Source organism: Stigmatopora argus, chromosome 21 (genome assembly GCF_051989625.1).
Source record: "Stigmatopora argus isolate UIUO_Sarg chromosome 21, RoL_Sarg_1.0, whole genome shotgun sequence".
NCBI lineage: Eukaryota > Metazoa > Chordata > Actinopteri > Syngnathiformes > Syngnathidae > Stigmatopora > Stigmatopora argus.
In genome coordinates, this window is record NC_135407.1 from 3,358,461 (window position 1) to 3,631,115 (window position 272,655).

The 272,655-nt window shown below is 45.0% G+C and overlaps 30 protein-coding genes and 1 long non-coding RNA gene across 72 annotated transcripts in view; 18 read left to right on the forward strand and 13 right to left on the reverse strand.

Annotated features, from left to right (window-relative positions):
• Nucleotides 1-575: 575 nt before the first annotated feature.
• On the forward strand, nt 576-6,843 carry tpd52 (tumor protein D52). 4 transcript variants are annotated; one of them, XM_077591031.1, is made up of 7 exons: nt 576-743; nt 3,834-3,964; nt 4,533-4,681; nt 4,803-4,904; nt 6,040-6,081; nt 6,215-6,263; nt 6,321-6,843. In XM_077591031.1, the coding sequence occupies exons 1-7, from the start codon at nt 725-727 to the stop codon at nt 6,426-6,428; spliced, it is 600 nt and encodes a 199-aa protein (XP_077447157.1). In that variant the 5' UTR covers nt 576-724; the 3' UTR covers nt 6,429-6,843. The 4 variants fall into 4 exon arrangements, with proteins under 4 accessions (XP_077447157.1, XP_077447155.1, XP_077447158.1 ...); XM_077591029.1 differs by lacking the exon at nt 576-743 and adding an exon at nt 2,748-3,266; XM_077591030.1 differs by lacking the exons at nt 576-743; nt 6,040-6,081 and adding an exon at nt 2,763-3,266.
• Nucleotides 6,844-11,223: 4,380 nt separating this feature from the next.
• On the reverse strand, nt 11,224-24,563 carry znf704 (zinc finger protein 704). Its single transcript, XM_077589996.1, has 9 exons — nt 23,662-24,563; nt 20,822-20,997; nt 13,278-13,381; nt 12,853-13,121; nt 12,658-12,758; nt 12,321-12,573; nt 12,107-12,241; nt 11,448-11,539; nt 11,224-11,372 (listed from the first exon to the last, which is right to left on the reverse strand). Exons 1-9 carry the CDS (start codon nt 23,953-23,955, stop codon nt 11,258-11,260), a joined length of 1,539 nt encoding a protein of 512 aa, XP_077446122.1. The 5' UTR covers nt 23,956-24,563; the 3' UTR covers nt 11,224-11,257.
• Nucleotides 24,564-25,032: 469 nt separating this feature from the next.
• On the reverse strand, nt 25,033-42,630 carry pag1 (phosphoprotein membrane anchor with glycosphingolipid microdomains 1). Of its 3 annotated transcripts, XM_077589999.1 has the most exons (10): nt 41,992-42,068; nt 41,008-41,180; nt 38,062-38,236; nt 37,907-37,997; nt 30,317-30,542; nt 30,171-30,228; nt 29,403-29,499; nt 29,153-29,325; nt 28,617-29,003; nt 25,033-27,214 (listed from the first exon to the last, which is right to left on the reverse strand). In XM_077589999.1, the coding sequence occupies exons 5-10, from the start codon at nt 30,496-30,498 to the stop codon at nt 26,888-26,890; spliced, it is 1,224 nt and encodes a 407-aa protein (XP_077446125.1). In that variant the 5' UTR covers nt 30,499-30,542; nt 37,907-37,997; nt 38,062-38,236; nt 41,008-41,180; nt 41,992-42,068; the 3' UTR covers nt 25,033-26,887. The 3 variants fall into 3 exon arrangements, with proteins under 3 accessions (XP_077446125.1, XP_077446124.1, XP_077446123.1); XM_077589998.1 differs by lacking the exon at nt 41,992-42,068 and adding an exon at nt 42,381-42,630 and having other exon boundaries at nt 37,907-38,236; XM_077589997.1 differs by having other exon boundaries at nt 37,907-38,236.
• mrpl53 (mitochondrial ribosomal protein L53) lies at nt 39,758-41,343 on the forward strand. Its single transcript, XM_077590002.1, has 3 exons — nt 39,758-39,922; nt 40,085-40,197; nt 41,076-41,343. Exons 1-3 carry the CDS (start codon nt 39,828-39,830, stop codon nt 41,189-41,191), a joined length of 324 nt encoding a protein of 107 aa, XP_077446128.1. The 5' UTR covers nt 39,758-39,827; the 3' UTR covers nt 41,192-41,343.
• fabp4a (fatty acid binding protein 4a) lies at nt 42,087-43,420 on the forward strand. Its single transcript, XM_077590001.1, has 4 exons — nt 42,087-42,253; nt 42,408-42,583; nt 42,670-42,771; nt 43,238-43,420. Exons 1-4 carry the CDS (start codon nt 42,181-42,183, stop codon nt 43,289-43,291), a joined length of 405 nt encoding a protein of 134 aa, XP_077446127.1. The 5' UTR covers nt 42,087-42,180; the 3' UTR covers nt 43,292-43,420.
• A 7,345-nt stretch (nt 43,421-50,765) lies between these two features.
• Nucleotides 50,766-54,533, forward strand: LOC144067390 (guanine nucleotide-binding protein G(I)/G(S)/G(T) subunit beta-3-like). The gene is made up of 9 exons (XM_077591108.1): nt 50,766-50,951; nt 52,187-52,302; nt 52,377-52,522; nt 52,600-52,663; nt 52,892-53,048; nt 53,136-53,202; nt 53,286-53,487; nt 53,597-53,813; nt 53,968-54,533. Exons 2-9 carry the CDS (start codon nt 52,234-52,236, stop codon nt 54,072-54,074), a joined length of 1,029 nt encoding a protein of 342 aa, XP_077447234.1. The 5' UTR covers nt 50,766-50,951; nt 52,187-52,233; the 3' UTR covers nt 54,075-54,533.
• A 568-nt stretch (nt 54,534-55,101) lies between these two features.
• Nucleotides 55,102-62,782, forward strand: LOC144066871 (CCR4-NOT transcription complex subunit 3-like). The gene is made up of 19 exons (XM_077590274.1): nt 55,102-55,270; nt 55,975-56,036; nt 56,858-56,925; nt 56,998-57,072; nt 57,137-57,226; nt 57,522-57,650; nt 57,726-57,821; nt 58,515-58,643; nt 58,715-58,805; nt 58,868-58,989; nt 59,227-59,280; nt 59,840-60,251; nt 60,340-60,421; nt 60,594-60,741; nt 60,818-60,884; nt 61,230-61,392; nt 61,509-61,641; nt 61,850-61,975; nt 62,223-62,782. Exons 2-19 carry the CDS (start codon nt 56,012-56,014, stop codon nt 62,319-62,321), a joined length of 2,109 nt encoding a protein of 702 aa, XP_077446400.1. The 5' UTR covers nt 55,102-55,270; nt 55,975-56,011; the 3' UTR covers nt 62,322-62,782.
• Nucleotides 62,783-64,663: 1,881 nt separating this feature from the next.
• LOC144066872 (protein shisa-7-like) lies at nt 64,664-76,044 on the forward strand. The gene is made up of 8 exons (XM_077590275.1): nt 64,664-64,995; nt 68,020-68,954; nt 69,111-69,350; nt 69,698-69,814; nt 69,888-70,021; nt 71,423-71,656; nt 72,731-73,136; nt 73,375-76,044. Exons 2-8 carry the CDS (start codon nt 68,620-68,622, stop codon nt 73,754-73,756), a joined length of 1,848 nt encoding a protein of 615 aa, XP_077446401.1. The 5' UTR covers nt 64,664-64,995; nt 68,020-68,619; the 3' UTR covers nt 73,757-76,044.
• Nucleotides 76,045-76,343: 299 nt separating this feature from the next.
• On the forward strand, nt 76,344-83,263 carry LOC144066658 (uncharacterized). The gene is made up of 3 exons (XM_077589843.1): nt 76,344-76,771; nt 77,028-77,130; nt 77,626-83,263. Exon 3 carries the CDS (start codon nt 77,778-77,780, stop codon nt 81,702-81,704), a length of 3,927 nt encoding a protein of 1,308 aa, XP_077445969.1. The 5' UTR covers nt 76,344-76,771; nt 77,028-77,130; nt 77,626-77,777; the 3' UTR covers nt 81,705-83,263.
• Nucleotides 83,264-84,005: 742 nt separating this feature from the next.
• Nucleotides 84,006-95,377, forward strand: dbpa (D site albumin promoter binding protein a). Its single transcript, XM_077589868.1, has 6 exons — nt 84,006-84,170; nt 84,712-85,495; nt 86,607-86,887; nt 86,967-87,150; nt 90,897-91,159; nt 92,031-95,377. The coding sequence occupies exons 2-6, from the start codon at nt 85,303-85,305 to the stop codon at nt 92,244-92,246; spliced, it is 1,137 nt and encodes a 378-aa protein (XP_077445994.1). The 5' UTR covers nt 84,006-84,170; nt 84,712-85,302; the 3' UTR covers nt 92,247-95,377.
• A 211-nt stretch (nt 95,378-95,588) lies between these two features.
• Nucleotides 95,589-139,133, forward strand: grin2da (glutamate receptor, ionotropic, N-methyl D-aspartate 2D, a). Of its 4 annotated transcripts, XM_077589841.1 has the most exons (20): nt 95,589-95,728; nt 98,382-98,483; nt 111,175-111,729; nt 112,450-112,587; nt 112,950-113,216; nt 115,955-116,142; nt 117,270-117,410; nt 121,980-122,094; nt 122,605-122,810; nt 125,073-125,241; nt 125,317-125,470; nt 128,920-129,045; nt 129,281-129,393; nt 130,513-130,629; nt 131,385-131,545; nt 132,071-132,140; nt 132,207-132,324; nt 132,453-132,514; nt 132,601-132,774; nt 134,726-139,133. In XM_077589841.1, exons 3-20 carry the CDS (start codon nt 111,310-111,312, stop codon nt 137,777-137,779), a joined length of 5,793 nt encoding a protein of 1,930 aa, XP_077445967.1. In that variant the 5' UTR covers nt 95,589-95,728; nt 98,382-98,483; nt 111,175-111,309; the 3' UTR covers nt 137,780-139,133. The 4 variants fall into 4 exon arrangements, with proteins under 4 accessions (XP_077445967.1, XP_077445965.1, XP_077445968.1 ...); XM_077589839.1 differs by having other exon boundaries at nt 125,073-125,470; XM_077589842.1 differs by lacking the exon at nt 111,175-111,729 and having other exon boundaries at nt 125,073-125,470.
• Nucleotides 137,802-151,129, forward strand: LOC144066663 (voltage-dependent calcium channel gamma-7 subunit-like). Of its 4 annotated transcripts, none has more exons than XM_077589866.1 (9): nt 137,802-138,250; nt 144,801-144,869; nt 146,467-146,513; nt 146,606-146,761; nt 148,367-148,562; nt 148,679-148,765; nt 148,846-148,986; nt 149,790-149,935; nt 150,682-151,129. In XM_077589866.1, the coding sequence occupies exons 2-9, from the start codon at nt 144,842-144,844 to the stop codon at nt 151,051-151,053; spliced, it is 1,173 nt and encodes a 390-aa protein (XP_077445992.1). In that variant the 5' UTR covers nt 137,802-138,250; nt 144,801-144,841; the 3' UTR covers nt 151,054-151,129. The 4 variants fall into 4 exon arrangements, with proteins under 4 accessions (XP_077445992.1, XP_077445990.1, XP_077445991.1 ...); XM_077589865.1 differs by lacking the exon at nt 137,802-138,250 and adding an exon at nt 143,018-143,404; XM_077589864.1 differs by lacking the exon at nt 137,802-138,250 and adding an exon at nt 142,365-143,404 and having other exon boundaries at nt 144,801-146,513.
• Nucleotides 151,130-151,156: 27 nt separating this feature from the next.
• Nucleotides 151,157-162,185, forward strand: LOC144066661 (voltage-dependent calcium channel gamma-4 subunit-like). Its single transcript, XM_077589863.1, has 5 exons — nt 151,157-152,820; nt 153,369-153,635; nt 154,787-154,870; nt 155,399-155,539; nt 160,150-162,185. Exons 1-5 carry the CDS (start codon nt 152,790-152,792, stop codon nt 160,905-160,907), a joined length of 1,281 nt encoding a protein of 426 aa, XP_077445989.1. The 5' UTR covers nt 151,157-152,789; the 3' UTR covers nt 160,908-162,185.
• LOC144066665 (voltage-dependent calcium channel gamma-6 subunit-like) lies at nt 159,945-177,150 on the reverse strand. 3 transcript variants are annotated; one of them, XM_077589870.1, is made up of 14 exons: nt 176,805-177,150; nt 176,156-176,251; nt 166,212-166,590; nt 165,924-166,143; nt 165,775-165,849; nt 165,138-165,275; nt 163,247-165,014; nt 162,685-162,755; nt 162,576-162,629; nt 162,383-162,436; nt 161,576-161,649; nt 161,437-161,510; nt 161,026-161,371; nt 159,945-160,934 (listed from the first exon to the last, which is right to left on the reverse strand). In XM_077589870.1, the coding sequence occupies exons 3-7, from the start codon at nt 166,419-166,421 to the stop codon at nt 164,803-164,805; spliced, it is 855 nt and encodes a 284-aa protein (XP_077445996.1). In that variant the 5' UTR covers nt 166,422-166,590; nt 176,156-176,251; nt 176,805-177,150; the 3' UTR covers nt 159,945-160,934; nt 161,026-161,371; nt 161,437-161,510; nt 161,576-161,649; nt 162,383-162,436; nt 162,576-162,629; nt 162,685-162,755; nt 163,247-164,802. The 3 variants fall into 3 exon arrangements, with proteins under 3 accessions (XP_077445996.1, XP_077445997.1, XP_077445995.1); XM_077589871.1 differs by having other exon boundaries at nt 159,945-160,917; nt 162,883-165,014; XM_077589869.1 differs by having other exon boundaries at nt 162,883-165,014.
• On the forward strand, nt 171,514-176,019 carry LOC144066666 (neuronal pentraxin-2-like). The gene is made up of 6 exons (XM_077589872.1): nt 171,514-172,413; nt 172,927-173,113; nt 173,351-173,620; nt 173,960-174,222; nt 174,702-174,881; nt 175,083-176,019. The coding sequence occupies exons 1-6, from the start codon at nt 171,649-171,651 to the stop codon at nt 175,290-175,292; spliced, it is 1,875 nt and encodes a 624-aa protein (XP_077445998.1). The 5' UTR covers nt 171,514-171,648; the 3' UTR covers nt 175,293-176,019.
• Nucleotides 177,151-179,832: 2,682 nt separating the features above from the next.
• On the reverse strand, nt 179,833-199,294 carry LOC144066659 (uncharacterized). Of its 11 annotated transcripts, none has more exons than XM_077589855.1 (23): nt 199,092-199,294; nt 198,722-198,843; nt 198,396-198,629; nt 197,994-198,134; nt 197,864-197,924; nt 197,082-197,692; nt 196,925-197,024; nt 196,703-196,857; nt 196,389-196,446; nt 196,079-196,151; nt 195,740-195,902; nt 195,229-195,574; nt 194,338-194,507; nt 193,943-194,211; nt 193,085-193,371; nt 192,417-192,608; nt 190,032-190,095; nt 189,868-189,956; nt 188,714-188,890; nt 185,788-185,872; nt 180,743-181,215; nt 180,565-180,656; nt 179,833-179,869 (listed from the first exon to the last, which is right to left on the reverse strand). In XM_077589855.1, exons 2-12 carry the CDS (start codon nt 198,836-198,838, stop codon nt 195,230-195,232), a joined length of 2,058 nt encoding a protein of 685 aa, XP_077445981.1. In that variant the 5' UTR covers nt 198,839-198,843; nt 199,092-199,294; the 3' UTR covers nt 179,833-179,869; nt 180,565-180,656; nt 180,743-181,215; nt 185,788-185,872; nt 188,714-188,890; nt 189,868-189,956; nt 190,032-190,095; nt 192,417-192,608; nt 193,085-193,371; nt 193,943-194,211; nt 194,338-194,507; nt 195,229. The 11 variants fall into 11 exon arrangements, with proteins under 11 accessions (XP_077445981.1, XP_077445980.1, XP_077445979.1 ...); XM_077589854.1 differs by having other exon boundaries at nt 197,864-197,927; XM_077589853.1 differs by having other exon boundaries at nt 195,229-195,381; nt 195,442-195,574; nt 197,864-198,134.
• LOC144066660 (uncharacterized) lies at nt 182,003-189,213 on the forward strand. Of its 7 annotated transcripts, none has more exons than XM_077589856.1 (10): nt 182,003-182,241; nt 184,517-184,554; nt 184,639-184,674; nt 184,805-184,910; nt 186,308-186,664; nt 187,415-187,570; nt 187,641-187,792; nt 188,194-188,319; nt 188,382-188,495; nt 188,694-189,213. In XM_077589856.1, the coding sequence occupies exons 1-10, from the start codon at nt 182,019-182,021 to the stop codon at nt 188,892-188,894; spliced, it is 1,509 nt and encodes a 502-aa protein (XP_077445982.1). In that variant the 5' UTR covers nt 182,003-182,018; the 3' UTR covers nt 188,895-189,213. The 7 variants fall into 7 exon arrangements, with proteins under 7 accessions (XP_077445982.1, XP_077445984.1, XP_077445986.1 ...); XM_077589858.1 differs by having other exon boundaries at nt 184,520-184,554; XM_077589859.1 differs by having other exon boundaries at nt 182,005-182,241; nt 184,805-184,901.
• Nucleotides 189,983-196,318, forward strand: LOC144066667 (tyrosine-protein kinase STYK1-like). Its single transcript, XM_077589873.1, has 10 exons — nt 189,983-190,072; nt 191,053-191,108; nt 191,485-191,673; nt 191,747-191,947; nt 192,446-192,630; nt 192,874-192,945; nt 193,079-193,284; nt 193,353-193,393; nt 193,908-194,004; nt 194,070-196,318. Exons 2-10 carry the CDS (start codon nt 191,054-191,056, stop codon nt 194,263-194,265), a joined length of 1,242 nt encoding a protein of 413 aa, XP_077445999.1. The 5' UTR covers nt 189,983-190,072; nt 191,053; the 3' UTR covers nt 194,266-196,318.
• Nucleotides 199,295-199,705: 411 nt separating the features above from the next.
• Nucleotides 199,706-206,526, reverse strand: LOC144066708 (solute carrier family 2, facilitated glucose transporter member 1-like). The gene is made up of 11 exons (XM_077589964.1): nt 206,373-206,526; nt 206,231-206,307; nt 204,138-204,245; nt 203,871-204,031; nt 203,564-203,804; nt 203,215-203,377; nt 202,935-203,122; nt 202,764-202,868; nt 201,936-202,034; nt 201,646-201,849; nt 199,706-201,360 (listed from the first exon to the last, which is right to left on the reverse strand). Exons 2-11 carry the CDS (start codon nt 206,243-206,245, stop codon nt 201,064-201,066), a joined length of 1,581 nt encoding a protein of 526 aa, XP_077446090.1. The 5' UTR covers nt 206,246-206,307; nt 206,373-206,526; the 3' UTR covers nt 199,706-201,063.
• Nucleotides 206,527-206,589: 63 nt separating this feature from the next.
• chd4a (chromodomain helicase DNA binding protein 4a) lies at nt 206,590-221,961 on the reverse strand. The gene is made up of 42 exons (XM_077589965.1): nt 221,727-221,961; nt 221,176-221,356; nt 219,871-219,980; nt 219,535-219,774; nt 218,149-218,267; nt 217,771-218,048; nt 217,562-217,692; nt 217,290-217,431; nt 217,055-217,221; nt 216,736-216,969; nt 216,399-216,602; nt 216,013-216,221; nt 215,806-215,937; nt 215,518-215,617; nt 215,249-215,440; nt 214,511-214,711; nt 214,288-214,425; nt 213,798-213,919; nt 213,548-213,721; nt 213,118-213,259; nt 212,919-213,050; nt 212,727-212,844; nt 212,525-212,649; nt 212,214-212,306; nt 211,936-212,074; nt 211,698-211,867; nt 211,442-211,619; nt 211,255-211,344; nt 211,056-211,147; nt 210,789-210,922; nt 210,397-210,541; nt 210,183-210,333; nt 209,860-209,966; nt 209,570-209,786; nt 209,340-209,390; nt 208,859-209,008; nt 208,686-208,794; nt 208,478-208,610; nt 208,216-208,411; nt 207,704-207,879; nt 207,114-207,174; nt 206,590-206,764 (listed from the first exon to the last, which is right to left on the reverse strand). Exons 2-42 carry the CDS (start codon nt 221,237-221,239, stop codon nt 206,745-206,747), a joined length of 5,886 nt encoding a protein of 1,961 aa, XP_077446091.1. The 5' UTR covers nt 221,240-221,356; nt 221,727-221,961; the 3' UTR covers nt 206,590-206,744.
• A 1,802-nt stretch (nt 221,962-223,763) lies between these two features.
• On the reverse strand, nt 223,764-232,804 carry LOC144067164 (uncharacterized). The gene is made up of 3 exons (XR_013297855.1): nt 232,507-232,804; nt 229,350-229,486; nt 223,764-223,864 (listed from the first exon to the last, which is right to left on the reverse strand). It is a non-coding gene; the product is annotated as an uncharacterized LOC144067164 (long non-coding RNA).
• On the forward strand, nt 227,964-233,433 carry LOC144067161 (gamma-enolase). Its single transcript, XM_077590690.1, has 13 exons — nt 227,964-228,122; nt 230,052-230,140; nt 230,325-230,420; nt 230,501-230,559; nt 230,619-230,688; nt 230,802-230,935; nt 231,009-231,100; nt 231,509-231,639; nt 231,707-231,904; nt 231,970-232,171; nt 232,541-232,649; nt 232,893-232,951; nt 233,017-233,433. The coding sequence occupies exons 2-13, from the start codon at nt 230,056-230,058 to the stop codon at nt 233,084-233,086; spliced, it is 1,305 nt and encodes a 434-aa protein (XP_077446816.1). The 5' UTR covers nt 227,964-228,122; nt 230,052-230,055; the 3' UTR covers nt 233,087-233,433.
• Nucleotides 233,434-233,824: 391 nt separating this feature from the next.
• On the reverse strand, nt 233,825-236,785 carry LOC144067162 (coiled-coil domain-containing protein 106-like). The gene is made up of 6 exons (XM_077590691.1): nt 236,596-236,785; nt 235,717-235,842; nt 235,432-235,623; nt 234,807-235,124; nt 234,574-234,734; nt 233,825-234,173 (listed from the first exon to the last, which is right to left on the reverse strand). The coding sequence occupies exons 1-6, from the start codon at nt 236,633-236,635 to the stop codon at nt 234,018-234,020; spliced, it is 993 nt and encodes a 330-aa protein (XP_077446817.1). The 5' UTR covers nt 236,636-236,785; the 3' UTR covers nt 233,825-234,017.
• tmem238a (transmembrane protein 238a) lies at nt 236,678-237,929 on the forward strand. Of its 2 annotated transcripts, none has more exons than XM_077590694.1 (3): nt 236,678-236,905; nt 237,387-237,553; nt 237,667-237,929. In XM_077590694.1, the coding sequence occupies exons 2-3, from the start codon at nt 237,403-237,405 to the stop codon at nt 237,828-237,830; spliced, it is 315 nt and encodes a 104-aa protein (XP_077446820.1). In that variant the 5' UTR covers nt 236,678-236,905; nt 237,387-237,402; the 3' UTR covers nt 237,831-237,929. The 2 variants fall into 2 exon arrangements, with proteins under 2 accessions (XP_077446820.1, XP_077446819.1); XM_077590693.1 differs by having other exon boundaries at nt 236,835-236,979.
• Nucleotides 237,930-239,814: 1,885 nt separating this feature from the next.
• On the forward strand, nt 239,815-241,854 carry LOC144067517 (visinin-like). 2 transcript variants are annotated; one of them, XM_077591336.1, is made up of 4 exons: nt 239,815-239,943; nt 240,024-240,426; nt 240,878-240,989; nt 241,548-241,854. In XM_077591336.1, the coding sequence occupies exons 2-4, from the start codon at nt 240,046-240,048 to the stop codon at nt 241,631-241,633; spliced, it is 579 nt and encodes a 192-aa protein (XP_077447462.1). In that variant the 5' UTR covers nt 239,815-239,943; nt 240,024-240,045; the 3' UTR covers nt 241,634-241,854. The 2 variants fall into 2 exon arrangements, with proteins under 2 accessions (XP_077447462.1, XP_077447463.1); XM_077591337.1 differs by having other exon boundaries at nt 239,832-239,935.
• A 1,189-nt stretch (nt 241,855-243,043) lies between these two features.
• Nucleotides 243,044-247,241, reverse strand: LOC144067138 (germ cell-specific gene 1-like protein). The gene is made up of 8 exons (XM_077590652.1): nt 246,712-247,241; nt 245,729-245,955; nt 245,337-245,621; nt 244,313-244,507; nt 244,068-244,127; nt 243,827-243,985; nt 243,654-243,765; nt 243,044-243,586 (listed from the first exon to the last, which is right to left on the reverse strand). The coding sequence occupies exons 3-8, from the start codon at nt 245,530-245,532 to the stop codon at nt 243,151-243,153; spliced, it is 1,158 nt and encodes a 385-aa protein (XP_077446778.1). The 5' UTR covers nt 245,533-245,621; nt 245,729-245,955; nt 246,712-247,241; the 3' UTR covers nt 243,044-243,150.
• Nucleotides 247,242-247,378: 137 nt separating this feature from the next.
• LOC144067137 (uncharacterized) lies at nt 247,379-252,969 on the reverse strand. Of its 2 annotated transcripts, none has more exons than XM_077590650.1 (10): nt 252,891-252,969; nt 252,066-252,183; nt 251,928-252,004; nt 251,711-251,866; nt 251,507-251,635; nt 251,118-251,238; nt 250,877-251,052; nt 249,259-250,717; nt 249,061-249,153; nt 247,379-248,817 (listed from the first exon to the last, which is right to left on the reverse strand). In XM_077590650.1, exons 3-10 carry the CDS (start codon nt 251,994-251,996, stop codon nt 248,804-248,806), a joined length of 2,217 nt encoding a protein of 738 aa, XP_077446776.1. In that variant the 5' UTR covers nt 251,997-252,004; nt 252,066-252,183; nt 252,891-252,969; the 3' UTR covers nt 247,379-248,803. The 2 variants fall into 2 exon arrangements, with proteins under 2 accessions (XP_077446776.1, XP_077446777.1); XM_077590651.1 differs by lacking the exon at nt 252,891-252,969 and adding an exon at nt 252,692-252,853.
• Nucleotides 252,970-253,945: 976 nt separating this feature from the next.
• On the reverse strand, nt 253,946-258,534 carry LOC144067347 (serine/threonine-protein kinase SBK2). 2 transcript variants are annotated; one of them, XM_077591011.1, is made up of 6 exons: nt 257,789-258,534; nt 257,238-257,339; nt 255,550-255,694; nt 255,287-255,489; nt 254,799-254,960; nt 253,946-254,732 (listed from the first exon to the last, which is right to left on the reverse strand). In XM_077591011.1, exons 2-6 carry the CDS (start codon nt 257,241-257,243, stop codon nt 254,166-254,168), a joined length of 1,083 nt encoding a protein of 360 aa, XP_077447137.1. In that variant the 5' UTR covers nt 257,244-257,339; nt 257,789-258,534; the 3' UTR covers nt 253,946-254,165. The 2 variants fall into 2 exon arrangements, with proteins under 2 accessions (XP_077447137.1, XP_077447138.1); XM_077591012.1 differs by lacking the exon at nt 257,789-258,534 and having other exon boundaries at nt 257,238-257,361.
• rnf139 (ring finger protein 139) lies at nt 258,529-263,168 on the reverse strand. Its single transcript, XM_077591009.1, has 7 exons — nt 263,070-263,168; nt 262,363-262,875; nt 260,945-261,573; nt 260,729-260,876; nt 260,447-260,553; nt 260,126-260,377; nt 258,529-259,836 (listed from the first exon to the last, which is right to left on the reverse strand). Exons 2-7 carry the CDS (start codon nt 262,523-262,525, stop codon nt 259,087-259,089), a joined length of 2,049 nt encoding a protein of 682 aa, XP_077447135.1. The 5' UTR covers nt 262,526-262,875; nt 263,070-263,168; the 3' UTR covers nt 258,529-259,086.
• Nucleotides 263,169-264,146: 978 nt separating this feature from the next.
• Nucleotides 264,147-271,095, reverse strand: LOC144067344 (protein MTSS 1-like). 2 transcript variants are annotated; one of them, XM_077591004.1, is made up of 14 exons: nt 270,932-271,095; nt 269,572-269,633; nt 268,587-268,660; nt 268,066-268,150; nt 267,896-267,987; nt 267,706-267,780; nt 267,584-267,595; nt 267,351-267,508; nt 267,182-267,289; nt 267,022-267,119; nt 266,271-266,484; nt 265,855-265,980; nt 265,619-265,775; nt 264,147-265,552 (listed from the first exon to the last, which is right to left on the reverse strand). In XM_077591004.1, the coding sequence occupies exons 1-14, from the start codon at nt 270,998-271,000 to the stop codon at nt 265,041-265,043; spliced, it is 1,842 nt and encodes a 613-aa protein (XP_077447130.1). In that variant the 5' UTR covers nt 271,001-271,095; the 3' UTR covers nt 264,147-265,040. The 2 variants fall into 2 exon arrangements, with proteins under 2 accessions (XP_077447130.1, XP_077447131.1); XM_077591005.1 differs by having other exon boundaries at nt 264,147-265,775; nt 270,932-271,085.
• Nucleotides 271,096-272,027: 932 nt separating this feature from the next.
• LOC144066748 (focal adhesion kinase 1-like) overlaps nt 272,028-272,655 on the forward strand; it is a 26,645-nt gene continuing 26,017 nt past the window's right edge. For all 8 annotated transcript variants that reach the window (XM_077590045.1, XM_077590034.1, XM_077590036.1 and 5 more), the window contains exon 1: nt 272,028-272,179. The gene's annotated coding sequence lies outside the window, so the exon portion shown is untranslated. The remainder of the gene's footprint in view (nt 272,180-272,655) is intronic.

Consider the following 272,655-nt stretch of genomic DNA (forward strand, 5'->3'; position numbering starts at 1 on the left):
GAGTGCTTTGAATTGATTCTGGTTTTAGTATTCTAGTGTTTAGTTTGACTTTATAATTGTGTGACAGTTATTAATATCAATTGTTCACTTTGAACGGTAAAGTGGTCACTACTACATTTTACGTTTCTGGATTTTTTTTTGCAAAAGCAAATAAAAATAACAACAATATTTTTCAAAAGGTACAGGCTATCATAATTTAATGCACGCAGTATTATTTTTTTTGTCAATTTTTTTCAATTTTTATACAATTCGACTATGCTTTTGTAGTATGCTAATAGACTGACACTTTTGATACACTTTTATACACCTGAAATATTTGTTCGTTGTGGCAAACCTGGGTTGTATGCTTACAATCATTTATAATTTACTTATTGGAATTAATAAACAAGATTAAAACAAGATTTCCGGGTTTCATTTGGCCAAAAAACACGTCAGAACAGCCTGGCTGGCGTTGTGCGCATGCGCCATGTTGACAGCGTTGAGTTGACACCCACGTGCTCGCCACTGTTTACACTTGGACGCCGTGACGTCACGGCGACAAGCCGCGCCCTCTACGCCGCCGACGCCAGCCAATGAGCGACAAGAAGGCAGGGCAGGGACCAGGAAGAGAAGAAGAACGAGTGGAAGACGAAGAAGAACGAGAGTTTCGGCATCAAGACTGGAAAAGCCTTAGTGGTGACTGGAACTAGTACTCGCAATTTTTTCCCCACACCGAGACGCATTCATGGAGGAATACGACAAAGGTTAGTTTTGTCTTTCTGTCGCTTTAATATTTTTTCTTTACCAAGAAAACAGAAATTCTCGCTCTGGACAAGTAGACTTTTTCGTTTTGCTTCCAATCAAGTCTTATTGCTCTCCGAAATATATTTATATTTAACTGCAATGCCACGTAAACTCAATACGGAAGTAGACTCGTCTGTCTGTGAAGGGGGGGTAATTATTTGGTACGACGAAAACCAATGAAAGACATCATGAAACTGGTTTAAAGTGGTTTTAATCTATAGATTGTGTTATGTTTTGCCTGACAGTTTATGTAATCTTTGACTTGCCAAATAGAATAGAGTGCGCATGTCAATATATAAAAGCAGGAAGTAAAGTGAGCACAGGTGTAATACGAAAATTGTACAATGCATGATGAGTATTTTGTTCCAAAGCGCACTGTATTTTGAAATACAGTATTATTTGCATTGTGTATTTAGTCTGTTGAGTATTTGTAGTACAACGAAACTCAACTATTTGACCATCTTTTTGTACGTTTTACTTGTAGTTCGTATTTTATTTTCAAGTACACTGTGCAGTTTGTGTATTCTGTTCAGAGTTCAGTTTTATTGCACTTAATTGTTTTAGTACAGTATAATTTAGGTATTTTTTAGAAATTAGTATAACATGTTTTGGTTTAATACTGCAATGTATGCTGGGTATTTTGTTGTGCATGCATGTTGAGTTGTTTTTATATTAATTATACTTCATCTTGTGTTTTAGTACGTGGTCTGTGCAGTTTTATGTGTTTAAGTACTGGGTATGTTTGTTATTTTGTCTCATAATACACTAGCCATTGAGTATTTTAGGTTTTAGTATACTTTGTATTATGTATCTTGGCAATTAGGACATTAACTTGTACTGTTTTGCCACATTGGATAGACCAGCCTATTTTTATTTGTTATTATTCGATCTAACCTTTGTAGCACCAGGTCTGAAAGGAACGGTATGTTGTACATGTTAAATATATTTGACATCCGAAACATATACACAATAAACTCTTGTGAACTTTAAAATGCTTTAAAATTCATCCAAATAGCGCGTCTACTTTACAGCTAAACGTATGCAAAAGTGGCTTAGAAAGTGGACTTTCTTGATTCTTTAATTTGTATGAAAAGTTTATGCTAGTGCGTTACGCAGCCTCTTTCGGACCTTTTGTCGTCGTGGCAACTTCCTCTCCTTTCTAAGTGTGGAAACTAAGCTCGCCGAATTAGTTTTCCTCTCCGGATGCATTTTAATAATGAGCGGCGAAAGGATTGGTCGTGATTAGTTTTTTCCACCGGCACACTTTAAGGGAGCACCGGCACTCGGGGGTTATCATATTTGACCAATTTATGTGTTTGGCTGTTTTACATGTGACCGTAAACGCCCCCTCCCTCTTTAACCCCGTGATTTTGGTTTTCGGGACCATCATGTGACGCTCTATGTGGCAAATATTACGCTAATTGATTTGATGATGCGACCCATCAAGACGCTCAAACGGACGCTTGTTCCAGTTGGGTCGGAGAAGAAGGCGCTCGTTACACAAGCGACAAAGTCTGATTTTGAAAAGGATTTACTTTTATATTTTATGCAAAAAATATAGAAATAAAATAGAAGTTCAACTGTTTATTTAGAGTAGACTTTTAATGACGTCAATGGCAGTGCAAGTAAAAATATATATAGTTATTATTATTCCATTAATAGTGAGAATTGCTATAATTGTTGTTGTTTCAGGGCTATTGACAACGACAGACATCCAATATATTTAAGAAAACTTTGGGAAAAAATACAGATGAAAAATCATCATTATTTTTGATTGAGCAAAAAAAATCTAAATAAAATGGATTAAAACAATAAACCAATGATAAGTTAATTTGAATCCAATTAAGGAAGGTTTAACTCACTGATTGGCAGATATATAGATGTATTTGAATGGCGGAAAAGATTTTTAAAAAGCAAGAAAGAAAATACAACAACGAGAGAAAAGGTATTGTGTCCTCGCCAAGGGGTTTTAGCAATGGCAGCCCGCGAGTTCAGATTCACGTTATGCCTGGAATAATAATATTCTCTAGGCTCAGGCCTACATCCTCTTGGAAATGCGCTTGTGGTATTATACGGCACCCCCGCCTCACACACGTGCGCGATTGTCGCTCCGACCCCTCGGGCGTTCCTTCCGCCTGACGAGCACCGCCGCTTCCCCAAGATGGACGGACGGGCCCGGATTAGTTTTAATCTGGGACACGGCAGATTACGCTTTTCACCCGGCTCACGTGACTGGCGAAAGAGACCTCCATAGCGGACGGGTGGGCGGATACGCGGAGCGGAGGGGACGGGTCACGCGATGACGCCGCCTAACTAGGAAGCAACGTTCCAGATGTGGAACTAGAACGGCTAGCTGTGCCGGGACAAGATGGAGGAGTACCATTCGCCGTTTGACTTTGAGCGAGGCGTCGACGCAAGCTACCTTCACCTGACGCCCGCCTTCTGCGACACGCCGCCCGACTCTCCGGCGCCCCCCGGCAGAGGTAAAAGTCCCACCGCGAGGACGGAAGACGGACATTTCTGTTCCATTTCTCAAGTTAAAAAAAGAACACATTTGGTTCTATGTCGGCTTATCTGTGTTCAGATAACTCAAGAATGAATAAAGGGATTTTTTTTAGCAAACTTGTCGGATATGTTTGAAATTTGAAACGGATCCGTGGGTTAAATTGAGTCAAAGGTCGCGAAATTTGTTGTTTATTATTGAAACGGTCGATATAAAAACAATGGATGGGGACATTCACTGACATTGTTCATTCATTCGCCCCATGCAGTCAGATTTTGCGGCGTCAATGGCAGACAATATGATAAAATTGTAAAATTGACATCATGGCTGCATCCCATGACTTTTGCCTCTCTCTGTGTTGTTGAAATCTTTTTGTATTATTGATGCGCTGCTTCTCCCTCAACGTAATTGAACTCATCAACCGACCGACCCAACGCATTATCTATTGCACTCTCTTTTTCCAGCCACTCACCTGCCACCTCCCACGCGTTCCCTGTTGGCCGGTAGTGAACCTACCTTGTACTTTTTTTTCTTTTGCCGCTCATAGGCCCGCGGCAACATCCGGACCTGGCGGTGGCGGAGGTGGGTCAGGACGCGGCGTTGATCGTGGAACCGCCACCGATGACATCCGCCTTGACGGAGGAGGAACGTCAGGAGCTGCAAGTGGAGTTGTTCAGGGTGAGAAGCTATTTTATAAAACATTAATTGCAAAAAATATATTTTTAATTGAAAAAATGGGAACTCCTATGCCTTCAATATTGATGTTCATGTTAAAAAAGTTTAAAAAAAACAGTAAAACTTCTTATTTTATGAATTTAACAGTGTTATTAAGAATAGCTTTTAATATTTTATTACAATATATACATTTCAAACATTTTCATTATGTTTCGTAGTTACTCACTTTTTTTAATTGAAAAACTAAAACAATTAAGCAAAATATTTTGGGATTTTGATGGCAATGTTTTTTGGAAAAATAGGGGCCAAAAAGTAAATATGACCTTATAAAATTAATGAAGGAAAATTAAGAGTAGATGCTCTTACTTTTTTTAAAAATGTCATAACATGAGAAACAATATACGTATTCCCCTTATCTAACTTAAATTGATGTAAAAAAATAATTGAATTGCCAGTTCAATTAGTTTGAAGCAGGAGGGTGGTGGCGAATGTCCTCCCGCTTCAAACGGATTGGACGTCTCTCGCCATCAATGAGCGGAAGGCCGATTGACGAAATGTCGCCCCCGTACAGGTGGAGGATGAAATCCAGACGCTGTCTCAGGTTCTGGCGGCCAAGGAGCGACAGCTGGTGGACATCAAGCGCAAATTGGGCGTGACGCCGCTCAACGAACTCAAGCAGAACCTCAGCAAAACCTGGCAGGAGGTCACAGCCTCGACGGCGTACGTATCACCGCTCTTCCGAACAAAAGCCGAAGAAGAAAAATGCCGGCAAAGCTCTTTCCTACGCGACTTCCATCCCGCATTGGCCCGTGTTTTTGAAACGTCCCGATTCCCTGTTCAGCTACAAGAAGACGTCGGAAACGCTCTCTCAGGCCGGATCGGCGGCCACGGCGGCCTTCTCCAACGTGAGCTCGGCCATCGGCCGCAAGCTGGATGACGTCAGGTGAGCGACGAGCCCGCGCCGTGCCCTTTCACGCCAATGAGAGCGTAATATGATAACAAATAAAGAAAATTTCTCTTTTATTTTTTAAGTTTTTTTGTACGGTATTATCAAATCTACACAAAATGACGTTTTTTTTTTTGACCCATTGACTGATTGAGCCAGCAAACAATTGGCAAGCTGATCTTCATTTATCCTGAGCCCACGGCGACCAATCGCTCCGTCGATTAATTAGCGAGATGACCTCGGTCAGTCGTCGGCGGTTAAAACAAAGCAGGAGGACGCTCACTAATTGTTTCCGGCTTAATCCTGGCGTCGGAACCCGCTACCCTCCCGTGTGTACCCCCGTCCCTCCCTAGTGAGAATGCTAATCCAACTTCTCCGCTGTCATCCTTCTTCTATGGATTAGCAAGCCGCTAACCAGATTAAGTCACTCCTCAAAGCTCAGCTGTGCGCAGAAATACTACATCATGATAATGGTGGCTTTTTGGTGTGTGTTTTTGAGCATACGTTTCGCGTATTGGCTGCCTTCGACAAATATAGACGTCCGGTCACCGCAAATGACAAACCTCATTTGGAAAAAAAATCATTGGCTACCATTGACGTTGCTAAATGACATCTCACGCCGTCAATGGCAGTGAAACATTTTACCTCCATGCAAGCCATCCCACCCTAAATGGATTAGATTTTTTTTTTAAATGTTATATTATAAACTATTCATCTTCTGGAGCAGTTATCCTCGCAAGGGTCTTTGAGGTGCTGGAGCCGATTCCAGCTAAATAAAGTTACTGGCTAATTCCCAGATATTTATTTTAAAAAAAAATAGATCCAAAAAATTAAATAACAGCTATTTTAATATAGAAATGCATTTTTTAATTTAAGACACGTTTTAAATGTTTTTACATTTTTTATTTTAATCAGATCTTCCCAGTGGTACTAAAACATTATTATTATTTTCTAGTTTGGGGGGAGATGCAGCCATCTGTTTGAACCAGATTGGACGTCTATTGCCGTCAATGGGCTAATAAGACGTAGCAGGATGTGTGTGCACATGCGCGAGTGTGTAGTAAAAGTGTGTGGCGAGCATTGTGAAATCAGCACTAATCCGACCCCCCCTTTTCTTAATGCTGCCGGCTAGCAAGCGCTCAATGCAGCACTCGGCTAGCATGCCCGTCATGAGGTAAGGTCGCCATCTTGTGTCCACACGACGCATCTTTTATACTCTTGTTTGTGATTGCCATTTTGAATGCCATTGTTTTTGTCCTACTCAATTCAAGCTAAAACTTGTGACTCAATTATTTCCCTTTTTTTAGGAATACCTCCTCCTTCAAGTCATTTGAGGAGAAAGTGGGCTCATGGAAGGTAAAAATAATAATAATTTTACCTTGACGGATGCTTTAACAGAATTTCCAATCGCAGACTAAGATGAGCCCGTCGCAGATGGACGCCGGCGAGCAGATGAACGCCCCCGACGCGGAGCACCAGCACCAGGACACGCCCGCCACCCTCGATGCGCCCTTGCACTGACCCCTTGACCTCAGCCCTCTTATAAGGCGTCAGCATCTTGACTTGATTAGACGCTCGCAACCTCTTGACACGGCTCGGTGCGTGTGGCACGCGCCAGCTCTCCTCGGCTTGACCCCGCGGCACATGCCTATTGTTACGTTACTCATGGTGTTAACCATTTCATTTTGTCATTTTTGGGGCCAAATCCGCTTTATTTATAGTCCTCTAACACAGACACACACACACAAGGTGAAGACAAAGTTAACATTTTTGAGAGGGCCTTGCTAACACTGTAAAAAAGTGCTAAAGTTATACTGTACAAGTTGCAAGATAAAATACATGCTGTCCTTAGTGCGCTTAAAGATATTTTTTAATATAATTCTCTACTTTAGCATTGGTGTTGTTGAAAGAAAATAAACTATATTAAGCTGCTCAAGAGTTGTTTTTGAATTAACATGGGAGCAAATGAACAGAAAATGTATGAAATATTCATTCATTATTCACACTGCTAATCTTCAGAAGAGTCGTGGGGTGCTGGAGCTTATCCCAGCCAACTATGGGTAGTAGGCCGGGGACATCCCAAATTGGTTGCCAGCCAATCACAGGGGACAGGTAATTTACCACTACAAAAATATTTGGAGAATAAATATACATGGATTTTACCATTTGGGACCTATATGTATTAGTGATCATTTTTTTCTGCAGTTTGACAACTAGGTGGAGTCTGAGAACAGAAGAGTAGCCTTTAAAAAGAGAGCAAACTTTTGCTCCAAAACATCTTAGCCACATACATTGGTAAATCTTCCATTTTTTTACATTTTCTAAGTCTATTGCTAATGTGTAATTATTGTGAAATCGCCTGAAAACTGTAAGACTACAAATGGTCGTGTTTAGGGTGAAGTTATGTTTCAATACAAACTGGTCTGGTGTATTTCCTGGCGAAAACACTATTCACTATCGTCTATTTACCGATTGGGATATTATTGACACAAGCGTTCAAGAAAACATTTGTTACCTTACACTGTAAAAACAAAAAGACCGTGTCAAATTTGGGGTAAAATACTTAATATAAGGTTACAAATTGTCGTACACAATATTTTGTCTGTTTATATAACGACCAAAAGAAATATATAACATTTTACCCCAATTTCCAGCCCCTTACTGTACTGTTATTTATTAGAGAAAAGATTAACTCACCAAGTTTCACCGCATACACATTCTATCAAAGAATCGCGTTTTCTTTTGACTTAAACTTGCTTCGAGGATGCGCCGTTCAGAGGAAATATCGACTTTATCACGAAAATAATACATATATGAAAATAAAAAGCTATTGAAGTTACATCGTGTCACCGCTTTGAGTCCGCTAATTAGGACACCTGTAGCGGCACTTAGGGACGCATATCAATGACGTCGATTATCTGCGCCATAGCAAATGAATGTAAACAACATGAAAGCTTAATACAAACCAAATGTTTTGAGCATATTGGTGTTTAAAGAGAATAAAGACTCGTGACACAACCTGTAGCAAACAGCTGCCAGCAAAGAAAGCCAACTTTTTAATTTTGTTAAAATCTCCACAGTTGTGACCTCACGTGGAAAAAGAAAATAATCGTACAAACAGCAACAACAACAGCACCAGAACCAATGTCAGTAAACACATTTATACGGGAAGAATAACCATTCATAGAAGGGGGGAAAAAATAAAATAAAATACAGCGTGACAGGATTTAACAGTCTGTGTGAATGGTTTCATCTTTAAATTTCTTTTGATTATGATCATAATAAAAAACATGGGTGAAATAGAGTACTATTTGAGATACATCTTATATACTTTGATATATATACACTTTTTGTTGATATGGCAAGGAATGAAAACAAACCGCTTTGACATGTTTATTAACTTAGCTTTGACACAGAATACTCGTAAAGTTTTAGATAGGCTTTCGTTCATAGTAATATATCTATATATATTTTTTTCATATAGCTTACTAGTGGTAATACTCTTCGGGTTCCAATAAAAAAAGTGTTTTCCCTGAACAATTCAACAAATAAAACGTTTTTTTTTTAAGATAATTGAAAATGACTACTTTTTAATTGAATTTAAGACAAGCAATCTGGGCAATTTAAGTTTTTTTGTATACATTCTGTCTTTGTCATGCTAAGCATTATGCTTGTTTGATATGAATGGAAATAGGGGAAAAATGATGACAGAATTAACATTTCTTTCTTCATTTCAGCTAAACTACGTTCATTTGTGATTTCAATTGGTTGGGGAAGAAAAAAATCTATTCTGGTGAGAAATGAGAAAAAGATTTTCGTGGCAAACATTTTGAAAAGATTCCGCGTGACACTTTGCTTTTGAATCGGAAACATGAACAACACAGCACAACGTTTTCTTTGAACTAATTCCAACGCATTAGCATGCACATGCGACATAGGCAATTCTTAGAAAAGAATTCAAATTGTTATCGTATTTACACCACGGTTTCAATTCTTGAGGTTATGATTGTAGATTCGGCCAACGAGATCGTCCCGGTTGCATATTCACCAGCGAAAAACAAACAAAGCGAAAAACTTGCTGTGATCATCCATCACAGTTCCAACGATTCCCTAAAAAAAAGCTGACGTAAAATCCAAACACGTTGGGGGAAAAAAAAAACGACAGGATTTTTTTTGGAGGGGGGGGGCGGCTACAATGGTTATAAAATAAAGACGGATGAAAAAAAAATCCCAATGTCGTTCAGGAAAAAGAAAGAAGCCAAACCTGGCTCTGGAATTTCAATCAAGGCACATTCGGGAACTCGGAATTCATTTGAATTAATATCGCTGACGTTACTTGAATTGACAAATGTAGAGGCGACAAAAGCAAACCAGTTATAACATTCTTATTTAAACGCTCCAGAAATCTCTATAGGGTTCCAATCTAAATCTTGTGTTGACTATCTTAGCTCTTTAGCATATTGGCTAACCGGCATACCCACTTAGTTGTTTTTTTTTACTTGACTGCCATTGATGGTGCTAGACATCCAATCCATTCAAAGTGAGAGGCTAACAGCGTATTAGTTTCCGTCCCTCCCACATCAAATGGATTGGACGTTTAGCACTGTCAATAGTAGACAATTAGTAAAACACTAAAACATGGTGCGATTTCATTTCATAAAATATATTTTTTAACTCTGAACGCCTTCTTAACAACAAAATATAAAACAATTATCATACTCGCACCTTCAGTTGGAAGCTCGACTCAATTTAACACTTTTACGGTAAAAATGATTGCCACCCTACCGTAAAACTTGGTAAAAAAATCATTTAGGTAGTTTCCAGGTCACCCTGTGAGCTAGCCAACAAACTACAAACACCTCTGCGCGCACATTTTCATTTTTTTTTTGCCAAAATGAGCAAACATTTGTTCATGATTTCTTAGGAAGAACTTTAGTGACCAAACACCCTTTTTTAAAAATGATCTAAAAATTCACTTTGGAAGTTCTGAACTTCTCCTTCGACTAAAAGATAGCAAAAAATGTCGATAAAAAAACGACCCCCTCGGTCCTTGGCGGAGGTAACGCCAGGCGGAGTGCACTCGATGGACTTTGAGTCAGGTGTTTTTTTATTTTCATCTTCGACAGTAACAACAATTCGTACAAGGTGGCAGCCGTTTGCGGGAATAGCACCTCCATCTTAACAAGATGGCGTCCGCTCGTTTTTACAGTCCAACTTGGTCAAATGAATCCAGTTAGCGGCTAACGTAGCACCTAACCCCGGCGTCGCCCAATAAAACAGCACGAAAAGCCCAAAATATCGCAAAATAGGATATGGAATACTGTATATTTAACACAAAAGGCTGAAAATTCAAAGTAATCTTTCAACTTTGAACGTTTTTGGTCGAATCCTGACATTTCTTCATATATAGATGTCTCAAACAACACTGTAGCAAAGACGTATTTTCTGACAAAATTGCACGGAAGCAGTACGACGATTTGGACTATTTTATGTACCGTGAGCGTCTTTAAAGGTCGATCGAAGCATTCGAAAGGTCGTGTTGACGCTCAGAAACGAGCAAATCAGACAAAAAAAATACGTACATGTTAAAGAAAGATGTGGCGCAACGCTAAGAAACAAAAAATTGCAAAAAACTGGGTTAAAAAGTGAGAGAAAAATACTAGTGATAGTAACTTTGCAACATCAACAAAAAAAAACGGCGTAAACGGATTTGGGGCTTTCTGTCAACATATGACGAAAATATACAATCAAAACCAAAAAATGGCGTGGACTAAATGGCAAAAATGGCTACAGTGACCAAGTGCTTTTTTCCCACCTAGCTCCAAAACTTTTAAAGTTGTTTCCGTTTTTTTAGATCGAGACATTTTCCAAAAAACGGGAGTCACGTTAAGGCGCTAACAAAAATTGAACAAGTGCTCCGTTGAAGTGCTGCTTTTGGTTGGAAGCCCTCCTCCTTTGCGTGCTAGCAAAATTGCTCTCCAAAAACCACAAGGATGTAAAATCAGAATTGAAAAAAAAAAAAGAAATATTAGTTACTTTTGAAAGAAAAAAAGCCCTATCGGCTAATTTTAAAGGTTTGGTCCCCAAAAAAAAAATCTTCACAAGGACATTTGCTACGAATGAAACGGAATTTAGAATCTTTTCTCTCTTTTTTTAGAAAACAAAATACGTTACGATGTTTTTTTGGCTCAAAAACCTGCCGGACCCTCGAAAAAAATAAGATCAAATAAAATAAACAGAGCGACAAACAAAGAGTACGCCGGAAACGACGTTTTTTTTAGCTGCACTTTCCCGGAAAGCGGGAACGACGGGGAACGTCTGGGCTCGGCGCCGCCTGCTGGACGGGAGGTCTAATCGGTGAATCTCTGGCAGGCCTTCTTCCAGCGGCAGGCGGTGCACCACATGTCGCGGTTCTCCATCCCGTACACTTTACGGCACTTCTTGCCTTCGCCGCGCACTTTACGACTGACGCCCAAATACCAGAGAGAAATGAGCGACGGCTTTCGGGCGGGTAACGGAAAGCGGGTGCGACGTGGCTACCTGAGCGCGGCCGTGGCTCTGGGCGGCGACGAGAGGACGCCGATGGTTTGGGAGCGCTGCTCGGCGAAGCCTTGACTCTTACTGGGCGACACCTGTGGAAAAAAAGGTATTTTGATTTATTTAAGAAGACAAAAAAACAGGTTTAATCTCAATATACATTCAATTTTAAATTACATGAACAAAAAAGTAGTCATTCCAACATAAATATTTTTTCAAATGTTTTTTGCTATGAATAGAAAAAAAAAGAGTAAATCTCTATTTTTAACAAATATGTTAAGCAGTGTTCTCTTTGATTTATTTGATTATCAAAATAAATGTTAAATTAAGAAACTTTTTGAATGGATAAACAGACAAAATCTTGTTTAATCTTATGATACAAATATGTTAAATGAAGCAAAAAGTAAATATTCATTCATTTTAACATATTTGTAATAAACAGTAAGTCTTACTTTCCATGATATATGATGTATATTTTTGTTTTTAATGTTTTTCTATTTTATTCCATTAAACATTGAACAAGTAAACATTGAATTATCCCTGAAGGTACTTATATTTAAATGGAATGGAAAAAAGAATAAATATTCTGAGATTTCTGTTATATATTTTTAGTGGTGGTGTGTGATGAGTGAATGAATGAATGAATTTTCCGACCAACCAACCGTGTTGCCGGTGAAGGCGATGGGCGGCGACTGCCAGGAGATGCTGAAGCCCGACCCGTTGGTGGGCGTGAAGCTGTAGGACGCCGCCGGGTCGGGGGCGGCGCCGTTGGACGGGATGGAGACCGGCGTCGTGGCCTGGAGGGCGCAGGGCGCAGGTCGCCGGCTCAGCCGGCTCAGCCGGAAAAGGGGCGGCTTCGGCGAGGCGCGTCCTCACCTGGTAGGCGTGGTCGGCGTGGACGAGGTAGAGCGCGCTGGGCGCCGAGCGGCTCAGCGGCGTGGCGCTGCCCGAGTGAGGCTCCTTGGCGCGGGGCGGCGAAGGCGAGGGCAAGGGCGGCGGGCCCTCGGGCCGGGCCGGCGACGCGGGCGAAAGGCCGCCCGGCCCCTCGCCCGCCGCGTCCGTGTTGAGCTTGATCTCCGTGTAGTAGAAGTCCTCCTCGCCGTCGCTGCAGTCCGAGTCGCAGTTGCGCCTGGGGGGCCAAAAAAAGGGGGGTTGAGCTTGGCCGGCCGGGGTTGGTCGGGGTTGGCCGGGGGGAACGCGGCGAAGCGCCTACCCCAGGTGGACGGTGCGGATGTGCCTCTGGATGCCGGCGGCCGTGCTCAAAACTCTGCCGCAGTTCTTCCACAGGCACTTGAACATCACCTTCATGGAGTTCTGCGCACAAACACGCCAACTCGTTTGCCCTCTTGCCACTTTTTTGACTAGCGCGCTTTGACGAGATCAACTTAGCCTCTCTGCTAGCACCCACCTTGCGCTTGCGCGGTATGGGCTCATCGAAAAGCAGGCTGCTGCCGTCCGTCTCCTCCAGGCAGGGGTCTTCGGCCCCGGCGTTGGGGGCCCCCCCGCCGGGCACCCGGAAGGGCTTGAAGCTGTCGGCGGACAGGGGCGGCGACGGCGTGGACGGGTTGGACTGGTCGCTGGGCGCCGACCAGCTCCAGTAGCCGCCCGACGAGCTGTTGCTGGACGGCGCGAAGGGACCCCCGCAGCCGTTCTCCTTCCACGAGCCGCTCAGGGCCTCTGGGAAAAGGGGGCGGGGCCTTACCGCATTAGTATCTCATTGACAGTCGACGAGTTCAAAGGAGCGGATTTATTATCGAGCAACATTGATTCCAAATTGCTGGAATTTGAATGAAAAACAATCATGTCTTAACTTAAGATTGTTAGCAAGCTCACCGCTAACTTTGACGGGCGGACTCCTGACGAGTGGGCTGGTGGACAGGCTGGTCAGGACCATGGCCGCCGTCACCTTGTCCATGTCCACTTCCTCCTCTGACCGCCTGCAGAAACACAACCCCCCAAAAATGATTGGCATGCAATAACAATAGCACATTTTAGCACGAAACATCAAGTTGACACAGTAATCTGGTTAAATTCCACAAGCACGTTTTTTCCATGAAATCATTTGTCAACACGAACATTTTAAAAGACCTGCACGTTCATTTTGCAATTGCTTTCGTCGACTGACAACTCATTGTGCCATTGACGTTCATAGACGCCCAATCCATTTGAACCGGGGGTGACGACAAAGCGTTTTGGACGTCTCCTCCCCATAAACTCATTAAAATTCACAGCAGAAGCCCTACTCTGTATTAAATAACAATTTGGCCCAACGTCAATGACAGTTTCCCTGATTTCCAAATGTATCAAACGCAGATGTTGGTGTGTCATCAAGTGAGTCACTTTTGCCATCTGGGGGGGGTGCGCATGGAGTAAATTACCCCCCCAATAATGGCGCATCCAATCTTATCATGTCTTTTTAACCACCGTCCTTGACACGTGTCGCCGGGAGGTAACAAAAAAGAATAAACGTCGGCGAGGAAAACAAAGAGAAAGATACTTTGACTTCTCGCCGTCTTGGGATGGGAACGTGTTTTGCTTGAAACTTGAGCGCACAAAGGAGCTTTTTTGGGAGCCGCCGTGATCGTGTCTCAGCCTGGGGAGGAAGATTTGAAGAAAAGGAGGAGAAAAGAGGAGAGGGAGATAAAGGAGGAGGGACAGCGAGCAGGGGGGAGGAAAAAGGTGGCAAAGGATTTTGAGGTCTTAAGGTGGTCATTTTGAAGGCGAGTAGCAGGCTTTGTGGGTCTTTTTTTTACACTTTTTTGGGAGGTCTTCTTGCCTACCAAATTCGATGTCGCTACTTGTAACCGGCTAATGGGGCCGAATTTTCAAAAGACAATTTGGAGCTGAAAATGAGTTACTTGGAGGTCATTCTGTCGGTGTCTTTTTGCACATGGCGTATTGAGACTTTTTGGTGCCTCTATGCATGATAGACTCGCCTACCAAATTTCATGAACTGGCTTTCGGGGCTTAAATTTCAAAAGAAAAAACATTGACCCCCTGGAAAATGGCCCAAAAATGACCTTGCATTGACCAAAACTGTCTTTTCAAGTCTCTATTCAATTAAAATGCCTAAGAAATTTCATCCTGCTACGTGAACCCATACATTGTCTCGGGAAAACCATGCGGCCGTTCGGCATAAGACACTGATGACTGCACGTTTGCCAAAACCTTTATTCCCCCACGTTTTTTTTTTGCGTCATGCCTAAAAGGCACGCGCGGGTGAATAAAAGCGCCCTTGTCTCGTTTCTCCACATTTCCAGAGGGCGCATCTGTTCTCAAAGACACACAAGCATCAAAAACCCACGTCACGTTTGCGTTCATAACAACATACGTGCTAGCCCGTAGCCACGCCGTCGCTTCGGGAACATCCTCGTGAGTCCCGCCTCGCCTTTCGCGGACTCTGCTTGGGGTGAACAGAAAGACATTCTCATTCCATACCTGTCAACCTCTGCCGATAACTGCCCTTATAAATGATTATGATTCCCCTTACAAACCCCCCAAAAACCTTACAAACACCGTACGACTCGTACGAGTCGTACGGTGTTTGTAAGGTTTTTGGGGGGGTTTGTAAGGGGAATCATAATCATTTATAAGGGCAGTTATCGGCAGAGGTTGACAGGTATGTGATTCGCTAAGATTAAAAGCGCATTGGGATGAAAAGAGAGCTAAACAACACGCTTTTTTTTATCCAATGTAACAAATACAGAGAGCAACAGGGTGTGGTGTACTATTAGCTGGGCGCCGCGCCAAATAGCCTTGCGTGGGCGTGTGTGTGTGTGTGCGCTTGCCAACGAGCGCGATGCCGAAGAACATCAACACAAAGTGTGTCACGTGCACATTAGCTTGGCTTTTGTCCCTTTTCTGCCTCCCGCAGTGGACAAGTCGGGCTTGACAGGATAAAAATATCAAATAAAAACGTCAGCCGTCTCCTCGTCTTTGTTGGCGTTGACGCCGGAGGGCAAAATATCGGAAAGTGAGAGGGAATGTTCAAATGTGGCAAGTGAAATGGAGATTCAGGCTGGAATTTTCAAAAAGAGAAGCTGTGGAAAATGCTCACAATTATTATTAGAGTGTCAATTTGAGGTCAAATGGTGTTCTTGTGACTTTTCCCATGTGATGGTGGCTTGACACTTTTGGGTGGGTGTGTCAATGTGAGACAAGTTTGATGAAAGTTTTGATGCTATAAAATGGCTAAACTTCCTCTTTTGTGGTGAAAAAAATGGACTTCCAGTGCCATGTTGCTTATTGAAACTTTTGGCTTGGTCTCCTCATGTTAAACAAGCATAGTGAGTGAAACAGACTCCTGAAAACAAAAACATACCCCTGAAAAATAGTAAAAATGACACTACATCGGAGGCAAAATGGCGCACTTACTGCACGTTTTCGAGACTATTTTGTGGTTCCCTACATAATAAACACGGCCGCCAATCCACCAGGTCTGAAGCACAAAAAAAAAGACAAATTCCAACACAATCTTCCTAATGTTATCACCACAACCAATTTGTTCATGTCAAAACTGTGCCGACTCTTAAAAATTCATGTGGCACGACAAAAGGGCGAACCACGCGTGCGTGCCAAACCACGCCGTTTTGCAAACCAAGCGACGGAACCGAGCCGATGCGCATGTGACACTTTGATATACAGTCTTGTGCAGAAGTCCTTCTTTTATATTATTTCCCACCCCCCACACGGCGTAGCCCCCTTGAGCGAGCCAGAGGCAGATAAGGGGAAATGATCATCCGCTCTCTTCGCTTTACCTTGAGATGATTGACACGCTCGCACACTTGAGTGGCGAGTGGTGTGTGTCCTACATTTCCAACATTTCCTACATTTTCCTACAATGCAATCCAGGTTCCTTCACGAGGGGCAGAAACAGGATGTTTTTTTTTCTGTTTAATAATTCACTCATCATTTTTTTAATTCATTAATAAATGTTTCAAAAATAAAGATTTACGCCTCCCCTTTAATGAGTAAAAACCTAGAGCTGTTGCTGTTCTATCACTTCATTTTAGGTTGGTTCACAAAAATTCATTTAAAATGGATTGGACATCTAGTGCTTCGAACACACACAAAAAAAAATGTAAAAATTAATACAATATTTTTGCAAGTGCCGTACCTATCAATTCACTTTGCCCCGCACCCCTTCCAAACTGAAGGCGGTCATCCCACTTGCAATGTCAGCCTTTTATCACTAGCACTCTCAATTTTGAAGACCTCAGCGCACGTTAAGCTAGGCGACTGCCGTGCGCTCTTCTCCCAGGGGGACGCCCGAGGGTGGGTGGGGGGTTTACCTATTCGTAATTACACTTGCCGGCGCGCGTTAGCCACGGGCGCTCACAAAAGGCGATGGAGGGTGTCGTAAAAGCCCGCGGGGAGGACAAAGGCTTCACCGGCGGGCGGCCCTGGTTTCAACGTTTACCTAAAGGCCTTTGAGTTAGTCCCCCGTTTAGTGACGCCCCCCTGAAATCTTCTCCTTCTCACCAGATTTTATGTGGGATCGTTAACCTTTACGCTCCCGCAAAGACTCCACCGGAATGGCTTATTTCCAAAGCCCTTTACGCGCCATTAAAGTACCGAGAAGCGGTAAACAACGGTTTTGGAGCTAGCTAGCGTTGCGATGTTTGTTGGAGGATGGATCAGGAGGTGACATAATTTTTTCTCACAATCTAATCTTGATAATTGTCATTATTTCTTGCCGCAATAAGCATTTTCACTTCTTTTTTTTACTTTTTAATTGCCCAATCTTGATTGTCATTACACCGATTTTTATTTCACGTGCCGCCATTTTCGGGATTGTTTTGATACCATTTGATCTTGATTTTTTTCCCTATCATCCAATCTGGATTATTTTCCACAAACATTTTTTATATCGCCCAATCTCAACTAGTATTTTCCTCATTTTTTCATGTGGTCCATTCTTGATTATTGTCCTGATTTTTCTTTTTTTAAATATAATCCACTCCTAATTATTCTCTTATTTTACCGTACTCACACAAGTCACACAAATGACAACTCCAATTCACTGTCGAACAAAAACAAGCGCTCTTTGTCTCGGTGTAGCCAATTTAGTGGGAAATCCCCGTCCAAAAAACAAAACCAAAACACATCGGCGGTGACACGAAGAAACATTCCGATTGACGCATTTGCATAGATAATTACATGGCCTGTGGAGAACGGGAGGCCACGCATACAAATGAGCGCGCCTACCATTAACGCCGCTTTATCGTACGCAACGTACGTGCGCGCGTGGCGATGTTGGCGGTGATTGCGCCAGTCAGGACAAAGAGAGGGAGGAGATGGGGGGAGATGGGGTGGGGGGCACGAGGCAGCGAATGAGTGAGTGAGTGAGGGGGAGATGGAGAAGATTGAAGAAAGGAAGAGACGTCGTTAGCGAGCCGGGAACAATGGAGGAACGGTGAAATGGACGCTGATTGGAAAAAGCACAAATGGACGCAGCCAGCCCGATGTCAAAGCCAGGGGAGAAGCGCTTATCCTCACAAGGGCCGCGGGGGATGCTGGAGCCTATCCCAGCTGACTAAGCGCACCAGGCGGGGGACACCCTGAATTGGTGGCCAGCCAATCACAGGGCAAGGAGACAAAGGACAACCAATCATAGGTAAGGGCCATTTAGTGTTCAACCAGTCTACACGGCATGTTTTGGGGGATGTGAGAGGAAACCGGAGTACCCGGAGAAAACCTGCGCAGGCCCAGAGAGAGCATGCTAACTCCGCACAGGAGGATCAACGCGGATTCGAACCCAGGACCCCAGAACTGTGAGGCCGACGCGCTAACGACGCCCTTGGCAAAACATATCTTGGGGAAAAAAATTCAATCCAATCGAAAGTGGAAAAAAAAAAAATCAACAACATAACATCATCACTGGAAAAAAAATCATGTGCTGCGGATTCATGCTTTGCTAAAATGAAATTGAAAACAATATTCTGCTGGCATCTTATTGAATGCGATTACTTTTTCGAGCAATTGTAAATGAGTATTTGCTGCCTGAATTGTATATGTGCATTGCCAAGTTTTTTTTCTTTTTTTCTCAATGCAAATATTTCTCATACTGATGACTTAACTAGCGCGACATGATGTGCTTCCCCGCTCCAAAAGTGGAGCGAGAGCGAAAAAAATGGATTTGCGTTTCAGCAAAGAAAATAACAGAGGCCTCGTTGACGGATGGGGCCAGTGCTGGTAAACACATCCATTTCGGTCTGGCGGCCTGTCGGGATTTTGGCAGGAGCCGGCCCGGCACCCCCTCCGTCCCGTCCCGTCGGAGATCGCCACGGCGACTCGAGTGTTCGATGACGGAGAAAATCGGGAAACTATTAAGATAGTTGATTCAACATTTCGAGAGAGACGCCTCACAATTGGGCCAAATAAAAATAAATTGTATTTCCGCCGCCGCTTAACCTCACGGGGGTGCTGGAGCCTTTCAGACAAAAATATTGTCATCAGGACAACCGTTTACCGTTTTACTTTAAACTTACATGTGTCGCATTAAAACCTGTCCCCCCTCTCTAAGGACTTCAGATTCCGATTCTCCATGTCTAAACAGATGAAAGCATCTTTTTAAACCTTTTTTAATATCCCAGAGTGTATCAAATTCCCCTTTTTAATTCAGCGTCTGCTGCCGCAGATGCGTCTAACGTCTCTTGCCACATCAAGCGGGCCTTAATTTCATCTAAGTGACCAATCATCGGCTCGTCAATCCTTTACACCAGTCATTTCAAGAATTTAAAAGAGAAAAAAAACGCTCTCCCATCGTTAATAACACGGCCTTAAAAGCACGCAACAGATGTCAGTACGGGCTATTAATTGAAAGTTTCAGACATCTGCTCTTCTTCTGCTCCACAATATCCGTGGACGTGGCAATCCAATAAGAGGCCGCCTCCACGCCGGTGTCTTTTACTCGCCAGCGCAACGGTAAATAAGAGTCGGCCAAGGAAATTGAAAGGCTAATCCGTCATCTGTCGGGTTCGCCGGCGAGCTACGACGCCTGGCCAGATGGGAGAGCAAGAAAAAAAAAAACAACCTCGCAAGAAAACAAAGATTGACTGGCTAGTCCAATGGAAACTTTGTTAACTCGCCGGCCGCCGTTGACGCTGATCGATGAAGCAAATCTGCTTTCAAAAATGAACCGCACGGTGACTTCAGTTTTCCTAAGAACGCTTACAATATTCAAATAAGAACATATTTGGGCTGAGACCAAACAATTACAATTATTATCTCCCATGAATCAATTGGACGGCTAGCTTTGTCAATGAGTTCATCAGTTCTGCAACTTCTTTTGTTTCTTGCTAATGACGGACGTTTGCCAGGGGGTCATCCGGCACCCCGCCCCGCAGCGCGATGATAAAATTAATGAGGAAGGAGCGGCGCTCCCATTAAAAAAAAGGGCTTGCAATGATGACACCTCGTTGCCGTACGCTTAATTAGTACATCGCCGGTTCTAATGAATGGCGAGCGCTCGTCAATAATTCAGCAATTTTCGTAAAACTGACAGATCAGGAAGACTGAAAACGGAGGTCTTTAATGAGTAGTAGCGGAGGGCATAAAGGCAACCTGGCACGTACTGACTTTTTTTGTGTAAAACTTTTGTTCAGCTGTTTTTCTTAGGGAAAAAGACACCCAATCCTTCTGGACTGGCATTCCTAGCCCATTGGTTGCCATTCATTGGCCCTCTCCCGGTCAACGGCGGACGACGATTTCAAGAAAATGCCCAGTTCCGCCATCGATAGGTCTGGTCCCCTGTGATTGATCTGTTCTGTTTTGTGGCAAACGGCCCCTAGAAGTATTTTCCCGGATGGTGGCTGGTCGCAAATTGCTCAGCGTGGCAGATTTCTGATTTGTTTACAACACATTTATCAGAGTTGGCTTTTTTTCTTTTCTCCTTTTTTCCTGCCCCCACCTTCCACCTTCCACCTTCTGGCTAAAGATTGCAAAGTGACTTTTGTGTGCTTTCCTGACACGCAGGAAGCGGGCCAATTGTAACCGGAGCCGAGCAGCCCGCGCTCGCTCACTCGCTTGCCTAGCCTTTTGATAAATAGCATCGCGGGCGTTAATTGCAAGAAGGGGCAAGCCCACTACAACCACAGGTTTTTTTTCAGCTCCAAAACAAAAACACTTGTCGGGAAATAAGTGGCCAAAGAAAAAGTGTGTCAAACTGTGGCCCCGGGGCCCTCCCCACTGTCTCCTACTCTATTCGCGGCCACGCCTATCATAACATCTGCTCGCTTAGGAATCTTTTATCTTAAACACATCAAGAGATTTGCCGCAACTTTTCTTTTAATTCGGCGCCCTTTGTTTGCTCCCCTCCCTTCAAACTCAGTGCCAAATGAGCCCCCCCCACATACACACACACACACAGCGCCTACCTCGCGTGGGGGACGTCGATGCTGGAGGAGACCACCTTGCGCTTCTGCTCCAGCAGGGACACGGATCGGCAGGCGTCCATTCGTTTGCCGTTGCTCTCGCGGTGGTCGCCCTCCGCCCTCGCCGCCGCCTCGGGGCCGTCGGTCCTGTGCCCTTCCGGGCCTCCGTTAATGGAGCTCTGAGTGGGAGAGGACACGGTCAGGACGTTGCCCGAGTGCCCGCCGGGCTCGTAAACATTCAAAGGCAAATAATCATAAATTATTCTCCCTCACATTCAAATGTGGCGAGCATGTCGTTCGTCTAGGCGAGCCCATGCATTTGAAATGAGGGATGCTATACGCGCTAGTATCATCTTTTGTGTACATTAGGATAACATTGCCAACATAAAAATAAACAGTTGGGGGGGAAAAGGGAGGGAAAATTAGTTGGCCGCAAAATAATTGATGGGGGGATGACACTAAAACAAATAGCTGCAACTGCATAATAATTCCATTAAAAATGGAATTCTGACCTGCATGGGTTTTTCAATCATTTCGGCGTCCAATCCTTTTGGCCCGGGAGAGGAACTCTCATACAATCCGAAATCAAATGAATTCAACGTCTATTGCTGTCAATGGCATCATGATCTCTGTAAAGACAAACGGCTATCCAAGTGCCCCCTGGCAGCCATGTTGGTAGAGGCAATCATCCCATTAAAGGCAATAGATGGACAGACCGCTCCAGAACAAAGACAATATCTGGAGACCAATAAACACCTCTTTTGCCACGGCGCCAAATCACCCACACACTTGGCAACAAGTGGCAACGCAGACGCAATCGGTCGAGCTTTTTTGTGTGCGCGGGCACGGCGCCAGGCGCTCCTAATTCTCCAGAGGAAGCCACCCGTTGCCGACCTGAAGCCGCCGGCCCGCATTATTGGGCCGTGCAGCTCCGTCAATGGAGTCCGCTCACAAACAACCAAATAGCAACACTGCCAAGAAGCGAGAAGACACACACACACACACACACACACAAACGCACGCAGGCGCCTATTCCTCATTTTATGGCTTGTTTTCCACCTCGGAGGGACACTTGTGACCATTGTGCACTGCTAAGACACACACACACATACGGCCATTTTGTTCCTCGCGGCTACAAATGCAAACACGATGACGCCGACATAGAAAAATTTGAGGTTATACGACCAAAAAAGCTTCCATAATTCTGAAAAGCTAATTTGAGAGACTTCGGGTCAGAAAAAAATGAACAACCAACAAACTCCGCCTACCGAGAAGTGATAACAATTAGCAGGCCGCCGATAGGAATTTAAGGTTTTCTGGGCGTTTTAAACAAGTGTTTGTCCATTTGTAACGCAATCATGGCTACGTTTAAACTGACTACAAGTAGTTTTACCTTATTTTAGTTGGATTTCACAGTGTTTACTTTATTTTCAAACTTGGAAAAGATGTTAAAATGTGACCTAAACCATTCCAAGTGTAAATAAGGCATTCTTAAAAGGACAATAAGGGACAATTTTATATATCCACAATGAACAGGCAGTCAATTGGTCAATGCTTGGAATTCAATGTGATGATTTTAAGAAAAATAAATGTCTAGTATTTTCCTCTCTTATACTTATATTTACAACTTTTTTGCACTCTTTTGACATTGAAATATGTTAAACGCCACATTGTTTTTCAGGAAAGCTATGCAGCAAGGTACCAAAGTTCTAAGATGTCAAAGATCTAATGTCAGACTTTGAATGTTGACTTTTTGAACTCCAGAATTTGGCCAAAAGAATTTCAAACAAACTCAGACCTTGGCATTTGAAGAACACTAATGACATTTACAGCCTAACTCGGGACTTACCGGCAACAATACATACAGACACTAAATTTCATTATGATCCGTCCGCAAATAATGGAGGAAGATCATTTTTGTGTCCTCACCAAGAAGAATGAAGAGGGTCAGTCAAATCTGGAGCCCTCCCAACAGATAAACTAAACCAAAATAACACCAATATGAAAGCAACTGTATCTTAAAGGATTTTCAGGTCAAAACACATTTGAAAATGTGCTAAATTGTGTCCAAATATGAACAGGGCACAATGAAAATGCCATGTGACAACACCACAACGAATTTCAAACATAAGCAAACTGTGGCTGTAAAGAAAAATGTGTCATTTTACAGAAAGTGTCATGATTCATAAAAGCGGACAGTATGTTGCAATATTCTGTGAAAATAGTGAACGGGTGAGCAAGAGGTACTTAAAATAGCATTGTCCAGTATTGGGGTGGCTTACATCACGCCATGTGACAAAGGAAACACGAGCAAACTTTTGTTTGAAAGGAAAAAAGGCGTCGCATTTGATGCTACATCGAACAATTGGTGGTCAAACTTGTCTGAATGGAAACAGAGCGTCTTTGAAATAGCGGGGTGGTGTTTTTGTTTATTGTTTACACCGTGCCATGTGGCGAAAAGCCAACAAGTACGGAGAGTCGGGGAAATGACGTCCCGCTATTTGATGCTAAACGGGAGGCTTGGGATGGAACGGTTGCTTTGCAAATGTGCAAATGTGCAAATGCCACGACAACGGGCGAAAGTGAAGCCAGCAGGGGTCCAAATGGCTGCTGTTTGTTTGCCTCTGCTCACCCGCCCACTAGTGCACACAAACACGGCGCAGGCCCCGCAGTCGAGCCCTTTGTCCCACATTTCACGAATGTCATGACAGCGAGCTCTTTTTTGCACCTTCTAGGCTGGCGGAACCTGGTTAATCGCGCCCGGTCCCTTGCAGTCCACGCGCCCGGCGGAGGAAGCGCTTCAACGGCCACGACGACACCCCCGGCGGGCCCCTTCCACGCACCTTCAAGCTGGACTTGAGCGGCCCCTTGGCGTGGTTGAAGCCCGCAGCGGCTATCTCCTCCTCGGCGAACTCCTTCAGGCTGCCGTCCGGCATGAGCACGGTGTAAACGCTGTTGCTGCTGGTGCCCCCGCCGCCACGCCGGGCCCCGGGGGGCACCACCGCCGCCGCCACCCCGCAGCTCTCTTGCTTGACAGCCTGGACCACTCCGGTGACCGGGGCCCCGTCGCCGGTTGGGCTCGGCGCGTACACTCGGCTGCCGAGGATGGAGCGCTTGACCAGGCGCCGGCCGTGCATTTCTACGCGGGTGTCCAAAGTGAATTTACCCAAAGGGAGGATTTTTTTTTACAGCATGAAGCGGCTCGGCTGGTAAACAACGTCAAGGAGCGGGAGCCCTGACAAAACGTCCGGAAGAGGGAACATACTCGACGGGCTCGACGCCGTCGACTTCCGCGGTCAGGACAAGACAAACAATTCTACCCACGTCCAAAACCGGCTCCAAATCTTGCTTCTTTTTCCTTTTTTTTCCCTCCCCTCGACCTGTTTGTTTTCGCTGCTTTCCTCGCTAGCTGGGCGAGAAGTCGGCGAGAAAACGCGGAGCTTCGAGGGCGACCATCTTGTGTGTACACGATTGAACAAAATGGCACCTGGCTAGTCTCGCAATCTTTTCTCGTCGACGAATTCGCTTGGAATGGGCCAAGTCAAGCCTTCCACTCGACGCCGTTCAATGTCGTACAGGAAGACGACGTGAAAAAGGTTGAAATGGCAGCCTTTCACAGGCTCCGCGTCCGAATCCTGTAAAATCCAGTCCGGAATAGGCTCCAGCCTCAACCGGCGGAATGCTGCCCGTAAACATGTGCGGTCCCGCGGTCGAGCCGCTCCGCCATTGGCCACCGGAGCACACGCCTCCACGAGCCTCCACCCCACCCGCACGGCGCTGCCCCCCCCCCCCCCCCCGCCCCTCGCGGTCCTCCTCCCGGCTTGCTCTCTTGCCTTCTGTCGAGCCCACTCCATTCAAAACAATGACGCAAGGAAGCCAGGGAGGAAAGGAAGGAGGGAGAAAGCGGGGGAAATGGAGAAGACAGACAGACGCACTTTATGCTTTAACCCACTTTGTAGACATGTAGCCTACTTTTTTATGTATCACGGGATTTACCAAATTACCACCTAATAAACGCAAAATGGGAGTATAAAAACGCCAGGAGAATGTAAACAAAGTAGATTTTTCATGTTGAAAGCCAGTCCTTGCAGTCTAAATGAATCAGACAGCCCTGGTTGTCAATGGTGGCTGTAAAGCTGAAAGAAAATCACATTTTTGCACGTTTGAGATCAATGGCATTAGCTAAACAGTAAAGTAGTAATTGTGTGGACAAGTTGAACTGTTGAAATGTGTTTTTAATGAATTACACAACCACAAATCTAATTAAAAACATGTACAAGGGATTTCTTGATATTTACACAACATATTGTCACAAACACAAAAAAACAGTACTTCATTTTCTTTAAATAAAAGTACCAGAAAAAAGAAAATGTACCAACACTGTACCAATTTTTTTCTGACATTTGATTGGCTACTAGGTGGAAGCAAGGTGGCTAACTATTAGATGCACATTGGTGCTTTTCTAATAAAATAAAAACTTAGACACACAGAAAGAGCTAGGTTAAAATAGTGCTTTGTATTAAGTATTGTGCTAATATACACTTAAGCATTAAGATATTAAAACTGTGCAGAGGAAATTAAAAATTAATACTGTACCACAATTGTAGACCTTGTGCTTGGACGCCATTACGGAAGTCAAGACCATGTCACGTACCGCAAAATTACACACGAAACATCTGCTTTGATAATAGAATAAACAAAAGACATGATAATTTCGCAAAAGAAAGGCTAGGTCAGGCGTACCCAATGTTTTGCGTTCCAAAAAAAAGCGCTAAAATCTCTGAAACCAACCAAAAAGAGTTTTCTTATGGCAGGCAGGCACGTGTTCACATTGGCACGTTGTCGTCAATAAATAGCAAATTCACAAGAAAAAGTCATCGTGGGAGCGCGGGGGAAAATTTGTAAAGGCTATTACGATAAACATGTTGCTAGCATGCAGCTAACTGGCATTGTGGCGTAAGGTTAACAACACGCTTCTAGGAAATCTCTTAAAAACTGAATGAAACTCTCTCGTGTGTTGATAGCAGACGTGCAATCAAATTCAAGTGCGTGGGTGACAGCCAAAGAATGAACTACAGATAAATTGGACGTCCATTCGCTGCCTGCCTCGTACTTCAAAGAATTAGACGTGTATCTCTGTCAATGGCAGCCAATGAATGAAACATTTTCATGTGTTCTTCCTATGGCCACGATGAGACATAGACTTCGAATGAAATAAAACATCTAGCATTTTAAATGGCAGCCAATGAGTCAAACAAGGGCGGCGCCTCAAAGGCACCATTTCTAAATGGACGACGAATTAAAGCGCAAGGGTAATTTAATTTTTTTAAGTCGGAGGATTCCGCCCTACTCAAACTCAAACGAATGTGCAAAGGTCGCCCCCCTAGTTGGGGACATCACTCAAGACATTGAGTCTTGACACGTAAACACGGATGTTCTTGATATGAAACTACCAAAAGTCTTCTTGTCTTTTGGCGCAAAGTCATTCGCCGTAACCGTGGAATTTTTTGGGAGATTCTTCACGTGTCACTTTCAAAATACAGCATGTGTGGTGATATGTCATCCAGAGGTATTGCCAGTACTACCAGGCAGGTATTAGCATAGATATCACAAATATAGAGAGCTAGCTAGGAAAGGCCTGTATCACTTGCAGGCCATTTTGTGTCAGTGCTATTCCACTTAAATAACCTTAAATAACCTCATTTTCAAACGGTTTGGTTTTCATAAATGTTAGAGAGTCACTAAATTAAGTATTTAATTGTGTTGTTTTTTTCAACTTTCCACATGAATCATAGTTGTGTCAATATGGTATGTTATAAACCAAACTGTTTGAAAATGTGTCAAGATTTTGCTGAATTATTTTAGTGAAGGGAATCACTCACCTTGGATTTGCAGCAAAAGATCACTTTAAAGAAGTCCACTGCTTTAAGATGGCCACCGGTTAATAACTCCACCAACTTTTGGCATCTAGCTCCCTATATATGTGATATATATGGGTATTAGTACCAACTAAGTGCAGCCAAACAACCCAGACAGCACGTCTACAATAGGATGATAAGGATTGGTCGCTCAAAGACGAGACATTTCCCGCCCCAGACCCAACTCTCCCACGCTCTCGTAGTCGGGTTCCGAGTTTTCCTGAGTCCCGTTGTCTCGGTCCTCTTCGCCAGTCTTTGGGACGCGGATGCTCTCGTAGCCCGGGTCTGCGCCCTCCCTGTTATGGTCCCCCGCCGATTGGGCGTAGACGTCCCTCACGCTGGCGTACAGGTCCCCGGAAGACCCGGTGGGGATCAGGCCCTTGAGCTCGGCGATGCTACTGTAGTCGTCCTCCTTGTCCTCGCGGGCCACGCTGGCGTTGTCCCCGCTTGCTTTGTCCGCCGCAGAGTTCTCAAAAGACTGAAATAAACATTTGAAGTTTTGTCAGCTGACAAATCAGATTTGCTGACTACAAAGTGTACCTCAGTCCTTTTTTATTCATAAAGTTTAACCGGGTTAAAAGCACAAAAATGACATCGACAAAAGACGTACGGGGGAAAGTCCTCGATAGGTTCCCCTCCCCGCCTTGGAGCGTCCTATCTGATCTTTTCATTGTTTGCCGCTCGCCTCCGGCAAAGCGCTTACGTCTGGGGAGAAGTGTGAACAGCTTGCGTTTGGGGAACAGGGTCGCTTTTTTTTCTGACAGGAGCGCCTCGCCGATCTCGGGAGACAAAGCTGGCTTTCGCAATCCGACTAGACCTCGGGCTACAAAGTCTCTCGGGAAACCGATCCCTAATTTGCCGCCTTGTTCTTCCATCGAGAGTAGGCTGGAAATTGCTTTTGATGACGGAAATGAGGTGACATGGACTCGCGTGCAAAAACAGTGATCGGTGCTTCCCTGATATAGATTATGGTAAGTTGCTTATTCGGTAAACACAAAGCTGATTACATCTTGCTGAGTGGACAAGCCATGAGGTGTCAGCTGCCCTTCCTGTTGCGCTGGTACATAGTATACCTTAGCGTAACAAAGACAAAGGCAGCGGAGGTCCCGTGTGTCTAAAGACCCCCCGACGAGGCCGGCGAAGGCGCCGTCTCTTTACGCCCGATGCCGATCCGAAGGGGTGCGTGCGCGTTTACTGTACGGCCGCCTGGGAGGGGGGTGCATTGACAAACCGAGAGCGTGCCGTCATCCATCACGGCGGCGGAATAAGTGTCACCCAAACGAATAGCAGCTGGTTCGCTCACCGCACACGCGGGCAATCGACCTGACAAGATAAATCACCTCCCGGTTGGATGCCGGTGTAAACCGCGGGGAGCCGCTACAACTCTGGGTTAATCTTAAATCAGCCCGCAGGGGGACGCGTATAAAGTAATGTATGCGAACGTGCACACTTCCATGTTAGGTATACCTCAACATAGAGCCGTGTGAGTAAACCAGCTTATTGTTGTGGTTGGAGTTGGGGGTGGCCATTTTGCTTTTCAACTGCCACCAATAAAATAAGCACATTGAGTGACGACTATCTCGACGTTTGAGTACGAAAAACTACCCGAAGATAGCAATAAAAGAATCAAGACGGACAAGGATATTGTCCGAGAAACAAAAATGTATGTTTTGTACTAAATTAATTAGCGAGATATGACACGATGATCTGACAAATAACAAAAATAACTGACGAGTAATCTATCAAGTATAATTAATACTTCTTGGCAGCCCTACTTTGGTGACGGCAAAAGCTATTTTCCAACGCGTGTGGCTGCCAATGACGACCGTGGAAGTCCAATCCATTTCGAATGACTTAATTGATAAAGAAAAATGGCTCACCTTCCCATCACGCGGTTCAGCGTGTCCATTTGGCAGTGCGGGCTGGTTATCGTTTTCATCCAGAACTTTCTCAGGTAGCGGCGGCGGCAAATCCTCCGGCTGCACCTTGGCCCCGCCTGCGGAGCGCCGCTTGGCCTCCAGGTCGGCGCTGTAGCGGCTCTTCTTGTTGCGGTCCACCGAGGCGTATTCGGGCGTGCCGGGGCTGATCGCCGGGGTGGGAGCGGCGACGAGGAGGGGCGGAGGAGCGGGTGCGTCCGCGGGCGACGGGCCGGCTGTACCGTTGGGGAGGGCCAGCTTCGTCGGGGGGTCTTTGAGCTCCTTGACCGTTTCGTAAAGCGAGTCCTCCACGCTGACGTCGCGGGACGTTGTTGAGATGTCTTTTACCATCTGTGTCCGTGACAAAAATGGTGTAAGAGAAAAGGCAATTTTTCATTACAAATATAGATAAAATACAATTTTAATACTATCTGAAATGATGTTTGATGTATAACAAAATTCTAAAGTGGTGAAAGTTTATGTCATTGATTTTTAGTGACCTCGTAGGTGGCGTCCGCTGAGGTTGGCGGGGCAACGCCCCTGACTAGAGAGCCGCTGGGCGGGAGGCTGGGCAGCTCGCGGCCCTGCGGACACTTGGAGAACCTGCGCTCCCATTGGCCGGATGCCGTGTCCTCTGACGGTTGGGGGCTGCTGGCTTGCGTGTCTGTGAGAACTTGGGCGACAGACGACGCGACCAGTTAAGAGCCGTCCGTCCCCGCGACTCGGGAGGAACGAGGCCACGTCACTCACTTGTACCGCTGGTCAGTGGTCCGTTGTGCGAGCCGCTAACGCCAATGTGGGTCGCCGGACTGTCGGCCAATTGACTGATGGTCTCTTTATCTGATGTCTGGGCAGGAAATGAGCGCATTTTAGCGACAATGACGGACATTTACATTTAATACATATGGACTTGGAAGGGCCGGGTGGTTAACTTACCAGCTGTATAATTTTAATAATAATATATAACTTTAATGATAAAGGGGAATTCCAGTTACTCATGGATTTTTGAATCAAAAAAGGTCTGTAATTATTGATGAAAAATTATGCAAACTGTGATCAAGTCGCTGCATTTTTGCGTACACAATCTGGCCAACATTCCTTCTGGGATAAATCTCTTTTTTGCTCTCTTTCTAAGCAAACAGGTGAGAAGCGTCAACTTCTGCAGGAAAAAAATTCAAACAAAGCTTCCTCCTCCGCCTCTCTTTCACTTACACGTGACTGATAACAAGTTCACTTGAGGCTGAGGAAGTTTTTTTTCCCTTGAGTTGTTTACCTACTGCAAAGTAAAGACAGGCTAGGGGAAAAGCGACGCCCAGTGGACGCCAGTAGTCATTGCAGTTTCATGCTGAATTACGTCATCCTAGTCACTAAAACCACACTTCAGAAGACGTAATGTTTTTTACCCAACGGTGATTTAAACGAACACTTACGGTGAATGAAGATTTAAATATCAATATTAATATTATAAAATTAACATTTTAATAGCAAAACACTGCATGCACGTGTGTGTGTACTCACTCCATCCATGAGGTCAGCTCGGTCACCTGATGGATGCCCATTGACTGCTTTCTTCTGCCTGGAAGCAATGACAACACTTGGATCAAATTTGGATTCAGCGACAATATCTCCCAGCATGCATTGAGCTCGCCGGCTCGCTCGCTCACCCGCGACATCCGGCGCACAGCAGCAAAAAGGACACGAGCAGCAAGACGGCCAAGGCGGCGAAGGCGAGCGTCAGGAGCGGCGGAGCCCCGCCGCCGTCGCCCAGCGAGACCGCCGCCCGGCCCCCGGGCCCGACCGCGGGCGCTTCCGGCCCCCACCACACGCCGATCGGCAACGGGGCCATGACGCATCACACCGGGGCGCCAGAGGACATCGGGCGGGCGCCAGCTGAAAGCAAAAAACACACCTGATTGAACTTTTGGGCCATTTTTTAGATGTCATCATTACAACATGCAATGTGTTGATGATGCACCAGATGGCAGAAAAGAACAACATTTCAGTGTTCGTCAGGATAATATTTACGGTGCAGCGAGCATACTGGCCCAGGCAACAGACGACAATTTGGAATAAAGCTGTGTTGTGGATCCATCCTGTCACTGACTAATCAACTGCAGTATGATACTCCATAGTCTTCAGCTTCTTTGCTGTCGTTGGTTAGGACATCTTGTATTGTTAGTGGCCATAGTCTCCTCAAGGATTAATGAAAAATAGGCCTGCCCTCAATCTCCTTTAGGATAAAAATGGTGTTCCAGCCAAGATTAAGATCTGAATGTTTTTTCTTTTGTGATTACTAGGCCAACAAGTGATTGGTTTTTGATGTGGTATTTTGAAGCATGAAGAACAACCCCGCCCTCTGGATTAATTTACCCCCCTTAGGTTCACTGCGGGAGGGGTTTCACAGTATCAGGGGTGCAAGTTTGAATTCAAAATGGCGGAAAATAAGACTTCCCTCAATCTCTGTTTGTATTTTTTTTTATAAATATATACTATATATCGCTGCCAATCCCCTCCCAGTCCAAATGAACCGCCGTCAACATACCCACACACTGTTTGTCATTTTTGCTCCTGGACCCGCTCAAGGCCATTTGGCGGGTGAGAAAAAGAAAACGCCGGCAACCGTAAACAACACACGTGAGGGACGACGATTTGGTGGCGGGGAACATGTGTTGCCATGGCAACCCCGCCGGAGCAGCGGCTCCTTTGCCGTAACAAATGGACGTGTCCCCTGAAAGTAGGAAAGAGGAAACCTGCATCATTTAGCCACTCTCCGGTTACAATTTGAATCAATTGGTTCATCATCAGAATATTTGAATGAGCCAAAATGGAGGACAAGCATGATTGTTGCTCTGAAATGGAAGTCAAATACCATTTTTTTTTTTTTTGCCTATGAAGTTTATCGCACATTCGCAAGGGCCGCAAACCCAAAGGAGTCCACGTCCCTGCATTGCGGCACACAGGAAGTGACCCGACTTTGGCAGGGTGTGTACCACAACTAAATAAAGACCTAAAATGCAGACCTGCAAGTGGGTGAGTTTCCTGTTTTCCTTTTCTTCTGTCTAAACTTTACTTTCACATGCTCCACTTTCGCTTCCGTCCGTCAAGAATTCAAAAGAGGAAGTGTGGAGCTAATAAAAGATCATTAATGATCCGCATCACTTCTCATCACCGCGTGGAAAGACAAAAATATATGTATGCATCGACCGCATTTTGTATTACGGTAAAGAGATGCTAAAATATGTTAGCTTGCTTGCGGACACCGACCGACGTGTTCAATCAAGACACAACAGATGGGACTGGGGGTGCGTGGAAGATGATTGGGTTCAGGGGGGTGCGCACACAAGGGATGGCGAGCCTCGGAAAGCAATTTTCGCAATTTCTACCATAGTCTTTTCGCACCAGTAGCTTTTTTTATGTGATGTCTGATGTCTAATACTGTAAGAAAATGGTCATCGGAATGGAGGGACCTTTTAGCTATTTTTGCATCAAATTCATTTAAATTATAAAGGCTAGCAGTGAGGAAAAAAATGACAAAATTCACAATCTATAAATGTAAACTAATACTTATATTTGCAAGCAAAACGAAAATCAATCAATACTTGTAAATTCTACATAGAAAAAAGTAAAAATGACTCTTAACTAAACCATTATGAATAATCTAAAATGCAAACTATAAAACTGAATATCATCAGATACATTGCGACTAAAATGCAGTAAGGGAGCACCATTTTTTTTTTAAATCGCTTGAAAAAGTCATGTGTAATCCTGCTATGACTAATTTCCTTGAAAGCGGGGGAGGATTAATCCCACAATTTGTGCGGGATTGGGAGGAAGCTCGCCAACTGACCGGATGTCGTTGAAAAAGAAATAGAATTCAATTTTGGCTGCCATTGATGGTGTGAGACGTCCAATCCATTCGCATTGGCAGCAAATGAACAAATAAAATAAATGAATGAAAGAATACTATATATACTGTTTTCCCGCTGTTATATATAAAAAATAATTTAATTACATTAAAATATTTTCCCTTAGTTTCTTTAAATAAAAACTAAATGAATAAAACAATATTTACTCTAAATCTATCGTCATCAATGGCCCTACATAAGTAAAATCAGCAAGATGACATCCGCAAATGATAGAAGAGTAAAAAACTAAACTCCACCAGCAGGTGACGCGATAACATTTCACAGTAAAACGCATTAGAAACTAATAGAACAAAATAAAAGAAAACATTCTAGGGAAGAGAATAAATCTCCATGGCGACATGATCATCATCATCAGAGCGCCACCGGTTCTGCGCATCGTCAAGCAGCCGTCGCCGCGGGTTACGAGGTTGCTAGGGGTACACGAGAGGAGGCTGGCATCATCATCCTCATGTGCCGCTACGCATCCTAATCTCTCCTTTGAGCCCGTTTTGTGCCGCATCCCTATGAATAGGTGTTTGTCCCGCCTTTGCCGTGGTGCACATTTGCCTCTTTTGGACCCGGTTGCGTCAAAGTGACAAGCGCAAAAGATTTATTTGAAATATATTATAGATCTTAATTTTAAAAAATCATTTTATGAACAATAAAATGTATTAAATTATACATAAAAGTACCAAACAAGCCAATCATTTGCTCTTTTTTTGTAATTACCTATTTTACACTATTTTGCTTAAATATACATATTTAAGCAATCCCAAAAATAAAAACTCGCTTTTGTATTTGTTTTCTATTTATTCTTTGACAAGAGTAGAAATATTAAATATACTACATATTAAATATTCACTGACTTTGAGTCAAACCAATTGGTGATTATTTGACTGCCCGGCCTTGTTATTGCGCATTCTGCTTTATCAACGCTAAGCTAACTAACGCGTGGCTAAACAAAGCAGCGGCGGAAGGTAGCCAAAACACAGGAAGTGAGATTTTGTCAACATCCTGTTTAGCGAGTTGTAGTGAGGCTTACTTTTGAAATGAAGCGACGTGACCCATTTGTGGACCCCCGACCCGCCGCCCCCCACGCGCCTGCTTCTTGGACTTTAGTAATCCCCCCGCGACCCAGAAAGTTCTTCTGTAGAGCAGGTGGCAATGTCATTGCACAACAATGCTGCTAGCAGTCATTTAGCATCCAATCGGCTAGTGAATGATCATGTTTCAGTGCCTTTGATGGTGCCAGCCGTCCAATCTATTTGGACTGAGGGGGGTTGGCAGCGATGAAATGATCACTGCCATACCTCCCAGTCTAAATGGATTGGACGTCTAGCATCGACGAGTTATGTCAAATTATATTTAGAAAGGGTTGCTGCAATTAATCGACTAATTCACAACTAACATGCTATCCGCACTATAAGGCGCTTCGCATTATATTTTTTATAGTTAGTCGTAGTGCAGAAAATAGGGTAATTATTTATCAAGTTGAGACAGCCAATAATCGTTTTTAGAGACTATTATGCTAAAAATGTTTGAATGTGTTCATGGTAAATATTTTTTTATTGATTTATTTAAATTGTACTATTAAAAAATGTAAATAATGTCTTTTGGTTTTAATTAAAAATATATAAGTCGTAGGCAATACGCGTATGTTTCTTTGAACGGCCATTTTTGAAAGGATAAGCGTTTGGTCTGAGACGGAATTGGAGACATAAGGGACGAATGTGATGTGAGCTTTGTGGAACAGCACCGCTATTGTTTGGCTAACGCGCACGGGGTGGGTGTTTGGGGATGGTCCGCGGGTTACAATCACTGCATTGCTTCTGTTTTAGTGGCCGCGTGAAGGGAATGAACAGCTGGAAACAACTGGCAACGTCTGTTGGCTCGTCACTGTGTGGGTTTCCGTCTGGATGTGTGTGTCACGAGGCTAACAAAAAGTCATTAGCTTTTTTTCCTTTCAGCGTTCGGCGGGTTTAGCGCCACGCCAAGGCCACGCTAAGTGATAAGTGTGGCGGCTGGGGGATAATATTGATCTCAGTGTGTGTGTGTGTTTGTAAGCTAACGTGTAAAGACACAAGGAAATAGCCAAGATGGCTTCATTGAACCAAGCTAGCTTGGTTAGCATGCTCGCCACAAGGCCGCATGTGTTTATAAAGCAGTACTTTATCATTTCTTATGACGTAAATTGGAAGGGGAGGGAAGCCATTTTGGAATTCCCCATCCGTCTCTTCCAGAATTTAGCATACAAAAGCAACGAAGGAAGTGAACAGAGTGGCGCGCATTTGTTGTGAAGCTGCCCGACAGGCAGACGTTTTCTCATTTCTTCAAATCAAAAGGAACAATGAACCAGAACCGATGCTGACGATTGAAAAGCAACGAGCGGGGGAAGAAACAGTCGCGGGTCAAAGGCGAGCATAAACGTTGTCAAATAAAGCCTCTCAGCTGGACATTAGCAGAAGCAAATCATTGTTTCAAGCATGCTTCTAGTCCCCTCATAAAGACGATTAATTCGGAAACGAGGATGCTTTGCAATGGGATTCTTTGGAAATGGAGCATTAAAGGCTAGTTTGAGTTAGCGGCTAACGTAAAACTTTGTAAGCAGGTTGAACATGACGAGAGCCACAAAAAAGTCTCCAGTGGGCATACCTAACGACAAATTTGCCACCAAATTTGAGTATGGATAAAAGAAGCAAGGTTTTTGTCCAAGAGGAAACAAATAAGGGGTTAAATTTAAAAGACAAAGAAAGGTTTGTGTTTCCCTTGACACGCTTCCAGAGGGATTAAGACACTTTGGATTTTCCTCTGGGCGACTTTCCCTCTCTCTCGCTCCCTCGGGGGAAATGCCGACTCAGCAGGATGTCCCCCGTAACGGACGAATGGCCTTACTTCCTGTCTGCGGCGATTCCTTCAAGCAGTGGGGTGCCGTTATTTTTCTCTTGAGGGCAGCGTGCGCTTACGTCTACAAAACTCTTGCCTAAAATCTTTACTGACAGCCAATTTGCATCATTTTTGAACCTCCGCCAAGGCAAAGAGTTGTTGTTTTAATTACCCTTTAGGATTACGGCATGTTAAATCTTAACGTAGAATGACAACGAGAATATTTGCGTGCTCCCATTCATTTATTTTCCCATCCGTTTATCCTCACAAGGGTCGCGGGGGGCGCTGGAACCTATCCCTGCCAACTACGGCCAGTAGGTGGGGACACCATGAATTGGTTTCCAGCTAATCACCCGGAAATAAATGTCCCATTATGAAGACATGGGCATTTTTGACAAACATTTCGTTTTTTATGATGCATTCAGGAATACTTGTTTGACGGTGCTCTTCATAAACATTCCCAAGGACTAAGCGCATGAGGCGATAAAATGCGTTTGTGTTTGGGTTTTTTTTATTTAAGTTTTTGGCGTTTTTTCCCCCCAGCAGGATTGACGCTACTTTTGCACGAGTGCAAGGAAGCGGAATATTCTTTGTCCTTGTTTCGCTCGTGGTGCTGATGCAGCTCGGCAGTGGCAGCGGACTATTTATAACGAATCAAAATCTTACAAAAAACACATAATAATTATGAAATATCAGATTAATATTGATTTAGCTGTTTTTATGAACTGGAAAAAGATTTGCTTCACACGGACACTGAAATATTTTGAAATTTTTCTTCCCAGTTTATGTGAATTGAACATCTAAGAATGTTGATGATTAATCAGTCAACGTTGAATATAATTTCCATCTTTCTAATGAATGTAAAACACGTTTCTGTAAACCTTTCTCTGTTTAATGAACATGTTTGAAGACAATTGAACGTCTCTGCACGTTCAAACCAATTCCCGAACGCCGCATGTTATTCCCCTGTTTAACATGTCATAATAGATTTAGCGAATAAGATGGAGGCATAAAAGAATCAGTGCCGCTTTTGTTTTGAGAAGAGCCTCCCCAAAGTAATCTAAGTAATCACATCCAAGTTCTGTCATCGGAGGCTCCGCACAGACAGGAATGCAAGCGGTGTTCATCTGGATAAACGAGTCTACCTTTAATTAGCCCACGTGGCATTTCAAGTGTTAACCTGTAATTAAAGCACTTGATTTCAAACTGACTAGGTCAGCTAGCTTTCCTTTTGCGGCTTCTGGATGAAAAGCCCTGGCTACTGCAAATGGGATCCGGGAACGCTTGCCAAGTAGCTTTTGCGCCACGCATTACAAACGGCCAATCAATTCTCAGAAGGTCAGCGGCCCTGGCGATAAAGATCAATATCCTCTTTTTATTATTACAACTGCCCTCCTCCATTTTCATCTTCTTCATCAGTCTTGCTTTACGTCTAATCGCATCTTGTCAGCCTTTATTATTCCAATGGTGTCCAAACTATGGACCAGTTTGTATTGGCCTGCAGCAAATTAGGAATATATCATTGAATCTGGCCCTGGACAAGAATCTTAAGTTCAGCCTACATTTTGTAGCACTTCTTGTTTTAAGCACTAGATGGAGCCACAGGGGTCAAAACCTGGCAATGTGTTCAAATCAATGTAGGAAACTTTGTATAATTTATGCCACCAATTGCAAAGCAATGAAAGTCTGAACTTCCCATAAGATACAAACGTTACACAAAAACGATATTAACATTACACAGATGTTTTGACGAAAGCAAAATCTTCACCCTGACATTCTTGGAAACCATCGCTCGTTCTTAACATGCAACAGCTGCAATAATAACATATCATCGAATTCTGTGCCGACATGTTCCAGATTCCCCCCAGCTGCCGTCCAGCGACATTCCACGAGACGTGGACGTTCTTTTACGCCATTGGACGAGCACAAGAGTATAGTCAGTTGTGAAAGCCATAACAAAATTGTGCAGGCTAGAGACTATTTTTTTAGGGCGCTGCAGGGAAGATGTGCTACCGAGGGTGTCTCCATGATTAGGAGCTCTTGAAAACACTTTGGGTATATGAAAAAATATATACTATCCATTTTTATGGCTATTTAAACAATAGCAAAATTCAACAACATAGTGTGGCATGAAAAGAACATTTTAGTATACTCTGTTTATGTGACTGTATAGTGTTATTATCAGTACTGCAGGTGTACCTAATAAATGGACCAGTTTGAGTGACAGGTTCCCCCACCCACTAACATGGTCAAAATGTAAACACAAGGGGGGATTACGTATGATGCGTTCAATGTCAATGCAATGCATTTGAAATCATAACGAGCAAACGGGCAACAAGTCTCCGCTGAAGGCTAGTCTATATCCCATGAATACTAACGCGTTTTGAAACTATGCCGTAGTAAAAATACACATTCTCATAGAAGTTTAAATCAGTAATTAAAAATAAAACACGTAGCGGCTGTTACCTCGTGAGGGTTCTTGAAGTAGAAGCTTCCCGCCGTTGAAATGCGTCGTATCGCTCCCTTAAACGTCCCCCCGTTGTCGTGTTATGGTGTCCTGGGGGAAAATGGGGGTGTTATGGTATCAGGGATGCGGCAGTAGCTCTCTTCAAACTGCGTACATTTCTCCAGGCGGGGAGACGGTCACCATCACCGGTTCCACAGCCGCTGCCGAGTGAGCCCCGCTGCTGCCCCGCCAGCAGCGCGTTGCCAGAGCCGGAGAGCAAAGCAGCCAATCACAGAGGGCCGTGGTGCCGCATGGCCTGATGGGTAGTGTAGTCCTAACAACAAAAGCATCTGAAACGATAAAATGCCTTGTAAGACAGCCGTCTAACGACAATGAATCAATCAAATCTTTCCTGAAAATAATTTTGATTTCTTACTGTTATTACATATTATAATTCAGCAATTTAACAATTAACTGATGAACGAATGCAGCAAATAATAGTTTTAAACGGGGCCACCAAATATAGAGATTTTTTTTTTTTTTTTTGCACTGACATAATTTTCATATTAAATGTTACAGGAGTACAGGGGAATCATATAATGAGGCAGCAGCATTATTTTTATGATATGGTAGTTGAGGAAACTAATACGGTAAAAATTTCTGTTTAAAAAAAAAGCCTTGAAAGCAAGGGCCGGTCTGTCTATTTTGCAGTTTTACACTTCCTGCGAGTGTTTTGGAGGGTAAGTGATGAACCAACGTGTTGTTATCGTGCCTCCGGCCTCCTTCCTGAAACACAAATGTGACCACCGCCTGTGACAGTTGTACAGTGGTGCAAAATCTTGGCTAAATATAGACCGAGACTCAAGCATTTCCTCTACACATACACACCAAGTACTGTACATGCTTATTTGAGTCATTTTTAGGGCTCGTACTATAAGAGAGTGGCGACAGTGTGGAACAATGAAAGCTCAAGGGGGAGGCTGACCTGGAAGAATGGACTCCTAATTGTTTACATGCAGAACTTCATCTGTCAGTGCTCTGCTAAAGAACAAACGCTATACTTACCACATATATTGTCTGGGACAACCCCACCCCAAATATCCATATCTTTGCATCCGGCCCCAGGTGACCCACGTGAGGGTGATTAAAATGACGAGACGTGTAAAGAATTAACAAGGAAGCCATTTTATTTTGGAGGTGGCAGTTTGATCGTTTGTTACAGAAAGTATTTGGACATATTTGTATTGAGCAGCAACGTGCCAGATTAACAACTAAACTATTTGGCCATCATTTTGAGATAACAGTAGTAAACTTGTACTTTTAGGCCTTTGTCATGTCTATTCCTGGTAAGAGGAAGCATGTCTAAGCGATTTCCTTTATTGACTATACTCTCACTTCTGTCGCATTTTTCTTTGGTTTATAACACAAGGCACACAAATTGTGACCCATATGAATTAAATGTCACCTGGGCGTCATTCTCTTTGTGATTTGTAGCGAGCATTCCGTGACCCAGTTCAAGCATTGGCAAAGGTACAAAAGCTCCACGCCTCCCTGATCTGGAAAGCGTTCTAGGAAATAAACTAAATTGATCAGCTCGATAAACAACTACATAAAAGGTTACAGGAACATTGCAAGCAAATGAGTGTCATTATGAGTCATTCTACTTTATATGTCAAGTTGGAACGATGATTACAGCTTTCATCCTACAGAAAAGCATTTATTAAATAAACACATGGGCTATAATCATTGTTAGAGGAAGCAAAAATATTCAAATGTGTACGTGAGGAACAGAACATAGATGATTATATACACGCAAAAGAAGAGCCTATTAAGTTTGCTTGTTAAAGCTTTACATTGGCCTCTGTTGCCCTCTTGTGGCCACATTGCAAAAGCGAGCCTCTCATAAGGTCCCTCCCATTGAGGGGAAAGGTGAAAACAAACATGGCAGCCTCCGGTAAAGCAACCGTAGTGCTAAAAGCAGTAAAGAAAGTCGTTATCCACTTTTGTCCTTTTGAGGCAAATACCCGATCGATTCGGTAAGGCCTGCGTTGATGGATTTTTCGTGCCAAATCATACGAGAACGAGTTTTATTCCACGGTTGCTCGACCGTGTCGCCCAGCTAAGCATGTTGCTAACTAGCTAGCCACTTGAAATTATATAGAACACAGGGTAAACTGTGTTTTGTTCGCCTCATTTAGGGAATTCCTTGTGGCGGTGGGCTCGGAGAAAGCCAGATCCACCAATTTAAATTGTGAGGTGACATCCGTGGTGAAACACGACAAATCAGAACCTGTAGTGGATATCACTTATGGTAAGTGTTATTTATTCATTAGTACTTAAACACAATTGCAAGTTGTGTGACAGTGGATTGGAATATACTTTAAATATGCCACTGCTATTTATCTACAATGAGCTATTTGAATGTCAATCTCTGAGGTGATTTTGTTTGTAAAATTACCCATCTGTGCCACAAGGCGGCGGCAACGTACAACTATTCCCTGAGGGAAATTCCTCAACTCATTTCAAGTCTTTTGGCATGTTTTTATCCACTTGCAAGGCAAAACCATTACTTTTGGATAAAATATTAAAAAAAACATTATTTTTGTAGGTTAATCGCAGGGATCTTATGCAAGGGCATACACTCCTAACTTTTAAGCAAATAATAATACATATAATAATATAGATTTTCCTAATTTTATTTATTGTACTTAATATCTTTAGATTGTTGTTTGTTTTCTGTTTTACTTTAACTTAATTATAAGACAGATGGAAGTTTTCAATTGGATATGGATTTTTACAGTTAAATCCAATATTTATCAGGATAAAAATCTGTTAATTGATGAATTTATACTTTTTTTGACCATTGACGTGACAGTATTTCTGTGTATTAAATACAAAGTTGTGAGCTTGTGATTATCTTTGTAAGGGTTGCAATGTTCCAAAAAATGGCGGAAATCGGTTGAATCGCTCAAGCTTGATTTGCATATTGGAAGCTAAAAAAAGAAACTTGTATGTGACTAAAGGTCCACTGTTCTTGTTCTGCCATATGTTTTTTCTGACCAAACACACCCATCTCTGCCATAGGTCACCATTGTGTGCGCGCCACTTGACTTTTACTCACACTTAACTTTGTCCGGCCATTGTGTCATTGTCTTGACGAGATCCCCCTCCTTTGGTCTTCCTCCTCAGTTGACGGCGAGCGGCTGCTGATGAAAAGCGCCAACCTGACCAGCGGCGAGATGCTCAGCGTCTTCAAGGACCGATGCAGCGCCAAGGATCCCCAGGCTCAAACCACTGCCAAATGACAGACAATATGTATACTGTAGATAGGTATATATTCATAATAAAATGTGTATTGTTTTTTTCCCCTCACCATGTGAGTTTTAACCTGATTGTTTCTTCTTGTAATATGTGGGCATGTTGCATAATCTGCCTAAATAAAATGAACTGACCTTTATACACAACTCCCTTTTTTTTTTAAATAGGAGGAAAAAAGTTAACCAAACAAAAATGAATACCTTTCACCCAGTCACTCCCACAAGTCTTTATTTTGCACTTTCAGTGAGCATGCTAGTTTTTTTTTTTTATCTTTAAAGCAGAATGTGCAACTAAGCCATCAGATTCAAAAATTCTGGTTATAGTTTGAAAAAATTGAATACTTTTTCACTTTGAACAAAGCAGTCAAAACGCTTCTTTGTTACTTATAAAGTATATTTTTTAAATGAAAATGTTGACTTTTGACCCAACAATGCTCGTAGCTAGCTTAAATTAGTAATAACGGGAAATGACCACTTGTTGTTTATGTAGTAGAATAATGTTTTAAGCGACCTGCTTAGTCAAATAATGTTTTAAGTGACCTATGTAGTAGAATAATCATTTAAGTAATCTTTTTTCGGTTCGATATGTTCATGGAATTTGTAATAAAGTAAATATTTCAGGCGTTCTACTTGACGAATATGAGGACCAGAAAATATTACATTGTAAATATTTGTTTACCCAGGCAAAATACACGTCATTTTATGCCGTGTTTATATATATATTATTCATATAATATTATATTCATAAGTTTTCAATTAAAGTAAACATATGTGCTAAAGGGACTTACTTAAATCTGCTAAAATTGCTCGTAGCTGGTCAAGCGAAGTTCAAACGAGAATTCTCAGTCCGTCCCCTACTTATGACGTCACACGTTCTGATTGGTCCTCACTGTATTATAAATACTGAGCGCATCTCCTACAGAGTCAAATTTGGACGCTCGCAGTTTTAAATATCAACTAAAATAACTTTAGCAACCATGGTTGAGAAGTTTGTCGGAACATGGAAGATGATTTCCAGCGATAATTTTGACGACTACATGAAAGCAATAGGTAGGATCCCACTCGTTTTAAGGTCATTGGACAATCTTAAAGTCGATTTGTGCACGCAATTCCATTCGAAATGATACTTTTTCTACACATATTGGGCATTTTCTCCGCTTTTAATGATGCCACTGACCTCATTGGTGTTTGTGATGCTGCTCAGGGGTGGGCTTCGCCATCCGGCAGGTGGGCAACCGCACCAAGCCCAACTTGATCTTGACGGTGGACGACCAAGGCACCGTGAGCATGAAGACACAGAGCACCTTCAAGACCTCCGAGATCAAATTCAAACTCAACGAGCCCTTTGAGGAGACCACGGCCGACGACAGAAAGACTCGGGTTCGAATCCCATGGCTTTTTGTGCTTCCTTATTAAGGTGGCCAAGGCTCCCAATCGATTGAGACGTCTTTTATTTATCCCCGCAGACCGTGATCAGCTTGGAAAATGGCAAACTTGTGCAGAAACAATGCTGGGACGGGAAAGAGACCAGCATCGAGAGGGAAGTGACAGATGGGAAATTAATAGCGGTGAGAAATTTCATTTAGAGTTTGGATTTATGGAGGAAAAATACATTTTATAATGTCTAGCCCAGTTAACATACATATTACCAAAGTCATTGGGATTTAACTCGATATATCTATTTATTCCATCCTTATGTAATGGAAACATGCAAATAGAAAAATGCATGAAATTAACATAAAATATAGGGATATGTAAAGACATTTTTTCCTATTAAAAATTGTTTCAAAACAATTAGGTAAAATATAAATTATTTTTTTAAAGAATTGACATGTAAAAGCTGTCAGATATTTTACAGGAATAATTTGTATATTTATTCAAAATACGCATATATAGAATGAAAAATAAATAGCAAAAAAAAAATTCATTTTTAAAATAACATTAGTACATATTTAAGTATTAGCGTGAACAGCGGTACTTACAATTTTGACTCATGAACTCCTTTTCCTTTTTTTGTCATCCCTGTTCCTTCAGAGGTGCATCATGGGAGATGTAGTGGCAGTGAGGACCTACGTGAGAGAAGCGTGATAAACATGGCGGCCGTTCCAGCGACAGGCTCAGTTTAATGAGCGTCAATTTTTTTTTAGTGTGTTGCCCCCCAATGCCGTGAAATTGTTTGGAAACATGCACATTTAAATAAAGCTGATTTGTCCAAAATTGTGGTCTCCGTTCCTGATAAGAATAATGAAGGCAAAATGGCTTCCTGCCTTTGATTTTTTTAGCGGCTAATGGCGACAATTTTTAGAACAACAAAGACTTGAGAGGTCACCGCGGTTGATGTATGATTTCTTCTGGCAGCAGGAATGTCCACCCAAGAGCATCACGTAGCGAGTGTACTGAGGAAATGTCCTTTCTTTTTTTTTTGAGGTCAAACATTTCCCATTGAATTCTTGGCGAGCGCTCAAGTGGCTTGTTTCTCAAGACTGATTGGTTTTAATGAGCAAAACAGAAGGAAAAAGATTGTACGTACAGTTCAGGTCATGACCGTAAATTCTCTCTCTTTTTTTGTTGATGGTGATAGACGTCCAATCCATTTGGGTCATTTTGTGTACTTTTTTGGTTAATCCCAGGTTATTTCTGTACATTTTGGGTCACTTTCTGTACATTTTGGGTGAATTCCTTTTCATTTTGGGCCAATTCGAGGTTTTTTTTTGTCCAAAATGGTGAATACCAATGGTGATTTTTTTGCATATGAAAAACAATTATAATGACTAGTGACTTTTTTCTGGAAGTTAATGTGCCATTGGAAATGAATGAGAAAGTTTTTGTCGAATTTTGACGTGTTTTTTTTTGCACGTTGATATTATGAGTTTTTTTTCATAATTAAATTACCTATATGAATCCAACAAAAACCTTTCGGCGTTTTTTGGCTTGCAATTGAAAATGAATATAATTTTTTGTCCTAAAAATGTGTTTTGCACTCCACTTAGTTTAAACTGGAGTCATATTTACAATGGAAATATATTGAATCATCACAAGGGGAATTTTCTTTAACAAAAAAAATATACATGAAAATATTCATGTTTTTAATCTAGTCATTTTCAGTAAAAAAAAATACAAGTATCCACAGGAACAAATACAATAATTTTCCAGGTATTTGCTAATTTAGCAGTACGAGTAAATCTAGCAGTCAATGCTAGAAATTGTAGCTGCGGGTCTTTTTTTGCTCTTAATTTACTGTGAAAAAAAATGTGAACAGATGCGTTCCAAGCGACCTTCTCGCTATCGTGCCGCTTCCTGTGTCGCTTCCCAGTTTGCTTGCTGAAACTTCCCCGAAAGTTGCCACAATGGTGGGAAGGACAAGAGCAGACAAAACACGAGGTACCTTCCCTTAGCGGACTTTCAAGCGTTCTCCAGCTACGGCACCCCCGGGAGGAGTTCTCCTTTTGTCAACATGGAGCAGATGTGAACTTTTCGAACCTTGGCTTCAAAGTACAGTCAAATTTTACTCCAGTGTGTAGCAATAAATCCAACAGGAATCTGTATTATCTGTACAAAAAAATGGATTGGACGCCCGGCAACGTCAACGGCGGCCAATAAAAAGAAAGGCGCTGGGGTCGACCGGGGTCGAGGCCGTCGAGCCGTCCGGAGAGGAAAACGCGAGGGTCCGGGATGAGTTTCGCCTTCCAAAAGAGAAACAGCGTGAGCCAGCGGCTTCCCTGGAGAGGAAACGGCTTTTTTTTGTTTCTTTGTCCGAGCGCAACTCACTTACGCAACTCAAACAAACTGGAAACCTTAGCAAACAAGAGAATGACGAGGCTTTTAGCTAGCGGGGAAGCTTTTGGGGAGGTGGAAATTCGGGTCAAATTTACAGCGCCCTGAGAAGCTTGGCGTATCAAAACGTGTCAGATTTCCTGCGGTAGGAAGCGGTAACCACTTTTTGATAGTTTCTTTTTCAAAATATGTGGTATGCTACTCTTTAGGCAGTCTTTCCGATGAGCGCTAATGCCAGGCGCTAACCTTGACGGGCAGCTGATAACCCTCGTGTAAGGTCATGTCAATCTGTTAGCAAGCGGAAAATTATGAACGTACGTTGAACTATTCCTTCATTTCCTACACCGCTTATCTTCACGAGGGTCGCGGGGGGTGCTGGAAACTATTCCAGCCAACTATGGGCAACATGCAGGGGACACCCTGAATTGGTGGCTAGCCACTCGCAGGGCTACATTCAAGTAATATAGTACTGTTGGCGGAATACGTACGATAACTACATGAAAATAGTAGTAATAATATTTGATAGATATAAAAGGGCATGCACAAAGATGAGCAAAAGTTGAAATAGAAAAAAGATGAAATTGAAAGACATTAATTTCAAACAGTTTGAATTTAAAAATGTCAGAACATCATTTGTTTTAGGGTTAGGGTTATGGCTAGAGTTAGGGTTTGGCTTAGGGTTAGGGTTCGCTTTAAAGTTAGGGTTCGGTTTAGAGTTAGGGTTCGGTTTAAAGCTAGGGTTCGGGTTAGGTAGTGAAAAAAGTTAGATGTTTGAGAAAAACATCCAATTGCACTGGCTACAAGTTATATGGTCAAATATAACCTCCTTTCTAAATGCCTTATCCTTTTTAGGGTTAGGGTTAAGAAGTGAAATCATTGCCTTCCACTAACACCGATAGACGTCCAGACAATTTGAAGTGGGAGGTGCGTAAGCAAACATTAATTTGCTGCCGTCCTTCCACTTCAACTGGATTGGACCTCCTTTAGTGATCAACTCATTAGCGGAAGAAAGAACCAATTGCAATTTCCGGGCAAATTGGGTCATATGGTGCAAAATTGTGAAGACGGTGCAAAAAAAAAAGATAAAATAAATAAATAAAAGCCACTGAAACACACTTCCTGCTGACTCATGTCTGTTTTTTCTTGCACAAGACAGATTGTGGTAGTAAATGTATGGCGGGGTAGGGAGGCCATTGTCTTGCATTTGTTTGTGGAGCCTCACTTTAAAGAGTTCTCTAGGCCAGTGTGGGGGATTCGGGATGGGGTTGGTGGGTTGGGGGTCGGGGGTCCGGATGGGGGGGGGGCTCGAAACAGGAATTGGTCGTGGCGGGGGTTTGTGGCTGTTTTCTCAGGGGCTTCACTTCTATTGCTTTTTAATTAGAGAACACAATAAGCAAGGGTGGACACAGTACTCAAAAAGTACTCGAGTAAATGTACTGCTAGCATGGTAAAGTCAAAGTAGTGGTGTAAAAAGTGCAAAACGTTCCTTTGAGGAGAACTTTTTAAAGACGCGTGGTCGTGCCCAGAATTCTCTGAGTCCACGCCCGTGTGAAAATCGACGGGGCGTCGTCCAGCTGCGTGGCGTCCGCGCACAGCTGCGCCCTAAAACAGCAAACACTTGGCCCGGGTTGTTTGGAGAGAGACAGGAGGACAGACAAAATGACGGACGGACTGATTTGACGTGATGTTTTTGACGGGTTAGGCTAAGAACTTGGCTAGAATGATGTCATCATTTTGGGAAAATATCATTTTTGCTCAAAGAATTGGCATCGTATTGTCAAGAAATCGAAAGCATTTCAATAGAAAAAAATCAAGTGACAAATAGTTGGTGACGTTACACGGAGGCGGTCATATTGGTAGGGGCAACAATCCCGTCAAACGAATGCACGGACTTGAAAATAGGTCGAAAGTTGATTATTTTTCCACTTTGAAAAGATTTATATTTTGTCTATCTCAAAACACCTCCCCTAAACTCACTGGTCGCCATTGACAGCGACAAACGTCCAAAGCGGGAGACCTTCCCCAATCAAAATATAGCGCTCGTTGACCTCCTTTAGCAGCAGGGAATGAGTTGGTGGCCTCTTTGATCTCGGCATGACACCTGAGGATTACTTTGAGAGGGTAAAGAATTCAGACACGAGGTAAATCCCGCAACTCCAGATTGAATTCCGATGTTTGAGTGGCTAACAATCACATGAGCGCCTCCCACCAGGGACGTCGCTGAACCCCCCCTATTTTCGTCCGCTACATTCCTTCAACCCTAGCCTGTTTTTGTCCCCTAGTCGGCAAGAAAGTCGTCTGGGTCAAGGCCAAAGAATTTTTCACCATCAAAGTGACAGAAAATCCTCATCTGGATGTCTCACCTGTTACCATTACTATAGCAAAAGTCCTAAAAGCACTTCAAGGACTCAAATTTGTGAAGACAAAACATAGCATTTGTGAAAAACTGGCTTGATTGGGTGTCCTTGCTCCTTTTAGTGTAGATGTCTAGCCAACAGCCGCCACAGACACAGCAATCTGTCGCCGCCGTGACCTTTTTACGCACTCCAAAATGAACTCGCGTGGCAAACATTAAAGTCCAAAATGGATCAAGTTTGGACAGACATTGACTGACGGGAAGCGACTTATCATTTGAACTCTTTCAGCGTCCGATCTTAAGGCTCCTATCATTATTTTGCTGTGAAGTTCATCAGGTTATCAATAGTAGATGTCCAATCCACTTGAAGTGGGAGAGCTGACAGCGAATGAATAAATATTCCAGATCTTCCACTGCAAGTGGATTGGACGTCTGTCATTGTCAATGGCAAAATCCCCTTTTTCTAATCTATAAACATATTTACGTATATTGTAGTAGGCGGAAATAAACACCACTGGAAGACGAATGTAGCTTTCTTGAGATACTAACGCTAAAATAGCTTCTTGCATTAGTCTTAATCTCTGCAGTATGGAAATATTTGACAATTGAATGCATGTTTCTACATAAAATATTGTCCAAGCAGGTCTCAGTAATTCTAAACGTCAATATTATGCAATTAGGACCACGGGAAAGCTAATTTATCTGTTTAATTTGTCTAATTTATACAACCCCAATAAATCAATGTGCTTTACAGGGCACTAAATACTTCATAAACGAAATCAATTAATGTAAATAAAACACAAATAAAAGATTAAAACCAGCCAGATATACAAAATAAATCTTTTTTTTTTTTTTAAATCAACGTTTTTGGCACAGGCAAGCACATAAACTTGGGGGAAACAACAATTTGCTGTTCCCCACTAGCCCCCAGAACCAGAAGCCTCCAAAAAGCTATCAATACTGTAATCCCCGCAGGTCTACGGATGTCAGCGTTTGGCGCATACCAGAATGACACTCATTGGCGTTCGCCTCGCTGCCTCCATTCACCGGAGCACCAGGCACATTCCTTTTTACAACCGGCATACCTAACACCTAAATGCAACACAAGCGAAGTCAGCAAATGCACAGAAAGAGGGGGGTAAAGAAAAAGGGGCAGAGTTGGCACATTGACGCATCAAATATATCATTCTTCGTGAAAAAAAATAATCTTAACATAAAATGTTGATCGAAAAATATGTAGCTGTGGTTTGCTTAAAGCACTACGTACAGCAATATAGGAAATTATACTTGACTTTCACAGTCAACTGCATTTAGCAATACTCTACTGCCGTCTAGTGGCAAAAATAGGAAGTTCATTCATCGACTTTCACCAGTATAAAACTCGGGTGTTCCATTTTATTTTTTATTTTGGGGGGGAAGAGGTTTCTGGGGGGTTACCCGTGATAAAATCTTTGGTGGGAAGGTGTATCTTGCCCATGGTGAGAACAAATGAGAGTTTTAAAACTCTTTGGCTCCCACTGACAACTTTAGACGTGCAATCCATTAGAAGTGAAGAACTGCTGTGCTTAGTGGGCGGCCATCTTGGTTCAGGGGACTGACTTTTTGGGGGAAAAACATTGCAAAGTACCAGTACGTAATGTTCATATATTTTGCAAAACCCGTATTTTAGTGCAGTATCAGAAACCCTAGTTAATAGCAAAACAAACATGAATGACTTAATTCCCTGCCATTGACAGCAATATATGTCAAAGTCAATTGAACAACAAAGGCTGAAATTGAATGGTCGTGTTTCAGTGCGATTGACGGCAAGAGACGTCCAATCCATTTAACTTCTAGGGCTTCATTCCATTTTTGTTTAAAAAGTGTGAGCGGCCATGATTTAAACTTTTACGTGGCACTTCTTTACTCATTGTCTCACTCAAACAAGAGCAACCAGTCTTCCCGGTTCATTTTAATTACACGTCATATCTTGTCAATGAGATGCATAATACAGGAAGAAATAATACATTTAGAGATTTTCATGAAGCTGTAACCTGTGTGTATTTTTGTTTTTAATTTTCTCCAAGAGGTTGTCGTCTTCAAATACTGTCTAGACCCCGACTGTAAGACAGACGACCCTCACGTTTTCGATGCAAAAAACCCGGTCTTATATTCGGGCCACACGGTACTCGTTTGCTTTGGGGCCCTTTGATAAATATATAAATATAGTATCTATTTTGACATATTTATAGATTTTAGCGGTGTACGATATGATGATTTGCATCACGATCGCTGTCAACCCTCCTGGTCGAAGTGTATAGGTCGTCGACCTTGCGACAAACCGCCGTCTGCGACCAGTCGGCGACGGTTGGCCGCGTTTCTCGGTTCCTGATCCCCTGGGCCGTGACGCACATTTGACTCCACCCCTTCTAAGCCCCTAACGAGATCGGTCGTCCCCGGAAATCCCATTAGACGGCGATTAAGCCATCTCAGCTTGTTAGCGCCAACAAAGCGACACACTCGCCGGGACGGATTTACGACCCTGTGGAAGAAAAGTTGGGTCATAAACCACATCAGCCATTGAAAAATGGCATTTTGTGCCGTTTGTTGACTGGTCTAAAAAATGAACTTGATTGTGAAATACCCATTTTGGCGGCAACATTTTGCTGACGTTTTGGTTTCAGAAACATTGTCAATTTAAAATGTTCTATTTTCTTGTGCTATTTTACTATTTTCACGTATTTTTTTTCATCACAAAAATTCAAATATAAAAATATCAAGGAAAAAACAGTAAATAATCCCCATTTTTAGTTTTTCTTTTACTTTTTAAAACATTTTTCACCACGACAGTGGGAACTACCTTTTTTTATTTTGATTTTTTAAAGACAATTTCAGTATCAGTATTCATGGATATGCTATTAAATCCAAAATATTAGATTAATAATAATAACAGAACTGTTTTTCCTTGCATCTACGTGTGTGTTTGTGTGTGTAGATACTATTTTTTGTTCCAAAACAAAGGTGACCCTTTGGTATTCTTGGTGTAAAAAAACCACATTCAAAATAATTTTTTTAACGTTCCATTGAAATTGTATAAACAATTCCAAAACAAATACACAACAATAAAAAAATGAAAAATAAAAACTGCTTCCCAAAAATGAGTGGTCACTAGAAATCAAAGGTTATCATTAATATTTCATTTTTTTGGTAGTTGAGGTCCAATCCAATTGGCCCAAAATATGGACATCTATTGCTGTCCATGGCAGAGCAAGCCAAGCGAGGCTTCCTGAGACCAAGTTTTTTTTGCCTTTTTCGCCGGGACTTGCACTTTCGTCGTCCTCTCCTCTCGCATTTCACGCCCACCTGTCGCCTTTCTCCCCCAGCTCATTGGACGGCCGGATAACCCGATTCCCCCGCGACCTCTCAATCGGTTTAGCGTCCCTGGAGCGCTCGCCGTGGCTCGCTCCTTCTCTCTATTTCCATCGTTGAGCTTTATCCCTTCATCTCTGATCTCCTTCATCCCCTGCAATCCTCAGCGGCGGCAGGCAGAGGAGTTGAGCGCCAGCGACCAGTCGCCGTCCCAGAGCAGCAGTCGCCTTAGCCCAACGCCCAGCCGAAGAACGGACGTTTGAAGGACAGGTCAGTCTTATGTTTTTCGTCCCATTTCCCGTCCTTTCGTCCGTTCTCGTGAGTTTTTATTTTTTTCCGGAAAACCCGATAGTTCCCAGATCCCCGCCTCCATTTTGCCCACACCCCCATTTCCCACATTTTGCCGTCCACTCCTGGAGGATGCCAATCGGTCGTCCCGGCTCCGGCTCCCAATCCCGAGCGGCTAATCGGATGACCGCGGATCGGAGCTCTAAAGCTTCCCGCAAAAGATCTCCCGAAGGATTTACCCGGTCCCCACCTCGCTTTGGCGACCGCTCGCGCTCTCGGAAATCCCTCGGAAGCAAACGGGAATATCGGGTACATTTCGCGGGTTTCTGATTTTGCTCCAATGGTTTAAAAAAAATGCTTCGACGGAGGCTCAAAACCGTGAGGTCAAAAACCAGCAAAAAACTGACTGAAATTGGACAAAATTGGATAAAACGTAAATTCTTGACACAAAAAACCTTATTGAACTTATAACGTAGTGTAACAAACTTCTACTTGGTGTTTGCAAGCCAATTCATGAGTCAATGGCTTCTTAACGATCCGGTTTTAGCTGCCAATATGCTTGGCTGGCATGGTTTTAAATGTAAAAAACAAAGTTTTTGAGGGCGTTATCAAATGCTCCTAGTGTCAGACAGTCTCCCACACCTGGTCTCGATCGTTTTGAGATTTCGGTATCCGTTCGTAATCCAATTAAACCCACCCGAAGGAAAGTACTCCATCGAAATACGTCTGATGATACGGCAGATCCGAGTTCGCGGTCGGGATTTGACGTTTGGAGTTGGAGTCACCCGTTCCAGGTGACATTCGGACATTTGTTTTTTGACGCTCCGGGTCGGGATGGGCCCTTCCGGGTCCCCCGAGGCCAGTTCCCACTCATTGGAGCGTTAACGGCATTAAACGAGATTACGTCCGTCAGGTACATGTCTAATCTTTCACGTTCAAAGGTGTTCTGGCTCAGCGTATTCAGGTCACGGATGACGTGATCTGGGCGTCCAAACGCTCACACCCACGTGGTGTCTCTTGACCTTATTTTCTGAGATTCAGGATTCGACGTATCCGTTGTTGAGTGAGATAAAGTCATTCCACGATTTATTCCAGATGCGTCACCCCCAAATGAAGTCCAAAATGATGAAAACGCTGCTTTGGCTTTACTCGATCGACTAAAATCTTCATCCTTGACCCCATGGCATCCATCATTTCATTTCCCGTCTTTGTGGCAGTTTGGCTACGCATTTCCCGCCACTGACGTCCTCCAGCCAGCGTCGCCATGGCCTCCGAGAAAGCCGAAATAGACGCCTTGAAAAAGGAGTGCGATGGACTCCGGGCCAAGATCGAGGTAAGCCCAAAGGAAAACTGGAAGGAAAGCTTTTCCGCCTTTTCGGGGCTAACGCTCCACCTTCCGCTAACCAGGCGGCGCGTAAGGCCGCCAACGACACCACCATGTCGGCGGCGGCGGGCAGCGTGGCTTCGGTGGGGCGCGTCCAGCTCAAGCAGAGGAAGACGCTCAAAGGTCATCTTGCTAAAATTTACGCCATGCACTGGTCGGCCGACTCCAGGTGAGCTACGATTGGAAAAAATCGCTCTCGATTCGCCAGTGGCGCCATTTACGGATTTTTGGGCGTGTGCCCGACAGGTCAATGGTGAGCGCGTCGCAGGATGGCAAACTTCTGGTGTGGGACACTTTTACGGGGAACAAGGTGAGTCGAACAAAATGGTCACAAACTTTTCTTGGATGAAAAACCTGCATTTTAGAGCCCTGGTTGTAAAACAATAAAAACAAAGACCAGATTACAATCAGAATCAAAGTAACCGTAAAAGAGTCATTCAAAACAAGATGAATAAAGCAAAGATGAGATGTTTCGAGACTGGATTTGAAGCATGAGAGGACATGACACTCTCTTAATCGAACCTTGCCGCTTTTCCAGTTGGTGGCCGTCCCTCTGAAGTCGGCGTGGGTGATGAGTGTGGCGTTCGCGCCGTCCGGCAACCTGGTGGCCAGCGGGGGTTTGGACAACATGTGCACCGTCTACAACATCAAGGCGGCCAGCCCTAAGACCCTCAGAGAACTGGACGCCCACACAGGTGACAAAAAGCGGCGGACAGACCGGCGCTCAAAGCCAGGGCGCCGAAACCCCCCCACAAAGTAACCCAATTCTCCGGGCGGCCTAGGTTACCTGTCGTGCTCCCGTTTCTTGAACGACACGGAGATCCTGACGGCGTCCGGCGACACCACTTGGTGAGCGTGGGCGCCTCGGTAGCGGGCGGCTCGGCGGCGGCGGATGTCACCCGCATTTAACCCCCCGTGCTTCCCGTGGCCAGCTGCCTGTGGGACCTGGAGACGGGCAAGCAGAAGATCATCTATACCAATCACATCGGGGACTGCATGTCTCTGGCCCTGTCCCCCGACATGAACATGTTCATCTCGGGGGCCTGCGACTCGCTGGCCAAGCTGTGGGACATCCGGGATGGCTCGTGCAAGCAGACCTTCATCGGGCACACCAGCGACATCAACGCCATCGCTGTGAGACGTGCCGACATCTCGGGAAACCCTGGGCCTCTTCCACCGAGATCAAAAGCTCGGTTGCTGAGCAAAAAGAGCAGCTTTTAGTGACCGCTCATTTTCCTTTCAGTTTTTCCCGAGCGGCAACGCCGTCATCACGGGATCGGACGACTGCAGCTGCAAGATGTATGACCTGCGCGCCGACCAGGAGGTCATCGGTTACCAGGACACCAGCCTGAACGCCGGCGTCACGTCCCTGGCGGTGTCCAACTCGGGCCGCCTCATCTTCGCCGGCTACGACGACTTCAACTGCCACATCTGGGATTCGCTCAAGGGCGAGAGAGTTGGTGAGTACGCGTGGCGCCGAGATCAATGGATTTGAAACATTTCAAAATTCATTGACAGATTCGTGTAACTCACGGATGACTTAAAAAAAAAATTGGCGGTTCTGTCGATCATGAACTCATTGATAGAGGATGATGTGCGACCCGTTGTTTGTAGGCGTCCTGTCAGGCCACGACAACCGCGTGAGCTGCACCGGCGTCCCCGAGGACGGCATGGGCGTCTGCACGGGATCGTGGGACAGCACCCTCAAACTGTGGAACTGAGAGGGTTCAAAGACAAAAACCAAAGGCTAGATGTTGTTCTCAGCAGGTTTCATGGCCGTTCGTCCTTTCCCCTCTATGCAAAAACGAAAAGAAACGGTCGCCATGGCGAGGGTCCAGCTAAAGGGGCGACAAATGTATTCTCAAAATCGACTGCTAAACACATGTAGATGATTTGACGGTAACTAATCAAAATTGTCACACGATTGTTTTTGAAAAAAAGTGTAGAAATACAGATGTGTTTTTACCGTAACGGGTCAACAAGATCTAACTTGTGTGTATATAGTACTACAAAGTAGATTTCTATAGTGTCTAAACGCTAGCCCGGACACCTGATGTTTACGGGTCGACTAAGGCCTGCTGTGAAACACCTGTAACTGCATTTTCTAGTACCTTTTAGTACTTTTTGCAATTCCTCTGTAAAAAGAAGCTCTTTCTAATAAATGTAGAATTCTGCAATAATTACAATCTGTCAGAGCGTTGTGAGAAATTGAACTAATACACCGCCATGCCAAGTACTAGGTAGTATGTGTACATATATATAGTATCTACAGTGTATATTTCAATCCAAACAATCTGTTAATCAGGAGTATATGGGACAATTAAAACTATTTGAAGGTCCCATTCTTTTAAAATCTATTTAATTTCTGTTTTTTTCAAAATATTTTTTCATATATATATATATATATATATATATATATATATATATATATATATATATATAATATATAAAAGAGTGTCAGTTTGAAGCTTTTAGAATTTAAATAACTAATTTAGTATTAAAAAAACTAAACCTCATGAAACAATAATGCAACAATGAACGTGTACGTCATTTAGTTTCTCGTCAGAGGAAGACAACAATATACGGTTAACCTTTCCCCTTTCCAAAGTGTCCAATCAGAGCTGAGGTTTCGCTGGAACCTGAGTGACCGCACTTTTCAGCCAATAGAAGTGGTAAAGCAGTCTCCCAAGCCAATCATAGACCATAAGGCGGGCCTTAAGGCCGGCAAACCGCGGCAGAGGAGGAGTATTCGGGCAGCCATCTTGGATATGCGGACTGATTGTTTATCGACAAGAATTGACAGTTGGGGTGCCTATTGGCCTTAAAAATATATTAATACAAAGTATTCTGAAACTTCACTCGCAAACGTTGTGCCATGTGGTGTGGCCGAGAAAGGAAACTACTTGGACTCGTGCAGGTAATTCGCTCACGTGAGTCATTTCAGTGCTGCATTTGTTTTGCTTTCTTTTTAATTTGTCTCCAATTGTCAACGACCACCGTCTTTCCACTTAATTACAAGTAGTATCACTGACAGCAACATCATTTTTGTTAATAATGTTCCTCTCAATTTCCGCTTGTCCCGTGGAACTTTTCGTTGTTTTTGGTTGTCAACATGCATCTCCATTCATATCTTCACTTGCTCCTTTTAACATTCGCCGAATTCGGATTAACATAACAATTTCACTGAGTTCCAGTCCAACCTTTTTCAAAATGATGCAAAAAAACTAAGCAGCAATAATAAGAATACCTATTTGCAAGAGCAAATTGGATTCATTTGTTTTCTTTACATTTATTTACACATTTTTTAAAATCCCTCAAAATACGGACAGGCAACCGTAATATGAGGATAATATGAACAAATATGCGGAAATATTTTGACAAAATAATCCTCCGTCGGTTGCAATTGGCCCTGGGCCATAAGTTTGAGACGCCTATACGACATGAATGTTATAAAAACATTTAAAGAAAATAAGGAAACTTTAAATAATTTGGCTGCCATAGGGGGGCGCTAGATGTCTATAGCATTTGGACTAGCACGGGCAATAAATTGACCACAAAAAAACCCCAAAACATTCAACATGTATGACTACTGCTTGATTGTCCGCTTTGTCTGTTGTGCAGTAATGAAAGAATGAAGACTTGATCTTAGCCGTCAATCATGGCTGATAAAAGGAAACTACAAGGTGAGCTGTGTTGACTATGTTTTGCAATAATTGTTCCTTCTATGTCCTTAGCTTTAATACCTCATTTGTTAGGAGGTGATATATTTCCAAATACTATAGACTAGCTATAGCTCAAACTGTCATAATTATATTAAGGTTGTTTGATTTTAATTCTTGAGGTTGCAATTTTTGAAAAAAAAAATATATTTTTTACATTTGTGTGAACGTACTAGTTTTTTATTTATTTATTTTTAAATAAAATGGAAGCCAGTGTGAATTTAAATAATACTTTTTTACCGCATTGAAATTGTGAATAACCTTAAATAGCATTTTTAAAACAAATATCAGATTTTGAGAGTTAGTGCTTGCTGTTAGGTGTTGATTCTTTGCGCCCTCCGGTGGCCAAATGATGAATATATTTCCTCACGCAATATTAAAATCCTGAGAGCAATAGCAAGTGATATGAGAAAAAAATCTATCACAGTATGCATATAAAGCATTTATAATTATTTGGTGAAACATTACAGAACAGTTTTAGCATTAAATAGTTCTGCAGCCTAAAACTGAAGCAGCGCAATAACTTATAATTCCTAATTAACTCATAATTAATTTTAAAAAAGTGGTGTTTGTGAATCAAATTCTGGGTTACCATTGAGTGTCATATAAAGACTAAAAGTTTTTGTTTTTTTGTGATATATTTGGTTTGTATCAATTATTTTGACTAATTTAGTGTAGTACCAAGGGGGCGGAATTGAGTTGAACCAGATTGACTTGCACTTGAGTCAAGACAAAATGAGGCAAAGAGTGTTTTCTGTAACTGCTTCCGTTTCTGTCTTATCCAGCTGAAATCGATCGATGTCTGAAGAAAGTAGCAGAAGGAGTGGAGCAGTTTGAAGACATCTGGCAAAAGGTGAGCGTGCTTCACCGCCATTGAAGGCAGCCAGTGAGTAAGATATTAAAAAAATTGAGTGTGTTTGCCCAGCTTCACAATGCAGCCAACATCAACCAGAAAGAGAAATATGAAGCCGACCTCAAAAAGGAGATCAAGAAGCTGCAGGTGAGTCCCCACATCCAAAATGGCGGCCCGACCAAGTCTCACGCGCCCTCCCCTTTGCCATCAGCGTCTCCGAGACCAGATCAAGTCGTGGCTGGCGTCAAGTGAGATCAAAGACAAGCGGCCACTGGTGGAAAACCGCAAACTCATAGAAACGGTCAGTGGTAGAGGTGAAACGCACTATTGCCATCTACATGTGTGGAAGTAAAGTGTGCTAACTTAAAGAAAAATGAAATTAAAGAAGGAAATAAATAACAATTCACATATTTATACACAGATAAATAAATAAAATAGAGAATGATAGAAAAGTGGAAATAAAAATAAACAAGATGGAATAAAAATATGGAAGTCTTGATAAACTAAAAGTGAAATAGTTTAAAAAAAAAAAGTGTGGCCCAACTTTGGTATCCCTACCGCACTCGCTAATTGAACAATATATTTGTACTTGTCAGCAAATGGAGCGTTTCAAGATCGTTGAACGAGAAACCAAGACCAAAGCCTACTCCAAAGAGGGTCTGGGTCTGGCCCAGAAAGTGGACCCGGCCCAGAAGGAGAAGGAGGAGGTCGGCATCTGGTTGACGGTCAGCTTCTCTGCTCTTTTCTTCTGGAAATCCCTCACTTGCGCTTCCTAAAACAAACCCTCACTCTTTTCACAGAACACCATCGATACGCTCAACATGCAAGTGGACCAGTTTGAGAGCGAGGTGGAGTCCCTGTTAATTCAGACCCGCAAAAAGAAGAGCGACAAAGAGGTCAGTTGCTAGCACACTACTCAATCAATTTTGACTGGGACGAGGCGAAGGAACAAATGTGAGCATTACCAGTTTAAATGACTTGGACGTCTATTAAAACAATAAATCTGCTCTGCGCGATGGAGCGGAACATTTTAACGCCTTTTCATGCACGTGTGTTTGAAACCAAGCGGTCATTAATGCTGAGCAAGCAGCGAGGAAATGAAAAATTGACCTAATGAATAGAACATAAGCTACATTTACCGCATTCACAAAGTCGCAATGGTGAAGAAAGTCAAAAGATAGGCGGGGAAAAAAAGTCGAAATGAGAACTTGTTTAATTATAGAACACACACTTCGTAGTTTTCCTTACTCCACGATAAATGGGAGTTGACGAATATATTCTAAAAATGCATGATGTTGCTAAATCACCCTTCCATGTTCCGTTTCATTTTCCTAACATCCTAAAACTTTGGATAATAATCCTATTTTTTTTTCTTCAATTATCTTGAAACCTCATATACAAAGAACATACTGACCTTTGACCTTATTACTCTAAAATGTAGATATCTTTTATTTCATTTAAAAACACCTCAAAAGTGGATACAAATTCATGATTTGTTGTTCGGTTATTATAAATACAAACATACAAAAAAAACATGTAAACCTTTGTGACCTCATTACGCCAAAATGTTTTTTGTTGTTGTTGTGCAGAAGCAGGTTCACATGGAGGAGTTGAAGACGTTCATCGAGAAGCATCGCTACCACATCCGGATGCTGGAGACCATCCTGAGGATGCTGGACAATGACTCGCTGCAGGTGGATTCCATCCAGAAGATCAAGGTTGACCTCGAGGGAATCTTTCTCCAATCTATGGTGGAGTTGGCTTGGGGTTATTGAGCCTTTGTTCCCAGGACGACGTGGAGTACTACCTGGACTCATCGCAGGATCCCGACTTTGAGGAGAACGCCTTTCTCTACGACGACCTAGACCTGGAGGACATGAGTAAGGATTTTTGTCAAAGAATCCCACGGAAGGGCTCCACTTCTCACGCGTATTGCTTTCAGCTGCGTCGCTGGCGGCGACGTCGCCACCGGTACAGTCGCACTTGGAGGACGACGTCTTCAGCAGCACGCCCACCTCCACCTCATCTTTTTCGCCCGTCCTCCCCTCACTCGCAAACTCAACGGTAAAAACTTAAACATTGACTATAAATTGTATCAATTGGCAATTAGTGAGTTAACTCATTGGCTGTGGAGGTGTTTGTTCATTCGCCCTTCCCAGTCCTAATGGATAGGACATCTTGCGCCCTCAATGGCACTCAAACTTGAACATTCACAGCCGGTAGCCCTGGTTTGGATGAATTGGACCTCTACCGTTGGCAATGAGATAATGGCTTACTTGGCTTTTGGTTTGTTTTCGACAGAATTGTGAGGATGGCAAGAAGCGAGGTTGTTTCAAAGGCTGTGAAATCGGTCAGGTGAGTTGCACTGAAAACTTTATTATCATTAGCATCCCACACTAGTATCGTCAGGCAATAAAATGTAGACGTTGGTTTTCGTTGGTTACTAAGAAATAAAGTGCCTAAGCTGCATGATATAGTATATACTACATGATTTAATTTGCAACTGCCCTAACTAAGATGGCCGCCAGTTACAAAAGCTGCGGTATAAGCGGTGCTTGTTGTCCTTTCCAAGATGGGCGCCTGAAGAATGTCCATTTATTTTTAAACGGTGAATACATTTAAACTCAATGAAATGGGTTTTAATGTATTTTTAGAGACAAATGACAAGACGTCTATCAATGTCAATGGGACTGAAACATTTTTTAAAATAATTTGAAGCTAATTAATGTGTAGACCCCTGGCATATGCATCGGTAGCTACCAAATAATTGTTTGAGGCAGCTGTAATTTTAACCTAAAATCTAGAAATTTAATGGCAAGTGGAAAAAGCCCAAATGAAATTGTTATGTGATTGCTTCAAATGGAGTGAAATATGGCGTATTTTCATCTTCAACAAAATATTGTTGACCTTTCAGTCTCCAGTGAAGAACGACAACCCCTCCTCCTTCTCTTCATCCTCCTCCTCTTCATCGTCCTCTTCCTGTTCGTCTTGGGGACTGGCTCCTTCCTCCACGTCGACCGGCGCCGGCCGCGGGGTCCTACTGGCCGAAAGCTACAGCGACGCCAGCCAACGAGCCAAAGCCCCCATCGGGACCTCCGCCGCCCGTCCCCTGGCCTTCGACCCCTTGGCTTCCGGCCCACGAGCTTCAGGGGTGCCGGCGCTGCCCACCGACTCCGCCCCAGCGGCGTACGCTGAGGTTTTGGGGTCTCAGAGTTCCCCCGGCGTCATCGGCGGAGGCTCGGCGTTATTCCCCGGGCCCCGACCGAACCAGAACGGAGCCGCCCGCGAGCCTCTGATGCTGGGTGACTTCGGAGACGTCCCGCCAGGCAACGCCCGTCCCAAAAAATGACCGCACGATCTAGTCGCCTTGAAAATCCGACAAAATGCGAACATTTGTGTTTGGTGTTGCTACAGGTTACGACCCTCCAGACTCAACCGCCTACGGCCAACCACAAAGCAGCCAAACTTTGTCTTTGACGTCAACAGCCAATCAGCTGTGAGTAAGACAAACACTGTAGCATCATTATCAATCATAAACATCAAATTCGGCGGACTGACTGAGAACATTTGTTCCGTCACCATTCTCAGTCCAAATGGATCGGACGGCTAAGCGCCGTCAATGGCAGCTTGTGGGTTTACTGCATTTGTTTTGTTTTTGACCCCTCCAGTAAACCGCCATCTCCTATCATACTGGTGTCCATTGGGTTATCGACGGGCTCTCTGTCGCCCCCCTGTTACAGCGAGGCCAAGATGGTGAACAGCGGCATCGCTCCACTCAACGGGGCGCTTCCCTACCCCTCCTCGGATGGCGCCAAGGTGGGTTTCAAATGATATATTTTCCAAAATAATGTCATGATGGATACCTACAAATGAATTTGAATTGGGTCGTCAGGAGTCTCAGAACAGCTTGATGTCGACCATTGACGGAGGAGACGTCAATTCCCTGCAGCTCAACGCAGGTACCGCCCAATATTACCACTAGTTTTAGCCAAGAGTGGATCTGTCAGATCATTTTTCTAAAAGGGAATTGTGTTGTTCCTTTTACAATTTTAATTATAAAAATAATGGTAAATCCAAATAGGTACAAACATTTTCCCATTTTTTTTAAATATAAACAAATATAAATCTTTCAAAAGTAAACAAAAATTAGGATATTCTCCGTTAAGAGGCGCAAGAAATTGGCACCATTTTTCTCTTTAATTGACTATCAACAAAGTTAATGATTAATTAGTTAATTGATTAATATGACTAGTCGCCTTATCATCGCATTCCTGGTTAAAATGATACATTTTTTTTGCTTTTAGACACGTTCCTCTGCACGGCGTCATTGGAGACCAGTGTCCCTCCCTCTCTGGGCGTGTGCCCATTAGGCCCCGCCCCTTTGTCCAAGGAGAACCTCAACCAACAGGCCTTGGAGGAGGCCGTGTGGGCTCGCATGCCACACCCGTCTGACTCTGAGAGAATCAGGTACGTGTCAAAAGTTCTAACCATTCTGCTAGCTTCATGCTAACTTTCCGGAATTAGTTGGATGTCATTACACTTTTACCGGAATTTAATCACAATTTTTTAAAATGGAATGGCAGGCAGTACCTGATGAGGAACCCGTGTCCCCCGGTCCCTTTCCACCACCAAGTGCCACCGCCCCACTCGGACTCGGTGGAGTTCTACCAACGACTCTCCACCGAGACGCTCTTCTTTATCTTCTACTACTTGGAGGTGGCCGCAAAAATAGCTAATATCTATAAAAGAAAAATCGCATTTCAAATGGATTTTTAACTCGTAGTGGTACAGGCATGGATGAATCCTTTAAATGAGTTCATCCCATTCCACTTGAAGTGGCACTGCACTCTCCCACTTCAAGTGGATTGGATGTCTAGAGCCGTCGATGGTGCGCAAGTTGCTAAAGTTGTGTGGTTGTCACCAGGGAACGAAGGCTCAGTACTTGGCGGCCAAAGCGTTGAAGAAGCAGTCGTGGCGCTTCCACACCAAGTACATGATGTGGTTCCAGAGGCACGAGGAACCCAAAACCATCACTGATGAGTTTGAGCAGGTAAACTGTAAAATTATAAGAAGAAAAAAGGTACATACAGATGTAGCTATTGTTACCATTTTGAAATAGCTTTAAAAACATGATTAAAACATATGGTAACTATTTAACAATCAACAAATGGTTCATATATGTTTTCCTAAAATGCGACAAAAATGTACTTTTGTTTTATGCAGCTGATTTTATAATGTAAAAATATGAGCTAATAGAGATGGAAATATGAGTCAAAACATTGCGATGTTGTCCTCAGGGGACGTACATTTACTTTGACTACGAGAAGTGGGGTCAGCGCAAGAAGGAGGGTTTCACCTTCGAGTACCGCTACCTGGAGGACCGTGACCTCCAGTGACCTCCGCTGACCCCCAGCGACTTCCATTTCCTAACCTCAGCGTCCTTGCCAAAGTTGTCTTTGTGTCTCAGGAAGCTTTTGATCGATTTAAACAAACACCAGCAGCTGTTTTTTTTTTACTTTTTTTTGCTGACCTTTTAACCCTTTGGCTGCCATTGACCTCAATAGACGTCCAATCCATTTTGACTCCCATTCAGTCGTCAATGACAGCCAATGAGTTAAGGACTCCATTTATCCTCCAATGTTTGGAGAGCCACTTTATATTTTCTTTGAACCCCCCGTTTTATTTTGGGGATGCGGCACAAAGACGGCCTTTGGAAATGAAAACGGGTAGGACCTACTTTTTTTTATCACCACATGATTTTTAAACTTGTTTCTAAGCTTTATGTGGCTTGTACAAAAGGGGCAACGTCACTGCCATAAAAAAAAGGAAAATAGCAATAAAAATGACGCTTTCTAGATTTGCTGGCCTCGTTTTTACCTTCGTCATTTGTTTGTTTCTGTATGTTTTTGTTCAAGATGGATCACAAATAAGAAACTGGACAAGGTTACATTTTACGGTAATAAGGTCAAAGATTACAGAGGTAAAAACTTGAATGATTGTGTACAAAATAACCACTAAGTAACTATTAATATATCTGCTAGACAAGTTTGCAATATGAAATGGAAGAGGGTTACATTTTGGAGTGATGGGGTCAAAGGTCAGAGAAGGGTTTTTGTTTGATTTAGATTGTCTTTATTCTGTTCCTTATCTGCTTGTGTCTTTTCCCGATCCCACACTTTTCTTCCATTGAAGAACAACGCAGGAGTTTTATTTTTTTCTTTAAATTCTCCCTTCCTCCATCTTGTTTTCCAATTTTCCACCTAAGCAAGCGGAGCACCCCGAGGCACTCCGCCCGCCCCCAGATGAGGTACCTCGTTTTATCCGCCAGCGTGCTAATGAAGCAAATTTCTTCTTCACACCTGATTTTCTTTCTGTGTTTTCAGGGAACGTTGGGCGCCCCCCGCAGACTCCACTCCAGGCTCCAATTGGCCCACATTTCAAGTGCTTACTCTTGCGTCCACCTCACCCCGACTCAACTACGGTGGGCCGTGCGGGATGGTCCCATATGTTCTTGTTTTGCAGTTTGTCTCGTCTTGCCCGCTTCTTGCTTTTGCTCGAGTGAGCGTCACGTCATCGAATCGTTGAACTCGGGTCAACTTGACAGCTGTTAGCTCCAATTTTTCTCTCTCAGCTCTTAAAGGAACAGGACGCTCATTTGAAGTGCTCACCGGAGAAGAAGAAAGGAAGACGACAGAAAATATTTCAATTTTGGGTTAGTGAATGCTTTTTTGGGGGGAAGACTGGTCACTCGTGGCTGGTCGCCTGTTTCCATAGCGACAGCAGCAGCAGCACCAGCAGCAGATGAAGGCTGCCGGGTCACACGTGGGCCGGCCTCCTTTCCCTGCAAACAATGCTGTTGAGTAGCAATGTGTTGCTAAGCAAATACATATTTTTGTTGCACACAAATTCAAGCATAAATATCAACTTTTCCCCAGCCGCTTCGTCAGATTTTTGAAGGCGCGTGGCCTTATTCTGGGTGTCCCGACACCTTCCAAATTCTAATATGAGGTGTATTGTTACCTTATTTTGTATTCTAAAAATGACTTCATCATCTATCTTCCCCAACCACTTCTCCAGAGTAATCCCGAGGCTTTCTTAGCCACGTGATGTGGTCTCCCCAGCGTTTCCTCCTTGACCCCGGGGGCTCCTCCCAGTGGGACATGCCAGAAACACCTCACCATGGAGGAGTCCTAATTGGATGCCTGAGTCACCTCATGAATTTTAAGTAGTAATAATTTTTAGTCACCCGTTTTCTCTCTGACTAAAAAAATACAAGTTGCCTATTGCAGTGCATAACCAACTTTGACGGGATTAGACGTCCAATCTCCTCATGTAGTCCAAATAAATTAGACTTGTAGAGCCGTCAATTGTACCGAGAGATGTGCCGCAAATGTCAATTTTAACTATTTGGTGATTTTAACTTGAACATTTATTCATTTGCTTCCCTTTGTCTAAATTATTGGGCATCTAGCACTGTCAATGGTACAGAAAACAGAAAGTGTCCACCACTACTCCTACTAATTCAAACGAATTGGACTCATCCATGTTTTGTAACTCGTTAATTACCATTGACAGAAAAAACCCGTCAAATCCACAAAAACACAATTCCTGAGCTCCCAGTTTGCCCACAAGCCCAAAGACTTTTGAAAACAACTACGACACTATTGTTCTCGCGTTTAACTGTTGTTAAAGTTAAACACTGGTTATAATGTTTGCTATACGTATTTCTTTTCCTTAGGGTGCAGAACCTGCTGCGGTCGTCGCGCCTCGGCCAATCAGCTGCGAGTGCGACGACAACTCGCCTGCTCATTGGCTGATTGGCACCACTTGAACCAGGCGAACGTGGGCAAAAAAGGGGGGGCAGGGAAAAAAAGCTGCGAGGCGGCGCACGGCCGAGAGACGACGTCGACTCGACATCAGAAGGAAGAGAAAACCAACAAGCTGCCCGGATGCGCACCAGACTGTCCCCCCTCGCTTCTTTAATTTATCATTTTTATCCATCATCTCACGGGAAATGGACGTGGCAGCTTCGACGTGGTCTCGTCCTCCCCCCACGCTCCAATACGACAGGTGCGTCCTCTTCCATCACACCTGACACTACTCTTATTTAGACATGTTTTCAGCCGTTTACACCTTATTTTCTCCTCTTAAAAGAATACCTAAGACAAACCCACACAAAAGGGGGTGAAATGGGGGTATTGCTGGTGCTGCAGTGTTACCGCCACGCGCTCGCGCCTCTTCGTGCACGCGCGTTTTGCACAATGCAACAAACCTCCATCTTGGCTCAATAGTACACATACGTCGCGTGCACAAGGGAGACAAAAGACACACAATTACATACACTAACACACTGTCATATACTATCATACATAGTCTTATTTTGTCATTAACGTGCACACATATTCATAATCTCTTGTCAAAAGTATTGAAAAGTATCAAGACTGAAATGTATCCGGATACTCCGTTATTTATTTTCGGCATCAGAATTTTTTTTGGGGGTGAATTAGAGTTTGCAATACAATGTATTGTAGGATATTTTAGTTTTTTTCTTGTTAAATCGTGGGCTGCCGTTGACGTTGCATGACGTCCAATCTATTTGAAGTGAAAGGGATGGCAGCGAATGACCATTTTCTCTAACTTTAAGCAGATTGGACGTCGACTGGAGTTGTCAAAAGTACTGAAAAGTATCAATACCGAAATGTTGTATCAGAATACGATATTTGATGGCAAAAATATCGATACTCGTTTACATTTTTGGAGCAGAAAGTGTTGTCATAGGGTACATTTGATTTTGCGCCACTCTTGCTATTTCCCTGTTAACTCATTGGCGGGGCTAAGTGTCCAATCTACCTGAAGTGAGAAGGAAGGCAATGAACATTGGTTAATTTACTGCCACCCTCCAACTTAAAATGGTTTGGGTGTCTCCTATGGTTGTCAAAAGTATTGAAAGTGTAAATACAGAAATGTATCTGGATACAATATTTGATTGCAAAAGTGTGGCTACTCAATTATTGATTTGGGGCTACTATTGATAGTAACCAGGAATATTTTGGCATTTTCTTTAATCCATTGATGGTGATAGATGTCTAAGCCATCTGAAGTGGGAAGTGTGCTTGCGTTATCATTTTTAATGTTTTTTTCCCTTTTTGTTTTCTCAATGAATTTTTTTGCCTCATAGCAGTCAATATGAATTGGACGTCTAGCACCGTCAATGGCAGCCAGCGAGTTAACATGGTTGATGTTTTTTTCCCCCCATGTATGCGCGACATCAACACAACTGTCGTGCGTCGTTTGTGCACCTGAACTCGTCATCGCACTCCCACTGGAGGCCCACATGCGTGATGCTGATGTCACATGTTTTGAGACACACACGCACACACATTGCGCTTCCTGGGATTTATTGCGACACGGGTCGTCATTCCAGTCCGATTGGATTCGACGTCTACTGCTGTCAATGGCGGTTATGGCTCATTTAAAAAAAGAAATCAAATTTCAGCTTTTTTGAACTGGTTAATTTGTTGATTTAGATGCTTAGTGGTTCCAAATAGATATCCTTTATTTTTAAATCTTCGATTATTGCTTTATTGTAGTACATACTAAAATAGAAAAACTCAAATAGAAGATGCAGCTATATTATATACATTACACCTATCATTTTAATGCAGACGTAAAATACATTTTTGATTATTTCATTTAAATAGGACAATTAAATGTATGAATCCTTGTTTTTTAATCTTGGGCTGCCATTGATAACTGGCAGGTCTCATTAATTCATTTAATTAAATCTTTTACTTCAGTAGAACATTAAAATTCATAGGTAAATTCCAGTATATATTTTCATCGCAAACATATTAATCTATCAAATCTGTTGAACCCAACATCATTTGACAGATAAATCCATCACTAACACATTCACAGCCAAATATCATGTTTCAACACCATTGACGACAACAGACGTCCAATCTATTGTGAAGGCCAGTTCTAAAATAATAATAAAATAAATCGAAGATTGATTGCAAAATGAATGAACAAATTAATATATCATTCCATTGCAATATTATTCGACAGATGAACTCATTGGCTGCCATTGACTCATTTTAATTTACAGGATAAGAACAAAATTGTACATTGAAAATAAATGCTCCATTTTTTTTTTTCCATCCCAAAACTGAATTTCCCCATAATTTTGCATGGCTTTTCTGTTTTATTTTGTCGGCCATCACGCGCCCGGAGCCGAGCGAGCGTTGGCGAGGGCGATGATGTTGCTTGCACGTTGAAATTTTCTATTTTATCATTTTTTTTCGTTCGCCCACGTCGGAGTCGAGTCAACGAGCGGCCGCCCGCCCACGTGCCTTCCGTGGGTGCCTCTGGTGCGTTGTACCAAACGTTGGGGATGCCGCAGCCAAAGTGCAAAAAAAAACTGGGGGGGGGGAAACTCCTTGCTTGGAATTTGTTTGGCTCAAATTCTGAATTTCACACAAAAAATGTATCACTAGTAGACACCCAATGGCAGCTAATCAAATAATGTTGTGATTAACCCATGATATTAATGCCCGCCCATGAGTTAAGTATCAAAAAAGGAAATTTATACTTTTACCCAATTGCCCCAAAATGTGATTCTATTCTATTTCATATTCCAAACATCCTCATCATCATTTTTTTTAAAATTATTCCTTTCATTAGTTCTCAAGTGATTGTGAACACTAAGTTCATAGAAACCTTTGTGACCTATTGACCTCATCACCTCTTTGGTTTAATATTCCAAACATATCCTGCAAATTAGATGACAATTTCTTAATTTGTTCTGGAGTAAACCGTCTTTGACCTTTGACCTTTATACCTATACATATTTTGTTTCATATTCCAAACATTCTGCCCATTTGATAATTCTTCATTCCTCAGTTAGCCAAATATACAAACATAACTCTTTGACCTTTGCCCTCCTCACCCCAAAATTCAATGGAAATTCATTTGAACTGGGAGGGTGGCCAATCACGGCCAACCCTTTCCAGTCCAGATGAATTGGACGTCCATCACCTTCAACGGGAGCCAATTAATTAAATGAAAAATTTCAATAATATGCATTTATTGCAGCGTGAGGAGACCCTGGAGAAAACCGTGAGCGTGAGATTCTCCCCATGTCCCAAAGCAAGCGCCAGTGCCAAAGTGACTGGCGCGTCAAGACGACAAGCAAAAAACGCCATCAGAGCTGCCATGACTTGGGCGTGGTGACGGCGCTCCCTCCCCTCGACGCTCCCTCCTCCCCTTTACGGCAGCGGCGTGGCCGACGGATGAATCGGGGCCCGTTCAGGTGTGGCGCTCGGAAAGGCGGCACCGAGCCAGAACCGGACCCGAGCCGCTCTCGGAACTGCGCCCCGGAGTCGAGACGCCAGGGTGCTTAAGCCCGGCTTTTCCCATCACGCGTTTGCCTTGAGGCTCATTCGTCCGCCGCTCCAGAAAAGTTTACATTTCAATGTTTACACTCCATCGGCGTCCATTTTGTGCTCGGATGATGCCGGCGTTTACATTTCCAGGGCGTCGCCTAGCAACGAGCTGCGTTTACACAAGGACCCCTTCACGTTTACATTCAGGTTCCAGACCAAAATTTTCATAGCTTTTTATATAACCTGTCCTGAAACGGACGTTGCTTTTGATTTTTTTTGTTTGTTTGATTTTTCTAAACCAAGCATCGCCATGACGACGAGAGCCGCAAACTCACCGGGGATGTTTTGCCGCTCCCTGCTGCTTTTCTCCTGCCTTGCTGTTTCCACGGTAACCACCGATAACGATGTCAGGAAGCCGTCGCCGCCCGACGGCGCGGCCGCCCAGCGCGCCGCCCTTTTCCTCCTCACGGGGTACAAAGCGCCGCCGAAGACGGCGGAGGTGGAGGACGCGGCCGAAACGCCCCCCAAGCCCCTCCCCCAGACCATGTTGCCCAGGAACGTGACGGCCGACGCCCTGAAGCCCCCGCTGGGCGCCGCCCAGGTGGCTCCGGCCCCTCGGCAGCTGGTGGACGTGGACGTGTGCAGGTACGATCACCCGGAAATCATATTCAATTATAAAGATTCACTAGCGACCCATGCTAGCCGTCAACAAACGTTGAATACATCGGTTGTTGGCCTTTCAATGAGTTTGAATTTTTTTCAACGTTGAACTTTTGTGGATGATTGCGTTTGTTGGCTCAGGGGCTACTTCGACGTGATGGGTCACTTCGACAGCCCCTTCAATTGCTCCGAGGGAAGCTACATCTACTGCTGCGGCACGTGTCACTACCGCTTCTGCTGCAAGCACCAGCGCAACCGTCTGTACCAGGAGTCCTGCACCAACTACAAGTCGCCCGATTGGGCCGACCCGCAGGTGCCCGTCACCGTGCCCGCCAACAAGCCCGACCCGGATTTTGAGACTCTACATCAGCAGAACAGCAGGTGGGTTGGACACCATTTTTTCCGCGGTACGTTTCAAATAACGCGTTCGCTTGAACTAAACCTTGACAAGATTATTGCTATTTGCGATTCATCTGTCAAATATTGTTCTCCACCTCACCTGTCAATATCGATTGAACGTCTTTCAATGGCACTGAAATGTTGCAGTTGTACATCTCCATTTGTACATTTAGCTGTAAAGAACTTTATGAAAAGTCAACTCTGTGCCGCTCCAAGTCCAATCCATTTCAAGTCAGTCGTCTGGCAGGGAACATTAAGTCACAGAGCGGAAAGATGACCGGACGCCATTTGATGAGAGGTCTATCAACGCCAATGACTTCTCGTTTCAGTACGGCCTACGTGATTGGCGGAGTGATTTCCTTCACGCTGGTGGTGGCCGTGGGCGTCCGGATCGCCTTCAGTAAGGTGGCGCGCCGCCCGGCCAACCGAGACGCCAACATGCCAAGGTGAGCCATCCGTTCCCGAGCGCTCGCCTGTCCCGTGGGAAGGAATCGGCAATCCACGCTTGGCCTTCGGCAGGTCGCTGGTGGACATCCTGCGCCACCAGTCCAGTCCGGTTCAGCACGGCGAGCGGAACAACATGCTGACCCCCTCCGACGGGCGTACGGCCAAAAACTTGTACACGCCCATCCTGCAGAGCAAGGACAACCGCAGTGAGTGTCTCCTCCGTATCCCCGGATTTCCTTTCGCGTCTCGCGGTGATGACACGCGTGCTCGCCCGGCCGGCCTCGACCGCTAGCTAGTCGGCTAGTTTGTCAGGTGACGTACGCGTCAGAAACACAGCGCAGAAAAATGGTCATAAAAAGACCCCTCATTAAGCGAGTTGAATGTTGACCGCAATATGTCGCTGTGTCCGCCATCTTGGATGTGTCAGGTTTGCTTTACAAACGAATGCAAATCAATGGACTCAAATGGCCAAACTACATGTGCAGGCCTGGTAGTGTGCCATCTAGGTGCCAAATATTCACATTGAAGTGAGTTGAGGAGCTCCACCGAAAGGGTTGTTGCCATGTTGTGGCACATTGAGGCAACAACGGTAGAATAGCTTTAGGTAGGAATCAATTGAGACCGTAATAACACAACGTGCCTTAGTTTGTGTTTTTGATTCTGTATGTTGTGTTTTGTCCTCTGCTTAATGCTAGCCACCCCTCCCCCTCTTTGACCTCCACATCACTCACATGCGAGCTTTTACATGCCCCGCCCCTTCGCTGCCTGCAACGCTCAGCGTCGCCGAGGGCTCAGCCCGTTTCCAAGGCAACAAAAAAAGCAATGCCATTTGTTCTACAGGCTATTCTCTGGAGATTTGTGAAAATATTTCATGTGGACGTCATTTGATGTTTACGTGCAACAGCTGCTTTTGGCTCCTCCCAATTTCAATGGATTGTAGGTGCGTTGACGTGAATGGCGTCATTTCCACTGAATGAGTTAATCCGTTGAAAAATGTTGCCATTAACTGATGAATTTGGAAGATGATTTTGCAGTTCATCTACTTGTTGCAATTTATCAATGATGTTTTCCCCTCAATATGGATTGGATATTAATCGCCGTCAATGGAGCTAAAACGGGATTACTCGACCAATTCTATAGATGCCAGTTTTTCTGAAGTGGACATTGTTTGAGCACCGAAAGCTTGAGTCATTAGCTGTTTAGCGTGTGTTTTTGTTGTGTAACGCTGACAAGATGGCGACCCTCGAATCCACCGAGGACCAGACAGGAAGCGACACCACAAACGGGAACGCTCCGTGACCCCGCGTCGTCTTTCTTCACGTCACTTAATAACACCGGAGTGCACAAATGTGTTTGTGAGCGTCGCGGTTCCCTCCTCCACGTGAGCGCGCTTACATAAAAGCATTCCCATCCCTTTTGCGCCTATCGATTAGCGCGCCGCCTAAATGCGCCAGCTTCGACCGGTGAAAGAAAAATAAAAACGCACGCGCACACACACACACACACACACACACACACACACACACACACACAGGCACACCGCCACAATGCCACAATTTGGACTTTCTCAGAGCTGTCCGTTAAAGCTGCCATTTTTGTGTTTTCAGAGCGTGGAGCCCGCTTGAACAACATGAGCACCCCGCAGCTGTCCTCGGGCCCCAAACTGATCGCCAGCGGCGGCGGCGGCGGCAAAGGCCCCAGCCTGGGTGGCGGGAGCATGCGGCACAGCTCCAGCCAGGCCTCCTTCTCGCACTCCTTCCACAACCTGGCGCAGTTGCCGCCCTCCTACGAGACGGCCGTCAAGCCCGAGATCAGCAGATACAGCTCCCTCAAGAAGCTCGGTCAGTACGGCGGGCGTCCGGGCATTTGCATCTAGGTCACCGTCACTCGCACATTGCTAATGTATCTTCATTACTGCTTTTTTTTAAATGGAAAACCCCATCCACTCTTAAAATGCTATCGACGCCCGACCCATTTGGACTTTGAGGGCTGGCAGCGACACTAAAACATGATCAATGTGTTCAAATTCATAATAGAATGAGCTATCGAATCATGTTGCATATGAATTCGATACATTAATCCACAGGTGTCAAAGTGGCGACCCGGGGGCCAAATCTGGCCCGCCGCATCATTTTGTGTGGCCCGGGAAAGTCAATCATGAGTGCCGACTTTCTGTTTTAGGATCAAATTAAAATAAAGATGTATATAATATTTCCTGATTTTCCCCCTTTTAAATCAATAATTTCATTTTTTTTAAATCCATTTTTTGTGTTCTTAGTTCAAAAATCATTTTGTAATATCTAAAAATATTTTCTGTTTTCCACTTTAGTATGGAAAATAATTTAAAAAAAAATCCTTTTGAAATGAAAAACAAATGATTCAAATAAATTTTCCCTTACTAAGAAAAAACCCCTCAAATAAACATTGTTTTTAATGTTGCTTTTAATCCAGTTCTTTTAATCAATTTATTTAAAAAAATCTAAATATAATATCTAAAATGGTCCGGCCCACATGAAAGGGAGTTGACGTTAATGCGGCCCGCGAACCAACCCGATCGGGTCTGGCACCCTTGCATTAATCCATCAAACCATTTTGCGATTCATCGATGAATTTGCCGTCAAAATGGATTGGGCGTTTAGTTGCTGACAATGGCACGTGATTTGAAATTGATCTTAATCTAATGTGATTCATCTATGCATTCTACGTCATCATTCCCTGACAACCAAATGACCTCCTTAAACTGCTTGGACACCCGTCGCTGTCAATGTCGTCAAGTTGACATTCACACCAAAAGAACTAAATTAAGCGTGCCCTGCAAAATTAAATCAAAGTCAAATTGCTAACGACGTGACATCTGTTATATCAATCTGTTTAAAAAAAAAATGCTAACTAACATTTTTTTTTGGGTTGTTCAGAGCGAGAGCTGGACGAGTATTCGGGTTTCTACTCTTCCAAGCGCCGCTCAACCAACGCGCCGCCGACCTTCTACTCGTCGCAGCACCACCTGCCGTGGGCGGGCGACTACGCGGGGGGTTCGTCCCGGGGCACGCTGCCGCTGGAGGGCTCCCGCCCCCGCGCCTACGCGCCGCCCTCCACGCCCAACCCCTACCCACTGCCGGTGCCGTCGGGCTACAGCTTTGAGCGCCCCCCGCGCCGCGTGCGCTCCCAGGACCAGCTGCTGGCGTTCGGCGAGGGCAACACGTTGGCGCGTCTCCTGGGCAACCAGCATCATCATCAGCAGCAGCAGCAGCAGCAACAGCAACACTACAGGAACGTGATGAGCGGCGGCCCAAGGAGCGCCGCCTCGCAAACGCTGCGCAGGTCACCAAAATCAATATTCACTGTTTACTTTTTTTTTTTTTTAAAGTCATTTTGGGGCTAAACTAAAACTAACTAATCAAGCAATGAATATATTTAGTAAATATTTTGGAGTCATTTTGAAAGCACAGTGTTACTTTATAATACCAACAGAAAAAGATCATGTATTTTTTTTAAAAGTCTTTCTTGATAGCTATGAAAAAGATTATTTGTTGAAAATGAAACACCATTTGACTTGCAGGTCCCACGAGCGTCTCCTGGTGTCCCCCGACTGTCTGGAGGATCATCTCTTCGCCATGGGCCTGATGTCGGAACGGGGCGTTGGCGGCATGGTGCCCACCATGGGCCGCCTGAGCCACCACCACAAGGCGCAGTCGCAGCAGAACATCTGCACGCCGCCATCGGCCGAGCGCCACCACATGATCAAGATGAACTCGCAGCCCGCCTCGGGGCACGAGCACGCCGGCTGGGAGGGGCACCCCGGCGCCCGCCGCGCCGCCTTCGCCGGGAAGCGGCAGAACACCCTGGAGCAGCTCCACTTCATCCCGGCCGCCGGCCACGCCGGCCACGCCGGCCACGCCCACGCCATGAGGACTGCCAGTAAGAACGAAGTTACCGTCTGAGTTGCGCGCTTCCGCCTTCTTTGAAACATAAGTAAACGCCACGCCGTCTTTTTCATCCGCCATCAACAAATGCGCTTCAGATGGATTAGACACCTATTGGTGATAACTCGAGGCGTTTGATAGATGAGTCAAAAATAGATTAACCTTATAACTACTATATTACCAAATGAATTTGATGGATTAATCTGTAGACTAACTTTGCGATGAATCAATTCTGAACGCTAACATTACCAGAGCCTTCCATTCAGTTGATGTCAAGAGCATGGAAACGTGCTCATTTAATGAATATTGCAATTAACCCAATCATTTGATAAGATTAACCTGTTGAAAATGGTCCAATCTGTCAAATGTTGCCATTTGATCTAAAAATGCCAAAACTATCAGTCAAAATGGCACTGGCGTGCTCAAAAATGTTATTTCAAGTCAAAATTGATACGTCACAGCTTCCATAATTCCCCTTCCTGCGTGCGGGCGGGTGCCGCAACTTGTATTTTGTAAAAAAATATATAATAATAATAAATAAATACAAATAATAATAATAATAATAATGGTGTCAACTCCTCGGCGTCGGCCGCAACCAACTCGACTGTATTTAAAGGCCCACATTGTGCAAAAATGGACGAGTCCACCCCGTGTCGTGGAGGTCAAATCCAGAGCGGACACTTTAATGGGGTCGTAAGGACACTAAGGGACACTTGACACTAAGGGCTAAAAACACTAAAGAATTTAACTTTGCGTGTCTGTGTGTGTGTTTGCGTTACTTTGTGCTGCCCATTACAGTGGCATGCTGCTTTTCTTTATAGGACACTCGTTTAACAAACACATTTTTACCATTCACGCCGTTAGACGTCCAATCCGTTTGGACTGGCGGAGCGAACGGTCATTCGCCTTTCCCAGGCAAAATGGATTGGACGTCCAGCGCCGTCAATCGCGCTGAAAGATGTTTGCAACCAGTTGAGCAGTTTAACTGAATTGGACGTCTTTTGTTGTCAACAGTGGGCAATGAGTTAAAAAAAAATTGAAGAATCCATTCGATAATTAATTCTGAAGTAGTATTTAATACATTATTGAAAACAAAAATATTTATTAAAATTATTAAGTTGATTCATCGCGAATAAAATATGTAATCATTTCACAGCCCGAGGTTTTATTTATTTTATTAACATTTTAATCATGTATTTTCCATTACAGTAAAATGGAACTCAATTAAATTCAGTTTTTCAGGCGATAAAACTAAACTGAAATATTTCCTAAATGTCATCTTTTGTCTCATTTGTGTCCATGTAATTTCACTGCCGTCTAGTGGTCAACAGTGGAATTGCGCTCTGAGACTCATCTGAATTAGACTTTTTTTGCGAAAAAGAGCACACTATACACAAGAAAATATGGTAATTGTTCCGCTTATCGCTATACGTCGCTTGCATAAATATATATTACGTTGTAGTTTATATTTTTCCAGGTGAAGTCATGGGTTTTTCCTTTTTTCAAGCAAGATTATTTCCGGCAACAAAACCAGAAATTCCGCCCTGGAAAAATTCTGCGAATAAAGATTCAATTTATCATAATTTGGTAGAAACTAGGCAACTTATCAAAAAGAATCTTATAGTTCTGCTTGTCAGTTGATACAAAACCTCAATTAAAACATCAGTTTTTCACAATGCCCTGGTTGGATGAATTACTTCAAGCTGACTTTTTTTTTCACTTGAAGAATTCATACTTTACAAGCGTTGCACCGATATCAGTATAGATACCGATACATGCCGACGGAATATGTATACCTTTTGAAATTGAGTTGCCAACTGCTGGTTGACCTACCCAAGATGGCCGCCAGCTAGGGTATAAAAAAAATGGTATCGGTGCAGCCTTTCTTTAGAAAAGAAAACAAATGGTCATGATGTCACTGTGTTTGTGCGCGACTCCTTTTAAAACAAAAAGCTGAGCTCCATGCAAATTTCTATTTGTATTTGTATTGTAATTTCAAAAGTGAATAAAGGCAGGTGGACGTGTTTCGTCTTTTTCAATTCGGAAAGTGAAAAGCTGCGACGTTTCATTGGTGTCAGGATCAACTTCTGATGTGAATGTGTTTGCTCGTATGTGTGTGCGTGTGTGTAAACCACAGCCATGTGATATTTAGAAGGCAAAGCCATTCTGCATACCTCAAATTTGAAACATTTTAGAATTCCCTTCAATGTCTTTCCAAGACGCAAAGGCCTCACGTGTTTTTTCCTCACTTTGGTTTTGTACAAATCCTAATGTTTGACAATTACAAATAAATCCTTTGCAACGTGTTGGTCTCTTAAATTTGTAATTTCTTTTTTTAACTGTTTGATTGACTTTGGTATCTTATTTCCAGTTGGATTCTCTCCATTTTTTTTAAATGCCAGACCATCCCAGTTCACCGTCAATGGCAGCCAAAAAGTTAATTGAAAGAAAATATAAAGACATTAGAACAAATTTGGGTTTGTTGACCTGTTTTGTTAGTTAATTAGAGTGCTTAAGTTGTCATATCCCAAAGTTATTTTGTGCTGCGCGTGAAAGTAATGGGGCGGTGGTCGGTGCCAACCGGAGGACGTGCGGCGGGTACCCGGGCCGGAACCAGCGCGCCACCAACAGGAAGCGACCATTTCAGGGCTCCGAGGGGGGGAGGACTCAAGAAGGACGCCGAGCCGTGCGAAGGAGCAGCGACACGGGGCGGAGAGGTGAGCGCCCCCACCTCCTCCTCGCCCGCGGAAAGCAAGACGCGCCAGGCGGGAGAAAGGCGAATGGAAGGCGGTATCTTGCGTGCTGGCTAACGGCGTCGCGGAGCCCCGAGACAATGGCGGCGCCGAGCGGCCCGCAGCGTTTTTGTTAGCGGGGTCCGAGCGGGCGCCAGGCAGGCCTAGCTTGTTGCTAGCCCGGGCTGGACGAGCGAGACCCCCGCCCCCCAGCGGACACCTAGCGGAGACCCACGCCACTTTCGGCGTTTATGTTGGACTTCTTAAGTGAATGTTACCCCGCCTCGGCAAGCATTTTAAGGTGAGAATGTTAAAAATTGAACATATTTCTCTTCTCTGTAGCGGGTGGTCTGTTAGCTGGCTTGTTAGCATCACGCTATTCGAAGGCTAACGAATTGGCTACAATGTTAGCATTACTATTGCAAGGTCTTGCATTTTATTGTAGTGCTTTTTATGCCCAATTGTAGAATTTCTCGTGTATTAGCTGCGTATAGGTGTAATGTGTTTGTACGTGTGGTTATTGGGCCTCTTACATTTACATTTTGGCCGACATTTAGCACGCTGGGTGCTTGTTTGTATGCTGTCGATGGAGGCGACAACAAGCTGACAGCTGAGCCGCTACTCTGCAAACTCTTCAAAAATCGACCTCGGATATAGCAGGTGAGATGCAAACACACGTGTATCTCCAAAACAACAATGACAATGAATGTGTTAAGCTGAGAGTGTGTCACTTTGGCGAGTTTTGATTGACAGCTTGTCCTTATTTACAATGACGCGTCCTGTTGATATATTATCACTAACTCGTGTCGTTCATGGCAATGTTATGCTACAGATTAAACCATTAATAACCGATTGGGGTCATAACAAAACATAGTTTTCTGATTAATTTGTCATCGATTCGCCAACAGTCAGTGCTCGCGTTTCAGACGTCCAAGCTGTTTTGACTCACTTTTGGGTTGGACATGTCATCAATGGCAACCAGCGAGCGAGTTAATGAGCCGAGTCAAATTGAACTTTTTCCATAGCTTCGCACCAGATGCCCATTGGTGCCAAGATGGTGAAGAAAGCACGACTAGTATCAAAATAAAGGTCCTCGACTCACTCCAACATATACTAATATCGTGCTGATGCGTCGTTTTGCTTGTGACTCTGTAGACCTCCAGAAGAATTTAACGGGAATCGTCTTCCACTTGGGTCCATTTGAGGACGGCCAACGAGTGGAGCCATCGGAGTCCTCGCCAGCAGAGCAAATGAGACATTGATCGTTGAACGGCGTGGATTTTCCTCCCCGAGCCTCTCGCGGGGAGATGTTCCAGTTCAGCAAGTACCCCATGGAGATCCTGGAGATGCTGAGCGGACACCAGGCGCATCAGTTCAAGGGACTGGGCCTGGACCGGCAGCTGAGCCACCAGCAGCAGGTTCAGCTTCAGCACCAGCAGCAGCTCCAGCAGCAGCACCAGGGCCCCGCCGACACGTCCGGGGGTCTGCTGTCCGGCCTGGGCCTGGGGAGCCTGCCCTCCTCCCGCGGCAACGCCTTTGCCGACTCCTCCTCCCTTTTTGCCAAAATGAGCGCTCCGCCCCCGCCCATCACGCACCAGAGCCAGTCGTCCTCGTCGTCCTCGTCGTCCTCGTCCGCTCACGGCTCCAGGAAGTCCGGCAAGATGGGCGGCGGGGGCGGGACGGGCGGCTCCTCGTCGGGGTACCCGCAGTTCCTTCGACCGTTCCACCCGGCCGAGGCGCTGGCGCAGGAGCAGCTGCACTCGGGGATGGGGCGCTTTGACTTCGGGGGTGGCGGCGCCGGGGCCGGGGTCCTGCCCGCGCCGCCCCCGCCGTTGCACCCCGGGCTGTCGGTGCCGCAGCCCTCCCCGGGCCACTCGGCCTCCTCCTCGTCTACCTCCACTTCCGTCTCGGCGGCCGGCGCCGCCCCCGGCGGCGGGACGGTCTCGCTGGTGGGCCAGTCGGACCCCCGCAGCCTCCACCAGCAGTTCAGCTGCATGCTGGCCGCCAATCAGTACTTCCTGTCGGGCGTCCCGACCAACAGCGGCCTGGAGCAGTTCCTGGTCCAGCAGGGCACTCATAACCACTTGGGCCTGGGTCTGGGCCAGGGCGTGGCCGAGTCCAACTCGTCTCTGGCCCCGCCCCCTGCCCTGCACTCCTCCCACGGGCACTCGACGTCGCAAGCGCCGCAACAGCAGCAGCAGCTGACCCCCCACGCCTTATCTCACCCCCACGGCCACACGCACCACCCTCACCCGCTGCATCCGGCCCCTCAGCCGGCCCCCTTGGGGGGGTTTGATTTTCAAAGCATTCCAGTGCTGTCGTCCAATCAGATCGCTTCCCTCATGCAACAGGAGGCGGGCCTCCCCCTGCCGCTCCCGCTCCACTTGTCCCTCCCCAAAGACGAGGCCACCAAGTCGGAGGCGTCGTCCCTGTCGCACTCGGCCGGCGGCAGCAGGCGGAAAAAAGCCATGGCGGGCTACCTGCCGCAGAGGAAGGCGGAGAGTCACGCGCAAGGACCCTCGGGCGCCCACCACCGCCACGGCTCCCCTGCCTCGGGCTTGGTGGGAGGGGCTTCCGGAGGCGTCGGGATGAGCGAGCAGCACTCGTCGCTACTCTCGTCTCCGTCGCGGCACGCCTCGTCCTCGGCCATTTCCTCTTCTTCCTCGTCCTCCTCCTCCTCTTCCTCCTCCTCCTCCTCCCTGTCGGCCCCGCCCTCCTCCGCCTCGGCGCTGGCGGACGTGGACCAGCACTTGCCCAAATCGGCGGATAAGCGGGGCGGCGGCTCGTCGGGCCGGCCCGAACTGGAGTCCCTCTACCACTGCGGGGAGTGCGGGAAAACCTTCACGCACCTGTCCAGCTTGCGCCGGCACCTGCGCAGCCACGGCCTGACGCCCGAATCCCACGGCAGGAAGTCGGACTGCGCTTCGCCGAGCCCCGAGAGGATCTTCTGCTGCGGCGACTGCGGGAAAAGGTTCAAGAAGCGAGGCCACCTGATCCAGCACAGCGTCACGCACTCGCAGAACCGTCCGTTCGTCTGCAACATCTGCCAGAAGTCCTTCAACCGCCGCGAGTCGCTCACGCGGCACGAGAAGATCCACGACGAGAAGCCCTTCCGCTGCCCGGCGTGCGGTCGCTGCTTCCGCGAGAGCACCTCCCTCCTCAACCACGCCGCCTCGGGCGCTTGCGGGAAACCTCCGCGAAGTTCCAAAAACCGCGCCGTGGGCTCGCCCCACCCCGGCGGCGCCGTGAAAATGCGCCCGCCCGATCAGAACTCTGTCCTTCCCGCCGGGGACTACGCCGGTGGCCGCTACCCCGGCCAGCCCCCCTACGACGACGACTACCGGCGCTCGCAGGCGTCGTCGCTCTACTCGCCGGACTCCGCCTTATCCGGGGACATGGGCAATCCGACCCTGCGCAAAGCCCCTTTGGCGCCGACGCTTCACCCCCACCCGCAGAGTCAACAACAGCACCACCAGCAGCCGCACCTCCCCCTCTCCTCCCTTTTGGACGACTCGGAAGACGAGGTCACCAGCAGCGCCATGTCGGCCATCGCCGCCGCCGCCGCGGCTTCTTGCGACATTACCGGCGAGGGCAGGGAAGGAGAAAGAAGGGACATCATCGGGGGCTTGCTGGGCGGGCTGGGCTTCGGCAACCTCGGCGGACAGGCCACCTCGCCCGGCATCAACGGCTCCACCCTGCCGTTGTCGCACCACGGGCAGCCGCACGCCAAGCCCCGGCGGCCCCGCAAGCCCCGAGAGAAGCGGGACCCCAACGCGGCGACGGCGAGGCGGCGGCGGGGCCCGGCGGCGCCCCCGGGCGACGGCTCGGAGCGGCCCTACGGCTGTCAGCTGTGCGGCAAGTGCTTCCGGCGGGCCGAGACCCTGCGGCGGCACAATCGGGTCCACACGGGCGAAAAGCCGCACGCCTGCGACGTCTGCGGCAAAATGTTCCGAGAACCCTTCCACCTGACCAAACACCTGACCGTGCACTCGGGCCAGAAGAACTACAAGTGCAACCTGTGCGGGAAGATGTTCGCCTACGCGCAGAGCCTGGTCCGACACGGAAAGCTGCACCGGCGGGGCGAGATCGACAACCAGGGGCGGAGAATCAAGGGGGCGGCGGCGGCGGCGGCTCGCGTGGCCAACCAGGAAAACGCCGACTTCTTCTCGTCTTGCTCCCAGGAGGAGAAGTCGCCCACCTCGGGGACCCCCTCGCAGCGGCTCTACACTTGCACGGTGTGCTGGAAGTCCTTCCGCCATTACTTCCACCTGACGGCGCACCAGCAGACGGTGCACGGCGGCGGCGTGGGCCTGGAGAAGTCCTTTCGTTGCGAGGTCTGCGGTAAGTCCTTCGCCTACTCCAACAGCCTAGTGCGCCACAAGCTCTCGCAGCACGGCATCGACCGCAACGGGCAGAGGGTGGTCCAGCCGCAGACGCCCGCCTACTCGCCCGCCTTCTACGACCCCGGCTACGGCGGCTCGGCGCACCAGCAGCGAGCCCCGCAACCGGCGACGCCGCCACCGCCGCAGCCGTCGCCGAGAGACCCCTTCCTCTACCGGGCCAAAAAGCAAGACGGCGGCGGGGGACGGCGCAAGAAGAAGAAGCGGCGGGTGGTGATCCACAGCATCATGAGGGACGGCAAGTTGGTGGGCGTTCCGCTCAGCAAGGAGACGCGCAGGAAGTTGACGCAGCTGAGGAAAAGGCGGGGCCGCTTCCAGGCGCAGATGAACAAGAAGAAGCTGGCGGCGCAGCCCAGGGCCCGCGGAGGCCCGGCGGTCGTCGGGTCCTGGTCCGGCGGGGCCGTCAAGGTCAGCGGGCTCCTCTCCATGGACCTTCCCGCCAAGCGCTGCCCCTGCCCCGTCTGCCCGGGCGCCACCTTCGCCAGGAAGGGCTCCCTGCTGCTGCACCGCGCCGTCCGCCACCCGTCGGGACGCCGCGCCCGCCTGCTCTGCTCCGTGTGCGGCAGGCGCAGCGCCGGCCTCTACAAGGCCCTGCGACACCGCGGACGCCACCTCAAGCGCGATGCCTTCTGCTGCCGCAAATGCCGCCGGCGTTTCTGGAACCCGCGGCTCCTGGAGAGGCACGCCTTCTCCTGCCGGGATTCGCCGGGGCGCTGGGCCGAGGGCCAGAACTGGTCGCCGTCGTCGGACGGCGAGCGTTCGCCCGCGCGCCCGGCGCTGCCGTCGCCGATCCCGCACGAGAGGTCCTCGGCGCTCGCCGATTACGCTCACTAAAAAAAATGGACTCGTTTATCGGTTAACTTAGTTTGTTGTCACTCGTTTGTTTTTGTTTGTCCGTCAAGATGGGAGTACTGAGCGGCCACTTTTGAGCCAAAAGGAGAAGAGGACTGGATAGGATGGGACCCCTTAGCTTCCAAAACCTTCACTTGGTCGCGTGGTGACGATAGAGAAGCACCTGTTACGGTTCTACGTACGCACGCACGCAGGCAGGTAGACGTTGGCTGCCATTGACGGCTTCACTACAATATTGAGATTAATCCTAAAATTTGTCCACAGGTTTTTTTTTCTTCCTATTGGCTTGTTCAAATAGTCCCCAAATGAAATCTGTCAAATTTGATCCATTAAACCAAAAATAAATAGACGGCCAATTCATTTAGGATTAATTGCGGCATTAGATTGTCTTCTATTGGCTTCTTCGAATTGTCACCTAAGTGCATTTGACCAATCAACTTAGTGTTGTATTGTTAACAGCAATGATCATGTTTCAATTGGTGAAAATGTCCAACTCGTTTAGTCTTAGAGGGCCTGTCCTTTTTAGAACTTGATTATTCGCAAAATGAATGTATTTGTTCATCGAGTGAGGTCCTCGATTAATTGCAAAATGACTTGATAGTCTTATTTTGAATTTCATTCAATGCCAATAATCACATTTCAGTCCACCAGTCCATTGGGTTAATTAGGCTTTTGCGGCATTACAATTCAGCCATTAATCTCTAAATTGTTCCTTTATAAAATGATTCCATTTCAACAATCATATTTCAATGGCGTTGGCGTTCAAACTCGAAATGATCAGTCAAATTCCTTGATTCATAGCCAAACTACTTTTGATCATTATGTTGCACTGCCAATGATCATGTTTCGCTGCCATTGACGGCAGTAGACGTTCAAGCCATTCGTACTTGTAGCGCCGTCAATGACAGCCAATGAGAAGGCCAAAACACAGAAACTGACAAACACACACTGCTTGTGTGACGACATGTAAACACTTTTTTGCGTCTGTTTGTGTACATTTGTGTAATTTTATTTTTAACAACCACTCATTGCTCTCATCCAAATCCTCTCGACTTCCCAGCACAGTTCAGATGCCTTATGATTATTATTATTATTTTGTTGTTGTTATTGTATGTTGCGAAAATGGAGGCTAAAGTGACGTGACTGAAAAGGAATTTTTTTTAAACCAGCCTTCCAAAAACTGATTCTGTAGAAAAACCCGGAGTGTATTGATATAGTTCCTGATTCTATTTTATGATATATTGCTGTTTTTTAATCCCCAGGTATCTTTTTCCCTTCTCTGTCGGTATTGTGGGGGTCAGGGTTGGGGGGTGCCCAGGTGAGTGTCCACTTCCTGTTTCTTGTTTCTTCTGTGCGACACTTTTTTGTAACTCAAGCGTGCACACTTAGTTTAGATCCTGTTCACCGTATTCTGGCTTTCAGTACAACTAAAACATGTAATATTGTTATTACGACTAAATAATTATTATTTTCTTTGCATAAAAAAGTGACATGTTGAAAACCTCGTAAAACAAATTAAAAAAAGGCAAATGGAAGTAGAATCACCGTTTTTTTGTGTACCTTTCCAGATAAATATTTATTTTGTGAACTACTTAATTGAATGAAAACCCAAATATACTGGTTATGGCCCCAAATTACACTAAAGATTAAAAAAAGTTTTTGCCATTCCATGGCATTGACTGCAACAGACGTCCAATTTACTTTAACTGGAAGGGACGTCTAGCACCGTTAATGGTAGCCCAAGACTTCAATTCAGTTTGAACCAGACGTTCACAATGTTAAAAGTTGGCCGCATGGTGGCGCAATTTCAGCAAGATTGACATGACAGCTGATTGGACCAAAATGTTGTGAATGTTTTTCCTGTCACGTGGTGTTAGCTACTTGTGTCGACACGAACTTTTTAGGAATTGCTCGGTGTTCCCAGAAGTCACAGTACTGTTTTTTTTTTAAACCAACACCTGAAAAAAACTACTTATGTCCAACAATAATAGTAGCAGGTACAATACATTTACATAATCTAAAAATACAAGTAATTAACTAAAAAGTCGAAGACAACATATTAGTAGTTATTGAAAAACTTGAATGTTTATCGTCCCCATCATACACACGTCACGTGGCCTTAGCTTGCAAGGGAACCCTGTGGGCGGGGCCTGTGACCTATTTTCCGCCAATAGAAAGCTCGGCACAGGCTCCGGGAGTGACCTACTTTCAGCCAATAGGCGCGAGGTTCTGTAGCCGGTCGGCGCGTGCTGGCGACACGTGCGCATTCGGCTAGGGAACAACGCACGCGCGCTGTTCTCTTCTGCCCCTCGCGTGAACGCGCCTCGGAGCCAATCTAAACCAACATGGCGGCGTTCACTTTCACGCACTGTGACGTAACAGGCCTGTGTTCGTACTTCTGCCGTCTCACGTTGTGCGTGGAAGGGGATACGTGTGTTTATGTACGAGGTGCGTGTGCACGTGTTTGGTGTGTCCGTGGGCGCGCATAACCCTGCGTGAAGGCTTCGTGTGTTTTCTTGGTCGTTTTGGGGGGTTTGCTGCGTGTAGTATTGTATCCGTGTGAGTGCGTTTCAGTGCATTATACATGATTCGGTTCGAAGTTGGTGTGTGTGTGTGGCGTCGTCGAACGACTGAATTTGGCTTTAAATTCTTGTAACAGTTGAGCGCGTGCCACCTGTTTTTTAATTTTTCAACACGACGGAGGCTGCCGTGTTATCTGCCAATCCTATGAGAGTTTCCAAATGGGGGCGCGGCTTGTGCTCTATTGGCTTCCGGAAACATTTTGTTGCCTTTAAGAGGCGTGGGATAAAACATGTTTGCTAATTGTTAGGAAACGGAAAGTGGAGTCAATATTCTGTAATGATGAAAAAATCCCTCTTTTAATACAATGTAATTTATGTTGCTGTTATTTAGTAAATGCACCCACTAAGTTAGAAAAATACAGGCAGGAGAGTGTGATGTGATTTTGTTTTTTCTGATGTTTTTGCAGGGTCATGAAGGCAGCAGAGGCGCGGCCATCGTATTCAAATCGCCTTACCCCTCGAGCTGTGACGTCACGCGGGCAGCCCGTGTTGGTTCCAGCTGACAGCGAGAGAGAGGGAGAGTGCGAGCGAGAAAGCGAGAGAGCGAGAGAGCCTTTGGTTGTGTGAGAAGAGCAGCATCCCTCCATCTCGCTCATCTTGTTTCTTCTCCTTTGGATTTGGGGCTATTCTTTATGTTGACACTTGTTCCCATTTTGCTTTTTTTAAGCGCCCACCTCCTTCGCGCAACTTTCCCGTGCACGAGACCTCGGGCGCAGTGGCGCTCGAGCGGACGCGCGCCCCCGGGAATCGGCGCGCGTCGGCGGGGAAAGCGACCGCAGAGGCCCGCCGAAGAGGAGGCGGAGGAGGAGGCGAGCCCCCGGAAGGGGTCTCGGCAGCTATGGCTTCTTTGCGGAGATAAGGACGCTTCCTCGCTGCTGGCTGCGTGCACGCGCACCTTTTTGACAGCACCCTAATTGGATTATTTTGATCTCCAACGACTCGACCACCCAAGACCCCCCGCCCCCCACACCTCCAACTTCCCCTTTCCGTCGGAAGTTATGTCCAGGCCTCTCGCTCAGCTCCTGCCGCCGGATCTTCGCGCGGGGGCAAGCCCCCAGTTCGGGGCCCCCAACTCGGCCTCGAGCGGGCCGCCGAGTGGACACCTGACGTCCATGTCCAATCTCAAGTCCCTCCTCCAGCTCCCAATCAAAGCCGACCAGCGAGGCGCCAAAGACTGCTGCGAGATGAAAGGTGAGCATGCACGTGTGTGCGTGCTCGTGCACGTGCGCCGGCGTCCTTTTTAAAGGCCCAGTCTCTCAAGCAACTCATGGGCTGCCCAATCCAGTCAAACTGGAATATATGTCAATGGCACTGGAAAATGATCATTGACAGCAAATAGGTGTATGATTGATTTCCACTTTAGCCGACATCTGATTTAGCGATTAATCTCTCTTAATTCCAACGCACAATTTTGTGTGTGTTAAAATGAATTGGTCGTCAGTAGCCATCCATCAATGGCAGTCAATTCCATTTGTCCATACACCTATCATTGATTGGCGACCGGTCCATGATTGTCTCCGTGTAAAAAACATGCTCCCACCGCATTTGCATTCATTTTCACGACTGTCAAAGTAGCAATTTGCATGAATAACTCACAGCGGCGCCCGTCCTTTGGCCACTCAAATTGGTCGCCGACACCAATCAACGAGCAAAAAATGAACAACAACCATCTCCGCCATTTGACATTTGGGGCCGTTTCCTTGTCATTTTGATTATAATTACTCCGGTCAGATGGCGACCGGTCTTCTAGTCAACACAAAGCGGCCTCTCGCATTTGTGGCGTTTGATGAAGTGGTTGGAAGATTACGACGTGGACGCCGCTCCGGCCTTAATCCTTTACCATTCAAACGTCCTTCTCCTCAGCAGCTGGACGCGGGCGTTTACTCGCTGCTGATTTATTGCTGCCGTTCGTTCCAAGGGTGAAAGGTCATGCTGTTCCCTGTCGAGCCGGATCTACTTTTCCATCATATGTCTTTCCATGGCGAGAGGAAAGGACGTTGCCATCGAGCGGCTACGTGTGCAACCACTGCCCGTTGGACTAGTTTGTCGCTAGAGTTAGCATCGAGTGTAGTGGAAAATTTGCCAGTTGCCCTAGGAAAATGTGTCAAGATAACAGACAGACGCAAATGCTGCCATCGATTGGTCGTTCTATTGGAAATGGGATGGTTGGTATTGAGTGACTTTGTTTTAGTACCAGTGACGGCCATAGATGTCCAATGTGTTAGCATATGAATCACCCTGCACAAATTGCGTTGAATTGCATTTAAAAATGCTAACGGGCGTCAAACTTCCATCCCCGCAGATAAAGACAAACCTCAGGACTCGGACTCGGACTCGTCAGGACTGGGAGGAGGTGCCGGCCCCGGCGGTGGAGGTGGCGCCGGTGGCGGCCCGGGCTCGGGTGCCCTGCGGCCCAATTCCCAGTCGGCCTTCCTGGGCCCGTTGCTGTGGGAGCGGACGCTGCCGTGCGACGGCGGCCTCTTCCAGCTGCAGTACATGGACCTGGAGGAGTTCCTGACCGAGAACGGCATGGGCATGCACGGAAACGGGCCCAGCTCCGCCAGCGCGCAAATCCCTTCGCAGGTAGGGAAGGAAAAGTGACAAACGGGAAGTGGCAACAAGGCTGACCCGTCCGTCCGGCTTTGTCGGGCGTCTTCATCAGAGCTCGCAGTCGGCGGTGCCCAGTCAGAGTTCGCAGTGCCCGCCCGGCTCGCCTTCGCCGTGCTCGTCGTCTTCCTCCGTGTCGTCGTCCTCGTCCTCCCTGCTGGGACTGGAGACCGTCCAACCGCAGCCGCCGCCACCGCCTCAGCAGCAAGGCATGATGGGAGGACCCGAGTGTCTGCACGGTGAGTGGCTTTGTGCAATCTTTGAGAATTGAGCTATTTTGGTTGGGGGGGGGGAATTTACAGTAAATATGATTTATTTCGGTATTTTACTCTATCATACCCTGCGATGGTCTGGCAACCGGGGCACCCTGGGATATGCTCCAGCACCCCCTTGTGAGGATAAGCAAACGGAAAACAAATGAATCAAAAAAATCATAAAAAAGGATTTGCAATTATGTCAAGTAGAACGCACAAAAAATGACATTTTAAGCTAACCACTGTCCGATATTGTTTAAAACTAATGTCCTCCATTCTCACTGCACGCAAGAATGGGCACAACATGGCGGAAGACGGGCACGACGACGTCACCCCAAACAGAAATGCCAAAAATAAATGAAAAATACGGCCGCCGCGACCTGTCGGAAAGAATCGGCGAGCCAGAAGCGGGCGCTTTGAAGGCGCGTAGTTGAGCGTCCTCTTTGCCCGCACGCCGTAATGCGCTCTCATCCGTGCGTGTGCTCCGGGAACACGTGACGCGGCCTCATGTGAAGCATCCAGCCAGAAGTCCCCGCGGTGGAAGCCGCTCTTGCTACGGCCAGAAAGAAAGGATTGGCTTGAAAGAGTCACGTGACCATAAAGAAAGCGTCAAAGAGACATTAAATCCTTTTCAAATACCCGCGTTTCGGTGCCATCGACGGGGACGGGCGTCCCTTCCATTTGGTAGATGATAGTCCTGGCCAATGGTAGATGAGGAGCTGACAGAATAAGAATAAATGTGTTAAAAATAAAATTGCTTAAAAACTGAGCAAGTTGGAACTAAAAGTTAATGAGCATGCATTGCGTTTTATGGGAATGTTGCCTGTACCAATATGGCTGCCCGGAGCCACATACCCAGCCACCACATGTGGCATTTATTTCCTTTTAGTCTCAATTACTAATGTCAACTTTATTGGAGGATGTTCATTGCAGTGCAAGATAGACCAAGTCCAGTTATTTGGATGTTTATCGCTGCCATTCCCAGTTAATTATAGTTTAATCTGTGGGATGGTATTGCGATTAAATGATGCATTCAAAATATTCATCGATCAAAAGATATTGCGATCAGCTAATAATGCAATTGATGTCTAGATCGATTGGACGTTAACGGTAGTCGATGTTACTGGCTAATTTCGTAATAAACTAACAAAATGATAGATTAGTATTCTTTTCCGTTGCTAATCCTCACAAGAGTCAATCTATCGCCTATTTGAGATTTGTTTGGGAACATTGATAAAGAAAACCCTCCTTTCCAGGCCTTTTTCCACATATTACCGTATTTCCCATACTATAAGTTGCATTTTTTTTCATCGTTTTGCTGGGCCTGCAAATGAAATACTCAAATGTGACTTATATACCTTTTATTTTTTTCACTCTGACCGCCAACGCCTTGTCATGTTGTTGTTTTTTAGGCTATGTTTTTTTTCCTTATCGTGCATTCTGCGGCGGGTGCGATTTATACTCAGATGCGACTTTTAGTCTGAGAAATTAGCATTATTAGCATAGCCTAATTAGCATTAGGGAATGCTGTACGATGACTCGGCGTTGAGTAAACGTGGCGAGGGAAGAGTTAACGCGGCGGGCTGACTGTGCAGCCGGGGAAAGGAAAGGAAAGGAAAGGGAACGGGAACAGGGGGAGATGCGGGCGGGGGTGCCGTGAGCGTTTGCTTTGCATGTTTTGAAATGCGTGCGCTCCGCCCGCCTCACACGCTCGGGCCATGTGCCGTCGCCACGTCACGTGCCGCTGCTGGGGGGGGGGGTTGTCTCACCATCGCACGGGAACGTCGCTCACGCCGCAATTTCCCAATGCAATTTTGCGACAGGCAGAAGAAAACCGTGTGAGAATGTGCGTCCATTCGTGGCACGAGAGAGAATTAAAAGGGGAGAGGACTGAAAAGGCTCCATTAAAATTGCACAGTTAAAATGAAAAAAATACTGTGTTCATTTTGAGTTAACTCGCCCAGCCTTATTGAATCACAATGTGAGCGAGTCCTTGTGATTACTATTTCCATTTTATCGCTACTTATCTTGACATGTGGTGTGTACGCGCAGTACAAATGGACACGCACACATGTAGCTAACACGCCCAGTCGTCTTCTAATGTTAACACAGCGAGTGGAAGTTATGTCATCGGCGCGTGGACACACTGTACTCTACTGTACTGTACTTTTCCCGCGCAATCCCCCCTCCCCTTCTGTTCTGGTGGTCTGCCAATGGCGAGCGAATGTAAACATGGAAGTCAGCTGCACCGTCCTGTGTCACAACAGGACTTGACATGTGACGCTGTCCCAATGGATTGGACGTCTATCGCCATCAATGGCACTTAATCTTTGCCATTGATTCACTTACTAATACATCAATGTCTATTAAATGAATTTTAAAATGGGAATATGTAAATAGGGTTGTGATGGAATTCAATAGGTTCATCTTTAGACCCATTTTTTCCATCAACCTAGTACTTTTGTGTGGCATCATCGGTCATAACAAACAATTGCTGACATTTTTCCCAGTTAAAATGGACGCTTATTGCTGTCATTGGCATTTCAATGGATGGTTGGCAGTGATAGTCGCTGATAGATTCATTCAAAATGTTAGGAGTAGTCAAAAGTAACAATTCAAATCATTTTACCATTAATCATTGAATGGAGCAGGGGTCAACTGAGGTAGGGTCAAAAGCAAGTCATGCCCTGGACTGGTCGCCAGACCATTGGAGGGAAAAAGACGGATTGGACATCTATCCGGATCAATTGGTAGTGAATGAATCACTGATGGATTCATTTGTCTAATAGTTTTGAAATGAATACAGTAGATTAGCGCTCATATCATTTTGTGATTAATCTCACAATGCGATTAATCTCACTTTGCGAATAATCCCGCATTGCGATTAATCGCATTGGGCAAAACATTGTTTGTCCGGCAATATCGATGGCTTTGACCTTTGTTTATCTGCGACAGATAGGTCAGCAGAGAGGTCAATGGGTCAGGGGCCTGACTGGTCGCCAGACCATCTCAGGATTGGTCGCCAGTTAACCACACTTTTGCTATGCTATCAGCGTTTGAGCCACATTCTGTTAGTTTGGCGCTTTGGATTTGGGATCAGCTGGATGAGGCACAGACAAACAGATGGAGCGAAAAATTGTGCGCGGAGGCGGATGAAGAGGGTGCCGTGCACGTGCGGGATGTCGTGAAACGTGCACACAGTCACAAACACACACACACACACACACACAGGTGGAAGCACCGACAGCAGGCTCCCGGTTGCCATGGCAACGTGGATTTTTTTTGTGGGGGCGTCGCTCTCGTCATTTCTGCCTCGCTCGGAAAATCGCTGCCGTTGCGCTCGACCACGTATCAAATATTTGAGTAAAGTGAAAAATGGAACCCATAGAGATATAGAAATACGAATATAAGAAGAAAGAATATAAAACTGAAAAAAATATCAACAGTAGTAGTACATACACTACTTTATTGTGACATACTAATAGTATATAGTCATGCATTCAATGTTATTTGATATGTATAATACCAAATAAATCAATGACCAAAAATTATAGTCATAACAGGACTCTATGGGCTCTTGAAGAAAATTCTGAAGACATTTTGGACCGATAAATAACGTTTTTAATCGACACACAACTCCCATTAGACGTTAATCGTATCTCTGGCGCGACCCAGCGGTAGGAAGTGTAAATACACAGGACTTGACGCTCTCTGGTTCTCGGTTCTTTCAGGTGGTCAGGTGGTGAACCAGGACGCGTCCCCGAGCTCCAGCGGCCGGGCCGGGTCGTCGGCGGCGTCGACGTCGTCGGCGACGTCGTCCAGCGGCAGCGACACCCAGGTGAACTTTGATCCCGACCCGGCCGACGTGGCCCTGTCCAGCGTTCCGGGCCAGGAGGCCTTCGACCCGCGGCGCCACCGCTTCAGCGACGAGGAGCTCAAGCCGCAGCCCATGATCAAGAAGGCCCGCAAGATGCTGGTGCCCAACGAGCATAAGGTACCACGACTCCCACAATCCTTTGCGGCACGGCGTATAGAGCTGCCACAAAACTTTGCTTTCACCGTCCATTTAGGACTAAATATTTTTGCCATTATAAACTGTTATAATGCTCATAATCTAATCATAATTTAAAAAAATATATCGATAATAATAACAATCATAATAATAATAATAATAAATAATATCAGAGAATAGACACTTTTCCACTTCTTTTTAAAAGAGCAATATAAGTGATATTTGCAACAAAAATTCTAATATTTACAGTCTGATCTTTTTTCATTTTAAAGTAAGGAAAGCGTAAACATATTTTTATATATCAATTATCTAAATACAATTTTCGTTCATTAAAAGCTTAAATAATCGAATATTTACTGGTTTCGCTTTTTCCCCACAAAAATTATCTTTAAAACATCAGATATATTTGGACGCATTTAACATATTTTAACGTATTTGGTTCTTTTTTTCAATCTCAAAACAGTAAAATCCCCAAAATATACAGTATTTAATAATAAGAAAATGAATAACATAAATAAAATACTATTTTCCTTTTATTTTTAAACCTACAATTGATATTTTTGCTTGTTTCTCCTTTATAAAAAACTGCATTAAAATATAGAACAAAATATTCAATGTTTTTACGTCATAACTTTAAATAATGTTTATTTTAGTCAATAAATGACTATTTAATGGCTGACTTTGATGTCAAAGTTGCTGCTCCAGGAAACACTCGACCTTTGAACTCACGGGCCGCCCTCCTCCCACGACTGACCCTTCTCCCGTTGTCCCCCCATTGTCCTCCCCCGCCTTGTGTCTCCTCTCCTCCCTCCCACTTCCTTCCAACCACACCACTCACCGGCAATCCCCGCAGGACGAGAAGTACTGGAACCGCCGCGTGAAGAACAACGAGGCGGCCAAGCGCTCGCGGGACGCCCGGCGCCTGAAGGAGAACCAGATCTCGGTGCGCGCCGCCTTCCTGGAACGCGAGAACGACGCGCTGCGCCTGGAGGTGGCCGACATGCGCAAGGAGCTGGGACGCTGCCGTAACATCATCGACAAGTACGAAAGCCGCCAGGGCGACCCGTGAGACCGGTCGCCGTCTCGACACCAGCACTTTTAACGGAAGGTCGCCCCCCGTTTTGCCCAGCAACTCCACTTTCTGACGCCGTGAAAAATTGTTTAGATTCTCTACCTTGTTTTTGGTAACGTGACAGTCTATTTTTCAAGAGGCGACCATTCAATTTAACAACAACAGCAGCACTTTAGAAGAAGTCTGACAAACGCCACCCATAGTTTTTGAGTGCGTAACCCACGAGCGACCAGTCGTTTTTAGGCGAGTCTATTTTTAAAACTGACTGACAAAAAAAAAACTGGGCAGCGACCAGTCAACTTAACCGCAGAAGCAGTTTGGTGTAAATCAGGTTTAGGCCATAAGGGGGCAGCGTAACGCGTCACCGCAAGGGCTGCCAGCAAACCATTATTTTGACTAATCATCGCATTTTTTTAATGAATATTTTGAGTCAAATAATCAGTTTGTATGTAAATCATGTCATTCGTGTTTATCCAACAAAATTCAGGGAATATTTACTGTATTTTCTCGTTTAGGAATTGAAACCCTCGATGCTGGAATTTACTTTTAACAAATATATATATATATATATATATATATATATATATATATATATATATATATATATATATATATATACAGAAAACATTGGAAGAATAACATAACAATATTATAATAGAGAAAATTCAATTTAAAAAAAGAAATACCCCCAAAAATCCTCAAATTTAAAAACAAACTAAAAAAAAATATCAATCATAGAAAATGAACCAAATAGCTTTTTATTTTGATCTGATTGCCCACCAGGCACGTCCAATTCATTCAGACTGGGAGGACTGGCTCATGTTTGCGTACTATTGACGGTGTTAGACATCCATTTTCCAAGCGATGAATAAATCCAATAATGGTGGCAGCCCTAAGACCGGTTATCACCCGTTGTTACCACTTTACGGAACCCTCATTTGAGATCAGGCGTCCGCTCGTGTCTCGGCATCACTTTAGCGTGGGGTCGCTCGCTTTTCTACGTGTCAAAGTCTATTTTTCAAGCGGACAAACAGGAAGTGGCGTGGCGGCCAGAGTTGGATGTCTATTTTTCTACGAGCAGACCGGCAGGACTTTTCTAGATTTTCTATTCCGGACGGGAGGACAGGCGGGCGACCGGTCGGCAGAACAGAATGTATCTCGTCCAATCAGGGATTTCCTACGGTGCAAGAGGTGGGGGTCAGAAACCAATGTGAGAAGGAAGCAGCGAACAGACGCTCGTTAATTTTTGCTTTTTCGTGTCTCCTTTATTTTTTTCTTCTTTTTTTCTCGACTCGCTAACTTTTAGGCTGCCATTGACGGCAATAGATGTCCAGTCCACTTGAACTGGCAAAGTTAAAATTCATAGATTAACTGAAAAATGAATCCAAATGTTTATCTATCGACTGTAAATGATCACGTTTTATTGCAAAATATGTCTAATCCCTTTTGACGGCGATCAAAATGGAAGCTTTAGGATTCATAGACTCGAAGTTAAATTCTTAGATTAATGTACATTTTGAAAAACGTCATCTGTCATTAACTCTTTGACTGCCAGTGACCATGTTTCAGTGCCTTCGAAGGCAATAGACGGACGGACACGGCCAACTATTCCCGAAAATGATTCTCCAAGATGAATCCGCCATCGAGATTAATCTCACCAGCGACAATTTTGGTCAATGGATCGCGCCAACGAATAAAGCGACCATTCATAATGCCATCCGACCTTTATCGGCGTCAAGGGCAGCCAACGAGTCCAGCAATTTCTTTCGACGCGTCTGATTGGCTCACGGGTCGCCGCGTTAACGGAAGGCAGGCACGGACGGCACTTTCTCTCGCCACGTCTGCGTTTTTACGAAAACCCGTAAACATTTGGGCACGCGTACACGCACTCGCACACCGACACACGATACACACATGCTGTTTTGGACTTGGATGGTGCTGATCTGAAACTGTCCTCCACTTGACAGAGAAGCAGAATATATACTGTATATACAAACATATACACACACACATACACTTTGTCGTCGTTGTTTTGGACTTTTGCTGGTGCTGATCTGAAACAGTCCTCCACCTGCCACACACACATACACACACACACACATTTACACATACATAGTAAACTGCCTATTAACCTTTGTTTGTGTTTTGAGTTGCTCCTCTGTTCGTGTATCAATGGAAAACTATGTAAAATTCCACGTCTATACCTCCTACCTTCAAAGCTTTCCAGCCATAATGAATACTCCCTACTGAAACCCTTCTACTCTCACTACACAAATGTATATATGTATGTATGTACTTTTTTTAAATTTGTGTATATACATACATATGTACTTATATGACATAAATAACCAATATGTGTATATGATATATGCTTGAACTATGTGATTCTAGTTGTAATATACATATAATGCCGAGGATAAAAAAACATTTGGGGGTGATTTTTCTCTCAGGTATTTTTGTCTGAGTTAATAAATACACATATTAAAAGATTCTCCGGAAGAAGAAAAAATTGGAACGTTTGCTTGCACATTTGGTGGCCGTTGCGGACAATTGTTTTATTTGGCCACAAATCAGCTGGGAATATTTTCATCGCTTGTGTTTTTTTTCTTCTTTTTTTGTGGGGAGATGAAAACCAAACCGAGCCTGGAAAAAAAACACATAAACAAAACAATAACCAAAAAGTTGAAACCTTTTTTTCAGCTTTTATTGTGCTTGCTGTTGTTTCTTCTTCCACTTCCTGTTATTCTCTCAACTCACTTGAATTCCGTAGAGCCCAGGTGCATTCTGGGTTATGTGGTTCCAATATTGTTGTCCGCTTTTGCCGGGAATTCTATTTACTACACTTACATGTATGTGCGTGTGCGTACGTCTTTTCTATTTGGGGGCTTTTCAGATTTACTCGTTTTGAGACTTTGGGACTTTTCTATGTGGGTAGTGTTCTTTCCGCATGGTGGGCTCCTCACAGGTAACCATGGCGACGATAATCACAGCGTCCTTGTTTTCCTCCAAAACTTTGTGGATGAGCACGCTTCCGGCTGGTGAATGGGAACAACCCTTCAACAACGACACCCTTTATTGGTGACCACCATGGCGTTCTGACACCAATAAAATGTTCTCCTTCACACCAATATAGTTGTCGTTTCGTATTTTTTTTTACAACACTACTAATTAACATGAACGCTCAAATATAAGTCTAGTTTATGTGCTACAAAAAGATAATTACAAATTGAGAAATTGTTTCAAAAAAAAGAAAAGTGACGTTTTCGCAAGAAATAAGCAAAAAAACTACAAAAATGGCGACCAAACCGAAAACGGAATTACCACCCAACTTCCTACCGGATATTGTATGCCTTAGCACCTGAAACTTAATTAAAGTGAAACTAAACAATGGCGGAACGTGAAGCAAAAAACAATGTTTTTCTTACGTCTACGTGTGAATTTTGCAGTCCAAAAAGGAGAAAGAAGAAGTTAATCCAATGGTAAGACATAAATTCCATTCAATAAGACGAAAACGTATTGTTTGGTCGAATACAGCTAACAATAGTATATACCGTTTATGTCGAAAGGCGTTCAAACGGGACCGATAATAAGCGATACAACGCTAGTCATACTTTGGAAATAGCTAGTTTTTGAAAGAGTAGGTGGTTGACGTTTAAGATACCCAAAATATTTTGTATAATATTGAAATGTGTGTCTACGTGTATATTGTTTGTTTACTCTAGAGTTGAGTATATTTTCAATCAGGCACTTCACTTTCCAAGTATCCATAACCTTTCTCTTGTCGTGACAAGTTTTAACATATAAAAGAATAAAGTGTCAGAAACAATACAATAGTTACATTAAACAAACAAAGAAGATAATTCACTGTACAATGAACCAAAAACTTTGTAATTACGTACTACACTTTTTCCCTGCTCATACGAGCTTGGGTCGCAACAGCACCCTCCGGTGGCCGCAAAACATGGCTACATTAAATCAGTTATTAACCCATTGGCTGTCATACACTGTAATATACGTGTATTCCGCAACTGAACGAACGTTAATTCTTTGAGTTCGTATGAATTGGACGTCTACTGGTGATGAACTAATTCCAATTAACTTTGCTCCTACCAACATGACCTTTTTAAAAAAAAATAAAGTCATTGCATTGACATTAAAATTGAGTCACAACTACCTCATTTCTCAAAATACCATACCAATGTCAAATCTTTCAGTTTAAAAGAATAAAACACTAATGTCATCGATCTGGTAGAGTTATCGTGGTTTCTCCTCCTGGACAGATTTTTGACACGGGAACAGAAACCCCAAAGTCTGATTGGCCAAAAATATAATTAAACATTTTCCTATTGGAATCAGTGAAGCAGAAATAATGGAACCATGAGAAAATGAAAACAACAGCTGAATGGGAATAAATTAATAGAATGCCACAGTGCAATTATTACCGGCTGTGATTTTCTACCACGTGTGACCCAGTGGTCCCAAACCCCCGCCCTTACGGAAGCCCTCCCACTGGTAAGTTTTCTGACTAATCATTCTAATTACACTAATTTCATTCCCACCAGTAGGTCAGAGGCCAAGGTTTTAAATAAAGACTTAGCTTCATACTGTAAATACATGGAAGCCTGATTGAGCTCAAAAGTTTGTGGCCATATTGAATGTGGCAAAAGTTTTTATTTATGCTTCAAACACATTCGAGCTCAGTTGCCACAAAATGGCATATAAAGCATTTATGACCAACCGTCAGTCTGTTTTTTAGCCATTGAAAATGATTGGATTTGCTAAAAATAGCGTTGTCCACATTGAAATATTGTATCCAGATATTGCAAAAGTATTAATACTTGTTTTTTGTCCCACCATGGGTCACTAGAAATTCCTTGTCATGGGGGCAAGTTGATTTTGCACTAGTTTGGATAGTAATGGAGGATATTTTCCTTCAAAATGTTAGTATTGTGATAATACTCGCAGAGATTGATGCTGCGGTGGCATTGGGGTCCTTTGTTGCTCACATTGATGAGATCACAACAAGCTGCAAAATGGCGGTGTGTCGAAGCGTGTAAATAGAACGACATTTGGGCCCAAATAACAGTTGGCTCCTCCCTTAATGGCGACTCTAATTGCGGTGATTTTTCCGGAATGGCAGCTCGACCATTACATTGCGCTAATTGGAGCCTCATTCTCTTCAAATAACAACCCCAAAAGGGACACTAATCAACTCTAGTTGCTTTGAGGGGATCACAAATGCCCCCCTTTGCCTCCGTTAACTCCTTCTTGATTTGGGAAAGGCAAACTTTTCCACTAGTTTTGGAGTGATTAGCACGTCTGCCTCACATATCTAAGTTCGTAGGTTCAATCCCAGCGTGCCTGGCGCCGTCAGTGTCTCTGAATCTCGCCATGGTTTTATTTTATGGTCTTCTTAAACGCAATGTTAAAGAGAGCAAAAAAATCATTTTCAGTGCAATTAAAGGGAATTGGATAATTTCCCACCGCACACCTGGTGATCTCTCATAACCCGCTAATGTTCGGCGCAGCGCAATTGGACGAGTTGCTTTAATTCCCGCCGAGAAAAGGCTTCAATCTCATCAAAGCGTGTTTTCGTACGTGAACGGCGTGAATTGATGAAGAAAAGAACGCCAACCAAAACCAAAAGGCCCTCCCAGTGGAAAAAAAAATTGGACGTCCATCGCTGTCATTGGCAGCAAATGAGCTCCCCACTGGGCAAGATCACCCAGGAAGCTTTAGAACAACATCGGACAAAATGACCCGACTCGACTCGCTAATGGATCTCCACCAGCGCCACATTTGCGCCGTTTGGGAGCGCCGCCGCGCATTATTTGCTCCTCGTTATCACCGCGGCGCTTCCCGGGTCACGGGAGGCGGCGGCTAAAGTGGCGGGACGAGGAACATTAAGGGCAAAAATTTCAAAAGGAAGGAAATAATAGCGCTCGCATCAGCGCCTTCCCGCATTCTTTCCCCGTTATTACCCTAAGAGGAGGAAAGCAGAAAAAAAAGAAAATTGGGATCCCCGCACGTACACCCGAATATGGTGACGCTTGTGACGCCACTTCCTGTTTTAAATGTGACGTACTGACTCGGTTGAAAAATGTAGCCCCTTATTTTATTTTTCATTTGCAGATGCAAGTTAACGTGAAGATGCAGTCCGAGACGCGGCGGACATTTTGACGCCCAAAAGTGGCAAAAACCGGCTCCTGCGACGACGGCGACGTTCAACCAAACGTAAGTCTACATTTAATTTTCTCCAAATAGATTGGATGTCTATCAATGGCACTGAATGAATTGATTTCTACATTTTTCAGTAAATTAGAGAGATCTATTTTTGCAGTTTCTTAATTTGATCAGTGTTTGGTAGTATGAAAGTATTTGGGAAAATTCCCCCCTCAAAAATCTATAGGAAATGATGCCAAATTTATAGGAAGTGCCCTGCAAGTACCCTAAAATGACAAAATTGATTCACTGCCTGCCATTGACAGCGATAGAGGTCCAATTCACTGTGTATGCGCACCTTTCGGGACTTTAAGTTACATTTTTATGCTCAAAAATAAACTGGTCCGGCCCCCTTGAGGTTTAGTTGGCATGAACGTGGCCCACGAACCAAACTGAGTTGGACACCCCGCGTTAAAGCGAGATTTCCGGCCCCCACGCACTTTCGAGACTCGTAGCCGTCCCCAAGTTAGTTCGAAGCCAGTTTGAGAACGTCGCGTCGAGGTTACGCGCGAAAGGACGTCATCTCCCGGCGGCGCCGGAGGATGCGGCGGCCGTGGCTTCGTTTGCATTCAACACGTGTCGCCGGCCGGGACGGGTAGGGGAGGGGCGGGGCCTCGTCGGCGGAGAGAGAGAGGGCGGCGGAGAGAGGTTGCCGGGCAACCGGGGTACATACTGAATCTTAAGCCAAGAAGCGTCGAGGCGGGCGGGCGAGCCAGAAAGAGACGCCGAGGCGGCGGCAGCAACATGTAGCCCGGCCCAGACCACGGACGGCTCCTCATCTTCTCGGGCTGCGCGGACTTACCGCTGCGACATGACTCCCGGGCGGGGAGCGCCGGGGCGCCCACTGTCCGACGCGTGACCGGCGGAGGGATGACGGACGGATGGAGTGAGAGAGCAGCAGCAGCAGCAGCAGCAGCAGCGGTAGCGCCAGGAGGAGAAGGAGGAGAAGGAGGAGAAGGAGGAGGAGGAGGAGACCGAGAAGAGCCTCGCGCGCATTGTGGGTACACGCGCACGCACGCACGCACGCACACGTCAGCCGACCTACGCCGGCTTTGCCCTTCACGCGCACGCTGCGTACGTAATTGCGCCTTTGACCCCGCTGTCATTGATGTGTGTACGTCTCGCCAAGTTCTCAAGGTAGCGTTCACGTGGGACCTCGCTCGCCGACGTCCATACCAAAACACGTCGCTGCAGTGGAACGGCGTACACGTCCGGTCTCCTTTGTCGGCGGGGCTGCCGGCCCTCCCGCTCCAAATAAATGGCCGCCACCGAGTTGAATCTGAAACATTCAAGCGGATGGAACGGGAGGAAGGTTTTTAGCCACCTTGAAAATTGGTTGGACGTCTATTGCCGTCAATCCGCCAATGAGTTCAATCTTCAAACGCCAAATAGCTGAAGGTTTTGAGCCATTGTGACCGTCCCGCCGCTCGCCGCCGGACCTCTCGGTCCGAAGGCGTTGGACGTCTACGGCCGCCGATGAGTTCAATGTTAAAAGCCGATTGATCGAGAGGAAGGTTTTTGCGCCGCCGGTCCAAATCGATCGGACCCCTCTCGCCGTCAATGGCGGCCTACGGGTTAAACCATGGAAGCCCGCCGAAGGGCTCGTAATCCCTCCTCTCCTTAGTTTGAGTGTCGTGAATGGCATTATCCCCAGCGAAAAGCGCTTCCGTTTGAAAGCGAGCTCCCCCTAAGCCTTCATCTAGCACCCCTCGGCGGCAACTAACGAGTTAAGGGCGTCCGCACGTACATCCTCCTCGCAAGCGCTGTTGCGCATATGTGCGCCACTGCTCCCTCCTTCCATCGTCCTGCAGTGGGGGTCTCGCTTCCACCAGCCCCTACGCTCCTCCAGCTTTAGGGCACATATCGCATCACAGCAGCTGGTGCTCACGCGCACTCAAAGACACGCGCGCATCAACGACACGCTAGACTCATCGCCCTAGTGCAATATAACACCCCCCACCCCCCGCCCCACCTTCCCCCCGAGACCCCTTCAGCAGTTTGCGCACGTTGACTTGTTGCCACCGATTTGCGTCCATTTTGGGGGCGCGTGGTTAGCACGTGTGTAAGATCGTTAGCATGTTAGCTTCTGTGAAGCAAATGCCTTTCTTGCATGTGCTTTGATATTGATACAAAAATCAGCCCGTGGTTTGTCATGATGTTATGGACTGGCGACCAGTCAAGTGCTTTGTTGTTGATTTGCAAATCAGTTGGTGGGTTGTCTGTTTGTGATTGGTTGACAACATCGCACCGTTTGGGTGCACCGTCTTCATTCATTCAAAGTCAGTCAGGATTGGTCTCTTCATGGTGCTAGGCGTCCAATCCTTTTGATTCTTAGCAAGTGTGTTTGACAAAAATATTTCAAAAATTAGTTGGAATAATCAAATGATGGCTTTATTTTAATGTGTCCATTTTGTCATTCCTGTTTACTTTGTTCCCATTTTTTGTTTACCCTATTTCCTTTTAAGATTGAATGATGAGTGCCTAATTGAAGCAAGCTAATTGAAAATTCGTTACATCATGAAAATCCCAGAACACAAATAAAATGGGTCATAAAAGCCACGTTAAATCATCAAGACGCTTGAGAAAAATTGAAACGGCAAATAAAAACATAAAAATGAATGAAAAGCAATAACAGAAAATCTGAAAAATATCCTCAAAATGGCCGCCTTCGACTTCAGCCCTTCCCTTCGTAATGCTTATAAGGTAGCAGTTGTCACGTAGGCCGTAGAAAGTAGTAGCGACAAAATACAGGAAATTGGACTCACCGTGGCACCGTATTGCCACGTCAGAGAAGCCAAATGAATTGGACGCCTACCTGTCAACTTCATCCAAAGACTCAACACGTTCTTCCACGTGTGTGTGTGTTTGTGTGTGTGTGTGTGTGTGTGTGTGTGTGTGTGTGAGTCACTCATGCGGTCGCCTTGACGACCACATGATTGCCCTTTTTCCTCAAGGCACATCCAGTAAATCACTCCAATAGTTTATTTTTTCCTTGAACATTTGCCATTGATCAGGCAAGCCCCCCCCAGTCCCCCACTCCTTCCATCTTTTTCCTTCCTCCTTCTTCACGGCGGGGTTCATTACTCTCCTTCCCATCCTAATTACCGTCACGCTCCATCCCTTGTGCATCTTAAGCCCCCTCCTCCCCCTTCCTCACTTCATTTTGGTCCAGCTGAACTTGGACTTTTTCCTCTCTTGTCGTCTTTTCCCTTTCCTGCTCCTCTCCTCCTCCTCCTCCTCCCGTGCCTTCATCTCCTCCCCCTCCGCCGCTCGCCGTTTCGCTCCCCCCGTTATCGTGGCGCGCTATCGGCCTTTGTGAATGGATGTCTGCGCGCGAGGAGATGAATGAGCCCTGGCGCGCACGCGCCCTTATCTGATGCGGGCCGGAGACGACGGCGACGGCGGCGGCGGAGAGGAAAGGAAGTGTCCTAAAGTGGAGTTTGAGGAGTAATGGGAAGGGGCGCAAACAGGAAATGAAGGCGCTGGAATGAGGAGAAGTGATGAAAAAGGGTATATTGATATTTTAGGGGGGGAGTGAAAGGTCATTTATATTGCGGGGAGATGCTTTTAGGGGAAATCTGTACTTTTGAGAGACCACCATGTATGTCTTGGCCGCAATTTTTGCGATAATCACATAAAAAAATCAATGAGTCAAAATCAGTTCAAGAAATTGCGTCGATTTCGATTCAATGTATTTTGCGATGAATCAAATTTGTAAAAAGTATCTTTGGATTTACACTCCAAATGGACCAATTGATGAATTGCGTAGAAAGTTTTAAAAAAAATCTACAAATTCACAATTCCATTTTTGGCAAGGCAGACTTTAAACAAAGGCGTTTGAGTGCCATGGACGGCGACAGATGTCCAATCCATTTGGACGCTGATTGTTTTTTCTTCCTCGGCTAGCGCTCGCTCCTTGATGAGTTTCTCGGCACCGGAGGGCGAAGGGAAGCTTCTTCCCTCCGGAGGCGGCCGCGTCTCCGCTGCGGAGAATACAATGTAGTCAATTAGGCGGGCCGCAGTCCTCGCCAAGACCCCGCGGGGGGAACGGAGCCAGGAACACGTTCTCCTCGCTTCCAGGCGCCAAAGCGCCAAGTTGGCTTCCACTTGCCCACCCCGGCCGGAATGACAATCTCAAATCACGCCGTTCGGTAGGAAGAAGCTCGGCTTTCTCGCTAGCCTCGCTAACCTTTGACGCTAAGCTAACGTCCAATTTGGGATGTTGATGATGGAAGCCAATTCATTTTCGGTCCAAACAAAACCAAATTTACAAAATACTGACCTAACGGAAGCATATTTTTATTCATTTTTGGCAGTTGAGGAACATAATATTTTGAGGCATTTGACAGCGTTTGAGGGGAACGTCCATTCTCTCGCTAGCGAAATGACCTTGCCAGTCGGGCCGGGCGTGATAATGGCGGTGAATAATTCACCGCCTGGCCGCGGGCACTTCTTCGCTCGGTGGATTTTTGACATTCCAGGCTGGAAAATCACAAAACGGCCTCTCGCTTATTATGATTTTTTTCCTTTTTTATGAGCGCGAGGAAGGCACGCCGGCGGAATGTCTGCGTCGGAATTGCGGCGCCGATGCTTGGATATGCTATTCACGCTTGTCTCGTTTCTTTTCGGTTCTAAATTTTCGGCGACGCAACGTCTGACAAGTTGATGCCCTGAAATCGCTTCAAGCATATGCTATTTATTTTTATTTTGTTTCTTTTTTTTCCTTGGTCTTGCTTGTCGGATTTGACGACACCGTCGTCCTTTAATGCCCGGCGTTTTAAAGCCGCGGTCACGTTGACTTGTTGATGTAATAACCGGACAGAAATTCTGCCGGTTTTCGACCCGGGAAAATCGTGCTTTTTGTTTTTGTTGATTAGTTGTCCAGCGGGGGAATTCAACCTGATTGAACAGCAACCCCGTCCGCGGCCCTCTAATTACAAGGCGACTATTGTTCGCCGCTTGTTTTTGCCGCGGGTGGCTTTGCGGCCGCTGCCATCTTGGCACGTCCCCGCGGGGCGCGCTGGCGCCGACATCAGGCCGGGCTGGTCTTCTGACGGCGCTTGAAAGCCTGGTCGCCCGAGCGTATCGCTTTGTTGTTTGTTGTTGACAAGGCTTTCATCGCCACGACCAACATGGCCGCCTCATGGCGTTGTTTGAGTCTTGTTGTGTACTATTTTCATATTTTGAATATTTATTTGCGATAGCGTGAAGCATTGTTATTGATCATCAGTTATTGTGACAATGGCAGACTCCATTGTAACTTTAAAAACCAAGATTGACAAAGATTGTGAAAAGTCCAATTGGATTGGACATCTATTGCCGTAGAAGGGTTTTTCTCATTTAACTAACTACCACAACACGTATTCTTTGCTCTCAGTTTATAGGTTGTTGTTATCAATAAGACAAGTTGGTGTTTTTGCTAGCATTCTCATTGTTGGGGTCATAGTTTTTGCAGTTTTGGTTCTCGTTGGTAGCGTATGATCAAGCAATTTTGGTTATTGATGTTATTATTGTTGCCTTTGGTGTCGTAATGTTGCCTTGTCTGTTGATTTCAACCCATACTTACTGTCGCGATACTTTGTTGTAAACTAGCACGCCACGCGCTAACAGAGAATCAATTAGCGCTTACGTCAACAAAGATGGCCGCACGCTAATTGACGGAAGACATCTGCGCCGACGCCGACGCTTTAGCGCCATCTCTTCCGGAACAGATGGCGGGCGGCCTCCTTTTCCCGCCGTTATCGGGCCAAGTGTAAACGTTTTAGCCGTAGGCGGCGGCCGACGCCAAAGCCTCGACGCTTGCCCCCGCGCGACGGCTTCCTTTTTGGCGTGCGTCGAGGCGCCGGCGTGCTCGACTCGCCGCCTGCTTCCCGCGGCTGACGGCAGCCAAGCCAAGCCATCAATCTTTTTTTTTTTTCTTCTTGGTAGAAACGCCCCCTAGCCGCCCGCCCCATTTCCCGACAGCAACAAGCTGCTGCGGCAACATATTGAGGGTCAAATCTAAATGAATATAGGCTGAAATAAACTATTTTTTTGTATTTATTGATGTATTCATAACACAACATTCCCATAAAAAAGCGATACATTGACTTTCAAGATGACGTCATAACTTTCATTGTCTCCGCTGTGGAATTTTGTTTTTCAGATTGCAAGTAGTAATTCGCTAAATAAGATGGCAGATCCAAAAAAAAGCGAGTCATTTGTGAAAAAAAATGACAGGGCTAAATGTGTTTGTGTAGCAATTCCAGAACAAGCAAAGCATTAGCACTAGAATGTGGGGACACAATAGAGGACTAATGAGATGATCAAAGGGATAAAAGGGCAAAATAGTCCAAATAAAAGGTGGCTTGTCGTGCTAACGAGTGCTAATGGCCGCCATGTTGATTACAGTACGCGGGGCCAGCTTGCACTTAGCGCCAAAACCCCCCTTTTTCAGCCGCAGTGGCAGACTGGCGTACAAATGAGCGCTACCTCGCACGTCGCAGTTTACAGCCGCCCGCTATCGACCCGCTTTTTCCTCGCCGTCGTCAATAACGACTTCTCCGGCAATTTGGTCCGCCAAAAAAACGAAGAACAAGAAGAATAGAAAGAGGTGAAAAGGCCATTAAATGCTTGATTGCGCCTTTTTGTGTTTTCTTCATCTCCCCGCTTACTTTATATTCCACTGTTTCTATTCTACTTTTTTATCTTTGTTAGGATTTTATGTCTATTTTAGGACACTCTTAAGCACCTGATATTCCTTTTCAATTTTTTTCATTTTTGCTAAAGCTAGCAGCTATGTATGCTTATTTTGGAACAGAGTGAAAATTGTAGTGAAATAAATTAATTAACAAAAATCTTACTTTATATTCCACTGTTTCTATTCTACTTTTTTTGTCTTTGTTAGGATTTTATGTCTGCCAATCAGTTCCAAATGAGAATAATTTTTGTGACTTTTTTTGCACCATCAAAATCCAGTTACAAAATTAAAAATTTTAGTTAGTGGCAGAATTAGTGGCGATATTTTTGTTTGTGGCAAAAATCCAGGTGCAAATCAGTTTGTGGATGATTTTTTTTTCCCGCAAAAAATCATTTTCAAAACAGTTTGTGGCAGATTTTTTTTTTTGCAGCTGAATTTTTGGCAGCTGCATTTTGATTTTGATGCTTAAAGAATTCTCTGTTAGAATTTCAATGTTTTGCCCAGAGGCGGCTATAGCGCACTGGCAATCCAGGCTGTTGCTTGAGGCCCATGCCATTAAAGGGGCGCCCCAGGGATGAAAAACACACACTGTCATTGGAACTGCTTATTTAGTCAAAAGTGAAACTTAAGTCTATCATTTTAAGTGTCCCCTTTATTTCTGATGATGATGATGATTTTTGGTTTATGCCAGGGCTGTCCAACTCCATTTGGTTTGCGGGTAAACATTCATGCCAACTTGATCTCACCTGGGCCAGAACTGTTTATTTTGGGCCATAAAAAGCGTATTTAATGACCGCTAGGCTTGCTATCCATGTGGACTGGGAGGGGCAAATGTTGGTTTTGGGTGCATTTTAAGGTTTCTCGTTAACTCATTGGTTGCCGCCGAGGGCGCCATTTTGACTGCGAATGAGCGAATAAGACTGCGGATAAGAAAAAATGATATTCACAGAAGGAAATGAGGCTGAGGATAAAAAAAAAAGGTCTTAGAGATGAATTTCTGAGCTGGAAGGTAATCTTGGGCAGCACGGCAGGAGGTGATGTGGATCCCTTCATCACGTCTGGCCTTAACCCGGCTGTCACGGCACGTCGGCGTGCGTTTCTCCCGCTCGCTGCAAGCGTCTAAAAAGTTCTCATTAGCGGGCGGCGATCAAAGGCCGCCCGGAATGACCGAAGAGACCGCCGACCTTTTTATTCCTGTTGGCTCCCGTCCTCCTCCAGCCGGGTCCCGCCGGACTCGGTTGCCGCGAGCGTAGCCACGGGTCGGATCTGACCACCTGCGCGCCGCGCCGCAAAGTATACGTGCGTGCTCCTTTCGTTTTTCTTGTTAAAAGCCTGCACGTCTGCTTAGAAAACATTTTTTTTAAGCCTCGCTCCAAAAACTGAAATTGGAATCATAAAAAAAGAGGATTTAAGACATTTTAATCGATTTGACTACTTCGTGTTGCGGCGGATATTTCGCCGGCCTACACTGCGGGCTTATGGGTTCGATTCTGGTATGATAGTGAGTACAAATTGTTGTCTGTTTCTCTTTGTGCTATTATTATGATTACAGTTTTCCGTCGCATTAACAGAAAGGTAAAGGTCAGAATGTAAACCTACTGGAAACCCCTCAGTTACCTTTACTTTCCAGTCAGTGTATTTTTTTGGGCTTAGTTTTAAAGCATTATTGCAAATGGTTTGCACCAACAGTTTTGATAGGTTTATTAATAGATATACTTTAATAAAAGGAGAGACATCGGAAACATAATCTGAAGTAAGCTCATATACATATAATGATTAATATTCCGCACATACATATAATGATTAATGCGCACATATATAATAATATCCCAGAATAACCCCAACATTCCCCTGTTTTTATTATATGTTTGCTATTAATTCATTTTATGGCAAATACAAATGAGGGAAAATGTCCGTTGGCTGCTTTAATTTTACCCGCATAGTCCCTACTCGCACGGCTGGTCTGAAAAAGTTTTTATTCCTGCATTAGTTTTTTAAAAATCTGTTTACAATAACCATTTTGTGTGTATAGTATATCTATTATTATTATTATTCAATCATTTGTTAATTTTCTGAACCTTTTGACTAAAACATACATACATTAGTATCTAAACTAATTTATATTTATCAGGATTTAAAAAGCAAAAGAAAGTTTTTGTTAAATTTGGTGGCTGCGATTTATGTGCAATTTATAATACACCAGCTACGGTACAAAAAAAACGTAAACGCATTTGTCACTATATAAAAATAGTATAAAATTAAGGCATCATGACTAAAACGTAATGCATTCAAAAGTGAATTTCCTCCTAAAATAAAATAAAAGAATACAATTAAATGACACTGGTGGATACAAAATGACAACTCCAAAAAGTTTTTTTCAAAGTATACCGAATGTTAAAAAAAGGGAATTAAGAATATAACAAAAAAGAACCACCACTTTCCAATTATTTTTCCCCTCCCAGTCAAAACGCATGAGTCCATCTGGATTCCAGTTTTAACGAACGTCAACGACTTATGGGAAGAAAAAAAAACGACTACGCGTTGAAGCGCTGCCGACGGGTGGTTGATGAAGCGTTTCCATCGACGTGACGACTCGTTGATGATCTCTTTAATCAAAGAATCGAATAACAAGTTGATATTCCTCCGTGTCTTCTTCTTCTTCCTCCTCCTCCTCTTCCTCCTCATCCGGCGACAAAGGGCCCGCCGGCCGGGGCAATAGCCAAGTGATTTGAATAATTAAGGAGCCGCCATGATTGAAGATAATAAAAGTCAAAGAGATTTACACAAGCTTTAGTCGCCCCTCCGCTTTTTTCATTTTGCTTTGATTTTTTTTTAAACGCTTTTGAGATGATTCTAGAACATTGCTACTAAACCTTTTATTGAGCCAGCCGAGTTTGGGGCATGATTTTATTTTATTTTAGTTTTTTTTAACTTCATCGGTTTTAGAGTGACGCGACGAGGCGTTCGGATCCGTCGTGTAGATATGATATCGACGCGTTTTGTCATAAAATGGAAAGGTTGTCGAATTGAAAGAGCTTACGCTGCAGAATCGCGATGTTGGAGTGCTCACATATAGATTTAATGGAGAAACACGTCCATTAAAAGACACGGATTGACTGTAGAATGACAGGAAGCCAATTGCAAGATCCTTGGAAATGTCTTTTTAGAATCCATGAATTAAAAGCGGATGGAGAAAATCACCCAACTTAAGCGTGCCGAATGATTGAAAGCCACGGCGCTCAATGTCGGTGCTGTAAATATTAAGTAACGTGTGACGCTCTGCATCGCTGAAATAATTCCATAAAGAATTGTGCCGTGGAGTGGATCCATATTTTCACCGTTGGGCGAAACGTTGTGGAATGGCGTTGGTCTTTTCTTCCGCTGTGATGTCTCACTCGGATGTGGATTTCACGCCAAGCTGCCAAGAGGAGATTTTATTGGAGAAGGGAAAGCGGTCGTCAGCTAGGGCTCGGAATTTTCGAAAGAATATCCTGACCCCGAAAAAAAAATAGCAGAAAATGGCCACACTGAGGCCCCGAGGTGGACACCTAGCTTTCTGAGTATTCTTGGTGGGTCTACTTGTAAACATAGCTGCCAAATGTCAAATGCTTCACGGCGTGAAACTGTTTACGGAGGCTGAATTTTCAAAAGATAATCTTGACTCCTGCTGACAACCAGCCAAAATCACTCTGAAAATGCTCCCCTTGACGTTAAATGGTCGACTTATTGTGTCTTTTGACACGAATGACACATCTTCCATTTTTCATTCATACTGACTCCAAGGGCTGGATTTTCAAAATCAATCAATCAATCAAATCCCGACTCAAAAAGGATCGGACGCACAAGCCCGGCCAATCGGTTATTCATCACTTTTTCCGTTCCGCAGCAGCCAGAAGCGGATGTTTGGCTCGTAATCACCACCGGGCGCTCGCCGCCACGTTCTCCATTTGACGCGTGGCGTTAATGCGCTGGCTCGCCCAGCGCACGTTCGCTTATCTGCCTTTCTTTTGATACGCCGATGCAACCTCACGGCGTGCGAGAGTGCGCTAGATTTACGGGCCGGTCCCGCACGCCGGGACCGTATCGTGAATCAGCCCGGCCCGTAATGAATTGTGATGGGCCGCGGGAGGAGAGGAGGGGGCGGAGCCTCGGCGGGAAGATGGAGGACGTGCCGTTGGGCCATTTAATGAGATTGAAAGGAAGTCCGCTCGCCGCGCCGGAGCGGAGAAAAATAGTTTTTGCAGCCGTACGGTCCAAGTGGTTTTGCCGGCGAGATTTACAGATGCTCCCTAAACGCCTCGCGCCGCTGTACTAATGAACGCTTTCCAAACGACCGGCAGCCCAGAAAAACTATTACCCACAATGCCTTGCCGCCGCTGCGTTATAGCCGCCGGCGGCCTCCCAATGAAGGTTGGATGTGGTTTTCTAAATAGACATTTCGCTACGCCATTACGCTCTGTGCTGTACACAGTATGCTACTTATTACTGTATCCTAACACACTCCATGGACTGTGTTGCACTCTGCTCAAATTACAGTCGTGTTTTGTCACGGCCCTTTGTCATTTCTAGTCTCATTTTTGCACTTGGTACGGTCTAAAAGCGATAAAAGGTCAGGTTTTTGGGAGCAAAAGCGGGGTAAACAAAATGTGAGTTCTGAGAGTGAGGGAAGAATTCTTCACAAAAGGACTTTTTTGGTAGTTCATGTCGGTGTCAATCTGTTTTAAATGAGATGTCTCGTCTTTTTCAACAATATATTTGGAAATGTAAAACATTTTAAGATCGAGGTTTGCTTCTGATTTTTACCTTTGTTTAAAATTGTATGATTAAATTCAAAAAACATTTTCCTTTTTTATAATAACACTCCAACACTATTCACTACCATTGATGTCAATTGCATTGGATCGCTGCCACCTCTCCCAGTCCAAATGGATTGGTTTGTTGTCATTATTGGCAGTGAACAAGAACATTATTTAATTTGTTAACAAATTCGGAGATAAATCTATTTTTTTTTGCAAGGAATCAATGATTCTATTGCTGCCAGCCATGTGATTTTGTTGTCTGAATGAATGGATGTTCATTTACTCCATCCCGTCAAATTAGATTGGACGCCTATCGTCGTCAGTTCAATTGTTATCATAGTGCTGCAGATTATGGATTTATATTTCCTGTTGCATTAGTAAAGTGCGAAAGTAAGACTTCTGACCCCCCCTAAAGATCCACATTTGAAATCTCTTGTATGGTTATATCTACTGTAAAAATACATCTGGAGCCACTCGGGGCCAGTAAATCTTATTTGTTGGCTTAGGACAGAAGGGATTTACGACCAGGCCCGTTTTGCTCCAGAGACTAGGACGAGATTGACGACCTGAGTTGGGATTGAGGCAATTCTACGCGCCGCTGTTTTAGCGAAACCTTCAGAACGACGCTGTAGGGATTCCTGCGCCCTCACCGTATCGACTGGAGCCGCCGCATCCAGCTCCAATCGATAAAATCTGACCCGTTAAACTTTCATGTCAGTCCTGTTTAACTCTGACTCTCCAGATTTAAGTTACGGCTAGTGTTACATAATAGGGGGGTACTCGGACGTTTGGTCGCCCGGATGTTTGGTCGCCGGACGTTTGACAACATGACAGAGAGTTTAATGTTGAAACCAGCTCTCAAAATTATATTCATGAGAGACAGAGTTTAATATCTAAATATCTACTGTTGAAACCAGCTCTCAAAATTATATTCACCCGGGGGACCAAACGTCCGGGCGACCAAACGTCCGGTCACGTAATAGGGGTGACCCTACTTTGCGATTATTGCGGCCATGTCTGGTCTACATTAACCGCGATATTCCACTGCAGCTGACTAAGTGATGATAGCAATTACGGTACATTTAAACGGTATCGGTACATTTGAAGATTTTAGTCCAATTGAACGATGGGTCAGTTCCAATGGATCGGGCCCCAAATCAGAAAGCACGCCCCGAAACGTTGAGCGTGGCGGTCTGACGACACGTGTGGCCTTGTATCTTCTCAGGGTACGGCGGCCTCAGCAGGTGAAAGGCGGCGAGCGAGCGGCAGCCCCACCCGAGAAGCGGCGCCAGCCGGGCCTCCCCCCTGCCGAAGCCCAGCGTCACCCCCCCGTCCCCGCCCGTCCGCCGCCCGTGCCCCCATGGCGGCGCCGCGGCCGGCCTCTCGCCTGTCGCTGCTCTTGGCGTTCCTGGCCTGCGCGGGGCCGGCGCGGCCCTCGCCCCCCTTGCTGCTGCGGCCCCGGGAGAGAGAGAGGGACTCGGGTGGCGTCAACATCGCCGTGGTCCACTCTGGCTCCTCCCTGCTCCCGGAGACGACAACGGCGGGGGGCGGAGAGCCGGGCCCCGGCGAGAGGGCCCCCGGCGAGAGGGCCGCCGCCGCCGCCGACGTGGCCTCCTTAGCGGCGGTGGCGGCGGCGTCGTTTTCGCTGGCGGCGCTGGTCGGGGAGGCGGTGATGACGCCGTCCGGACCGGCCAACGTCATTTACTTGGCGGTCAACGAGAGCAGCCCGGGGAGCCTCCTGCTGCAGCTGTGCGAGTTGCTGGCCACCACCCCGCTGCAGGTAGCCGAAAACATGGGCGGCGTGTGGCGTGGGGAAGGAGAGAAAAAAAAAGGGAAAAAAATTGCGCGCTCACTCGCTCTTCACGCCGCCTTTGTTATTAAATCACAACTCATTTGCATGTCGCCTCGGCCCCTCATTTGCATATCAAGTGCTCTCCAGCGAGCGGCGAGCTGTCAGCGTCGCTTAGCATCAATTTACGCAGCTGGAATGCAGGCGCGCGCCGGGGTCACAAACTACACACAACTTCTTTTGTCTTCCTTTTAACTCTCACGCTGCGTTGACACCGCCCTCCTTAGTACGTTGTTGGAATTGAGGGACTCCCTGGACGCCAACGCGTGTTCAACTCAGTCCGGTTGGGGGGCCACATTCATCCCAACTCGATCTCCCCCTTATTTTTGGCCCAATTAGTCAACTTGCTAGCCGCCATTGACACCACTAGATCAGTCCAAATGGTTTAGCGTTGAAAGATGAGCATCCACAGCCACTTTAAGTGAATTGGACATGTATCATTGTCAATAGCAGGCAATGAGTTCATTTCCTCGTCATTTTAGGGCACTTAGAGGTGACTTTTGGGGAATTTTGGATCATTTCCTTAGGGATGTTTCTGGTTGCTTTGATGGTTCCTGCTGATATTTGGGCATTTCCAAAAATGTGGCAGTTTGACTTTTAGTTTGGCTTTTAAAAAAAAAAAATGAACACCAACTTTTGCGTATTTTGCAGGGACTGGTGTTTGAGGAAGAGCGGCCGCTGCCCCCCAACCGGGCCCCGCTGGCCCCCATGCTGGAGTTCATCTCGGCCCAGACGGGCGTTCCCGTGGTGGCGGTGGGCGGGGGCGCCAGCCTGGGACGGGAGCCTCAGGTACTCCTTTCATTTCCTGCCGCCTGCCCGCCGACATTTCCGTGTCAATCAATGTGTGAATAATACATAAAGGGGGAAATGAAGGCCTGCTTTAAGAAAAGCACAATGGAAGGTCAGCGGCGTCGCGGGGGGAATAAAAAACGGGGATCAACAAATCATTGGCTCTTTAAGCACCATTACAAATGGACTTTTATTTGCAGCCAATAAGCCATTAGCAAATGAATCATTTTCAGACATTGACCTTACAACACACATTTGTTAGCCGCAGCAAATAATGCCGTTTGCACGTGCGTAGGTGAATATTTTTGCGCACAAACGTGAACGAATGCAAGGAATTGACGTTGTCTGGCGTTGGTCTGCAGGAGAGCGGCTCCATCTACCTGCAGTTCACCTGCTCCACGGCGCTGCAGCTGGAGGTCATCTTCGAGGTGCTGGAGGAGTACGACTGGACGTCCTTCTCGGTGGTCACCACGCGCCACCACGGCTACCAGGACTTCCTGGACATGGTGGAGGGCATGACGGACGGCTCCTTCATCGGTTGGGAGACAAAAAGCGTGGTGGTCCTCAACGTCACCGACGACCCCGGCGGCGCGCGAGCCAAACGCGTGCTCAAGGACAACGAGGCGCAGGTGAGGAATGTCTTTTCGTCACTTTCAACTGTTTTTTACGGACGTTGGCACGAGTAGCTAATTGACGCAAAAGCCGTCGGCGTCAATAGACATCCAATCAATATATATAGATATATACACATACATGTTACCTATTACATTTATATGCAAATGTACAAGTGCATTAGTTTACATTGAAATAATGCTCGATATAGGACATTTTTATTGAAATTATAAATATTTTTTCAAAAATGGAAGCGATCCTTGGACTGCTTGTTGGAGTTTTCAAATGTTTTATTTGCGCTAAGGTGGTTTGAAAGCAATCAAGGTTTCGTATTGTGCCAAAGCGACTTTGTTGCGCTCGGTGAATTCCTTTTCCAATGCGAGCGAGCGAGAGAGCGGTCGCCCCAGTGGCTCATCTCCGCTGGAAGCCAATTAAGCAACTTATTAGCAAGAGAATGATGAGGCTTTAATAAAATAAAGATTCATTGATTGCCGGCAAAGTAAGTGCAAATTAAATTGATTTTTGGGTGGTTTATCTGCGGACAAAAGAAGTGCTGCTTCAGCCAAATACTGAACGGACGGACACTTTATATTAGATACTGTATCTGCAATTACCTTAAGTACATAAAAATTATAATAGTCCAAAATTAAAGTGAAGAAAATGACAGAAAAATACAAGGGAAAACAAAGGAAAATCCTAAATAAATAAAAATGTAAAGGTAAATAATATAAAGAAATACAAAATATTTTTGAAAATATAATAACAAAAAAAACAGATTACTACGTCTTTTAAATAAATAATTACGTATAACTAAATAGAGGACATTTACGTGACTTCATTTTTTAATGTTGGATTTTTCTCATTTTTAGCTACATTGAATTTTCTAAATTCAATGTTTTTTTTATTTATAAATACTACTGTCATGTACTTGCCGTGTTTTTAAGCTAATGCTGCATTTCCCAAAGAGGACCCCTGGCCACGAAAGGGTTAAAGAATCCAAAGCAAAATGAAGCCCAGGGGGAATTTCCCAGTACTATTCCCTTCCAAATTCCGACACGTGCATCTCGCCAGTCATTTGCGGCGAATTTTGCTGGCTTCATTTGCGTTTCTCGCTTGTTTATTTTTTTGCTTCCCGTAGCTAACCCTTTTCCGTCCCTCGGGGGGGATACAGACGTCAGCCTCCTCTTTTTTCCTCCACGTTCATGTCATTCTTTCAAAAAGGCGGACGGATTCCCTCCCGCTGAGCTTCTGGCCTTTGATGGGGAAGGCGAGAGGGTGTCTGCGCTCCTCGCCGCCAAGCGCCGTCCGTCCATGTCTCATTAGCATGGACGGACGGCGTGGCCGGGGGAATTCTCACATCTTCTCCTTTCCAGTTGCACGCTTTGGGCTAAATAGGCTCTTTGTGAGAAAGGGGGTTCATTTTATTTTATTTTTTTTGTTAAAATTTTTGCTCCTTTTATTTTTGAATTAAATGGTAGTGGAATTTTTGTCTCAAAAATATAGCAATTCCTTAATTAAAAATAAATATCGCTTTATTAATTCAAAAGTCTTTTAGTTTTTAATTAATTTTCCGTATGTAATTTTTTTCCCCTTTTTTTTTCATTTTACAATTTTTTTAATTTTATTTTTGAATTATATGGTAGTGGAATTTTTGCCTAAAAAATATAGCAATTCCTTAATTAAAAATAAATATAATTTTATTAATTTAAAAATCTTTTAGTTTTTTATTAATTTTCCGTATTTATTTATTTTCACATTTTTGTTTCATTTTACAATTTTTTTAATTTTATTTTTGAATTAAATGGTAGTGGAATTTTTGCCTAAAAATATAGGAATTCCTTCTTTTAATTAACTTGCCGTATTCTATTTATTTCACTTTTTTTTTCATTTTACAATTTATTTATTTTTTTTAGCTTTCATTCAACCGATTCTGCAATATTTAATACTTTTTTGTTAAATACTATTTTATGTTATCCTCCAATATTTGGACAAACAAGCACAAATAGGTTAACATTGAAAATAATGATCAATGAAATGAATGAAATGAAAGGCATAGATAAACGGATGGATAAAAATGAATAATGGATGAACTAATCACCAGCATCTTCACAGTCCTCCTCCTCTTCCTCCTCTTCCTCCTCCTGCTACTCATCCTCTTCACGCCGTTCCTTCTTTCCTCATCTTTTTTTATTTCGACGTTTAATTGCGCCTTTGAATAATTCATGGCCCGACCGACTGTTTCTGCGGCAGCCAATGAATCAAGAAGACCAAGCGCACCACTTGCAATAATGTACACACCCCTCAAAGGCAAAATGACTTTCCCCTCCGCAAACGAAAACGTGTTTGAAGACCACTCGTAAAGTCAGGAAGTACAAAGTCTCCCAGACGGCGCCCTGAGGAACGCCACCCTCCACTTTAGAGCAATACAACCCTCGATTTTAATATTATATACTTCATATATTCTATTTCTTCAATCGGACAGTCGGCTTTGAAATAATCCTTTTTTTTGACGACCTACCGAGGGAAACCCGAACGCGGCGTGGTGCTTTTGAGTGTCACGCTACTCTCAACGACTCCCTCTCGTGTCATTTTGCACTTTCTGGCAAGTGGAACCTGAACGCATCGCGGTACTTGGTTTGAATTTGAAGCAGACGGAATTCTAGTGACCGTTAAATAAGCGAGATGATATTTGATGCTAACGCTAACAGCGCCATCGCCGGTGACAGTTGATGACTATCTTTGGCTCTTTGCGCAGGTGCGTCTGCTGTACTGTTCTCTGGAGGAGGCGGAGCTGGTGTTCCGTGCCGCCTTGGCCTCGGGTCAGGCGGGCCCCAGTCACATGTGGTTCGCCGTGGGCCCCGCGCTTGCCGGTTTGGGTTTGGAGGGGCTCCCCAAGGCCTTGTTCTCCATACGGCCGCAGGGGTGGAGAGATGAACCTCGCAGGTACCCACATTTGACACGTTTTTTTTCTTTTTTGGGGGGCCTGGGGGTCTTTTGCCACCGGGCAAGTGACTATTATCCACTTTTATTTTCAAAATAGACAACACAACAGTGATTATTTTCATTAGCAGTGACATAGAAAAAACATTTTCCAGTCTGTATTTGGAATGTATTAATAGTTGTGTATTTTTTGATAATTATAAATACATTTATAAAGTGATATCACTTAAATAAAAGCAAATATAGATTCTGGTTATGGCTCCAATAACACTCTAAAGTTGATTTTGATTTTTTTTCTTACTCATTGCATGCCAGTTCATAATAAAATTCATTTGATCATTTAAAATGGGTAAAATTGCTCCCGTTTCCCCGCCATCGACGGAGATAGACGTCCAATCTATTTTGAATTCGCTGACCGAAAGCTCCCAGTCGAAATGGATGTCGAGTGCCCGTCGATGGCAGCTAATTAGCGCCATATCACAGCTTAAAAAAGACCTTATTAACTCTAGATGACGTGTATTTAACTAAGCTAATATAAAGCAAACTTATTTAGTCAAATTGAGCTCTGTTTTTATTTTTTGACAGTTAATTAGTCAATTGAATTCTAATGAATCAAATAAAAACAAAATACATTTTTTCCCCCTCAAGATCATTTCCATCTCATTCAAACGCCTTTTTAAATGCAAATTTAAGCGTGGGCCCCCCGAGCACCTTGCGCGAGAATTCCGATGCGTCGAGCTGAGCAAAGTACAGTTAAGGAGACAGACCATTGTTTACCGCAGCGGTTTTGATCGCCGAATGACTGGTCGCCTGTCGTGCCTTTAATTTTTTTTTAAAAAAATACACGAGGGGGCCCCGCTGCCCAATAAACACGACGTGACGAGAAACAAAATCCCCCTTTTTTTTCCTCCCTGCGGCTGAATGATGCGTGCTTTCACGTGTGACCCCGTTTTACGGCGGGGAAGGAAGATGAAACTTTAACGCGTTAGAATTTAATTAAATTTGGCAGCCAAGCAGGTGAAAGGAAGCTTTAAAAAAATAATAAAAAATCAGCAGTAGATTTCTTGTAAAATGTCAAAAACAAATGAATGAATTTCTTTTCTTAATTAAAAATCGGTCCCCTCCCGCAGGCGCATCGCCAAGGGCGTCTCGGTGCTGACCCACGGCGCCATGGCGCTGCGGCGGGATCAGGGCGGCAGCGGGCGGGCTCACTACGCCGGAAACTGTCACAGCGACGGCAACCAGACGCAACGAATGCTCGACAAAATCAGGTAAAGCAAAGTAAATGTTTGCTAATGTGGACATTTTGGAGGGGCTTGTTATTGGACACGGGGGTCCAATAATAGCGAGTGATTTTCTTGTCTGTGTTTCAATGAGTTCCCTGGAAAGAGTTAAGCGTGCTTTTTCAAGTTCTTGTTTTTTAATAGAAAGTTGGGACCATGGGGGCAGTCACAAGAACATTCACATGCGGGGGGCAAAGGTGGAGATGACAAAAGAGCAGGGGAGCTCCCAGATTTAATCTAAAGTGACAGATAAGACCAAAAAAGCTAAGCAGAAGTGCTTCAAATACTGCTCCTACTAGTGGTCGTCTGTAGTAAAAGTAGTAACGACGCAACCCACGCTTGTAGTAAACAAAAAACTAACAAAAAAGCCACAGTTTTTAGCTAGTCGGAGACAGAAAGTGAACACGAGATAAGAGCCTCTGCGGCTCGTCGTCGACAGATTTTTGCGACAAGCCCGACAGGCGCCGTCAACGTCGGCGCCGTCGGATTATTGACGGGAAGCGTTTGGCCCAGACGTGATTGTCGCAGCAGCGCTGACACTTCAGTCGGGCGTCACGTGCGTTTGAACGACGTGTCGCCGAGCAACCGCAGACTCCATTTCAGCCGTGGGGGTGGGCTGACTTTTCCAGAAGTTGTCATGGTGACTCGCCATTCTTGGTTGGCGAGAAGCTGGCGGATAAAAACCGAGAGAGAATACCGGAGTGAGTTGGCAAAGCGTACGTCGGGGATCATCCGGCTACATTTTGTAGTTCAATGTTTTAAGTAAGTCTTCATAGAGTAATATATATAATAATAATAAGTCTTCCATCTTAACAGGGACAAAAATAGAGGGTAGCTAGGCGACCAACTACTTAACCGCTTGCCACACGATGGACTGTTAACGGTTTATTAGCGTGGCTAATAGTGCCTCTCGACAATCCATTAGGACTGGGAGACTGGTCGCTATCTAACAATCAATGGCAGTCACTAGTAGCGCATGTTTGGCATATTTGTTGCGAGAAGGCAAATGATGGCTTACTGTTTATGCATTGCCTTAATGGGCAAGCCATCTTTTACTTTATTTTGTAATGTCAATGCATTGTATTTAATGGGAACATCATCCCCTCCAAAATGTCTGCCACTGAACCAAGTCCATATTTTACTGTATGTCTTATGGGTGATAGTGATAACTTATTTTTTGGGGGCGTTAGTGGAATTGAATAATAACAAATGGCGTCCAGCAGCGCACTAAAGGAGGGCTATTATACAGTCAAAGTTTTGCTGTAAATCATGAACTGGCTATCGAGTACTTTCCTGGGGATCTTGTTGGAGGGATTATTGTTTCCTGTCAATCAAGCCCTTTATTGATTTTGACTTGCGTAGGATCAACTCGACAAACTCTGTAAATCCGAAAGGTCGCCATCCTGCGCGACCTTTGATGTAGAGCGTTGATTCACGTGGACAAAAAAGAAATTGGTCGGTCATTCATTGCATTGAGGGCGACCAATGCATCAGTTTGTCCTTCCTGTCTTATTTTTTTCCACTTTTTCCACTTGTCATGCAAAACGACAAATGGCATGCGGCCCCTGAGACGTGCCGCCGGAGAGGAAAGTGGAAGGAAGGAAGGGAGGGAGAGAGGGAGGGAGGGAGGAGGGTGAGGAAGCTAGGGAGGGGAGGAGCAGGTAGACTCTGGGGGGCTGGCGGGGCTTGATTCAATAATCCTGAATGAAAAATGAGATGCAAGAGCTGCAGGCTGCTTGAAAACACATGTATTTCTCCTCAAACATTGATATTTTATCAGTTATTTTTTAATGCTGAGACTCAAAAAACATATTAACTCATTGGCTGCCAGTGACGGCGGCTGACATCCAATTCATCCGTAACCTCAAAAATGTAGAAATAAAAATGGAGGAATTTTGACTTGTCGTTAGTGTTTTCACATTGCGTTTGCTGTCAATCTTGCCCCTACCAACATGGCCGTCGATGCCTCAAGGCTGTTAGAACTATCGATCCGTCGCCGTCAGTGGGGGGGGCGAGTTTGTCTGGCGGTTGAGCTCTAGCGAGCACGCGATGCGCCCCATTGGTCATTAGCGGCGTGGCATTAGCAGGCGGAACATGGCGTCGGGCTAACTGAGGACATCCGTTCGATGGTAGTTTTATTTTCTACACGGCAGCCAGCCACGTCAGAGGTTGATTGTCAAATTAGCATCAAAGCACAAGATTCTTTTTGACACCATCTCACCGAGGAGACAAAATGGCGTCCCTGGCTGCTCATTCGCTTGTCAGCTAGTCTTGCTCGCATCTGTCGTGTCACCGCAGGCGCCTTCCTGTTGTCTTCACCTTGGCGGCGGCGTCCCTTTTGCAGTGCATTTGTCTTCCAAACACGCATTTGTAAAAGCCCCAAGTCAAATTGGATTGGACGTCTATCGCCGTCGACGGCAGCCAATCCAAATCTGTCGACGCCAGATAAAATAAATACATAACGTGTAGTGAATTGACAAATGTAAACAAGAAAAATCTAGACTTTTTTTCCTTTTAAGTATAAAATTAACACATTTTTCAAAAATTAAATATGAAATAAAAAGTACTAATGTTAAAAAGAAATGTAAAATTAAATTGTTTTTTTTTTAATTAAATTTTGAGTAACATTTTCTCAAAACATCTTAAAAATATTGAAATGGCAGTACTGTTCAACAATGGATTTTTCCACCAATGTCAGGCAAAGATGAATTTGACTTAAATTGAGCTGAACTTCCAAAGACTTCCATCCACATTTCTTGTCCAGACGTGCATTGACATCATTGGTCGTCGGTCGAACATCACGTCGCAGCTTTAGATGATTGTTTTCCCTCCCCCGCTTTTTAACCAACACGGTCAATCCTCCGCAATTGCACTTCCCGAACACGCCGTTTTGCAGCCCCGATTGAATGGCGGGCTATTATGAGGCGGTCACGTGACCAGGCGACTTGATCACGCGCGCCGTCCTCTTCTCAAGCGCCGCTTTTGTTGACTAAACGCTTTGTCCCCGCTCAATAAAACTCATTTGGCGTTTCTTTCGCTTTCCATCCGCTTCCCGACGGTGCGTTTTGTCCTGGGCCCTTTTGTTCCGCCGTCGTTTTGTGACCAAACGGTCGTCGCATTCGCCATTACCAATTGTGAAATGTGTGGCGGCCATGTTGGTAGGGACAACCTCCCCGCTAATGGCATTAAAATGAAGTTGGAACTTCTCCAAAAAGTTGTTATGAAGTTGAAGGCAATAGTCACACTTAACATGATACGTAAACATCAAAAAAATAATTAAAAACATATTTATTTCTCCAGAAATCTGCCCCTCCCAGACGTCTATCGCGGTTAACGGCACTGAAAAATTATCCCTCGGCTCTAAATAGTTTGGCCATTCCTTCTCAAGTTCTGGTTTCTCGTTAGAAACTTTTCCCTCTCTCGGGAGCCGGAATGCAATATTTGCCGGCGTCCATCTTGTTTCCATGGCATCTGAAAAGCCAGGAGCAAATGTCTTTGCGCCAGCGTTAACGTGTCTCATTCTTTTTGTGCCCTTGTCAGCTTTTCTATCTTTGCTCTTTTTTTAAAATTAGCGGCCGGCGTTGCTCTTCACGTCGCACCTCGCTCGCGCTCAAACATCAAGCAAGCACGCTCGCATCGATCTGGACGTTGCACACTTTGGCGGCGATTGGCTCTAGGGTCGCTTTGTCACGAGGCGAGCGTTAGACCGTGGCTGTCACGCTGTTTCCTGCTTTTTCCAAAATAAAATTATAATATAATATTATAAGGGGAAAAAGTCTTTGGTAAATGTTTTTTTTAAATATGGCTGCAATTATTTACTGTGAACTCTTTCCCTGTGATTGAAACAATACTGTAAACGTCCAATCAGGGGCCTGCAAGCTCTTGTAGCTCTTTTCATTCTTTTGTTGTCAATTTAAATGAGCAGAATAGCATGAATATTGAATTGAATGCTTTTATTGTCATTATACAAGTATAATGTGATTTAAAGCTTTCACTATAAAGTTCACAAATATCAGCTACAAACAGACAAATAAATAATGAATGAATAAATGATGAAACATTAAATAAGTGAAAAGGAAAAGATTGACATTTGAATTTGCCAGTATTTCACTATTTTTGCGTTTACTGAGAGGCCTAAAAAAGGTTTTGGATGTTTCTTTTTTTTTTTGTAAAATACTTTTTTTTTTTACATTGTTTATGATATGCTAGTTAGTAATAATATGAAATAAATGAATAAATAAATGATGGAACATTAAATAAGTGAAAAGGAAAAGTTTGAATTTACCAGTATTTCACTATTTTTTGCATTTTTGCTCTTTCATCATTTAAAAAAAAGATTACTTACAGGCCTAAAGGTTTTGGATGGTTTTTTTTGTTTTTTTGTAAGTTTTTTAGTAAAATACTTTTTTTGACATTGTTTATGATATTCTAGTTAGTAATAGAAGAATGGTGAATTAAAATAAAAAAAAACACTAGTTATTGACCATTTCATTCCTAAAGACTAGTGTACTCTAATAATAGTATTTGATTTCTTCTTCTTCTTTTTTCTCTTTTCAGGTACTTCACCAACATTTCCATCGGGGGCCGCGACTACTCGTTCAACAACGACGGCTACCTGTCCAATCCGCTTCTGGACGTCATCTCCTACAACAACGGGCGCGGCTGGGAAGAGGTCAGTTTGTATTCCGCATTGACGCCACGTGCGCTCGCGTCCAATTTACAATCGAGAGTCCATCGGAGCGCCGTCGTTATCTCGGCCGCCGTCATTTCCGTCCTCCTTCCCTCGCCGAACTCCGCCGATCGAACGCCATCGACATAAAGTCAGGAGGGAGCCGTCAAAGCGCGCCGTCAAATGTTAGCATCCGCCGCCAAATAAATTTCCATGTCTTGACGGCCGAGGAAAAAAGATTGTTTCTTTCTCCTTCTTCCTTTTCTGTTGGCCTCCATCGCTGTCATAGCCTCTTCTAATTGCGCTGGGAGCGTCTTTAATCATCTACTTTTATTAGCTCTTCACTTTAGCCTGTCGTAAATTGGCCCTTTTTTTTAAAATCATTTAGGACGAGCTTTGGTTTGGATTAGAATAATAAAACAAGTGGATGTAATGGTCACCTCAGTTTGTATTGTGAAATATTTAGTCTACGGCGAAAGGTCCCAACGAGGAATGGTGTGTTCCGTTTGCCAGGTGGGCTGGTGGGAGAACGGTCACCTGCGTCTGCGCTACCACCCGTGGTCCCGCTACGGCTCCTTCCTGAAGCCGCTGGACGACGCGCAGCACCTGCGGGTGGTCACGCTGGAGGAGCGGCCCTTCGTCATCGTGGAGCCCGCCGACCCGGGCACCAGCTCCTGCATCCGGGACTCGGTGCCCTGCCGGATGCCCCTCAACTCTAGGTAAGTTGCCCAGGTCTCTGATTTGATAAGATTTTTTTAATTGAAAAGGATTCTCATTCCAATGCTTCCAATTTGAATTTGCCCACTGTCGATTGAGTCTTACTGCTCTTCCAGCTAGTATTCATCCCTGTCTCCCTTCCTCCATGTCCTTCTCTTATTGGTCCTATCTTCTTTTACACACACTCCGTCCGTCCGTCCGTCCCCTCATCCTTCCAACTCTTGTCTGGTACTCGGACGTTTGGTCGAAAGACGTTTGGTCGACCGGACGTTTGGTAGAACGGACGTTTGGTCGCCGGGTTGTTACTGTTGAAACCAGCTCTCAAAATTATAATCATGAGAGAGAGTTTAATATCTAAATATCTAATATCAAAATATCAACAGTAAACTCTCTGTCATAATTTGACAGCGAGCGAACCCGGCGACCAAACATCTGTTCTACCAAACGTCTCGTTGACCAAACGTCCGGTCGACCAAACGTCTGGTCGACCAAACGTCCGTTCTACCAAACGTCCGGGGACCAAACGTCTTTCGACGAAACGTCCGGTCACATTCTTGTCTAGGCCTCCTTTCACTCTTCCCCTCCTTTTCCTTCCTCCTGCCCTCCCCCTGTTTTCTCTCTTTCTCTTCCTCCTGCACGTCTTTTCCTCTCGTCATCCTTTCCCTTCTCATTTTTCTTCTACATCCACTCTCCTCTTTTTTGCCTTTTCCTCCTTCTTTTTCCGCTCACCCTCTTCATTTTTTCCTCTTTTTTATTTCACTCTACACAAGTGCCCTTTTTTTCTTTTTCTTCCTCCCTCCACGTACCCTCTTCTCCCTCACCCTCTTTTTACATTTCCTGCTTCATTTCCTCCTCCTCCTTCTCCTCCTCCAATTTCCCCTCTTTTTGTCTCTCTTCCTCCCCTTGTTTCCTCTCCTTCTCCCCATCCTGCATCTTTACTTCCCCCTCTTTTTCTCCTCCTCCTCCTCCTCTTTTCTCTCTTTTACCCTACCCTCCTCGCTCTTCACTCTCCTCCTCTTCCGTCCTCATCTTTCCTCCCGGTCCAATTTCTCCCGCCTCCTTCCACCTTGTCGGCATTTGACTCTTCCTCCATCCTTTCCCCTTCCTCCTCCTCCTCCAATTTCCCCTCTGGTTTCATCTCCCCTCTCCTTCACCCCTGTGCGCGCATCCCCGGGATGGAAGTTAATGGCTCCCACTAACCTGATTAGCGCTCATCAGAGTAAAGTGCGCGTGCCGACACACAAATCAACAATCTCGCCTCGCCGCCTCGCCACGCACACGAAAAACATCATATAAATGCAAATAGAATCTAATCAATACGGCAAAGCAAGTGCTACTATTTTTCCTTTGTCTTCCTACAAGACGCCGCGGTAGGATCGAGATTCGCCGGTTAATAATCGGCGGCCTCGTAACCGCCCCGCGCCCGTCTGCGCCAGATAAGCTGGTGACTGGCAACTCACGACCCGCCTGGCCAATGGCAGATAACAAGTCGCCCTTCCATCAATTTGATTGGCCAAGGGGGAATACTGCTGCTGCACTTTTGAAGTTCACCTGTTTTTAACCCGCTCGCTCGCATGCATAAACATACAAGCGCACCATCTTATTTTTTCCTCTTGTTGTTGTTGTTAGATTTTTTTTATCTGCTACCAAGGTTGCCATCAAGGTCTTGGATTTGGTAGGACATTTTGGATTGGTCGCAGTGTTGCTAGGTGACGGGACAGACATTCAAATGCCAGGCAGGAGTGGGAAATGGCCGTAAGACAAAATCCAGATGTCGGCGTGTGAGGCGGGGAAGAATAGGTCTTGAATTGAAATTTGCCAGGCGATCATTGGATGCCATTGACGGCGGTAGACGTCCAACCCATTGGGCCTGGGAGGGGCGAATGAACGGAAGTTCTAGCGCCATCGATGTTACTGAAACATACATTGGATGTCTATTGACGGCTATGTAAATACATGTGTGGTGACTTCGTAAGATAAAGGAATTGTAATGTAAAATAAAAGGGGTGATTACATTTTAGGGCCGTGAGGTCAAAGGCTTTATTTGATTGACATTTTATCCAGCTGTGATGATATTTTTTTATAAAAATGTATAAAGGGGTCAAAGGTGATGTTGTCCAAAACTTCAGTTGACATCGGAACCACCTCACCTCATCTTAAATTTGTATTAAAATAGCAACGACACCGAACAATGATCATTTCATGCCCGCCATCCCAGATTTGATGTCAATGGCTTAAAGCAGATGTTGCCCTTTCAATTGCAGCCTAGTGGTGGAGGGGACATCTCCCATGAAGCATTGCTGCAAGGGCTTCTGCATCGACGTCCTCAAGAGGCTGGCCAAGATCGTGGGCTTCACCTACGAACTCTACCTGGTCACCAACGGACGCCACGGGAAGAACATTGACGGCGAGTGGAACGGCATGGTGGGCGAGGTGGGTTTCCCGGCGAGCGCCGGCTTCCCCTTTTCCGCCCGCTGTTGCAGCCCGCTCCACCCGGATTTTTCTCAGGTGGTGTCCAACAGGGCGGACATGGCCATCGGCTCGCTCACCATCAACGAGGAGCGCTCGGAGGTGGTGGAGTTCTCCGTGCCCTTCGTGGAGACGGGCATCAGCGTCATGGTGTCTCGCAGCAACGGCACCGTCTCGCCATCCGCCTTTCTCGGTCAGTTTCCTTGACGTTACTCGATGCGGCTTTGTTTGGAGCGTTTTTGGCTCACGCCGCAAACCTCTATGTGGGCCAAAAGATGAAATTAGGGTCGACAGAGGTGATTTAGGGGACGATGAGATGGCTGACATGGCGGCGCACTATTGGTTATTCATAGGGAGGGCTGAACGCGGATAAATGTTCGGCTTTGGGGTGACACAAGTGACCGTGACTCATTTTTAGGATGGCAAAAACAGGTTTAGGAGCGGCGCAGGTTGCAGAGGGGATTTTTTGGTTTGTTTTTAGGGTGGAAAAATGGGAGCGAGAGACAGTTGACATATGCCGGAAAATTGGTGGGACCAGTTTTTGGTCACACGGGTAATTGTTAGTGTGGCAAAGATGGATTTAGGACAACACAGCCAACCGTGTGTCATTTTTAGGGTGCCAGTCACAGATTTAAGTGTATCGCGTAGTTTTTTTTAAGGTGGGAAAGTGGGAAATTGAGGTTGAGACAAGTGACATATGCCGCAAAACAGACTGCTTGCATTTTGGGTCACTTTTAGGGTGTTACAAATTTTGCTTAAGGGTGACCCAGAGGACAGATATGTTTTTTTTAAAAGGGAGAAATTAAGGTAGGCATGGTAGGGATGTGACTTGTGTGAAATTCGGTGCAACACGGGTGGCCGGCCAAGTGACAGAGATCCTTTCTTTCGATCGATGATATGCCCCACGTTGTTAAATGGCATCCAAGGCAGCCGGTCGCGCGTCGACTTTGAACTTCTGCCCTCTTCTGGTTTGGTAGGAAGCCGACTTGGAGCTTATCTGATAGCTTTGCGCTCCATGCTAATGCTAAGCGCTTCCACGCCCGCCGGCGTCGCTGGCTTTCACCTTCAGTCCTCCTCTCGAATGCCGCAGTGATAAAACAATGCAGATGAGGGCATGACGTCCAATCCAATTTGTGGCACCCTCCTCCTCAAATTTCAAATAATTAAAAAATAGATAACAAAAAAAATATAGGAGTTTTTTTTTGCACAAACTTTTGTTTTGCTTCATAAAATCCTTTTGGATCGCTTTTATGCACAGCATTCTTCTTCTTCAAATTACTATAACTATTCCCAGGTTACTTCTTAACTTTTGGGTATTTAATGTGTCTCTTCTTGTCCAATTAGTTTCAATTTTGGATTAGTTCCTGCTGATTTGGGGGCATTTTTGGCTAGATTTCCAATCAAAAGATTCTCAACCCAAATGCATTGACGTCCAACAGCGAATGGCTATTTTTCATATCAATTTTCTCTTGTCTGGCAGTGAATGCGTCAAAAAGAGCTGACTTGTAAAAATAAAATGTCCGACTAAAACATCCCCTGTAAAACAATCTTGGCACAGAAGCCTCCTTTTAAATCTGTTTGACATCAAAACAGATAAGCAGCATGACTCATCAATAATTCTGTTCCGATGATGTAAACTTGGGGGTGGATAAAAAAAAATCAATTTGCCATGCTGTAAACATCAGTTCAACCTTCACTCTTAATGAGTCATTTTACGAGGCTACTTCTTAATAAAGAATAACGCGCCGTAGGAAATCAAGCCAGCTAAATGTTTACAAGCCGCCTCCCAGATGGCGCCGCGTCGCTTTCTTGCGCCGATCGCCGTCAACGGAGGGCAAAGCCGCCTTTTTACCACTTGATCCGCACGAGCCATCTAGCGCCCGGCGCCCTGACCGCGGCGTCGCCGAGGTGGCGTTTGATCCGATTAGAGCCCAGCGGAATCCGCCCGCGGTCCGCTTGGCAAATCTCCGCGACAACTTGAAGGAATTTTGGCTTCCCGCGGAGCTCCGCCTCTCCTCTCCTCATCCCCGCTTCATCTTACACATCTGATGCACTTCATTATGTCCACATACGCTTCCGAAGAAAAGCCACGCGAAGCCTTTTGGCTGACCTTTCGTTACGTATAAATTGCTCGGAAAATGGCATCTGATCCGCGGCGCTAAAAATGGCATCGTAGGAGTCGGCGAGCGCTCAGAATTAACATGTCCATTACGTACTGTTTTTTACGGACGTGAAGTCCAATTATTTAAAAAAAGATTACGTATTATAGTTTACGACTTCTATGCAAAAATGAGCTATCCTTTCTGAAATGACGTTACCTTTTAATTTTGTGGTGCTCACGAGACACGAGGGACAACTTGCACTTTATTATTTTAAGTAGAAAAATAAGCTTTCATTTAAAACTGCAAACAACAGGGACAATTAATAGCCGGTCATTAACTCAAAATTTCCAAGCACATTTACGACTTATCATTTGTATTTTAAAAAAATGGTACTTTTCCAAATGTATTTTCTGAAAACATATCTGTCCAATGGTGTGGCTTTCAGTCATCCTTCTGCTGGCAATTTCAATGACTTTATGACTTGTAGATGTCCAATTCATTTGAAGCGGGAGGTTGGCATTGGAATCAACGTGAAATCATTGGGTTGAGTGGGTCACCTTTTGTTGCGTTGGGATTATTTCTGTTGTTGTGGGGCATTTTGGGGGTCAATTCCTAATGGGTGGTGTCATTTCCAAGTCAGTTCTTATTGATAGTGGTTTGTTTGTTTGTTAATTTGGAGGAATTTAGTAGGATTCTCTTCTTGTTGATTTTTTGGGAGGGGCATTTCTTGTCTTGTGTCAATGTTGGAGTTATTTTGGGTACAATTATGTGTGTACAACAAAGAAATATTAATCCTTATATGTATGTGTGGAATATTAATCATTATAAGCAGACAAACGCTCAGTATAACTGTTACCCAAGGACACTTCCCCCTGCAGCTGGCCACGAGGACATTTAATTGTTTTGCCCTATTCCGAGGACTATTGACCTGACAAATCACCCAGTGCCGGGCCGAGGACTGTTGATCTGAGTTTGCAATGAAGATCTGTGAAGGACTCTTAAATTGCTTTGACTTGGATTCTAGAGCAGATGGCGATAATCGAATCAACTTCCGAAAATACTCGCATATTGTTTTGAAATAGTGTTGCTCGTTTCACCTTTTATGGAAATTGTTTTGCTTACTTGTGCAAATTCTTACGCAGTTGTTTTTGGTTTCCGACCTGATATGCAATTGTTGTTGCAGTTGTTTTTTGACTTTAATTGTGTTATTCGGTTAGCTTATGCAATTGTTTGAATAAGATAAGCTTAATTGTTTTGATTATGTGCGACTAAATATTAATGAACCTATCAGTCAGGGTCATTTACAGGTCACTTATTGTTGATCTTGTGGATTTGAGGTCATTTGTAGGTCACTTCCCCTTGAGTTTGGTCATTTGCAGGTCATTTCCCCTTTCTATGAATAACATGTTGATTTTTTTGTTCACTCCCCGTTGATTTTGGGACATCTTGTACAGTTCACTCCTTGTTGATTTTGGGGCATTTCCTTACAATATGCTCATTTTGTTGACACTCATATTTTGGCTTTCCATTTTTTTTCCAGAGCCGTACAGCCCAGCCGTGTGGGTGATGATGTTCGTCATGTGTCTGTCGGTGGTGGCCGTCACGGTCTTCATCTTCGAGTTCTTCAGTCCGGTCGGGTACAACCGAAGCCTGCAGAGCGCCAAAAGTAAGACCCGAACGAGATAAAGTGGGCGTCAACGACGAGCTTGAGGTTTTTTTTTTTTGTCTTCTTTTTTCTACGTGATTGATCGTTCCCGTCCCCCCGCCTGGCCCAAAACATCTAATCACGTCATTTATATTCCGTCGCATGTCCCCCGTGCGATTATCACGTCAGAGTCGATCACGACAGCCAGTGATTTTTTTTTTCCCCCCCAAGAAAATGTCATGTCTGTTTGGGTCAGAGTCGGGCGGCTCCAAGTTCACCATCGGCAAGTCGGTTTGGCTCCTGTGGGCGTTGGTCTTCAACAACTCGGTGCCCGTGGAGAACCCCCGAGGGACCACCAGCAAGATCATGGTGAGATTTCTTCTTCTCCAACTTCACCTCGTAATTGGTTTGGAAACACGGAAGGAGGTCAGGTGTTAATTGAAGGACGCGGACGCGGCGGGCGCTCAAGAGCTTCTCGTTAGCGTAGCCGAGGCGCTTGAGAGATTTTCTGCCAATCAGGAATCAGGCTGAGGGCTCATCAGCGGCTGGCATGACTCAAGTAGGTCGGCGCGGGCAACTTTTAATTGTGGCTAAATGTTTAATGTTTAAATGATGTCAGTCAGGAATTGGACGTCTCGCGCCATCAATGACGGTTCATTTGGGCTACTATGCCGAATTTATAATTGGAGCTTCAACGAAGGTGAACGTTTTGATAGTCAAATGATTTAGACACATTGTTGACCCTTAAAATTGTCCATATCTTTTTTTAGCCTCCTAGTAGATACTTTATTTAAATTAGAAAAGGTTTCAATAAAACAAAATGGAGAAAAAGCAGCAAACATTCGTTTGCATATTTTTCTAAACATTTAAATGATATTGTTTTGTTGAGCCTCTTAGTCGTAAATATTTTCTTCTTTATCATATTTTAAGGTTTTTGTTTTTCATGAAATATATTTTTAGAGCCACTTATTATTCTTTTCTTTTTGTAAATATTTTTTTCATTATGAAATGAGTGGCACAACAAACATTCCCTTTAAAAAGATTTTTTGTTTTTGATGAAAATACCTTTTTAAAAAAGCCTTTTAACAGCAACAATTTTATCGATTTTACTAAAAACAAAAAGTGAACAGTCACATTCTCTTTATTAATTTATTTTTAATGGGAACAAAAAGCAGTCCAAAGTAAAATAAATATAAATATATATATAATTGTTTGTTTTACTCACGACTTGGTTTCTCTGTGACATCACTTCAAATGATGCAATTCTATGTAACAACGTCGGCGTGGCGTGGCGATGTCATTTTACGATGACCACTCCCGTGACTCCGCCTAAGGATGAAAACATGAACCCGCTCTACGTGATGTTCGTCTTCTTTGCGTGGCTCTACGTGAGCCTGCTGGGCTACCTGCTGTGCATCCTGACTTTCTCCCTGGTCCGAGAGATCTTCTATTAACGCCACTTCGGGATTTGGGGTGTGCTCTCCGTAGGTTCTGGTGTGGGCCTTCTTCGCCGTCATCTTCTTGGCGTCCTACACCGCCAACCTGGCCGCCTTCATGATCCAGGAGGAGTACATCGACACCGTGTCGGGACTCTCCGACAAGAAGGTAAACTCACTCGAGAGTGTCCTTCGTCATGTCATGGTGACACGCTCATGCTATATTCAATTAATTATCAAGTGTAGTCCACATGACCCAAAATGTGAAGTCCACACTCATGGTTGCCAGGTCTTAATTAAATATGTAATAGTTCTTGTTATTGGAATTAGTCAGTATTTTTATTCATTGTATTTTTAGTTTAAATACCTTATTTTAAATAACAAATCTAAATGGGCACAATATACTCTGTGTATGACTGGCAATAAGCCTAAAGTTAATAAATAAAATCACATTATTTTATTTTTAACTTAGTTTAGAACATTTCACAAATAGCAAATCATTAATTAGTATTTTTTCAATTATTAAATACATTGCTGAATACTCAGTGTTTATCTTTTCCTTTTTAAGCTTGTTTTAATTGAAACAAATATATAGCTAGTATGTATATATGATAGTCACTAAGTATTAGCATATTGTTAATTTAAAAAAGCATTTAAGATTAATAAAGAATAAAAAAAACTCTGGTTATGACCTCTAATAACACTAAAGTCGATGACTAATTAAAAAAAATGAAAATCATTAATAACATGTTTTAAATCCCTTTTTTTGTTGGGAAAAACTCATTTTCAATGGAGATGAACTGCAATTTAGTTTTTTATTGGAAAATGTTTTAATTCCCCTTTTTAAAAATTGACGTGCTATTGGCCGTTATGCTTGGTGGATGACACCCGGGTTAAAGTTGGGTCCCGGTCTCTCGCCCCCAGTTCCAGCAGCCCACGGAGCAGTACCCGCCCCTGCGCTTCGGCACGGTCCCCAACGGCAGCACGGAGGAGAACATCCGCTCCAACTATCCCAACATGCACCAGTACATGATCCGCAACAACCAGAAGGGCGTGGAGGAGGCCATCGACAACCTGAAGACCGGGTGAGCCTCGGAATAGAAATGGCGAGCGACGCTCGGGTTGCTTGGGCAGGTTCCGCGATGAAGGCTTTCCCCCCCCGGATCAGTTCCCTCTCCTTTACACGTTCCCTTATCCATCCTTCGGGCTTTGCGTTCCTCCCAGAAGAGAAACGGGAAGGATGTCGAGCACGACTCGGCAGATGCGCTCTTCGCTCGTCGTCATCCCCTCGGCCGAGCCGAGACTTTGATCCGTTTGTCGATGGGGGAAGTCTCCTCGCACTCGGCGACTCATCGCCGCCGCCTTCGGCCAAAACAAGACGGATACACTGGCGAAGAGCAAATGCTTTGGGAAGAATTCCAGAATTGGCGTGCGTCGTACTGACGGTGGCTACTTGACTTTTAATGGGTGTTGGAAAAGGAATCAAAGCGCCGTTATTCCATCGGAGGCCAGGCCGTCGTAGTTGTAGTTGATGTGTAATTCCATTTTGTATTCTGGTTCTTCCGCATGTGTTTTTGTTTCACGTCCACGCTGGTTTTGTGTCTGTACAGGAAACTGGACGCTTTCATTTACGACGCCGCCGTGCTGAATTATATGGCTCGCAAGGATGAAGGCTGCAAGGTCAGCGACGGAGCGGTCGCGTTTCGGTCCATGCCGACCGACTAAAGACCGCACGGATGATTTTAGGTGATGACCATCGGATCCGGAAAAGTCTTCGCCACCACCGGTTACGGCATCGCCCTGCACAAGAACTCCCGATGGAAGCGACCGCTGGACCTGGCGTTGCTGCAGCTCGTGGGAGATGGTACGGACGGAACGTCTTCTCCCGCGTATTACCGAAGCGGATCAGGAAAATCCGTGGCGCCCAGTTTATTGTTAGAAACCTCAGACCGCGGTGACTCATGTCCCGTCGTTGTGTGCGGTTTGTTGTAGACGAGATCGACATGTTGGAGCGTCTCTGGCTGTCGGGGATCTGTCACAACGACAAGATTGAGGTATGGCAACATTTTCGAATAAGTGTCACATTTTCTTTTCTGTTTTTAAACTGACAGCTGCACTTCACGCTTTGCTGCAAATTCAGGTCATGAGCAGCAAGCTGGACATCGACAACATGGCGGGCGTCTTCTACATGCTGCTGGTGGCCATGGGCCTCAGTTTGCTGGTTTTTGCCTGGGAGCATCTGGTCTACTGGAAGCTGCGACATTGCATCAAGCGCTCCGGTGGAGGAATGGACTTCCTCCTGGTACTCAGCAGGGTGAGTACCACATCAACATCCACACTTACTGAAGAGCTTTGTCAATGGTCGCACACCTTTTTTTTTTTTTCAAGACCCAAAAGCTTTTATGTTTATGCGCACCCCCCAGAGGGAGATGAAAAACCACTCTGACATAATGCTTACCCCCTATTAGAAAGCTAAATCAAGGGCTTTTATCTTTCTGACCAGCCCAAAAGCACTTGACCACGCTTAGTCGGGATGCAAGACGGATATAAACTCCCCTGCCGGATCTGGTCGTTCGTGTGCTGAATGCTAACAATTGCGTGACCTCCCCTTACGAGCTGAGTTAGCTTGGAGCTCCATTTCTAACATACTTGGCCATAAATGCTAAAAGTGCTTTGTTTTTAGATGGATAATCTTAGTTTGTTTTGATTCAAATTCTGAAAAAGGTTATATTTTGACCCATTGGTTTCTTTCTATATATGTTCCCTAAAAAAATACTCGACAAAATTCTATGGATTCTAGCCAATGAATAGAAACGACAATAACAGTAATATTTATGGTAACATAGCTTGTTTCCAGAGCGCGTTTCCCACTGAATCAGTTGTGCGTTCACGGATATAAACTAAGGACTAAATGACACTTTTTGCATCTACAAGCAGCCTCAATTTGTGGCAGAGCGAATCTGAGTAACAGAAGCTCCTCCTCCGCTTCCTGCTGTCTGTCCTCAAGCCGTCTTAGCTATGGGAAGAGAGCATTAATCACGTCCATCTGCTAAAAAAATCGCCCCAACTTTAAACAGATGCTTCCCCCGGACCATCTCGTCGCCTTTTTAAACCGAACCGGTTGATTTATGAGCCGGTTTGATGCCCTGAAGGGCCTCTTCCCCTCATGTAAATATTTGGTTGCTCATTAGTCCGAGCCAGTCAAGTGTGGTGGCGAAGGTGACTCGCGTCCAGTCAAAATTCCCGTCGATTTATTGAAAATTGTGTTTACAAGGTTGGTGAGGTGACCAAAAAGGCTGTTCACGAATGATGTCCCGATTGTCTAAACGCAGGGGTCTCAAACTGCGGGACAGTATTGATATCTGGCTTTACTATTTGAGGAGAACTATTTTGATTTGTTGAATCAATACAGAACAAGCTAGCATTGCTCGGGCAAATCCAGTGTCAGTTCTTTTTGTTCATTGGTCAGACTAAAATATGTAGAAAATATTATGTAAGCTCTAAACAGGAGAGATTATCTTATTTCTTTTTATTTTAAATCTTTAAAATCAGATGGTGGTCTACCGCTGAGAAACTACTGTAATTTGTGTTAGTACTGACCTGTTGTTTGTTTTTGAATCAATAGAACAAGCTAGCATAGCTCAGGCTAATGTCAGGTTTCTGTTCCAAAATACTCATTTTTAACCTCCTGAAAATCAAATATGTTCTTATTTCGCCTTCATTTTAGTCTGTCGTTTTTGTTGGTAAAAATGCAGTAAATATTTCTGTTTCAAAAGCTTTAACAGAAAACATTAGTAAATATTATTATATTTTTAATGATATTGAAATTTATTCCAGCGAGTCAATCCACATGATTTACTTTCGTGGCCCTGATCTGACCCACAGGTTGTGTGTGGAGGATTTGTTTACTTGTCATATTTACAACAACAAACAAATGTTTTACATTTGAGCAACATTTAATTCTCTCGGCTAAATTGAGTTTGCGACCTCCGTTTTAACGTCTCCGCCGTGGCTCGCCGGAAGCCAATGAGGGAGTCGCATCGGTTTCAATTTCACAGAGCGGCGAGCGGCGGGCTCGGGGGACGCCGATAGCGCCGCCGCCGCCGTCGGGAAGGACGTTATTAGCGCCGGCGGCAGATCGCGGCGCCGATTCAAAGCGCCAAGAATACCTTGGCTTTATCATGAGGAGCGTTTCAATGCGTCTTCTGAACGATTTTGGCCAGCGATATCGCTCGTGACTGACTTCTCGCTCGTGTCTCCGCCAGGGCATGTACAGCTGCTGTCAGCTCGAGGACGAGACGGCGCCGGGAAGCGGTAAGAGTTCCCTGCCGCAGTACCACACGGTGCCCACCGTGGCCCAGCAGCACCTGGTGACCGCCACGGTCAACAACACCACGGCCATCGCCATGGTGCAGCAGCAGCAGCCGCCGTCCAAACACGCCCCCAAGCAGCCGCAGGGTCAGACGTACGGCGCCATGCTGCCGGGGTCGCCGCCGCCGTTGGCGCCCGCCGCGCCGGGGCGCTCCAACAGCCCCCTCTTCGAAGGCCCCATGCCTTGCTCCACTTTCCTGCCTCGCCACGACCGCAGATTGGCCGTGGTGGATCGCTGGAACAGGCCCAAGCCCGAGAAGGTCCTGAGCGGCGGCAGCGGCGCCAGCCTGGGGATCGGCGGCCTGGCGGGGGGCATCACGGAACTCCAGGCCCAGCAGCAGTACCAGCAGAACTCGGGGCAGCACTGGAAACTGATAGGAGCTGGCGACGACGGTCTGGACGAGTACAAACGCTACTACGGGCCCATCGACCCGGAGGGGCTGGGAGCCAACCCGGATCAGCAGGTCGGAGGGGGCCAACAGACTCCCAAAAGTCATCCCAGGGGCCCCAAGGCCTCCGCAATGCCGAGGCCCTTCCCCAAAGGCCCCGCCGGACTCCTAATAGGCAAAGCTCCGGCTCCCGGGCCGTCCTCGCCACGAAGGCCTCCCTTTTGGCGGCGCGGGAGTCTGGCTCAGGCCAGGAGGAAGAGCTCGGGGGCTCCCCTGTACGAGAACATCCTCCCCCTGGGGCGGAGGGGAGGCGGCAGGTACGGCGCAAGCGACCCGATGGGAAGGAGAGGGCGGCGTCCCCCACCGCCGCCCCCCGTGCCGCTCCCCGCCTCGTCCCCGACGCATACCCCGACCACCCCTTCGTCTCCGTGCCACTTCTACTCCACCTGCTCCAGCGCCTCCTCCTCGTCCTCCTCCTCCACGTCTTCCTCGTCCTCCTCTTCGTCCTCCCAATCGGTCTCGCGCTCCAATTCTCCTTCTTCCCGTTCCAGCGACAGCTCCTACAACTCCTCCCTGAGTTTCCGCTACCGGGCGGGGGACCGGGAGTTCACGGCGGAGGACGACTCGGACCCGCTCACCGAAGAGTCCAGTCTCCTCCTGGGCTCTCGGCGGAAGGAGCGCTCCCGTCGCGTGTCCTCCCGCTCGCTGCCGTGCAGTCCGCCGCCCGTCCCGCCGCGGAGGCCGCGTCCGCGCGGGGACGACGGGCGGGAGAGGAGGAGCGGCGGCCAGTTGGCGCAGTTGCAGGAGTGGTGGGCGTCGTGGGGCGACGGGGAAAAGGGGCGACCGGGGAAAGGCGACCCGGGGACCTTGAGAGACGACAAAAGGCAGCGCAAAGAGAGGGAACGCGAGAACAAGAGGAGGAAGAAGGGCCGCAAGAAGAAGAAGCGGGAGGAACGGGAGCGCCAGCGCGAACGAAAGCGCCGCAAGGCCAAGAAGAAAAAGAAGGAGGACAGGTTAAGGAAGAAGGAGAGGAAGAAGTCGGAGCAGGAGGGCCGAGATCCCGACAAGCGGGAGGAGGGCAAACCGGGAACGCCCGACTACCCGCCGTCCTACCTTCACCTGCGGAGGCAGTCTTTCCGCAAGAAGAGCGAGAGCTCCACCAGGAGCTACGGCTGGAGCATTCCGCCCGAAGACGGCCGCAAGGACGGCGGGGAAGACAAAGAGGACGGCGAGGACGGCCGAGGGAAGGAGAGGCTGCGCGCGCGCCGGGACAGCAAACACTATCAGCCCCCCGCCAACAAGCCGTCCACGTCCGTCAAGTTCTGGGCGGGCAACCTCTCCTCCGACGCCATCCCGTCCGCTTTCCTGCCGCTTTTGCCCGTCGTCTCTTCCAAGAGGAGGAAGAGCAAAAGCTCAGAGCGGGGCGGGGCGGGAGTGGAAGGAGAGAAGAAGCCCCTGCTGGACCGCAGGGGCGAGGCACCCCCCAAGGAAGCTCTGCACTTCCACCAGTGGGAGTCGGACCCGGACGAAGACGAGGCGTCCGAGCGAGAGCGGAGGAAGGGCGCCGACCGCGCCAAGAGGCGCAGCGGGACCGGCTCCGACGAGGACCGAGACCGGGACAAGGTCGTCGGGATCTACTCGGACGACGAGGCCTCGTCGGGGGAGTTTGGCGAGTTCGAGAGGTACTGGGACCATCGCGACGGCGCCTCGGTGGGCGGGATCGGAGGAGGCGGCTGGTTTTTCAGCACCTACCCTTCCAGGGACAAAGCCGGTAGCGTCAACAGCAGAGACGATTTGTTCCCGGAACGGGGGGACCGGTGGGCGACCGCCGAAAGCGGCTGGGGTTGGGGCTCGGGCTCCCACTGCCCGCCCTCCCCGCTCACGCCGCCCCCGCCTCGACGCTACTGGTCGGTGGACAAGCTTCACGTCCAGGATGAGAAGAAGAAGCCACCGCGCAAGTCTAAGGACAAATGGCGAGGGCGTCCCGCTTGTTCTTCCTGCCAGTCCCCCCGACGCCACCCGCATTCGTCCAAGTGGGCCGACGTCACCTCGCGCAGCCAAGAGGATCTCTACCGCCACTGCCAGAGTTTGGCCGCCACGCCCAAGCCCAAACACGACTCGTCTCTGTCCTCCAAGCCGGACCGCTCGCAGAATCCCTCCAAGTCGGGCAGTCAGTCCAATCTCAGCGTCCATCATCAGCAGCAGCAGCATCGAACGCAAAGATCGGACCGAGGGCGACTGCCTTCCCCGCCCCCGGCCCTGGTTGCCAACTTGCCGGCGCCGCTGCCGGCCCTCCCGGCCCCCCCGTCCTCGTCTCACCCCGTCCACGCCCCGCCGCTGACCTCCTCCTCCTCGGTGTCCTCCCATTCCGTGGTGTCGTCCACCCCGGGCGCCCCCCAGCCTTCCTCGGTGGCGAGCGCCAAACTGCAGTACCAGAGGCTGCGCTCGGTGCCGCAGCCCCAGAGGTACCCCCAGTCCCCTCACGGGCCCCTTAAATCCAAGAACCTGTGCTCTCGAAGGGGCTCGGCCCATTTCTCCAGCGTGGAGAGCGAGGTCTGACATTTTTGGGCGTACGCTCTGCACAAAGCGACCGCCGAGCCAAAGGAACTGGCGGAAAGATTCAGCGTCGGAAGTGGGGCAATCATTCTTCTGGGCTGAAGGACTCTCCTTTGCTACCGACAGTAAAGGGCTTTTGGTGTCAGAGCCGAGGAGCCATTTGTATTCATCCCGCGTTCGGAGGGCTCAGGAACTTTGTCGTACGCCCGCCCGCGGCTCCGGCAAGCCTTTAGCGCTTGGACCCGCCTTCTTGGCTTTTTTTCGCCCTCCAAACAAACTGTTTACATCCCCGCAGAACTGTGACGCCCAGCAGGGGGCACCTTCCCTCGCGCGCCATCAAAAGCGCCAGAGGAAGCCAACGCGGCATCTGTTTGCGTTCTCGTCACTCCGGAAACTTCTCTGGCTTTTGCTCTTCGACTCGAAGCGCTTCTCGTGTGTCTGTGCTTTTTCCGTCTTTGTATTCTTGACAACAGGGTAAGTCGACCGCGACTGACATTCTGACGGCTTCGCGAAAAGCCGAGTGCCAAACTCCACACCTCTTTGTACCCCGTTAGCTGCCCGCTACCCCGTCCCACGCACACTGAAGGGCACACCCGCGCTAGAAAAAAAAAGGTCATTCTTTCCGTTTCCGAAGCAATACATCGTCGGGTTTTTCCACGCCTTTTGCGTCACTCCTGTGTTTTCGTCGTCTTCGTCGTCGTCGTCGTTATCGATGTTGATCTATATAAATCTAGTATATATCGAGAAATGTATCGAGTCTAATACAATGTTAGCACTGTGCCATACGACCCGTGGAATATTCCGCCGACTACCTACCCCCGAAAAAAGGCCCTCCCTCGCGTTGACTGAATGTAAAGTGGACGGTGAATTTGTTCAATAATGGAGATGGGGCGCCTTTATTTCCACAATTCTGTCCCTAACAAAATCCAGAACCCTGTAGCTGTACCTCTTTCCTCCAAACTTAATCCTAAACCTGAACCATACCCCAATCGATCTTAAAATTGAACCCTGAACCCTCATCTACTAACATCGCCAATGCTAAATCATAATCACAACCCTAATGTCCATTCTTGCTCTTTTGCCCCTCACCTTTGACCCAAACTCTAGGCCAGTGATTCTCAACTAGTGGGTGGGTAGCCATCTTGTGTGGGTCACAAGCTAGGGTTGTCCCGATGACATTTTTTACACCCGTGGGTGGGTCACCTTATAAACGTGGATAAGCAAGAAATATGTACTTTGGGGAATTTGGTACTATAACACCACAGAAGAAGATTTATGATAGCACGTTTCTAGTCGTATATTTTTTCAAACGACTGCACAGCCGTGTATCGGGTGCCAAAAATTGTTATCAGAACAACACTTGTCTGGCCCCTATTTTTTTATTACAATATTTTTTCGTAACGCGGTTATCTCAACAGTTGAGATCCAATGCCCTAATCCCCCTAAACCCGAGACCTTGATCATTTTCAAACGTAATCCCATTGCTTATTAGCATCTTTTTTGCTTGCTGGTGCTCCACGCGTTAGTCCAAGCCACAGCTGGTTGATTGCAAGGGGTCCGCGTTCATAATCCCGCATCGATTCGGATTAGCCAAGTGCCGTTCTGATGTCAAAAGAGACAGTGCCTACGTTGGATGCTAGCTAGCGGCGGCCGGAATGTGTAGCGCGGCGGCGGCAGAGCATCCTGTCGTGCATTTTCTAAACCCTTTCTCACCTTAGAAACCAGTAGTTTTTCGACCCGCCAGCCAGCTGACACCAGCAGCTAAACTCCAGAAGCAAATAAGAAGAAAGCGCGCTAGCCATCGACCATTAGCATCGACGGACGCGAGCGGAGCGCCGACGCGGTCGTCTTAAAGCGTCAAAATTTCAGCTTGCCTGAAACTGCATCTGAGCCATTATTTACTCCCAACCGGAAGAGACTTTAGGTTTTTTGGAAAAACATTTCAGAGTCGATCTGCCTTTTCGCTAACAAGCTAAAGCTAATTCTATATCCGCACATATTTGTCAACATACGTGTTTGTGGCAGTGAGTTGCGTTAACAATCTTGTTTTACGCCAACGCTTTTCTCGAGTGACGGAAAACGTCGACCTCCGCCGAGGCTCGGGGGGGGCAGCTTTTCCGGCCCTATTGACGGTGATAGATGTCCAAACGGGGTTTGTAAAAATAAAAGCAGGACTCTTTTATAGTAGTTTGTTAGACATCCAATGCATTTGAAATGGGAGGATGGCCGTAAATGAACGTTTAAAGAAATGCGGCAAATCAACAGGAAGTCACTTGTACAGTAATCCCTCTAATATCACGGTAAATAGAGACCAGACTTGGGCGCGATAAACGAAAAACCTTAAACTAGGATTGCCCCCATTATTACTATCACAGTACGTTTCTGCACCAATACAGTAATACAAGTACAATTATCAAAGTATATTTATTAAATATTACAGCTATAAGCATATCAAAAGACTAATGTATTAATATATATATATATATATATAAATTTAAATACTTTAAATACTGTACTCACAGTGAAAATAGTTCCTTTCTCCCTTATATAAACCCCCAAAACAGGTTAATGGGAATTTTAGTCCAAGTCCTTTGTCTTGGGTCCGCAATATTCGAGGGATTATTTCTATGACCTGCAATCCACAGGAAGTGAACCCGAATTCTCCCCAAATCAACGGGTTATCCGATAGTAACAGAAAGTGACTTAGGATTGTCCTACCTTACCAACATGGCTGCCCTTATATAATCACCAGCCATATTTTCAATAAGGGCGAGTACTAATTTTGTAAAAATACTAATAATAGTTTACACGCTATCATCCTTTACAATTGGATTGGACGTCTATCTCCGTCAATGTCATAGCGTAGCCAACAAACGGTTTCCTTGGCGGAGGTCACTGAAAAATCTATATTATGAGTTCAATCATTTGTGTTGGTTGGTCTCGTTTGTCATCCGTGTCTTAAGCTTGTGCGGCTTCAAAAAACAAAAAAAACAAAAATCAAAAAACAAAAGAAGAATTCATGTATAATATGTGTTGCTCTAAATATCTAAGATCTATATTTAAGTCTTATCTGCTCTAAGTTGGACTCCTTTGTGTCTTTTGTCCTCGTCCGGACTTCCCGAGCCCACCGCTGACACAACGGCTCTCGCTCGCCGACGCCGAGGGTCCCGAGGGTGGGTCGGGGGGCCGCGCCAGTGTCTTATGACCGTGTCACTGTAGCGGCGGTGGCGAGCGTTTGTCTACCTAGAGGGGCCTTTTCTTTTTTCTTTTTTTTTCTTTTTTTTCTTCCTCTTCGCTTTTTGGCCCGCGTGACATCGCCGCTTAATTAACACGCGCTCTCGTGTGGGCGTGCTTGCGTGGTTGTGTGTGGACGAGACCCTCCCCGGTGGGGGGGGGGGTCTCTCTGATGGCATGTAGCCAGCAGGCTTTTCCAGGATGGTAAAGGGCTTTCTATTTCACTAGTCTGGCTTCCATTGACGGCTGGAGACGTCCAAACCATTTGGATTAGGAGGAAAATGGATTGGACGTCTAGCGGCATTAATGACCAATTCATTCGGAAATAAATCATCTAGTTTTTTTTGTCAATAAGCTATTGTCGACCTCAAAATTGTCAGATGACCCCAATCCCAGCCTCTTTATTTTTCATTTTTATTTCTCTAACTCATTCACTACCAAAGACTATTTTTTCTTAATGTTATCATTCTATTTGTAAGTTATTTTTTATTTATTTAGCTGTAGAACAGAATGTTCTCTGACACTCAAAAGATCAATATCATCAAAAAGGCTGGTTTAAAGTATGAAATATTTAAAAATATATTTATAAATATTTATTTTTTGATAGATACAAAATATGTAAAAATGTTCTAAATTTCAGCTACCGTTCATGTAATCTTTAATTAACAATTGTAAGACATTTTTAATTTTTTGTTTAAAAAAAAGCCAATTTTTTTCAATTTCTGGACTACATACATTTTACATAATTTAATTTAATTTCCTTCGACGAGCAGACAAAAGGATGCGGTGGGCCGCCAGCTTAACACCCCCACGCCAAGGGGTCCCGCCAAAGCAATTTTTACTCCAAACAATTGTTACTTGGAGAAGCCAAATTACTAGTTTGTGTGAGCCACGGCAGTACCACTCGGAGCTCTGCTACACACACTTGTTGTCGCACCCACCCACCCACACACACACACACACACACACACACACACACACACACACACACACACACACACACACACACACAAATACGCACACACGTGAGGGTGATGACGATAATGTGATGGGTCAGGATGGAAGATTTTAATAAAGAATTACAAATAAAAGCCAAAGCACTGTGGTGGTCTGTGAAAGGGTTTCGCTAGCTCATTCCAACCTGCCCGTGGACCCTTAAAAAAATAACGCTAACCAAAAGACCAAAGTTCTTCTCCAAAGCCGAGTTTAGGATGCTTGAAATACATCTCACGTTTGTTATATATGACGATATATGCTATATCATGTATCATACAAGGTTTATGTATACGTATATATATGTTAGGGATGTCCCCAATTGCATCACGTGATCGGAAATCATCACCGATTATGTCATTTTCAGAGGATGTTAATTGGTTTTTAAAATGTATTATTGTTCAGTATTAACTTATTGCTGCCATTGACAGTGCTAGACATCCAATCCAATTTGGCGGGCAGCCATTGAATGCAAAATAAAGCATTCAATCATGATCACTTGATGCCAACCTTCCCCGTTTAAATGAATTTGATCTTTAGAACAGTCAATTTCATTGTTATAAGGATGAAACAAAATTTGCAAAACACAAAAAAAAATACATGTCCATCAACAGCAAAATAGTCCAAAACACCAATCAAGATAAACTAACTTATCTCATTCTATTTTTTCTTTTTGGTTTACTCATCTAAAACACTACTAGAATTCGACACAATTCCCTACACTGATTTTAACATCAGGTTTTGACCCCTCAGCTAATGGATATACACTCCCTCTTGCGTTAAAGCCGAGAAGTTCAATAGAATGTAGGCTGACTCAAGCTTTTTGTGATCCCTTTCAATAATATTTTCATCATTTGCTGCGGGCCAACAAAAATGGCGATTATCAAATCCCCTCGTAAAGTCAGCCTGATACAACTTCAGGAGGCAAATTCATCTTGCCTGCGGATATTCAGTTACGTGCCATAAGCCTGTAGTCAAGCCTAAAGCCGAAAACACAAGCACGCGCACGCACGCACGGCTTTAGATGAGTTGCGTGCGTGCGTGCGCGCGCGTGCAGCTGCATTCATCAATAACATCACATCTGATTGGATGAGGGGATTGGTCGCATTTCCTAGCATGTGTCCTGGAGGAGAAAACTTCTAGAAAGTTTCGAGATAAACTTGCTTCTAGACATCGCTCCGGCTAATCAAGCTAAGATAATAGTTAACGGTGCTTATATTTAGTTAACAATAGTTAACGGTGCTCATATGTAGTAAACAATAGTTAACGGTGCTCATATTTAGTAAATAGCAGCGTGTTTGCCCGTAGATGCCCCCAAATAAGCGAGATCGTTAATTCGACGTCTTTGTCGCTTCTTTGCTTTGTAAAAAACATAATAAACTGACAAGGGCGACCAGCTAGGTGAGTGTGATGCTAACGGGCAAAATAAGCATGCTAAAAGGTGAACTATAATTGCTAAATTGCGGGTGAGCAGGTTGACATGTTAACAACGCGTGCTAGTACAAGAATTAGCTATGGCAAGCGCTCAAATAATGGCGACAAAGCTCACAATATGGCCGGATGTTAGGGTATGCCATCGGGTCAAAACTAAGGCTAATAGTCGGCCAATGCCTTGCCAATCCAAGTTAAATTAAAAAAATATTTCAGCACAGCGTTGCTAACATGGTAAAAAAAAACCTTGTAAACTTGATAGTAATTACTAGGTAGGATGTTTTTGTTGTATTGCATGTTATACTAAAGAAAGTGCCTTGATAGCTGGTAAATAAATTTAATGTACAGTTTATATCACTTATTTGACTTTGGGAGAGAGAAAAACAAAAAGAGAACTGCTTCCACCCAGTGGATATGACACGCAACTACACGTTAATAACCCTGATTTCTGTTTATCTAATTGTGAATTAGTATTCAATACCATTGACGATGGTGAAGTCCAATTATGTGACTTTTTTATCCTGTTCTGTATTTCAATGAGTTTTTTCACTAGTAGACGTCCAATCCATTTGAAATGGATTGGATGTCTAACTGCTAATATTGTCAGCATAGTAGTTTTCATCCTTCTGCTGCTGCAAATGTAAATATATTTACTCCTAATAGATGTCCAATCAAATTGCCTGGCATCGAATGAATGTCCGTTGGTTGTCACTTCAAATAGATTGGACGTCTATTACTGTCATTGGCAGCCACTGAGTAAATACCAAATCCTCTCACCTTTAATCTTTAAAAATCAACAGAGAAATAAAGTAGTTATGACTTGATTTTAATATCCCTGCATTGACTTTGATGGGAAAATCGCCCCTAGCAACATGGCCGTCCCGAGGCCATGTCGCCCAGGCCCATGAAAATCTTTTTTGCGCTTCTCCTGTCAATTTAAATGAGGAATGGCCTCCCTCTTACTTGAAATTGGACGTCCATCCCCGTCAATGGCAGCTACTGTGTAAACAGCAGATGCGAGCGACTGCTCCCGGGTCAATAGCGGAACACAAATAGACACTTTTTAAAATCATATTTAGTAGCCCAAAAAGCTCAGTTCACGTCAGGTCTTCATCGGGCCTGCAGGCGTGCATGTGCGTGCTTGAGTGCACACACATGCTGCCTCTCATCTGGCCTAAATGGGTCAACTGGACCAGAACACACTAGTTTAGTATTCATAGGTCACATTGTCTCCTGGGAACATTAACGCTAATAATAACAGTCGTATGTCAATAAGAGTGACCTAAGACGTACGTGCAATGACATGTTTTCAAGTGAAAGGTGATGTTCAATCATTTCATTTTATTTTTTTTCCCCATGTGTGCAGATGTACTGCATGGCCGGCGGCGAGCGCAGGAAGGAAGCAAGATGAGAGGACGCCACTTCGCATTTCACGGTCATCAGAACACGCGCATCTGTTCAACATGTTGTGGCTCACTTGTCATGTGTCCGATTCATTTTCTCGTGCAGTTCACTCGCTACTCATATCCACTTGTACATAGTTCAAGGAAAGCTAATGGCGCTAATGTTTGTTCCTTTTGGAGTGGGAGGGCTGGCCGTCCGCTGCCGGACTCGCACTTCAAATTGATTGGACGTCGACTCGTGAGCGATTCATTGAAATTCATGGCAAAGAGATGAAAAGGCCTTTCATCAACGTGGCTTCGGAGTGGCCATGTTGGAAGGGGCGAGGTTCCAATCGGTCGATGCGTTGACATTTAAATTGAGTTATAATTAGCTAATTTTTGAACTCGTTATTCAAATTGTCGGCTATTACCTCAGTGGCTGCGTTTGATGGTGGTAGGCTAATCCATTTGAAGTGGGAGGATTGGCTAGAATGAAGATTTAGTGCGAAACTCGTGTGAAGAGTTTTAGATGAAATCTGTCCTTGAAAGGGTTTCTTTCTAATTTTCCATAAAACACGATTTAATGATTTTTGATCTTAGAAAATTTGCCATAAATTTTATTTTATTTTCCAGGCAGACAAAATGACCCCAAAAAGTTTTTTCATTTCTTTGCGGTGTTTTCGTTTTTCGAGGCTTAAATATTTTTTTTGCTGTTTTTACGGCTTTTACATTTTTGAGGGGGGTTGCGTGTTTTAAAGATTTTTCTGTTATTTTTTGTCCCAGTTTGGTTGGCCTCACACAGATGATTTTATTGTTGCTTATTGCTGTTTTGTTTTTATTGAACGACTGGACGCACACGATTGGATGTCTTGGATCGGCAATTGAGGCTAAAATAAACATGAATGCAGTGTTTACTGTATAGACAGAACAGGACTGCATATATATGGAAGTGGTCGACAGTGACTCTAATTATCGTAGCTAGCGTGGAAGATCAATGGTTGTATGATCTATAAATAGCTCAGTGCTGCTCGCCCTATCGGATTTCCCTGCCAGGTGTCTAAAAATAGAACAAGGGGGGGCTGGCGAGTGAACCCCAAGGAATAAAGCAACACTGACGATGGAGATACTTTCCCTCCAGCTGACCTTGTTTTTTTTTCCTCCTGGTGGTCACGTGACTTCTCATCAGCATCAAATCCTGCTGTCAGTCATCTTCAAAATACACTTATAAAGTTTCCCAGTTTGAATTTGAGGCATTTGCGCTCATATTGAGTCACTGCAAAGTCATCAGTTTGACAGCTTTGACTCATGATACCTTATTGCTAGCACAGAAATAAAAAAAAAATACAAAAATAGGCTTACAAAACAAGCATTAATCATGTGGTGCTTGAATGTTGCTGCAGTTTATAGAATCACTTATAGTAAATTTAATTCTCTCACTTCATTCGCTTGACTATATACTCATTAATTCATTCATTTTCCATACCGCTTATCCTCACTAGGTTTGCATGGGGTGCTGGAGTCTAGCCCAGCCAACTATGGGGACTTGCAGGGGACAACCTGAATGAATTGAATGCTGTTTTTTTGATAGTATAAAACAGATGAATGGTGTTTCCACTCATTCATCCAGAAAAATCCAAAGTTATATTCCAGCATCCAATTTTGCAAACAAGATTCAACATTTCACATCTGCTAATTATGTGAGCCCCCGGCACACTTACTCGCACATTTAAAAAAATAAAAAAAAAACGAAAAATTAAGTGGAGCAAACTCACATGGAGATTCTCTGCAGTGCTCAAGGAGGAGAGGGGAGGCACGAAAGGGGGAGCGGAGCGCTCTACCAACCAACGAGGGAGGGAGGGAGTCGAGAAAAACTGCAGTTGGCTTCCTGAGCCGCCACAGTGTGATCGCACCTTCGCACACGTGCGCTTCTTCTAGTGCTGCAAAGGTGAGTTCTTTATTTTTCCTTCTTATTCTTCAATTTGCATATGTTAACCTCTGTGTGTAGATGCATGCGTCTGCACTTACTGTGCGTGACAATGTTGTGGCACTCATTGTTGACAGAACGGAACACCCCATCTGCCCCAAAAGAGTGTGTACGCGTGTGTGTGTGTGTGTGTGTGTTCTTGGGGAAACCATCCTCGGATTGTGTTCCTGCACACTGCAGTGCTAGTTAGATACATTACGGGTTGACCTTTTGGTTCACTTGTGTGTTTGTGTGTGCATCGGCATCTTGTGTTTTGTTGTAATCTCAACACACTTGCGCGTGTGTGTGTGTGAGTAGTAGCATATTGGGCTGCTCTGGCAACACCAGTGTAGATCTGTGATATCATTTCGTGTTTGTAAAATTATGACCTAATATCTCATTGGGAATTTGATGTGATGAGTTAAGCAATAGTAAAGTGTGTTAAATGATGTTGGGGATGTGACATTACTAGAGTATACAGATTTTTAAAAGATGACCCTGAAGACCTTTGAGAGGTCAAAGGTCAAGGGACTCTTGCTCATTAAAAAAATGAATATTAGCTATTCTAGTCGTATTTTTATAAAGCTAAATGAAGGAAATTGTAACGAATTCAAAACAAATAGACTCTGAATGTGTTCCCACAAATTTTTAACTGCTAATTGCATGCCATTGACAGCGATAGACCTCCAATTCATTTGAACTTGGAAGACGGGCAGTGAAGGCCCATCTCTCAGTGCCATTGACGGCGCTTGAGCGTGCTTCTCTTAGCTTGCTTGTTAGCCTCAGACTTGGTTTATTCCACTTCCTGCTGTGGGCACACATTTAGTTGTTTAAATATGGACGCTGGCCGGTGCCAGTTGGCGCGGGTCAGTTCCATATTGCGTCCGTGCAGAACCCCCGTTTCATCTCGGTCCCTCGCCGATGGTGAGCTAACCTGAAAACGCCATCTGTGCGTCACCCACGCCAAGTTTCCCCGCTGACCTCTGGACGCTTCACGTTTGCGTTCAAAAGTGATCCGCCCTGATGATGTCATTCATCTTAGTGTGACGTACGCCGGCCCGCTTCAATCCTTGCTCTTTGTTTGCATCTTTGTTCTTGTTAGTGTCCTACTTTGTATCCTCGGAGGCAGCATTAGTCTTGGCACTCCATAGCATCTTGTTCATGTCCTATTTTTTGCCATCGTTTGTAAGACCCTCTCGTGAACGTGCTTTTGTTATCTTGTCTCGAGTCGCGTCCGAGTCGGTGTTCTCGGCTTTGTTAGCGTCCTGGTTGGTCTTAGCGTGTCGTCGTTAGCTCGCTTCCCGGCTCCGATGACTGCGGTGCTTGACTTATGGTTCCGACAGTCCGGTCATAAAGCCATCTGGTCGTATGTCGTTCGTGTTGTGGATACTGAAGTTTTACTTAACTTTTTACTCGTTAATTCTTCCATGACTTGATGTTCTTTTTAGCTTCAGTAGTATACTGTATTTTTATCCTATTTTGGTATAAGGCTGTTGGAAAGTTTGCGGTTGTAAAGTCCAACTGATGAAACGTAACTCGCGTAAGTCGACAACCGTTGTATTATTTTCCCCTTTTCTTTTTCCTCAGATGAGTTGGTTCAGCACTCGCGCACTGACGCTGCTGTCGTCCTCGTTCGGGGGATGCGGTCTCCTGCTGGTGGGCGCGGCCGTGTCCAGCGACTATTGGCTGCTGATGGAGGAGGGCGTGGTCTTGCAGCACAACCAGAGCACCCAGGTCAGGATGGCGCTGCACTCGGGACTCTGGCGTGTCTGCTTCGTGGCAGGTCAGGTGAAAATGAGCCAAGCCGTTTCACGTCTTTTTGCACGTGTATCTAAGTTAGGACTGCCAAAAACAATTCATCATGGCAATGCATGCACCGTGTGTATATTTGGTGCGCAGGCCCCGAGAACGGTCGCTGCGTGGCGTCCGATTACTTCAGCGGGTCCGAAGTGGAGATCACCACGGAGAACACGGCAAACATCCTCAGTGAGTGGACGGCGGCGGCGGCGGCGGCGGCGACAGTCGTTGGGGCCGATGGCTCCAATTGTGGCTTTCCCCGCCTCCAGAGATGGTTCGCACGGCGACGCCCTTCCCGGTGGTCTCCTTGCTCTTCGTCTTCATCGGCGTGGTGGTCAGCAGCGTCGGCCACGTCAAGCCTCAGCGGACCATCCTGGCCTTCGTCTCCGGAATATTCTTCATCCTGTCAGGTAAGCGCCAGTTGGCCTACTTTTTGTCTAAAAGTAGACCATCAAATTGTGTTAACCCTTTAAACATCTTGGCTGCCATTCTGATTTCGGTCAAAATGGTCTTGCGCCGCCAATGGCCCAGAAAGCTCACAGCCAGTCCTCCCAGGTCAATTGAATTGGACGTCTATCGCCATCATCGGGTGTTTAATTACTGCGAACAAAAAAATATTTAATGTGTACTTGGAATTTTGTTTACATTCATTTTAATGGCATCAATTTTGCGTTGTAAACATATGGATTTATAATGTATATTTAATTATATAAAAAATACAATGAGTACAAATCAAAATAAACTAAAAAAATGTCCCATATATCATTGCTAATATTTAAGATAAGAGAGGAAACTAATACTGCTACATTTTTTTGTACTTTTGTCAAAAATTTGGTCTGCCTAATTTTAAAGTCATTTGTCTTATTTCACAGCACGTTTAAGAATTTAGTATCCAAGGAGGAAGTTTTCCTTCCATACTTGATAAGCATCCTTATTTAAAAACGAGGCAACACTGCCCTCCTCTGGAGAGCACTGGCAATTACAGCTTCGAAATGCAACTTTTCCAAGGAAATCAATTCATCATCTCTTTTCTATAGCGCTACATTAACTTGGTCTGCTGCCATTGAAGGTGCAAGACGTCCAATCTATTTTGAGCTTAGTCAAAATAAATTGGACATTCTGTTGACATTATTTATCAACAGACGTGAGTGAGAATGTGAAAATGGTGAGTGGCATCATCTTTCTTGATCCATTTTGGTTTGTGTCAATATAGGGCTGAGCTTGGTGGTGGGCCTGGTGTTGTACATCTCCAGCATCAACGACGAAGTGATGAATCGACCGCGCGAGGCCGAGCAGTTCTTCCACTATCGCTACGGATGGTCTTTCGCGCTGGCCGCTTCCTCCTTCCTCCTCAAAGAGGTGACACAACGCACATTGTCACATTGTTCATCAATGAAGTAGCCTCACTTTTCCTCACATCTCGTCACCTCCCGCCTCCTTTTTTTTTTTACTCCTAGCTGCCGTTTTCTGAATATTTCTTCTTCCTTTTCTATTTTTTTCTTCTAAAGCCGCACTAAATGGGATTAACACACTCACACACAAGTCAGGCCGCCTGTTGCCATGGCAATGTGTCATGTTCAGATTTGGACGCAGCTACAAGTGTCGGGGATCAGCATAGAATTATAATCATCAGCGTAACATTCAGAACTCAAATTGATGAGTGGCTTTCGCATAAGCTCGGCAATACTGGCCTTCCCGAATTGAATCTTTATATTTAAAACCTGTCAAGTCTGAATGTAGATTTAAAAAGAATTGGAGCAATACATGAGTGCATAAAAAGTGTATCAGCAGAAAATACTAAATGTAAAAATAATGTTCATTCTAAAATAAATCATAAATAGATAGAACACCAATTCCCCACATAATGCCCACAGTTGGCTCCAGCACCCTCAAGACGCTCACGAGTATGAGCGGCTTAAAAAATGAATGAATAGATATCGCTACACAATGACTAACTCATTCCATTCCAACTCCACCATTCTATTGCTGCCACACCTCCCAGTCCAAATGACATATTTTTTCCCCTAAATTTGCCACGCGGTGACCCGAATAAAATTTCTGTCCCCAAATATTTTTTGAATCGACCATTTGTCACTTGTGTTTAGGGCGCCGGCGTGATGTCGGTGTACCTGTTCATGAAGCGCTACGCCGAGGAAGAGCTGTTCCGACCGCACCCCGCCCTCTACCGCCCCCGCATGTCGGACTGCAGCGACTACAGCGGCCACTTCCTGCACCCCGACTCGTGGGCGCCGCCCCCCCGCGGCCGCAGCCCGTCCGACGTGTCCTCGGAGATCTCGGTCCAGCTCCGGCACGCCGGGCCTGCCTCCTCCTCCTCTTCGGCTTCCTTCCCGCCGCACCTTCTCCTGCGCGCCGACTCGCTCCCGAGGGCGCCGTGGCCCCACCTGTCGTCCGGGAGCCCCCCCTCGCCCTTTCTCCCGCCGCGTTACCACGTCCGGACGAGCGGCTCGCCGTGTTAGGTTGTGGGTGAGATGCAGACACACACTTTATCTGGTCGTCAATAATATAGCCACGTGAATTCCTTCAATGGTATCTTCTAAATTACCGATTTCTTCTTAGTGTTGATTTTTCTCTATAATAGACTATTTTTGGTCATTTAAAGAAAACAAAAAAGTACTTTAAGATTTTGATTTCATATTATTTATTCTTATCAATATATTTTGGATTTTTTTAAATTTTTGTTAAATAAATGAACTGATAAATTAAATAAAATGTAGAAGAAATTCTCGGTGCGGTGAATTTATAAATAATGAAACTAAGTAAATAAACATTTGACGACCCCCCCAACAACTCGAGTTTTTTTTTAAATTAAATTATAAAATAGTTAATTAAATAAATTGAGTGTTAATTGGCTTTGTTATAAACCAAACAGCTTGTGAATCATTACGAATTCCAGGAGTTAGTCACTCGTTTAAAGCAACCAAACCCACTGACACAAGATGGCCGCCAGTTACTAACTCCTGTATAAGCCGTCTTACCAATGTGACATCTATTGTTATATTATTCTAATATTTTGCCCATCCTCTAATTGGTCAAGGTAATTATACGCAATGTGGGATTTAAGGACGAGGACAAATGTTGGACATGATGGTCTTGGTGAACTGCAAGAAAAAGTGGACATTTTGACGAGAGGTCGTCAAGCGGCTTCTTTGGATGTTTTATAAACTCCTGCAAAAATACCAAACACTGAAGGATTTTAAATAACCTGCATCTCCGGTGAGTAAATAGTATTTTATATTTTGTCGTGTCATTAGACAAACGTTGATTGGCCAATGCTCCAAATGGTTTTGAGGATGTTCAATTGCATTGTTTTTGTACAATTAGGACTCGATAGGAGTTGTTTTACTGTCATTTTTCACTATGATGACACTTTTTTTTGGGGACGTCAATGCCAGCCGAGGACTCCAAACGGTTTATCTGTATATCATGTATTTCATTTTACATGTAGTCAACATATTTGATGATAGAGACAAGTTTCCGCCAATATTTTGCCTTGACAAAGATATGTCAATATCACATCATGTAGCACCTAGTTGTTCTATGTGGCCATCTTTTCGAAGCCATTTTCTGAGCATGTTAAATAAAGTTGAGAGAGCAGCCAATTCACAACTCACGATTATTGATTTAAGACGATTGTCGCAATTTTTGTATTTCTATTTTTTTAAATGAATCACAATGGACATAAAAGTACATTTATATCCATTTTTTCCCCTCAATCCTCATTCAGTACCTTTTAGTAAACATGTTTTATTTCCAAACAAGGCCTTTTAATGAGGTCACCTCATAAAATCCATCCATCTTGACTTGTCCATATTTGCACGTCGATGTGCAAAAATCCTAACAGCTGTTTAGTCCGTCTTCGAATGCACACGAACGCGCTCACCCTTCCCACGGTAGACTCTGGAATCCACAGTTGCCATGACGATGGTGGAGCGAGCGAGCGAGCGAAGGAGCGAACTAGCGAGCGTATCTCTCCCTCTCTTGGGCTGCCTCGCTCAAAGCGCCGTCACCTCGCCGACGGGGAAGGAAAGGAGGCTCCTCTCCGTCCGTCCGTCCGTCCATCCGTCCATCCGTCCTCGCCCCTTCACCTTTTCCCACTTCTCCTTTTTCTTGGGTTCCTCGTCCGGCCGAGCGGAAGACGGGTGAGGCGGCAAACCAAGCGCTCGTCAGGAGTCGGCCACCTTTGGAACCAAGGATGGAGGCCAAAGGAAGGAACCCGCCGTCAGGTATCTATCGCGCGCCCACGCTCAAGCACAAACACGCACACACAAACACACAGATGTACGTAAGTACAGTATATTGACACATACTGCCGCCATTATTGGTCAAATAACAAGGAATCCTGTTGACAGATGATGAATTTTGAAACCCAAAAAATGTTGACTTAAATCCTCTTTTAACAGGCATTAGTTTCAGTACTTTAATATTCTTGTGAATATTGTTAGCCTAATAGCACAATTGCCGTTCATGAAGCTTTGTTTTTTTTGGGAGCAGGCAGTGTTTTGTAGCAGTGGTGGGAGAAATTTCATTTTTTCTCCCACTTGTAATGGATTGCATGTCTAAGATTTGTAAAATGGACGGGGGGTGCGTCTTGGCCAGAGGAAGACTTAAATTCAATTTTTAGTTTGAGGGAGGGACCGGAAGCGGAAGCCAACCAACTTTTGTCGACTTGTGATCAACTCCCGTCATTTCCGGACTACGAAGCGCATCTTAACAAAGTGTGTTTTTGGCACCGCCGCTTGACTTTATTATTATTTTTTTTTTGCGACGGCAGAGCTGAGTTTCCTGCCACGTCCGGCGCTGGTGTGGTGCGAGCGGGGCATTCAAGTGCTGTTGACCACAGTGGGAGCCTTCGCCGCCTTCGCCCTGATGACGGTGGCCATCGGCACCGACTACTGGCTGTACGCGCGCGCCTTCATCTGCAACAGCACGGCCAACTCGTCGGCGGCGGCGCAGGAGGACGCGGCGGCCGTGGCCAAAGACAAGAAGGATCCCGGCGCGCTCACGCACTCGGGACTCTGGAGGATCTGCTGCCTGGAAGGTACCGTGTCCGAGTCACCCCGTATTACTGTGTGGCTTTTATTTAATATCAAACACCGTTTACAAGTGCTATTGTTGGTAATAGATGTTCAATCTATTTGCCTGCCCCTCTTTATTTTACTTATTCATTCATGTTATTCAAAAAACACATACAAATCAAAATTAATATTCATTTAAAAAGGACAGTCTCTTCAGGGTGCTGGGATAGCTCCAGCATCCCTGTGAACAACCCTGTGCATATAATGAATCCATGGATATTTCCTAATCTTTTAGAAAAAAAATTCCAAATAAAAAAGAATTTTAATAGTAAATGCAGCATCATCATTTTAAATTTGTGTATATATATATGTATATATAATATATGTATGTATATATATGTATATATAATATATGTATGTATATATATGTGTATATAAATGTATATATATTATATATGTGTGTATATATATGTTTGTATATGTGTATATATGTATGTTTGTATGTGTATATATATAAGTATATTATATATATTGCACTGCTTCCAGATGTGTTTTCATATTGAAGCATTTATGTATGTATATATATATATTTGTGTATATATATATATATATATATATATATATATATATATATATATATATATATATATATATGTATATGTGTATATATATATATATATATATATATATATATATATATATATATATATATATATATATATGTATATGTGTGTATATATATATATATATATATATATATATATATATATATATATATGTGTGTATATATATATATATATATATATATGTGTGTATATATATATATATATATATATATATATATGTATGTGTGTATATATATATATATATATATATATATATATATGTTTGTATATATATATATATATATATATATATATATATATATATATACGATTGATATTTTTCAGGGTCTCATGGCTGCCAGCCCACATTAATTATGCCAATAGTTAATAGGCAATGAGGTAATGGTTAAAAAAATAAATAAATACTCAAAACAAAAGAAAAAAATCTCAATTTCAATCGTCTTTATTTCTCCCCATGTTTAAGAAATGAGAGTGGGAGGATTTGAAATGGCATCCCTGGGATGCAGTTTGGAGAGCCTTGATTTAACATTTGGATTCTTGTGGGTCAGGTCTGAAGCGCGGCGTGTGCTCCCAGATCGATCATTTCCCAGACGACGCCGACTACGACCAAGACGCCGCCGAGTACCTGCTGCGTGAGTGACACATTGACACCACCCGCACAAAAGCAGGGAAGGAGGATGTGGGAAGGAAGGAAGGAAGGAAGGAAGGACAGACAGAGGGGGGTCGTGGGCGGACATCAATGCACAAAAGTGCTTGCGTGTCAGGTACGCCGCCACGGCTGAGTCTGGGGGTGTGCAAACACAAAAAAAGCGGCTTTGGCGCTGATAAAAAAAGCATCTAATGGATTCTTCTCGGCTCTGCTTGGACACGCCGTACAGAACAGGCCGTGTTCTTATTCCTGCTGGCGCTTAAAAGAAAGAAGAAAAGACATTCTGTGAAGAGTAAATCTTGACAGTACGCACTGCATGTTAGTTAGGACTATTCGGGTTATTATTTCATTGCTATAATAGTCAATTGAAAGTAAGAGTGCGCCAATGACTAGCTTTGAATTCACCGTGACACAGAAGGCATCTCATCTCACACACACCAGTTTGCTACCAATGGAAATGTTCTCTGTAAATAAGCCTAAAAGCCCCCCTTTTGTGCGTGTGGGTGGGCAGGTGTGGTGCGAGCGTCCAGCGTGTTCCCCATCCTGAGCGCCGTGCTTCTCCTGCTGGGCGCCGTCTGCGTGGCCTCCAGCGGCTTCTACAAAAGCAAGAGGAACGTCATCCTGGGAGGAGGGATTCTCTTTGTGGCCGCAGGTCAGATTTTGCCCGCAGCGTGCGTCTTTACAACAAACCGATGAGACCCAAAACAAATAAAACGACCTGTAAAAAGTAGAAAGTAACATGTATAGTAAGCCATTTAGGAAGGAAAAAAAACATGTATAGTGAGGCATTTTAGAAAAGGTCCATGTTTAGTAATGTATTTACAAAAAAAAAGACCATGTATAGTAATGCGTTTTATTTTTAAAAAAGCCCATGTATAGTAAGGCTTTTTTCTTTAAAAAAACGACATAATATAGTAAGGCTTTTTTTCGTAAAAAAACGACATAGTATAATAAGGTTTTTTTCTTAAAAAACAACATAGTATGGTAAGGCTTTAAAAAAAAAAAAGACAGTATAGTAATGTTTTTTTTTCCGTAAAAAAACGACATAGTATAGTAAGGCTTTTTTCTTTAAAAAAACGACATAGTATAGTAAGGCTTTTAAAAAAAACGACATAGTATAGTAAGGCTTTTTTTCTTAAAAACGACATAGTATAAGTAGGGCTTTTTTTCTTAAAAAACGACAGTATAGTAAGGCTTTTTTCTTTAAAAAACGACATAGTATAGTAAGGCTTTTAAAAAAAACGACATAGTATTGTAAGGCTTTTAAAAAAAACGACATAGTATAGTAAGGCTTTTTTTCTTAAAAAACGACATAGTATAGTAAGGCTTTTTTCTTTAAAAAACGACATAGTATAGTAAGGCTTTTTTTCATAATAAACGACATAGTATAGTAAGGCTTTTAAAAATAACGACATAGTATAGTAAGGCTTTTAAAAAAAACGACATAGTATAGTAAGGCTTTTAAAAAAAACGACATAGTATAGTAAGGCTTTTAAAAAAAACGACATAGTATAGTAAGGCTTTTAAAAAAAACGACATAGTATAGTAAGGCTTTTTTTCTTAAAAACGACATAGTATAAGTAAGGCTTTTTTTCTTAAAAAACGACATAGTATAGTAAGGCTTTTTTCTCGTAAAAAACGACATGGTATAGTAAGGGTTTTTTTTCGTAAAAAACGACATAGTATAATAAGGTTTTTTTCTTAAAAAACAACATAGTATAGTAAGGCTTTAAAAAAAAAGACAGTATAGTAATGTTTTTTTTTCCGTAAAAAAACGACATAGTATAGTAAGGCTTTTAAAAAAAACGACATAGTACAGTAAGGCTTTTTTTCTTAAAAACGACATAGTATAAGTAAGGCTTTTTTTTCTTAAAAAACGACATAGTATAGTAAGGCTTTTTTCTTTAAAAAACGACATAGTATAGTAAGGCTTTTAAAAAAAACGACATAGTATAGTAAGGCTTTTTTCTTTAAAAAACGACATAGTATAGTAAGGCTTTAAAAAAAAACGACATAGTATAGTAAGGCTTTTAAAAAAAACGACATCGTATAGTTAGGCTTTTTTTCTTAAAAACGACATAGTATAAGTAAGGCTTTTTTTCTTAAAAAACGACATAGTATAGTTAGGCTTTTTTCTTTAAAAAAAACGACATAGTATAGTAAGGCTTTTAAAAAAAATGACATAGTATAGTAAGGCTTTTTCCTTTAAAAAACGACATAGTATAGTAAGGCTTTAAAAAAAAACGACATAGTATAGTAAGGCTTTTAAAAAAAACGACATAGTACAGTAAGGCTTTTTTTCTTAAAAACGACATAGTATAAGTAAGGCTTTTTTTCTTAAAAAACGACATAGTATAGTAAGGCTTTTTTCTTTAAAAAACGACATAGTATAGTAAGGCTTTTAAAAAAAACGACATAGTATAGTAAGGCTTTTTTCTTTAAAAAACGACATAGTATAGTAAGGCTTTTAAAAAAAACGACATAGTATAGTAAGGCTTTTTTCTTTAAAAAACGACATAGTATAGTAAGGCTTTTAAAAAAAACGACATAGTATAGTAAGGCTTTTAAAAAAAACGACATAGTATAGTTAGGCTTTTTTTCTTAAAAACGACATAGTATAAGTAAGGCTTTTAAAAAAAACGACATAGTATAGTTAGGCTTTTTTTCTTAAAAACGACATAGTATAAGTAAGGCTTTTTTTCTTAAAAAACGACATAGTATAGTTAGGCTTTTTTCTTAAAAAAAAACGACATAGTATAGTAAGGCTTTTAAAAAAAACGACAGTATAGTAAGGCTTTTTCCTTTAAAAAACGACATAGTATAGTAAGGCTTTTTTAAAAAACGACATAGTATAGTAAGGCTTTTAAAAAAAACGACATAGTATTGTAAGGCTTTTAAAAAAAACGACATAGTATAGTAAGGCTTTTTTTCTTAAAAACGACATAGTATAGTAAGGCTTTTTTTCTTAAAAACGACATAGTATAAGTAAGGCTTTTTTTCTTAAAAAACGACATAGTATAGTTAGGCTTTTTTCTTAAAAAAAAACGACATAGTATAGTAAGGCTTTTAAAAAAAACGACATAGTATAGTAAGGCTTTTTTCTTTAAAAAACGACATAGTATAGTAAGGCTTTTTTCTTTAAAAAACGACATAGTATAGTAAGGCTTTTAAAAAAAACGACATAGTATAGTAAGGCTTTTAAAAAAAACGACATAGTATAGTTAGGCTTTTTTTCTTAAAAACGACATAGTATAAGTAAGGCTTTTAAAAAAAACGACATAGTATAGTTAGGCTTTTTTTCTTAAAAACGACATAGTATAAGTAAGGCTTTTTTTCTTAAAAAACGACATAGTATAGTTAGGCTTTTTTCTTAAAAAAAAACGACATAGTATAGTAAGGCTTTTAAAAAAAACGACAGTATAGTAAGGCTTTTTCCTTTAAAAAACGACATAGTATAGTAAGGCTTTTTTAAAAAACGACATAGTATAGTAAGGCTTTTAAAAAAAACGACATAGTATTGTAAGGCTTTTAAAAAAAACGACATAGTATAGTAAGGCTTTTTTTCTTAAAAACGACATAGTATAGTAAGGCTTTTTTTCTTAAAAACGACATAGTATAAGTAAGGCTTTTTTTCTTAAAAAACGACATAGTATAGTAAGGCTTTTTTCTTTAAAAAACGACATAGTATAGTAAGGCTTTTAAAAAAAAACGACATAGTATAGTAAGGCTTTTTTCTTTAAAAAACGACATAGTATAGTAAGGCTTTTAAAAAAACGACATAGTATAGTAAGGCTTTTAAAAAAAACGACATAGTATAGTTAGGCTTTTTTTCTTAAAATCGACATAGTATAAGTAAGGCTTTTTTTCTTAAAAAACGACATAGTATAGTTAGGCTTTTTTCTTAAAAAAAAACGACATAGTATAGTAAGGCTTTTAAAAAAAACGACAGTATAGTAAGGCTTTTTCCTTTAAAAAACGACAGTATAGTAAGGCTTTTAAAAAAAACGACATAGTATTGTAAGGCTTTTAAAAAAAACGACATAGTATAGTAAGGCTTTTTTTCTTAAAAACGACATAGTATAAGTAAGGCTTTTTTTCTTAAAAAACGACATAGTATAGTAAGGCTTTTTTCTTTAAAAAACGACATGGTATAGTAAGGCTTTTTCCTTTAAAAAACGACATAGTATAGTAAGGCTTTTAAAAAAAACGACATTGTATAGTAAGGCTTAAAAAAAACGACATAGTATAGTAAGGCTTTAAAAAAAAACGACATAGTATAGTAAGGCTTTTTTTCTTAAAAACGACATAGTATAAGTAAGGCTTTTTTCTTAAAAAACGACATAGTATAGTAAGGCTTTTAAAAAAAACGACATAGTATAGTAAGGCTTTTTTTCTTAAAAACGACATAGTATAAGTAAGGCTTTTTTTCTTAAAAAACGACATAGTATAGTAAGGCTTTTTTCTTTAAAAAACGACATAGTATAGTAAGGCTTTTAAAAAAAACGACATAGTATAGTAAGGCTTTTAAAAAAAATGACATAGTATAGTAAGGCTTTTTTTCTTAAAAACGACATAGCATAAGTAAGGCTTTTTTTCTTAAAAAACGACATAGTATAGTAAGGCTTTTTTCTTTAAAAAACGACATAGTATAGTTAGGCTTTTTTCTTTAAAAAAAACGACATAGTATAGTAAGGCTTTTAAAAAAAACGACATAGTATAGTAAGGCTTTTTCCTTTAAAAAACGACATAGTATAGTAAGGCTTTTTCCTTTAAAAAACGACATAGTATAGTAAGGCTTTAAAAAAAAAACGACATAGTATAGTAAGGCTTTTAAAAAAAACGACATAGTATAGTAAGGCTTTTTTTCTTAAAAACGACATAGTATAAGTAAGGCTTTTTTTCTTAAAAAACGACATAGTATAGTAAGGCTTTTTTCGTAAAAAACGACCTAGTATACCAAGTTTTTTTTTTCTTTAAAAAACAACATAGTATAGTAAGGCTTTTTTCATAAAAAACGACATAGTATAGTAAGACTCTTTTCTTAAAAAACGACCATGTATAGTAAGGCTTTTTATTTTATTTTTAAAAAAGACCATGTATAGTAAGGCATTTAAAAAATAATAATCACCAAGATAAACTGATAAGAATTTTATATTGTACACACAAAGCTATGCACTCATGTTGACTACATTGCGTGTGTTGGCGTTGAGAGACGTGGATGCTGCATAAAGGTATGTTGACGTCCGCTTTTGTTTGTTTCAGGGCTGAGCAACATCATCGGCGTGATCGTTTACATCTCGGCGGCGCTGAGCGACATCTCGCCGCGGAAGGACGAAGACAAGAAGTGGCACTACTCCTACGGCTGGTCCTTCTACTTCGGCGGCCTCTCCTTCATCCTGGCCGAGATGGTGGGTGTCCTGGCCGTCAACATCTACATCGAGAAAAACAAGGAGCTGCGCTGCCGCTCGCGCGCCGACCTCTTCAAGAGCGGCGCGCACGCCGTGCTGCGCCTCCCCAGCTACCGCTTCCGCCGCCACCGCTCGCGCTCCAGCTCACGCTCCACCGAGCCGCCCGAGCCGTCTTCGCCGCCGCAGAGCCCGCCCGCCGCCGCCAAGGCCTTTGGTCCGCCGCCGCCCTCCGCCCCGCCCTTCTCCGTGGCCACCCTGCCCAACCCTCACCACGCCGGCACCGGTGGCGACATCTCCGTGTACACCCTGTCCAGGGACGCCAAGGCGGGCGGAGGCGCACCGCCCCTCTACGGCACCATGGACCGCGCCGCCCTCTACCAGCTGCACAACTACTTCCCCAAGGACGGGGGCAGCGTGGGGAGCGGCACGCTGCCCCTGCATTCCAAGTCCAACCTGGCGGCCGCCACCCAGAACGCCGCCCCGCTCAATAGCTCTGCCCCCGCCAGCGCCACCGCCGAGCGGCCCAACGCAGGCACGCTGGACCGACTGACGGCCAAGAGGGATCGTGACAGCAACTCGGATACGCTCAACAGGAAGACCACGCCCGTCTGAAAGCGGCTTGCTGGAACAAAACATTGGCTGCCATTAAAAGAGGGAAAAAAACAAGTGTAGTGATTAGTGTTGCACCAACTTCAATGGTGCTCTCGAGGAGTAAGACGAAGTCACGTACCGACGCCGCGCAAACTTTGACAGATGTCCAATCGATTCGAAGCGGAAGGGTGGCAGTCGATGAGCCTTTGTTCATTTGCTGCCAATTCAAATGGATTGGACGTCAGGCGTCTGCGGTAATTCATTAAATAAAAAATGTACAGTATTAAAATAACCAATTATCAGACATAGTATTGGGAGGTGGGTGGGGACTTAGCTCATGCATCCTCCAAGTTCTCACTCTTCAGTTCAAATGGAAGAATAGTAAGCCAGTCCGAACCTAGTTGGGTGGTGGGTTGGCACTTAGCTCAACAAGTAGAGTGACCGCTCGGATCGAATCTAACATACTTCAACTTGTTACCCTTCATCTGCAATGGAAACATTGTGAGCCAGTACGAACCAAGTAGGGTGGTGGTTTGGGCACTTAGCTCACCAAGTAGAGTGACTGCTTGCCACGCAAGAGTTTGTTGGATCGAATCCAACATACTTCAACTTGTCAATCTTCATCTGCAATGGAAACATTGTGAGCCAGTACGAACCAAGTAGGGTGGTGGGTTGGGCACTTAGCTCACCAAGTAGAGTGACCGCTTGCCACGCAAGAGTTCGTCGGATCGAATCCAGCATACTTCAACTTGTCAATCTTCATCTGCAATGGAAAGATAGTGAGCCAGTACGAACCAAGTAGGGTGGTGGGTTGGGAACTTAGCTCACCAAGTAGAGTGACCGCTTGCCACGCAAGAGTTCGTCGGATCGAATCCAACATACTTCAACTTGCAACAGGAATGAGTTCAATTCCTCTCTTTGCAATTCTCAAATTGTTTATTTAGGTAATGAAAAGGATAAATATAACTTCCAATCATGTATAGGCGGGCCGCCTCGTGGTGCAGTGGGTAAGTCACCTGCCTGCGACGTGGGTGTCGATGGTTCACGTCCCGGTGTCGCCAGTCAACGACTGCGTGGTGTCGGCAGTCGGCCGAAGGCCGACTGTCGAACGCCACCAGGGATCCCCCCTCCCAACTGTCTTCCGGTCAGCCGAAGGCTGACCGGAAATATTGTTTTGCTGAAAAAAATGACTAAGTCTTTATTTGAATGAAAAAAGGATTACCCATTTACTGAACTACTAGTGTAGTGATCAGTCAAACGAGAGCGGGATTCGAACCCCAGTCTCCCACATGGCAGTCAAACTAAGGTCTGTCTGACCCATTGACTTTGCCACTGGACCACAGTGACTTCTGAAATGATGTGACTGGAAGTTATATTTATCCTTTTCATTACCTCAATAAACAATTTGAGATTTGCAAAGAGTGGACTTGCACTCACTCCAGATTTGAACCCAACATATTTCATTGTGAGCCAGTACGAATCGAGTGACCACTTACCATTCAAAAGGTAGTCGGATCGAATCCAGCATACTCCAACCTGTCACTCTTGATCTGAAATGGAAAAATAGTGAGTAGGTTGTTTACTTAGCTCACCAAGTAGAGTGGCAGCTTGCCACACGCATGGTAGTCAGATCAAATCTCACATCCACTTACTTATGAACTTAGTTCACTCTCTAGTGTGACCACTTACCATGTAAAAGGTAGTCGGACTGAATCCCACATACTTCAATTTGTCACTCTTCATCTGAAATGGAAATATAGTGAGGCAGTCTGTGCCATAGTAGGGGAACTTAACTCACAGAGTAGAGTGCTTGCTTCAAATGGGGAGAGGTAGTTGGATCAAATCCCACTTCAAGTTGTCACTTTTCTCCTGCACAACAAACTTACAATTAGTATCATTTTGAAGAAACTAAGCCTTACTATATATAGTATACATGGGCATTTACGAAAAAAGCTTTACTTCTATAAATGGTCATTTTTGGAAGAAAAAGCCTTACTACACATCAGGGCTGGCCGCTATTCAGTCGGTTTCCATTATCTCCAACCACCAAAACGCCTGAATCAAATCATGGGGATCAGTGGAGGAGGGCGATGTGGAAAACAGACGGGATAGCGGCTCTCGAGGACCGGAGTTGGCCACCCCTGACCAATTTTTAAAAATGGAGATGGCAGTCAATGACCAAAAACATGGAAAATAACCCCCCACTCCTCACCCAAATATCAAGACAAGACAGCCACCAGCGCACCCACAAAGCTGCGAAACGCAAAGACCCATCTACTCGCACCCAATCCTGCCTTCTACTCATTTATCTCTCAGGAACGCGACGACGACGGCGGCGGTGGCGGCGGCGGCAACCTTACGTCCATCAAGAACACGCCGCCTTAACGAAGATGCCATGACGACCGCGAACAGACGTCTCACGTTGATGAAATCACGCTTGAATGTGAACCTCGATGGACGTCGACCGCTCTCGTTTCTCCCAATTACGAGTCGGCTTAAGCATCGAAGCCTCAAGATGGAAAGAATCAAAAACTCCAGTCAAGCAAGCACATGACAAATGATCAAAAAAATGTATTGAGCCTTCAATATCTTCCATGGTGAAACATTTCATCATAGTTATCATGTCATTGTTTTTTTTTCTAACACTCCGTTGTACATTTGTTCAAATGACTTCCATGTATAACAGTGGCGCCTTGAGATACGAATGTGAACAAATTAAATGCCTATTTTTAACGTTACACATTGAAATTAATGTAAATACAATTCACGTGCTGCCTACTAATGGCAGGGGTTAGAATTGCTAATGTATTAAATTGCTTGTATTTCACACACAAAAAACAAAGTACTTGAATTTCAAGCACCACTGTATTAGTTTTTTTGTGTTAGTGTACGTTGTTGTATTTTCTTTTTAAGAATTGTAATTTTGTTGTTTGGTTTTGTGCGATCAAAGTGGAGTTTTCTTAATCTTTTTAAAACGGGGAGTGTTGTCCAATCTATAGGATGAGTTCATCTAATGACAGCTTTTTTCATAAACAATACTATTTTTTAATGTTCTAACTAGTGTGCGAGTGTAAGCCATAGTTTATATTTATTTCCTAGTGGTTTATGTATAAATACACAATATAGAATTATATATATATATTCTTAATGTGTTTAATTAATGTATTTTAAAAAATAAACTATGAAGGGAAGCCATCCAACTCTATCCATAGACGTAGATATTCAATAAAGCTATTTATGAAAACATTTGTGTGGCATTCACACATTGAGCCTGCGGGGGGCAGCATTTGGTAGCTCAGCTACAACAAAAGGAACATTACTTTGTATTTATAAATAAAGTCAATACATTCTGAGCTTCGACAAAATGCTTTCTTGTGTTCCACATGACGTTCAGAAAATGATAATTGGCATGTGTGCTTTAAGACTTAATTGTTGGAAGTTAAGGAGTGAAACATCACAAATGCCAAAAGCGGCAATGTTCTAACGGGCGGCCATCTTAAGGCAGTGCTCGTCTAAAGTAAAATAGTCTTAAATCCGAATTTCCACACTATATTACTGTAGCTGTTAATTAACGGCATATTTATGGAAAAGCAAGCCAATTGAATATTGAGCATTTTATACCTATTTTAAAGTAGATGCTCCATTGACTATCATGTAATGTTTTAGCAAACGGCTCCGGCACAAAATGTCCACCAAGTCAAGACGTTTGGGTCTAAATCTCATCTAAAATGTCATCTATGATAGATACATTGTAGAGGAATTAGCTCAAAATTAGCAGGCCATAAACAGGTAATGGCACTGACAAATGACAAGTGATGAAGGCCTTTGTCATTGATTGGCTCAGAGCCAAAATGTCCAGAGTGTACTAGAACGTGGCCGGCCGGACATGAAGGATACGGTTCTTAACGGGCGGCCACTAGCTGGCGCCGCCCCGGCACCTCTGCCAGGCGGTGCGGGGCAGCGCCAGGATCAGGAAGAGGATCCCGCCGGCGATCAAGATGGCGCCGGCGCTGCCCACGCAGGACAGAGACCAGGAGAAATTGTGGTGCAGCGGCACGGAGCGGTCGCTGGCCAGCAGCCGCCCCACCGACTGCTGGAAGAGCAGAAGGCACAAAAGGACCAGAAGGCCTGGGGGAGGAGAAGGGGAGGCCAGCGTGAGTGAGGTCAACGTAAGGTCAACGTGAGGCCAACGTGGGGCCAACGTGGGGCCAACGTACGAGCGAGCGGTCGCCGACCGCGGCCGCTCCTCACCTGAGAGGATGAAGCAGACGGAGGCGGGCTTGAGGAAGAAGACCATATCCTTGCTGAGCGCCATGCTGATGCAGATGGCGCCCATCACCATCAGCGCCAGGCTCAACAATGACAACAGGGCCGACGCCATGCTCAGGTCTGGGAGTAAAACAAAGGAGTTACATTTAAAAAATAAACACTCAATGCAAAGAGTCCATTTTTTAACTACAAAATATGTAACCAAATAAAATAAAAAATTCAACTATAATCCGTTTTAAGTACACTTAACACTAGAATGTGAAAATGCAAGATCATATTTATGAATAAATACTATCTTTAAGTATAAATATAATAGTAAAAAAACCCATTCTGTATTTTCCAGACTATGACAGGTGCTTATTTAGTATGTTGCTCTCCATTTTATTATTCTAACTTTAACATACATTTGTTCTTGGTTTCTGATCAAATGAAAAATGTGACTCCTATATTTTTTGTGTGTTCTCTAAGAATAAAGAAAGCTAAAGAATAAATAAATAAACAAACAGGAAAGCCTGAATACCTAGCTACTAATATCATTGAGACTCATCTTATCAAGTCATGTAGTTTTATACTTATGGTTGGAGTTTGAACGCCGTGTGTGAAGCGATACACAACTCACTTTTGTGCGTGGTCTTTTGGAACATGACGGCGCTCTCGCCCGTCGTGAAGTACTTGAAGAACGTACAGTTGGACTCTGAAACACAAATGGGCGGCACGCCCAATTTTAGTATTTGTCGTCGTGGTGCGCTAAGCTACCATTCCACAAACCTCCGGGCAGCTCGGCGGGCCCGCAGCTCTCCCGGTCGGGGTCGATGTCGGCCACCCACAGCGTCTTTGTGCAGCCCTTCCACAGGCCGTAGTGCATCGCCGGGCACGTCTGGTTGCCGTAGAAACTTTTGGGGGGCGCCAGTTCCACCCAAAACTCGGTTCCCACGCCCAGCACGGTCAGGATGATGCCCACGATGGCCACGAAGAACGCCAGCTTGATCTGCGCCGACGCCCACGTCAGATAAAAACACCCAAAAACGCCCATGGCGATAAATGGTCTTTTCTTACCTTTCCTTCCTGCGCTTCGGTCATGACGCGTGCGGCGCCCCTGCGGCGCTTGTTGCCGCCGAAGGTGTTGCGACCGCTCATCAGGCCGGCCAGGCCGCCCATGGCCGGGGGCCCGCCTCCGCCGGCGCCCCCCGCTCCCACCGTGGGGGCGGCGGCCGGGCTCACCGCTCGTCCCTCCTCGTCCGTCACCAGGAAGGCGGACCACATCATGGCCGACGGTCAGGAAAAAAACTCAAAAATGTCGGCAAGGATCTAGAAAGATGTCTGTGGCTGAGCACAAAATGGCCGCCCGGCAAAATAACGCCATCTGACCGGAGTCATTGTGAAAAAAGCATGAAGGGAGGAATTCCACGGGAGGACCTCAAAGCAAGGATCTTTCCTGGGAAAAAAGGAAACAAAAATACAGATTAAAAATGATGCTAAGCAAGGGTGTCCAACTGGCGGCCCATGAGCCAAATATGGCTCGCCACAATTATTCAGAGTTTTATCAAATGCAAAAATGAAAAAGCAGAATGTTCACCAATTTACCCCTTGTTATATTCATTAAAAAGTATCCATATAAAAACATAAATAAAGCATATTTAACTTGTCTTTTTAGATATTTTTGATATATCCATTTTTTTATGATTGCGCAGCCCTAGTTTACCTATAAAAGGTTTAATGCAACAAAATTGGTGTCAATTGTTGGAGAAACAAACGTGCAGAGGCAGCAAAGACAAGAAGCGAGCGATGGCTGTGGCTTTTGCCGAGCTAATTTGAGGAAGTTATGCGAGTGGCAAGAAAGTCTGGACGCGTTGAAATCAAAAGCCGCCTGACATACACCAGACTTTTCTCACTTCCACTTCAAGTTCAAGTTTTTGCTACCGGTGCAGGAAAAAAGAAAAAAAAAGATTTGGGTTGCAATCCGTGTTAACGTTTTCACTCGCGGATGACGAAAACATTTTGACTAGTGAGCAACCATTTTGATTATTCCTGGGATCTTGCACTCAATTTATTGGGGTGGGGCTTGCTAGAAATAGAGTGTGGGCTGTGTCAAATAAAAACAAAAAAAAGGGGGACCAACGTTGGCCAATTTGCTGGGAAAGACAACACTGAATAAAACCTAATGCTTTTTTTTCTTTTTCAAAATGTATTATAAAAAAAGACATTTTTTTCAAATTGTTTACATTTTGTTTTAATTATTTTTAAGGATTTATATTTATTACAGACTGCCTTGCAATTCTAAACCCATTTTCAAAAGGTAAATATACATGCAATTATCTTTTATTTTGTTTTATTTGATTTATATTTCTTATTTTTTTTCAGTATATGTTTATATTATTCTTTTGTTCATTGAAGACAGCCTTTTCTACTCATTTTTTAAAACCATATTTCATGACTTGAATCATATGTATTTTATTGCCCACGGCAAAATACACACAAGTCACACTAATACTACAATTTGACGTCAAATAAGGGGCCGCAAATGTGGTCCCGTGGGCCAAATTTGGACCGGGGCTTGCAAAATCCACAGCACACGCATCTCTTTTCCATTATGGCGACCAATCATTTTCTTTTCAAAACGGGTCTGGACACTGACTGGCGACCAGTCCAGGGAACGAGACTACCATTTTTCCATTGCGAATAACATTTTCTGTCCAATGGGCACTTGGGTTGGCCCACCTGTCAAACAACACGCCGGCGTGCAAAGTCCACACATTGCAATCGACAAAGACAAACCTGACGCGAACGCACGTCGGCATCCGACGGGAAGGAAGCGAGCGATTAGAGCGGACGCGGCCGGCCGAGTCCAACGCCCTGTGACATGTTGGCGCCCCAAAATATCGCCTGCGCCTCCTCCAAATATAGACGCCGTCGTAAAGCGGCCTCCGGGGACGCGAGCTGACGAGATGGAAGGTCGCCAGACGTGACCCCACCCCCCACCCCAGGCCCCGCTGCTCGTAGGAGGGACAAAGTTGCCAATATTTATTTGTCAAATTCAATTACTTTTTTTTTCTACCTATGAGTAAAATATATATATATCCAAGTAGGAAATATGTTGTTGTTTTTTCAAATTACAAACTGCAATTTTTTGCTTTAATGTGAACGTGGGAGCAAAATGAGCTATCATTGACTTCAGAGTACTTTAGGATATGATTCGTCTTATTTAAATTATAGTACTTGATTTTCCTACATTTTGGAAAAAAATCAACTCCCCCTGCCATTGAAAGTGATATATGCCAATTCCTGTGCACCAGTCTTTTTTTTGCTTTATCTAAAATAAAAGATATGGTATGTCTATAAATATGTAAATCTGTATTGTGCAAATATATATACACACACGTGTATATTAATCACTGATCGCAATCTAAGTCAAAATGGATTGGACGCCTATCGCCCTGACTGTCAGCCAACGAGTTCATAGTTCAAAAGTACGCCGATCTGTGGTTATTTTCCCCGATTCCGATTTGCCGAAAATGACGCGAACCTAACAGAACTTCGTACATCCGCCCGCCTCGGGGCGAGTCACGTGACCGGACTCCGCGCGGGGACTGGACGCAAATAACTTTGACTGCGTCCATCGTAAACGCTCTCGGCGCTAACGAGCGGCTCGCCCGCCGACGAGCGCGCGTGGCGAATGTGGCCCACGTCTAACGTTGCGTTTGCGCGCCTCTATTTTTGCCGGCCACCTGTTTATGACATCAGCGCTGACCCCGCCAGGGGTGAAAGCGCCTCGTGCGCGTGTAGTAGCTGATCCAAGCAACATTCAAGCATGCTTTCCATATCAAACATTCGCTGGCGTTAACTCGTCGGCGGTTCCATCGACGGCGACAGGCGTCTGACGCATTTGGACCGGGAGAGGCAAAAAAAAAAAAATGTTCGTTGGCCCCTCCCAGTCCAAAGGCGTCAGACGTCTCTCGCCGTCAATGGAACCGGCAACTTTTTTTCTTCTTTGAGCTGCTCGTGGGTGAGAGAGGAAAGAGAGAGAGCGAGTGAGCGAGAGAGAGCGAGAGAGAGAGATAAATTTATCCCGCTCAAAGCAGCAATCCTCCTCAAGCTGATCAGCGTTGCGCGGGATTGGCGAGCCGCCGCTGGCAGGTACAAGCGCGCTTTTTTACCAGCACCCCTACGCTCAATTGGGGTTGATTTTCTTTGGGTGTCCCGTAGCCGAACGTCACGTAAGTTTGTGTGCTTTTTTTGCGTTGGTGGACAGGCTAGTTACCATTCAAGCTACATGAATGTTCATTCACTGTAATTTTTCTCATTTGATTATTTAAAGGTGTCCTATTAAAAAATAATAATAATAATGACTTTTAGCATTCGCCTATTCGCATTCTTTCTCATTTTGGAAAAATAACAAGTAAAAGAAAAGTTTGGGCTTGCGTTTCATCCATATTGAAATTGCCTGGAATTGTTTGTGTTATTCCCGTGAATTAAGGATCGATTGTCGGAGAGAACAGCTAAACGAACGCAACAAATGGTGACCTGGTTTGCTTGGTGGGGCAGATTAAAGAACGTCAATAGCTCGGGAAGACCTCTATTTGAATGTTGGATAACAGTTCTGGTGGTCAAGGTTAAGTTGGGTTGAACTTGGGTGCCTGCGAAAAAAGTACTGCGCGTCGAGATCCTATTTAGCCTCTTTTGTCATTACTAAGCGCGCAACTAATTTGCCTTGCTTATCCTAAACGGATTCGGTGCGGGGGTAAACGGGGGGGGTCCACACGCAGGCATAGTTCCAGCCCGCCATTTTCCTGTTAGCCCACGCGACCCCCTCAGAGCCCACCCACCGACCGTCTGGCAGCACACCTTAACTAAACGTGTCGTGTGGTTGAATTTAGCAGGAGAAGGTCAACATAGATAAGACTTGGTAAGAAGCATGACAAGATCCAAAAATTAGGTGAAATGAGTTTAGGTGACAATTGGGGCATAAGATTTATAATTGAGCAACCTTAGATAGGTTTGATTTCCAAAGGCCAAAGATATGGGACTAAGTTTTGGTTGGAGGCAGAACTAAATGCTGGATGGATGGATGGATGGATGGATGGATGCAAGACTCAAGTTTGCTTGCCAGGAGAACTTGGTTGGGTGGATTTGGAGAGTAAATATTGGTTGGTTAGATTCTGGGAGAAATGTTGGTTGGGTACTGAGCTAAATTTTGGTTGGTTGGATTTGGGAGTAAATACTGGTTAGCTGGATGCTGGGCAAAGTGTTGGTTGGAGGAATAGATGCCATGACTAAGTGCTTTTTCAGTTGGTTAAATGTGGGTGAGTTGGTAGGTTGGATGGATGGATGTTGGTTGTTTGATTGATAGGTTAGGAACTACTAAATGCATGGATGAACTAAAGTATGTAGTTTGATTGAAGGCAGGGCTAAAGGTTGGTTGGGTGCAGCAGGGCTCAATGTTGGTTGTTCTATTGATTGGTTAGATATGGGAACAAATATTGATTGGTTTGTTGGTTGGTTGGTTGGTTGGTTGGTTGGAGGAAGAACAAAATGTTGGATGGATGGTGGCGGACTAAAGTTTGCTTGCCAGACTAAAGACATGTAAGTTGCTTGGTTGGGTTGGTTAGAATTGTCACTGATCAAACATGTCTTATTTGCAATCCTAGTGAAGATAAGGCATAAGTGTTTAACAGGAATGGAATTAGTCAAAGTTAAACATTAACAATAAAAGAAATACAGTTTAAGAGTTGTCGTGCCCATCCGCCGGGGAGGGGGGGCTCATGTGCCAGGCCCCGTGCCTCAGCTCAGTATCATGTTAGCTAAATCTGAGCTAATGTTGTTTTTAAGTATCAGACACTGGGGCTTAGCAACCTGAGCACCGAGCGCCTCGTTAAAAGGCTCTGTACAGTTCTGTACACTCTTTGTTGTGGTTAACGTTGTTCCCAACGACTGTGGCAGCTAGCACGCCAAGCTAACACTATCTTCAAAACATTCATTTAAAACACTCGAAGGCCACTCACACACACACACACACACACACACACTCTGATGCTGGTGTGGTGCTGAAGTCTCCTTTCAAAGATTGCACGCACGCAATGGCGGCACGACGGGGTCTCGTGATTTAGCGTCTACCGGCGGATCTTCTCGAGCGTATGCGTGATCTTGTCGTGCGTATGTGTGTGTCCTACATGCAGGCCACCCTGCCGAGCCTTGCCTTGGGATCTGATGGTGGAAGGCCAAACTTAAATGGATTAATCTCAGCCGCCCCACAAAGGACGTCCTCTGCACCGAGTCCGATCACCCCAGCTGGACGAGGTCCAGGAATTAGTTCCGGCGCACCGGAAGGAAGTCTCAAACCCTGTGTTAGCAGCCATGGAGGCAAGTGTGGCATCAACGGGATTTACCAAAGGCCATGCCTGAGACGCAGGCTTGAACTTAGCAAGTGTCATCATCGCAATTGTTTTTTGCTCGACACACTTTGCCCTAACGACTCGCAATCCAGCGCAAATGACCCATGGCGTTGTTCCCCGCCACGCTAAAGCCTCACGGGACCTCCAGGGCATCGGTCAAGGAGTCGTTTGGAAGCAAAGCCAAGATGACGAGGGGCATCGGTCATCCGGCCCCGGAGTCGAAGCTCCCGCGCGTCCTCGCCTTACGCTGGCTAGTCATCTACTACGTCCTGTTTTCCTCCAAGGCTTCGGGCAGCTTGCTCGGCACGGAGCACGACTACGGCAGCAGCCCCAAATTCGTATGCGTTCCCATCCCCCCCGAAGCGGACCCCAGCTGCTACTCCCCGCCCGGCCCGACTCACGGCTCCGCCGCTAACGGCCACGGATACAACGGCAACAATCGCAAGATCCTGATCTCGGATGAGGCCAAAGCCACCATCCTGCACCTCCGCGAGAGCCTGGTCCGGCAAAAGGAGACCATCCTGGACCAGCGGGAGACCATCAGGGAGCTCACCGCCAAGCTCACGTTGTGCGAGGGCTTCGGCGGCCACCGCGGCAACGGTCATCACGACGACCACCACGGCAACGGTCATCACGACGACCATCACGACGACCACCACGACGACCACCACGACGACCATCACGACGACCATCACGACGACCACCACGACACCCACCACGGCTACCACGGCAGCGACCACCACTTCTCCCAGGGCGGCCATAGGTCGGACCCCCATCACCGGGAATCGCACGGCAAACACGGCTCCTTCTCACCGGAGCAGGCCAGGAAGACCGTGCAGACCCTGAAGGAGCGTCTTGAGAGCTTGCAGGTAAGATACGTTCAGACACTTTGACTGCAACGCGTGACGGGGGCAAAGCGCCACTCAGAACATGCTAAAAAGCCACCCAAACGGTCAAAGCGCCACTAAGAACATGCTAAAAAGCCAACCAAACGGCGAGGCCGACTTGAAGCCAAGCCAGGATTGACACCCCAATAGGACCTTCCTCTAGCAGGCTAGCTTCCCAGAGGGGTGCGAGCAGGCATCACCTCCAATTAGCTTGATCCTGCCCGACGAGGCTATTAATCGCGCCGCGCGCTGGCAGGAAACAAAGCCGGATTTTCAGATGAGCGAGCCAGGAGCGACTCAGGGAGAGGAGTGAAGAAAAGATCTCCGTCCCCAATTTGTAGAGTATCATGTATCATGACATTGAGTCAATATGGCCATTCCTACACAAACAAGCTCATCCACTTATGTGGGAACAGGAAAGAATTTGAATAAAGGAAAAGTGAGGACTGGTTCTCCCCGTCTCTCCACGTTGACTTTCCAAATGTTTGTGTCCAGGCAAGGAACTCTACCAGCTCCTACTCCAGCTCTTTGAGAGAACTCCTCCAGCGCAAAATCAGCGCCCTGGAGGAGCAGCTGCACAGCTACTACAGGGACCACCACGACGACCACCACGACGACGACCACCACGACGACCACCACGACGACCACCACGACGATCACCACGATGACCACCACCGCGACAACCACCGCGACAACCACCGTGACAACCACCGTGACAACCACCATGACAACCACCGCGACGAACATCACGGCACTTACCACGGGAGCCGTCATCACAACCCCCGCACACGCCACCCCAGGCCTTCCTACGGCCACCGCGACTGGCACAGCAGGGTCCGCTATTCAGGCCACTACGCCAACCACCGCAACGACCACCGCGACGAACACCATGACAATCACCGCTATGATCACCATTATGACCACCATGACGACCACCACGGCGACGACCATCACGACGACGACCACCACGATGACCACCACGACGACCACCACGACGACCACCACGACGACCACACTGACCACCACGACGACCACACTGACCACCACGACAATGACCACGACGACCACCATGACGACCACCCTCGTCGCCTTCCATTCAGCAGCAAGGAAACGAGTCCGCGCAACGGCGGCGGACACGGCAAACTGGAAACGGTCCTCAGCCAACTGCACCTTAGCCACTCTGAACACGGTTAGCATCTTAGCACGACACTCTTCACAACAATCTAGGCTAGCTGTCATTAATTAAGTGACTCAATTTACTCCTTTAAAAACGACCTCATGTAGTCCTGCTATCCACATATGCGGAAAACACATTTTAAGCCACGTCTGCCACAATATTCACATTTGCTGTGTCCCAACTACATGATTATTATTATTATTATTATTCTTTTGATGGAATGACAATTGTAAAATGCTCACCAAAGCCAAATGAATAACATCAAAGTAAACCCAAAGTGAAATACAGTCTGGTTAGAGACAGCTTCAGGAGGGTCCTACAAAGGGTTAATCTATGGCGTGGTGTCAGCAGGAGGCCACAAGAAGCTGAAGAGCCCCAACGCCTTCCTGCTGGACTTCCCCATGAGGACTAACTACATGTACGCCAGGATGAAGCGCTCGCTGACGACAGAGCTCTTCGCCCTGACCGCCTGCCTGCGCCTGAAAGGGGGCACCGGCACCGGCGCCGGCCCGGGGGTGGGGACGCCTTTCTCCTACGCCATACCGGGTCAAGCCAACGAGCTGGTGCTCATCCAGTGGGGCGCCAACCCCATGGAGCTGTTGGTCAATGACAAGGTCGGTCCGTCCGTCAAAATAATGGTTAATAAATGGGAATTAATTGCTTAGCTATCCTTTTGTCGATTCATCATCGTGGCGGAGCATTTTACAGAATTTGCTCATCTCTAATTCTGAGAGAAAGCTCGCCCTTCCATCCAAACGGATGTTGTTAGATTGCCGCCCCCCCCCCCTGGCTAACATACAAAACCCATCGACTAATCCTCTTAAATCTAATTGATTGGCCTAATTGTTTATCGGGAGCATCATGTTTGTCTCACGCTTGACTAGCGACAACACTCAATAGTCGGCGACACTTCCCGAGGGGGATATTGCGCATGCAGCGGCCTAGATAACCAGCTAAGTCCGTTAACAACAAAGTATTTAGGTCATATCGCCCGCCATTGACACCAATAGACGTCCAAATGCATTCACCGCGGAGAACGTTTAATGTGAACGATGCTCAAATGTTAGCTAAATGTTCCCGTGTTGCTTGGCAGGCGGTGACGCTGCCCGTCACGTTGAGTGACAGGAAGTGGCACCACTTGTGCGTGACGTGGGCCACGCGTGACGGCGTGTGGGAGGTGTACCAGGACGGCGCCAGGAAAGGATCGGGTCAGAACCTGGCGGCGTGGCACGCCATCCAACCGGGAGGGATGTTTCTTCTCGGGCAAGAGCAGGTGAGTGAGGCTAATGAATATGCTAACAGGATGCTAACATGATGTTGGGAAATGGGCAGGTAAGTACACCGTAAAAAGTGGGGGAAATGCTGTAGTAAAGGAAAAAAAAGATAACCGTAAAAGGTTTACTCTCAAATTAATAACCAAATACCATAAAAGAAGCTACAGGTGCTCAATAAATGTATTTTTGTGTGCGCTTAGGACACAATGGGAGGCCGCTTCGACGTGACGCAGTCGTTCACGGGCGAACTATCGGACGTGCAGGTGTGGTCTCGAGTCCTGACGGCGTCCGAGATCCACGAGCAGGCCTCTTGCGGGGCTCACTCGTCGGGCGACGTGGCGTCCTGGGAGTCGGAAGACGTGGAGCTGCACGGCGGCCTGGCCGAGTTCCCCTTCGACCCGTGCCACTAAAACGGACTTTACGGAGCAACCCTTCAAAGGAGCATCCTTATTGGATGAACCCGTTGCGTAAGCGGCACCTGAGGCGACCGGTCCGCGTGAACTTAGCCTCATCTTGTCAGCGCGCTAATGGGCGCCGTCCCCTCTGCGGCCCGTGGGATTTAGCGGCGCCGCTCATGATCCCGCCTAATTCTCGGCTTGCTAACGCACGCTCGCTAGAGGACGCGAGCACCTTTTGGCACCGAGGCACCACAGGTGAAAGATTACCGGCTGATCTGCTCACTGCTCTTAGTTGCACTTTAACTTTTTGTCCCAACACTTTGCACCCGGTTCGTTGTTTTAAAACCTTCTAAGCATTATTTTTGTCATCATCAGCTTCTCCACAGAATGTAAAATAAATATAAACGAGGAATGCAACGTTTGGATAGTTTAGCAACAATGCCCAGCTGTGTTCTTTTTTTATTATTATTATAATAATAACGCCAAGTGATGCTTATGTAAGGACAAACCACAAATGTAAATATTAATATGTATTAATGAGATTACTGTTTTTTTTGCTACTGGCCTTTGGTGCACGTTTGATAGTCTTTCTACATGTGTCTTTTGCTGTAAATATGAATAATCATTCCTTTACTATGACAGAGTGAGTTAAGTCCAGAGTTGCAGAGCCAAAACTTTTAACTTGCAAAATGTTAAAGTCAAACAAAAAACATTTGAAATAAAGTTGTACTTAAAATTGTCCCCCTTTTTATATAGTTTCTACTGAAAACACGTGGACCTAGAGGGAGTGCTTAATGTTGACGTATATTTAAGTCTATATTTTTGTATTATTATTCATGAATCCCTATTTCCAGTTGGTTTCTTCCACGACTAACCTGCCATTAGGTCTTGTTCCGATTGTTTTTCCCGTGGCGATGCAGAATTTCTCCACCATCCTCGAACCAGATGTACTTCAGCTTGTTTTTCTCGTTCTGGGGAACAAACTGCATGTAAGATTTTCTGACCAATCATATTTCAACCTCTCCAAGTTGCCATATAAATATAATCTCACCGTGGTTTTATCAATGTGTCGTGACAGCCCATAAATTGTCAATTTTATTTTGTCGACAGTCACATTTCAAAAGTGTCGTCCCGCAGATGACTTTCTCGGATTGGCTGGTTTGCAAAATGTGTAATATAACTAGTCTGCCATGAGAACTATGCTGATCAATCGAAAACTAATCGATTAGCAGAGCCATCGATTATTAATCATCATTAAGGCACTTTGGACAACACTTGTAGTTAGTGAAAAAAAATCAATTTCAAACATAAAATTATGTTCATGCTTAACTCAGCGACAGTCGTTGACGGTGATAGACGTCCAATCCATTGAATGAACGATTCTTTTTCTGCCAGCCTCCCTGTTCAAATTGATTGGACGTCTACTATTGACGAATTCAAACATTTCTATTCCATTTTTAGGGCGAAATAATTGCAGGGTTATCATCGTCAAATTAAAAATAATATTTGTAAAAGTGAACAAACCTCATTTGTGTGGCTTATTATGTTGTTTTCTTCTTGAATTTGGCGAAACTGTAGCATAGTTCTTGCTTTTTTAGCAGTCCAAAGGATTCTTCTTCGATGGCGTTTAAGCACTAACTAAACAAACTTTTTCACCAGGTGCACCTGACCATCTCGAAACGAGATTTTGAAACATAAATAATGGACACATCGGAGTGCACAACTACCACGCAAACCACTTATCGTGTCAATAATTCGTCACGTTTAAGAACCAAACGTTAAATAAAACAGAAGAATGAATTAAAACGAAACAAGTATAAATATGCACGCTTGCCGCTGTAGTTTTGTTTTTTCTTCTTCGGCTGTCATGACTTCTTCTTCGTTGCTATGTAATAAAAATCGACATCTCAACGACACGTTACCGCCACCTACTGGACAGGGGTGAGTGCAGAAATAGTCAATCAAAATAATACGAATTTTAACCAACATATAAATAATACCACGCCCTGATGATAGCCCATATTATAATGACTATATTTAAATACATATTTATATGATAACAATAATATAGAAAATCTATATATATAGACCAACATAAAAATTTCAATGCAAATGTGTTTCTATAGCATTTACAGCCTTGAACGTTTTAAATAAAGCTTCGTTAACACTTTCCCTAGAATTGATCAATATTTCTTTCAGCCCAAATTCATATATTGAAGCATTCCCTACCCAAAATAATCACATAAATGAGATGTTGACGTTCAGTAATCTTCAAAATTTCTTGAAGTCGACTCAAGCGAGGCTGTCCTCTAGCGGTCGAAAATGGGATGACACTAAAAATAAATACAGGAGCTGAATTCATTGATTTCCAACATTGCTTATCCTGGTTACTAAAATGCGGAAATCACTGTAGACTGGTCGCCGATTGAACAGTAAGAAGGTTGTAGATTAGTTTTCTACGTTTCAGTGGAATAATGGTAAAGATATGTATGATCCATTCAAATGGTGAATTTGAAAATTTTGAAGTTTCATTCATTTGTTCATTAATTTCACACTGATGTCAGACACACACATAGAATCCAAACATGACAGTCAATTTTCCACCATTTATCTCCCGAAACACAAATGTGCTGCTTTGTCAGAGCAAATACATCAAAACGGAGGTCCTGTAGTGAGCAAAAAGTCTGGAAATCACAATCATAATTTACTGAAGATCACGACGGGAAATGAAGAGGATCCATCGCAGGTCAGTAGAAGAAATACACTGAGTAAAAAAAATTAAATAGAATTAGTGATGCAATTTGACCTCATATTGATGGCACGAGAAGTCCAATCCATTTGGACTCACAGAATATGACGCCAAACAGGATGATGCCGACCACAGCCATGATGATCATCATCTGAAAGACGGACGCAGGAGAAAAATGACATTACTTTGCTATCAAAATAAAGAGCAAGCATATTTCTAGCTTGGTTTCAATTGAAAAGAGATGCTGAAGCGCTAGCTGGGTGGGGTGTTTGAGATTAGCGAGAGCAGACCCGAGCACCCGCTTGTGTGCCGGCGCTGGAGTCACGTCACATCTGTTCGCTTAATCCCCGGTGTAATCCGGATTGGCATTTCCCATTTGCTGATCGTTGTCACTCAAACTATGATGTGACTTGCCTTCGCCTGTCCTCATTGGACATTTCGCAGACGCTTTCCGGATGACGATCAGCACCACTTTACCGTCCCCTTGAAAATGCTAAATCTCTGATGCTAACGCTCACAATTAGACAAATCGCCACGGGAAATGAATCACATTAAAGTCCGCCAGTTGGCCGCCGAGTTCCGTTCCTACGCTGGCGACATGACCCAAATCTCCAGGAGAAACTTGAAGGCATGAGAGCAGGGTCCTACCTTGCAGTTTTTCCACCAGTACTTGTTCTTGAGCTTGGCGGCGCTGCTCTCGAACTGCGAGGCGCCGGCCTGCAGGGCGTCGGCGCGGTCGTCCAACTCCGACAACTTCTGGTCGCGCTCCAACACCTTGTCCACGTTCACTCGCATGATATCCACCACCTAGATCGCCACTCCCGAAAACACGGGGAGATGGCATCAATTAGAAATGGTTGACAGCAATCGACCAATCAATGGCAGTGAAATATGATCACAACAAAATTGTTCATAAGTATAACGCAGAGACGATTTTGACACTATTGAAACAAACTTTGCAGTAAAAAAAGTAAATGTCTAACAAATCACAACTATCAATTTATCACATTGGTTTATTTTCTGTATAAACTGATTTATGTAAAATACATTATTTAAACGTAAGTTGTTTGCAACCTTATTATAGTGCTAAATGACTGAAGAGTTATTTCTGCTTAATTGGATTCCCTTTTATATGATCATAATTTTGCAATAGCTCTATTCAAATTGGGTGGATGAGATTTTAGGATGAAGTCATTTTTATTGTACTAATAAAAACGGAAAGACAAATTGCGACAAAAAACACAAAATGGAAACACGAGCTCCAGGTTTTTCACCTCGTCCACCTGCGCCTGCGTCTGCTGCAGTCGTCTGTTGCTGGTCAGGTTGGGGGCCGGAGCAGCGGGACCCCCCTCGGAGTCGGGGGCCCCCGGATTTCCCGTTGCATCCTGAGTAGACCTGAAAAACGATTTTAATAGCAAGGAATGTTATTGATGTCTTTCCATAGTGTAAGTGTTTTTTCTACCACCATCAACGGGAGCAGATGAGTTAATAGCATTAAAATTGAAACTAGACTTGACCAATCATGTGACAGCAGAGGCTCAATGGCGTATGTCACGACATGTAAAACATAAGTCTAACACAAATATACACAAGAAACATTAACCTAAGAGCAGACAAATCACTAAATACAGATAACATTCCGACTGAAAGTCTCTTTTTGGTAAACACAGAGTAAAAATGGATCGCATTTTGACGTCAAATGATGGTGAAGTCATGTTCAACAGGCACACAAGTTAACTTAGTGCTTTTAAATGGAATTTTAACAAGAAAATGCAGCAGAAAAAGTGAAATGATGCGGTACTCACATCTCAGATGCACGATGACGATGATGTTGATAATCCTGCCCGGGACAGATAGGAGGGGATGGGAGGGGTCGGATTTAAAAAACAAATGCAATCTGGGATGAAAAATAGCACGCATGCGCACCAAAACAATGACAGACAAGTCGACTTTCAATTGATCACTTTTACTCTGCTGCTATCTGTTGGCTCATGTGTGGCATTACATGAAAACAAGCATTAGTCTCATTTTATTAGTAAATGAAGATGCGCAGCCATGTTGGTAGGGGCAGCATTCCCATCAAGGCAATGCTTAATTAGACATTAAAATAAATTAACACATTTCTAAGCCCTTTTTTATGAGATTTATAGAGAGTTTGCTAGCAGTAAAGATCATTAAAATGTTAAAATGAACTCTGACAAGTACGGGTGGTTCCTTATGATATGATTTGCAATACAAAACACTCGATATGGAGATCAAACAGTTATTGCTATATATGTCAGTAAATCAATACACAATATTCTATGATAAAAATAATATTGTGACTTTAAATTAAAAAAACATATTTTAAAAATTGGTTGAGAAATAGGATAGTTGTGATGAAATATTAATGGTAATGCGTTGACTTTGATGGGAACGTCTACCATCATGGCCTCGGGTGGCCATATTGGTCGGGGCGATGAAAGGCCTTTTCATCCTTCTTGGCAGGAAGATATAACGGATTGGGATTCAAAGTATGGAGATTTATCACCTTACCGTTCGTTATTCCCAGCTCCCTTGACCTTTTATTATCTGATTCGAGTCATCTACGGCACACAGCTCAAAAGGGGCGTGCCCTCTCTTCCCATCTGTTGTGGAAAAAGAAATTTGATATATATTATATTGCACTTTGAGTAGGTGCAAAAATCACCATAAATGGGGTTCACCGCCTTGCCGTTGTGATTGGACGTTGCGACAAAACGATCATTGTCAGAGAGGTGGGACGTCATCGGATGAGTTGCTGGGTGTTTCCCGGAGAGACCGAGGTCTTCGTCCTCATTCGTCCTCTGACGCACTTAAAGCAGCTGTGCACACACACACACACACATCTATAAATAGTTTGTGTTTGTCTTGACGAGCACAACGTTTCTCCCTCCTGTCAGCTTTTTGCTCGTCTTCTCCTCCTCTTCCTCTCAGTGGTGTTCGTCTGGGCGTCTGAGCGTGAGTCATCTTCGACTTTGGCCGATCGGCGACGGCGGAACCGTAGCGCCAACTAGTGGTCGGGCACGGAGGTGGATAGATCCCCACGGAACGTTTCTTCGCAGATTGTGGGTGGAGCCTATTCTGGCGGACTTTGGGAGAGTTTCCAGCTGGACCGGTGCCATCCAATGTCGTGGCACGGGAAAACGATGGACCGATCACTGATGCCTGTGTAGAGAGAAATGACTGGTCACCAATCAATGTCAGCACAGCACACTTATAAACCAGTCTTAAGTCTACCATTTCTCACACAGACAAAACCACAGGGCGATTAGCCGCCATTAAGTGACTTGAATTTCGACCAAAGAACTGCCAACAAGATCATGTTCAATGGACTGGTCGCCAGTCATCATCATGGCTCATCAAGACAACCATTGACTGGTCATCCTCCATTAGGATAGCGCATACAGATAAACACTGGACTGATCACAGAGGACTCATGTATACAAATGCCTGGTCACCAATAAATGTAGGGTGCTTGTTTCATGAATGTCGGGGCTCATACAAACCAAAAAAAGTGACTGGTTGCCACCGAACTAACTGTTATTGACAGTGATAAACATGGATTGCATGTCTATCACTGCCAAAACTGGCAAAAAGGTCATTGGCCAAACAACAGGTAATGTCATGCTCGTACAGACCATGATTGACTAGTCTCCATCCAATGGAATAGCAGATCCAGATAAAGAATGGACTGGTCGCCTGATAACATGACGACTTGGGTAGCTGTAAAACCAAAAAAGACAATTGAGCATCCATTGGCACAACACTTATGTACAAAAAAAGAATTGGCCGCCATGGCTCATAAGTGATGGGTCACCATCCAAGTCCAAAGTCCCCAAGTTGACGTCACCATGGTTACGAGTCCACGGACAGATGACGTCAAGCGCCTGCGAGCCGAGTCATGTCTCCCGCACATTTTCGTCTCTTGGTGCTTTTTGTCCCTCTACGAACACGGCGTAGCGCGGCGCATGCGCACGCGGGCTGGCGTGACGACACGCACCGAGGGCGTGGGCGCGCGGGGAGGAGAGAGCGGTGCGCGCACGCACGCCGCCAGGCAGTCACGGCGGAGGAGAAAGAAGAGAAAGAAAAAGAAAAAGAAAAAGGAGGAAGGGGAGAAAGATGGCCGTGATTCCCGCCACGCCGCACCCGCGTCACTAGGCAACATGGGCTGCATCGGATCCAGAAGCATCAGTAAGGCGCGCCAAGTGCTGGGACGGACGGGAGTGTGCGTGTGCATGTGCGTGTGTGTGACGACATGGGCATCAAGGTGCTCAACGTCACGTGACGTCCCTCTGATTAGGCTGTTTTTTTTGTTACACGCGCAAATTTCTATATGCGCTACGTTACCGGCGCGTGCGTTCCTGCGAATTGAGACGCACGGGAGTAGACGGTGCATCTTAGCCAAATCATCAGCCCCCCCACCCCTGTCCGACCGTCTTGTCGTGCGACTTAAGGTCATTGCACCCCCTCCCCCACCTTTCCTCACCTTACGTCTCGCGCGTCAGGACGACACGTCATAAACTGGAGACGCGGGATGAGTCAGAATGGGGCGCGTGCATGGGGTGCACGGCTTGGTCAGGTGTGTCTTAAGGTACGGGCACGTGTTGAGCCTTCCACATGCGTTAATGATTATTATTATCAAATGATTATTTTTTAAGTATTTAGGTGGCTTGTGATTGGCTAATCACCGATTCAGGGTGTTCCTGCCTGGTGCCCATAGTAAGCTGGGATAGGCTCCAGCACCCCCCACCCAAGACGATCATTGAGGATAAGCGGTTTTGGAAAACGAATGAATAAATATATATTTTGAATACCAAAAAAAAAAATTACATTCTTTCAGACAGTGAACGACTATTATTAAATGTATATATTTTTGGAAAGCATAAGAAAAATGATAAATACAAAACAAACCCTTTCATTTATTATTTATTTATGTATTTTAAATAACAAATCGAAAAACAAAGGTAAATATTCAATGCCAGTGAATGTTTAGAGTAAATATTGTCATCATTTATTGATTACTTTTAATTTTAAAGTAAGAAAAAAGTAAATAAATTACATTTAATATGATTGTTATTGAAAAAAAATATTTGTTTAGTTTTCCTAAAACAAATATATATATATATATATATATATATATATATATATATATATATATATATATATATATATATATATATATATATATATATATATATATATATATATATATATATATATATAATTAAAATAACCTCAACCCTAACAATCGGATTGGAAGTCTATTGACGTCAAAGCCAGTGAACGGGTTCAGCGTTGGCTTCTTGAAAAGGTCAAAGGCCAAATAGGGCGGGATGTTTTCATCATCATGGCATTTCTCGCTTGTTACCGTGTCGTTTGACCTTGCGATGTCATTGATCTCCGCTCCCGGTGGTCACTTTGCGTCAGGTTTCCATTTCTCCCATTTCGCTAACATCCTTTAAAGGCCATTTCCTGGCCGTTTCAAAAGAGAAAAGAGGGGGGTCCTTTTCATATGCTCCACCCACCACTGAGAACTCCCCGCTGACACGCGCTGGATCTATTTTTCGCTTCTTGGAGGAAAACGTCTGCCGACTTCCGGGCGACGGCCTGCGCTAAAAATAGAAACGGCAAGACGGAGGTCAAACAGAGGAGGAAGAAAAAGGGGCCGGCCAATTTGGGTCAACTGCCAGCTCGCTCCCCGGGTTTGGCGCAAGCGTCTGGATAGGTGACAAACGCGCTGGCGGAGTCACCCAAAAAAAAAAAGGCCGCCTCGTGTTTAGCGAGTAGGTCGTGAGGAAAATGACAGCTGGGAATGTGCTAATTCCTTGTCGACTTCACACGGGCACCCACACAAACATGTCTGCCTCATTAGGGATCATTCAAAGTGTTTTCCAGGCTGATTATTCTAGAAGCGGCGCCGTGTCATGGGGGGCAAAAAGGATACAACATTTCCATTGAATGGAGTCATTTAAAAAGTTGAAAAGTAGTCAACTTTTTGGAGCATCTTGGGGCCCAGCTACATGTAGGAAACGAATTTGGGACGCAAATCTGGCTGGTTTTCGAAGATACTCAGTTCAGAAAAATGCAGCAGTAATTCTGGTTGTGACATCACAACCAGAATTGATGATCGTTGCTTAGCTTTTTACGGCTGCGCAAGCTAGTAAGTATATCAATAACAAGCTCGAAAGCATGCTAGCAGTTCATTCATCTGAACTTTTGTCAGAAAAATGTTGCTTCCCAAGTGAAGCCCTGTGTCATAAAAGATAACTTTGAACAGAGTACACTAGGCGCAAAAATAATGGCTAATTAATCAACTATGAAAATAGTACCCCTGAACACACTTCATGCAAGTGTTTTGATGTTGTCCTATTTCATCCACGTTATCCTCCGTAACGATTTTCTTTCCTCTAACTTCAGAAGTTAAAGGTCATATTTTGCGGTTCAACATTCTATTTGTTTTCTTCAGCAGCCGATGCGGTGCCGGTGCGGAAAGATGGAGATCAGGTAAAACATCTCCTGTGGTGACTTGCCACCAAAGTGCACGTGTCCTCAATCTTTCCCCCCTCTTCCGTTCCTCGTCCCCGTTAGCATGGTCGTACCGAGTTTTCCTGGGAAGCCATCAATGTGAGTCTTCTCCGTTCCTCTTCTGACTCTCCTTTTCTTCACCCTTTTATACGCTTGGGCGCTAGCCTGCTGATGAGCTGCTAGACTTTTCACGTTCCGTCTGTCCTTGTCCTCATTGGCCGTCCGACAGCTGTCCATGGAGGATACCACGTCCATCCTGCCGCGACTCAAGAGGCAGTCGGCTAACTCTTACGGCATCGGCGCCCTGGCTAAGTCGTCTCTGACAGGTGTGTCAGGTGTGTGTCTGTGCCGGTAACGTCTCCCCCATGTCGCTCCGCTCTGCTCTGCTCGCTCCTCTCGAGCTCTTTCGTCTACGCATCTCGTGCATTTTCGCAATAAATTTAGTGCCTACATTTTTTTTTAATATCTAAAAAAACAAAAAAAACAAAGGAAACCACAAAAGTTTTTTAAACTATTTTATTTATATTTATACTTTTTTAAAATTCATTTGATTACTTGATCATTTCATATATTCAATGAATTTATTTTCATTTCTTATTTTATTATTATCAGTATTATTCTTTATGATTAATTTATTATTATTATTTGCAAAATGCAATCTAATTGTTAAGATGATTGTTAAAAGCTCCAAAATGATGGCAAAATGAATATTTCGGGCAATAACTCATATTTTTAATGTTATTATTTTTTTCTATTCTCAATTTTTATTCGCTGACTTTTATCTTAATTTTAATTTCTTTATATTTAGTTTGTTATCAGTTGTACTTTAATTTTTTGTTGGTTTGTTTGTTTTTCAAATATATATTTTTTTACGCTTTATTTCTAAGCAAATTGCACTCATTCACTTCTATTGACACCGATAGATGTCCAACCATTTGGGACAGGGAGGGTTGCAAGCGATCCAATGTCTATCGCCGTCAATGGCAGTCAAAGAGTTCAACAGACTTAAATCGGACTTAAAACATAAATCAAAACATACGAATGACAAGGAGAGGAGGCGGAGTTTGGAGTCGACATGGCTGCCCCTATGGGTGCCCCCTCCAGACAAAACCACACATACCCACATAGCCCTATCCATTGGCGCACGCCAATGGCATAATCATAAACGGACCAATCAAATCGCCCCACTTAATAAAGTAAGAGTTTGCTTACTTTGAAGGAAGAACAAGCCAAGCATCTCACGGGCGTGTCAGTGTGGTGTCCTGTCAGTGGGTGGCGCTCTCCTGCTTTGTGACGCCTGATGAAAAAACATAACATATCATCCACCATTTCATCCAAATGACATGCATTGAAATGACTGAAAACATGATTTCCTATAAGGAAATAGTAGGGTAAAAAATAGCCACAGTGGCAGCCATGTTGGTAGGGGCAACATTCCCAACCAAGGCAATGGATTAGGTCCAAACTTGCTGATTTCTTCCCAATTTTTGTGTTGTCTATAATATTTTTAAGAAAAATTCTAGTTTAGTATTAAGCTTTTTCTATTGCCTTATTTTTTTGATGGTGTTGTGTCCAAAACATGGTTCGCTATCATTTTGCTTAATGTTACGTTCTGTCATTATTTCATAGCGCCCATCGATTCATCTTCCACACACCATTTGTCCAAATTTCATTCTCAAAATGTTGATATTCCCGCCTCAATTTTTGATGTCGCGCGACCCATCCTTCCCAGGCGTGTCCCGCTCCATGAAGGACAAGGTGACCAAGCCCACCGCCATGGCGCAGGGTCGCGTGGCGCACATGATAGAGTGGCAGAGCTGGGGCAAACCATCGGCGGGGCCGCCGGGGGGTGCCGGTCGCAGCAACCTGCAGCGCGAGAAGGAGCGGCGCCTGGAGAACGACGCCTACAGCGACCTGAGCGACGGCGAGAAGGAAGCGCGCTTCGCCGCCGGCATCATGCAGCAGCTGGCCATCTCCGAGGCCACGCTCTTCGGATGGGCGTCGGCGGACGACACCCTGGCGGGCGACTCGCAGTGCGGCAGCGTGGCGCACCTGAGCGACGTCAACCAGGACAGCATCACCAGCAGAGGTACGCGCTGCTTAGTCAAATTTGGATTGAAAACCAGCACCGACATCCAATCCGGTTTGATTGGAACGCCACCCACCCAATCCAAAAGAACTTACTGTCAATGGCAGCTAATTTTTGAAAAAAAAAAACTACAAAATTTGTGATTTAATAGCGAGTTATTCATTTTCCCTATCGCTTTGGGTTGCGGGGGGTGCTAGAGCCTAGTTTTGGCGTTCGCAAACCGTAAAGGATGTTTAGAGGGCAAAACCGTCGCCACGAGCGCCACCCGTAACGCGCCGATGCGCTCGTGACGAACGCTGGGTGGCTCGCCTTCCAACATGAAAATTCTCATGCGGCGCCGAAGCAGCGAAAGGCAGACGTGATTTAGACTTCCGCCCGAGGCGGGAACTTGTCACTTTGGTTTAGGAACTTGAGGAGCTGGAGATTTTTGAGGGCTTTTGTCCACATGCAAACTGAATTTTGGCTTGTTGGCTTGTTGACTTTTCAAACTTTTCAAAAAGTCACCCTGATAAATTGCGTGGCACAATGAATTGACCGATGTGCAGTTATATTATCATATTTTGACTAATTGGTTAGAATGGTGGATGACCAAAGAACCTCTCTATTTTTAAACGTCTCTTTTTTCTTTTATTAATGAGACATTTATAACCTGTAATTAAAAAAAAAAAAAAAACGACCGGTTAGTATTTATCTATGATGCATGCATCCTCTTTCTATCCAAACTCCGCCCCTGCGCTTTTGCGCACACAGACCAGATCCTCCACCAGTCGTCGGCGGACGTGTGGCCGCACACGTACGTGTCGCAAGGCCTCTACTGCCTGTCCTCGTCGGACGCGTGGGAGCCCATCACCAGTCAGCCTTCGGGCCTGGCCTCGCCGGCCACGGGCTCCTACGTGGTGGCCGCGGGTGAGACCCACGCCTGCTTCGCCGCAAAGCGCGCGCACACTCTCTCATGACTTTTCTACTTTTGGATCAGGCAGCGGCGCGGGCAGCACGCCGGCCGAGGGCTACGATTCGAGCGTGAGCGCTTTCCTCCAGCAGCACAACCAGCTGCAGCAACTGCAACAGCTGCAGCAGCTCCACCAGTATCAGCAGCAGCAGCTGCTGCAGTACCAACAGCAGCAACAGGTGGCGCCGCAAACACTTGACGATGCCGCTCACCGTTTGCGATACGAGGCTCATAACCGTGAGGCCATGCAAAAATTAGCGACACACCAGTCAGGAAATCAATCTACAATATTCTGACTAGGCGGCCCGGTGGACTTGCTGGTGAGCGCGCCGGCCACACAATTCTGAGGTCGAGGGTTCGATCCCGGAACTCTGTGGAGTTGGCATGTTCTCCCGGGCTTGCGTGGGTTTTCTCCGGGTACTCCGGTTTCTTCCCACATGGCAAAAACATGCACGGTAGGCAGGTTGAACACTCTAAATTGGCCCTAGCTATGATTGGTTGTCTCCTTGCGCCCTGCGATTGGTAGTTAGTTGGGATAGGCTCCAGCCTATTTATCGCCATTTATCTTCCATGTGTCAAGCAGTCGCTACACAGTGCTTCCCATTCCCTGCAAGCCACGCCCAACAGCACCATCCACAGCCTGGGGCTCCCCGCGCACCCCCGCCTGGCCGACCTGTGGGGGTCGGCGCAAGTCGAGGCGCACCAGGTAACCCCGGCGCTCGACCCCTCAAGCGAAAGGTCGCCAAACGGAGCTTCTCCACGTTGCAGGTGGAGATGCAGTTGAGCGGACACGCGGCGGAAACGTCGGGCGGCGACGGCGAGGCGGATGCCGAACGCTGCCGACACGAACGAGAAGACGGCGAGGAGGAGGAACTCACAACGGTCAGATCTGATAGTTGCCTCCAAATTGTCTAGAGACCAATTGTGGGCCATCACTCACTAATGACTTAAGGTCTTTTTCAAATTGATTCCACAATATATCATTTTGTCCTTTTTGATTATTTTTGACAAAAATCACAATAATCGTCTTAGAGCATAGCATCAGGATTAATTGGGATGGAATTGTTCTTATTGGCGCAGGCGGAGGAAGTCACACTGACCTTAGAGCCCAAGCCGTACCCTTTGACCTCGTCCTCGCCGTCCACCAGAGGTCCCAGCCCGGGGACGCCGGCCGAGCGGGTCCCCTTCGATGCGACGCCGTGCCTCATCCAATCGCTGGAGCAGGAAAAAGACGAGGAGCCGGACGAGGGCGCCGCCGCCGTGGTGGTGGCCATCAACTGACGCCAAAAGACAAACAATTACAAATTAGCCCAATAAGAAATCCCGATATTATCCGAGCCCCGCCCTCTTCTTTACTCGCAGGGTGTGAGGAATATTAATCAAGCAAAAAAACAAACAAAAAAACAGGTTTGGACATTTTCGGGGGACAGACGACCAGCAGACAGGAAGTGGAGGCATTGGACGCACACAAGAGGCGGGACAAATAGGTTGTGTCAATCATTGGCAACTTCCTGCCGGCGTGGCTAAAACACAATGTTACAATGTATACAAGGTGATAACATATATATATAATTGCTTTTTTAATAAAAGGGAAAATATATGATTGTCTTTTTTGGAGGTATTCTTAAATTCAATATCATTAATAATCATTGATTTTTCATTTTGAATACATATGGTAATTCAGTCATACGTAGATGTGTAATCTATTTGAAGTGGGATGATTGGGAGAAATATGCTTCTGAAAATATGTTTTTGTGGGTGTGGCAAAGTTTCAGGGCAAATTCTATTTCGCAGACGTGATTGCAAATGATATGATGCAATGGGGGCGCGTCCGTTTTTGGAAAGTCATGTCATTAGTCAGCAAAAAAGGCTCAATTTTAAATAAATAAAAAACATGAATAAGGGTTATAATAATTTTACTTTTTTTTTTACTTCCAAACAATTGTAGTTTTTATTACAGTTAAGGATTTAAAAAAAAAAAAAATCATTGCTTTGGTGTTTTTGCTTGTATAGCCAAAATATGCAATCATTTCATACCCATTGAATATATAAGAAATAAAACTGGATTCATGAATCTTTTGGTTAACAAAAAAATATATATATCTGCTAAAAGTTTGTACTAAAAAAGTAGATTTCAAAGGACAACTAATATGGTTAAAATGATCTATTTTTGGCAGACTATATACAACCTGGACTCATTTCCAGGCGAGCAAAATCCACGGCAAACAAATGACATTCCGAGATGTGAACTCACCTGCAAAAAACACAAGCGGAAGCTCGTCGTGACCGCGGAGGTTGACGTGCCGGCTTTCAGGTGAAGGTTGTCAATCGAGTGGGCGGAGCCTAGCAGACAAAACACTGAGGCAAACAAATTCCAACACTGAATGCAAGTATACAGCATGAAAACAGGTCACTCACCATGAATTTACCACTGGAGCGGACGCAGACGTATTGCCCAGGTAAAGTGGCTCTTTTATTTTGCCTACAATTTACACAAGTATGTACTTAAATATTGTATTGTCATGCAAATACTACTGTTGTCACAATACTAAAACTTTCCACTAGCTATTGATACTCCAAAAACATAATCAATACAATACAATATCATGTTTGTACTATCTATTAAAAACCTTTAAGTTCATAATTAACTCTCCGCAAATATATACAGTACACATAGTATATATACATACACGTTTAAATACATATAGTACACACACACAGAGTACTACCCAGAAAATTAACTATCCTGAAAAGGCTGTTGTACTTCTGCTTATAAGGTGAATGTGACATATTAAATGAATAAATAAAATGCAAATCAATATATTTCCAGCTCAATAAAAGTTGTTGGTTTCATATTTTATATTAAACTGCCAAAATAAAAATAAAATCATGATATTCAAATTATTTGGATAGTAACACAATATATGTGCACTGTGTAAATAGATGTGTGCAACTCTATATGTATTTAGTGTATTTACTAGATACTACTTTAAATTACAGTATCTACTTTATCAACTTGTGTGTGTGTGTGTGTGTGTGTTTTAATGGGTGTGTAAGAAGCAGCATGAGAGCGGCTTTAAACTGGTTCTGTCACATGGAAATGCTTGGTCCCACGCGTCAACGCGTAACCATCCGTGAGGGTGCCGATGTTTAATGACAAAGTAGCGATTTGGTATGTAGGCTTGCATAAGGGAAGGAAGGGCCAGCTAGAAACTTTACAGCCAATCAAGAATTTCAAAACAAAACTGGTGCATTTCGCAAGAGGGTTGGCGTGGTTTTATTGGCGCCATGACAGCTGGAAAGCCCGTCAATCCATCAAACTAGAGATAGGGTTTTATAATTTTTTTAGTATTTATTCTTTCTCCCCCAAAACTTGTCCATTAATTTAAAACACTAAAATTTCATTCTTATGTCATCATAATGTTCTTTTTTTCCCCAGCATGTCGACCAACGCAACAACAAACAGCACATGTCAAAGCGGTGACAACTTGTGTGGTAAAGTCTACAATTTTTGTCACCAGATTTTCCTACCATAAAATTTCAAATACCGTATTTTCACAACTATACAGCGCATCGAATTTTTAGCCGCAGTGTCAGTAACGAGTGCTATTTCTGTATTTTACACACAAAGGACGCACCGTTTTTATAGACGCAGCCAGGCATGGCAAAACATACCAACTTAAACATGCACGCTAAACCCACACGCTAAAAACACGTTTGAAAATACGGTACTTTGAAACGAAAATCTCATGCACTTTTTTTTTAATTAAATTTAACGCTCATACTGAACTAAGAGACTTAAATATTTTCCTTTGTCTTATTTTCTACCGGCCTGTACGGAAATTTCTAACCGAAAAATTGCTGACTGCAGAGGTGGTGACGTATCGCCTGGATGTGATCGTGGTACCGACGGTCCTCCTCGGGATCAGCGCGATCATGCTAATCATCATGTTCCTCTTGGCTTACCGCCACCGCCGAGGCATGGCGATCGCCGCCGCGGCCAGGGCGCGTTCCCGCGGCCGCCCGCGGAGGCGAACGCGCCACCTGCAGGGCATCGACGGTAATACGACACGCAACGCGGCGGTTTCTTAGCACTAAAAAGCCGTTGTGGAAAAATGTGATTTCCTCTCTAGCGCCCCCTGGAATCAATCCGCTGGAACACGAGGAGGTGCCCATGGCGGTCCACCGGAAGGCGAACGGCACGGATTGGCGTCCGGGCCCGTTACGGGAGGTGACGGCGCTACCGCGGACGCTGCCCGTTGCTAGCGACGACAGTTATCTACTCTACCGGGCGCGGATGGAAAACAAAAGCGTTGTACTCAGGGTACTCAAAGGTGAGTTAGAAGGGTTATAATAATTGACAAACAACATTTTTTTTAACGAACGATAAATAAATGGGGATAAGTTAAGATAAGATTTGATTGGTTGGCAAAAAAGATCAAACTAAAAAGGAGTTTAAAAAAATCTATTGATAATACAAAAAAATATGGAAGAAAAGGAAAGGGACCTGAATAATATTTTTAAACCCTCCCAAAAAAATAAAAATTAATATGTGGAGATAAAGTGTTAGTAAGGTAGTAGGCTTATTTTCTTTAGCTTAATTGGCAAAAAATGGAGAAAGTTCAAAGTAATTTAAAAATGCATCGTTTCATTGGTTAAAATATAAACTGTCTGACATTGACCGCAATAGATGTCCAATCCATTTGGACAGGGAAGGTTAGCAGTGATAAAATCATCAGCGTCACCTAAATGGATTGGACGTCAACTGTACTGATACTTGATCATTAATTAGACAATACTGACCACTGTTTGTCTTTCAACTTCCCGTTTAGACTCAGCCAGCGCAGAGGAACAACGTGAATTCCTGAGTTTCGCCTCCTTTGTGTCGGGCTTGGGGCCACACCCCTTTTTGCCGGTCCTCCTGGGCGTGGCTTCCCGCCCGCCGCCCGTCATGATGGTGATGGAGGATATGCGTCACCAGGACCTGCTGAGATTCTTGTGGAAATGCAGACGTAGCGTCAGTACCTATTTTACCTTCATCTCACTCTATTTTTTTCATATTTTGAAAAAATATAATATATTTCAATTTATTTGGATGTTATGGTCATGTTTTTTGTGTAGTTTTCTTAGCCCGTTGAAAGGGGTTGAGATCAGGATGATTTGAATTTCTAATTATTTATTTGAATGTTATTTTTATATATTGTTATTGATTTTTCATATTAGTAATTCAATATATGGAATTTGTCTGGGATATTTGCAGGATGCGTCGTCGACTTATAATATGACAGAGAAGCGAGTTTTCACCATGGCAGCTCAAGTCGCTTCTGCCTTGGTAGGTTCACATTTTGTGAAATATTACAAAATGTTTTTTCTGAAAACAGTTTTTTAAGTATTTGTATACTGTATACATGAGTGATAAAGGGTCTGAAAATGAAATGTTGAAAAGCAAGATCTTGCAACGTTAGGAGTACCTGCACAGACGACGTTGCGTTCATGGCAACGTGGGCGCTCGCAGCGTTCTGGTCAGCGGCGACCTGACGGCCAAGCTGTGGGGTCTGGGCTGCGCCCACCGCCGACGAAGCCGGACGACCGTTTCGCCGAGGTCGGAGCTGAAGAGGTGGCAGCCGCCCGAAATGCTGACCCGCGGAGACTCGGGCCCCAGCGGAGATGTGTGAGGCGCTCGCGAAGGCCCCTTTTTCCAAAGGGGACAAATTCACTCATGGTCTGGCCTTTCCACAGGTGGTCCTTTGGGCTTCTGCTATACGAGATGAGCACATTGGGTGAGTCACTCAGCATTTTGCTACCATGAAATCATCTATTCCAATAAAACATTGGAAATATCAGAAAAGCTAGACTATAGCTAGCTATTTTTAAATACTGTAATGTTTGTTTACTTTTTATATCATATTTAAATTACCGTATTTTCTCGCATATACGCCGTATTTGTAACTTTAAAAAATGACTGAATCAAGGCTCCGGCATACATAATGTTTTATAGTACATATTTGTTTTTTAGCATTAGATTAAAATTCTTATAAGTTATAAGATATGATTTGATTTTTTGTGCAAGAAATGTATTATTTTGCTAAGAAAATGCACACCAATACAAAATTTACCAAGGATAAAAAGGTATAGAATTTTTTTTTTTAAATAAGAAAAATAATATATGCTAGGAAATATAGTTGAAATTGTACTATTACCAGAAAACTAAATAAAAGTGGAACGTAAACGGATTAGACATCATTAGCAGCCAACAATTTACTGATGAGCCAATGTATTACGTTGCGGTCGCAGGTGAGCCCCCGTTTGCCGAGGTGCCCTCCACTGACCTCCAGCGGCACATCCAGAAAGGAAATCCCCTCCGACATCCAGCAGGCTGCTCGGGCGCACTGTGAGTACGGCAACGCACTCACACGCCGTTGCGGCGACTTCTGACGGCAGCGCTCCGACCCGCAGTTTTGCCATCATGTCATCGTGCTGCCGGTCGAACCCCGGACGCCGCGTCACCGTGGCGACCCTACTGGAGAAGCTACAGGGGGTTGCCGGGGAGGCCGACGGGAGGACGCCCATCCGGGCCGCCGCCCCCGTGGACCTGGAACTGTACATGCGGCAGGCAGGCTATGAGGACGCCTACAACTATGATCTGCTCTGATTGGACTGTGCAGCGCAAATTTGCTGCTATGTGAGCAAGGACTGCCCCAAGATGGTGCAAGGCTTCATTCACCTGACTTTGGCGCTGGCACTGTGGGATTGATTTCCACCCGATGGCGGTCTGATTGTGACTGCGAATGGTTGTCTGTCAATGCGTGTCCTGCGAATGACAGGTGACCAGTCTAGGGTGTAGTTCATCTTTTGCCTGAAGTCAGCTGGGATAGGCTCCAGCACCCCGTGACCCTGACAAGGATAAGTGGTGTTAGAAATTAATGAATCAACAAAGACTGACAGAGGTTGGAAATTTTGCTACTATACGTGACTTGGGATTTTATATGAGTTTTTTTAAGGTGAGTTATGTACACACGCGGGAGTGGCAGTCGTGCACGTGTGGGATTATTTGCCCATTTATGTGTTTGGATGAATGCGGGAGTATTTATCACTGAGAGTGAATGTGTGAGAGTATATTACGTGGGTGTGAGTGTTTCTAATTTCCTTTATGAAAGAACGCGAGACACTTATTTTTGGATGCGAGTCTCAGCGGTTTTGGTGTGAGAATCATTATAATATCGCATGAGAGAGTTTTACAGACCTCAGTATAATGTGTGAGAAGATTCAGTAGGAAGTCACAAACCTTTGTGTGTGTTTGGGTAAGAATCATGTCAGAATATCAGAAATGAAGCAGCAAGAGTTGAAAAGAAGACAAGAGTTCAACTATTCACACATACAGTACTATTACGAACATGTACACTGAAAACAGACCGTGTGTTACAGGAAAGTCCGAAAAACTTGAGTCACAAATGCCCACAAGGAAGTCCGGCATGTAGAAAAAAAACTGGACACCAAGTGAAAAACAAGGAAAAGCGTGATTTGTCTTTGTTCAGAGAGTTCCATTTGTCAGGAAGATCAGAAGAAAAGTTTGGAAGCGGGAGCGCAGGAGAAGCGGGACGGGGGGGGCGGGTACCTCAACCACGCAGGCTGTCAATGTGTGCGCAGATCTTGAGAGCGGGGCCTAGTTTGATGTTCATGGAGGCCAGTAGGTGCTCCTCCGTCAGTAGAAGCAGCGCCTGCCCGTCAATCTCCTGCGACAGGAAGAGCGATGCCAGATCCTCGCAACCTGAAAACCACCACATCATCAGAACAATTCCAAGGCGCAAACATTTGGCGAGTTTCCTACCTTGCAGAGAGCAAATAAACTGAGACACTTGTTCCACCGTCCACTGGGCGGGGCTTGGAGGGGCCTTGGGCGGATTTGGGGGGTAACAAGAAGCGTCTTCCTCGCTGTCGGAGTGACTGGAGTCAGAGCGGCGCTGTAAAAATCATGTGTTTTCTTATGCTGGAGCTCCTAAACTCAGTTCTTTTTTTTTCAAAGTCCTCTATGAATTCCATTGACAACGATAGGTGTGTAATTCATGTAAACTGGGAGCAAAAGATTTTCATCTGAGTTGTTCCCAACAAGATCTTCATGGTCTCACCTTGCAAAGCATCCGGCTTGCAATCTCAGAACCGGCATTTCGCGAGTTGACCCACGGTCGCTTCCATGTCTTCCTCTTGGCCAGGTCGATGTCTTCGTCCTCCGAGTTGGAGACGTGACTTTGAGCCTCCCAAGATGGCCGACGAACAAAAGACAGTTTATTCCTGCGGAAGAGAAACAATGAAAGAATGGACCGATGCAACTGACACACATTGTCGTCAAAGGCTTGAAAAAGAGTGATTGTCAAAGTAGTCACGGTGTCCACAGAGTGAATCCTAACGATAATTTTCTTGGACTACATTCGATTATATCTTGAAGTATTACACCTAGATTTGTATACCTTTTTGAACAGGATGTGGAGCAAAACCTTTTGGTTCCTTTCACCAACCTAGTACAGAACTGGCACTTTAGTCCTACAGGGGGAAACAAAGAAGCAAGATTGTGATGTCGCTCAAACCTTGTTTTGATTAATTGAATGTTTATGTTTGGATGAACAATGCTTATTTCGCCAGATTTCTCTATTTAATTGCCTATAGTGTGCGAGGCACGAATAAAACATGTTACTTTTTTACTTGTTCAATCATTTGTGATTAATAAATCTAAATAGGTGTTAAATCATCATCTCCAAAATTTGAAAAATAAATTTTTACCTGTTGCCAAGGTACCAGAATCTTCGTCATCGACGTGGTCCTTGATTGGCCCGCACACCTGTCAGTCAAAAAGAGGGACAAAGTGGTCATTAAATTGGTTGTGAGTACCACCCAACATGGCCGCCCTGAGGAGGCATATAAGAATTTTTCATGTGTCTACTGTGAATTGAAATTAGTATATATTGTTATTAGACGTGTAATATATTTCAAGTAAAAGGGTGGCAGCCATCCTTCCACATAAAATGGATTGGACATCTATCGCCGTCAATGACAGTCTATGAATAAAGAGCTTGGAGGTCAATTTGAAAAGTCACCGGAAAGGGTTGAGCGCCTTCCTGGATGACGAAGCCGTCGATGACATGCGTCAGGACGTGCGGCTTGACCACCGCTTTGGGAGGCGGAGCCTTCTCGCCCACCCCTCGGACGCCTTTGGATGCCGGTGGGGGGAGGAATGGGGGTGTTGGAGAACCTGCGAGAATGGAAAGGCCCCCTCAACATTTTTGAATTTGATCTGATAGACTTTGACTGCTCGCTACCTGCGTCCACTTTAGCTGAAGTTGAGGCGTCCCCTTTTGACGGCGGTGGTTGCCGATATGAGTCGTCATCGAAATAGAGCTGGTGCGCCGTCGCTGTCGGCTAGGAAAGCTCGAATTAAGCTTGATTGACAGATGGATGTCTTGACGAAAACCTTACCTGCACCTTGGAACTTTTTGGGGCGTCACTGTCGGCAGGTGGGACGCTCGCCTCGACGCCTAACGGTGAAGGGGTGCTCAGGGGTTGATTTTTAAATTGTGAAGGCAAAAGAGGCGCTGGCGGTGGCGGCCCTAGGACGCCGCCTTCTCCAGAAGGGACGACCGGGTCGGATGATCCGAGGAAGATGGAGGCCGTCTCCTGGCTCCGCCCGGCTCGTATGAAGTGAACAGGGTTGCGGGGCGTCAGCGGGAGGCTGGTTGGCGGCGGGGCCAGCGCAATGGGCGGCGGAGTTCTACAAGGCAGCTGAAGGGGGAAAGGCAGTCCATGCAGGGTCTTGGGCTGAATGGGGACCGGTCCGTTGACGTGAGGCACCTTGTCGCCGCCCGCCGTCCTCTTCTGCAAGGGCTGCACCACCAAAGTTTGCGCGCTACCCGCCGCCGAAACCGAAGCGGACGTCAGGACCAAAGCGTGCGTGGCGGCGGGCGCCAGAGTCCTCGTAGTGAGGGTCCTCGTTCCGTGTAGGATGACGGCGGAGGATTTCAAGTGAGAGGGCGGAGGGTATGTGGGAATCTTGATGGGGAACGGCGGAGGCGGAGTAGACTTGTTGGGGGCTACAAAGGCGACAAAAAAAAAAATTAGCTAAAGATTCTCATGCTTCTGCCTCCTCTCAGTAGAAGCTTGAAGTGGGAGTGTGGAGGCAAATGAACAAACACCCCCATTTTGAATGGCTTTAAAGTCCATTGTTGTGTTATATTTACGACAAATTACAGGTATTTGCTTACCGGCATGACCCTTTTCAGAAGTCTCCATTTTGATACATTTCGGACCGGAAAAAATCTGCGTCTGCTGAAGACATGAGTCAAAACGGTGGACGGGGGAACTTTGTTTGCCAGAAAAATGGCCATCGCTAACCAGCTCGCTGTCCGTTTGGCTGCCAGAGGAGGTCGTGGTCGTCACTTCCCGCGCGAGCGACGTCACAGCGACGGTTGTCGGCACGCCGCCTGGCATGAAGATCAGCTGCGAGGAGATGGGCGCTCTCAGGGTGCGGTTCACCTGCGGGAATGAGGCGCGGCAGGGGTTAAACACACGATAGCGATCACTTAAGATGGAATCAGTAGACACTTTAATCCAGTTGATGTTTCATGAAAAAAAATGCTCAAATAAATTTGGAGAAAATAAAAATCAGATTTAGTTTTTTTTCTGCCACTGACAGCTATGTACGTATGATCCAATTGATGTCTACTAGTGATAGTTATTTACAGATTGATGATTAGGCATCTATGGCACTGAAAGAATTAAAGTTGTAAAAATCACCCTGAGGAACATTTGACCACGACCCCCGGTTCCACCGCTCAGCAGCAGCGACCGGCTGACCGTGGACGTCGTCGCCGCCGTCGCCACGGTGATGGCTCGACCGTCAGTTGCGGAACTTGCCGTCCCACCGGTGACTACCGTGTTGTTCACCTGGGCTTTGTCGATGTGCTGCTGCAACATCAGCTGCTGGAAGTACTGAGCGGCGTGCGGCTGCCTCTGCAGGGCTTGCAAGGCCTGATTGGGCAACCATAAACACGGTTGGTCACCAATTCAGCCTGCCGCCAATGGCGATGAATGCGCCCCCCCAACCGAAAAATGGCACATACCTGCACGGCTTGCTGTTCATATAGCGACATAGAGCGGATCGGCGAGGGGCGGGCACCGTTCCCAAATGCGTCACTCTCATTGGCTGGGGCCTGCTGTTGCTGGCCGTCCGTCTCCATGGTTACTAAGGGAAGAATGATTGACTGATGTCAATACATTTTCTTAGTAGTGCAACTCTGAAAATTATCTTCTGTTAAACTAGTAGTACTACCACATTGTCTTGTCAACATCCCTCAGGCACGGCCCACACCGCCCAATGGACCATTTAACTACCTCTAGTGTCCTTTTTATGACGTTAGCTGGGCTGACAGAGAAGCTTCAAACAAGCTAGCGCTAACGTTACGGTGCCGGCGTCCCGAAGCGGTACCGAACCTGCTTGCTTGTCGTTGTCTGGACCTCTCCAAACGGTTCTCGTCGGCGACTCGTTGCTCTTCTAGACCCGGTTTTACTCCTTGCTTCGGTTCTGCGTCGGGTTCCTTGCGGTTCCGCGTCGGGTTTCTTGCGGTTCCGGCGGCTTTGCTAGCTGGATTGGAACGGCGCGAAACCGGCGACACACCGGAGCATAATGAGGTCGCCACGCCCACGTTGTGACGAAAAAATCCGAGTGGACACGAATCAGCCTCGGCTGGATGGTCGAACGTTAACATTTATGATTTTTCATTCTTTTTTTTTTTTACACTGAACTTGAAATATAAATAAACCTGAAAAAATATGTAATTCATTGGTTGTCACTTGCAGTCACAGACATCAAATTCATTAATTTTAGTGTCATTGATAACATTTAATCTGAATGAATTAAAAAAATAAAACTAGATCCGAGGCAATCATAATCTCGATTTATTTTTCAATTTTCTTCCTTATTTGTTTTGATTTGAAATGAGTTTATGAATTTTTATTTAAAATAATAGATGTGCAAATATTTAACAAAAAATGGCACCCTGAGGTAATAATGTAATGAGTTTCACATTCAAAAATTCCACTTTTTGTGTTTCGGTAGATACTGTGCAGAATTTATTCACGGATTTCTTGGTAAAAACATAAATAAAGCACAGACAATTCTCACGAATTGCAACAACACGTCGCCATTTAAAAGTCAGACGGTTTCTGACGGTCACAACACCACACACAAGCATCATACCTTTAGATTAGAAGAAAATAAACACTGTCACAAACAACACAATGCAAAATTAATCCAGTGATTCTGAAGAAAAAGAAGGCAAACAAAATTATAGGAAAAATACATTTTGTGAACAAAGATTTGTGACCGTAGACAAAAGAGTAAATCTAACCAAGTGTGCAATGAGTGCTTCTAAAGATGCTCTACAGAACTACACTTTGGATTTCTAATTTGCACTATTTCAAAACTTGATTTTCCTGTGCAAAACAATTTTATTGAAATGTTTCAATTTCTTACAGCAGCTTGTAATAAAGTTAAATATATTTTTGTCTTGATTTTTCTGAATATTTAGATGCACTAAACTATTATATTCTTAGCTACAGGTAATCATTTTTAGGGGATGGTATTGTACTTGAGGATTGGTAGATCATGTTGTCCAATTATGCTTCTGCTGTGACCTGAAATAAGTTTGTCACGAGTAGACGTCCAATCCATTTGAGGTGGGAGCACGACCATTCCTTTGCTGCAAGCCCTCTCACCTCAAATCGATTGGACGTCTACTGGATTGCACATTAGCCTTGTCAAATTTGGAAATTAATATCCCTTTTTTCATCAGTTTAGATATATAGCTTACTCATAAATATCTCTAGCTTTGATATATATATACTCTATATTTGTGTATTTATAAATAAACTTTTCATCTAGCAGTGTAATAAAATATTATTTTTTCGGCGGAGATATAATTTGTAATAAACTATGGAGGTGGTAAAATGATAAGGGAAAAATATCCTTTGGTACTGTAGATGAAAGGCAAACAATAACAACAATAATGCCACCAAAATGGCCGACCTCACTGGTGAACTCGATTTAGATCAGGAGTGTCAAACTGGTGGTCGGATCGTGTGCATCGACTTTTTCGCCAAAATAAAATGAAGGAACTCCTCTTCCCAGAAGCCTTTGCGAACGATGACGCAACACTGTCGGACACAGCAGGCGGTTGCCATGGTAAAATGTGACAGCGCTAGCAAGCACGCGATGTTAGCATTAGCAACGGGGTAGCAAAACGACACCCTGCCCTTGCCCCCACCTGATCTTGTGGCTACACCAATCTTACAAAGTTACGCACAGACGAAAATATTCCGAAAAGTCGGCCACTCCCCCCCACAGCCGGATGTGGCCCCGCCCACTTCGGCGGAATGTCAAGTGAATGTCGCTTTGGGAAAAAGTCTAAACGCTCTCGACCGCGGCCGACTTTTCCGTGAGGGGGGTGGACTCGCCGGCGCCGTTGGCACCCGCCAGGGCGACGTCCTCCGTCTTCTTTTCGTCGTCCTGGGGCGGGGTGGCGGGCGCCAAGGGGCGGGGGTCCTCCGGGGACGAGGCGGGGGGAGCGGCGCCTCCGCCGAAACTACGGGCGATCTCGTCGAAGGTTTTACCTTTGGTCTCCGGAACTTTGAAGAAGGTGAAGACCAGGAAGAGGACCAAGAAGGCCAGGAAGATCAGGAAGACCCACGGGCCACACAATTCCTAAACAAAAATGACACGGCATGCTAACACTCTTTCTTCTTAAAGAGTACAAAAGTATTTTTTCTATTTAAAAGAAACATTTTGACACGGACATTTTTTTTCGATAATTAAGAAAATGACCCGATGGTGTATGTACCTAATAAGACTAAAGTTGATTTGAAATACGTATCAGTCTTTTTTTCCATTGCCTGTCACTGATGACAATATCCATCCAGTCCTTTTGGACTCTCCCAGTCAAAACAAATGCAAAGTTGTATAATGAAGTTTTTTTTGTTTTTTTTTTACCACAAGTTTGGGGAAGCTGATCCCGACGAGGAAATTGGAGGTCCAGTTGCAGCAGCCGGCCACGGCCATGGCGGCGGGCCGCGGCCCCTGCGAGAAGAGCTCGGCCACGATGAACCACGGGATGGGACCCGGACCCAGCTCGAACATGGCCACGAACACCATCACCGCAAAGATGGCCACGTAGCTCATGCCGGCCACTTCCTTCTACAAGAGGGCACACGACCAATGCGCGTCAGGAGCGAGGATGACGAAAAAAAACGGGCCGGGGGATCGCTCGCTCGCTCGGTCACCTGCAGCAGCGAGACGGTCATGAGGAGAGCAGCCACCGCCATTCCGCCCAAACCCAGAAGGTGAAGCGTCCGCCGTCCTGCCTTTTCCACGAGGAACAGCTGAAAAAAATGCAAAAAAATATAAGTCAATCTTTGTACATGGTGGCATGGCATTTATTTATTATTAATACATTTAGCAATTGTTAATGTTTTAGGAAACGTGCATTTCAATCTACTTGAAATTCGGTTTGAAAATGCTTTCTAAAAGAGAAAGAAATTCTAACAAATGCTGATAAGAGAAAAAAATATTTTTACCACTTTAAAAAATGTGATTCTCCCCAAAATAAAATAGCATATGAATTTGTGATTTTTTTCCCCAAAACACTGTTATTCTGTGAGTAATTTTGCTGAAAAATTGACTAGAAATGACAGTAGTAGTAGATTATTTTGAAATGACTTATAGAAAATGCTTTTTTAAAGAGAAATAAATCCTACCACTAAAAAATGTGTTTCTCCCCAAAATAAAATAGGACCATATGAATGTGAATTTTTTCCCCTCAAAACACTGTTATTCTGTGAGTAATTTTGCTGAAAAATTAACTAGAAACGACAGTAGTAGTAGATTATTTTGAAATGACTTATAGAAAATGCTTTCTTAAAGAGAAAGAAATCTTACCCCCAAAAATGTTTACCACTTTAAAAATGTTTCAAATTGAACAGTGACATTTTTCCCCAAAACAATGAGACAATAAATATCCTTTGGTACAGGTCATTTTGTCTAAAAAGTCAAACATATTTTCTCTGTTCCCAACAATAAAATCATTTTTTTGGAAAAGAATTTTCACCCACCGAGACGACGGTGAAGACGGTGTTGACGACGCCGGCGCCAATGGTGGCGTAGATGGGTTGGCGAACACCCGCCGAGGTGAAGATGCTGGTGGAGTAGTAAAAGACCTGGAAATGGAGGGCGAGGCGTCAAAAGAGCGAGGGACCAGCCCGTGGAAAATGACGGCGACTCACGGCGTTGATGCCGGACAGCTGCTGCGAAAGCTGCAGCATGACGGCGACGAGCAGCGGCTGGCGGTACGCCGGGCAGCGGAAAAGCTCCGGGATGGTCACCTTCTTCTCCAGGGCCATCTTGCTGCTCTCCTCCTTCATCTCCTGGAGGTCGCCGCTCACGTCCTCGTTGCCGCGGAGACGAATCAGAGCTGCTCGCCGAAAAACATCGAGGCTATTAGTTTTTTCTCGTGAACGTTAAGCGTTTTGGTAGCGACGTAGAAGCGCGGTAGATGCGAGCGACCTTTGCGCGCTTCCTCCTCCCGCTTGAGGTTGATGAGCAGGAAGCGAGGGCTCTCGGGGCAGAAGGGCAACATGAGGCACTGCACCACGGCGGGTGCCACCGTCAGTGCCAGGAGCAGCGGCCACAGGCGGGACGAACCCAGCAGGCCCTCCAGGCCCAAAACCTACAAAATATTTTGGAACGTTTCAAAATGGTACACGGTCGATTGGTCGCTGGTCTTTTGGTCACCGGTCTTTTGGTCGCCCGGAAGGTAAGTTGCTCAAATTTTGTAACTCGACGTTAGAAACGTTTTCAAATTGTATTTCATGTTCAATTTTATTTGTGTTGACATCGAAAAGAAGTCACCGACCTGAGCCAGGAGAATCCCGATGACCACGCCCAGCTGGTGCAGGGTCCCGAAGGCGCCCCGGAGCGGGGTGGGCGACAGCTCGCCCACGTACATGGGCGTCAAGCCGGTGAAGAGTCCGCAGAAGAGCCCGATCACCAGCCGCCCGGCGATCACCATCTCGTAGGACGCGCAGGTGGTGGACAGGCCCATCAGGCCGCCACCGATCAGCGCCAGGATGTTGACCAGGAACATGGAGCGCCTCCTGCGGGGCGGAGGACGTCATTGCGGGCCATCCAATTCATCGCCAGCCCGCTCGGCGTCGACGCACCTGCCGAAACGGTCAGCCATGACGCCCACGCTGAAGGATCCCACCATGCCGCCCACGCTGAAGATGGCCACGGTGACGCTCCACACCACCGTGCAGACGCCGGCGTCGATGGGCTCGCCGTAGCGCTCCATCCACGTGTCGTTAAAGAACGAGCGCAGTTTCTAAAAAAAAAAAAAAAGGCACAAATAGGCATCGAACTCGGTGCTTCAAGGGAGTTAACTCCATTTTGAAAGATTTCACTTCCTTTATTTTTATCTTTACACCAACCTGTTCTGGTGCATTGATGACGCCCGTGTTAAATCCAAACTGCAGCGAGCCAATGACGGCCGTCATCAAGGAGAAAAGCAGGTAGCCTGTCACCTGCTTGCCCTCCGACTACAAGACAACAACAAAAAAACAAGCACGCGGATTGGTCACCATTGGCAAATGACATCAGTCCGCTTGTTTCTCTCCGGGGAATTGGTCGCTTCATTAATAATGTCAGCATTGGAATTGGATTAGGCTGTTGTCGGGGTGACGGCACGTCCGCATCTGTCGCCTCCCGAGCAACAACCAGTGACTTTTCCAATTTGTATTTGTTTCTTTATAAATATTAACTCACCGGTTGCCACTGACGGCGAACCAGTTCTTTTAAAATAATTGACTGTTTTTACATTGACCATAACATAACATTAGCATAGTAGCACTTGCGCTACTGGAAAAAAAAAAGAAACCCGACAACAATATACCGTTATATTGGCTCTACTAATTATTAATTATAGACTACCATTGAGAGTGATAGACGTCCATTCCATTTGGACTGGGAGAATTGACAGTGATCTGGATTTGGATTGGTCGGAGGAGAGACAAGTCCATTTTTTGTCTTGATCCAATCAACATTATATCAATTCCTATCTCGTTATTGACAAGATGGATAATGAGCACTGTTTTTGTTATCTATTTGTTTTGTCTGGTCCTTCCCTTGTTGTCGTTTTGCGCAGCGTCAGCAATGACAGAGCAGGAATCGGAAGAGGACACTTTTAGGACATCCTGTGGTCATATGATGTTTTATGTGGGTACAGATTTCGGCCAATAGGGGGCAAATCTCAGAATCTTGAGGGATTGTTTTTTTTTTTTTTAATTGGCAAATCAGAGCATACTAGCATCACGCAGTCGAGAAACCTACAAAAGTTCACAAAATTTACACATAGGGAGAAGTATAACTGGTCTATTTTAGTAATAATTTAAAAAATAATATAAAAATACATTAATGGTAAAAACATGGAGTTAATTAGCCTAAAATGTCAAAACAAATACTACTACAACTACTACTATTACTCTTTGGCTTGTCCCCAGTAAATCAAGAAAACTACCAACTAAACAATGACAATATCTAAACTAGCGATTTAAAATTCCCTACTACCTTTTATCCAAGTCAAAAAATAAAACATAAATTGTGGCCTCATCAATGGAAATACTTTCTACTCAATCTCCTCAACAAGCTTCAGTAAAAGGAGGTTACATTAGCATGGTTAGCTTGACTACTAACGGAAGGAGAATGCCATTTCTACTCTCACAATCGAGGAATCCAGAACAAAGATGCCAAGGCAAAGGTTGTAACCTTCCTCCTGCATCACATACAACATTTTGGTTAATCTCATCAGCAGAGGTCAAGGGTTGACCTTATCTCCACAGCAAACTCAATACTAGACTCTTCAGCACAAACATGGATGACTACTTATTCAAGTTGCTGACATGGCTGACAGCAAGACATAAAAAATTGCTTTACACATTTAAAAAAAGCAATTGAAGATGACCTTAACCGATAATATACGGGGAATGTTTTGAGGGCCAGAGACGTCCAATCTATTTTGAAGTGTTTTAGTGCCGCCCGACGTCCAATTATGTAGCGTCGGAGGATGTTTCTCTCAATGAGTGTATCTTTAGTAAACGACCAATCCGTTTAAAAGGAGTGTGGAAGCAAATGTTTATTGATTTATTGAATGTTCTCTTACAGCCCCTCCCGGTTCAAATGGATTAGACGGCATGAAGTGGTCAATGGAAAAAAAAAAACGAAAAAATTGAGTCATATTTTGCTCATTTTGGAGCGGTTTCAATGGGACTTCCTGTTAATTTCTTTATAAATTTTGAATCATTTCCTTTTCAGTCGTCAATGGCAGGAAATGACTTAAAATGTACGACTTAACTTTTCAAGTGTGACCATGGTATTTTCTGTCCTTTCTCATTGAAAGCTAACGAGTTAAGTCATTGATTAAAATTTTCATTGACTAGGGAAGAGAACATCATGTGACACGAGGAAAAAGACAAGAACACTTTAACCAACTGCAAACGAACGCAAAATGAAAAAATCCAACACTAACCTGCTGTCCTTCCATCTTTTTCCTCCTTATTTCTCGGCTGCTGCTGCTGAGGTGGCCCCGAACTCCTTAGCTCACTTCTGCGGAAAAACAAGAGCGCTTGGTCGGGGCGCTGTCCGCGGTGCTGACCATAGCATCCACTGACCTGTTTTCTGGACGAAGCGTAGACGTTTGTGTCTTCGTGAAGCCCGGCACGTCCACCGCCAATTGTTTTTCCTCCGTTTCTACACGGGAGGTGGGCAAAGGAGAGAGAGATGTCGTGACGTGGCCCCACCCCCGCACCCCCAACGTGCGCGCGCATCCTCCAATGTATCGACGGCCGCCATGTCCTACGGTGGCAGCCGCATGCACGCATGCGGCTCGATTCGTAGGGTTATTGTTGCTACTCGGTCAGCTGGCGTGACAGAGCGCATGCGCAGGAAGAGGTCAGGAGACATTCCCATCTTCCGGTGATGAATCACGTTGACGGCGACCTTGATGGATGCTGATGCTGCGGGTGATGACGCAACACAAGCCATTACCGGGGCAACGGAGCATCTGTGGAAAAAAAAAAACTTTGTTCCTATTAATCATTTTTGATCCGTTTAATGTTTAAATTATTGGAATGCATTTTCCAGTTAAATAGGAGCTAAAATCTGTTACATAGACCTGATTCCCATTTTTTTCCCAAAGTTACTCTATAAACTATTGGCTTTTTATACATGCACTTTAAATATCTTAGATTTCCCATTATTTGGACTTACATTTAAATGCTTCAATTAACGGGGTTTAAAAATAGGGTATACTTTTCTACTTCAATATATATATTACTTTCAGATTGCATTATTTTCATCTTCCAAGTTCATGTTGCATAATCTCAGAATTTACAGTTCTCAATGTCATTTACCTGCTGCAGCTGTGTTCTTCCGATGAAATTCGTATTTGGACAACACTGCCCTCTTGTGGACCTAATGGGCACAGTACATATTGATGGCACTCAATTCAGAATTGGACTCCACTTCATTTCTATGTACGTAATGCACAAGTGAATGCATTTGCGTTGTTTTTGCCAAGTCACGTTGTTTCCTTCCTCCTAGACTGCAATGACTTTGTTTCACTTTTTATTAGGTCCCAAAAAAACCATAATAACATTATATCAATAATATTAATACAGAAGTTGAAAAAAGAGGAACAAAAATAAAATTGCTTTTATGTCCACAGCCTCAAACGGGGATTCGGGAAAGGGGACGTATTTCCTTCTGGAAACTCAAGTCTGTGGGTTGGGGGCGGGGCAAGTGTCAACTGGGCGTGGCTTCAAGCTTGCGCACAACATATGGCGCCAATCAGGAATGTGGTTGGTCGTTTGGAGAGGGGGGAGGGGGTTTGGAGGTAAAAGAGCTGAGCGTCGTTTGTCCGTCTACTGCTGAGACATCTGAGAGCATGGAAGAAAAATAAAAAAATGGGGGCAATGGTCCACCAAGGAGGCGGCGCTCATACCTGTTGCGCGTGCGTCTGCGTGTGCGTGTCAGGCCCACGGCTGGCTAGGCGGCTGAGGATGTTCCTTTCGGACATTTGCAGACGGACGGCCACCGGCGGGATTCGGGCGATGGTCGCCGGCAGGCGCGTGACGTCCGCCTTCATGTCGCTCAGGAGTTCCTCCAGCTGTTTCAGCACTGCAAGGGCCACCAACGAAATGTTACATTTGGAAAGATGCCACCGAGTTAAAAAAAATATATATATTTCAATTAAAATGTATGTCAAAGACGAGAGATAATTATTGTTTTTTTACCCTGCCAAATGAGCCTAGTTTTTTTTAATGAATTAAAATAACACAAAAAAATGGCTAGTAAAAGGCCTGGGGGAGGTCATGTTAGGGGCATCATTTCCCTCTAAACTAATACCTGCACAATTAACGACAAGTCCTACTTAACATTTTTATCTCCCAATTCAAAATTATTAGCCCCATCAACGGCAGAAAAAAGATCTGAAGCGCCAAAGCGGTCGTCGACCTTTGTGCAGGACGGCGTTGGCCGGCTTGTTTCCCGACATGGACTCCTTGCTCAGGTGTTGGTGCGACTCGGCCAGGCACTCCACCTCACTGAAACGTGTGTTGAGCGCCATGGAGGGGTGCGACGGGTCCTCCGACATATTGAGGTAGGCGGCGCGGCGCAGCTGCTCCTCGATCACTAGCGCCTGCTCCAGTAGCTGAAAAAATAAAAAGTAGTTTCAGCAACATATACAGAACCTTTTGTCACCTTTTAGGCTCCCTACCTTGAATCTCCTAGCCAGGAACTTGTTTTTGATTTCCAGGAAGTTGCCTCGATTCATCTCTCCCTTGAAGGGCTCGTTGAGGATGGCGAACTTGGCGTCATTCTGGATGTCCTGCCAGCGCGCGTAGCCGTGTCTGAGGGACGGCGCCATGAAGGATCACGCTAAAATGGGGACAGATTTTGGCGAAATGCGGCCGTCAAAAGGATACTGTATTATTCCGGCCAGAAGCCAGTAGTCGTGACGTCGGTGCCAAATCTCGTTGGTCTTCTTGGTCACGGTGGCGGCGCGCTCTTCGTTCTGCCACAATGAGTGGAGCTCTGAACGGATGAGACTTGGCGTCAAACCAGGGACCCGACGGCTTTTTAAACACTGAGCGCGCACCTGTGAAGCCTCCGTCGGCGATGTTGAACATGAAGCGGCCCTTAACTTTCTTCTTCTCCTCCAGGGCGGCGGCGCTCTCTTTGCCACCGTCGCCATTTTGCAGTTTGGCAACCTCCTCGCTTTTAGGGGCGTCCTTGTCCTCCTTGGCGGCTGCCGACAGAAGACCAGGCAGGTTAATTAACTTTGACGGCAGACGTCTCATTCTTCAGGCAATGAGTGTGTGTGGGGCCAATGAGTCAAATGGGCAGTTCATAAAAATCACGGACAAATGTTGCTTGTTTCATGTACTGACCTGGCAAATAGTCAATATTTTTATCTAAATGATCTTAGCTTCATAAAATTAACAAAAATTAAGAGCAAATCAAAGTGTCTACTGAAAGAAATTGATGACAATTCAAGACTGGATATCTATTGTCGTCAATGGGGCTGAAACAACGAACAACTGAGAAGACATCATTAACCAAGTAGGAGTAGATGCTACCTTTCTTGTCCTCCGCGGCAGGGGTTGTTTCCATCTTCTCTGACTTGTCATCTGGAGAGAGGAGAAAGTGTGATTAAGTCATTGAATTTTCAAGTTGCTTTTCATTGATTTGATCATTTTTAAGACGAGCAAAAAAAAAAAGGTGGCAAGGTAGATTTGGCAAGAATGACTGTTTCCATCCTCCGGCCTCTGCCGATAAACTATTTCATGAGAATGAAGCTAAGGTTGACCTTTGCCATCTGAGTCAGGATTTTTCGAGTCTTCGCTCTTGGTATCCGAGGGTGAAGCCGAATCGTCTGCACTCGCCGGACTTTTCTTGTCGCTCTCGCTGTCCTTGGCGCTATCGGCTTCCCCATTGGTGGCCTTGTCCACCTGCATGGGCTCCTCGGCCTTCTTCTCCTCCGACACCTGCGGACTCTTGTCGTCGTCGTCGGGGATGGCGATGACCTACAAAGGTTGGGGTAAATCCGCTAACGTGAGCGAATCCTCGGAGGACGTCCCCGAACGTCCGGTCGTTCACCTCGTTGGAGTTCTTGGTGGCGTCTTTTCCATTCCGGTCAGCCTCGCCTTCTTTCTTCGTGTCTTTGTCCGCTTCCTTGATGGCCTCGTCGCTTTTCGATTCGTCAACTAGAGAGAAACGTTGTTGATTTAAATGGGAAAGTTACTTCATTCGCTGCCAGCGTTTCCCTTTCAAATGGGCTTGAATTCTCTTGGCGTCAAAAAAGCTAAAAAGTTGCTACAACTTTTCTATTCATTTGTTCGTTAATCAAAAAGAATAGTAAATATGATGTTTTGGACAACATCAGTGAATATACTCAAATACTTGGGATATTGTCAATCTACCTGGAGCGGGCGTGTTGGGTTGTGTGTCCGCGGGCGTCCCCGTGGACGGCGTCTTTCCCGGCGAGTCGGGCTGGGCTGCCCTTTTGTTTTCCTCCAGTTCGGCCATCCACGGCAACGACCACAAGCCGTTGACGTGCTCGAACTCTTGCACCTACGGGGGGGACGTGAAGCGTCAAACGACTCCGACAGACGGCCATCGCGCATGTCAGCGTACCTTTTTGCGAATGAGCGACATGACGCCGATACGGGTCAGCACGTGCTGCCTCGACAAGCCTTCCCTGGGGACGCCGTCCGCGAAAGTCTCGGCGCCGTCGGCTCCGGGCTCGCACAAGTGGCGCATGAACAGCGAGACGTAAGCCCTGAGAAATACATACAAATAAAATATTAATGACTAATCATGGCCAAGTGAACTCACAATAGAACACAGTTCATTACTTTAAGCTCAGTGCCAATGAATTAACGAAATATTTCATGAATATCACAAGAATAAATGGGACTTTTGAATTCTTTTTGATTTTGAAGCAATCTAATGATTGATTGGACCAACGGATTGCACGTCCATCGTCGTGAAAGAGAGTGAACGAGTTATCCAGTACGCAGACTAACTTGAACTCCTTCTCCGATTTCCCTCGCAGGTCTCGGACCAACCACTGGGTGGTGAAGGCGTCCTGGGGGGGCATGCCGTAACGCATGACGGCGTTGAGGAAGGCCTTCCTCTGCCGCGAGTTGAAACCCAGCACCTGGAATACATGCCAAATTAGTATCCATGCACATAACATTTGACTAAATACCAAAAATGGTATTTCAGAGTGAAAAAAAACCATGGTGTTGATTTAAAAAAGGGAGTCAGAAGTGTGATTAAGTAGTACAGACCTCAATGTTGCCTCCCACCCTGGCCAGCAGGGGGGGAAGTGGTTTGTCTCTGTCGTTCCGCAGGCCCTTCCTGTTGGGCCGCCGCGAATTGGCTGCGTGGGACAGATGGACAAATTCAAATCCAACATTTCCGTACAGTCTACAAAGACGGTTGTTGTCCATTTTTTTAATATCTTCTACCTCTCACACTACTTCTCACCTTCAGATCGCTCGTCAAAGTCCTCGTCTCCCTCCTCAGAAGCCACAGAGTAATCCGACTGGCCGTCTGACTGGTCGTCTTGCCAGTCGGCTGAGGTGTGGCCACCCAAAAACCCAAACAAAAAAAGTCACTTTTAGAGAGGTGTTGGTGTGGCGCAGGACTAATAAGACAGCGGCTGGCGCCTCACCTCGGTCCTCCTGCGAGCCATCGTTGTAGTTGACCTGCTTGCGTATGCGCTTGCCTTTGCCCAGATTGCGGGCCAAGTCCTCCTGCTGCTGCTCGTAGTGGTGGCGCAACAGCTTCTCCCAGTAGTCGGGGTCCACGCTCTCCTCCTGCTTGATGATCTCTCGCTGGACCTCCTCCTCCTGACGAGACGAGTCGAGCCGGTGAGGTCAAACGTACTGCAACTCGGAGCCAGACGGTCTATGGACAGCGCCGCTCACCTCCTCGTCCTCGTCTTTGACCACGTACTGCGCCACCTTGAAGGAACTGAGGTACTCGTTCATGCTCTGCAGCTCTGTGTCGTCGGTGGCGTGCAGGTCTCGGTCCAGCAGACGGTCGATGGCCTTGTCGTCGTAGTGGATGACGCTGCTGTCCTCCTCTTTGTTCTCGCCTGATAACAAGCATACCCAGAATGAGACGTCCGTCGGGTCGGCGGCCGGTTCGCCCTCGGAGGCTTACCCTCGCACTCGTCCTTGAAGAGCTCCTCCGTCCCGAACTTAAGGATGTCGTCCAGTTCCTGTTTGGACATGGAACCAGTCTTGGAGCCCAGGCCCGGTCGGACCACCAGGTGGGTCAGCATCATCTTCTTCTTGGCTACCTGAGTATGTGCAAAGTTACACGTTAGCTCAATTAAAAAAATATATACATATGAAGAAACAAATAATAATCATTTGAGCCACACTCACCAGCCCCCCTAGTTTAAATGAATTATACTTTTCTTGCCATCAATGAGTTACCTGCGTGATCCTTTCCTCCACCGACGCCTTGGTGACAAAGCGGTAGATCATGACTTTTTTGTTCTGACCGATTCGATGAGCTCGACTGAAAGCCTGGAATGGAAAAATAAAATCTATTTTTGTAAATCAACACAGAAACACGAAATAATTTAAACATTCTTGTAAACAAACTCTCTCTCAACACATTGCCAGCCATTCCCTTGTGACTGTGTCAAATGAAGATTCAGTCAAAGGGGACTCCGAGGTCAAGCGTCTTCAAAGGCAGTCAATGTGTAACTATTCCAACAGAGGTAACTTTTCACGGGGCGTACTTGTATGTCATTGTGCGGATTCCAGTCCGAGTCGTATATGATGACAGTGTCGGCGGTAGCCAGGTTGATCCCCAGACCTCCGGCCCTCGTGGACAGAAGGAAGGCAAACTGCGGAGCGCCCGGAGCTGAGGAGACACATCCAATGTTAGGATCTTGTGGCCACATTCCTCAAAATCACCGGAAAGGAAATGGCGTTTGGTACCGTTGAAGCGGTCGATGGCCTCCTGCCTCATCCCCCCCGTGATGCTGCCGTCTATGCGCTCGTATTTGTAGCCTTCGTTCTCCAGGAAGTCTTCCAGCAGGTCCAGCATTTTGGTCATCTGGAAACATAAAAACAGCTCAGGTTAGATTTGGTGAGCTTCAATGAGGGCACCTGAATTTAGTTCCATCTCACCTGAGAGAAGATGAGAACTCTGTGGCCTCCGTCCTTCAACTTCCTCATCATCTTCTGCAGCAACATCAGCTTTCCGGCGGCCTTGACGAGCGAGCTGCCGTCGTACATACCGTTGGGCAGCTTTGGCGCTTCCTGTCCACGGATTGCAGAGTGTTAAAGAACGAAAATGGCGAGAAATCAGAAAACGCTGGCATCGTACCATGGCGGCTCCGGGGAAGAGGAAGGGGTGGTTGCAGCATTTTTTGAGGTCCATGACCACGTTGAGTAGCGAGACCTGGTTGCCTCCTCCTTTGGTGTTGAGAGCTTCAAAATTTCGGGTCAGGATGAATTTGTAGTACTTCCTGTGGAAGCAACGCACTTTCAAACTGACTGAATCAAGAATATTTAAAGCTAAATGTCCAATCGTACTTCTGAAAATTAATATTATGTGAGAGGACATCCAATTAAAGCGAAAAGGTGCCTGCCACCCTCCCAGGATTTGATGTAAATGGCCGCAAATGTGTGTGTTTACAAAAATTGAACAAATGGATGCACCAAATTCCCCGCCAATGAGTTAAAATTTGCAACCTCAAATTTGATCATTTGAAACTGCATCCCATACTACCATGATTTTTGCAAAATTGACTCACTTCTGCTGCGGGCTGAGCTCTACCCGGAGAATGAGCTCGGTCTTGGAGGGCATGTGCTTGAAGACGTCGGCCTTGAGCCTCCTGAGCATGTGCGGACCAAGCATATCGTGGAGCTTCTTGATTTGGTCCTCTTTGGCGATGTCAGCAAACTCCTCCAGGAAGCCCTCCAGGTTGCTGCGGCATACTTTTCCTTTCAATTGCCCGGAAAGGACCGCCGGAAAGGAAATGAGCCGGCCCGCGCTGAGCTTACCTGAATCTCTCGGGCGTGAGGAAGTTGAGGAGGTGGAACAGTTCCTCAAGGTTGTTTTGTAACGGCGTTCCAGTTAGCAGCAACCGGTGTTGGAGCGGGTAGTTGTTCAAGATGCGGAAAAACTGAGGAAGACCAGTTGGAAAGTCACCATGACTGGATTTTGTGGCCAATGCTGCACCAGAATGCTAGTTTTAGCACCTGCACTTGACAAATAGCTACATTTATGGAAAAATCCATAAACATAATTAGCAAATCTAGTTTAATTGGAGGGCATTCTAACATAAATAAAACTCAACTATAATGAATGGTAAAGCATCTCAAAACTTTTGACCTTTGCTATTTAGTGATTCATATTGATTCAGTCATCCCGACTTCCCTTTTATTGGTACTTTTAGCTTGTAAACATACAGTACGACATGCAGGGTTTATTTAGAGAGCACAGTACAGTCAAATGAGATAACCGGAAAGTGACAGCATGGGGCAACGTTACCTTGGACTGGTTGTTCTTGAGCCTGTGGGCCTCGTCTACCACCAGACAGGCCCAGTCAATGGAGCCCAGAATGGCCATGTCGATGGTGATCAGCTCGTAGGAAGTCAGCAGCACATGGAACTTGATAGATGAGTCTTTCTGTTTTGACAAACGGGAAAATAACAAAGCCAATTAACGAGGAAAGTGTTGAAATGTTGAAAAGGTCTCCCGTCTGGTCGCCCACCTTCATCCTGGAGGCCTTTTTGCCACCTCGGATGGCGTTGTCCTCAAAGGAGAACTCGTTCTCGCGGATGACAGCCCGGCTATCTTTGTCCCCGACGTACGTCACCACGTACATACCTGGGGCCCACATTTCAAACTCCCTCTCCCAATTGATGATGGTGGAGAGTGGCGCGCTGACCAGGAATGGACCCTTAGAGTGACCCTGAAGTGTGGGAAGCGACACGTCATCTGTCCACTAAACTCACTCAGGTTTATGAAACAGCAAAATAATCAAGATCCAGAAACATATTTTTTGTACTACACAACACAGCATATTTGGAAGTTAATGCAGCTTATAAGAGAATGTTATGCTAGCTATCGAGGAAACCTAAAATAGCATCATGCAAGTAATGAGATTATACATTTGGATTGGCCCCCACCCCCTTCCATACATATGCCGAGGTATTGGATGACCCTCAAAATCATGCGAGTGTAACAAAAGTGTACTAAATGTTTGAGCTCAATTACCGTGTTTTACCTATTTCAGCCTCCCACCAGCAGGTGGCAGCGGTCTGACAAGGTACGGTGAGTGACAATTGATTTTCCCAAATATGCCTAACACAAAATGGCTGAACAACTAAGAATGCTCCTATCAACATATTAAAATTTCATCTAATCTTGGCTGCCATTGACGGCACCCCTATCGATTTCAATTGGGCGTCTATCGCCATCTTCGGGAAAACAAGCGTGGGTCACCCACCTCTTTATAAAGCGAGTAGAGGAAAACGGCCGTCTGGACCGTCTTGCCGAGCCCCATCTCGTCAGCTAAGATGGTGTCGGTGCCCTGTGCCCAGGAGAAGCGCAGCCAGTTGAGGCCCTCCAGCTGGTAGGGGTGCAACGTTCCGCCCGTGCTGTCCAGGTACTCGGGCTGACGGTCAAACTTGATGGTGGGCTGCCGAAAGACGGAGGAGTGAGTGAGCGAGGCGGAGGTTCTCGGTGCTGCGCAAACTTCGTCACGTGCAAACTTACATCCACGACAGGGTTTTCCGGAGGTCTGTCCACACGTTTGACGCGGCCTTTGACCTTGATTTTCTTTCCGGGTTTGCCATCGTCGCCCATCATCAGTTCTCTGTGAGAGAAGTGTGTGTTAGGTGAAAAACGAGGGCCTTTACATATTAGTGGCTAATTGATCATCATTCTCAGAATCTATTACGTAATTGTTCAGGCACTGGATGTCTCGCGTCGGCATTAGACTCACCTGAACAATTTCAGGACTAAAGCTATACGTTTTGGCAAATGTTCTGTGGGCCTGCTTACCTGTGGTTCCAGTATTGCACTTTGTAGGTGTCAAACTCGGGGATGTCCATGTCATCCGCCTCCCAGGTGGCCTGATCGTACGGTAGCTCGCGCCACTTGATCAGGTAGTGCACGTTGTTCTTTCTGTCCAAGCTGCGGGGATTGGGAAAGCGACTCTAGCTAGCCCAGATCATGGGTGACGACGATGGCGGCGGATTGTTTACGGACTTGTGGTTCAGGATCCGGTGAATCATCAGCCACTCCATCTTGATTCCAAAGCGGAGGTACTTTTCGTCCAGCTTTGCGTACATCGGGTCCTTGTTCTTCCTCTTTTCGCTCTTGTCTTCCTCCCCGTCCCCAAAGTCGATGGGCGGCGGCTCATCCATGTCGTTCTTCCTCTGATAGTTCCTAAACATTACCTGGCAGTGGAGTTCCAGCTAAACACACAAACAATACGAGAGAAAAAAAGTCATTCTGCTACACATATTACAAGATTAAAGACATCACGAATCTTCATTAAATGTATGCATATTTGGCAGTTAATTAAGCTGCAACATACTACATTACGTGCACCGTCTTGAGTTACCCAAAAGGTTTTTTTTATTCCCACCCACCTGCAGCTCTGTAACCCATGAGCAGTGCCAGTAGGACATGCTGAACCACTTGGCAAAGAATTCTCGCTCGGGTCGGCCTGCCAGCGGAGAGGGATCGGGCACATCCGCCGGGAGGTCCGGTGGCCGAGGCACCGGCGTCGGCGGAGGAGGTTCTCCCCACTGCCAGGTCAAGATCCTCTGGACCTTTCCTTTCATTGCTGGGCACTACGACAGACAAAAGGGTCATCAGCTAAAGTCATCTTACAATTGTGCTTCTCTTAATAAATAGACTTCGAACATAAAGGTTTTGATTAAATCGAATGACCGAACACAGCCTGTTATTGTCACAAGCGCTCACCAGGCAGCGCGGGCAAATCCATTCTCCGTTGGGGATCTCGGGCAGAGGCGGGTTGAGGCAGTGGATGTGGTAGGACGACGGACACGAATCGCAGCACAGCAGCTCGCCTCCATCCTTGCACACACGGCAGAACTCCATGTGGTGGTCGTCCTCCTCCATCTCCCCGCCATCTGCATTCTCCTCCTCGCCTTCCGAGGGCTCCTCCCTCGCCTCCCACTGAATGCCCTCCTTCTCCTGGAAATCGACAACAACGCTGACGTTGGGCATCGCCGGCAAAGCGGGGAGGGAGAAATGTCTATTTTTTTCTTTTTTAACTCACGCAGTGCGGGCAGCTCCATGTGCCCTCGGGGGCCTTTTCCATGTCGGGGTCCAGGCACACCATGTGATAGGCTCGCGGACAGGTGTCGCACAGGATGATCTCCCCGCCCTGCTGGCACACCTCGCAATAGTCTTGATGGTCCGTCTCGTAGCCGTCGCCATCCTCGGCTTGGAGAGGGGGGATAAAAATCTGATTTTAGCACGGAAGAAGCAACTTCTATTCATCTCGGCGTTACCTTTCTTCCTCTTGGGCTTGGCCTTGGACGAAGGCTTCTTTTTGCCACGAGCGCTGCGGCTGTTGGAGCCTTCCGTTACAGAGACGCTGTTCATGCTGCCGTCCTCGAAGTCGCTGTCCACATCGGGCTCGTCCTCTTCGCTCTGAAATCAAAACTCTTTCAATTTGTGTGCTTCAAGGCTAACTGGGCATCCTTTGATTAAGACGTTTTTTTTCCTCAATGCGCTAACGTATAATAATGGGGGGAGGCAGATCTTTTAAGAGATGTCATACCGATGATCGTTTTCTCTTGCTGTTGAAGCCTCCCAACTTGATCTTGAGAGGCGCCACTTTCTTAGTCTTGGCGTTGTTCTTCTTTTCTTGCGGTTTGGTGGCCGCCTTCGACTTTTTGCGGGCGTTTGGACCTGAATGGAAAAAAAAGAACCCAACTGTTATCCACATGCAGGCAAAAATGACTGTATCAAGCTGTTTCCGAGCCTCACCTTTGCCTTCCTTGGTTTTGGCCTTTCGCAGGGGGGGCGGCGGTGGGGGCTGCTGAGGCTCGACCGGGGCAGGCGCGGGCGGTGGCGGTGGAGGTGGCGGGGCGGCCTCGGCCACCATGTTGTCCACGGCGGCGGGAACATTGGCCGTGGCGAGGGCGGCATTAGCGGCGGCCGCCCCTCTCAGCGGGTTGTTCGTGCTAAACTCTCGCCATTTAGCACCGAGAACCATCATCATCTTGGAAACGGCAATTTTGGGGTTTTTGGCAGCGATGAGAGGCCTAGTGATGTTTGGGAGAAGTTACTTATTTATTATTATTATTAACTCATTGGTCTGTCCGGATGGATCGGACGCAAAAGAGCGCGGGCGCGAGCATCTACCTGACAAACTGACTGAAGGCTTTGTAGTTTGTCAGCGAGCGGTAGTCCTCCTCGGTGAAGATGTGTTCTATGTCCTCCATGCCCCAATTCTCCAGCAGCTGTGAGGACGATTTGGGTTCCTGTGGACCACCATCCATGCATCACTTCAACAGTCAAATCTTGAAAATTTTAACTTCATGAGAGGAAGTATTCATTTTCTTATTTCAGGAGGAATCAATTTGACATGTTCAGGGACAGTGGACATTGGTTGAAGAAAATATTTTCTTAAATTATTCACTGCCAACTCTCCAAAATAGGTCAATTACTTCATTTGTTTAATTTCAAATTATATTTGAATTGCTCACCGCAATATACACTACTATTATAATGGTATGTCAAAAAGAGGCCGCAAAATATTGTTCTACTGGGTGATAATGGCATCTGAACACCAAGTTTGAGAACCTTGACCCAAATGTAGTAAAAACTAAAATTGTCAAAAATACCCAATGAAGTAACCTGCCAATCTTTGCCAAACACAAAGCGTCAATGTAATCAATAATTCATTCTTGTTTTTCCATTTTTTCACCGCTGTCAATTAAAAATAACATTGTTTTAGAAATTGTCAGAAATTAAAATGGAGGTCGGCGTCTCCACAAATAATGTTTTTCTAACCCGAAGAAGGGAGAGAGAAAAAAAAAGGGTCAAGAACACAAAACACAGTGCGGTGTAGTGGCAGATAGGTTGCCATGGAAACTGCATACATGCAATACACGCCCCAGACAAACGCATCAACACCCCCCCTCAGAGTTAGTGTCATTAAGAAGGAGGCCCGCTATTGGATGGCCGGGTTCTTTGTTTAACCATCTCTCATATCACAACCCTGACAGGTGAGACAAAGAGGAGGGGAAAAAAGCCAAAGTTAGTTTTCTAAATAAAGCAAATTTCTGACTATATTGACGCTAAGCAGCAAGATTTTGAACAAGTTTTTACACCAACCTACGTTGGGCACTCATTGGCTGCGAGTTGCTTGCAAGAGAGTTGCAATGAAATATTCTCCTAGACTGGGAGAAAAACGTTTCTTTCTCCACAAATTGTCAGCGACGATGCAAAAATTAGAGAAAAATGTTTTGTTTTTAAACAGTATCGTGGGTTGATTTCCTGACTCATTTATCGATAATTTTTATATCACCTTAATGTGAGATAACAGGCATCGTGAGTGAGCCTTGTGTCAGAAATCAGATCGTATTTGGAGGTCGGCTATTTATCAGCTGTTGCACACCCACAACAAAACCTTAACCATGTACAAAAAAATACCTTCCTCCCAGTTACTTCAACTCATTTGTCACTCTTGCTTAAAAAATATTCGATAAAGGGGCTGGGGTAAACGGCACATCCGCCTGATCTTACCGCAAAGTCGTCGTCGTCATCATCATCATCATCTTCTTCTTCCTCCTCCGGCTCGGGCTCTTTCTTCTTGGACGAGCCCCGTTCGCTGCCACGCTTCTTTTCTTTGTTGCCGCTACCTCGCTTCTTCTTCTTGCGCCCTGGCGTGTAGTCGCTTCCTTCGCTATCGGAGCGCCGAGCCTGGCCGCCGTCCTCCTCGGGCCCACCCGTGTCCATTGGCTCCGGGGAGCTGATGGCGAGTTCCTGAAGGGAACGTTGAGGGTGTCGTTACCCAAAATGAAACCCGGCCGGGCAACCACAAAATACGGCGTTTCTTTTACTGAATAACCAAGAACGTACCTCTCTGCGCGACCGTCTTTTGCTGCTCTTACTTTCTCGGCTCTTTTTGGCCTTCTTCTTCTTCTTCACCTTCTGAATCTCATTCTCTGAAAGTTCTTCATCTTCGTCATCTTTGGATCAAGTGGAAAAAAGACAATGCGGGTTTAGAGATACGAAGCAATGTACTCGCAAGGCAGTGTGCGTAAACATTGTAAAATATATATATACACATACATATACATATATATACATATATATACATATACACGTTTTTTTAGTACAAATGTACAATGGAATAGAAAATCATAATCACCGTGTTAAGTAGCTCCCCAAAAACAAACATGCAGATTTAGTGACTGTGTATAGAATGATGACGGATACATTTTGCTTCCCATAACATCAATGTGGATTCAAATTCTTTCATTCATTGAAATTGAGGAATTTGTGAACACTCTGACTGGCTGACTTACAATGTATTATTTCCGGTTGTTAAATTGGGAGTTGGCATCTGAACGCAAAGTCTGTTTGTGTGTTTGTGGTTTAGCATAAACAGCTAGGGGTAGGGAGACTTTCATTTTTCAAACCATATCCATTCAGATTGTACCCAAACTGAAGAATTACACACAGCTTTGTGAGAATTGATTAAGCCATGTCTGTAGATAAGAGATAATCATTCTCTGAACTGCTTCAAACCGAAAACGCGTTTCCGCATTGTGGAATCTGAAAGCAAGTGACACAAACCGAAATTAAAAGATTGCACTTTAGCAATAGGAGCTAATCCCAGGGAAGTGTTCTCGGGGGTCCGCCGCCATATAACATATAAACACGCTCGTGTTGTTGATAACAAAGAGCCCCACGTTGGTCATTTCACAAGTACTCCGAGTAAAAAGCAGCACTTTTTAACGTTATCTTGCCATTTTCAGTTGGCGCCAGGCGGCCACGAGGAGGGGAACCGCCGTCGAACGTCATCCGCCAGCTTCCAAGCTAACTGGCTGCCTCCATCTTGTCATCGACGCGTAAAAAAGGGAAAAAAAAATACCGGTAGCCGACTCGCGCAAGGCCCCGGCGGGAACACGTCGGCGTGACTTTAACGTTTGAACATCCGCGGTATTTGTTCAAAGAGTCGACAGTCGCATTTATGCTCGCGTTGGAGTAAAAATTGACGTTTTACGGATGTGTGGACGAGCGCGTAGGCGTTCGCCGGTCGGTAGTTAGCCGCGTGCTAAGTAGCCATGATTGATACGAACGTGACAAAACATCTGCAGCCAGCGGGAACATTAGCACGCCGTGGCTAACGAACTCGGCTCGTCCTCGTCGCTGTCTTACCGTGCATCAGGCGGTCGTCCGACGGTGCGCCGTAGTCGTCTCTGTCGTCCTCGCTCCCAGACATCGCGGACGGCGGAAACTTTTCCCCCTTGTTGTTTGGCTAGCTAGCACTTGGGCTAACTAAATCAAAAGTTGCTTTGTGCGATAATAATCCACGGTTGGCAGCCAGCGTTCGTCGAGTCTGTCCAAAGATGTCAAGGAGACCAGCCGGTCGGGTTTCCACCGAGAAGGAAAAGGGAAATTGATTTTCAGCAAATTTGGAAAGCCGGTCGCCCGCCCGGACGCAAACAAAACAACGAGCACGCTGGATAAAACATTTTTAACTTGTAGAAAAGATTAACAGCCGGCTCTCGTTAGTTGACCCCCCTCCTCCTCTTCCTCCTCCTCCCCCCCGCCACTGCTATTAGCATGCGAGCTAGCCCGAGCTTGACCGGGTTCGCATTTGGCGGCCAAACTCAAGAAACGAGCAGCAAGATTGTAGAAGCGTTAACAAGGCGCCATCGTCTTATCGGCCACCACTCGAGTCCATTCAGCCAAAGTGGAATACTCACAAGTTGACTCCACACTGTTTCCCTCCCCTTAAAAAAAGTCCAGCCTCAGTTGTCGTCTCAATCAATAGTTGGCGAGCTCTCCTTTGTTCAGGTAAAGGCTTCGTTGGTTGAATTTCAGCACATTTGTTGTTTTTTTGGGGGGGATGTCTGCTTCCTGCGTGTGCGCACGACGTCGTTCGTCTCCTTTTTCTATCTCGCACACTACACACGCCCCGCGCGCGCGCACGCACACACAAAGAGATCAGGGGGCAGGCATCCCATAATATCACCCCTCCCCCACTCTGCATAGTTACCTTGCAACATACAGACCATAATATTCAACTCCCCCCCTCCCTTTCCGTCTCTTCCCCATTCCTCCGTGCCCCCCCTCGTGGTAACCATGGTTACCATGGCGACGCTCCCCCCTCCCACCTCTGCTGACATCCCGTAATAGTCATGAGTGCAGTCACTAACATCCCACAATAAGCATAACTCACCCCCTCTCAAAAAAAATGCAAGATAGGAGGAGGGAGGGGGGAGCAAAAGCCGTCACATGGCAACTGTGCGCGCCACATGACTGCTGACTTGCGCGTGCACGCGCACTCAAGTGCGTGTGCGGGGCTGGAAGTTGACTGCAAGGAAGGTGACTGATGGGCACTCACCCGATTTTGAGTGGGGGGACCCAGGTGACCCCCATACAAGTCTCTCCCCCTTTTTGATGAGACATTTTATGGTGACTTTTTAACAAATTGACTGCCATTGACGCTGATGGGCGACCAATCAATGATCACTGCCAGCCCCTCGCGGTCAAAATTGATGGGATGTCTATTACCGTCAATGACAGTCAATGACTTTAAAACCCATTGACAATTCTCTGAATGAGTCAAGTCTATTTATTGTGTAGCATTTTCACTTTTTTGGATGCCATAGGCCTGGTTAAAAAAGAACTTGGTTGGATTCAGGTGGACGGATCTGGCTAAAGGTGCTAGCAAAAAAACTCAGGCAGTCAATGGTGGGAAAATGTCTGACTCCTGGGTGTTTTTTCACCCCGTTGACTGCAGCTGCGATAAAATGTCGGATAAGTGCGTCTGTTAAAAACGCAAAAAAAGTAACTAATTTTCTCCCAAAAGTAATTAACATTAAAAATTAAAATGTGTGGAATTGGGTTATAAAAAAGTGAAAAGCAGGAATTTCTGCTACCCCCCTTCAAAAAACAGGTGCGTTTCCAAATCCCGAACTTTGAATCTGCAAGGTTAGCTTAATGCTAACATATAATAGGAAACACTATAGGCAGGCTAACCTATATGAACATTTACAAAATAATTTAATTAATTGAATTTTGGTCAAACTTTACCGGTATCAGCACAGCAGCAACACATTTTTTTTGTCATAAACATACACGACATTTTGGAGACTGATAACAGCGTTGATGTTATTTCATCTTTTTTTCTCAATTTGTGTGCCTTGAGCCCAGTCCAGCGACCGTTCCTTTGTCCCTCAACTTGTCGCCTTTCTTATGGCTTTTTTGGGGGGGGCGGCCACGGCCGCCCCTCCCCCACCTATCTCCTTTGCGTGGACACATTGTTCATGCATGCTTTTTTAGGGGGGGGGGGGGGGGGGGGGCATAACATCATCTCCAATCAGAAGGGTAGTAGGGGCAGTTGTCATAGAAACCCTCTGCATGTCTTGAAAAGCCCCCCCCCCCCTTTACAGCACCTTGCGTGTTGCATAATGATGACATTTTTCATATCTTAAGAAATTATTTTTGTGAGGTTACAGACTACAATAGTACTCCTGTGCAGCTGGTTACCATGGAGAAATGAGAAAGGTGGGGGTCAGACCGGCAGGGTCAGATTACAATGTAAATCAAACCATAATACATGTGATGATTGGGTTTGGGATGTCGAAAATGCCAGTTGGGGGACAGAGGTCAAAGCTCAAGGGGGTGGTCAGGATCAACAGAAAAGAAATTTCCATTATGCAATATGTTCATTTTACATAGGTTGATGTCATTCTAAATAATTAAACAATTACTTACATTTTTTAATCTCCTCTGTGCCAATGCCAGATGTTCCATTGGACGTCCATTGCTGTCTATATTTTACCCTGTGATTGACTAGCGAGCAGTACAGGGAGCAAGCGACCGATCAGCTGAGGCCCTAAAAAAGAGACAATAAATAATTCCACATAACAAATATTTTTTTAAGCTTTTAATCACCCATTTATTTGTTCAGTGCCATTGACAATGCTAGAATCATGAGGGATCCCACTAATGCTTCTGCTGTGACTTGAAATAACTTCATCACCCTACTCGCTAATACCCTCCCATTTCAAATGGATTGGACGTCTACCGCCACCAATGGCAGCTGATGCTTTGTCGACTTATTCTGAAATTATGTTGTCCAATTTGGGCTTTCAAATCTCCTTGGAACACATTTTGGCTGCTCTATGTGTGATGTCATAATCGCAATTGTGTGAAGGACAGGCACAAAAAAACACGTCTGCCCCTCCCCCTCTCTTAGAATGCAGACATCCCATAATATGCACGACCCCCCCCCCCCCTCCCTCCCTTCAGTCCTCTATAATAATCACTAATTCCCCCCACCCCCACTCGCCGCCGTCATCATTTCCTGTCTTAAAGGTTCCTCAAGTGCAGCTCGTCCGCAATTGCGGAGACACTTGAAAGGCCAAAAATACCCACGAGGCCTTTCTGGACCGCTGTCCACAGGCACGTCACTAACGAATATGGAGTAGTCAGCCAGAAATTAATAGGGAGTGATTCAAAATCAAGAGAATTTTGCAAATGGCCTTAAATAGACAGAAAGTGACATAAAACCAATATCAACAGGTAGTGCTGAAACGGACGAAATGTTCCGAAATTAGCAAGAGGTGAGCCATAAATGCCCCGAAATTAATAGGAAGAGACCAGGAAATGCCCCAGAATCAACAAAGTGACCCAAAGTGACAAAGGAATGCCCCAAAATCAACAGGAAGTGACCAAAATATCCAAAAACATAGAATAGTTGGGACAGTTCACACAAAACAATGCAGTTCTACGAGAGTTCACATTTTCAGAGGGGGGGTATAGATCAGGGTAAATCATAATCAATTATTATTTTTTTTAAAAAATCACACAACTCAATTTTATTTCACAGTACTGTAATTTTCATATCTTTTTTTAGTTACTTTTTAACTTGTATTCATTAAATTAACAAGAATAATTGTCATATACATTCATTTAAAAATATTTTGTAATCATTCGATATCACAGCTATTGACAATACGAACCAATTGATTGCTATTGACAGTGATAGAATTCCAATCCATTTGGGCCTTTGCTCCCCATCCAAATGGATTGGACGTATATCGCTGTCACTGGCACTGACACAATATCATTCATTCCGCACCCCCCACAGGCACACACCCATTTCCCCTCCCCCTCCCATTCCATAGCAGGGCACGTCGTGGCAAAACAAAGAACACCCCATAATAGTCAGCCGCACAGTATGCATGGTAACCACTTATGTCACAGATGCGCGTGTACACACTGTAGACAAATTACACACAAACTTTGCCATCATGACACATATGGACTTACACAAATACACAGCCACCAACACAATGTAATGACATGACGAAACCCACACACACACACACACACGCTTGCGCGTGCACGCAGAAACTTTGTGGTTCGTCGACACATGGGTGCCATTTTGTAAGACACTGTCGAATACAAAGTGTCCAGCAACATAAACGTCCGTCGACATACACAGTTCAGTCACTTAACACATTAATACAGACAGACAAACACATTAACGCCTAACTAGAGGGACTCAATGTGAAAAGGATGACTAATACAGACACACACACACACACACTAGCTCACATAACATACAATGTACTAGCACACTACACAAAAACTAGACCCAAATACACACCCACTAAACGAGTAGCATAAAACAACTGAAGCCTCACAAACATACACACAAACTACTGAACGAATACTTGAAGAATGACTGAAACCACACACACACACACACACAACCCTGTATGTACACACAAACAGGACCCACAGTAAACCAGACACTCAAAACCAAAACAACATACCTCAGAGCATTTGCAGTTATAACTGAAATACCACAAATACAGTCTAAAACACTATCACGCACAAATATAAAATACCACTAAGGGAACACAACATAATCGCAAAACATAATGACTCCGCAACACAACAAATGCTTAATTTTGTCAACACAAATGCGACTACAGAACCTGCAACCTAAAAACACACAACTACACAAAAAAACTAAAAACAAAATCACACACAACCAAAAGAACACACAACATAATCACATGACTTAACGACAAACACAAGTGCCATTTTGAGAAACAAGTTGCTAATGACTACACAACTTACAATCTACAAACACACAACAGAAACAACAACAACAAAACAAACAAACACGAGCAAAGGTAGACAACATAATAACATGAAAAAACAAGAAACACCATTAATTGTGTAGTTTTGACGATAACCCTGACAACGCAACTTGTTTACATTCACCTTGTGTACTTAAGGACAACTTAAAAAAACGATCAGAAAGGTCAGGTTTCTGTCCCATGATGCAACAGTCATATGTGCATCGCCTCCTGGCCGACTCCCATCCATGTCTTGTAGTAAACTGGTTGCCTGTAGCAACGCGCTTATAATGAGGTCAGTCGGACATCCTATAATGTTGAGGAGGCACCAAATTGGAAAATCTGTCATAGGCTGAATCAGCAACTTGACAAGATGGCCACCAAATTAACTCACAAAAGTCTAGACACCCCAGTTTACATGTTGGGTTTTTGTGATCGGAATTATCACGTTTCAGCGTCATTGGTGGCGATAGATGTCCAATCCATTCAGACTGGGAGAATATATTGGATGTCAATCACTGTCAATGGCAGTGAATCAAGAAATAACACTACAATTTGTCAGTTAAAAAATGGTGTGTGAACTTTTTATAGCCACTATATCTTAGTTTTTGATGATCATACTCAATATCTACGATAATAATGTCATAAATCATACTTCTTCACATTATCAATTCTATTTTTGGAAGCGGGCAGGAGTGATGCATGATGGGAAAGAGGAAGCGGCCTAAACAAAGGCGGACGTGCGCAGTTGCGTGGTCTCTACTTGGGATCCATTTTAGACTGCCAATCGAAATGAAGGCTCATTTGCATACTGTACACATTCAAAGACAGGGGAAGCTTGCCTCCTAGAGTTCACTGTAGAGTATTGCATTTATCACTTACGTGTATTATCTACCACTGTGTAAGAAATGTAAGTTTTGGATATAAACATTCAAAGGTCAAACATTTACTTTAAAATGTATAAAAACACATTCATTTTCTGTACCACTTATCCTCATAAGGGTCACTGGGGGTGCTGGAGCCTATCCCAGATGACTTTGGGCACCAGGCGGGGGACACCCTGAATTGGTGGGCAGCCAATCGCAGGGCACAAGGACACACAAGGGAGCAATTTTGAGTGTTCAACCAGCCTATTGTGCATGTTTTTGGGGTTTGGGAAGAAACCGGATAAAAACTACGCAAGCCCGGGGAGAACATGCAAACTCCACATAGTGAGGAGAGAAAAGCATCCGCACTGATATTCCCAGCGTCAGTACATACAAATATTTTTAAAATAGACAATCTTGCGCTGTTTTAACTTCTGGTTGTATAGTTGCAATGTCCTTTGTGACCGCTAGAGGTAGACAAAGCCTAGTTTTAGGACCTTTTTAAAATTCATTCCCAATTCATTCCTCAATTTTAGTGGTATTTTAATACAGAAACTAGTACTGAAACTAAATGCTCACACTTCAGTGCCATTCAAGTCCAATCCTTTTTGACTGGGAGGGTAACCAGCCCTTCCCAGCCAAAAGTTATTGGACGTCTATCTTCGTCAATAACAGTTAGCGGTAAAGTCTTTAGTAATAATGAGCTAGCAGTTTCATACAGAGGATAATGAATACACAACAGGGCCTATTGATGTTTTTGGAAACTATTTTGAACTGGCAATGTCAAGGGTGATTCATAGCTCATCTCCAAAAGATAATCTTGCTACGAGCATGGATTTAATTGAGGCGACCCACATTAAGTTAGCATCTCCTTGACATGTACAGCTAATGTTTTATTTTTTATTTTTTTATGGAAAGATCTGCTGGGGGATGGATTATGTAATGCAAACATAGCGGACCCCACTGCGGAGCACACCCCTCCGATCTATTTTTACCTCCTCTGCACCTCAGCCGTATCCCTCCATCATCATCATCATCATCCTCCCTCCCCTCCTGTTTTCCTGCGTGGATGCTCGCCGTTCTCCAGAAGCATCTCAGCCTCTCGCCGAGACACGCACGAGCAACGCGGCAGGTAAGGACCACGTCGCCATCTTTGATGCTCGGCTGAGCGCGTGGAATCGTGCGTTGTTACGTCAAGAGTTTGTGGGATTATTGTGTGTTATCCCTGTGTGTGTGCAAAATGCAGTATTGTGAGATGTGTGAGTGTGGTTTTTGTAGCTCAGGTATAGTGTTTAGTGTGTATTCGGCTGCATCTATTGAGTCTGTTTTTGTGAGTGAATAAATTGGGATTAACGTGCTATTATACGTTATGCTATTATTGTGTGTGCGTGTGCCTGTGTATATGTACATGTAAAATGCAGTATTTTGTGTGTGTATGTGTATATATATATATATATATATATATATATATATATATATATATATATATATATATATATATATATATATATATATATATATATATATATATGTATAATATATATAGTATGTTTTTGTGTATTTAGATTCATAAATAGTGTGTATGTGGGTGACTCTATGAATGTGTATATCTTATAATGCAGCTTGGTGAATTATTAATTTAATAATTTGGTGTGAGTGTGGGACAGTGTGTACTTGTGTGTGTTGTTAAGCATCTTGCCTGTAGTAATATATGGTGTGTTTGTGTGAGTGTTTAAGTATGAATGATTCTTTTTCTAATGTTTTTTTTTGTTTTGCCTTTTTTCCCATGAATTATTGTATGAAATGAATGTGAGCATGTTGTATTTTTTTACATGGAATGATAATTGAAAATGTTTGTATGTTTGCGTATGTTTATGAATAATTTTAATGAACTTATTTGTATTTGGCAATTTTGGATATGTGCATTTTAGAATGAGTGAGTTTGTATATTTTTTTTGAATATTTGTAGACTATCCAGAATAATTGTCTGCATATTTGACTACGAGTGTCCAATCATGTGCGGTTCTTAGCGCTAAATGGTCAAGTCAATAAATTGATCAAACGGTTTTAAATAGAGTTAATTTTCCACTTCAATAAATACAATGAAGTCAATGATGAGCGTATTAGTCAAGTGTGAATACGTGCCGCTGCTCTGCCACTAGCTCCCTCGACATGCCTGTTTCGTGTCTTCAACATCCAAACTCACCTGTTAAATTATTCATCTCCCTGTCTGTTATATTTCCATCCCCCTACTAGAGCATTTTTTATTGTGTGTGCTGACTCGTGCACGTGACCTCGGTTAAAAAATATTCAAAAATGCAGCACAGAGGGGCACGAGCTTCCAAAAATGTTGACTTACCCAGGATGCATTGCAGCACAGTGCCTGCTGTGCTTTCTGTTGAGCACTGCAGCAGTGTGTGGAAGGAAGGTGTGGCGTGGCGTGATGCGTTCGGGGTCCTCCCTCCCTCTCGCTCTCCTTCCCTTCCGCCGGGTCGGCTTACGTAACCAAAGCACAGGAGGGGAGAAGGAGAAGAATTGTTTGAATGGATTAGAAAAGACAAATGAGAACACAATCGCTAGTTGTTGTTTTTTTAAATAAAAGTAGTAAAATCTGTGTCAATAATAAGCATGTTCCAAATATATAGTTTTTTGTTGTCTCAGTAGCATTAAAGTCGGTAGTGTTGTAAATTAAGGTCTCCTTGGATGTCATAAACACCAATCATGCTTCTGCTGTGGATTTAAAGTAGTTTGTCAATAGTAATAGTTGCTTGATTCCTGTTTTGTCCATATTTAAAAATATCTTTGTAACCCTTAATACTAACTAAGAAATGCTCGCAAAATCAACTGGAAGTGGCCAATGATTAGGAAGTGACCTGGAAACAGAAAATTATCCCAAAATATTCAGAAAGTGACCCCAGAATGCCCCAAAATGTACAGTATCCTATGTATCCTAAAATGGACAAGTCCTAGACCACCAATTTGTTTTGCGTTACCAAAGTTGTTACAAACAAAGCAACCCGAATCACAGGGAGTACATTTTGCGTCTTCCTGTTGTTTCCAGCAAGATGTCGATTGTCAGCATCGTCGCCAGGGAGATCCTGGACTCCCGGGGGAACCCCACGGTGGAGGTGGACCTCCGCACTGACAAAGGTGAAAAAGTACCCAAAAATTCTACTCTAGTAAAAAAAAATGCCAGACTGATGAAATCTCACTCAAAAAATGCACTCAAAGTAATCGGAAAATAAAATATAATTTACGTCAGCCAGTTTAACTAGGCGTGCATACAACGCCTCAAATAACTCAGAAAAAATGTGTGTTTTCTTTGTGCGCTCAGGCGTATTTCGAGCGGCGGTGCCTAGCGGCGCGTCAACAGGAATCTACGAAGCCTTGGAGCTCCGAGACGGAGACAAGAGCAGATTCAAGGGAAAAGGTTAGCGCATGCTAAATAACCACATGCAACCGGGGCGCCCTTAAATTTGGTTTTCTGGTTTAAAAATGTCTGCTTTTCAGGAGTCCTGAAGGCTGTCGGACACATCAACGACACATTGGGTCCCGCGCTCATCGCCTCTGTGAGTATTAGCGTGAATATTTACAATTTTGGGGGTGGTATTTATACGGGTGCGCGCAGGGGATCAGCGTGGTGGAACAAGAGCAGCTGGACAACGTGATGATTGAGATGGACGGCACAGAAAATAAATGTAAGTCTTGTTTTGGGATGTGCGAGTTGGTCGCAGTACTGCGGAAAACATGCTCGCGTGGCTTTTCTGCGTGTAAAGCGTAATGAACAAAAGGTCTCATGATCGACCTTCAGCTCAGTTCGGCGCCAACGCCATCCTGGGCGTGTCTTTGGCCATTTGCAAGGCGGGCGCCGCCCAAAAGGACGTCCCCCTTTACAGACACATCGCCGACCTGGCGGGAAACACAGAAATGGTTTTGCCCGTGCCCGTGAGTGACGGATTTTTCTTTCTTCCTCTCGTCTCCAACTACTCTTCCTCACTTCCCGTCTTTTGCGTTGCAGGCGTTTAACGTGATTAATGGAGGTTCTCACGCTGGAAATAAACTAGCCATGCAGGAGTTTATGGTGCTTCCCGTGGGCGCAGAGTCCTTCAAGTAAGATGTCTGTTTGGTCATAAATTGTTATTAAAATATGGAAAATAAATTTTCCTTTTTGTTTTCCATTCCAGTTTGAAGAATTATATATATTTTTAATCAATACAATAAACAAGTTTAAATAAATAATGGAATATTTATTTTAAAAATAGAGAATATTTTGTTTTTCCTTTTAGAATACAAAAATATATATAAAATGATGTTTGTTTTTACATTTTAAAACTGTAAATAGAAAATGTTTATAATTAAGAAGCTCAAAAAAGAAGAATTAATTGTTAAACAACATCTCTAGATTAGTCACTATCAAAATGGTTGTCAATGATGATTTATTAGTTGTCGATTAATCGTTTTTTGGTTTTGAAATGAGGTTTTTGTTCACGGTGATACATTGTGCTGGTGTTTTTGCAGGGAGGCCTTGAGGATAGGCTCAGAACTCTATCACACGCTCAAAGGCGTCATCCAGCAAAAGTACGGCCAGGACGCCACCAACGTGGGGGACGAGGGCGGATTCGCGCCCAACATCCTGGAGAACAGCGAAGGTTTGCTAGGACGAACGCGGACCACCGAAGGGACGCCAGACCTGACTTTTGCCCCTCCGTCCGGCAGCTCTGGACCTCCTCCAGACGGCCATCGAGAAGGCCGGCTTCACAGACAAGGTGGTGGTGGGTATGGACGTGGCCGCCTCCGAGTTCTACCGCGAAGGCAAGTACGATCTGGACTTCAAGTCCCCTCCGGACGCCGAGCGCCACATCAGCGCGGAGGAGCTGGCCGACATCTACCGGGGTTTTGTCGACAACTACCCGGGTAAATTTCGCGCAAACTAGCCCACGGGTCGCTCGCGTCACGTGACGCCTGATTTCCCCCGCCAGTGGTTTCTATCGAGGACCCCTTCGACCAGGACGACTGGGAGGCCTGGTCTCGTCTGACGGCCAGGGTGGGCATCCAGGTGGTGGGCGACGACCTGACGGTGACCAACCCCAAGCGCATCGAGAAGGCGGCAGAGGAACGAGCATGCAACTGCCTGCTGCTCAAAGTCAACCAGATCGGATCGGTCAGCGAAGCCATACAAGCGTACGTAAAAAAAGCTCCAGGCTCAGGTTTCTGTGCCGTCCATTTGAAAGTTGGCCTTTTGACCCCTGCCAGCTACTGACAGTTATCGCCATCAATGTTGCAGTGGTATGAGCTAACGTTTGATAAATATTTATATATATATATTTTTTTTTAGCTCATCAAAGTTTATGAACGATTTAAATTACTAGGAAATGTTGCAGATCATTTTGATCATTGATTAGTCAAGTGGGGGACTGGATTTTAAAGTAAGCTATTCTGTTAGGTTTAGAATTTGAAAATATAATTGTGTTTCCATGTGATTGAGTATAGCCTGACAAGAAAACAATGGCACTTACCTTCCGTTCATTTGGGCAACTTCCTGTCCCGTAGATGCAAACTGGCTCAGGCCAATGGCTGGGGCGTCATGGTCAGCCATCGTTCCGGGGAAACAGAGGACACCTTCATCGCCGACCTGGTTGTCGGACTGTGCACTGGACAGGTACGGAAATAGAGGCGCAAAATAAGATGTTTCGAAAGGGAATAAAGCTGAAAAAGAAAAGATACCTTGATATAAATACAAATACCCAGATATCAAATTTAAACCATCCAGGTAACCCTGAAGAACATATTGGCCAAATGCGTCGAATAATCCAGTGCGGCTAATTGATGGATTTTTTTTCAGACTCACAGGCAGTAAATATCCCATGTAATACAATGTGGAAACCTATTTTCTGTGTCGCAGATTAAAACTGGTGCCCCATGCAGGTCCGAAAGGTTGGCAAAGTACAACCAGTTAATGAGGTCAGTGTGCACATGACATTGCCACCACCCGAGAATCGTTAACTCACCTCCTTTCTCTCTCTTAGGATCGAGGAGGAGTTGGGTGATCAAGCCCGCTTTGCAGGACACAACTTCCGGAATCCCAGCGTCCTCTGAACTGCACACCAACAGACACAAATGCACGCACGCACTGAGCCATACTACACACACACATTGAAATATGCACTGAACCCCTATGACGACACACACGCCCTAAGCGGGGTTCAAAAGCCAGACATGCACTGTTAAAGTAGTTTCAAGAATAGCTGGAAAAGAAAAATGTCAAGAAAAGGTCAAACCCGCACGCACCAATCCTCTTCCTCCTTTTCCCCCACTCTTCATCGTGTTTCTCCTCTTCCTTGTGACTCTGACGTCGTGAATGAGACTTACTGTAAGAGATTTAAAGGAACAATAAGAATCTGCCGATGCAAAAGTGAGAAATTAAATCATTTACAGTTTCAGAAGAGTGTGGAATTATTTTGAAATCTTAGTGAAGGTGAAATACTGCCAGTGGCATCATTTCAACTCACGGCAATAGACGCCCAATCGAATTTGAGTGGACAGTTCCTCTAGGTCTAAATGAATTGAACGTCTATGACAAAACTTTCCAACATGTATATTTTTCAAACTGTGCACTACTAGCTTCCTTCACGTAGAGGCGCTGCAATTATAAACATTCATTCATTTTCCGCTTATCCCCACAAGGATCGCAGGGGGTGCTGGAGCCTATCCCAGCTAACTTTGGGCACCAGGCAGGCAACACCCTGAATTGGTTGCCGGCCAATCGCAGGGCCGCTTATACGCAGTCGGTTTAAAATTGTTTTTGTGTTTCTTTTTTTAAAAACAAGTCTTAACTTGATGCAAAGAAAATCAAACTTTTAATACAACGTAAACATGGCAAATTGCGCCAAACATCAGCGTATAGTTATCAAAACAGAACTTCCTAATTTTCATTTGACAAATGATCAAAATAAATAAACACAAATAAGAAAGTAGAGTAGCGTGCCATTTTTCTTGAAGTGAATAGTGGAAAACACTGACGTGGAGGTCAGTTCCTGAAGCGGTAGGAGATGGGAAGCAGCTTGTGACTTTTCTTCATGTTCTGCACAACCTCGTGCGTCTGCTCATCCATAATCTTGTAGCAGCGGCGGGCGTAATCCAAAAGCTTCTCTTTGAGTGCCTCGAATTCGCCAACCTCCTCCAACTATGGAAGTTCAAGCAACAATCATTTCAAATCCGAGGCATTCACAAAATCAACAAGGTGTTGTTGGAAGCGGTCATCGATTATTACGGCGAGTCATGCCCTATGTAAATATGTTGCTTTGGTGTCATCTTGGTGTCAATGGAATGTATTATTTTCGCAATTATTGAATCAAAGAACACCAAAAACAACCTTTTATATTTTCGGACACTTATTTAGATTCATTTAAGACATTTCTAACGCGTTGTTCAGAATATGAAATAGAAATACTAGTATAAGACAACTTGATTTCTACAAGCTGCGTGCCTTCTGTAAATGTTGCTTTGGCGACGTCTTGTGGACAAAAGGTGGACGTTTCATAATTGCTGTTAAAAATGACATATCCCGGAAAATATATAAACACCTTCTCTGGCGCCACCAGCAGGAGCTCGGCGATGGGGGAAGTGGAAGCCATGGTGTTTCGATCCACCCCGTGGATCTGGAAAGCTCTGGACATGCTCCTCACACGCTGGTAGGTGGACAGGATCTTGTTGTAACGGATCAGAACGCCGTCCGGGTCTTTGACTGCCGGGGAATTTGCTGGTTTTAGTTCGCAAAAGTGACAAAAATAACAATTTAGGTTAAATTGACAGCGACCTCTCTGGCGTTCCCTGCCGTGAGTAATGCGGTAGATTCTCCTCATCTTCATCCTGGGCTCCCCGGTTCTGCCTCTGCCTTTCTTCTTCGCCTCCGCCGACGAGTCCTCTTCTTCCCCGTCCTCCTCCTCCTCTTCTTCCAGGAACTCCTCGTCCGTGTAGAAATTTTCCTCCTCCACGTGAAACTCCTGCTTGACCCGAGGAACGGGTCCCTGCAGGCGTTTCAGGGTCATCCCTGAGCGTGTGGTCATGGGGGAGGACGAATCGGAGGGGCTCGCGGCTTGGAGCTTCACGCCGCGTTGAACGTCCCCGCGCCAGTCTGAAGAGAGTTTTGTTATTATTATTATTTTTTCTTCCAATGGCAAAATGACGCTGCCATCAAAGTCAATGCATTGCAATAAACCATGAACAGCCACTTAAAACTGATTAACAAATACAGTTTAGTCAAAGCATTTGCTATTTACTCTGTGATTGCCATTGACCACGATAGATGTCCAAAAAAAGACCAAATAAATATAAAATATAAAATCTACAGTAAGTGACCCAAATAAATTTCTCCAGAAATTGCATCTTCTAGTTTTGGGTGTCATTTGTCTATTGATAAAGCATTCCAAGCGCCTCCTCACCGTCGTGCCCCCGCGTACCCACGATGAGTCTGTCCAACTGGCAGCGCAGGAAGTTGCGCTCCCCCTCCAGCTCCTCGATCCGCTTCTGCAGCCAGGCGTTTTTCTCCAGGGCCACGTACAGATGAGCACGCAGGTTAGAGACCAGGATGAATGGGCTGAATGGCGTGGGGGGCGGATCCTGCATGACCCCATCTAACAAGGCCAGACACAAAACAGCACTTAGTCGTTGATCGTAAAGTCGTCACTTACTGCGGAGCGGTACAAACGCTCGCTCGCGTAGCATACCGTCCATCATCTGGTGGCCGTGGTGGTATGAAGTCGGCCTCTCCATGACCTCTTCGAGTGGAAAAGACACACCGTAAGGCTCTATGTACAAACCTCTTGCTCCTCCTGCAGTAGCCATTTCATGAACTGTAACACATGAAAGAAAGACACAAACCATGCCGCGTTACTAGAGCTACAAAAATTGAACTGACTTAACTCTTGGCCATTATTGATAAGATTTGACTTCACAAAATGGTGGATTATTCTCAGTACGCCACTGTGAACCAAAAGTTCAAGTACAAAAATATATTGAAATGACACTATTAATCAAAGGACAATATTAGTTTTGTATTACACTGGGTTTATATGGTGAATAGGGCTTCCTTGGTGCATAGGCCCAAATACGTCACCACTCAATTTATTTCCCGTTAATTAATCTTATTAATATCCGGAAAATCATTTTTTACGGTTATCTAGTCTTTCTAGATAGAGAAATATCACAAAGGTGTCCACTTACCCGTATAAATCTGCTTGTTATATCCTTATTACAAAAGATAGCTCAATTATTTTAAAGTTATATTCATAAATCCACATTAACGAACCATATTACCAAAGATTATCCAAATGTTTGAACTCTTTCCCCTGGCACCGTGTATAACCTGAGACCAAACCACGTTTCATCTGGTCCAGTCTATTACACGAGATTGAACGTCGTCTTGTCCAAACAATAACTCAGTTAATGAGTCATTACACAAAAGTCTGTTTTTTTAACACCTAAAGTCAAACGGAATAAATGAACTCAATGTATTTCACACATTTGTAAAGGTAATGAATGCCTCGCTAATCATGAAACATTTTTATACATTCGTCGTAGTTTGTAGGTCATTAAATTGCCATTACCTGCCGCGTTGGCGTCTTCTGAGCCGCTGGCCTCATTCATTTTGGAATGATAACACACGTTCAATATTATAAAGTTGTGCTAATAACTCTGGTGAAAGTTTTGCTTTATACTTCTGTAAGACACGGTCAACAGAGGAGGCAATTAACTGATTATAAGAGGCCCGAACAGGTGGTCAGCCCCAAGCGCATGCGCAAAGCGTTGCCACCATCGCAGCAAAAGAACCCGGATGGTAGTTTGGCGGTCATTACGACGTGGACGCGCACACGCGCACGCCTGACGCAAGTTACGTCACGCATGGGCGGGAAACAGGTAAGAAATGCGGAAGTGGAAAAACTGAAGGGAAAGAAGCTGGAAAAAAATTCCAGACGATAAACGAGGGATTTGTAAGTAAATCTTTTTTTGTTTCATATTTGTTTCAGGTTAAAGAACCAAAAACTAGTCAGAAAATACAATTTGTTCAGTAATTTAAAAAAGGATACTGTAGACACTAAATGTTCAACTCGGTATCGATATACTAAAAGAAAAATACTAGGTACGATTTTCAATGCATTGAAAAAAATCCAGTGGAGACGAATCATGCGTCTGAAGATTGTAGTAATAATAGTAGGAGTAGTATTAGCCTGTCAATAACACCCGATGAGTTAAAAACAGCAATGATTGCTCATCTTTCAGTGCCATTGACTGTGCTAGACGTCCAATCCATTTTTTTCAGTTTTGCATTCTCTTTAAACTTTGTGAGTATTTTCAAAAAGCCTGACAGAATGTTTTTGTGTTTATGCACCACATTCAGGACCAAACAAGTCGACATGGGCGTGTGTGACGGTTTGTCCCGCTGCAAACTAGCCCTGGCCATTGCTGTCCTCTTGGACGTGCTGGGGTGCGCCGCCCTGCTGGTGGGAGTCTTTGCCCCTCTGGAGGTGAAAGGTCGAGACTTCGGCGACCTGCTCGTCTACAGCGGTACGTGAGTAAATAAATAGAAGACAAGAGGGTGTTTTTAATTTGATGGCACTAGTAGTCCAATTCCTTTGGCTGGCAGTGAATGAATAAACGTCCAAAAATTGTATTTCCAGGTGCCCTGTTGGTGCTGATGTCGCTGTGCGGCTGGGTTTTGTGGTACAGCGGGAACATCGAAGGCCTGACGTCCAAAAAGGAGCTGGGACATGTCGGCAGCGCAGTGGACCGTCTGGCCCGCAACCTCAGCCGCAAAATTCTCACGTACAGGATTCAGCGCTGAGCTCGCGCCTTCCTCTGTTTTTTTTATCGTTACATTTCATGCTGTTACTCAATGGTCCAGTGTTACATTTCAATAAAAGCCTGTTTGTAAGAAAAAAAAGTGTGTTTTGAGTCTATAGTCACAAGAAACTCCTCTGTTTTCCCCTACTTCATCCATTTGAATTAAAATATAAATAAAGATTTATTTGTATTTAAAAATGAACATATTAAAAAGAAAAGGCACCTTTTTAAAAGTAAGGAGAGGAAAAAAAAAGAACATTATTAACTCTTTCATTGCTGTCGAAGGCAATAAACATCTGATCCGGATGGGACGTCTATCTCCATCTATGGCTGCGTTCGCTTATCACCATGGTGATGAAGACGTCGTCATTGCTGTGATGTCAAAGAGCTTGAACTGTGCTTCTAAAAATAGCCCCGGTCAAGCAAAGTCTGGTCAAGGCGATTTGATGACACTGGAAGGCCCTTTTTTCCATTCCGCCGCTTTGTTCCGCTGCCAAATCCTCTTTAGGCCGCCTCAACTGGCCTCCGCGGCTTCAACGCTCCCTCGCTAGTCCCTTGCACCCTTTTCCAATCGTTTTCCCTTTCCCATTTACAAATATGCACCCACAGTTGACAGATTTGTAATGTGTACCCACAATTTAGTCACCAGTACAAACAGATTGCTAACATTTGTGTAGAAAAATACTATACTGTGGGTACAATCCACTAATCTGTTCCCATGTTTACTAATACAGTTTAGTCATTTGTATGAACACATTAGTACTTAAAATGTACAAATCTCTACTCACAGATTGGTAAAGTGTTGGTCCAACATACTAATCCGTACCCACAGTTTAGTCATTTGTACCCACGATTTACTGATCTGTACACAGATTGCTGAACTGTGTGTACAAATAGCTAAACTGTGGCTAGAGGTCACCAGTTATCACCCAAAATGTACTAATTAACACCACACAGTTTATAGTCATCTATGTGTACTCTGGGCTTGTGTGGGTTTTCTCCTGGTACCCCAGTTTCTTTACTTTAAATTGCCCTTAGCCATGAGTGTGACCGTGAATGATTGACTGGCCACCAATTCCCCCGTAAGGTGCTCATAGTTGGCCGGGATAAGCTCCAGCACCCCCGCGACCCTTGTCAGGATACACGGTAGGAAAAATGATTGAATGATTACCCTAACAGAGAAAGAAGGCGTGGGCAAAGAGATGTCAATAGTTAACTTCAAAGCCAAACCTCGCAAGAATTTCTTGAAATTTCCCATAATGCATTGGGCAGCGGCACCTGACGGCTGCAAAGAGCAGATGGTGCGCGCCGAGAATTGCCCTTAAGCTGGTCGGAAGGCCACGTGGCCGTCACCTGCTGGATTGACTCGCTAATTCTTGGCCCGCGCTAAGGTCAAAAGTTGCGTCTCCAACGACTCGCTTTCATTTAATCGCTTAATCTGCTACATCCCATAATAAACAGGCAGACAAAGAAGGGTATCGAGTAAAAAGATGCACGAGGAGGATGAATTCAGAAAGGTCTGGACAACGATATCAAATAGAGAATACATCATGAGTGCCAGGTGCTAATAGGGACAGCTGTTATTGCTTGTCGGCCATTTTGTGTCAGTGCCGATCAATTGATAGAGTCAATGCAGCAAATGACTACTTGGAAATAGTTACAAAACTGCTATATTTTCAAATGGCTTTAGGTTTTCTTCAAATTAATATCAAAATAACATTTTAAAAATAGTGGAATAATTGGTTTCATTTCTCGGTGAACGTGTCGATCCCCACAAAAAAAGCAGGAGCACCAATACTTAAATTGGGATTTTTATTTTTTTTAAGACAGATGGTGGTATCGGTCTGGTGTCGATAACACACGACCAGGTGTCGGGGTAGACAAATAATGGGATGGGTGCACCACCATGTACAAGTTGTTCCTCACGTGGTCTCTCAGGTGGCCCCGCCCTGTCCCAGTCTAGCTCCGCCCCACCTCGACTCGCCTCGCCTCAGAGTGATGCCATTTAATTGACTAATCCTAGCAGGTGGAGGCAGATTTTCTATCTGGATGCCAGACTAAGAAGTATTCCCGTCGATTCCGAACAGATCTGCCGCTTTCTCTCAAGTACGCAGGTTGGAAATAAAAAGCTCAAATATGAAAAATAACCCGTTCCTCACTTCAAGTGATGTCAACGTTATGGTTTCTTCTTCAGGGTTCTTCTCCCACCGCCAGCGATGGGAAACTCCAAGAGCAGCGCCGTTTCCAAGGAGATCCTGGAAGACCTGAAGCTCCACACTAAATTCTCGGAGATGGAGATCACCCAGTGGTACGAAAACTTCAAGCGGCAGTGTCCGAGCGGTCGCCTGAGCAAGGAGGAGTTCCAGACCATCTACAGCAAGTTCTTCCCGGAGAGCGAGGGCAACTCGTACGCTCAGCACGTCTTCCGATCTTTCGACACCAACGACGACGGCACCCTGGATTTCAAAGAGTACATCGTCGCCCTGCACCTGACCTCCACCGGGAAGACCACCAGGAAGCTGGAGTGGGCTTTCTCGCTCTTTGACGTCGACAAGAACGGATACATCACCAAGTCGGAGGTCCGGGAAATTTGCTCGGTAGGTTTTCTCAAGACGTAGCTTCGATTGGCCACAAGAGGGCTGCGAATCACTTTTGCTGGTTTACGTGGAGCACAATTTTTTTTGAACACTTTCTATCGATTTTGACGCTTTTTCAGGTTAAGTCCTCCTTAACTCATCGGCCGCCATTGACGGTGAAAGTCGCTTTCATCCATTTGGACTATTTCTGAAATTAAAAATGATTAATTATACATGTTCCCACCCCAAGAAGCTGCCATCATATTATAATAAAGCTGTTTGCTGTTAATGCCACTGTTTGAACAATTCCTTTCAGGTCACTGACTGCTATTTCCATTAAGCTGATGAAAGTTGATGACGATTGATTAATCATTGTCGGCTAAACGAAACCGGAGGCAGCAACTCTAGAGGATTATTTGAGTCTTTTTCATGTTTCACGCAGCTGTTCATTTTTCCTATTTTTACATGGCAGGCCATTTTCAAGCTGATCCCTAAAGACGAAGTGGCCGGACTTCCCGCCGATGAGAACACTGCGGAAAAAAGGGCCGAAAAACTCTGGAAGTTCTTTGACAAGGGCGACAATGGTGAGCGGGACATCACTTGATGCCATTTCTCCCCAAATGTGCCAAATGTGCCCGGTGGTCTGCAATTTCTGATGACGTTCCATTATCCTCATCTATATGAAGCCCGTTTAAAAGTGTGCCAGTCGTACTGCCATCGCAAGAGTGCCTGTTTAAAAATACATATATACTACAGTGAATGACATCACACAGATGATTATTAACAATTTTATATAAACGTATGCACACATCTTTCTCTCTCAGGTCCCATCAGTGTGCACTTGAAAAATAAAAAAATATATATTCCCTTACTTTGAACCCTATGCTTTATGTATTTTTGCTCGTTTTATCAATCCGCATGTTGTTATGACAAACCCAGTTTGTTTGTGCACGCAATTCAATCAATGTGACGTCATCATAAAGCGTGCGCACACTTGGGACCCCGAACACTAAATATTCGCCTTATTTTTTTTATTTTATCTCAAACAAAAAAAGGAAACGTTATTTTAGCGAAATGTATGAGTTATTTTGGACTGGTCGCCATCCAGCCCCGTTGACGAGTGTTTTTGTCACGTTTTGCAGAGCGCGTGGCGGAAGGCGAGTTTATTCAAGGTGTGCTGGACAACGAAGACGCCCTGCGCTTGATCCAATACGAACCCACAAAGTGACAAAGCAGCCCTAGAAAACACTCATATTAACTGACGATCATGCATTTTTTTCCTATCGTTTTATATCAATGTCCAAATCTACCCACGTAGGAGATGACAAATTAAAGAAAGCAATTATTACCTTACGTGTATTTTGCCTCTTGTTGCTGCTCCATTTAGTTGCAGGATGTGTGCAAAATGTGCTTTCCTCCTTGTTTATTCACAATAAAAGTGGATTTTGATGACTGTTTCTTCACTATTTCACTGAAAAAACATATTTAGTTTTGTTTCCTTTGTTTTTTGCTTTTTGATTTAAAATAATATAAAAATGACTCATTTTTAAGATACAAAAATACATTTAAAAAGCAAAACCTATGTTTTGAAATTTCGTGTAAAGGGAATAAAGTACATTTTTTAAAAGAAAAAGGATAAATACATTAAAAAACATTTTAAAAAATACAAAAATTGAAAATACTGTTAACCCTTTAGTCTTTAATCTTACCATGAATTAAAACCATAAAATTTGCATATTTCAACATATCCTAATTAGGGCTACACTAATTAACAACGAATCAATGATCAAATAAATCATGAACTATTTCAATAGTAAAATTTTCCCCAACTCTTAATATTAAATTATTTTATATTTTATTATACTATTTATTTATTTGAAAGTATTTTCTAACAATATAAATCAAACTATATATTTCCTTAAAGGGCCAGCACGCAAAAATCTCATGTACATAAAGTTGCAGATTTGGTGGTCGCTTTTAATGAGCGCCGTAGCAAAGAATGAGCGCTTTGGACCTGAGACAGATGCTGCGCGCCAGATTACGGAAATAATCTGCACAAAGCGAGAGGCTGATTGACAGAGTTCGCTTTGTGCCCTCTAATTAAAAAAAAGAAAGAAAGAAAGAAAGAAAGAAGGAAAGACAAGTAGGAGAGTTGATGTAAAAACAGCAGGATTCAGGTCAAGAAAATGGCAGATGTGCAAAGCAAAACACATCTCCTAGCTAAATTAATCTTTTCTTGACACATCCAAACAGATGCACGAGTACGAAAGGAGGGCGGGGTCAAGAAATGCGAGCTAAAGCTAGGTCATGCCAATGTAGAAAGTTGATTCAGGTGCCTTCAAATGCAATAGTATTTTTTATAGGTCTTGACAAAATCAATCAATCAGAATGAGGAGCAAATAAAAAATACAATTACCATATTTTTTGGACTATAAGTCGCACTTCTTTTAAATCATATTTTGGCTAGGCCCGCTACTTGTATGCTTTTTTTTCCTCACTGTCCGACAATTGCCTCCTATGTATTTTTAGGCTACAGTTATGTTAACTAGTTAGCCTGTTGTTCTACATTTAATTATTGTTACTTTACTGTATGTTTGTTCTTGTTTACTAATAAAATAAAAAGGGTCCTCTCAAAATGCAACTTGTATTCTTTTTTTACTGGACACGCACCTCAAGTATTTTCACAAATGAAAATTATTCATCTCACAAGGAGTGAAGAATCCCCCTCCGGGCCAGCGTGTGGCGCTAGCAGAGCGATCCGTCCCCGTCTATCTGATCCAGCTCCCTTTCGCAGTCCTCGCAGCCGTCCACGCCGCAGCCCTCCAGCATCAGGACCCCGGGGTCGACGGGGCGTGGACCGGCGGCGGCCATCCCCGCCACCCCGATGCCCAGCAGCGCCCCGCCGGCGCCGCAGGCCAAGGGACCCACGGCGGGGCCCACGCCCCGCGGCCACAGCGGGTCCGCCAGCGCCCCCCGCTGGCCCAGCCGGATGAGGCGGCCGACGGAGTAAACGCCACCCCCGGCGCGGAGGACCTCCTCGTAGGAAGGTGCGCGGGCGGTCGCCCGGGCCTCCTCCAGGCGCAGGCGGGCGCGGTGCTTCATCTCAATGATGGTCTTGGTGTAGGAGTTGAGGGTGGCCACGGCCGCCGCCATGCAGCAGCTGAACGACAGCCACGCCAGCCTAGCGAGCGAAACAAGGTTTTAAATAGAGTCATCTGGGAAGAAGAAGGAGGAGGAAGAGGACGTACGCAAAGGACCATCCGTAGTCCCACGTCTGGGGCCTCCAGTCCTTGGGCCCGATGCTGACGGTCATCTGGAAAACTGTGGTGTACATCATGTGGGCCACCATCCCCATCATGCCTGCAAAGGCGGGACGCGCTCTGGCGTCATCAGCGACCACGCGAGCAGACGGCGGCCGTACCCGAGAGGACGGTGCACATGGCGGCGAAGGCGTTGATCTTCAGGGCGTTCATCTCCCTCTTGGCGCAAAGGCAGATGGCCTCCACCCACATGAGCAGGAAGCCCGTGGCCAGCAGGCCGATGTACACGAACTCGCTGATGACCGATAGCCACAGGACGCCTGGCCGGACGGGGAAGGGAGGGACGGCACGGCGTGGCGTGAGAGCGTGACGACCACGTTGTGGCGGATCCACCCTTCTGACCTTGAGTCTCGCCCGGGGTCAGCTCGATGAAGCTGCGACACTTTTCTTCCTGGTCCTCACCTGGAAAATCCAGCGCCATGACAAGATGACGTTATCGTGGGGGTGGCTGAAAGATTGACCAGGTTTATTTCACATCCAATGCCTTTTGACCTCCCGCCCTAAAGGGATTGGACGTCAAATAAACCGCCAATGGCATCAAAAGTCAAGTATTATTATCTACTTGTGAATTTTGCAAATGTAGTCACCTTCATTGTGTTTCTCGCAGGAGAGCCAAAATCCCGTGTGGAAGTATCGCAGCATGTACTTGTCCTCACCCGTCTCCCAGATGTAGTGGACGGCGTTGGCCAGCTGTTTTCTCCTCAGGATGGCAAGCTGCTCCCTCTGAAACGGCGTCAGCGTCACGTTGGAGGCCGGGTTCCGCGGGTCCGGCGTTGGCGCCTCTGTCGTCCGCCCCCCCAAAAAAATAGCATCAAATGAAGACAGGAATAATATTATTATTATTCAATCCATCTGATTCTTTTTTAACCAAAAATGGACCCTCTTTTAGGAAAATATATTTTACAATTCTGACTCATTATCATAGGCACATGCTTTGCATTTTTTATCGATCAATAATTGTTTTGTCTGATTTTCAATAGTGAATGAGAGTCCACAAAAGTTGGTCAAATAAAAACACATTTGAACACAGCAAATGGCGGCTTGACTGACACAGATTCTCGTAATCCTCGAAGCTTTGTTGCTAATCTCCGGACTCTTGAGGATTCCTCCGGATTTATCTTATTTTCATTTTTGATTTTTTTTTACTTACAACTTAGCAACGGGAGAGATGATCCTGCTGCAATAAATTTCGTCCTGGAGTTTTTCGCTAAGGGAATTTCATTTTCCCCTCCAATGTTTCAGTAGCTCACGTTTAGAATTTATCGCCATGGATTAGCATCTCATGCTTTATGTTAGCATTTCATGTCAAATTTTCATTATTTTATGTTGCCATACCATCATATTTTGTCCGTTTCAGCATTTGCCATATAGTGAAATGTTTTAGCATTCCAGATTTAAATTTCAATATTTTTGGGAGTAATATTTCAGTAGTCTGTATTAGAGTTAACACTATGGATTAGCATTTCATGTCCAATTTTCGACATTTTACGTTGCCGTATCATATTTTGTCACATTTCAGCATTCGATGATTTTTTTTGGTCATGTTTCACTTGGTAGACATTTCACGTTTGTTCGTTCGCCCTGACGCCTCGAACGGATCGGTGTACTGACCCGTGGTGTAGGGCTGACTGTTGTTCTGGCCGCAGTTCTTCATCTTGACGGGCGAGAGGCAGAGCGGTTTGACCACCTTGTGGGTGCCCTCGCACCAGTAGGACGTGCAGAAGGCCGACACGGAGAGGCTGAGGGCCAACGACGTCAAGGCCAGCGACAGCAGCGAGCGCTGCCGACGGGACATCTTCTCCAGCATGGCTCGCTCACGGACGCGGCGCCCTCAAGGAAGTCGCTGGCGATCCAGCCCGTGCGCTTTGTTGCTCATCTCCGCACTCTTGAGGATTCCTTCGGCCAAAATAAATGACATGGGGGTCACTATAACTCACCAGCCAAGACAGACGATTTATCACCTGAAATTTTTGGACCAATGGGATCTTTTCAGGGGTTCTTACATGAAGATGGGTGTTGGCACGTCCCAGGAACGACCATTTTCTCCATCCCATCCCGTCAGGATGAAGATGAAGGTCGTAACCGCGATCCGCAGATCTCTACGACCAATCCGACTGATCCCACACTTTTCTCGACAAAGATTGTGATGCGAAAGGTCACCTCGGAGACTCTGATCCGTCTTAATCTGTCCGTCTCGTTCCCATGGGATTAACGTCTGGACCACCTCGACCTGAAGGCGTCCGTTAAACAACAGCGTTAGCAAAACTAGCATAGCATTATGAGGCGCGAGATACATTGTGAAATGCTAAAAAGCAGTTTGAGATTTCAAAATTGACATGAGATGCTAACCTGTAGCAAAAAATGTTGACTAAAACGTGAGCCAAAATACTTTTTGAAACAAAAACATCAAAGGCTGACATATTCCAGAAATATGATGACATAAAATATTGGAAAATTCACTTGGAATGCTAATATGCAGCACGAGATGCTAATCAAATGAAATTTTGAAACAATAACCAGACACTGAAAAAAGACAAGGTATAGAAACAAAAATGTAGATTGCTAAAGAATGATAAAAAATATGAGAAGTTGAAATCTGATATAAAAAGTGATATAAAAAATGATATTGAATGCTAACATGTAGAATGCGATGCTAAAGCCTCAATTAAAATTCTGAAACAACAACCTGAGATACTGAAAAAAATATTGAAACAAAAACACGTTCTGTCCAAACATGACAAAAATAAATATTAAAACAAAAATATCTAATCCTGAAATATCAAATGCTAAAAAAATGAACACAAACAACCCCCCAAAAAAGCACCATATGCTAAAACATGGCACAAAATGTTCAATCAACGACTTGATCTACTAAAAGAAGATAAAAAAAAGTCAACAAAAACATGGAATGGAGACACCTGACCCCCCCCCCCCCCCCAAAATGAAAAATTGCCATAAAAATGCCAAAGGGATGGAAGTAACTCACCAGTTGGGTTGCAGCGGCGCTTCTGAAGTTTTCCCGCTGGCGCAGCTTTGGGCTTTTCTTCTCGTAATCCCGGCAAGTCGCGGCCATCTGGCACTGCGCTGGGCTGGGCTGGACTTGGGCTCGGCGCCTCGCATCGCCGCGCCTCCACTGGCACGTCAACTCTGACCTCGGCTCCTATAGCAATCAAGTCGGCGGCGGCTATACGCGGACCCCGGCGTCCAGAAAATCACGTCCAACGTCTCCAATCTGCCAGCATTTGACAGATGGATGCTTTACTGTACCCGCACATACTGAAATGAACAAGGGGAGGGAAAGATGAACTCATTGGCTGCCATTGGTGGCGCTATGATTGGGGGTGCGGATGGTCGTTTGTCTCTCTTTGTGCCCTCCGGCTGAGTCGCGACCAGTCAAAGGTGTAGTCTGCGTTTCGCCCGAAGACAGCTGGGTTAGGCTCCAGCAACCCCCGCAACCCTTTCGAGGATGGCGGTATGGAAGATGAAGGAAGGAATTATTAGTCAAGTGATGACATGGAATGGAAAGAAAAACACAACAAATATCTGAAATATGAAACATGGCATGAAATGCTGATTTCTGAAACGTGACAAAATCCTTGCATATATTCAATCATTACAATTTACAATTATTTTTGAAGAACAATTCCAACACATTTGATGATTTATCATGAAACTTTAATCACATGACATCATCGTTAACATCATCACTTGAATTACTTGCCGTTATTTTAGACAGACGTCCTATTAAGTGGCGTCTAGTCAGCAAATGTGTTTATACTAGTAGACGACCAATCCATTTGAAGTGGGAGGGTGCCAACAAATGGATTGGACGTCTAGAGCAGTCAATGGCAGCCAATGAGTTAACATACATAAATTTCTAGCATTGATTTTAGCACTATTTCCATAAGTAATTCCATCATTGTGTTTTAGAAAAATAAATTAGAAACAAAAAACACTTACATGACTTCACATAGCATTTCAAACTGGCCATAGCGACAAGTCGCGTCCTTTGCGCCCTCCTGTGGTCACCTTGAGTAACGCAGCCTGACGGAAGACTAACAACTCTTTCACAATACATAACTTCTTAAATAAATACGTCAATAAATATGAATTCTGTACACTTAACTGACTACAACTGCAAAAATAAAATGTACTTATAAAAGAATAAATAAAAACGATATGACTCAGTCATCTTTCAACATTATTGTCAGAGCATAACAGCAACAACCTGAACTTTTCAATTATGCTGATTGTTTGTATGAATAAATATTTAAGCAATCAATCCATAAATACTCCTGATTGTATTTTTACACAGTACTGGAAGGTACTTGTGTGCTTACTGCAGGCATGCGATAAAAACACAACACTCGTTTGATCAGACGCGCACGCTTACAAACAGATTTGCGAATATACGTGTGTAGTATTTAAGCGTATAGATGTTGTGTGTACCAGGGCTGCTGTTTTGACTTCATTTTTAAGGAAAATATTTGTAATTTAAAAATAAAAATAAAGGAAAATCAACTCAATGTCTTTCAAAATGTAGTTTTGAATTCATACTTCATTTTTCACTTATAAAGAGTGGGCAATAACTAAATATTTGTGTATTTCTGTAGTCAAAATACGAGTGTGTACACACATTGTTGTGTGGCGTCATGTGTATTTGTGTGTGCATACATAATTCATAACTTGGTGACAAAATGTAAACACAGTTTGGTTGCGCCGCCATCGTGTGCAGCAGGGAGGGGCAAAGATTTAGCGGAATGCTAATAGCTACGCAATTTCAACACGTCAAACTATACACACTCGCACGCAAGAAGCACAGGTAAAGTGGGAGGAGCCAAAGACACCAACTACAGATTAATATTCATGAGTGACACTGACCCCGCCCCTTCCGGACCACAGCTATGGAAACGGTTGCAACACTCTGGAAGCTTGTCCTTGTGCGGGGGAGGCGGGGCTTAATCCAGGGAGCTATGCATTGCATGCTGGGAAATGGGGCGCAGTTTTCGGGCAGTCCAGAAGCCCCGCCCCTTCCTTGCCACCCAACCCATTTTTGTACAACCCTTCTTCTGTCCAAGTTAAAAGGAGTTTTCTTCAGGCAGCGATAAAGACACCAAAGAAAAAAACATTTGAATATTAATCATGAAAAATAATTGCTTATAGTTTAGTAAATGATAATGTTACAGTGCCATTGACGACAATAGTCGTCAACGGCGACCAATGAGTTCGATGTACTGAGTGAACTTTTAAGTTGGAAAAAAACTGAGAAAAACAAATGTTGACGCCCTTTAGCATTTAGCCAATGCTAGTGTACTGAATCGCAATAACGTCTTACCTTTTTCCGTTCGAGTTTTGGAGTCTCCAAAGGGGTCGGTGGTGGGGGAGGAGCTTGTAGGCGCCCCCCAGGCATCATTCGGATCAGCAGAACCTTCACGAGAGGAGCACACATTAAAGCTTCCTGAACACCACTAGCAAATATTTTTTTATTGACTTCATATATATAAGTCACATTTTCAAAATAATTTTGTCTTACCTGGCACTCCCCAGGGGTCATTCTGAGCTTGAGAGGCGTCCCCAAACGGGTCGCAATTGTCCACAGGCGAAGACGCGTTGTCTCCCCACGGGTCCGAACCACCAGGGGGCGCCGAGGTGGCCCCCCAGGCGTCGCCTCCGCTTCGGGACGAGCTGAGGAGGGGCACGGCAAAGGGATCCGATGCCCCGGCTTTTCCTTCTTTGGGAGGACTCAGGGGGGCTGAAAATGGGTCGTCCTTAGAGGCGGTAAATGGGTCAGCTTTAGGGGGCGCCGTGGCATCGGCATCTACGCTAGGTGCCATGAAAGGGTCGTCTTTAGGGGTATCGAAGGGATCGTCTTTTGGGGGTGATGTAAGATCGGCAGGGGGGCTCTGGTTGCAGGAAGGTGATATTAGGGGGTCGCCAAAGGTGTCATCTTTAGGGGTATTAAACGGGTCATTTTTAGAAGTGTTATCGTCTTTTGGGGTGTTGAAGGGGTCTTCTTTAGTGGAGTTAAAAGGGTCCTCTTTTGGGGTATTAAATGGATCATCTTTAGGGGTGTTGAATGGGTCAACCTTAGAAAGGTTAGCCTCTTTAGGGGTGGTGAAGGGGTCGTCTTTAGGGCTACTAAAGGGGTCGTCTTTAGAAGGGTTGGCCTCTTTAGGGGTGGTAAAGGGGTCGTCTTTAGGGCTACTAAAGGGGTCGTCTTTGGGGGTATTAAATGAGTCGTCTTTTGGGGTAGTGAACGGGTCATCTTTAGAAGGGTTAGCATCTTTTGGGGTGGTGAAGGGATCGTCTTTAGGGGAGTTGAAGGGGTCATTTTGAGGGCTGTTATCATCTTTTGGGGTGTTGAAGGGGTCATCTTTGGGGGTGTTAAATGGATCATTCGTAGGGGTGTTAAATGGATCATCTTTTGGTGCGTTAAATGGGTCGTCTGCAGGGGTGTTTTTATTGTTGGGGGTGTTGAAGGGGTCATCCTTAGGGCTATTAAATGGATCATCCTTAGAGGCGTTGAAGGGGTCGTCTTTAGGGGCGTTGAAGGGGTCATCTTTAGGGGTATTGAAGGGATCATCTTTTGAGGTTTTAAATGGGTCATTTTTTGGGGTCTCAAACGAGTTATCATTGGGTGCATTGAACGGGTCGTCTTTCGGGGTGTTGAACGGATCGTTATTGGAAGACGTGAAGGGATCTTCTTGCTGCTCTTCAAAGGAGTCCTTCTGTTTAGACGTATCGTTTTGGGCGACAAACGGATCGTCTGTTTCTGCTTTGAAAGGATCTGACGCTTTGTCGTCTTCGCTAGGAGAAGTTTTGGCAGGAGCCGAATCCGAGGGCGCGCCCCAAGGATCCGTTTTAGGGGCCCCCCAAGCGTCTGCCTTGGAGTCATCCTCCTCGGGGGTCTTGTCTCCCGTCCAGGCCTTATCCTCGACATTGTCGGCTTTTCCGGCGTCTTCCCATTTTAGCTCGTCTTCGGACAATTTGGCCTGTAGTACAAATATACACACTAACGCAATTAGAGAACAGCAACTACAAACGGAATAAAAGTAAATTAGAATGTCAAAAATAAAAGCTATGATAGCCTTTAGAGAGGTGCTCAATGTTTCATTAGCAAGTTGCTAAATAGCTACTAATTGCGGACTGACCCTCCTTTGCGTCTCCTTCTTCTGCTCCTCCTGCTTGATGCGTTCCTCTTTGCGGGCGGCGAAAGACGCCGTCAGGTCGGCCACCGACGGGATGTTGTCCAGCGAGGGGAGTCCCGAGGCGCCCGCGACGTAGCACGGCTTGTAGTTGGGGTCCTTGACGGCCTCCGACGACGAGGCTGCCGCCAGAGCGCTTGGTGAGGACACGAGACGGTGGACGCGGACGGTGGAGACGTTGGTTTACCTGATGAGCTTTTGGACGTCTTTTCTCGGGTCTTCACGGCAAAGTCTCGCTCCTCTTTGAGTTTGTCGTCATCCTCCATCAAGACTAGGACCACTTTGGCCTTCTCGCGTACGTTGGCTCCCTTGATAGCCCGCAATGGAAAAAATAAACCCTGATATAATACATTTTGAATGTTTAATCCAAGTAGTGCCGCAATCTAAAACTATCCAGTGTAAACGGAAACAGTACAGTAGTATTTTGTTCAAATATTAAAATATCAATTTATCTTCTGATCCTTGTAGCTAGTGGTTCTAACTGTATATTAAGTTAAGTAAAATATCATAACTCATTGACCGCCATTGATGTCGCTAGACGTCCAATCCAGTTTGACTGGGAGGGGTGTCGTTCACCTGATCTTTGCCGTCCTTCTCCACGAAGCGATACTCGGTGAGCGCTTTGACAATGTAGACGTTATCTTTCATCTTGAGGAGCACGCGGTCGTCGCCCGTCTTTAGGAGGTACTCCAGCAGCGTCAGCGACTGCAACAGATTAAAGGTCTTCACTAAACGGCGTCCGCCGGTTCTACTTGAACGCGTCACCATTTTATATTTTGCCTTGTGGATGTGCCTCCAGTTTCGGTCGTCCTTGAGCCTCTTCCACAGCATGGTCATGATCTCATTGCAGGCCACCACATTGTAGGTGAGATCCGAGAGGTCGGCCATCTGCGAGCTGGACGGGCCCCACGGGTCGTTGGATGTGGCTTCTCGGACCTGCCGCGCGGACCGGGTCAGATGACGTTTCTCCTTCTTTGACAATGCGACGGCGACCTACCTTGACCTCGGCCTCAGAGTAGTTCTGGACCAGGTTCTTCAGCTGTCTTCGCAACATGGACGACGTCATGGTGCCTACTGAGGAGACGAGGTTGGTTGTCGTTGTTCTTCAGAACATTTAAAGATGAAGAACACTAACCTTCAGTGATGACCCGCTGTGCTATCGGAGGCTAACGATGCTAATGTAGCAGCGTGGTTAGTGGCTCATCGCGTTGACCTCTTTGACTCCTCAATGTTCTAACTTAGAGTTGGTGAATCTGAACGCCAGGGAAGAGGGAAAACAGAAAACTGAATTATTTCAGTGCCAATGACGATGATAAACGTCAATTCAATGGGCTGTGTTAAACTGAATTAAAACTCTTTAAATGTGTTAATCACTAGTACATGCCGAACCATTTTGAACTGGCCTGAATTACATTGCAACACCTGCTTCAAATCAGTCGGACCTCCATTGCCCTTAATGTCAGAAAATGAGTTATACATTAAGAATGTGAGCTGAAAAACTCAAAAAAGGGCGATATTTGAACCCACAACATCGGTTGTGTTAACTATAAACACACATATACCGTAATTATTTACAAACAATTTGCTTTTCATCAAGTGGCTTTCGCTAGCTAAGAAGCTAAACGCTAGCAGAGGAGGTCTCGGGTTTCTAATAACTCAACGCAGAGAAAAAGCCGAAGAATTTTAACACTAAATGGCAATTAAAGTCACGTAAACGCACTTTAAAGCGTGGTGTTTTGATAATTCAGTCATTTCTAGAACCTTGGAGAGCGGCAGGAGACGACATGGCGGCGGCTGTCAGAAGCGGAGGCAATCATGTCTCAAAGAACATCTTTCTCCGAAACATAACAGTAAACGTCTGGTTTAAAAACGTCTAAAAAGAGGGGCACACTTCGTAGTTACCGGACGCCAATAAACGCTGCAGCAAATTGCTAAATTAACGATAACAAAAGAGACTCACCGTCAAACATTCGAGGAGCTTTTCCTTCTTGTTCGTGCTCGAGTTAAATTTTTGAGGAACCAGTGCTAAAGCGCCCTCTAACGACTGGAGTGTGCAGCGTTCGAAAAGCACAAACCAAAATAGGAACTCCCAAAAGAAATGGAAAAAACGTCAGAATGTCGCTTTTTAAATGTTTTTATTGAGATAAACACGCAAAAACACTCTCCTAGAATTATAAACACCCAGTATTCTCAGAGAAATTATTAAACGCCTACCATATTCACAATAGTTGGTTTACCCCAACCAAACTTTTTATAAACAATTAGTAACACTCACCCATACATTTTCAACGCTACATAGTTCAACACTCTCCCTAAGGGAAATTTTCCAAAATTAGTTATTTTTTGCATGTTACATGGCTCAATGCCCACATTTTTCATAGTTACATAATTCAACACCCACACTTTTTCTGTGAAATGGTCCTAAGCAGTTTATTGGTATTCCTTAAAACACCTCACTGCGTTCGAAAGTTGACCAATTGAGATGAAAGACGACGTGTTGACTTGAAAGTATGAGTGCGTTTCTATTTTGATACTTGGATTTGACAAATTGCCCACTCTATGCGTGGGAGTGAGTGTCACACATTCCCGCGCAAAAAGCGGTGGAGGTTGTGTCAAGTTCTTGTCAGGACATCAAGAATGCGTCCCAAGCGTTTACGGCGAGACAAAGTCAAGTCGTGCATCCGGTCGCCAAAAATGAAGCGCGGAAAGGTCGGCAGATATATATAGGTGCAATTCCTTCATGGGTTTAACGCGTTAGCGGAGACTCCAGTGCGATTTGGAGAATTGCATAAGCGATTTTTACTGCCATGTGACAGAAGTCCAAACTATTGGGGCTGTGAGGGATGGCATAGATCATCTGACCACTGCCAACCTCTCCTGGTACAAATAGATTGGACTTCTATAGCCATCAATGGTATTTCACATGTTAACAATGTTGTTGTTTTTTAGATGAAGTATGAATAAGATCTCCTCTTACATGTTAAAAAATGTTAAATCAAGGGACAAAACAAAATATTAATTTAAAAAATATTTTTAATTGAAAAAATAAAAACAAAAAAAGCACTAAGTAGTCATCTTTTCATCTATTGGAAAATGGTTAAATTTTACAAAAAAGTTGCCTTAAATCATTGTTTGCGTACATCCAAAAAGCGCCATTCGTAGTCCCAGATTGGACGTCTATCGCCATCAATGGCATCTTATGTGTTCAGTCCAAGACTTTTTTAAAGGCCCTTGTTCACCTTTGACCTCGCCCTTCCTTCTCCTTCACCTGGTTCACCGCGCCCCTTGCTCGACTTTTCTCCGGTCGCTCTTGTGGGCGTGGCCTTTCCCCGTCCGCCAGCCAGGCGCCCCCCAGGTAGCCCGGCGCGTCCTCGGGTCGCCCCCTGACCAGCGGGTCGGGATCCAACAGCAGGCGGAAGAAGGCCCGGGCCAGCGGGGTGAAGCGGGCGAACTGCGGCGCCACAGGGGGCCGCTCCATCTCCGGCCGGGCGTCGACCTCGCGCTGCGGTTCCGCCCAGACGTCCAGATCGTCCCGCGGGCTCTTGGCGGCGTCGAACCACTGGAGGTACTTGAGGTAAGCGTGGCAGTCAGACGCCGTGCGGGTCCACGGATGGGCGCCCGTCAGGACGGCGTAGGTCAGGACGCCCAAGGCCCAGCTGTCCACGCTGGGTTCCACGCTGACCCAAATCCGCGGACACGCCTTCTCCTCCCCGTCCTTGGCGCCTCGCGCCACCTCGGCTTCGGGGGTGCAGTAAGGGGAACGGTACCACACTTCGGGGACCTGGGTTCCCCGAGCCTTCACCTGCGGGGATCGAAGATGGGTGGGTGATTGAGGAAGAGCTATCGAGACGGTTTCTGGCAAACGCACCATGCCGAAGTCTCCCAGCTTGACCCAACGGCAGTCGGCGTCGCACAGGAAGACGTTCTCGGGTTTGACGTCTCGGTGGACCAAGCCCAGCGAGTGCAGGTGGGAGAGGGCCCCGCACAGCTGGGACACCACCCGCTGGCACTGACCCTCCTCCAGACCGGCCTGACAAAAAAAATCGGACTTTAATTTCATCGTACTCAGTAAATCATGTATTAAGGTGGAGTTGGTGGCAGCCATCTTGGGACAGTGGACTTCTTTGGCAAGCAGATTGATTTTCGAAAATACTTCTAACCCACTGAATTCTTGGCTGATTTAAAAACAGTTTGGTTTAAAACAACCCATAATAGTAATATATTTTTTCATTTTTTATATTTTTATTTTAGTTTCATTGCATTGTAATAAACCTCACTGTGATTTTCACTTAAAAAATGTAAAACACATTTCATGATATTGCAGTTAAGGCTCATTTTCCACAAGACAGGGAGTACCTCGGGTACGATGAAGTCATAGAGGTCGCCGAAAAGTCCGGCCTGCTGGGCGAAGACGTAGTCCGACGGCGTGAAGTAGGCGATCCCGAGAGCGCGACTCAACGACGGGTGGGTGCAGAAGCGCAGCGCCACATTGTACTCTCGCAGGAAGGCGCTCATGCACGTGCCCACACGGGGGAAGAACTTGAGCGCCATGGCGGTACCTGTGAGACACGCCCAATGAGCACTTGGCGGCGGCGAGCACATAGCAGCGGAGGACTAACCGCTTTGGAGGTGCACGGCCAGCATGACCTTCCCGTACGAGCCTTCGCCCAAAAGTTTGAGCACCCGGAAGTGCTCCGACGTCTCCAACTCGGTCAGCGACTGCGCCGTCAGGTGGCACGTGTCGTCCAGGAGCCGGGCGGCCGCCTACGAGCGCCAAGCAGTGCATGTCATTTCATTTTTTTACAATTTTTTATTGCACTGTAGGCTAGCTGAACACTGAAAATTGCACATTTCACTTCATTGGACGACCAGTTATTTTGTTTTGGAAAAAAATGGAGTATTCCAGGTTTCAAACATGGCCTTGCGTGACCAGGTTTATATCAAATACACCATTTTGTTGACTTGTTGATATGTCAGTGTTGGTTTGGTAACCGCGGAAACCATAAAGCCGGACACTCCAACGTAACAAAGACGGCGAGACTTACCGAAGCCTTTTTATGAGACGATAACAAGTTAGATGAACCCTCGACGGCTTTAAGGCGATGATAAACAGTGGGCGTCGCCATAGTGACACCCCCACACGTACATAAACATGTCTGTTAATAGTGCTAACAAAGCCCTCGGAGATGCTCGGTCGTGTAAACAATCTGGACTGGCCGCCAAACAGTGGCGGCGGACGCAAGATAATTCCAATGAAAAATGTATGTATTTTAAATAATAGATGGTTACTACTGTCATTCAAACTGGAACTTGTGATATGGACATGCTAATGCTAATGGTTGGTGCTAGGCTAGCCAAAGAATTGCAGCCCTGTGGGATGAGCTCATTTCACTCATGATACTTTCATGCTCACATTCCAGATTGGACACTTTGGAGAGTGTCAGTTTCATGAGATATTGGACCTTCAAATTCTGGAACTTTAACAGATCAAGCGGATGCTGTCATCGCCAAGTCACGTGGGCGACCGCTCAGCCATGCTGAGGATGATTTACGATGTTTGTCGAGCACTTTCGAGCCATCTATTAATAAAATGAACAGGGGCAAAATGTAAGATAGCCCCGTTTTGATCCTAGACGGTTATTTAAGGGGACACAGGTGTGGTGCCGTGACTTGACTGAGCGGGACTTCAATTAAAACAAAAAACTGAGACGTAGTTGCCTTAAATTAAAAAAATGCAAGATAAGACAGGTCATGAATGTTTCCTTTTTTTCATGTGCAAAATGTCATAAAGTTCAAACAAGTAGCAGAAAGGGCTTTTATTTTTATTGGTCATTTTATCAATTTACATATTTTTGCAAGTACGCAATTTTGTTTTGAAACTTGAAGCTCTATGGAATTTCGACAGAAACTGCATTTTCAAGCTGTACTACAACATCAAGTGTTCATTTTTTTAAAGTTTGTTCAAAAGCTTTGATTTATATTTTTTCATATTACAACTATTTTCCAGATGTTATAATTAATCTACTTTTTTCCAAAATGTTTCAAAATACTATTTGACACCAAATTGTCAACATTTTTGAGGATGTCAAGAAAATGGATTTTATTGACATCCATGAAAGGGCCAAAAAAACATCTTTTACTGTGAAAAATAACATTTTAGCCAATTTTCAGTCCATTTTTATAAAGCAAACAAATACAAGCAATAATAATAATAATAATAATTTCCATCTCTTAACCCCCCCAAAACAACTGAGACTTACTAATAAGTGCAATATATTAAAAATAACAGAATAGCATGATTTCTTACCGTCATTTTGGGACTTGGGTCCAAACGCTGTTCAGTCGGCGAGTCCTTCGTCACTTGGATGCTGCGCCAGAACCAAATCACCAAAACAAAACGAGGAACCACCTTTGGACGTAGAACAAGTGAAGTGAATCAGTCCGTTTGCAGTTGCAGTCACAAATAAGCCGGGAACGTTTGGTTACACACTTGTAATCACACACACTTGCCTTCCTGGATGTGTGTGTGTGTGTGTGTGTGTGTGATTGAAGACCATTGGAGAATCAGCACCATCTGGGGGTACGCGACCCATCAAACATTTGAGGTTGAGGGAGGTCAGTTATTTTTTCAAAGCGAAAAAGTGAAGAAATCCAAATAGAAATGTGACAAAATTTTCAACTCAAATCTGAATAAAGCAAAAAACCAATGTGCAGTGAAAAAATATTTTCCCAAATGCTAATACACCAACTAACTAAAACAAAAATAATGCAACATTACATATAATAGGAGGAAATATTAAAAAAAAAAAAAAATGCTAACCATATAACTGAATAAAGTCAGAAAAAATAAGTACGTACTGCGTTAGAGTGTCAACCAGTTCAGGATGTAAACCGCCTCCTGCCCGCAGTTAGCTGGGAAAGGCTCCAGCACCCCTGCATCCTTCCTGTGAAGCAGAACAGAAGATGAATGAATACAGAGTAAAGTTCCATACAAAAAAATAATTATAGTACATGAAAAATACATATACTAGTACCATAACTCCAGCAGTGTCTTGACTTGATCGCCTTTCTTTCCAAATGCAATTTTTGGCAAAAAAACAGACTGGCGCAATATCAAATCTCATTTTATTTACATAAATCTATTTTTGTTTTCCATCCAAAAGGCATGAGGAACGCTCAGCCCGGCGGAAAATCTTCCCAAACAACTTCAAGTCTCTCCTGGTACAGCAGACAACGCTTGTGCTTAAAAAGCCGTCGTAGCAAACGCGCAATTTTACAAAAATAGTAGTCGAGGATTTGTGGGCTCCTTTCGGTGTCGGCTGAAAAGATTCTCACGCTCACAATCAGCTTTTGGTTTTTTTCCCGCGTGTACTTTTTAACGTCATGTACAAGAACGTACATAAATGAAGGCACGGTCGCACAAGTGACCACGAGTCGCCGGACGCCGGGGCTTGGCACCGATTGGACGAAGGGAGAGCACTGGGGGGGGGGACCGAGCAGGACGGCCGCCGGCCAATGGATATTTTTGCTGACGTCCGTGGTCGTCAATGGCAGCAAATGTGTTGGAGACGTATGTGCGCTCCGATTAAAAAAAAAAAAAAAAAAAAGCACACAAAACATTTTGAAAGCAGCCTCATAAAATGAAAAATGAAAACGACCATTGCTAAAAGTGCACCAAAAAGTATTTGGGGGTGAAAAAGTAGCACAAAAATATATTTTTCCCAAATCCACTTCAAATAAAACAAAAAAAAGGTTTAAATTAGCCCCAAAAAGGATTTTTTTCAATTAAATAAATTGAAAACTAATATTTTTCATAAAATTCAACGAAAAGAAAAAAAAATTAATTCATTGCGTGCCATTGCCAACGATAGATGTCCAATTCATTTAAAGTAGGACTGACTTTTAATGCTCGTTTTTCTAGTCACAATGGATTGGACTTCAGGTGGTCACTGGCATTCAATGATTTAAACTTTTCAAAAATAAGGCAATTAAAAAATAAAACAAAGAAACAAAAACCACAAGAACAAAAAAGACAAAACCAAAAATGTGCTCCAAACTAAACTCCCCCCCAAAATCAATTGAAAAAAAAAAAAACTAAATTCATATTATTTAATTTGAGCGCGAAACATCCCAAGCTCATCTTGGAGCGGCCGGAATCAATCGTCAGCGGCGTCCGTGTCATCGTTCAAATACTCCTCCTCGACGGGCGTGCCGCCGTTTTGCACGCCCCAGTCGTCGTCGTCGTACTCGATGCTGTCGTTGTCCTCCAGCGGCTCGCGGTCCGGCTCCCCCGCCGCCGCCGAGGCGGGCCCGCCCCCGGCCGCCGCCTCGCCGTCTCCCGGCGGATCCCCGTCGGGAGCCGGCGGCGGGGGCGGCCGAGCCGCCGGGGCGTTATTGTTGGAGAGGGCGTCGCCGTCGGCGGCCCGCTCGTCCACGTGGACCCTCTGGTGGCACATGGGGCAGGTGTCCTGGATGTAAAGCCACTTGCGCAGGCAGAGTGCGTGGAAGTAGTGGCGGCAGGGCGTGACGCGCGCCGAGGCGGCAAAGTCCTGGTAACAGATGGCGCAGACGTCCTCCACGCGGCGCAGACGCTCGCCGCGCAGCTCGGGCAGCGAGCGGATCTTGCGCACGGCCGTGCGGCGGTTGACGAAGGTCCTCCAGCCGTTGCGCGCCTGCAGGTAGATGTTGAAGTAGGCGTGCAGGCACATCATGCAGGCGCGGATCTTGCTGCCCGACTCGAACATCATGGTGTAGGCGCCGTTGCCGAACATCACCACGCCGAACAGGAACTCCATCACGTTGCCCGCCGAGCGCACGTAGTACACGTAGTCGTCCAGCTTCTCCCACAGGGCGTCCGACAGCCCGTCCGCCATGAACAGGGCGTACACCGTCAGTGACACCAGTACCTAGTCGCCAGGGGAAGACAGAGAGGCCAGTCAGCTACCAAAAGGATTACGGAAAAAAAACAGAAAATTGGAAATACAAGAGGAAAATATAAAATAAAATATACTAATAAATATATAATAAAAATATATGAGAAAATACTATTTTATGTCATTTTAATTTTCGCGCACAATATGGAAACTGACATTAACAGCGATAGACAATCCATTTGGCCCGGGAGACCTCTACCGGGCCAAATTGGACGTCTATCTCCGTCAACGGCTCGAAACCCAATCGTCGGGCGCCACATACCTTGAGACACAACTCCACGCAGAAGGCGGTGACGGCGAACAGCCAAGTGTTGAGGGCGTAGTGTTGCAAGAGGGCGTGGCTGAGCGCCACGGGCAGCGCGAAGAGCGCCGCCGACACCAGCAACACGGGGAAATGGCGGCGGAAGGATGAGACGTGCGAAGCGCTGAGCGACATCAGAACCGGGTCGGTCATGCCTTGGATGAAGTGCAGGATGGCCGTCAGCAGGAGGCACATGTTGCGGCTCAGCCGGACCTGTGCGAGCGACCGGCGTCGGGTGAGTGGCAAAACGTGACGGCGGTGAGGTTCTGAATGGCGTCCTACCAGGCGCTCCTCGGGGTCCAGACCGCTCAGGCCCGTCTGCAGAGCCAGGATGAAGAAGAGCACCGGAGCCACGAATCCCAAACGTTTATCCTCCTCCTCCGTCGAACCTGAACCGCCAACGGCGCCGCCATTAGTCCAAAACAGTGGAAAAAAAACATGCTTAAATAGTGTAATTCAAAAATGAAGCAAAACACAAACACTTCTCCATAAAATGTAAACAATAATAATAATCCAAAGAGTTTCTTTAGCAATAGAAAGAAAATACTACAATTTCTGACGCACCAATGAAAGTGAGAATGCTGAGGCCCAGGTAGTGCGCCACGGACGAGATGACGGCGCTCATGCCCAGCACGGTCAGCATGGAGTCGCACCCGGAGATGATCAGGTTGCTCGTCACGTCCCACAACAGGTCCCAGCTCAGCGGATGAACCTAAAAACGGACGGCGAGCGTGGTCACGGCTCCGGCGAAAGCCGATCGAGGCGGCTCGTCGCATTTACCTGCGAGTCCAAAATCCTGTCGGCCCCCTCCCGCCGCACGGCCTGCACCACGTACACGAGGATGAGCGCCTGGGCGATGACGCGGCTCAGCCAGAAGAGCCGCAGCACGTCCGGGAAGCGGATTCTCTTCCAGGTGTCTTTAAGCAGCAGCTGCAGGCCGTACATGCGGTACATGTGGCGCACAAGCAGGTACACGTAGCGGCACGAGTAGTAGAAACGCTTGAGGCGGGCGGCCAGGCACGCCGTCGTGGCGAGCGCCAGGATGCCGCCCGACAAGACGGCCGCCGAGCGCCGCGCCTCCGGGGGCAGCTCCATCATCAGGCCCCACACCGGCACCGTCACGTCCAGGATCACCAACGCTGCCGGAGACGAGCGCAGGCCCAGGAGGAAGACGTAGGCCACACCGAATGACAGCTGCACGGCCGCCAGGGCCAGCCACGGCGCCGCCCCTTTTCGCGGCGGACGGACTCCCGCCGCCTTGTAGAAGGCGCCATACAGGTCCGGGTGGGCGGCGGCGGCGTAGTTGATCAGGATGGCCGCCGCGGCCAGCGCCACGGCCAGAAAGAGGGAGTAGAACTTGAGGAGGGCCTTCTGAGACAGGAGGAGCACCACGCCGGAGACCAGCACACCTGCAAAATGACCAAACACCATTACAATATAGGTTACATCTCTTTCCTGGGCTCATGTTAATAAAAATAATGTTGTTTGTCATGTAGTGATTATTTTGTCACACTATTTTCGTTGCTCTAAAATATGAGTATAAAAATGTATCGGCAAAACATGTTTTAAAAAACATTACCATCAGACCCTCCAAACTATTTCCATACTTCAGACGTTATCACTTAGGTATGACTTGATTTTAACGTTAGCTTCCTGTGACAGCTAGCATTACATATTCGTAGCGTGTTTTTAAAGATGGTATTTGGTATACAACATGCTTTTATTTTAACAAAAACATTGTACGCCTTAGTTAGAGTTGCTGTATAGCTCTCCAAAATAAAATAAAAATGAAAAAAATAAATGATTTATCAACTATGCAAATAAATAACATCTTCACTACCGCGTCTTTTTCAATAATCCTCTGAAAATAAATACCGCACTCAACCTCAAAAAACACACCAAGATCCTGCGTTCTCTTCAAATGTCATGTTACTTCTTCAATTAACTTTCTGTCTGCCATTGACGGCGCTAGACGTCCACTTTTTTCAGCTCAAATGGCTTAGACTTCTAGCGCCCTCAATGGCACTAAAACATGATCATTCAACGCACGCCATCACAATGCATGACATGTACTTAAACATAAAAATGATGACAACTTATTGTTGAGCTGTCTATGACTGACAGCTGACGTAACACCGCGGGCTAGTTGACGTTAGCTAGCTGTTCGCCATGACTGTACGTGTGTCATTCAAATTTACCCAGAACTCGGAACAAGCCGGTTCCGACGGTACCGGACCATCCCGGCCCGGGGTTGGAGTACGAGTTGAAAATCGCATCGATGATAAAGATACAGGGGACCCGCAGAGCCACATCGAGCACCGCCGAGGCCTGCTGGCCTATCCGGGTTTGAGTGGACGCCATACGGCTTCGGGCTCACAGCTCACGGTCCCACTTAGTCCGGGTCGTCCATGTATCGTGGACTGGAATGAAAGTCGCCCACTGACAGGCTCGGTTCTTGGGTTTAGCTCAGGCTGGACTCGGCTTGGCAGCTACGAGCCGCGGCCGCCATATTGGGACTCTTTAACTTTTCGGTACTTCTTCGTTGATGGAAAAAGTAGGCGGTGCTTACTCGTGGGACACTACTGCCACCTAAAGGCTGAATGCAAAGTTACAACTATAACTGCACTAGTACTATACGTATAGTATATACACTAAACTTTTAATACCGTAGTGGCCATAAGGTTGGAATTTCCCACTGGACTCAAGGGTACCTGAAATACACAAATGCAATGAGATTAAAATACATGGCTAGCCATTCATTCTCATTCACAGCAATACATAATATATATAAAACCACAATTAAATAAAATGGTGCCATAAATTCTTGGTAAAAATAAATTGGACATCTATCTCCATCAGTAGAAGCAAGAGAACAAAATCCAAAGGAAATGTATTCTTGTAGTACCAGGGAAGGAAGTACTACTCCATGTGCACTGCAATTGGCTGGCGACCAGTCCAGGGTGCCTTCCCACTTATGCAGGAAATCAGCCAGCGTTAGCTAGACATGAAATTACCGAGCGGCTGTGGCACTTGTATTAAAAGTTAGCGCTGCTGTCACTCCCTGACCCTAATATGACATCACACAGCTACTCGGTCTTTGCACGAGAGGCAAAGCGTCCTTTGTCGCGCCCATTTCCAGAGGCGGGTGTCCTCGGGGGGCGCCTCGCCTCTCTCGCCAGCCCTGCCCTCCACGCCGCCCGCGGAGGATGGACACCTGCCCGGTGGAAATCGAGGCCTTCCGCCGCGACATGTTCGAGGTCACCAGGAACGGGCAGCTGGTCAACGTCACGCTCTACCAGATGATCCTGGAGATCAAGAGGCAGACCCAGATGGACCTGGACGAGTTGCGCCAGAACCTGCGAGACATCTGCGCCCGGCTACGAGCTGTCTCCGAAAAGGTGGACCGGCTGGTGGAGCCTTCGCCGGCGTGGACCCGACTCTGCCTGGCCTGCAATCGCCACGTCAACAACCCCGCCGCCCTGGTCGTCGGCCTCCTGCTGGCCTGGGGATTCTACCTTTTTATGCACTAAGAGGAGCGATATCGGCAACTCATTTGGAACATGGAAACTGGACTTTCCAATGAGTACAGTGATTCTGGATTGGAACTGGAAAAACCCTCAAATCAGACCAGGAGGTTCCACAGTTACAGCCAAATCTAGATGAAGGAAGATGGAGGCAGAGCAGCAAATCTCAACACAGTTGGCATAGTTTGTCGGCCTAAGGATGCTAAGAGATTCACTTCAAACTAGTTTCTTATCACCGAATGTGGCGAAGAAGTGAACGTCTCCACCAAAGAGCGTCTCAATTGCTCTGCGGCCAGGCTATTTTAAGAAGGAATGCATATTCAACCATCATGTGACCACAACCACCTGAAAATTTGCAACTGGACTCAGGACTTTCATCAAATTAAGACTAAAGCGACGAGTCCAGATGCTTCCAGCTAGCTTAACTCGCACGTACAGCAATCACACGGACTCACTGGACCGGACAAACGTTTTTAATTTCCGTATCGAACAAAGCGGAGATGATTGCCAAGATACACTTTTAGAGGCTCGTCCTATTCGGCTTCATCTGCCCAACGCATCAGCCACACGGTGGACAGAGTCCAGACTGCTGTAAAGCTAACTGGTAGCGAAACGTGGACCTGACCTGTCCTTGGAGACAGCTAAACGTGCTGGAAAGGCCGACACGGGTTTAGATGAGGATTACGTTTGAGAACACTGAAATGAACACGTAGGTTAGCATTGACTTAACAACAGCAAGGCAGTTGGCGGCTAACACATGGAAACTGACTCTCACAAGCTTTCTGAGCTTTTACATTCTAGATTTGTAGTACTTCAGCTTGGACTGGAATACCGTTGACATGTACAAGAAGGTTGAGATGATTGATAACACTTGACAGCTACCCAGGCTAATTGTTAGCTTCCATTTTGTACATTGTTAGCTTCCTTATGTAGCTTCTTATATGAAACTTGCTTCTATTTCTGTCTACGAGAATATGATGTTACCTTCAGGCCATTTTATATATATATATACAAAGAATCAATGTATTCATAACATGTCAGCATTAAAAAAAATCAAAGTCCACCTGACTCGTCTTCCCAAAAAATAATAAATGAACCCAACATTTTTATGTCGGGTTCCGAGTTGTTTCGGGCGTAAAGCAAAAGGGCGACTACGTGCGAAAAAATTCAGTTCGAAGGCAAACTCCAGCTTTTTCGTCATCACTTGAAGCAGATTAATACGACGCTAGAGCAAATTTTGGCACTTGGAGCGAAAAGCCTAGTCCGTCTTGTTCCCACAAAAACTGCGGCAGTGTTGTTGAAAATGTTTGGTGGAAAAGTCTTGGAAAGCGCGGTCGGGAAATCCGTCCGCTTTAGTGGATCCTGGGAGCCGATCGGTCGTGGGTGGACGTCCTCTTCAGCTTGACGCCCCGCCGGATGGTGACCAGGAAGTCTTCCGCGCTGTCCCCGTGCTCCGTTTCCTCCAGAAGCTCAGGGAGGGGGCGCCGTTCCGGTTCGGAGCCCCGTCCCAGATCTGAGTGAGGCGAAAAGCCGACGGGGTTCCACGAAAGGTGACCGGCTCGGTCCGGAACAGTTGGCGTCTTGACCGGGACCATGGGCGGCTTGATGGGAATGGGGCCCGACGTTGCCCCACCCGAGGCACGTCGCAGGCTGGCCTTGGAGGACGGAGTCCGGCGGATGGTGGCCACCCCCAGCGAGCATACCGCCGAGGGGCCGGGGAGCGCGCAGGTTGAGGCGGGACGCTTGGACGGGAACGAGCGGCGAAAAGACTGAGACGGGTCACCGGGCCGCGGCGCAGCGGGCGACCTGTCCGCGTCCAGTTTGGGGCGGTTGCCTTCGTAATTCACGGAGCAGTAGTCTCCATCTAAACAGACGCGATGACAGTTGAGTGACCCAGCCGAGACAAGTATAGCCCTCGGGGGGCGCCCACCTTGCGTGGGTCCCGCGTCCTCGGAGCAGCAGGGTGTGTTGGTTTGACTGCTGTAGCCGCTGGAGCCCTGCAGCGAATCTCTGCTGGATCCGTGGAAGTCCAAGTGGAGACTGCGGGCCAGTGCCTTAGCCAGCTCCACGTGGGCCTCTCTGTCCTCCTACGTATGGTGAAAAAATGACATGTGAAAAGAGAAATAAAGAATATCTGAGCTTGTCATAATGATCTGAGTTGAAAACCTTCAAAGATGTCACAGGGGGGCTTCCTTTGTCCCCTTGTAGCTCCTCCCCTGGGGGATCAAGAATGTCCCTTCTTTCTTTGCCCCTTCTCAGGGCCGGATCGTAGACGCCCGGTTTGGCCCAGTCCTGCAACACAAGTCGCGATTGCCAATGGGTGATGTAGACAGATTAGCGTGATGCTATGCTAAACAGGAGGGAAGTCAAGCCGCAAACACAACCAGGAAGCACCCATCAAATGGGTCGGCCAGATGTGAAGATCACATGGGAAAGAGCGATGAAGAGGATGGCGGTGGTGAGGTGGAACATGAGAACCGGGAAAGAATGTCGTACCCCGTCGTACGTCCGGAAGACAAGAATGGAATGTGATGTTTAGGGGCGCTGGGAACGTTCCGGGGTTCGGAGTAACGCGGATACACCTGCGAGAAGTCAGGAGGCATGGGGGAGGGAGACTTGGACTGCGAGGCGTCCTGTGAGATGAAGCCCGAGTCATGGGACGACACGGAGGAGAGGCGGGCCGGCGTCTGCGGCGGCAGAGCCGACGAGGACGGCCGGTAGCGGAAGTGGGAGGTGGGCGAGTGGCAGTGCGAGCCGCTGGAGCGGGAGTCGCTGCTGTTCACGCTGTTCAGGCTGCTGCGGAGTCCAAACACATTGCCTCGTTATGGGATATCGCCACAAGAGGGCAGCGATGTTAGTTAAGGAAAAAGAAAAGAAGATGCGGTTGTATTACGCGATAGCATGGCAGTAAAGGTTCGTCTATTTATTTTCATTTTATTAAAAAAAATACTGGAAATATGTAGTTTAGGTTTTTGTTTTGTTTAGACGATGCTTTTAAAATAAAAATGGAAAAAACAAATATTTGAGTTATATCTTTGTAATCAAAACGGTGGTAATTATCATTTTTTTTTTGCATTTTTGTAAATTAAAGAGACAAAAATGTAATAAAAGAACGTCCAAAAAAATAAAGAAAATCTCAATCATCTATATAGAAAAAATACATTTTTTTTCATTTTTCAAACTTCAAATCCTTTTTAAATCGAGAAAATACAATTTATGTTTTTAGATATATTTTGCTTTGTAGGATTTTAAAGATCAAACCAAATGCAATTAGTGATTATTCGCCTCTCGAAACAATCCTTTGGGGCAAACCCAGTTTCCACGGAAACCAACCTGCACATGCTGGACTTCCTGGAGGCGGTGGTACTGGGAGATGAGGGCGGAGTCTGATAGGACCAGCCGCACTCTGATGCCTTCAGGTCGACGATCACCTGTGAGGATGAGATAGTTGAAGACCGAGAAGGAGGTCACAGAAGAAGAGTAGCCGCCACACCTGCTCACTGGACGGGGGCAGCTTGTGAGGGTCCATGGTCAACATCTTCAGGTCGTCGCTCAGGGTCCGAAGGTGACTGATCTCGCCGAGCATGGACATTTCCTCTTCCTGACAATCAAAAGATATTAGTGGGCCTAAAAAATTGGATTTCCACTCGGTTTGGACTTACCACGACGGGCCTCAGCATGGCCACCACGCAGCAGAAGCGACTCCTCTCCTCCACCAGGGCTCGCCTCACCGCCTGCTTCTCTGCCTCCTCCAGCAGGAAGTACTTGTCGCTCACTTCCTGTTTGGCGTTGTCCAACTGCGGCTGGATGTCCCCGCGGCCTGGACCAAGAAGGACAAATGGGACGTCAATGAAAAGCCCAATTAAAATGAACTAATGCCAAAAAGGTTACTTACCAAACAAATCGGCTGAAATGGCAGTCGGCGACCCCGTCCCCGTCGGTCGGGTAAGACAAACGAAAAATGGAGTGGATTTTAGAATTTCCTGAACCGTGATTGGTCGGGATCTTTTTTCAGACCTTTCTTCGCTTTCTTCTGCAGTTTTAGAGTGTCGGAAGATCTCTTCTTTATCTCCTGGCGCGCTTTCTTGTATTCTGGAAAATAAACCGTGCCACGTTGTGGAAACAGCAAGTATTACTGGGTATACGTATACACAAAATATGTCAGAAGAGATGAAAATATAGTTTTTATTTTTGGGCACGTATGTACCTTTGGCATGGTCCTTGTCCAAAGTGTTGGCCACTCTCTTCCACTCCTCCATCTGTTCTTGGAGGGGGTTGATCAGGCAATCCAAAAACAACCTGCACACGCACCCTACGTTAAGTCGCCGACTGCCATTGACGCCCGTAGACGTCTGTGGCACAGAAACAACCACGTACGTGGAAAAATGTCGAAGTTTGGCCTCGATGCTGCGGTGCCTCATGCACATCCTGGTGAGAGCCGAGCCAATGTCCCTGGTCGCCCCTGGCAACGACATCAAACTTGTATGAGTTTCACCTCCTGTGTCTCTTTTGGTGACCCAGATGTTTGTGATTGTCATAAAGCCCTGTCTGTGTATTTCAAGCCCGTGTTGTTGTGCGTCCATAGCAAAAGCACTTAAGTACAAAACAATTCGGTGACAAATATTCAATCCATTTTTATTCAATATCGTAAATTCAAACAAATTGGACATCTAGCGGTGTCAAACAAGGAATCATGGCCAAGTTGTCATTAGCAATTTGTTGGTTTGGCGTGACTAGCGCCGTCAGGGTGCGGCCATGATGTCGCTACTGTTGCTGCATTGCACCACTGACACTTCCCCCCATCCCCACTGCCTCTCCCCTCCTCCCTCTCCTTACTTTTCAGTTAAACTGACTATTTTTGTGGCTAATAAGGTCGTAAAAATGAGCACTCCCCCTACCTCGGCTGCCGGTCGCCATGTCGGCCACCTTCTGGAAGGCGTCCAAGAAGGCCGCCACCGCCACCACCGTGCTCCTGACAAACGTACAACATGGCACGTGGCAAAAGAACAATGCGAGAAAGGGTTTGTGCTAGTACTTGATAAGTAAGCCATGTTCTTCCCCTAAAGAATGGAAATAGCTAGAAACAAACCGTTTTATCCCGGTGAAAGAAATGAGTGTATTTTTGTTTTGGTAACTTTAGCGCTGATTCTGTCAGAGCAAAGATGAGCCGTAGCACTTTTGTCAAGAGTCAAAATGGTGAAAAACAACTGGTAGTAGAAGTAGTAGTAGTAGAGGCAATAGTGGTAGTAGTGGTGATGATAGTAGTTGTAGTAGAAGTAGTAGTAGTAGAGGTAATAGTGGTAGTAGTGGTGATGATAGTGGTTGTAGTAGAAGTAGTAGTAATGTTAGTAGTAGTAGTAGTGGTGGTGGTTGAGGTAGTAGTAGTCGTAGTAGTAATGTTAGTAGTAGTAGTAGTAGTGGTGGTTGAGGTAGTAGTAGTCGTAGTAGTAGTGGTTGTTGTAGTAGTAGTAGTGGTGGTAGTAATAGTAGTAGTGGTAGTAGTAGTAGTAGTGGTGGTAGTAGTAGTGGCAATAGTAGTAGTAGTAATAGTAGTAGTAGTAGTGGCAATAGTAGTAGTAGTAGTAATAGTAGTAGTGGCAATAGTAGTAGTAGTAATAGTAGTAGTAGTGGCAATGGTAGTAGTAGTAATAGTAGTAGTAGTGGCAATAGTAGTAGTAGTAATAGTTGTAGTAGTGGTGATGGTAGTAGTAGTGGTGGTAGTAATAGTAGTAGTGGTGGTAGTAGTAGTAGTGGTGGTGGTGGTAGTAGTAGTAGTGGCAATAGTAGTAGTAGTAATAGTAGTAGTAGTAGTAGTAGTAGTAGTGGTAGTAGTAGTAGTAGTGGTAGTAGTAGTAGCCTCAGTTGATGATAAGCGGACCTTACCTGAGCTGCGACTGCAGTTTGCTAGCCTTGTTGACGAAGTCCTCCCACACAGGATGACTTCCCTACCGAGCAAAGACAAGAAGAAGAAAATCAAGCTCATGACTTGAGAATTTGTTGGGGTTTTATTCCTCACCAAACTTTTCCTCAAAATAAATCAAGATGAAAGCATTCTTGTGCACGTTCTGATTGATTTACTGACAAATAGCTCAATATTTCGGTACCTCTCGTGTCATTTCACCGCTTTTATGAATGACGTCGCTCACATTTCAATTGCTTACTTCAAAAATAAGCAAACATGGAAGAGTCAGGTGGTTAAAATGGATCCCACCTGAATTTAAAGCACAAAAAACCCTTCCCTCATCCCCTCTCCAGCTGTGCTGAGCTGCATGGCCGACCGTCGCTATGGCAACACTGCAGAACGGCAACCAGCGGGGAGGCCGTTTTGCTACATTTTTCCACCTTTGCCCGTCTTGCATCCTGTCGTCCTGATTACACCAGCTTGTGCGTGAATTCTTTTTAGAGGATGCGGCCTCGTCTTTGTGTGGGAAAGGATGGCGAGAGGAATGGCAGGCCGGCCCTCGCCACATCATAAATGGTTACCGCGGCAACAGCAGCGGTCCCAAGGACCTCGTGGAATCCATCCATTTCCCGAGATTTTTTTGTCTCGCTCGCCATCCTAACAAAAGTTCACGCCACATGTCTCAAAATTGCTGGCAAACAGTGAGTTAAAATGCCCGAACGAACCAATCGGGTCGTGTGTTTCCACGTCGCTGGGTAGAATTATATGATCACAACCTTCCCTGATTGTCACCCTCGCCCGCTTGAGAATGAAAATATTTGATTCAATTAAGTAAAATTGGGATATCAATAAGGAGAGCACACGGGTGTTAAACTGGTGGACTGGGGGCCGGATCTGGCATGCCTGCGAAAATAAATGGTGCACACAAATCCATTTTTCCTGCTAAAATTCCAAATAAAATAACTTCAAAAATCAGGGGATACAGTTTTTCTCCCTTTATTACCAGTATTTAAAATAAATGCTCAGGAATAAAAGACAATATTTATTCCCAGGGTTGCTGGAGCCTATCCCAGCGCTTTCTGACACATTTTTGGGATGAATATCGGCAATCTATCTTAATTAAGTCACTTGCTGTAGCATTCTAAGGCACCTTTCAGTGATTTGATGAAAGATACTTTGAAATAGCTGCCTAGTATTATGACCACTGTCCCTTAAAGGGTAAAATAATAGGATTGGATGCAAAGAAGGGCGTGGCAAATTACTAAAACCTCCAGCTGTTATGAGCCTATGCGCCGTGACGTCACCACGATATTCCATAATTGTGATGATTATGATGATTACCTTCAAGTCCGCTATGACGTTCTGGAAGAGTCCCCCCAGCGCGCTGCACTCCCTTTCCATGCTCGCCATCTTAAGTGCGCGCCTGGTTCCTCCACAATAAAATTGCCAACAAGAAAAATGTGCGCGCCTGGTCCCTCCACAATAAAATTGCCAACAAGAAAAATAAATGATTTAAAAAATGTAAAAAAACAAAAAAGAATCAAAATGAGTGAGGAGTTCCAAAATCCTCGCGTACGGAGTCTCTTTGTTTGGGATGGAGAGGTCGTAGGGAAGCGTGAATGAAATGTGTGACACACACACCATAATGGAAATTAATTTAAAAAATGCCTGTGTGCTGCGTTTGTGTCGCAATAAATGTTGCAGCACAAACGAATGAAATGGTTACAAAGCTTCAAGTTAAATGTGTGTTTCCAGGGTAACCGCTGATGGCTTTACTTCCTGTTTGGTGACGTCACCAGCGAAAGGTACGCTGGAACGAGAGTTGCAAGAGAACCAACACCCCAAAATTCAAGTTTAATAAAAAAAGAAATGCAATCAATTATTATGCACACGCTAAAATTTAATTGCAAGAACAAAAGTTTATTCAGGCACATGGCGCTTAGTTCATCGTTGACACGGCCACGTACCGGAAAAAAACTACAACGATAACGTGTCACATTAACAATTGACGTAAAAGAAACAAATAGGAAATATAAAGATCCTAGGTTTACATAAATAATCGAAAACAATACTTTGACCAAATTTTATGTAACTATTACTTAATTAACATACGATTTATGACTTAACCTTGACCACTGTTACACACAGAAACAACATTTTGCTGGACAAACTGAACTCTGAATGACTTATTAAAGAATTTCTAATATTTCAATTACCATAACGGGACAGACGAAAGTTATTGTGAGACACAAACCGGCACAAACGAATACAAAAAAATATATATACGTATAATTTTATTAATTTCCAGTATGGGGGTGGGGGTGAGGGGAGCTGGGCAATTTCGCTGTAATCAGAGGCGGCCATGTTGGAATGTTGGATGTGGACGGGGCGAGGAGGGGAAGCAGGAACAGCCGAACTGGGAGCGAGGGAAGGGGCGGAGAGGGAGAAACATTGCGGGGACGAGATTGGAGCAAGACTGGAGAAAGATTGGACTGATAAAACACCGCTGACAACTACTTCGGGTTGATTTAGAGGGCTTTCCTGTAACTTCTACCGGCTTTTCAAGTTAACCTAAACCTCCAGAAGAACGTAAGAAAGCGTTTTTTCCTGTTTATGTACTCCTTTTTTTCGGGGAGGTGTTACTGTACTGTACTTCGGGAGCGAAAAGGAAATGATGGGGTGCGTCGGTTCGTTGCTTCAACTCTCGGTTATTAACAGTGTTTCACCGCAATATAAGTATGAAATAAGTAGAATTTGCTTTTAATATCACCCAAGTTGAGTTAGGTAAATTGAGCGCCAGAGCTGGTGGCATTGGAAAGTCACATGGAGTAGCGTTACCTCAACTCGGAATGGATTAACCCAGTTTGGGGCGCCTAAATCTCCGTCCCAGGTGCTTCGTAGTCCATAAAAGTAGCATTATTATCCAAACTTTACTATACCTAAAAACATTATAAATTTAGCGAATTCATATCACTTTGGGTCATCTTAAGATAAACTTTCTTCGAGAGAACTTCGGTCGTGTATTTCAAAGATAAGTTATGACTATTACAGAATACAGTATATGA

Bases quoted from the DNA above. Each gene is read 5' to 3' on its own strand.
- LOC144066660 (XM_077589856.1), top strand. From the start codon at position 182,019: ATGCGCACGCGGGCTGGCGTGACGACACGCACCGAGGGCGTGGGCGCG. The intron at 184,675-184,804 runs GTGAGTCTTCTC...GCCGTCCGACAG, and splicing joins TTTCCTGGGAAGCCATCAAT to CTGTCCATGGAGGATACCAC. The intron at 188,496-188,693 runs GTCAGATCTGAT...TTATTGGCGCAG, and splicing joins AGGAGGAGGAACTCACAACG to GCGGAGGAAGTCACACTGAC.
- LOC144066872 (XM_077590275.1), top strand. From the start codon at position 68,620: ATGACGACGAGAGCCGCAAACTCACCGGGGATGTTTTGCCGCTCCCTG. The intron at 70,022-71,422 runs GTGAGTGTCTCC...TTGTGTTTTCAG, and splicing joins GCAGAGCAAGGACAACCGCA to AGCGTGGAGCCCGCTTGAAC. The intron at 71,657-72,730 runs GTCAGTACGGCG...TGGGTTGTTCAG, and splicing joins CAGCTCCCTCAAGAAGCTCG to AGCGAGAGCTGGACGAGTAT.
- chd4a (XM_077589965.1), bottom strand. From the start codon at position 221,239: ATGTCTGGGAGCGAGGACGACAGAGACGACTACGGCGCACCGTCGGAC. The intron at 212,307-212,524 runs GTACGCCCCGTG...TTTCCATTCCAG, and splicing joins ATCCGCACAATGACATACAA to GCTTTCAGTCGAGCTCATCG. The intron at 208,611-208,685 runs GTATCCTTTTGA...GCCGTCCCTCAG, and splicing joins CTTCTGGCCGGAATAATACA to ACACGGCTACGCGCGCTGGC.
- znf704 (XM_077589996.1), bottom strand. From the start codon at position 23,955: ATGCACGGCCGGCGCCTGGTCAAGCGCTCCATCCTCGGCAGCCGAGTG. The intron at 13,382-20,821 runs GTAGGCGCTGTG...GTGTTTCTGCAG, and splicing joins ATCGACGTCCCCCACGCGAG to GCGGTCAGAGGAGGAAGTGG. The intron at 12,759-12,852 runs GTGGGTGCTAGC...GTTTGTGCGCAG, and splicing joins CCATACCGCGCAAGCGCAAG to AACTCCATGAAGGTGATGTT.
- mrpl53 (XM_077590002.1), top strand. From the start codon at position 39,828: ATGGCAGCCTCCGGTAAAGCAACCGTAGTGCTAAAAGCAGTAAAGAAA. The intron at 39,923-40,084 runs GTAAGGCCTGCG...CGCCTCATTTAG, and splicing joins GCAAATACCCGATCGATTCG to GGAATTCCTTGTGGCGGTGG. The intron at 40,198-41,075 runs GTAAGTGTTATT...CTTCCTCCTCAG, and splicing joins TGTAGTGGATATCACTTATG to TTGACGGCGAGCGGCTGCTG.
- LOC144066658 (XM_077589843.1), top strand. From the start codon at position 77,778: ATGTTCCAGTTCAGCAAGTACCCCATGGAGATCCTGGAGATGCTGAGC.
- LOC144066708 (XM_077589964.1), bottom strand. The intron at 203,805-203,870 runs GTGCGTCGACGC...TCCGCCCCGCAG, and splicing joins ATGGCTGACCGTTTCGGCAG to GAGGCGCTCCATGTTCCTGG. The intron at 202,869-202,934 runs GTGAGTCGCCGT...CTCCATTTCCAG, and splicing joins AGCTGTCCGGCATCAACGCC to GTCTTTTACTACTCCACCAG.
- LOC144067390 (XM_077591108.1), top strand. From the start codon at position 52,234: ATGGCCTCCGAGAAAGCCGAAATAGACGCCTTGAAAAAGGAGTGCGAT. The intron at 52,303-52,376 runs GTAAGCCCAAAG...TCCGCTAACCAG, and splicing joins GACTCCGGGCCAAGATCGAG to GCGGCGCGTAAGGCCGCCAA. The intron at 53,049-53,135 runs GTGACAAAAAGC...CGGGCGGCCTAG, and splicing joins AGAACTGGACGCCCACACAG to GTTACCTGTCGTGCTCCCGT.
- LOC144066665 (XM_077589870.1), bottom strand. From the start codon at position 166,421: ATGATGTGGTCCGCCTTCCTGGTGACGGACGAGGAGGGACGAGCGGTG. The intron at 165,850-165,923 runs GTTTGTGGAATG...TTTGTGTTTCAG, and splicing joins GCCCGCCGAGCTGCCCGGAG to AGTCCAACTGTACGTTCTTC. The intron at 165,015-165,137 runs GTGAGGAGCGGC...CTCCTCCCCCAG, and splicing joins CGTCTGCTTCATCCTCTCAG to GCCTTCTGGTCCTTTTGTGC.
- dbpa (XM_077589868.1), top strand. From the start codon at position 85,303: ATGTCCAGGCCTCTCGCTCAGCTCCTGCCGCCGGATCTTCGCGCGGGG. The intron at 85,496-86,606 runs GTGAGCATGCAC...CCATCCCCGCAG, and splicing joins AGACTGCTGCGAGATGAAAG to ATAAAGACAAACCTCAGGAC. The intron at 87,151-90,896 runs GTGAGTGGCTTT...CGGTTCTTTCAG, and splicing joins AGGACCCGAGTGTCTGCACG to GTGGTCAGGTGGTGAACCAG.
- tmem238a (XM_077590694.1), top strand. From the start codon at position 237,403: ATGGGCGTGTGTGACGGTTTGTCCCGCTGCAAACTAGCCCTGGCCATT. The intron at 237,554-237,666 runs GTACGTGAGTAA...TTGTATTTCCAG, and splicing joins CGACCTGCTCGTCTACAGCG to GTGCCCTGTTGGTGCTGATG.
- LOC144066663 (XM_077589864.1), top strand. From the start codon at position 146,415: ATGAATGGTGTTTCCACTCATTCATCCAGAAAAATCCAAAGTTATATT. The intron at 146,514-146,605 runs GTGAGCCCCCGG...GATTCTCTGCAG, and splicing joins ATTTCACATCTGCTAATTAT to TGCTCAAGGAGGAGAGGGGA. The intron at 148,987-149,789 runs GTAAGCGCCAGT...GTGTCAATATAG, and splicing joins AATATTCTTCATCCTGTCAG to GGCTGAGCTTGGTGGTGGGC.
- LOC144066871 (XM_077590274.1), top strand. From the start codon at position 56,012: ATGGCTGATAAAAGGAAACTACAAG. The intron at 56,037-56,857 runs GTGAGCTGTGTT...TGTCTTATCCAG, and splicing joins TGATAAAAGGAAACTACAAG to CTGAAATCGATCGATGTCTG. The intron at 61,642-61,849 runs GTGGCCGCAAAA...GGTTGTCACCAG, and splicing joins TTATCTTCTACTACTTGGAG to GGAACGAAGGCTCAGTACTT.
- rnf139 (XM_077591009.1), bottom strand. From the start codon at position 262,525: ATGGCGTCCACTCAAACCCGGATAGGCCAGCAGGCCTCGGCGGTGCTC. The intron at 260,554-260,728 runs GTGCGTCAGAAA...TTGGCGGTTCAG, and splicing joins CAGCATTCTCACTTTCATTG to GTTCGACGGAGGAGGAGGAT. The intron at 260,378-260,446 runs GTAGGACGCCAT...TCGCTCGCACAG, and splicing joins TGGACCCCGAGGAGCGCCTG to GTCCGGCTGAGCCGCAACAT.
- LOC144066667 (XM_077589873.1), top strand. From the start codon at position 191,054: ATGTCGACCAACGCAACAACAAACAGCACATGTCAAAGCGGTGACAAC. The intron at 191,674-191,746 runs GTAATACGACAC...TTTCCTCTCTAG, and splicing joins CCACCTGCAGGGCATCGACG to CGCCCCCTGGAATCAATCCG. The intron at 191,948-192,445 runs GTGAGTTAGAAG...CTTCCCGTTTAG, and splicing joins TGTACTCAGGGTACTCAAAG to ACTCAGCCAGCGCAGAGGAA.
- LOC144067517 (XM_077591336.1), top strand. From the start codon at position 240,046: ATGGGAAACTCCAAGAGCAGCGCCGTTTCCAAGGAGATCCTGGAAGAC. The intron at 240,427-240,877 runs GTAGGTTTTCTC...TTTACATGGCAG, and splicing joins AGGTCCGGGAAATTTGCTCG to GCCATTTTCAAGCTGATCCC. The intron at 240,990-241,547 runs GTGAGCGGGACA...CACGTTTTGCAG, and splicing joins CTTTGACAAGGGCGACAATG to AGCGCGTGGCGGAAGGCGAG.
- LOC144067347 (XM_077591011.1), bottom strand. The intron at 255,490-255,549 runs GTTAGTCCTCCG...CGTGTCTCACAG, and splicing joins GGCCGTGCACCTCCAAAGCG to GTACCGCCATGGCGCTCAAG. The intron at 254,961-255,286 runs GTACTCCCTGTC...TTTTTTTGTCAG, and splicing joins ATGACTTCATCGTACCCGAG to GCCGGTCTGGAGGAGGGTCA.
- tpd52 (XM_077591029.1), top strand. From the start codon at position 3,152: ATGGAGGAGTACCATTCGCCGTTTGACTTTGAGCGAGGCGTCGACGCA. The intron at 4,682-4,802 runs GTACGTATCACC...TTCCCTGTTCAG, and splicing joins GAGGTCACAGCCTCGACGGC to CTACAAGAAGACGTCGGAAA. The intron at 4,905-6,039 runs GTGAGCGACGAG...GCTGCCGGCTAG, and splicing joins CGCAAGCTGGATGACGTCAG to CAAGCGCTCAATGCAGCACT.
- LOC144067161 (XM_077590690.1), top strand. From the start codon at position 230,056: ATGTCGATTGTCAGCATCGTCGCCAGGGAGATCCTGGACTCCCGGGGG. The intron at 230,560-230,618 runs GTGAGTATTAGC...GGGTGCGCGCAG, and splicing joins GTCCCGCGCTCATCGCCTCT to GGGATCAGCGTGGTGGAACA. The intron at 231,101-231,508 runs GTAAGATGTCTG...GTGTTTTTGCAG, and splicing joins GTGGGCGCAGAGTCCTTCAA to GGAGGCCTTGAGGATAGGCT.
- LOC144066661 (XM_077589863.1), top strand. From the start codon at position 152,790: ATGGAGGCCAAAGGAAGGAACCCGCCGTCAG. The intron at 152,821-153,368 runs GTATCTATCGCG...TTGCGACGGCAG, and splicing joins AGGAAGGAACCCGCCGTCAG to AGCTGAGTTTCCTGCCACGT. The intron at 155,540-160,149 runs GTCAGATTTTGC...TGTTTGTTTCAG, and splicing joins GATTCTCTTTGTGGCCGCAG to GGCTGAGCAACATCATCGGC.
- LOC144067137 (XM_077590650.1), bottom strand. From the start codon at position 251,996: ATGACGTCGTCCATGTTGCGAAGACAGCTGAAGAACCTGGTCCAGAAC. The intron at 251,239-251,506 runs GTGAACGACACC...CGGGCTATCAAG, and splicing joins AGAAGGACGGCAAAGATCAG to GGAGCCAACGTACGCGAGAA. The intron at 249,154-249,258 runs GTAAGACAAAAT...CCTCTCGTGAAG, and splicing joins TGACCCCTGGGGAGTGCCAG to GTTCTGCTGATCCGAATGAT.
- LOC144067344 (XM_077591005.1), bottom strand. From the start codon at position 271,000: ATGGCGAGCATGGAAAGGGAGTGCAGCGCGCTGGGGGGACTCTTCCAG. The intron at 267,781-267,895 runs GTACATACGTGC...TTTATTTTCCAG, and splicing joins GGACAAGGACCATGCCAAAG to AATACAAGAAAGCGCGCCAG. The intron at 266,485-267,021 runs GTTGGTTTCCGT...TGGACTCCGCAG, and splicing joins AGGAAGTCCAGCATGTGCAG to CAGCCTGAACAGCGTGAACA.
- LOC144067162 (XM_077590691.1), bottom strand. From the start codon at position 236,635: ATGAATGAGGCCAGCGGCTCAGAAGACGCCAACGCGGCAG. The intron at 235,843-236,595 runs GTAATGGCAATT...CATGTGTTACAG, and splicing joins AGAAGACGCCAACGCGGCAG to TTCATGAAATGGCTACTGCA. The intron at 234,735-234,806 runs GTCGCTGTCAAT...ATTCCCCGGCAG, and splicing joins CGGCAGGGAACGCCAGAGAG to TCAAAGACCCGGACGGCGTT.
- pag1 (XM_077589998.1), bottom strand. From the start codon at position 30,498: ATGGCCCCGTTGCCGATCGGCGTGTGGTGGGGGCCGGAAGCGCCCGCG. The intron at 29,500-30,170 runs GTGAGTACACAC...TTTCCTGCCCAG, and splicing joins GAGCTGACCTCATGGATGGA to ACATCAGATAAAGAGACCAT. The intron at 29,326-29,402 runs GTGAGTGACGTG...CTGTCGCCCAAG, and splicing joins ACCACTGACCAGCGGTACAA to TTCTCACAGACACGCAAGCC.
- grin2da (XM_077589839.1), top strand. From the start codon at position 111,310: ATGGCGGCGCCGCGGCCGGCCTCTCGCCTGTCGCTGCTCTTGGCGTTC. The intron at 129,394-130,512 runs GTGAGATTTCTT...TGCTCTCCGTAG, and splicing joins GGACCACCAGCAAGATCATG to GTTCTGGTGTGGGCCTTCTT. The intron at 132,325-132,452 runs GTACGGACGGAA...GGTTTGTTGTAG, and splicing joins GCTGCAGCTCGTGGGAGATG to ACGAGATCGACATGTTGGAG.
- fabp4a (XM_077590001.1), top strand. From the start codon at position 42,181: ATGGTTGAGAAGTTTGTCGGAACATGGAAGATGATTTCCAGCGATAAT. The intron at 42,254-42,407 runs GTAGGATCCCAC...GATGCTGCTCAG, and splicing joins CGACTACATGAAAGCAATAG to GGGTGGGCTTCGCCATCCGG. The intron at 42,584-42,669 runs GTTCGAATCCCA...TTATCCCCGCAG, and splicing joins CCGACGACAGAAAGACTCGG to ACCGTGATCAGCTTGGAAAA.
- LOC144066659 (XM_077589849.1), bottom strand. From the start codon at position 198,838: ATGGAGACGGACGGCCAGCAACAGCAGGCCCCAGCCAATGAGAGTGAC. The intron at 198,135-198,395 runs GTGATTTTTACA...TCATTCCCGCAG, and splicing joins GTGGTCAAATGTTCCTCAGG to GTGAACCGCACCCTGAGAGC. The intron at 197,025-197,081 runs GTAAGGTTTTCG...GAGCTTTCCTAG, and splicing joins CAAAAAGTTCCAAGGTGCAG to CCGACAGCGACGGCGCACCA.
- LOC144066666 (XM_077589872.1), top strand. From the start codon at position 171,649: ATGGCGTTGTTCCCCGCCACGCTAAAGCCTCACGGGACCTCCAGGGCA. The intron at 173,114-173,350 runs ACCACCGCGACA...ATCACCATTATG, and splicing joins CGATGACCACCACCGCGACA to ACCACCATGACGACCACCAC. The intron at 174,223-174,701 runs GTCGGTCCGTCC...GTTGCTTGGCAG, and splicing joins AGCTGTTGGTCAATGACAAG to GCGGTGACGCTGCCCGTCAC.
- LOC144067138 (XM_077590652.1), bottom strand. From the start codon at position 245,532: ATGCTGGAGAAGATGTCCCGTCGGCAGCGCTCGCTGCTGTCGCTGGCC. The intron at 244,508-245,336 runs GTCAGTACACCG...GGCGGACGACAG, and splicing joins CAGTCAGCCCTACACCACGG to AGGCGCCAACGCCGGACCCG. The intron at 243,986-244,067 runs GTCAGAAGGGTG...CCGTCCGGCCAG, and splicing joins GACCCCGGGCGAGACTCAAG to GCGTCCTGTGGCTATCGGTC.